Here is a 281,280-nt window from a genome sequence, read left to right on the forward strand (position 1 = left end):
TCCCCCATTCATAACTAGTATGGTTCACCCTGTGATGTGACTCATTTCCATTTCTGAGTGCTGCTGAACAGGAGCAGTTCTTATTCAGCTAGAAAGACACAGTCTCGCTGAACATAAATTGAGAAGTTTGACCAACAAACATAATTCCCCATAAAATACATGCTGTTCCCCAAATCAGATTATCCCATTTCTTTTATTTCAAGATATGACCATCAATGACCATCAGGAAGGCTCAGTCAGACTCCTGGGAATCTTGGTCTGTGTCAAGAAATGAATGCAGTCATTAAGCCAGATAAATGCTCTGTGGTTCTACCAAGTCTTGTGGCATCCCTCAAGGACATGTGTTCAGATTCCTGCTGTCTGCACCTTCCTTGACCCGTAATGGGAAGCCAGCCTTGTCGTGGAATCCCATTCTTGATCTGTATCTCCTGTCCACGTTGCACAGACAAGCAAGGGGAGATCAGATTTGCCAGCAGGATCTACTCATGGCTGTGTGAAAAGCATTTTGCCAGCTGGCATATAATCATACGATTTAAAGAAATCATGCTTAATTACAGAGACAAACATTTTGTCATTGTGTAATTAAGCTTCAAATCTGATCTGCAAACATTCAAATAAAAAGATATGCATTCTTCTGGGCTCAAAAACAACATTATTGCATTGATACTGAACCCAAGTCTCAGTTCCATAGTAGTTTTGCGCAAATGGTCTTATAGCACCTAACAAAAAGATCCTTAAAATGAATGGCAATTTGATCTAAAAGTACTGCTGTAGAAGGCAGAGAAATAAACCAAGAATGGGCTTTTATACAGTGAATGATTTCCATTAGTGGCTGGACTTTAAGGCCTCCACTTTTTCAAACAGCCTCCATTCCCCTTTACCAGTGCAAATAACTTCAATGCAGTAATTTATGTAGCAAAATACTAGGAAGAATAAACATAAGAACCAAGATTTAAGTAAATATTTCTGTTAAAGCACAGTGCCGAAACTTTTGCACATTTGCAGAATCAGACAACGGCCAGGCCCCATTCCAAGGAATTTCCCTTCTCTGTACACAGCCATAAGGAGAGGTCCCACCCAAATGAGGGCTTCACACTCCCACCCCTGAGCCCTTGGGCAGCCTAGGGCTGAGAACACACATTTTGCCTCAAAAAAAGTGTCATTTCCTCAAGAGCTCTGACCTGGCAGAGGTCTTCCTGCTGCCTGGAGCTGCTCTGCAAGGAGAGAGCAGCAGTTGTGCCACATCCCCCACTGCTGGGACAGAAGCTGGCCCAGTTTTCTGCATGTGTTCAGCAGACCTCACCTGCAGCACGAGGAAGATAAATTCATGCGTGTCCTTCTCTGAGGAAAAAACCCACTGAGCAGCTGCTTCCCGCAGAGTGGTTTGGGCAGTGCCAGCCATCTCCCCAGTAAGCAGCTGCTTACAAATGGAAAGCCTATGCTGTAGTCAAGGAAACTGCAGCAAACTCATTCAGATGTCTGATGGGTGCTTCCTTCCTCTGCTACAAGCACCCGTGTGTTAAAGTAACTCATGCAAGTTATGGACACACAGTGTTCATGACTATTTATATGTAGTGAGCCCTTTGTTCTCCTGGCCCTTTGGACCTGAATAATTGGTCAAAAATATAAGGTCCTAAAAATTGTTCTGCTTAGGTGGGGAAAAAAGGGGCAGAGTTGGTTATTGTGGTACATATTCAGAAACAAATGCAGGCTGCTTCCCAGGGCACAAAAGGAAGGAAACAATTCCAAGTCATTTCCCTTCCCTTAGCTTCAGGCCTCTGTTAGCCAGCACCCACAATGTGCCTCTCCTACTATCACCACGGGGTCATTGTTCTCTGTGATGGGGTCAGGCTCCATGGACACTTTTCCTATGTGAGAACCACCAATCCTTGGAGGAATGCAGACAATTGTACTGCTTTCTTTCTTTCTCATAATCAACAGCATCTCATAACACAAACAGGGGGAGCAGGAAATGACTTGGAAGGATGTTAAGCCCAGGTATGTTGTACAAATGTTCTATAACAAAAATAAGTACTTGGAAAAATAATTTGAAGTCAGTACTCTGGTTTTGCTGCTATGTGATGAATTTGACAGGCTCAATTAAACACCAACTTGCATAGTTAAAGCTCAGCTCTGCCTCTCTGTCTTTCAAGACTCCCGTGCTTTTGCAATGAAGTTGCAATGGAAATCTCAGAACTTAGCCAGAACGTGCAGCTCGTGTTTCTGGCTGTGTTTGCACGACAGTTTTTGCAGCAGATTCTGCTTGCGTGTATCTGTAAGGTGTGACTGACAACGTGCTCCTGTAGCGACCGCACATGTGAGCACGATGCCACACTGCCCTGTACCTGTGACAGCCGCCTGCAGGCAGCGCCCGCTTTGCCATGAAGTCAAAAGCTCACCAACGTGCCATCTTCGTCAGTCGCGTGCTCACACTGGAGCTTATTCCTTGAGAGTGAGCCCCAGTGAGCACTGCCAGCAAAGCCAGCAGCGGGATGGGCTGAGTTTCCACCCTGGATACCCGGTTCCATCGCTGGAGATGCGCCCGCGGGCGGACGTAGCGCCGCAATGCGCTTCAACGCCCCGACCCGGCCCGGGGACGAGGCGGCGACGGGACCGGAGGGTCGGGACGAAGTGCCGCGCGGCGCGGTCGCACGCGCCCCGTCATCCGCTCCGCGGCTTCAGCTCAGCGCCTTCAGCCCGGCAAACGCTCTCCAGGAAACGAGCCCCGACGGCCCCGCTCTGCCGCTCCCGACCCCGCGGGCGGCGACGACACCTCCGGCCCCGATCTGCCGGCAGCCGGCCCGCCCAGTCGAGCGGCCCCCGCGCCTGCCCCTGGGGCCGCCCCGCTCCCGCCCGCACCCCGCCCCGCCGGGAAGCCCCCGCCCCAGCCCCGGCCCCTTCCCCGGCGGCGCGGCGGTCGGGCATGGCGGCGGGCGGGCGGCGCGGCAGCGATGAGCTGCCGGTGTACCTGGCGCGGCCGGGCACGGCGGCCGTACCCCGGCAGAAGCGCGGCGGCCTCTTCTGCAGCGTCGAGGGCGCCTTCGAGAGTAAAACCCTGGACTTCGGCGCGCTGCGCGTGGGGCAGCGCCGTGCCACGCCGACCGCCGCTCGCCCCGAACCGGACCCCGCCGCCGTCCCGGACACTGACCCCGGGGAGGTCCGCGCCGCCGCGGACAAGGAGCGGCTGCAGAACGTGTCCCCCGACGACGAGAAGGTACGGGCCGGTCGGTGGGAGCTTGTCCCGGCGCGGGGCGGGAGCTCTTCTCGGCGCCCGGCCGGGGCTCGGGCTCGGCTGCGGGGCGGGTCGGGCTCGGGGGAGCGGCAGAAGGCGCCGCTGCCGTTCTCCGTCCTGGCGGCGGTAACTCGCGGCTGTTGCGGCTCGGGCTGTTGTGTGCGTTGTTGCTTCCTCTGCTTTAGCAGGAGGAGGATCTGCAGCTCCTCTCGGTCTTCCTTAAAGGAAGCAGAAAAGTTTTCCTGTTATCTTCCAGCGTGCGGAGCTCCTCTCTGCGAACTGGCATGTCAGTGATTTTTGGAAATACAATCAGAAGATACACACCCCATTACTAAGAAAGCTCTGCGTTAGAGTAGCTGACTCTTTTTATGACAGTTACTCCTTCTGTACTCTTGGACATCCTCTTCTCCCATCCCCAAAAAAGGGATTTTAGAGTTGCTCTTTGGAATAATCTCAGCCCAGCCCTGATCTCACTGTGACACGGAAGCCAGAGACCTCACGCTGACCTGGAAGTGGCACCTCTGAAGGGCAGCGTCGGGCACAGTGTTTCTGAACTCATGCCAAACTCATATGAACAAATAAATTCAGTCTTAACAGCACGAGGTTCTTCAGCCAGATGTTGCTTTTTTGGCTCTGATGCCAATATACATCAATGTGAGTTTGGCAGGAGGGTTTTTAAGTTAATAGTGCTGAGTAAGCGTGTCATCTGGGATTTCACTGAGTCTGGTGCTCACATACAGATGTGATGCACACAAGGCTGCTGGCTGGCCTGCTGCTCAACGAGTACAAGGGTGAACATTTGTAGTAAATAGCAATAATAAGGGCACTGTTTTTCGAGGGAGAACAGGGCTAATCAATAAAGCCCATTTTTAAAACTGGAAGCAAAAATCACTAAACTCAGCAGCAAGAGGGCAGCTTAACCTGAAGAAGTGATGTGATATTGCAGAAACGCCATCTTATGCCCAGAGCACAACCACTGCTAAAGTTCCCTTCTGATCTGGAGCACTGAGCTCAGCTGGGGCCCGGCGGGTGCAGAAGCAGTGCTGTGCAATGACTTGGCCTGTATTGGTGTTCGGGAAAAACATCAAGCTGTTCTCAAGGTCTCCTGTGTTCCAGACGAGCTTATAGCTTGGCAGCTGGATGCTTTGAGGTTTCTTCACTGTACTTTCATTTCTTCGGTCTTAGCTTTCAGGTTTCTTACTGGCATACTGGTTGTTCCTGCTCTTGTGGGAATGAACTTTACCCGGCTCCTATCAGTGCCAGCCTTGTCTGTATGGTTTGATTAACAGTTGCAGAACTGACCACTGAAATAACATTAAACTGACGCTTGTTGAAAAAGAAACAGAGATTTGCAGCAGCGTGTCTGTGGGCTTTTCTCCAAGCTTCTCATTAATTAGCTGTACCAATATTTGGAGCAGTCTCATTCCCTTTTAAGGTCTTGTTTAGACCCTTCTACCAGAATTTTGCAGTTGAGATTTCCCTTCTTCAGCAACTCTTTCTGCTGTTTTCTGCTTCCAGATTTCTTCCTCTGAAGCCTTCCATTTGATAAGCATCAGCAACTGAGCCCTTTTTATCTACACTTCTTGCCTGAGAGGGTGGGAAGCTTCACGTATAAGTGTTCTTGTTGCTGCCTGGCCAGAAAGAATCATATGACTTTTTCCTACAACTTCCAAGTTCAGGAGTGCCCTTGAGAGTAGCATCCCCGATGGGAAGGGCCCCTCTGGCGCACTGACCCCCTGCTATGGCTGGTCATTGTGTCTGTGCAGCCACAAAGAGTTTGCTTGTGTTGAACTCTTTGCAGTTTCAGAGCACACAGAGACTCCTTTGTTGAGATAAACTGAACTTCTTTGAATATTTTCTAGATTAAGAAACAGAGGAAAAGGTGAAGTGATCTACCCTTGACCAAGCAACTGTTTGTTAGGAAAGCTGAGAGTGAAGGACTTATCATGCAGTGGGCAGCAGGTAGATAATTATTCTGTGAACACATAGTTGGAGAAGGAGGGAAGATTTAGGTTGGATGTCAGGGGGAATTTCTTTACTACGAGAATGGTGAGGTGCTGGAACAGCTGCCCAGAGAGGCTGCAGATGCCCCGTCCATCCCTGGAGGTGTGTAAGGCCAGGTTGGATGGGGCCCTGGGCAGCCTGGTCTGGAATTAGATATGGAAGTTGGCAGCTCTGCCTGTGGTGGCACGGTTGGAGGCTGGAAGGGATCCTTGAGGTCCCTTCCAACCCAACCGTTCTATGACACCAACACAACATCTCTTTTTTAATGGCATTAATTATAATTAAAGCACCACTATTTCTGCAGGAAGACACTGAAATGTGTAACTGCCCTGTGCTGACATAAAACCCATCAGTGCAGCACAGTACCCGGAAGATGTTTCAGCCTCACTTTACTTCATTGCAAAATCTACTGGAAAGTCAAAAACTGAGCTGTGGCTTCAGGCACAGTGAAGTCATTCCACTGTACTACTGTAACGGCAGCCAGCTGCCTGCCTCTGCTTCATCAGTGGGAATCTGAGCTCTGCCAGTTGATCTGGGGACAGTGAGAGTGAGCGCCCCTCCAAGCTGGAGGCAGCAGATCTGTTGCAGTGGTGCAGAGGCTGCTCAGCACCTGCACAGCTTTCTGGGTTCACCCGCTCCCAGTGCCCACATCGCAGTGCCACGTTGATGGGTGAGGGCTGTGCCTGCAGCTGTTCTCTGCTGCATGCAGGAGAACACCCACAGATCTGGGACCTGCTGCTTCAGGGGCTGTTGTTGTGGAATGCTCAAGTTTTGGAGGAGCAGCACATTGGTCCGGAGCATTGCAGGGACCTTATTTAACAATGGGTTTGAGCTCAGCACAGGTTTCCATCAGTAATACTCTATGTGGACTATTCCCTTGTGAAGTTCCATGTAGTTCTTCTCAAGTACTGCCATGCTTTTTATCTATCTGCATGGATTGCATCATGTATTTTTCTCTGGAGCTCATAGACAGCACACTCTGAATTTCTGTGTTGAGGGCAATCCCTGGGCATTGACAACAGATAAATGCACCCTGTGTGTCTCTGCTGGGCACCTGCAGGGGCAGCATGGCTGTGAGGGGTGGAGAACTGAACTTCACAGGCATGGCATCTCTTCAGTGCCCGATGCCTTGGATGATAAGGAGCAGCCTGTGACAACACCCTGCATGAGCTGCTCTGCGTACAGCACTCCAACTCTTCCACCCTTTTGTTTGGTAACATGGGTGGGGAGCACTTGGCTTGTTGTGCTTACCCCGGACTTCTCATCCCATCCTGCTGTGTGGTTCTGCAGTGAAGTTGTCATTTCCAAGGCAACTGGCCATGGGCCTACAAACTGGGGATTACAGCTTCCCCATAGTCTGAGGCTGCTCTGGGTGGCACAAGGAAGGCTCCATCTTCTTCTGCTGGAGCAGGAGCTGACAGGCCCTGCCCTGCAGTTGTGTGGCACCGCTATGACTGCTGGTGACTGAACTCGGAATGAGGCAGAGGGTTGCTTCCAATGTTAGCTTTTCTTTTTCTGACACTCATAACATTTGCAATGACTTCAGCATCCAGAATTTGTTTCCACTGCCAGTAATTTATAGCAGAGACACCAATCCAAGACTAATCTTTTCCTTACCAGCTAATTTAGTGGGATCAAGAAATTGCAGTTGTACACAGCCATTCAGAACAGTTTAAAATCTTGCATTTATGCTGAGGATAATAATGCATTTTGATGACATGGATTCACAACTTCTGTATCACCCCCCCTCAGGATTGCAGAGGAAAGATTTTTGGCTTTGTTTTCCCTTCTCTTTAATTTTTGTGGTTCTTTAAGAATCCAGCTCAGCTCAGCCTGACTGCCCAAGGCTGCTGGGCCAGCCAGGCCTGCAGTGGCATCAGTTATGTGTGAGACTCACAGGGTTCACCGTGATCACTCTGAATGTGAGCTCCTCCCTTCCTCACACTGCTTATTCCTGCCTTTCTGTCCCTGGCTTCCCGGGCAAACTTGCCTTGCCGTTGCAAATAGCATCAAAGCAAGCAGCTTTTAGAATCATGGAATAGAGTTGTGGAATGATTTACGCTGGAAGGGACTTAAAGGCGACCTAGTGCCAACTTGTTCTAGTTGATGTTGCCCAAAGATCCATCCAAAGTGGCCTTGATCAATTCCAGTCCTGGAGCAGCTGACAAGCTCCCTTTCTGGCAGAAACAGTGTGAGGTCTAGAAAAGCACCTCATCTGTGCAGCCTGATCTGTAGAAGTGGTCTGAGTGAGTGCAGAGTTGGTCACTGGCAGCCCTAATCCCAAGGACAACGACCACACAGACCACTTAAATCTGTGCTTCTTCTGATGCTTAACTTCAGGTACAAGTTTTCCCTACACATATTCTTCCATCATTACCTCTGTGGAGAGATGGGGAATGCTCTTTTTCTGCTCGTGAGCAGTTGCTATGATGACCGGAGGAAACAGGAGGAAGAAACAAAAATCAAACATGCTGGCATTCTTCCTGGAGATGAGGCAGAGGAGTTGGAAAATACAGCAGTACTTTGGCTGGCTCTGCTGGGCTGACTCCTGTGGGCTCAGTTCAGCAGCACGCTCTCATCTCTCTGCTGGGAACAGCCAAATGCCATTTTACAGCAAGAGGGTTTGGGTCCAATGGTGGATATTCCCGTTCAGCTGAGGGAGAGCAGGAGCGAGGCTGAGCAGAGCACACGGCCCTTCCTCCTGTTCCCTGCTCTGCACAGGACTTCGATGGTGATCTGCAACCTGAGCCAGCACCCGGTGCCTCCTATTGCTGTCTGCATCCCGGCCAAATCAATGTGCCAAACGAAACGCGTCGAGCGTGTGCGGCTGCGGGGTGGGGGCTGTTGTGGCGCGGTGCGGTGCGGGTACCACGGCCGTCTCCGAGCTGCAGGAGGAGCCCGCGGGTTGCAGCCTACGGGGAGCGGAGCCCCGAGGGGTTGGCCGCGCTCTCTGGTGACATCCAGCGGCAGCAGCGCCGGGCATCTCTGCAGTCGGGGAGCCGGCAGGGAGAAGAGCAGTTCTGGTCGGGAGTCAAATCTCAGTGTGAGCCACCCTCATTGTTCCCCTGCAGATGGGGCTGTGCGCCGAATTCTTTACTGTATTGCTGCTTTTGTCCGGAATGAACTTCTGCAGTCAACTTTCAAGCGCTCATGTCCCTCTTTGGGCCATTTACAGGCAAGTGTTGCTGCCACGTGAACGTATCTGCAAACCTGGTACCACCTGCTTGCTCCTGCGTTTCTGTCCCGTTCATTTTTACCTCGTGTCACTCTGCAGCTTGCCCTGTGTGGAGGTGTGGGAGGGGACATGGGGGCAGCTCTGGCTGCTAAGCCCTGAGAAGCCACGGCTGTGTTGAAGCTGTTATGTTTGTGATCTGTCATAAACCCAAGGTGTGCATGCCACTCTGCTGTTCTCTCCCCATAGCTATTGTGCTTTTGAAGCGTGGTGCTGCTGGTGGTGGCAGTGGGGACAGTGCCTCAGTGCACAGCTGCTGGGCCAGCCTGGGGTTGCTGACTCCTTCCCAGCCCTGCCCTTGCCTTGATTGAACCATGAAAAGGAGGTCACTTGCTGAGTCACCATTTGCTCTGTAGGTACAGGCTGTAATTGCATTGTAGCTGGCTACAGAGTCAGTTGCTCATGTGCAGATAGGGGTATATTCCATTGGACATGTTTAATTTCAACCTCATTTGTTCCTGGCAAAGAGAAGAAATAGTTTTCTCCTCCCTTGATGCCTTCCCTGCATGCTGCTCACTCAGGCGTTTGTGGTCCTGCTGCTGCGATGCAGGGCTGTCTCCTGCAGTCTGGGGTCTGTTCATCTCTCAGACGCATGGCAGGCCTGCTGGGGCTGGAGGGGTCCTGGGAGATGTTTGTGAAAGCAATGACATCCCATTCTGTTAGCAGGGGTCAGAGCTGGCAGCTGGCAGCAGACTCACTAACAGAGCAGGGCTCCTGCGGGATTCGATTTTTGCAGTCACATAAGTAAGTTCATGCACTTGCAACTTTTGAAGATAGCAGTTAGATTCTGCCATCATGAAATATTTTTGAAATGTAGTTTTGTCAGTATCTAACAGAAATTCAAGGTGCTTTTATATTAATTTCCCTTCTTCCCTCTGTTCCTCGCCCTGCTGTATTCCAGCTCAGCTGGAGGTTCAGAAGTCTTGTCCAGTTGGCTGAAGCTAAATGTCATCAGGGCTGTTATTAATTACCTCCTGTGTAGGGTGTAGGGTAGTCCACAAACCTCCGGGTGTCCACAGGCAATGTTTTAACAGGGACAGTGTCTTGGTGTGTGCCATGGACATGCTGGAGTCGCTGTGTTGTGATGATTGGGGACAGACCCTTCCAGACCTTCTGCTTTTCCAGAGCTTTGGTTGCATTCTGCAAAGTATCATCTCCAACAGGCATGGAGCTGGCTCTTCAGGGTTTTGTGAATGGCAGTCCAAAGGAGGAAGGAAAGGACAGTCCTGAAATTGCTCATCCTCAACACATCGACGGGGAACTTAATGTCAGTTTGGACAGGTGACTTCAATCACGTGGTAATCCAGCTGGAGTGCAGTGGCAGTAATACCTGCTGGTTTAAACGTGATAGTTCCTTGAAAACATCAGCTCCTGACCTGGAAATGGATCTTGTCTCAGACCGTTGCTTCATTTCTCTCCTTTTTTCCATTGCCAGAAACCCAGCGTGTTTCATAGTTTCATAGTTTCGTGCGGGTTGGAAGGGACCTTAGAGATCATCGAGTCCAGCCCCCGGGATTCGAGCCTCTGTGTAGCAGAGCGGCACTTCTACCACTTGCGCCGCAGGGTGGATTCGAACTCCGGGCCCCAGTGTTGCAAGGCGGCGTCCTTAACCACTGCGCCACTGGTGTATTCCAGCCAGGAGAAAACTGAGTTGCTCCACTGTGGAAAAAAATGTGTCATGGTCCCCACATGCTTTGTACAGTATGGAGGCTCTTCTGCTGCTTCCTGGCAGACCTCACATGTCCAGAGCAAGCAGCTGAGTTTCAGATTCTGTCTCATTCCTATCTGCTCCTGAGTGGGAGATTATAGCTATAGACTTCCACGTTGCCTCTGGGAGATGATGTGAATATTGGGAATGATGGGCAAGCTAGCATGATGGGGATAGCTAGGGAGTGTTTTCCAGTAACAGAGACAGTCAGCTGTTTTCTCACTTTCCTGTGGCTGTAAAGTTGAGCATCAGAGTTTGGGAAAGCAGGAACCAGCAGCATTGACAGCGTGGTCATCAAACACATCAATGGAGAGTGCTCATGGCTGGGAGCTGAATCCCCCCCAGAGGTGGCTGGGTGTGCTCCCAAGGTAGTTCAGACCCTGAGAACTTGAATGTTAAGATAAAAGAAGGGATGGCTTTATGTAAAGAACAAATATGGGAGGAAGGAGATGGTGTGTATGGGGGCGGGCTGTCCTGATGTGCCTATTGAACATTGTGTTGCTGGAGCCCTGATTTACTCCATGGGTGGTTATACTCACTGAACCTCCACATCTATATTTATGAGCTCCACAGACATGTAAGACTCATGAACCTATTTGCATCCTTTGCCCAAAGGTTGGATCAGCAGCTCCCTGTCTTGGTGGGCACTCTAAGCCTGGTGGCTGAGCACTGACAGGCCACAGTCATGCTGAGTGTTATGTTGGCAAAGTCCTTGCAGTAGTGTATGGCCATAGCTCTGCTCACACTGCTGCTGCTCTTCACTGTGCTCCTTTTGCCCCCCTCAGTGGTACATTAATATCTAGCTGCAGTTGTCTCTCCCTGCAGGTGTTTTGGGGAAGTTATGAGCTGTAAGGGTATTGTCACTTACTGTACCTTACTAATGGGCTGTGCTTCTTGTTGGGAATACTTTGAAGCATGAGAGTAACACTTACACTTCTCTGACTGCACCTGAAAAAGGCCCTATGAATTTTTTTTTCCATGTGGAATGTTTGGGGCCAGCTGGGGTGTGTTTGGCTGTATGTTTATGTCAGTGTCAGTAGCAACCAGGAGGAAAGCACATCTCCTGGGAGGAAGGCTGTGAGGTCACCGTGGCTGGCCAACTTCCAGGGGGCTGAAACTGCCTGAGTGCTGAAGGCAGCGGTGTGTGTGTGTGTGTGTGTGTGTGTGTGTGTGTGTGTGTGTGTGTGTCTCATCTGCCTGTCAGTGAGTGATGAACTGCGGCTCTTGTCAGTGACAGCACAGCACATCACACCATGCAGTGCAGTGATGGCTCTTCAGCTTTCTAGAAAATAGATGTGTGGAGTTTCAGGAGGTTTGGTGAGAAGGATTGTGTGTCCTCGTACGGCTGCCCCAGCCAGTCTTATCTCACCCAGATGCATGAGTGATTCTTGGAGTGTTGCAGCCCCATAGCAGGAATGGTGTCGTCTGCTGCCATGTCCCTTCCCTGCTCTCTCCTGGGTCACAGAGGCTCCAGCCCAGCCCTGCTCTGACTCCCTTTCTGGGACCTGCAGTCTCCTGCAGTAGATGGGTGCAGCAGGGGAGGGGGGGAGGCTTTCAGCCCTCCCAGTGCTCCCTTGTAGGCTGCTCTGGTGGTGTCAGGGAGTGGGCCCTTAGAGCCGGGCAGCCTGAGGAGCATTGCTGATGCCGTGGAGGTGCTGGCAGCGAAGGTAAGTTGTGGAGAAGCTGCTGACTCACATTAAGTGGGTGAATGTTTGTCAGGTTTGGGGAAATCCCTGTCCAGTCTGACTTTGTAAGAGCCTCAGAATGATGGCAGGTTTTGAAATGCAGAGGTCCATAGACGTGGTGTTTACAGAGTCGTGTGTGTAATATATTGCAGGGTGGGTTTTTTGTTGTTGTTTTTGTTTAAATGATTTTGATTCTTGAGCTTTTGAGAAAAAAAATTAAAATCTAAGGTGACTTTTGGTGCCTTATTTGTACCAAGTAGGCTGTTCTTTTAGAAGTCCGTTATTGACACAAAAGCAGTGTGTAGCTCGTAAGGAGCCCCATTCATGCCCGTTGGTTGCCATCTCTGCGGGCAGGACTCGGGCACACAGTTAGCATTGAGCAGAGCGGCCGCACTGTCCAACCTCAGCGACCCGACCCTCGGGACTTCCCCACGAGGGGGGCCTCCGGCTGAGCCCATCGCGCTGCCCGGTGCCGGCCGAGCCACGTCGAGCGTGCGGAACCGGGTGCGGGTGCGCGGCGAGCCCCGCTGGGTGCCCTCGGAGCGGTGCCGGTGCGGGGGCGCCCCCTGGCGGCGCTGGGGGCGGCGCGGGGCGGGGCGGACCGGGCTCCCGTCCCCGGTGGCGGCGGGCACGGTGGGCGCGGCGCGGCGCTGCCTTTGTGCGGAGCGGAGCGGAGCGGAGGGCAGCGCACGGCGGCGGGCAGCGCAGCGCCATGTCCTACCAGGGCAAGAAGAACATCCCGCGTATCACGGTGGGGCTGAGCGCGTCGGCGCCGCCGGTGCCGTCGTTCCTTTGTGCGGCCGGGGACGCGGGCGGCGGGAGTGATGCGGGAAAGGGAGAGCCCCGCGCCGAGGGCCGGGGAGGCGGCGCGCAGACAAAGAGCCGCCGCCCGCGCAGGTGTCCGCGCCAGGCAGAGCCGCGCCGAGCTCAGCTGCGGCGGAGCCTCCGCGGCGGACGGTGCCGGTGACCGCTCCCCGGGCAGCGCCCGCGGGTCCGGCCTGGCGGCAGTCCGGGGGCTGCTTCTCATCCTCCCGTCGAATCGCGGCCGGCGGTCCGGGTGCAGCCGTCCGTTCGGCGCGGCTCCCGCCCGAGCGGGGATGCGGACGCGGGAGGTGCCGGCCGGGCTTTGCGGGCTTTGCGGGCGGCCGCTCCCCGTAGGCAGCGCGGCGGGGTCTCTCCCGGCTGGACCCGCTGCGCCGTTTCCTATTGTCCCCGGCAGTGCGCGGCCGGAGCGCAGGTGGGGTGGGCGAGCACGGAGCCGCCGGGTGGGGCCGCAGCACGGCTCGTGCGTTTGTGTCCGCGGTCTGCGAGATGCTGTCTGTGCTCATAGGCTGTGCGCTGGATTCTGGCCCATCTCCTTACACCGTGTCAGGTGCAGCGGTCCCCATTGCTAGTGCAGTACAGCAGGGGACCGCACCTATTATGAGCGCAGAACGTTTGTGCCACCACCCAGCAAGAATAAAGGCAGCTGACATGTTTCCCTTGAAGCTGCGGGCAGTCCAGCTGCACCAGAGTTACACTGGTGCCTCTCGGTGCTGATTTCCCTGTCAGGTTTTCATGCTCTGGTCCATCTCATGCCTTCCTCCGTGGGGAGCAGCTGCTTTCCCCGCAGCCCTCCCTAGAGGAGCTGTGTGGGGATTTCTTTCTGGGAAGCGAAAGGTCTTTCATCTTTTGTTGGTGGCCTTCTGCCGACTTTGCATTGCCCGTTTTTCCTCCTGAGAATAGCTTTGGCCTCTTGAAGAAAAAGGAAAGACAGAGCGGAGCTGCAGTATTCTTTTTAATGTAAAGGTGCAAACAAAATTGCTCCCAAAGAAGCACAGCCACTAGAAAGAGAAATTCTTTTGTCAGTGCAGATTCTCCGCCCAGTTGCTTTTATAAGCAATACTGCTTCTTCACAAATCTTGACTTCTCTGTATCCCATACTACAGTGAGCAGAACTTTGCTGTTGCAGGTGGGATTTCTGCTTTCTCTGTTGTTTTTTTTTTTTCCACAAGGAAAGTGCAATCCACATAGAAGGTTCAAATATGTGGGTATGTGGGGCTGGTTCCTGTTCATCTGGAATCCAGCAAGGACTTTCTCACTGCAGTGGTGACACAGCCTCACAAGTTGCTTTATTTCTCTGATAAATCCTCCCTACTGAAGCTTGGATTGCTGTGAGTGAATGACATCTTTGGGGCTGACACCACAGGTAGTTCTCTCCTGTGACTTATGCAGCCTTGTCATGGCCACCTGGGACTTGTCCTGAAATTTGGGTCAAGTGCCCATATGTCCTCAACGCGTGCTTTGAGGTGTAGGGTAAGCAATGAAGTAGTCACAGGCTGGGTGGTCTTATCTCTTTTAATAGTGTGGCATAAAGGAAATCTCAGCTATGGTGGCTTCTCCAGAAGAAAGGCACTGCAGTTGCTTTATGCAGATTGTGCCTCCCCTGGGCATGGTTTCTCTTGTTTGTTCTTTCTCCATACATTTCCATCTCAGGGGCTGTTATTGTCTGTCAGGAAGCACAGTGTCAGCTAAGCTGTGCTTGTTAGAAGAGGCTGTGTTGTGCCATTAGGGTAGGGGATAGCTCAGGGACCTTTCTGCAGCTGAGAGGTCTTAGAAGTGTCTTGTGCTGGCAGTAACTAAGTTGTAGGTCTCAAACATCACATCAGACTCCACTAGATGTAGTGCTACTGTCCAGATGATGTGTGCTGATGCTGTGGCACTGAGCTCAGGACTCATCCCAAACCTTCCGTATGTTTATTAGCTCCCCCCACCCTGATGTAATCAAAATATTTCCTTTCCTTCTGTTGACAGTATATTTTCCTATCCCTGCACTAAGAGAAGTAGAGGGTCAAAGAGGGAAAATGCCTTTACCATAGTTTCATAGAATAACTATCAAAGGAGCTGTTGGTTGGAACAAAATATTCTGGTCTTTGTGCTTTGGTCACAAAAGCCTTTTCTGTCCCAAGTGGTCTGGAGTTTCCACATCTCCTCACGGTGTGGGTTGCGCTCACCTCTTTCAGCCGTCTCTTCACAGCCCACAGGCAGCATCTCTGTGACGTCTGTAACCTCTCCGGAAATAAAGAGCTTTGCGTAGGGTTGGTTGGTATCCTGTGAGGGGAGAAAAGCCTCAGTTACCAACTGGGCAGTTCTGTTCCACATCCGGCCATAGGTGGTAGGGAACAAGGAGTTAGTTTGTGCCTCTGCTGGCACTGCCATTCCAGCCCAAGGCTTGTCAGTACCCATGTGTAGTCCCTTAATAAGGACACATTCAGCTGCTGATGTCACACCTTTGCAATTAGTGTCTATTATTTATCAAGGTAAAGAGCAGTAAAGCCATGCACCTGCTTCTGTGCTACCCTAACGATGCCCTTGTGCTTTGTTAGTGAGGTGAGCAGCGTTCTTTGCTGGATCCCCCTGGAAGCAGCTGCCTCCCTTTCTGGCTACACATCACACCAAAGGATTTTAAGAGGCCTCCTGATACTCCAGGATCTCAAATGGCCAGATGATGCTTAAGAGCATCAGGAGCAGAGTGTGGGCATGAGGAAATGGGTAATAGTTTTGAAAGCTTCTTAGGGCTGATCCCAAATGCAAGCAGGCAGAGCAATAGTGTCCTTCACACAGATGGAGCTGCTGAGTGGGGCAGAGGTGTGTATGGTGGAGATCCCAGTGAGAGCTGGGGCACCTCGCAGCTATGTGCTGCTCCCACATGTGGCCCTTGCAAAGAGCCAGGCTCGTGCCTGCCACTGGGCTGGGCCCTGGCACATGTGGCACTGTGCTGTGGGTCGGGAGGAGAGGGGCTGCCTCCCATCTGCTGACAGTGCCAATGACACGGCCTGGCAGGGGGATGCGGTGGGTGAGGAGAGACACAGCCGAGCTCTGGTGAGGGAACAGTGGGCTCATTGTGGTCTGGGGCCACTCTGGATGCCTGTGCTGCAGAAGCTGCCTATTAATTCAGATTCATTTCCTCCAAGCTGTTTCATTCTCTTCCTTTCTGCTTTTCTGGCTTTTCAATGTCTGGATGCTCCCCTGAATAATGCAGAGCCTGGAAATGGGGCGTCATCAGGATATTTCTTATTTTACTTTGTTAGATTTTTCTTCCTTGTTAACGGGTGGGTACCAGCACAGCCCTTCTGCTGTGTGCAGGGGTGCTGTGTGGGGCAGGCCCCATGGCAGAGCCTGACCCCTGAATAAAGGCACTATTTGTGCTGCAGCTGTAGTGAGTATAGCAACATTATTTATTTAGCAACTAACTGAGCACTGAGCAGCCCTTCATGTCTGCAACAAAGTGACTGTTTGCATTTGTGTGTGGATGTATTTTTTGACTTTATATTAGCAGTTTATTCAGCAGCTGTCAAGTGTTCCCACACCAGCAGCGCCCATGTGCCCTTTCTCTGGCTTGATGAGCAATAAGGGTTGGTCAGCATCAGTGTGTGCTGATGCTCCTACACTCTGGCAAGGATGGATGTGGGTGTTGCATACTGGAGTCTGGTTGGATTTGGGCAGGTTGGGTTGGCTCTTTTCTTTCTCTTCCAGCAGGCCGGCTAAAACTAACTAGGGTCTGCCATGGTGTGTGGGGGAAATGGGAGAAACTGTACATTAGAGTTAACTGGAGTGTTGTGTTTCTGATCATAGTCCTGATTTACAACCTGTGCCTGATACTGCTGCATGGTAATTGCTGTCTGCCTTTCTCATAGAGATACTTAAGTACTGGCCCTTTGCATCCCTAGCAGTAGCAGCTTGGCTGTTTTGCTTTGTGACTGACAGGCCATGAGTATATGTCTGGGGTCCCACTTTACTCTTAGAGTGTTTTCTGAACTTAAAATTGTAGCACAGTTAGCAAGATGACATTTGTACAGAAGCAGAAGGGTGGGCTAAGCTCTGTGCTGAGGAGGTGGAGAATCAATGGTCTGTTAACAGCATTGTCTGTGTCTGAGATCCCCAAGCCTGGGCATTCTCTGAGGTGTTCAGCTGGGTGGGCCCAGACGTGGTGCTCCTGGCCAGCATTGCCTGGCTGGGCTGCAGCAGAGACATATGGAAGTGAGGGGTGCCTGTGATGTTGATGCCACCAGACAAGGTAGCAACTCCGTGCACTGGTGATGACCTGCTGGGTAGCTTCATGCAAACCTCTGCTAGACCTCAGTGTTCCACCAGGAGAGGGGAGAGCTGAGCTGGGTCTGCTGCTCAGAAAGGACTGTGGGTGTGAGGGGTCAGGCATGGCTCCAGCCCTTGGCTGTAGTGGGTTGAGGGTCCCGGTCCTGTGCTGCTGGTAACCTTATCTCGGCTGTGGAGCCTCGGGCTGCTGAAGACTGTCAGTGCTGCCAGGGAGAGCTGCGGTGGCTGAGCGTGCTGTGTGCTGCCTCCCCCACCCATTTTCTTTGTCTGAACCATGCGTGAGTGAGATTGCATTGCAATGCGCACCAGTCTTTGCTCTTCAGCGGCTGTGCACTGCAGGGTGTGAGGGGATTCTCGTGCTGTGAATGGCCGTGCAATAGTGATATTTCCAGAAATCCCCTGCGGGTACCAGATGCAAAGCAGCAAGCCCATCTCCCTTAGAGGAATTAATTGTATGAGGTCCTCAAGATGTGCCTGCATGTGAACTCTGCAGAGGCTGTCAGCAGCTGGGTCTGGGCTTGTGCTGTGGTGGTGGTGGGGAGAGGGTTCACACCCTGAAACTGAGGCTGCAGGCACCTGTGGGAACAAAGGGGAGAGTAAGAGATGGTTGAAAGCTGGGAATGGTGCTGGGTGTGTTTTAAGCAGTCAAGAAGACTGCATATCCTCTGGAACAGCAAAAGCAGATAATGTCACTTGAACACGTGGCACTCATGTATGAGGTCAGGGTGTTTCCCTGGTACCACATGCAGCCAGCGCTCAGACTTGTGCAGAGGGAAGTGTCATATTCCTCAGGATATGAAGCTATTGATGATAGGTGAACTGTTGGACTGGATGATCTTTTAGGTCTTTTCTAACCTTGGTGATTCTATGATTCTATGATAGAGTGTTCCCTGCAGCACAGTGTCTGTTCTCTCAGTTGCCCGCATCCAAAAGTGTGAATGCAAGATGGAACATAAGAGCATTTCTGGTCTGGGTGTCATACAGTCCTTGTGCTTGTTCTGTTTTCCAAATGCCATTGCAGATATGAACTTGGTGAAGTATCTGCTGTTGCAGTGAGCTGTGTGATGCAGGAGAGCACCCAGGAGAAATACTCCATTGGCAGATAAGAAATACCTGTTGCCTGCTGCTGACTTCTGCTGTGTTTTTTTCTCCACAGAGTGATCGTCTCCTTATTAAAGGAGGGAGAATAGTCAACGATGATCAGTCATTCTATGCTGACATTTACATGGAAGATGGTCTCATCAAGTAAGTATGGGACTTCCACAGTGTATTATTTCTGTCTCCCCTTAAATTACCTTCAGGTTTGAATGGTTATTGGCTTTTTGTGGATGCAGTCTGCATCCTGCTTGCCAGCTGTTGAAACCTCACAGCTCAGTTTGGTTGGAGGCTCAGCTCTCCTCCTGTATGTGGACACATGTATGTAGTGACTCCAGGGACTGAATTTCAGCTGGACTGGTGACCTTGTGCCTCAGTGTCCACTGTATGACAAAGCTCTATCTAATTGCATCAGGAGCAAGGTTTGTCTTTGCCTCCTGTGTTCCCCTGTGTCACCAGTGTTAGCATAAGCGACCACACCCAAGATCCCATCATTAGCACTAAGGAGGAGTGCTGTGCTGCAGGTTATCTGCCTCTCTGAAGTTTGCAGGAACTGCAGGCAAACTTCTGGGACCCTCTGGCTTCTTCACTTCTTCCAGAGGTACAATGATAACTCTGCTGTCTAAAAGCTGCAGTTCAAAATCAGCAAATTTTACATGGGGACCAGCTCCAAACTGGATGAACTGAAAGAACTGGGACAGTTTGCAGCAGAAGGACATGAAAAGCCATTGCTTGCTCTGTGCTGAGAGGAAAATACCAATATTTTAAAAATCCAACAGTAGATACGTAATTTTCAGGTAGCGGGACTGTTCTTAGCTCAAGGAGGAGAGCAGTCTTGATTGACTGCTGCACGTACCTGAGCATGGACCAGAGTCAGCTTCAGGTCCTGTCTGCAGAACCTGTGGGATTCTAAAGAAAAAAACTGTAAAGCAGATATGCTGAATTAAATGCAAAAGTGTTTTTGCTGCTCAGTTGCCTCCCCAGTGTTCCAAAGAAATTGCAAGTCTTCAAGTAAAACCAATGTTTCTTTTGTCATGGTTTATCAGGGAAGACTGAGGAAGGCTTGATGAAAATAGGATTTCTGAAAGAAGAGATTTGAAGGCTGAGTGCTACATATGGACAGATAAAGGGATTGAGGGGGCGGGGGTCTGAGTGAAGAGAGTCACTGCATTCCGGTGCCCTGGCCTGCAGAAGAACCGGTGTGTCCAGGGAGGAGATCAATTATCCTCCTGCAGGCTTTCAGTATGAGCACTTTGAGCTCTGAGTAGATATGTGGTAGAATTTTAAGGTTGTTCTTTTCAGGTGTTTTGGTATCCTGGGTGCCTTGCCTTCACTACTGCATGGGCCTGCTGGTAGCATCCTCTGGGATGAGTGAGGGCAGCAGGTGAGAAGGAGGGTCCTGGAGAGAGGGTCTATCCTTTGCCCATAGGGTTTTGTGCTCAGAGCGGCATTGCCAGACCCTCTTGAGCCCTGAGCTGACCGAGCAGCTGTGGCATTATGGTGGAAAATCATCTTTCTCTGTAAGTAAGCCTCAGACTTGAGCCTTACTTAAGGTGGGCAGAAGGACGGGGGTGAGGAGAGATTAGGGGTGCGGCTTACTGGAGGCAGGGTTGGTGTCAGGGCTTGAGGAGCACTTGTCCTGGCTGAGCAGGTGAGACTGCTGTGCTGAAAATGCCTGCAGGTGCCTGGCTCCTGGTCAGAGGGGCATGAGGTGACCTGGGCAGCTTCTCACCAAACTGCAGAGATCTGAGTGTTCATCAGGCCATGCTCCTGGCCACCCTGAGCTGCCCCAGACAGCTGGGGTCACAATAGACACTACTAAAGCAGGTAGACAGATGGCAGCCCTCCCAGGACTATGCAGATTGCAGTTTTTGGCAGGCCGGACAACCTCACAGTTGGCTGCTCAGTGAGGTGGTCTCACCTCTGGCTCCAGGGAAGGAGCAGGGCATTGCCGCCAGGCTGGGGTTGGCCTGTCTGCTTCCCAGCTGACCTGTTGATCCATTATGTGGTGTCTGGTTTTCCTTTGTGTGTGGCTCACCATCTTGATGTGTGTCTCATCAGGCAGATCGGAGACAATCTCATTGTCCCTGGAGGGGTCAAAACCATAGAAGCCAATGGGAAGATGGTGATCCCTGGAGGAATTGACGTCCACACTCACCTGCAGATGCCATACAAGGGGATGACAGCAGTGGATGATTTCTTCCAAGGGACGAAAGCAGCCCTGGCTGGGGGCACCACCATGATCAGTGAGTGCACCAGGCAGGTCCCATGTGTGACAATACCCAGCAGGCTTATGTACTTCTGAGAGGAGTTAAAGCACTGCTGCATTCAGTTCTGTAACTCTGCATGGGATCTGTTCGATAGTGACTTCTGTGGCTTCTGAAGATGTACATATCTTTTTTCAGAGGGTGTACAAAGAGGGCTGTGCTGGAGTTCCTATGTAGGGTAGCAAAGGTGGTCAGAGATGACAACCAACAGGGAAGATTTAGGGACTGTTTTGGAGAAAGGAGAAAGATGATCAACACTGTCATTGTTGCCCTCTGGAAGAGACAGTTGGGAACATAAACACATCTGATGCTTGGGAAAATAGGGGACAGGACTGGGGAGGGAAGTTCCTCTGGGAGCTCAGAAACGTGCAGGCAAAGTGGCAGAGACCAGGGAGCCATCTTGGCACCGATTGTTTTTCAGAGACTCAGTCGAAGATGCTTGTTGTCCTTGTCAGGCCAGCCCACATTTCTCCCTGCCTTGCTGGCGTCTCTAATGGAAAAGAGACTGGAACAGAAAGTGCAGCCAAGTGTGCAGCTCTAGCTTTTGCTACCAGTAACTTCTGGCAGGGCAGGTCTGAGTGAAGCAGAGCTCTGGGATCTTCTCATTTTAGAGGGCCCTGAAAATGACTTCCCAACCAGTGGGTGGGACATGTGTTTGGGTATTAAAATCAGAAACCTCTTGGGGCAGTTCTCCTTCTGAGCTCTCTTGGGGAGGCAGAGCAGTGAGAGACAAACTCACCAGAGTGCAGACCCTGGGGGTTAGGGGTTATATGTCAAGATAGCTGTGCAAATGTGAGCCAGCTCTGGTTATTCCCCACCGGTGTCCCCAGTCAGGCACTTCTTTGCGGTGCATTTTGGACATGCTCCTATTCCGAGCTGGGGAAGGCATTTGCAATAAAACCCCAATCCAAGTGAAACTCCTCAGTCTTAAGAATTTTTTGTTTTTCCTTCACTTTTGGAATGTTGCCCAGTTGTGTTTTTTTGTTGTTTTTTTTTTTTTTTTTTCCTGCTTGCTTTTCAGTCTTCTTTGTTTTAAAGATCCATGATTACGTGCTTGTCTTTTCTGCGATGCCTGTTAATGCAGACTGTGAAGAGCAGGATGGATTTGTGGCACCCTTAGTGCTGGGAAAGAAAATGTGCACAGGGCATTTGATCCTGTGTTCTGTAGTGCTCCAACATCTGCAGCTTCTGGTGCCCCCAAGAACCGCAAAAAGGAACAACAACAACAAAAAAAGAACACTTATTTTTTTCTGCTTGGTTAAATAAATATATGGCAGTGTGATGCTCAGATGACAATGAGCAGAGAAGCAGAGCAATGCGCTGGCAATCCTGCGCTGCTCAGAAATAAACAGTGCTAATGAAAAAGGAAAGGAGATTCTGAGATCCTTCTGTGGAAAGCACCGTGAGCTCTACTGCTGTGCAACGGCCACAGCTATGTGCACTGCAGGTTTTCATGGGATGCAGGAGATGGGATGCAATTATTGATCCTTCCAGTAAAGGACTGGGCTTCTCGCCCTCTCCCTGCCAGTTCTCTTTCCCCCTTGGGCCTAAAAAATCATGGAGCTTGAGGTGGTGTGGTAGGCAATAATAGGTGCATTAGTGTTGCAGTATGGGAGGAGGCTGTGTTAATGAGTTGGAAGTGGGGGTGAGGAGGAGTGAGGCCCTGAAGCTCTCAGCTTATTTCTCAGCAGAAGCCTGTAAAAGCCCCTGGTCCTTTGCCAGAGGCTGTTAAGTAAAAGCTGTGTGCATTTCCCCCCAGTAACCACACTTGAAGGAGATGGCGGAAGTCATGGAGATGATGAGGTTCTGTCTGGAGGCAGCCGGGGAGACAAGTGTGGGGTGGCGGAGATGTCTTGTGGCTTGCAGGAGAATGGAGGGTGCACATTGGGACATCTGACCAGAGGGGCCTTTTTTCATCACCCCCTGTCATCCTGCAGTGGACCATGTGGTGCCGGACCCCGAGTCCAGTCTGGTGGAGGCATTCGAGAGGTGGCGAGAGTGGGCAGATGGGAAGGCCTGCTGCGACTATGCTCTGCATGTGGACATCCCCCGCTGGAGCCAGAGCGTCCGGCAGGAGCTGCACACCATGGTCCAGGAGAAAGGTTTGCTGCCCTTTCTTCCTTGCCCCTGGCTGGGTGCAGGGGACCTGGCAGAAAGAGGTGGATGTGCTGTCCCTGCTCCTTTGGCTAATGAGTGTAATGGGATCTTGCTTGGCCTTGAGCTGGGAGTTGGAGTACTGTGGATGGGTGGCAGGACCGCAAGCTGAAGTAGAGATTCTGCTTCCATTTTACCTCTGTGCCTTTTCACCAGGTCTAGGTGCTTCCTGTGTGCCTGGGGAGGGGAAACTTTTGGCTTGCTGTCCTTCAATCTCCTTTCTGCTCTTCCCCTAGGAGTCAACTCATTCATGGTTTACATGGCCTACAAGGACTTGTACCAGATGTCAAACACTGAGGTGGGAGCTCTTTTATGGCTTTGGTTGTGTGTGATTGCAGTGCTAGCTAGAAAGCCAGCAGCAGTGCTGTGTAGCCATAGCTCCGCAGCCTGAGCTGAGACACTTTGCAGGGGCTTGCATGCTGCTCGCTGCTCATCCTTGCTGCCTTGAGAAGTGCGACCCTCTGGCAGCCCCTCGCTGCTCAGTCACAAGCACTGAGGGGCTGCTCAGTGTCTGGGCTCCCTGTTGGAGGGTGGCAAGCAGAGGGATGGGCTGGAGAGGACAGAGAGCACCAGCTGGGTGCAGGCAGCATCCTGAAGGCACTGCCAGTACAGCCACAGAGGCCATTCTGTGTGCAGCTGATACTTGGTCCTGCCTGCCCCTGTTTCTGCACAGCTATCCTGGGGGTGCAGTGAAGGACACTTATGGTCGTGTGCAAGCCAGGGCACTGTGTCTGTCTGTGTGGTAATTTCTTCTTGTCTCTGTTTCAGCTTTATGAGATATTCAGCTGCCTGGGAGAGCTGGGTGCCATAGCTCAAGTTCATGCTGAAAACGGGGATATAATTGCACAGGTAGCTTACTCCTCAGGTGTGCAGGGACTGGAAATCTATCCTGGGCTGACTGGACGTGGGGTGTTTGTAACATGACACTGAAGCTGTGTGGGCATCTTTTGCAAGGTGATCTCTGCTGCTCAGGAGCAATATCAAATTTACTCAGCTGTGAAGTATCTGGTGGGTGCTGCAATAAAGAGTTTGTGAGACCCTTCAGCATTGTCCTTCGGGACATTGAGCTGCACTTCAGCATAGAAGACCTGCCTGGTGGTATTTCTGTGTGTTGTTTCTGAGGAACAGTAGTAGGTAAAAATTCATTTCAAAGGAACGTGGCAGATAACCCAAGGAATCAGGAGGATAAATGTTTTGAAGAGTATTCTCTTATTACAGAAAGCATTGTCATCTCTTAGAGGTAACAGAAAGGCAGAGAATTTAAAGGGATATCAGATGCTGCATTTTATTTATTTATTTATTTTTAAACAAGATCAGTGAAAATATTTGTGACATTAAAGCAAAAAAAAACCAAAAAACAAACAAACAAACAAAAAAAACAAAACCCCACAGTCACCAAAGTTTTGTTAAGTAGACGGTTTCCTGCAGGATTAGAAAGATGGGCTGACAGATGAAAGAAAGCAGATCCCAGCTGCTCTTTTTCTTCCTAAAATTAAAAGAAACTTGGAATGGGCAGAACTTTCCAGGAAAACATCATTTTAAAGGACCACCAGATAACTGGGGAATTTATTACTGCAAAGCTTTTGTCAGTGGGGTGAGTGAGGTCTGAACCTACAGTCCTGGTAAGAAGACATCTCATTGCAGCTGCTATCCCAGAGCAGTGGGAGAGCTCTGGGACCGGTATGTCCTGTCTGAGTGTCAGAGCTGTCAGCAGCAGCCTGTCACTGCTGTTCCCTTGCCATCACTCCCTTCTGCTGGCTGCTCTTTGGAAACTGCCACAGTTTTTCTCTCCCAGGGCTGTGGGTTGGTGAGTGCTGGGTATCAGCCCAATGTGGCAGTGAGAGCCAGAGCGCTGCTCTGCAGGTGCCAGTGGTGCTGAAAACCAGCTGAGCTACTCTTCGAGCTCTTGGTTGCTGGGGATGGGAGCCAAGGCACGGGGGGGTCTGGGACAGGAGGTTGGGAGCGGGAGGGCTGCAATTGTGGGGACTTCATGTCAGCAAGGGGATGGCTCCTTGGTAACACAGGGCAGTCCTGAGGCTGTTTGCTTCTTTTTGCCTGGTGTGTTGTCACCACTGATGGCCACTAAATACAGAGTGTGGTGACAGCTCTGTTCAGCCATCAGGAGGGGTCTGCTTGTCTGTTGGGGCAGGTTCAGAGCCTGATAACATCCCTTTGTCCTTTTTGTGTCCTAGGAACAGGCCAGGATGTTGGAGATGGGAATCACAGGCCCAGAGGGACATGTGCTGAGCAGACCTGAGGAGGTAAGGCAAAGAGTAGTGCATGGAAGATCTTTTCCCATGAGCCGTAGTAGGTTGCGCTGAAGCAGGGCTAAATGTGTGTGTAAGTATAATACTATCTGGTTCGTTACCAGCTCAAGAAAAAATGAGATGTCTTTTCTGACCAGTGTTTCTCCACCTAGCTGGAATCTCCTAGCAGAAATGAAGGCTTCTGAGTTGTTCAGCAGTGAAGTAATCAACAAAAAATTCTGTACAGCTGTAGCAGCACTTGGGGCAGGTTTGGCAGCATTCATTTTCTATGAGATTCCAGAGTGTAAGAGGCCCAATGAGAATAGAAAGGCAAGTTTTAGACCCTCTGAAAGGTCACTGCTCATGTGTCTGAGCACAGACAGATTCCAGCCTCTTCCTGCCTAATCTCTGGTCTAATGTGGGTTTCAAAGTCAGACAGACAAAACCATTGGTGGAAGGAGTGGGAGGGGAGGAAAGGGGGAATTTCCTGGTTACAAGTCATTGTGAAGACACTAATTAGATTATTTCTAATTTTAGTTTGCATGGTATTTTTCTGTTTGGTCTGTTAATCTGAGTTGTGTCTAATTTTAGATTGGTTTTCTTGAGATAGCTCCCTTCTGAGAGCTGCTTTTAACTTTCTGTGGTACATGAAAGAAGAAAACAGCAGCGGAACCAAGTAGGGAGTTCAGTGACAGATATATACTTCAAGGACCACAGAAATAAAATCAATTTACTTAAATTAACAGTGTAAGAAGTTGACTATATTGAAACTGGTAATGGCAGAGCCTAGTGAAATGCAATGCTTACTGTCTTTGAAGTATGCGACAATAAAGAGAAAAGACTCAGTGTAAAAAACAGTAGATCATAGTTCCTCTGTGTGTAAATGTACACTTACCTTTTTTAAAGGCCTTAGACCTGTTGCCATTAGCTGGCAAGCTAACCAATTACAGGGTATTGTGCCAGGATTTGAGAACATCCTGTTACTGTAAGACAGCATCACAGTTCTTCTTGTCAAAAGCCAAAAAAGCATTATTGAATATTTGATCCTGAAATGCCATTAATACTTAAGGCAACTGAGAACAGTGGAGGAAAGCTCTAGGTTCAGTCTGTACAGCCAAACCCAGCCAACGTTACCTTTGAAAAGAAAGTGTTGTTCTTCCAGCACACCTTCAACCTGAGAAAACATTCAGTGGAGTGCAAGTGATTTGCTACACTCCTGAAGGGTTGCAGGTGGTTGGCAAGGCATTGGGAGAGTGACCAAGGGTCCAAGGATCTCCTGTGTCCTGGAGTGGCCTCTGTGGGCGTTAAAGACATGCTCTTCTAGCAGGTGGTGCTGGGGATTCAGTAGTGCTGGATGGTGCTGCTCCAGACTGGATCGATTTTGAAGGGTATTCAGTGATGGCTGTTTGTCCATGTCCATGTGTTAAAGCTCACTCAAGTCTGTAAGTGTCCTGGTATGTTTTCAAAAGAGTTCTTAAGCAGAAGAAAAAAACTTTTCACTGTGGTGATGGAAGGAGCTACAAACAGGCTCACAGAAGTGTGTGAGGTGCACTCGTGTGTTTGAGCACAGTGGCCTATGCTGCTGGGAGCACTGAGCAGCTGCCAGCTGCAGGCAGCAATGGCACAGTGCCTGCTTTCCCCGGCTGGCTGGTACGTTGTCTTTTTAAGGCTTCTGTTTTGAACTGTCTCAGGCTGAAGGCTGAAGCCAAGCTGCAGAGCTAACTTTCAGAGAACATCTAGGGCTGAGCTCAGGCAGAGCAGGGGCTGATGTCATAGTTCAAAGATAACCCTGCTCCAGTGGGAGGCTGGCTGGGACACCCATCAGCTAGCTCATAGGATAGCTGGGCCCCAGCGACCAACCAGGGCAGAGCCTGCAGCACTCCAGGCATCAGCAGGGCAATGTCTGATTAAACCAAATGCTTAGAGAGGCAGAGCTGTGTCTGCCTATGCTGGCTGCAGCCATGCTGCCAGGTGTGGACAGCTGGCCCTGTGCTCCTCTGGCTGCTATCAGAACTGGAGCCAGGCAGAGGAAAAGTGGTGGCTCAGCTCCATTCTGCAGCCCTGCATTGTGCTGCTTGGCTCTGGCCTGCAGGCTGGAGCCTGGAGCCTCCCCAGGTACCAGAGGGAGCACAGCCAACAGTGAGCCCTCTTCACCTGCTGTGCTCCTGTGCAGCCACACTGTTCTCTCTTCCAGCTGGAAGCAGAAGCTGTCTTCCGAGCCATCATCATTGCTAGCCAGACCAACTGCCCTCTCTATGTGACTAAAGTGATGAGCAGAAGTGCTGCAGACCTCATCTCGCAAGCCAGGAAGAAGGGTGAGCTGGTGCTGTGTGCATCCACACTGTTGCCTTTGGAGTCCTGGGTTTGGTGTTACCCTGGCTGTTGGGTTCAGACCCCTTCTTTGAGCTGCCCAGAGTTACCGCTTCTTCTAGGGGAGGTTGAGGTTTTACCTGATTTGCAAAGGGCTGCAGGGATGCTGCACCAGACAGCCTGGAGCTACCTTCTATGGCCATGTCAGGCATCATCGAGGTGTGGGCATGGGTTAGGGAGGTTCTTGGAGACTAAAGCTTTCTGTGAAGGGCTTTCTGTGGGGAAGCTCATACCATCTAAATGCAGGTGGTTGAAGCTGATGGTTACATCCTCAGCCTCTGTGACAGCGCTCTCCCTACTGCAGTGCTGCAATGGGCACATCACGCCTGGATGCAGAGTTGTGCCCCTACCCATAGTTAACATGAGGGCTAGTGAAGAGCTTTGCTCTACCAGGCTCTGAGGCCTTGCTTCCCAGAGGCCCACCCTTGGTTACAGGCATTGACAGGGGCAGGGGAACGTGTTATCAGCCCCCTATGGTCTGTGGCTATGTCTCCCAGCACTATGTGCTCTCCAGGTCTGCACCACCGTCAGGCTCTTTGACTGGAGCTGAAGGACTGGGACAGTGCCTGTGATAGCAGAAGTCTCTGTACATGCTATGGACCCAGCAGTCCCTCCTGTCTGCTCTAGAGGCCACAACAGGCAGACAAGGATCAGACTGCTGTAGTCACAAACCTGTCTCCTCTCTGCTCTTTTTTCCAGGCAATGTGGTGTTTGGTGAGCCCATTACAGCCAGCCTGGGGACTGATGGAACACACTACTGGAGCAAGAACTGGGCCAAGGCTGCAGCGTTCGTGGTCTCACCCCCCCTAAGCCCAGACCCCACAACCCCTGACTATATTAACTCTCTCCTAGCCAGGTGAGCAGTAGCAGCCAGGCAGGCTGTGTCTGGTCTGGTGGCTCTGCCAAGTGACTGCAAGTGGAAGGCAGCACCTTTGGCCTGGAGTAGTCAGAGGGGAGGCCAGGGAATATTCAAGTGGCCTAGACGCTATTCCAATGTGAACCACTTCACCCCAGAGGTTTAATGAGCTGCCAAGGGAGGCACTGGAGGCATAGTGCCAGTAATGAGAAAAACACTATGGCATGTGGTCTCAGACTACTTTAAATGCCCTGAAGAAAGGGCCAGACAGCACGGAATTGTCAGTGACAGCATTGACCAAGCTTCAGAAGCTGTGTGATTGTGGGAAGAGCAGAAGCAGAGGCTTGGGATGTGGCTGTGCATGAGGAGGTCTGGGGGCACAGGTGGCATAGCTGGTGGCGACCCACCTGCTGAATACCATTCTGGCTTTTTGTCTGCAGGTGAACAGTAGTTCTGTTCTGCACATACTCTGCAAGGAGTATGAGGCTCTTAGTAACTGCTTGTGCATGTCTGGCAGGAACAGTAGAAGATGATTTTTCACCCTAAAGGCAGAGGGTGAGGGAAGGGATCTGTTGAAAGCGGAGAGAAAACAATAGAAGCACTTCAACAATTTGAGGTGACCTTTCTCTCTGAGCTGTCCTCCATCTCCTCACTGGAAAGGCACGCACCACAGCCAGGGATGCAGTGCCCGCTTGCTGGCCGTGCCCACATGTGAGCTGCGAGCCTCACTGCTCTGCGTTTGTAACTGAATGCTGTGTGTGGTACTGCTCTGGGTGAGCTGGGCAGGGTTGGCTGGGGGCTGTAAATGGAAACAACTTTGAGGTAATGTTGGAAACATCTCTGAGATGAGCATGGGATGCCAGGTCAGAAATAGGTGCAACAGCAGAGGGATAAGCTGGGGTTCTGCCCTAGTGAGGGGCAGTACTGGATGTGTGTGGAGTTGCTTTGGCTGGTAGGAGAGGTGCCCATGCATTTAGGGTCTGAATGTGCATCTTGTCTGGGATTTTGCTGTGGGCAGTGAGCAGCATGTGCTTCTGCTTAATCTGAATACACGAGGTAGATGCAGGTGTTAGTGACTGGCAGTGAAACGTGAGCCCTACTCCTGAGCTTGATTTTTAATGTTTTCCTGCTGCTTCACTACCAAATTTGCCCCAGATCTCAGAGGAGAGGCAGGAGCACCTCTGAGCCCTGCAGTCAGTACAGTTTTATCCCAGTGCTTTTCCCAGTTGTTTTCTTGAGGCTTTGGCAGGAGAAGCAGCCACAGGGCTTCAGCTGAGCTGTGTGGTTTGTTTCACCAGGACAAAGCTAGTGGAGATTAGGAAGCGAGTTTTGTCATCAGGCTGGATCTCTGGCTCTGTAGTCAGTCAGACATATGGCAGAAATTATCAGAGGAAAATGGAGATTACCAGTGGATTAGGACTGATTCCTAGCCCTGTGCAGAGCTGCTGTGTCTGTGCCATCAGAGGTTTGGGTCCAGGAGTCCAGCACTTGCAAGCCCTTTCTTCCCAGATGTTCCAGGAGCCAGCCTGGGCCCTGCTCCCTTCCACCTGGCAGCAGCTGTGTCCCCAGCTCCCCTCAGACCCAGCTGATTTTCAGCTCCTTGTCCTGTCCTGGCAGCTGCTGGCTCTGCCCATTCCTGCCCTTTGCTGACACTGCTGGATCAGGGTGGATGGATCCCATCCTAACAGTGGCCCTCTCCACACAGAGGGCTCTGGACAAAGTCACAGTGAGCTTGTCCTGGAGGGAGCCAGGGCTGCCAGGACACAGGGAGCAGTCTCAGTGGGGACAGTCCTTGGCAGGGCAGGGCTCCTTCCTCCTCACATGGCAGAAGGGCTGTTCTAAGCAGACCCAACAAGCTGCCAGAAATAATTTGTCTAACTCATACTGGGATGTTTTGTCCCTCTAGCTTGGTGTGAGTCATAGTCTGTTAGGGAAGTACACCTTTTGGCTTGGTGCAGAGGCTGCTGTGTTCCCCAGGGCATATGCCCCACTCCAAACTGTGTTCGCTGTGCACAGGGTGCTGGCTGTGCCCCAGGCAGGCAGTGTGGTGTGGCCGAGCTCTCCTGCCACCATTGCCCAGGGGACTCAGCCTCTATAGGGGCTGTTGGTCACAGAATCCTAGAATGAATCATAGAATGGCCTGGGTTGAAAAGGACTCTAGTGATCATCTAGTTTCAACCCTCCCACCGTATGCAGGGCCGCCAACCACCAGACCAGGCTGCCCAGAGCCACATCCAGCCTGGCTTTGAATGCCTTCAGGGATGGGGAGTCCTACAACCTCCCTGGGTAACCTGTTCCAGTGCATCACCACCCTCTGTGTAAAAAACTTTATCCTAATCTCTAACCTAAATCTTCCCTGTCTCAGTTTAAAACCATTCCCCCTTTGTCCTATCACTGCCAACCCATATAAACAGCCATTCCCCCTCCCTTCAGGATACCACAATGAGTTCTCCCCAGAGCCTTCTCTTCTCCAAGCTAAACAAGCCCTGTTCCCTCAACCTTTCCTCATAAGAGAAGTGCTGCAGCCCTCTGACCATCTTAGTGGTCTTCCTCTGGACCTGCTCCAAGAGCTCCATGTCCTTCCTGTATTGAGGGCCCCAGGCCTGGACTCAGCACTCCAGATGGGGCCTCACAAGTGCCAAGCAGAGGGGGGACAATCACCTCCCTCTCCCTGCTGGCCACCCCTTTTATAATGCATCCCAAAATACAGCTGGCCTTCTGGGCTGCAAGTGCACACTGATGGCTCATATCCAGCTTCTCATCCACCTCCTGGTGGGACCCCCAGGTCCCTCTCCGCAGGGCTGCTCTCAAGGAGATCTTACCTCAGTTTGTATAAATACCTGGGGCTGCCCTGACCCAAGTGCAGCACCCTGCACTTGGCCTTATTGAATCTCATTAGCTCTTCTAGGAGGATCTGCTCCATGATTTTCCCAGGCACAGAGGTGAGGCTCACTGGCCTGTAGTTTCCCAGGTCTTCCTTTCTCCCTTTCTTAAAAATGGGAGTAATGTTTCCCTTTTTCCAGTCTCTGGGGACTTCACCAGACAGCCAGGATTTTTCAAATATGATGGAGAGTGGCTCAGCAACCACATCAGCCATCTCTCTCAGAACCCTAGTATGGATATCATCTGGTCCCATGGACTTATCCATGTTCAGTTTCATGAGGAGGGCTCAGACTTGTTCCATCATTACAGTGGAAAAGAAACCACTCCCCACACCCTCACCTGGAGGCTCAGGGTTTTGGCAGATACAAGAAGCCTGACCACCTGGGAAGAGTGAGGCAAAACACTCATTGAGTACCTCAGCTTTTTCTATGACAAAGGAAACCAGCTCCCCATTACCCTTCATCAGAGGGGGAACACTTTCCTTGGCCTGTCTCCTCCTGCCTATGTACCTGTAGAACCCCTTCTTGTTATCTTTCACATTCGTCACCAAGTTCAGCTCTATCTGCTTCTTGGCTTTCCTGTCTCTGTACACATGGACAACAGCCCTGTATTCCTTCCAGGCTACACAACCCTGCTTCCACTTCCTGTACATTTCCCTCAGTTTAAGCTGCAGGTCTTTGCACAGCCATGATGGTCGCCTGCCTCCCCTGCTCAGCTTCTATTGCAGAGGAATGGAGAGCTGTTGCGTTCTCAAAAGGGTGTCCTTGAAGAGCTGCCAGCACTGTTCTGTACCCATGCCCTTAAGGACAGCTTCCCAGGGGATCCCACCCAGCAGTTCCTTGAGCAGCCAGAAGTTTGGCCTCATCAACAGGCTCTCCCTGATCAGGCAGCCTGCAGCAGACCCCAACCACTAGATGACCTTTACTGGACCGATCCTTGATTTTTATGTACAAGCTCTTGACGTGATCATGGCTGTTCCTCACACACAGCTCTTCACAATCTATCCACTCTTTGACACAGAGGGTAACCCCCCCACCCTTCTTACCTTGCCCGTCCCTTCTGAAGAGCCAGTACCCCCTCAATGGTTGTATTCCAGTTATGGGAGTCATCCCACCGTGTTTCTGTGATAGCAACAAGGTCATAACTTTCCAAGTGCAATACAATTTCCAAGTCGTCCTGCTTATTACTCAGGCTGTGTGCATTGGTGGGGTTCTGCAGGCTGAAGAATTAGAGAAACGGGAGTGCAGAGTAATAGAGAGCTGGGTGGGAGCTGCTCACACACAGATGATTTCCTAACCCCTCCTGTCTCTGCCTCTGTCTGACTATGAAATGGCTCAGGATGCTCTTATTAAGGATGTTCTTATTACCACCATGCCAGTGGTGACCTGCAGGTGTCGGGAAGTGCCCACTGCACGTTCAGCACTGCCCAGAAAGCCATTGGGAAGGACAACTTCACCTTAATCCCTGAGGGGACCAATGGCATCGAGGAGCGGATGTCCATCATCTGGGACAAAGCAGTGGTAAGAGCCAACCCAACAGGGGTGGACAGGCTTGACGGGCAGCACTGTGTCCTAGCCTCAGCAGGGCTGAGTGCTCAGTAGCACATCTCCTTTCTGGCTTTGTGAGCTGAAACAAGCTGGAGCAGAAGCAGCTGCCATAGGGCAGACAGCCAAGATTTGTGAACATAGCTCCAACTTTTGGTCTGTCTAATGCCAGACCTGGGCTCTTCCTCTCCCCTTCGCCAGAACAGTGCTTTGTTCTGCTTGTGTCTGAGCAGGCTACAGGAAAGATGGATGAAAACCAGTTTGTGGCAGTGACGAGCACTAATGCTGCAAAGATCTTCAACCTGTACCCGCGGAAAGGAAGAATAGCTGTGGGCTCAGATGGTGATCTGGTCATTTGGGATCCTGATGCAGTGAAGATCGTCACGGCAAAAACCCACCAGTCTGTAAGCCCTCTGCTCGTGCTGGGAATGGGTGTGGGAAGTGCTACACACAGTGATCTTGCTGCAAGGAGCTGGGTGCTGCCCTGCTGGTAGATGCAGGGATGAAGTTCCAGTTCTGGGCAGTGCAGCTGTGACTGCAGGGTAGGATGCCTTTGAGCCCCGGGCTCTGCTTGCAGCACCTTTCTCACCCAGCTGCCTTGCTCTCCCCCTGTGCCAGGCCTGCACTGGGCTTTTCTCCTCATCTGGATTACTCTTCTGAGTCCAGATTGTTCCCAGTTTTGTCAGCATGCTTTATTCCTTTGTTTCTGCACCCAGTTCCTATGCAGTTCATACAGGAGCTGAGGTGGTTTCTCAGTGTGATGGACTGGTGAAGGGCAGGAGGCCTCTGAGTTAGCAAGGCCATTACAGATGTGCTCTCCCTGCCCTGGAGGTTTTGGCAGCGAGATTTGGGGACTGAGCAGCCCTCAGAGGGCAGATAGTGCTCATGTTTCTCCTGACCATCACCCCCTGGTTGCTGCAGGCAGCTGAATACAACATCTTTGAAGGGATGGAGCTGCGTGGGGCCCCACTGGTTGTCATATGCCAGGGAAAGATCATGCTGGAGGATGGCAACCTGCACGTGACCCAGGGGACTGGGCGCTTCCTGCCCTGTAGCCCTTTCCCTGACTATGTCTACAAGCGGATCAAAGCCAGGAGAAAGGTAAGGAGGTGGGGATGCCAGCAGAAAGTGCTGGGAAGCTGTTAACCCAAATTGCCCCTTTCCCAAGTAGCTGATTGTTTTTTGTCTGGTGTGTCTGATAAGTTGGAAACAGTGCTCTAAACCTGTGTGTGCTAAACCTACTGGGGATTGCTAAGGGCTTGGCAGAGCTGTCAGCTGTGTGCTGGTGGTATGCTACCATGGGGGCGGGACATGGGGCTGTAGTTAGCAGTGTGTGCTGCAGGTGCAACTGCTTCCTTGTTGCCTTCCTGCTGCAACAGGAACCTGAAGGGAAAGGTTGAGTTAAAAACGAGGAGACTGAGCAAAAAGGGTCTTCTCCCCATCTGCACAAAATAGACCCATATCAAGCAAGGGTCTGTTGCATAGTCCCTCAGCGTGCTGTGGGAGGCTGTCACGCAGGAGGTGGGGTTGAGACACCTCCACACTGCAGGGAGGTCTCAAGCATGCAGGACAGGTGAGCATGGGGCTGGCGGTGTAAGTGGCCTCTGCAATGGGACTGGGGAGGCTGGGATCCATGCACCGGGATGGTGGCAGTGTTGGTGGGCTCACGGGAGTCACAGGAACATTGCAGTGTCACTGTGCCATTTCTCTCTGGTAACAGATGGCAGAGATGCATGCTGTGCCCCGGGGCATGTATGATGGACCTGTGTTTGACCTGACTGCTACCCCCAAGGGTGGCACCCCTGCGGGATCCACCCGGGGGTCCCCCACACGGCAGACACCCCCTGTCAGGAACCTCCACCAATCGGGGTTCAGCCTGTCAGGTGAGCATGGCACTGGGTGGGCTGGCAGAGCATGGTGCCCTGGGGTGGGGGGACTGGGCTTCAGCCATAGTGCAGCACTGGACTCTGCTTGTGCTGTATGGGTCCGCACATAGAGGACTGTCTGCTCCTGGAGTGCCCACTGCTCTCCTTGGAGTCCTGCTTCAGACAGAGGCAGAGATTGTCATCTGTGGCCTAGAGCCTCTCAGTAAGACCCCAGCCTTCCTGGTGGCTGAGACTTATGGAGAAAATCCTCTCAGCATCACTTTCCCTTTTCCTTGGTGCTTCCTTGCCCTCTCCAGGTACCCAGATTGATGAAGGCATTCGCTCCGCCAGCAAACGCATTGTGGCACCGCCAGGAGGCCGCTCCAATATAACCTCCCTCAGCTAAACCCCCACGTGGAGAGGGGAGTGATCCTTGTGCAAGCAAAGGAAGAAAAATGGTACATTGGTGTTTAAGAAGGAAAAGCAAAAAAACCTGTTCTGAAGAATCAGTAAGCCTGAAGCCTTACGTTTCACAAATGCTACTTGCTACCTAGCTTTAAAGATGTTGCTTCATTTTATTTTATGCATAGCCTTAAAATTCTGTTGTTGTTGTTGTGGGTTGGTTGGGTTGTGTTTTTCCTCTTCCTTTTGTATGCATGCCGCTCAGACAGGTCACTTGATTCAGGTAGTTGTTGGTGTTGAATGCTTGTGGGCAGGTGGGGGGGTGCAGTGTGAGCCCCAGCCAGGCGATCTGCGCCGTGTTCCTTTGTCTTGGCGCTCAGCAGCATTTCACCATGATGCTCATGGTGAAGCCCAGATCATCTCTGTAACAGCTGTCACAGCACCTCATGTAAGGAAATCTATGACTTTGTACACTTTATTAAAAAGGAAAGAGAAAAAAAAAAAAAAAGCAACTGTTCCTCAAACAGCTTGTGGTCATGTCTGGTTTGTTTCCTTTCTGAGCTGTGGTTGCCTGCCTGGCCCTGGGGACAGCAGAGGCCGTGTCCCATGGGCAGGATGTGTGCAGGGCTCCTGGAGCAACTCGGGGCTGTTTGAGCTGAGGGAGATGTACAGCCAAAGGTAGTTGGTGTGTGCAGCAGTGGGAGACCACTCTGAGTACTGGGACCATGTTGTGTTGTGGTTAAAAGCAAAAGTATTAACAAAACAGTTCAGAGCAGGTGCTGGTTGGTGAGACTGATTGGTTTGGCCATGCTGTCCCTCCTGCAGCCTGTTGTGGCCATCATGAGCTGCACCTGTCAGCTGTGTGGCGACATGGGACAGGCCTTCCCAGCTGGGGCTGGGTTTGAGTCTGTGGGCACCTGTGGGTTAATTGCTTTCCCTCTATAGGTGTTGTCCATCTGTGGGTCACTGCCTTCTCAAGCTTGCAAAGCATCCCAAAAAAATTAGATTTTTTTTTACGTTAGAAAAAATGGAGTGCCAGTGTAGGCAGTGCTGAACAAATACACTGCTTTCTTTTTTTTTTTTTTTCTTTTTCTTTTTTTTTTTTCCTTAAGTATTTGACCCTGGAATATTTATTTTTGCATGCCTGTAGCTCCTACAGGATGAGTTGTCTGTGCAGCAGTCCTTAAAGGGGCCGTGCCGGGGGTGGGGAAGGCTGCTCATACTTGGAAGTTTTGTGAACTTCTGCTATGAAGTAATTACAGATTTCTTGCTGCTGCCTGTTTGTGATTAAGCTGAGGCTGTGCCTCAGTGATTGTTCTAGAGATCTTGGGGAATTTTTAAAGGTGCAACATTCTCATATAACTTCTTGAGGGTTTTTTTTTTGGGGGGGGGCGTCAGCTGGTACAGCAGCATTGATCTTTGCCCCAGCCAGGAGCAGGGCCAGTTCCCTTGTCTGGGTTTGTGGTGTGTGAACCTCTCTTAGGTGGCTGTAGCCCAGTGCTTTGAGGTGACAGGTATGGCTGTTGACACAGCCTGGCTTTACCCAGCCCTCCCAGACCTATTCTGCCTTGCACTGCAAGTGACCTCAGAAGAAACAGTGGCTTTTGATGACCTGGGAAGGAGTCTTTCATTTACTCTCTGTTTTATTTGGATTTATTTTTTTTTAATTAATTGGATTTAGCCAGAGGAGAAAGACAGGATGGCACGGGAGATACAAGAACACCGTTGGGCAAATGGGAGACAGACAGTTCATCACATGTTTATTATATTGTTGAGATCAGGAAAAAATGTCAAATAAAGAGGTGAAAGGTCTGGTCTGCAAAAGCATTTGACTAATAGCATAATACCCAGCATTACCATAATAGAGATGCTTCAGCCAATCTCACTCTTGGCAAAGCCTGCACCAGGAGCACTGCTGTTGCTGCTTAAATCAAGTGTGAAGACAACAGCAGAGAGATGAAAAGTATGTGTTCAAATTTACCTCTGATGTTGGAAGCCACAACCCCATCAGATTCAGAAACTTGCAGCAGTTTAGCATGTTTATGAATGTTTTTTCAGGATGGCCTGGAGAAGCTCTGGGATGCTGCTCATTCACCAGTACTTGGCTGTCCAGCTGTGTGCCTGACCAGCTCTGCACCAGGTGGCTCTGGAAGCAGTGAGGAGAGAGGGGGCATGGATGGAACCTCGCTGCCCTTGCCCATCTGGGGAAGAGGCTTGCTGCCAGCTCCAGCCCTCCAGAGGATGTTTGCAGATCTCTGCAAGTTGAGGCCACCGCTGTGAGCCAGTGAAGGCATCACAAGTCAGAGCAATGTCTTCCACCTGGAGAAATCAGCTCCATGTAGGGACCCATGCAGGAATCCTGGCCCAGGGTCCACAGATTCAGCTCCCATCATGACAAGTGCTGCTGACAATGACGTGTTCCTGCAGGTGGGTGCCTGGCACTCAGCCCCAGGCTGTGATATCAACTGGCCAACCCCAATGGAAGAGTGCTGAGCAGCTCATCCTCCTCACATCATCACATTCCTGCTGCCACCAAAGGCAAAGTAGTGAGCTGTTTCTAATGAGTGGTGGCAAGCTGTAGGGGCAGCCCCAGAGCCTCCTGCTTCCAGGGCTGTGGCTCTCAGAGGTTGTTGTTCTGGCTGTCCTTGTGCATGCCTCTGCACTTGGCTAGAGCTACGTGCTGCTCGATCTCGTTGTGCTGGTGTCTCACCCTAGGGCAGAACAGGAGGCAGAGCTACTAGTGGTCTTGGGGGTGCCTGGAGGCCACCCATTCCCAACTGCGTGCCTGAGCCCAGCTGCTCTGGGCACCTCCTTGCTGCTGGGGCAGCTGGCTCCAGAGACCCAGCCACAGGAGGGTCACTGTGGGCCTGATGCCAGCCCAGCCTCAGACCCATGGGAGCAACATCACTGCCCATCCCTGTTCATTGGCCAAAAGCTTTTGCTCTGTGCCAGTGTCTGGTGCGCTGCCTTTTTATCAGTACTTACTTTTCTCTGTTGAAAACAATGAAGTCCCTCTGGAGCATCTCTAGGTGCTTTTGAAGATGGCAGGCCTTTCACATTTGAATAGAAAAAGATGAAGAAAAACTGAATAAATTCACAGTTGACACAGAGATTTTGCAAGGGCATTTTCAAGGAGAAACAGCAATATCTTTAGGTCCAGAGTAACACCAGCATTGCAGCTGGGAGAATGGCACTACAACTCTCCTCACATAGAACTCAGTAGGTATACAGGCTTCAAATTGTATGTTGGGTTTCCACAGGGATTTTTCTATTGCAGAAATAGTTCAGACTGCAGAAACATAAAACTGCTCGTGCAGCAAAGCCTTCCAGGCCTTGGGTGTACCCCAAGAGCTCCTGCACAGTGTAGGAGGGAGTCAACATCTCAGGAACCATACTATGCTCTTATGGAAGGTCTAGATGAAAGAAGCCATTCAGCCTCAGGTTGCTTGTGTTAACTGCACAGTTAAAAAACATATACCCAGACAAACATATACCTCTTCCCTCAACGTTGCAATTTATCCAGGCTCTTGGCATTGGAATGGAAAACAAGCATTTGGCTCCAGTGCCAATGGAGGAGGTTTCAGGCTGGGAATGCATGAAAAAGCCAAACCCTACACAGGATCAAGCCCTGAGAGCCCAATCCATTTTTAAGTACCGAAGACGTTCAAAAGCACATCTGACCTTTAAATCACTTTATTACAGAAATGTTCAATAGTGAACAATTAAGGGGGATGAAAAACAATGAAGTTTTACTAAAGTGAAAGTGCTCCTCATGATCTACGCAGGAAATTCTGGCACTATTTAAGCCAGTAGGGATTTTGACATCAATTCATGTATAGGAGTGTATCTCCAACTCAGGACCTGGCTATGCTTGCTCTATGATACCTGCTTGCATGTTCAAAGCACAGACTCTTCTCAGGTTACTACTGGCCCTGGAAATGTTATCTGTTTTTGCAGCACCTAAGACACAACCAAAGAAAGAGTTCCCACCCAAAAAGAGGCTCTCCAGTGCCATGAAAACTGCACAGTGCTTCTGGAGTGCTTTGCAACTTAGAAACTCTTAGTGCAAATATTTACGTTACCATTCCCCTCTTTCTAGAGGATGTTTCAGAGGAAATAAAACAGAAAAGTTTCTGGTAATACAAAACAGAAACAGCCTAACTGAAGGTCTAGAAAAGCAACAGTATGTGTTGGTTAATGCTCTGTGAGAGGTGCATCTGGGTGAGGATGGGGGGATCTCTTGGGAATAAAGCTGGACAAAAGGAAAAGAGATGGTCTGTTCAAACAGGTGGCTGTGGTACTACTACTAAATGATAGTTGGCTTTCACGCAGAATGAAAGCCTTCTCTCACCACACACGTGCACCTGCTTGCTCTTACCTGGGAGGAATTACTTTTTGTGGCATCTTTCACCTTCTTAGCCAAGCGCTGCTTCTTCTTATGAAGAGGTTTGGACTCCAGGATCATCTCTTCGAGTTCAAAGGTTGGGTCACAGTTCAGTCTTCCTTTCTGGAGGGGAAAGAAAGGTTGCCTTAAGTGAGCAGTGCTGGTCTTGGAGTGGCTGTCATTAGTTGGGCTGCATTTGGGCGAGTTTTGTAAAAAATGAACTAATTAGAACTGCACACATAGCTGGAACAGCTGCTGCACATCTGACATATTTCAGCAGTTCCTCAGCTGAGGGAGCACTGTCAAGGTGGGTTTGCACCACTTAAAAGCACACTTGCTTCCTTTACACTTAGAAGTTATATTTAGCCCATTGGTTGCTTCAAAGTGACAGCCTCTGTTGAGAGGCCATAAAGAATCCTGCAGAATGAGTTTTAAGGCAGTACACGTACATTCACTACAGGGAAAGCCATAAATGGGGGGGAGGAATAAGTGCAGTAAAATATTCATAGTTTAGCTCATCATTTGTTTGGTTGCAAGTGAATAACAGTTGGAGCAGCATTGCATGGAACAGTCCTTGGATTATTTGCAAAGGGGGTTATGTTACCTCTGTGCTGCTTTAATTTGATTAAAAAAGAATCAGAAACCTGAATCTATCACATTTGTTCTTTTCCTGTGAACGATGGACTTGCTAGGGAGGGTCACTTCAGGTAAAGCAGTTCTGTAATGGACAGTGGTCTCAAGGCTGCTAATGAGCCCACACCTGCTCACTATTTTTTTGTATTAGGAGAGTGGATCCTAGACAGGGCTGATAAAGAGGGTGGTTCAGTGCAGGATGGCTCAAAAACAACAGCATCATATATTTCATCTTCAGTGCCAATGGTGCTCATGGCCATGTGTCCAGAAACTTTGAGATTATTATAAACAAAGTGGATCACCTTTGGGGAACCCATTCTTTTCAGCCACCACCCATTAACCTTCATTGGATTCACCAGAAAGTAAGAATCATGCTCTTGCCTGTCTTCTGCCCTGTGCTGGGGGCACCTGCTATTTTGTGGAAAGTGTGAGAAATCTGGATTACAGGCCTTATGAGGAGAGGCTGAAGGAGCTGGGATTGTTCATCCTGGAGAAGAGGAGACTCAGGGGAGACCTTATTGCTCTCTACAACTTCCTGAAGGGAGGCTGTAGTGAGCTGGGGGTCGGCCTCTTCTCTCGTGTCATTAGTGATAAGACCAGAGGGAATGGTTTCAAGCTACAGCAGGGGAGATGGACATTAGGAAATATTACTTCTCAGAAAGGGTGGCCAGGCACTGGAATGGACTGCCCAGGGAAGTGGTGGAGTCACTGACCCTGGGGATGTTCAAGGAACGTTTGGATGTTGTGTTGAGGGACATGGTTTAGTTGGGAGCTATTGGTAATAGGTGAATGATTGGACTGGATGCTCTTTAAGGTCTTTTCCAACCTTGGTGATCCTATGATTCTATGATTCTGTGATTTCGCACTCTGATTTGATGCAAGGCACGAGGCCAGGCTGCAGGGTGTGACGGGGATTGTACACACTAAAAACCTTTCAAATTTAACACTGCCTTACTGTAGGAATGAATTCTGGCATTATCCTCTTCTGCAGAACAGCATTCCAGTTTACATCTGACAGATACGGAAAGTCCTGGATATCTTTCAGCTGAGAAAAACGCTTATCAGGATTTGTCTCAAGCAACTGTAGCAAGAGTGAAAGGAAAGAGGTTAGAATGAGACTGCTGTGCCTGCTCAGACTGCCACAGTCCTGCCCTCCCATCCTGACCAGATTAAATTGCATAAACTTCATGGAATTGAAGGATTTCAATATTATGAGATTTTTTTTCCCCAAAATTTTATTTGTTATTGGAAAAAAATAAAAATCTCAAAATGTTTATCTGAGTTTTTAGTCAAATTTGTGGACATATGTATCAGTACTTCTAAGTTACATCACCCCAGAGGGACAAAGTTATAGGGTAAACCCTGGAAGTCAATGCTGTGTCCTCAGGAGAGATCCATTAGCAGCAGCCCAGGCTGCCAACATGAGCACCATCACCATTAGCACAGAGAACAGTGCTGTTAGCTGATTGTGACATTAGTGAGCTCTATCATTAAAAGCTGGATGTTTGTCATACAGCACTACCTGAAGGTTACCAGCACTGAGTCTGGATACAGTTTTCAATGAATCCCCACCATTTCCTACAAAGGCCGCGGGGCACACTGTTGGCTGCAGTGTGATCGCAGCCCAGACATGCTCCAGGCACACAGCAGCCCTCACCTTTTTGATCAGCATCACCATTTCCTCAGACCAAGCAGCAGGGTACATCACTGTGGCCGTCTTAAATACATGAGCAATTTCATTTGTGGAAGTGTTGGAGCGAATATGATATGGCCTCTGTGAGAAGTACAAGGAAAGCATTTTAGTGTATCCTTTTTTTTCAGACCCTTCAGAAATCTTTTCAGAGCAAGGCAGCTCCAAACAAAATCTCTTTGCACATTCCCTAACCTCCCCTTGAGCTCAGCTGAAATAAGCACAGTAACACCAGTAATGGCTGGGTGTCAGATAGGAGCCAGCAGTTAGCATCCAGCTGTGGCTGTTCACAGCGCTCCTGTGAAATCTCTGTTTTCAGTTCTTTGCTCATATTGAAGATGACAGAAGGGAAATGGAGCAGGGCTTTTAACACCCCATGGAAAAGCACCACCACAACAAAGGCTGAGAGCTGCCGGAGATTGCCTCAGTATTTCCCAGCGATGGCATCCATATCGGTGAGTTTTTCCTTATAAATAACCTTTTGAATATCTGTTATCGTCTTTGTATCATTCCACCTTACAGCTCTCCTTTACCAAATGGAGCCATCAGTTTTTAAGGCTTTCAAGCATCCTTAGCTTAGAAGAATGTAATTCAAAAGATGGCATCCAACTTTTTACACAGCACTTCCACAGCACTGCTCTGATCAACTGCCTGCAAGGCCCCCAACATCACCTGAGTAAGGGCACCTGAGAAACCCTTAGATACAGCAAGGAGCTGCTGCAGTGTGCTTTTCTGAATGGCAATGGTTTCTCATAGCTGTGATCACAAAAGCTCTGATGAAGATTTGATTTCTGCTGCCTATGCAATGACATGTAATAAACCTTAGGACCTGAAATCTGCCTCGTTCTTCCCTGTTATAAAGCATCGTCTGCTCCAACAGCATGCTTGAGGAAAGAGAGGGACAGGGACATCAGCACTGTGTGCTCCATACCCGGGCTCTGAGCAGCTCATAGGCAGTGATTCCCAGTGACCACCAGTCCACAGCAAAGGAATAGCCGATGGGTTTTGTGGAGTTGAACATCTCAGGTGCTGTGAAACACATAAAAGAGATCATTCATATTGCTGCAACCCTGAGTGAAAATCAGTGCACAGGATGCTTGATGCAGTGACACAGAAAGCATCCCAGGACAAGCATCAGCATATCACCCTGTAGCAGAAATGCTGAGTTATGGCCTGAAGCTGTGATCGAGCACCTGGTGGGATGGCAGGGCCAACCCAGGGGGGCTCAGGTGTGTGCAATGTACCTGAATGATGGAAGGGCTGGAGCCACAATCCACCCCTTCCCAGACCTCATTTGAGGTAAAAGTTTCTCTCTGGGGATCCCTACATACCTGAGGCTTTCCAAAGGGAAGCAGCACTTTTTATTTTGTTTCTGTGTTCATAGCAACTGCATTTGGGCTTGTTCTCATTTGCTATGGTCAATGACTTTGCTATTATTGCTGTACTTTCCACTGTATTACAGCACTACGTGCCATTTTTTGTTTTTCCTTCAGTATATGGCTGATCCATTGGTCCCTTACCAAGGGCCACAGGGAGCTACACAATCCAGCATGGGCTTACTTGCAGCATTTCATGTTTTGGTCTTTGTCAGTCTTCTAAGCTGCTGTTGCAGCTGAGGAATCTCAGAACAGGCAGAACACCAAATACTGCGTACAAACTGCCCCCAGCTCCTTTCCATGACCAGCACTGTTGCTGATCCCCTCAGCAAGGTGTGAGCGCCTGTTGGTGCTGTGCTATATCCTGCCCTGCTCTGCTCCCCCGTGCTGTGCTACAGGACAGAGCTGGCACCTGACACACCTCATGGAACAGCCATTAACCCCTATATCTGCCTGCTCTGGAAACGGTCACACCTGAAATCTTGGCCCTGTTATTAACATGTGTATCCTCTTGCCTTGCTTTGCCCACCTGTGAAATGAGTGTCAATGATTTCTGCTCCTAATGAATGGTTGCAGAACTTGATCTATCAAGTATGTATGTAAAAGATGGGATGGCCCTTAGAATTAGAGCACTACCACCAGTGTGATGTGTACATTTATGTGGTAAATATAATCCAAATTATTCACATTAAAGAATGCTTTATGTAACTCCCCGAACCACTTACAGGCTCACCAGACACAGTTTGCTGTATCATATAAAGCACACGGAGCTGCTCCTCTGTCCACAAAGACAGAAAAGGGTGACTACCTTTTTGCTGACACAGGACTTGCCCATTATTGCATATTAATGTGCTCCAGAATGAGGGATGGCCCCAGTCAATGGAATATAGGCACAACATTGGTCTGAAAGTCTTCTCACTCCCCTCAGAAAGCCTCAGCTCTTCAGTGCTCACAGCTCTCCATGTTGGAAAGCTGTTCCCATCCTACTCATATCTTTGCTCATATTTAAAGTGCTTCCATCTGGTAGGGACTAAATGCAGTCACAGTGAATAAAAGCAGCTCTTTAGAAACTTTAATATACAGTAAATATCTGTAGTATATATAAATATGGTGCCAGATACAGGTGTGGCAAGGAGAGGCACATTTTAACTGACTAAAACCTAAGAGTCACGACCTTCCTGGGGACATCAGTAATATGGAGTGAGCAGGAGCTGGAAGGCTCTTCCTCAGCCAATGCATTTCCCTTCTGAGATCAAGGGAATAAAATACTATAGTTATTGTTGTGCAAGATGGGTAGGAAGAACTGCTCTGAGTAAAATCAAACCAAACCCAAAGAGCAGCACTTTCCTTTGGAGCATTTGTTCCTCTTTACAGCGATTGCACCAGGTGGTGTTGAGGTGGTCCTGATGAGAAGGAACCTCCTGGGCACCCTCCCCAAGGCCTGATGTCTGCAGGAGCCGTGGGGAGGGTTTTGTTTTTAGTGTTAGCTGTATAGAAAGACTTCTGTGTGCTTTTGCTTCACTCAGAAGTGTCATGCTCCTGCTTTCCCCAGTGCAAAGGCTTCTCAGTGCGGTTTCCACCTGAGCTCCATTGGCATTTGCTTGGGACTTTGCTCTATGGTTCATTTTCTGCATACTCCAGCCCTGATGTCTCCCAGGCACATCAGTGGTGTTCTGCTCTATCAGCTGTGCTTGTGTGATGGGGAACTGCGGTGATGTTTTACCATGGCTATCAATTCAGATCTGGAAAATGACAATTCAGGAGCACAGTGTTCATTGGCTCTTACCCATGTATGGCTTTGTGCCAGCAATCGTGGTGACCTGTGTTTCTTTGGTCAGCACTGTGGCAATGTTGAAGTCGGTAATGTGCACGTGTCCTGGAAGACAGAGATTGAAGTGTGAACAGATTTGCTTTAATTTCACAAAGAAAGAACCTTCCACCAGAAACTCAAAATAAAATATCCCATGGAAAGTAGTTTTCATGCAGAAATTTCTCATGCCAGAACTGACAGAAAGCATTTAGCTTGTAGGCTGCTTATGGCTGAATCTCGTTAGAGGAAGTAACCCTTATTTGTCCTCTGGGAGCAAAATATTAGAGTTATCAAAGTTGTCACCGTGTGGAGTTTTCTGTCTTTGACTGTGCCTTGTGATGTTCGTGAGCTCATTTCAGAGGTGTTTGTTTTAGCAAGGATTTCCCATTGGTTTCAAGCATGGTTTCTGCTACCACTGCTGCAATGTGTGCAACTACTGCTTACAAACTGCAAAGGAAATGTGAAGGCGAATGTGATTAACAGGGATGAGAATGGAAACAACTCCACTGGGCTCTTGGCTCGCTGGTTTCTTTCTTTTTGGGCAAGCACTTAATTTATTACTCCTTATTCCCTGAACTCTTATCAGTGAGCAGACCCATGGAGTGCAGCAGTGCAGGTAATCAATACAGGGCTGGCTTCCCTGAAGTGAACTTCTCTGAACCTCGGATTAACCTGGCCTAATTCTTCTGATTAAATAATGGCTTCTTCCTGGCCTCGTGCATTTTCTCTTTAGGCAATGATCTTGTTCATCTCTGGCAGTGCTGGACGCATTATCCAAACCATGGAATGCTGTGATGTTTTGCAGACTCATCACCCTCTGGCAATTATGGGGGTGGCTGAATTGCTGTTGTTTCCTCTTAACCACAGAGATCAAATGGAAATGGCTCTTACTGATAGAGATGCTGGGGCAATATTCACTCAGACGTGAACTTCAGCAGCTGGAAATTCACTGCTGTTTTATTTCATAAGTAGAATGTGATTGTCCTTATGGCTAAAAGTTGATGCTTTGGCAATGAACATATGCTGTCCCCTCTGGATGCTATAAAATATTGAAGCCAATCCTTACATTTGCACATAAATATGTGTGAGCAGTGACCAAGTCTGCCTGCTGCAAATATCTGAACTAGCTGGAAAAAAAAAAAAAGAGGGAACAGAAGTACAGTTTGTGACTAGCTAAAAAACTCCTGCATCACATCCACGTTCCTGCATACAGCTTTCCAATAACACTGTATAAAGTGCTTTCTCCCCCACCCCAAATCAGCCATGGTCAGAGCACAGAATGGGTGTGTGAATAGTGGACAGGCAGCCCATGATACCATTGGGTCTGGGATCATTTCTCAGCCACTGAACTTCCAACCCCATATAAGCATCTGGAAAAGATGAACTCATCCTCTGGCCCCTGCCCATGAGTTGTTGTCTGGTGTTTCAGCAACTTCATATTCCATCGGATTCAGCTGAAGACACACACTGCTCACAGGACAGCCTATGTGTCAACTGGGTCAGACCTTTCTTCACTGTGTGCTCTGTGGGCTGTTTGTTCCACAGAGACACAAAACAGCTCTTTAACAGAGCCTGCTCCATTCTGAAGGAAGGGAAAAATCCGGAGGTCCTTCTGTGAGCTTTGTGAACTGCTGGAAGACCATGGGTGAGATGGCAAAGCACATCTCTTGCATGTTTGCAGCATGTCCCTCCTTGTTGCTGTCAGTGCTGTACAATACCAGTGGGTTCCTTGCTTCCTCCCTTCCCTCAAAGGAGTTGCAATCAGATTGCTGGTGAGTGCTTGAAAGGAAAGGACGATATAGGATTTTCTTGTCTTGAGATGTCCTCTATATCCTTGTATTCTTTTCTCTTTTATCTCTCATTCCACATTTTTCTTTTTGAGGGGGGGTAGGACTGATAAATGTGAATCAGAGACTTATTAAGGATTTGATATTCTAAGCACAAATGTGCCCTTCTCTGGATGCATCCTTTCAGTGATTCACTTCAAACAAATCACAAGTTTTTAAATGAGCCCACTTGGGAACGTATCAAACAACGGTGTGGACAGCAGGAAGGAGGCTTTGCGCAGTGGAACTTCATAGAATGTTCTGGTGTTGAACTGCAGCTCCACAGGGCAGAGTGGACAGGTTGAGCTGTTGGTGGACAGGAGGGGAGCACTCTGTGCTGCTGTGAAACTTTCAGGTCAGACTTCAAGGCCTGTGTTCTACTGATTGCTCAGCATCTCCAATTGCGGCTGGGTTCTGAGCAGCACAGCCAGAGCTGCACTCTGAGCATGTGTCCTTCCCCAGATCTCCTTGTCTGCTGGAAAGTGGCACTTCTGAATCAAATCTTGGGTTCTCCTGAGAGTGCAGCTCTCCTCTGTGAGTATTGAATGCAGAGCAGAGGAGGACTTTGTGCTCTGTGCTGGGCAAGGAAGTTTGCTATTAAATCCAGCACTTCTGTTACAACGTAATCCCTTTACCTTTCCAGAACACCTCTGGAGGAGGAAGGGGAAGAAAAACCAGGGCTTCAGTTAATTCAGCTAAGATTGTTCTAAAGAATATTAAGCACATCAGATATGTTGGTAACAATTTGCAGTAGGTGATGCATGTCAGTGCATGGTATCATGGGGCACTGCGCCATCAGCAATCTGAACCAGACACTTCCACAAAGCCAGAGATTTGCCAGGGCTCCTCTGTCCCACCAGGCATCGATGACAAAGAGGCACTGAGCTTTGCAACAGGCAAAACTGCCTTTCTGTGCTGAGCCACAGGAGGGTGATGGGTGAAAACAGAAGGTGGCACATTACTGCTGAAGAGGGCTGAAGGGCTGAGCTGGGAGCATGGGGAGAACTGGGGGGTGAAAGGCTGTAGTTGGACTGCTGAAGGCCTCACATTTGGAGGGGACTGATGTCAGTGAAGAGAATTATGAAAACCAGAGTTAGTAAACAGCGTGCATTTCCTGATAAAAGTCCTGAATGCTTGGTGAAGGAATAGGAAAGGAAATGAGGTTCTTCAGCTTTGTTCCATAAGTAAGGAGAACAAGCAGGATCTATGAGGCTAAATGGAGATAAATAAGTCACAGCCATAGGGACACTGAAGCCAAGGGCACATTCACAGGAAATAACTGTGAAACCCCTAAAACAGACACTTAAAAACACCGCAGTGGCAGAAAACAGGCTTGAAAATCATCTGAAACTGCAGTCATAATGGAGGTCTGCAGGTGATCTGTAATGGAAGCCTGTAGTTGCCATGCTGTGGAGCAGATGCAGCTGCAGTCACATGGTGCCTTCCTGCCCTGACTTCCCCCTCTGGAAGGATGCTGACCTACATTCCTGTGGTCCTGCAGTGCCTGGAGTCACAACAGTGTTCAGAGAGTTGCCCTGGGTGTCTGACCCTGTGTGGGCACAGATGTCTGGGCAGTGCTGGTCCTCTGTTTGCCGTGCTGCAGCTACTCCATAAATAACAAACTGGTGCTTTGAAAGTGGAGGTGATGGGTAAACTGGGAGCCTGGTTATGTGTGAGAACCACAGCCGTTCTTCAGGAATGTCAGCATCAGTGTTAAAACCTCTGCAGTGACAATGTATTTGGATATGCTTACAGTAAGCAACTGCAGAGGCTTTAAAATGAGGATTGTTTGGAAACTGAGTCCAAACAACACAGAATACACCTGACCTGCCAGTGCCCTCCAGAAATGCTATCAAAACATTCTGAAGAGGAGCTGATTAAACACCAATATAACCCCTGGAAAGTGCCAGCAATGTGGGAATATACCCAACACTGCTTTTCTAAAAGCAAAAGCCATCATTCCAAGAACAGCAGGGCAATCATACACCAAACTACTTGTGGATCAGTAAAGAAAGCAACATAAAGTGAGGAAAGCTATGAGCACTGAAACCTTAGAACAGGCTTAATATTTCTGTCCCTGCTTTTATACACGAGTGGCCAGGGGGTAAGTGACACTTACCATGCTCGTCCAGCAAGATGTTGTCAGGTTTGATGTCCCTAAGAGAGAAAAAGGAAACAGCCATTCAGCTGGGGATGTGGCATGAAACAATGCTGCAGGAGCTTTCTGAGTACCCAAGCTGTAGCTTGTAGAGGGAATTACGCCTTAGAAAGATCTTTCTTTGGAGTTCTTCAGCTGTAATGTTTCTGCAGAGTTTGATTTCAGCACAGAAGCACAGCTCATCAACCAACAGAAAATAGAGATGTGACTGTCAGGGCCAGCAGCACCCAAATTCTCCACCCACAGTGTCAAAGCTGCTTTTTACCTTTTGCATTACTTTGTACTCTGTCTCAGTATAATACTCTACTGAAGGCTGTTCAACATTTACCTAGTAAAAATCACATGCTGGAGCGAAGCAAAGAAGTGGCATCAATTGTTGCTCTTATCCTTTAAGCATCACTGGAGCTGTTCAGCTGCAGGTGGAGCAACGGAGTGGCACAACAAGGAAAATGTTTGTGTGCATAATGGGGTGTTTCTGCTGTGAGGGACAAAAGCTGCACTTAGAAAAGGTGCAAATGCAGGAAGGCTCTCCAAAAAGGTGTGCTTTGTATTACAGGAATACAAATTCCAGGATCAGAATGACCCTCATTGAAATGCTTGCCAAATGCTTGCCAAAACCTTCAGCTTTTAAAATGTAGATCCTACAGAAAGTAGAACAGATGTTCTGATGCTCTGTTTGGGATTTTATTTATTAATGCTTTCATTTTCTTCAGAAGGATGAAAGTCATCCATGCTGCTCCTTATCCACTTCTTTCCTCCGGGCTACTGAGAAATTAACACAGCGGGGAAATTCATCACCACTGCATCTGATGCATCTCAGTTACCAACTGTGGGCACACTAATAAATATCTCACCCTTGGGGTAACAGTGGAGAGCATGAAGGGCATCAAAGGTGGGGAAAGAAAAATACAAAGTGAGGAGAAAAAGGATGAACAAAATACCCTTTGTGTTCTACAGCACAAAATGACACCGATTTAAGAACAAACTATCAAAACAGCCCATCCTGCAAGGGAGATAATGGAAGGAATTACTTCAATAGGAACTCATTCCTCTGTGGAGGTGCTGCAGAGAACCCCTCTTCCAGTCATTGAAAACACTGCCTACTTTCTCTGTCTGTTGCTGAGTAAACTGACTGGGGATGAGTAAATGTCATTTAATTTGATTAGAGGGCACTGCTGGTGCCTGACGGAGCTCATGCCTGCTGTGAGCTCTAGGAACAAACTGGTTCCTGCAGGCTTTGTTCCTGAACAAAACAGCAACAAACTCCTATATCAAAGCTGTAATAAAATGCGTTCCATTGAAGGGAGATGTACACCTGATACACCTCCTGAGTGCTCCTGAATGGCTTTACAAGATATTAGCTGCTCTTAATGACCTAATTACACCAGCGCCCATCACCTGCCGTCACACTGAGCCACCACAGCTCTGGGCACTGTGGGGCTGATGGAGGTGTGGAGTGGGGACAGCACAGCAATGCCCTGGATGTGCTGGTGCTGCACAGGGCACAGTGAGGAGGGAGCAGCTTTCAGACTTTACAACTGCAGAAGGTAAAGTTTGACCTCGCCTGGCCACCTGCAGTCCAGGAGAGAATAAGTGTAGTTACCACACAGCAGCTTTTAGTCTCCTCTGAACTGCTTCTGCTGGGCTGTGAGCACAGACCTTTCTTAGCCTGGAAAGCGTAACAACCATTTCCCACCTTTCTGTGTACACAGGGAAATAACTGAAGCCATCACTCTGCTGTTTCCACATGGTGCTGTTCAGACAACATCCACAGTTGTTTGCATCTCTCCCACCATTCCCAGTTGTGCATGGTGCGCTCCTCAGCTGAGTCACTTTTCCCGAGTGTCCCACTGAGATACAGTATTAATTAAAGTCCCCCTCCTCCCCACAATCCCACCTGTTTTTGCAAAGAACCTCTGGGGAATCACAGCAGCTTTGCCCCCAGGCTCTTCCCTGTGTATCTGCAGCTGGAGTGGGCACTGCAGCACAGTGTGGCTATGCTGGCATCCTCACTCTCAGAACTGGGACCATTACTTCCCAGTTACCTCTCACCTTTATGAGGTGCAGTTTGTTTCCTGTGCAGACTTTTACTTAGATTATAAATTGTGCAGCTCTTCATGCCCACAAACCCTGGGAATGCCACTGATTGCAACACACTTCTGGTAGAGAAAATTTCCTCCTTGTGCTTCCCTTGTACCTGTGTCCCACTCTATTTGTTTAGACCAAGCCTGCAGCACAAAGATTTGCTCCTGGATGCCCAGGACAAAGGCAGCTCAGTGAGCACTTCACAATGTTTAATTCATGCTCATCCATTATTAGGTGACTCAGGCAGGTGTGGGGTGGAGGCACAGCTCAGTGCCCGCTGTCTCCCCGCTGCACACAGTACAGAGCAGGGTACCATGGGGCAGAAATCTATGCGGGTATTCATACAAACAAAGAAGGATTCACACAAACAATCCAAGAGGGATGAAAAATAAGACTCTGAGAAACTGGCAGCTTTATGTAAGGAAGTCTGTCCTCACACCAAAAGAAGAGCAACATCTTTTTGGTCCACTGGGGTTCTCTGCAACTGAGGAAGGCCCATGGGAGCATGGAGGCAACCTTTCTGCTTTCACATATCAGGAATGGCAGATATACGGTCCCTGAAAGAAGCAAGTAATCATGTGCCGCCAGGAAAGTGTCAACCCTAAATTTGTGCCATATTTTATTTTTACACCTTACACGAATGCTGTCTCTGGGATTATAAATGTGATCATTTTCTGTCCTTGCCCTCTGTTTTAGCCCTTTGTAACTCCATCCCTGATGATGCCCCAGTTAGCCAATGCTGAGCCAAAAGTCTTGGACCTCTGAGGTCTGCATCACTTAATGCATCTGTCACACAAGATAAATGCTTTTCTCTGAAAAACATACACAGTTTTACACACAAGCAAATGTATGTGAGGGAGCTTGTTTAGCTCTGAAGGTTCAAATCATGGTCAGCCCCTCCTGCAGCCCATGAATTCCACCCACCTACTGAGTGCCCAACTGACCTGTGGATGATGTGTCTGCTCTGGAGGTAGTCAAGGGCCAACACCAGCTCACAGATGAACAGTTTCACGGTGCCTTCCTGGAATCGCACATTTTGTTGCAGGTGGTAGCGCAGGTCCCCTCCAAGCAGCAGGTCTACCACCATGAACATGTCCTCTTCATCTTGGAATGAGTACCTAATGCGGCATAAACATGGTCAGAGGCTCCTCTAGCTAACAACACAGACTAACTGGTTAGTGAAGGAGAAATGCCTCACCAGAGATTAACCAGGAAGGGGTGTTCCAGGCCCTGCATGATCTGCAGCTCCTTAAAGACATTCCTCACTTCATTACGCTCCACGCACTTCTGCTTATTCATGTATTTCATGGCATACATTTTCTTGGTGTCATTCTTTTGTACGACACAGACCTGAGTGAGTAAATCAAGTGATCCATCAGAGATGATTTGCCAGAAAATCAATTCAGATAAAGTGCAGCCTCCAGGTATCTTTCTCAAAGCCCCTCTGCCAAGTCCCCACCCCACCTGCTGCTCTGCATCTCTGGCATCTCCAGTGAACACCTCAGTGAACCCATCTTCTCCCAAAGGACAATTTTTGCTGTGGGAAGATGAGGGAAAGGAATGCATGAATGAAAAACTGAGTTTGTGAGAGTGCAAAACCAAATATTCAGGTTCTTTTTCCCCTCTTTCCTCTCTCCAGATATCTTTCCACTATAGTTTCAGTGTCTGGGGATGAATTTGCAAAGTTTCCATCAACCTTCTTTGTTTTTCTACCCGCGAGTGTTTCTCTCACTCTGCATATAAGGCACAGCTCAGTTCTGGCATCTGTATGCCCTCATGAAAAGAGAGAAGTCCTTTGAAATTTCTGTTGACATCTAAAAACGTGAACTTTCTTTACAACAAAAATAAAACTGATGTGACTGTAATGTTACGCTTAACAACACACACTGTGTTTCACAGACAGTTGCTCACTTAAAAGATGCTGCCACAAGCCTTTTATATGGGAGTAGCTCTTTGTTAAATATATATCATGATACTCAGTGTTTTGCTGTGGAAACACGGAAAATGTTTATCCAGAAACGCAGAAAATTCAGGTCATTTGATTTATCACTGTAATCTCCTGCAATATCATTTGTGGCTATGGAGTGGATGAAGAATTGGGCTCTGATTCGTTCTTGGTGACCAACTTGATGAGCTGATGCTCAGGTCAGATCTCGCTGACAATGCAGTTATTTTTTTCTCTTTGCTCTTGTTAAAGCCTCTCTAACTTCCCCCTCTCTCCATTGTTTCCAGCTGTCCCAGTGCTGATTAACTGTGTGAGAAATTGGTAATCACAGCCTGAACCTTTGATTAATCAGCTGAGGCAAGTGTCAGGTCAGCTGTGGGAGCACAGGTGAGAGTAATTGAGCTCTGCTCCAGGAAGGGGTGGAGCTTGACTTCACCTCCTCTAGACCTCATTTAAGAGCTGACCACCACTAAAGCAACCTCTCTAGGAGATTGCTCCTTGGTAGAGATTGCCTCAGTGTTTCCCAGCAGACCAAGGGCTTCTGTACAGGTGAGTTTTTCCTGTAAATAACCTTTTAGATATTTACTACCATCTTTATGTTATTGTCCCAGTACATTAACTCACACACGACTTACTTTTCCAAAGCTGCCCTTCCCAATCGCTCTCAGTATCTCAAAGTGGTCAAAAGTGACTGCAAGAAAAAGAGCAAACATTTAAGAGTAAAATGGCTGAGCAGCAGTTGGATGAAGTGATTTCTACTACTTCTCTGAAAAAACCTGAAGGACACTCCAGCATCTTCCTCTTGTTTTTGGAGACAAAGGGTTGTTTAAAATTTGGTGTTCAGCAGATTTTCCTTTCCAGCCCATCTGCAAAGTCCCATTCAAAAGGCAGCACCCTGTACAGGTCGCTGCATTGCTCCAGAGAGCATTTATTTCTCAGCCATAGGAACTGATACAGCACAAAGCATGTTGAGCCCAGGTAGGACTCAGCAGAGGGAGCAGACAAGGAAAATCTGATTTGTTTTGGTCTTGCAGCCTGGATGCAGCACCCCAAGGAAGGTGGCCAGGAAGGCAAGAAGTGCCAGTCACCTGAGTTAGCACGAGAAGCTATTTATAAAAGCAGATGAAAATATTTAACATTGGATGTACTAGGAATGAGATCTCCAGGAAGGTCTCACAGTGCTGATGTTTTTTCTCCCTTGTATTGCTAAAAACTGTGCCAGTAAACTTCATCACAAAGGAATCCTGATCAGATCTGCCCTAACTGCCCTTCCCCAACATGTGTAGCACTCAGCACTTCATTGGGCCTGATAAACATCACACATTTTCCATGAAGCATTGAAACAAACTGAGCATTTCACTTGGGAAGAATTCAATAGTTCATATTTAACAATTCAAGATTGCTTAATACTTGATTGGCATTCTTCTCTACGGAAGAATACTTTATGATCCTTCTAAATTCTCATCTTTTGTTTGTATTTTATTCGCATTACCTATACACTAAATTATTGCACTTATGAGAAGGGCCATATGGAAGTTAATAAGCAGGAACTGTATTTATAGAATGATCTTTAAGTGTCATCTCTACCCTTTGGCAGTGCAGCAACACCAGTCTGTGTGGCTGTTCTCAGTGCCCCTCCTGCCCCAGGCTGCCAGTGCAGCTCTGCAGGTGGTTCTCCCACTGAGCCTAAAGCAAAGAAGGACGCAAGGACACTCATCCCCCGGGCTCTTCTGCTATTTCTCATCCCACTCCATAAGCTGTGGTCTCCAAACAAACCTTCCTTGCCTGCAGAAGAGCAGTTTCTTTCCTGCTCTCAAACTGCCTGGCAATGTCCTGACATCTCAGAAGTCCCCCCTGCTGAGTGCCCTCACCCTGGGCACTGACAGCCATCCCAAAGGCATCGGGTTGAGGCACACCCTGACACTGTTGTGCTTAACTGAAATGCCTGGGAGCTGAGGGTGACTGAGCCATGCTGCCCTCAGGATATTCCATTTAAACTTTGCAGTTCCAGACACCAACTGCTCTGCTGCTCTTACCTTCTTCATTCTCATTGAAGGGCAGTGACTTCCTGGAGGCATTTGCTCCCATGCTGCCTCCTGCCCAGACTCAGCTCTCCTGCTCCTCTCCCTGACGTTACTCCTATGAGCCTGTTGTGTGCTGGGCTGCGTCATTCCATGGCTCACTGCTGGTGGACTTGCAGCGCAATGCTCTGCTGGTGCATCCTGGGGAAGACAAGAGGCAAAATGTGTCACTGTTGAAGCTTGAGAAACACTTTGCAGCCCACTAATTTCCTACTGAACTTTGAGAGCTCTGGAGACAAAACTGGGTATCTGAAAAATGCACATTACAATGGAGCTGAGCAGAGAAACAGTGTAACTGTGCCTCCTTGACCAGAACAGCTGTCCACTGAGTGAGGTTAAGTACAGAGGCAGAGGCCTGGATTATGTTTGCGCTGTGTTTTGTATCCCCAGTGATGTTATAACCACTTTAGAGATGATAAAGCATGACTAATCTTAGCGTGGTCAGTATACAAAATATATGACTTAGCTATATGAAATCAGAAAGGCATTTTTGACCAAGAAGTTTACATTAAGTTTTAAGAACTACACAAGGAACTCGAATTGTCCATCTTTTGATTTAAACAGCATAGGTTTTAATTTTCCAGTTCTCCCCAGATGTGTATGTGTACTGGACCACATGGTGCTGTGTAGTTCAGTGACATTCATTACTTTTACAGTCTTATGTGGGCACAGTGGCAGCTTTTATTTTTAGAGCACTGACGTGAGAGGGATCCTTATATGCTTGTTTTGTTATGGACATCCCTGTGAAGCACACAGCATTTATATCTTCTTGTAAGCCTGTAAAAGATTGAAATGAAGGAGCAGCAATGCAGCATCATCTGGACTTTGTCCAGCCCAGAGTACTTTGCAGGACATTCACATTTCCATTGAGCATATCAGGGTGCAATGCAGATTGCTCATTTTTCCTCAGATGTGTACTCCGAAATCGCAGCCACTGAGCAGCTCAACTTTTACTTTAGCTTCAGCCTCGTGCCCTGGGTAAGATCAGTGACCTTAAGCAAGTGCCAAAGCTGGTCTGAAATTTAAAACTACCTCTATCCTCACTGTTGTTCCTGCACTGCTCTGCTGGGATGCAAAATTCATCCCCATTGTTGCAGCCCTGGGAATCCAACTGCTCAGCCACACGACTGCATGCAGCAGGTTCTGCCGTGCCTTGGTCAGATGGGATTGAGAGGTCTTCCAGAACTCCCCACACCTCTTCAGCATCGCCAGAGGCATTTCAAACAAAGTAGATACAGCTCACAGGGTGCTCTCACCGAGGTGTTACACAAAGCCAAATGCAGCCCACCCGTCCTGCCATGGCTGACACAGCACCCACAGTCTGTAGCAAAGGGCAGGGAAGCTCACAGTTCTCAACCCTCTTCCCCCTTCAAAAAGCAATTTTTAAAGAAGGTGAACTCTTGGCTTCTAGCCTGAAATGTGATGAAACAATAAAGCAAATGAAGCAGCAGATGTTTATGATACCCCCCAGTGGAACAAACAGTGCCATCAGTCTGGAACAAAATTATGCAAGCACATCTATGCTTCAGAGTAAAAATACACCCTCAGAGATAACAGCCACAGGTCAGTTCTGCACATGGATGCTTCTGCATCAGTGATCTCATCAGTGGCACCAAGGTCATCTGCTCTGGGAGGTTTCCTTGTTCTGTAGCTTAATTTGGTTTTGAAAATACATCAGTCTAAAAGCTTTGGGGGAGGACTGCAGGTATTCCTCGGAGCTGAGCTAGTCTGGATAAGTTACTTGGATTTGTACCTTTACAAGAGGTGCTCAGCATACAGTGATGATAAACCTTTTCCTATTTCACAATGCAAATTTACACTATGATTAAAATCATTATTTTCATTAATGCCTTTGTGTTAATTTTGTTCCCAGTTGGATCACTTGTGGCTCTGTGGGCAGAGCGGCAGCAACTCCGTCCATCAGAGAGCAGACAGTCCTGCTCAGTTACAGCCACCACTGACAGACAGCTACTGAGTTTCCTCAGAATAGGACCTCTCACATGGATCCAAGAATTATTTCTCTCATTGCCACTTCATTGCCAAAGTGATGGGGTGCTGCTGTTCTGTTGAGCAGATAAAACTGGGTGGTAACATTACAATAGGGTGTTATGCTATTACTTTAGTACTGACGTCTCTGTCCCACAGAAACGATAGATTATTCAGAATTCTTATGTATCTGTAGGGAAGTCTGGAGAAGGAAAGCAGGTATTGCTCAGTGTTATCTTTGTTTCTTGCCCTGTTGCAGCCCTTCACCTTGCAGCATGGCCACACAACTTCCCTGCTGCAGAAAGTGACCAAGTTATTGCCTGAGAAAAAGAAAATATTGCAAGCTGCAGAACCTCACGGGAAACACCATACAGAAATTAAGGGAAGATCGCAGGGGACACAGAGCAATGCTGATGTAGACCCGTCAGGAGCCCCAGAGATAAAGAGAAAGAAAGCGTTTACCTCGCGGGAGGGGAGTAAGCGGCGGCGAGACGGGGAGTCAGAGCGGAGCTGCAACTGCGAGGAAGCGAATGGTGCCGCGAGAGGATGCGCTGGGATGCACTGGGTTGGGTCCCCGCCTCTGGCAGGAGCTGAGTGGGGCGGGGAGGGCTAGGGGGGAAACGTTGGGGGGGGAAGGGGTGGGAGGCCGAGCCCGGCCGGGGCGCGGGGCTGCGCGGAGAGAGGGTGCGGCTCCGGGATCGGAGCGAAGCGATTTGGCAGCGGGGTGCGGCTGCAGAGTCCGCGGGCACTGCGCGTCTTTTGTCCTCTTCCCACATCAGCAATTTTCAGCTGCGCTGCGTGTGGCATTTCCTGCCACTGGGAGAAGGACGATCTGATCGTCCGCCACGAGGGAAAACGTTGTGACAATTCGTGATGTGTTTGCGAACTGCTCCCTTTGTTGCTGCCTAGTCTGGGTTTTATTTCTTCTTTTTAACTCGTGCTGTGCCAGAGATTTTTACTGCTTATATTAAGGGAAGGTCCGGGACTCCGCCCCACTCAGGTAGGTGCACTACATCGCAAAGCAAGGATCTGTCCTCTTCCAGAAGGGGTTTGTCCTGCAGGGCGCTGATGCTCCGTTACTTCTCTAGCATAGGGCACCGCCCATCTCCTGTGCTTTGCTTGATTTGGTGGGACTTCAGGGTGCGAAGGTGAGCAGCACCCAGTCAGAGACAGCCTGGGTCACTCTGCTAATGGCGCTGCTGAGTCCCAGTGGCATATTTGTCTGCTCTTCCAAACTCGTTCCTATCTGAAAGATTCCTGTAAAAGGGCATTGACTGCATTTCTTATCCTTTTGCTCATGTTCTTTAAGTACTGACTTCTCTCTCATTCACAAGATCTTGGCATGTACTCGCACTCCGGGGGCTTCCAGGGAGAGCCGCTCTTCCTCCAGGGCAGCTAAAAACGTCAGAGTGATTAATCCAAATTTAACTGCCTTCATTTATTACTTGGAGGAGAACCAATGAGCTGAAACACAGATTGGGTTCCCCTGAAACGATCTGAATTTTAGACAAATGCATAACATCAGATTGTCTCAAAAATGAGCTCAAGGGCTGAAAAAAAAAAGGCAGAGGCTGCGCGCAGAGGTGCAGCTCCCGTCCAGCACTGAGCAGAGGAGCGCGCTGCTCGTCTCTCCCTGCAGAAAGCTGAAACAAGGTTGACTTCCCATAGAAAACAGAGAGCCCAATCCCTTCTAGGTGAAACTGCTTTAACTCCATAAAGAGAAAGCACATTAATATATATATATATGTATTCTCCCCTCTTCCAGAGTTTGCTTCAGAAATGGAGCTCTCTCACTTCGAGATCTCAGAACTGCGAGGCGGGGCAGAGCGGAGCTGCGGCTCTCCGGTGCCGCCCAACGGAGGAAAGACGGAGCGGTCCCTGATGCCCGGAAGACCCTGCGGCACACCCAGCTTCCAGCTGCTCACCCTTCCCCATCCCCATCTCCATCCCCATCCCTTCCCTGCCAGCTTGCAGCTTTGCATGTACTGCAGGACGAAATGCTCCACAGAGGCCAAAGGAGCAATGAACCCAACTGTCTCCTCTGAATTAGAGAAAAATGTATTTTCTTTCACTCTTCTAAAAGTTCAACTGTTCAGCCAATTATGAATTGTTTTCTTTCAGATACCAAACTCGCTTTTAACAATAGCTTACCACCAAACCTGAGATGCTTAACCTCATTTACAGTATGTATTTTCTGGAACGTTAAACCCTAAAAGAATTGAAAGTGTATTCAGCATCCATTTCTCAGCTGTAACCCTCTGGCAATGTTTAACAGTATGATGTATCTTCCACAAACCATGTTTTAATAGCCACTGCTGGCCTCTCATGGTTTAAATGGACTTACATTAATGAGCAGCCAAAAAAGACTGGAGCACCCATGAACAGATGCATCCCCCAAGGTGGGGGAAGGAACAGTGCTATTCCTCTGAAGAGTCTTTAAAAGCCATCAGAGATTGGATTTGCTTAAGAAAAACCCTGAGAGGACACTCCTCCAAGGACACAGTTTCGAGTATGACTGCACAAAAGCATCACTGTCTTCTCCAGCTCATGTGAGCCAGTGCCAATGTTGCGCATTGACTTGAATAAAGGCTTTGGAAAGCTCTAGACAGAGATGGATAAGCTGAACAATGAGAAGCCCTGTTAGGGTTTGGAGTTTTTTTAATCATTAAAGTGACAGGTATATTTACACCCTTCATCCCCAAGAATCAAATGGCCCAAACAAGTGGCCCATTGCCTCTGGGCTGCACAGTCCAGCTCCTCCCACAGCCAGGATGACCTTGCTCTGGATAGTTCCAATAATCTTACACAGCAGTTTGATTTTTGTCCTTCTCTCCTTAACTCGTTGCTCATCTCCATTTGTTCATATAAAGGCAACAGATGTATTTCCCACAAGCTTTGGCAGGGGAGGCTCCTTGCTGACTTTTGGAAGCCGTGCTTTGTAGCAGGAGCAGCACAGCTCTTCTTATTGCTGCCAATGCACTGCACTGCGGGAGCCCTTCAGAGTGCCATTAGGACAGCATGGAGGGAGCACTCAGCCTGCAGTGCCCCGTGCCTGGAAGGCGCTGTGATGTGCTGAACTTCTTTGGCACACACTTGTGGATTTGGAATGTCAGTGCCTGCTCACTTACTTTGTGCTGTGCATGTTCATACACTGGAGTTCAGATGAGTAAAATATCAAATAGCTTCTATGTAATGAAACAAAACAAACCTCTGGGAAAACTCCTGAAATGGGCACCAGGTGTTATGCTCAGTGATGTCTGCATCCTGTTTGTAGTCATGCATCCTTCTAATCTGCATCCTTCTGTAATTATGGCCCGAGTCTGCTGACCTTGCTTGTTGACAGGCGTTGTTCTGGATCAGTCTGGATCCGGCTTGCTTTGGAGCTTCTGTCCCTCTCCACCATTTCAGGGTTGAATTGACCTTACTCCACTGTGCTCCACATATAGAGTAACTGATAGCAGATCTGGGGACAAGTACTGAATAGTTGAATGGAGTGGATGAGAGTTGCAACTTACCTGAGCTGTGGACTCTCATGCGAGAGTCTGGCACAGCACAGCCACCTGCACAGGGCTGCAATAATGCAGTTATGTGGCTTCTGAGGATGGCTTGGACATTCTTCTTGTAAAGCAACCCAAAATATCCCATAGCCCAATTTAAAAGAGAACACACAGCAGTAGTACTTCTACAAGGCTTCTGTTAGGGTTTGGTCTCCTATGTATGGAAAAGACATGAACAGTTTTTCCACCCTGCAATGAGTGAAATTGCAGGACTGTCCCGCTAGGGGACACTGGAGCTTATGTCAGAGAAGGTCCTCGAAACTCCGAGTTACTTCAGAGGACATCACCTGCCCAGAAGACCGCTGGGCAGCCCCTCTTGCACTCACGGTGTTATCAACTGAAGCTCCATATTCCTTCTACAGTTCTACTCCTGGTGAAGAGTCTGCAAAAACCTGCATGTCATGGGGTGCTGTGTGTGCATCTGCTGGCAGTGCAGTGCCCTCGCCCTTATCTCGTGCAACACAAAGCTCTGTGGTCCCTGTGCTGCACGTTCCCTTTGCTGTGGTGCCACTTGGGCACAGAGCTGGCTGCGTTTGCTTTGAAAAGGTCAGCAGTGAATTTCAACTGCATATGAATATATCCAGATCTGAAGGGTGCAAAGTGCTCTATGGAGGGTTGACTTCTGCAGAAATGAATGCTCTATGTATAGCTTTGTGAGGAAAAAAAACCCTGTTATTTTAATGGGTCTCCTCAAGGATCTGGGAAGTTCAAAATTACTCCAAAAAACTCTGAGTTTGGCCTTACAACAGTGAACACAGACACACATCAAAATTTGCTGGTTTACAGTTATGTGATATATCTATAGATGGACTGGGAAGTAAAAAGTATTCCTGCTTTCCCTCTTCTAAACTACCGCAAACCACAACCTCAGACACACCAGGGAATGTCCTCATTCTGTGTGCAGCACTCAGTCTCACCAGCATCCACAGGCTGTCACACACAGCTCAGGCAGATGCTCCCCCACTGCTGTACAGCGTTCACGACTCAGTTTCAGAACAGGATGTGGTACAGTTGGCAGCTGACAGCACACAGCCCATCAGTACTTGCATGGAGGCCTTCCCCAGGCACATTTGATTTTAGGAAGTTCTCCAACTTCTTAGAATAAAAGAACATTTAATTTGCACACAGAGAAGAGAGATCAGGTTTGCAGGTGGGCTTTTTTATACATCAAAATCGGGAAATGAGCTTTGCTACCAAAATACTCTCCTGGTAAGAACTGATGTTCTGAAGGAAACAAGTTCAGCAGTTACAGATGATGGGTAGCACAGCAGCTCCACATGGTTTGCTGAGAATTCGCTGAAGCCAGTAATTGAGCATAAAAACATGACACCATTCATTCCACCTGCATCTTCTCCAACGTGTCAGATGGGGACTCAACCAGCAGGGCCCGTATTTCCAGCCTGGTGTCCGCAGTACAGTGGTATTGATTATCGGGCAGCTGGGAGGTACCTGAAGCTGAGGAGTCCTGCCTGTTGTGCCCAGTGCGAACAGCACAGTGCAGGAGAGAATGGTGCGATGTGAACAGTGCAGGACTGAGAACAGGGAGTGGCAAAGGCTGCTGGGCAAAGAAAACTATACCGAACAGCTGTCTGTGAAAGGGAAGGTCCCGGGCTGAGCTCTGCAAGTAGCACAGCATGCAGATGAGGCTCACAGCTGCTCGTCAAACCTTCCATCTGATCTCCACCAAAAACCTTCCTTCTTTCCACTGCCTGCATTCAGATACATCGTGCTCACCGTCTCCCCCTCCACTCACAGCTTTCCCTTCAATGCATTTCTTTCCCCTTCTATGGTTCAGCATCAGACGTCAGCTCACCATGAGCTGCTCCAAAGCTCTGACTGTGACTTGAACTGCTGGGAGGCGCAGCATGGCACAGCACAGCGTGGCATGGCACAGTGTGAGACTGTCACAGCAGCGCTGCTGTCTGAGCATGGCCAGGATTCAGGGCTTCTTTTTGACAAGATTCAAAATGGTTTTTTTCTTTTCTTTTCTTTTCTTTTCTTTTCTTTTCTTTTCTTTTCTTTTCTTTTCTTTTCTTTTCTTTTCTTTTCTTTTCTTTTCTTTTTTATTGATTTCCTTTCCTTTCCTTTCCTTTCCTTTCCTTTCCTTTCCTTTCCTTTCCTTTCCTTTCCTTTCCTTTCCTTTCCTTTCCTTTCCTTTCCTTTCCTATTTTTTTCTTTCTCAAGTTTCTGCATTCTTCCAAATGAATGGAAGTTGTGCCTGGAAGTGACTGCTGGCACATCCTTACCCAGCTCTGTGATTTGTATTATTTCTGCGCTATGGCAAAGTTCCTGGCAAACTTACATCCAACCACAGAGGGATGGCCTGAAAGCAAATTAAGGAGGTCTGTTATTCAGGCAATTATTAATATATCTGCCTGAATTCAACTCGTAGAGACAGAAGGTCATGCCATAGGACCTGGGGGGTTAAAATGGCAATTGGGAGCTCTGTGTATTTTTTTTTCAATGCCTTACACACCTGTGAAACTGTTACAACTGCATCACGAGCTCCTGACTTTGTGTCACAAAACAGCTGCCTTATCTTTGGACCATGTTCAGCATTTGGAAGAGCTCAGATGTCCAACTCCACGTTCCCATTGCTGAAAGCTCTTCACAAACATCTTCGGCATCACCCTGTGAAATACTTTGAAAACATGTAGAGAACATCACCCAACACGTGGTGTTTGTCATCTTCAGAAGAGTCACACAAAATGAGACAGATGTGTTTATGCACATAAAAATCTTTGCAAAGTGCCAGAATGTCATCTGAAACATCAGTAATCTCTTATGCAAGTGATACATTAATAAAGCTGCAATACAAAGCAGTCATAGGTTGGCAAACAGAAAAGTAAGGACTGAAGGCTCAAATCAGTCTGGTGGTTATGCAGAAGTAATGATGATACAGCAGATTTAACTGGGAGCTTGGCAATTCCTGCAGCACATCCACATGTCCATAAAACCCCATCCCTTACATTGAAGCGTCTGGGAGCACAGTAAAGCATTCACTTCTTCACTGAGCAAAAAGACACTCTGTTCTTCAGATAAACATTATCAAATGACAGCTATCCACCGAGCATGAGGCTTCCACAGTGTCCCTGTAGTGACTAAACAATAAATAGTGACATTATTATAAGAGGAAAATAGCAACCACATAAACTTTACCACCATAGTCAGAAAAGGAAGTATTCGTTCATTGGATTGCTTAGGGTAGAGAATCAGAAATCTTATTATTGTCATAACCACATCTAGAAAATCCCACACATGAAAATATTCTTGTCTGATGGGTTTGATTGCTGTATTTGCTTTCCAGCCTTTATAATTCACATTTCAAATCAGAGGGAAAAAAAAAAACAGCTGTTGATTTGTATGAACTAACTTGCATAAATGTTCTCCCTCCTATCCTCCTGGGAGATGGCTGAGCAAACATGAGCCAGGGAAGCATATTCCCTTAGCAAAAGTCATCTTCTGGCAATCCAAAGAACTCCTCCAGCTGTGAGCACGCGTTATCCCACTAGCACCATTATTCCCTGATGGGTAAATCTGGTGACAGTGACACCAGAGAGGGCTCCTCAGGGCTGCAACACCCCCAGGTAGCCACAATGCTTTTAATGTATACATTGATGTATACGTGATATATATTGACTGTCATTAATATATAAAACACAACCATCAAATAAATAAAAATAGACAGAAATCTCACAGAGACATGGACGGGCCATGGAAGAGTCCAAGGAACTCAGTTACATCTCGGACCATGACTTATCTCCCCTGACTCAAGTGTTCCTTTTCTTTTGGGGGAGAGTATCAGGTTGGGGCTGTATCTCAGTGTTACTCCCACGTGAGCCTGAGATCACTGCCAGGTGCTCAGATATTCTGCGACACGTTTTCCCTGTGTGTGATTCATGAATATGATGCTATTTCCTGCCTTTGTAGATCCACTGTGCTGCTTTCTTCTTGTTTGGAAAGTGCTGTGGGATGAAATGCTCTGGGATAAAAGGGAGTGAGTTGTCCTCTGAGGCTGTGGAATTTTTGTGCGATGTGAAAAGGGAAAATCTGCTGAGCTGTCATAAACTGAGGGATAGTAATAGATAAAATCCTCATTTCTCTGAATGTTATAATGGGGCATTGCTATGGCAGCAACAACAGCTGAGATCTGCAGCTCGCTGGTGTGCCCTCTGGCAGACGTGCCTCCAGGATTCTTGTAAAGCAACTTCAGTGCTCTTCTGCTTCCCAGGGGGTTCTGGTAATGTTATGACGGACCATGATGTGACTTTATTCTGATGGGATTTGTTACCAATCGGCTCACAATGAGATGGGCCATAAAATAGAAAAAATACCCATTAGTGGTAGTAGTAATCATAGTTCTCTTTTTCTGTCTTACTTTCCCTTTAACAGTGATGGAAAGGATTGGGGCCATTAGTATTCTGATGGAGAGTGGCTGTGACAAAGAGTGTGACTGCGGGGCCTCCTGACTGCTCTGTGTGCTGCTGTGATGTGGAGGGGACGGCTCCAATTGCACCATTCTGGGACTGGCCCTGAGATGGTACAAGAGCACGCAGACAGACGGGTGATTCACAGTACAGGGACAATGCTCTCAGCTCTGCCACACTAACCCTGTGTGTTGACTGGGAGAATGATACCAGGTGAGTTTATTTTCACACAGAGACTGCTGATATTTGTATGCCAGTTTACATGTATGTATGTATGTGTGTTTGCTTAAAAACGGGCAAGCTGTATCCCAGAATCACTGCATCTTCATTCTGCATCTGCTTCCTGGCAGGACTTGGAAACCTCATGCAGGATGTGCTGTGGTGCTTCAGTCAGGTGAAGGGAACCATCGATGTCGGGGTGACAGAAGGTAGGTTCCATTTCCCCTTGTGCTGCCTGCGGTCACGAAGTATTCATTTGTTGCCTACTTCTTGCACAGGGCTGTCTGCATGCTGGGGGGTAGAGGGAGAAGGTGCATCCTTTTCTCTCCTGATTTCCTTGTGTAGAGATGGTAGGAGGGGTGGTAACTAAAATTAATAATTGAAACCAAAGGTTGAATTGGAAGGCATTGTGATTTAATAGCATCAACACTATTTGAAACATGTTTCCCTTGTTTTTGAGCTTCTATTTGCTTCAATGTCTCAGGGAACTGTGTGACACACTGCTCTACCATAACATCCTTCCTGAGAATCAGCTGGGTTCTGTTCCTGGCTGACACAATATTCACTTGCTGCCCATTCGTGTACTGGTATTAAAAATTAATTTCACTGACACAGATATGTATCTACAAGATACATGCATATTCAAAGACAAGGAGGAGCTGGTGCAGGTGTATGGGAGATCCAGGAGCTTAGGGCAGCTCCTAGGAGAGCCAGTAGCTTTCAGGGTGATCTGTGCTCCTAAATCACTTTGGCACTCCTGCAGGCATTCAGACAACGTGTGAATTGCAAACACATGGGCAACTGGAAAGGAATGGATGTATTCCTTTCTCCTGCCCTTAAAACTGAACGTGTTTGTGCTGCCCTGTGCCTCCTGTGATGATTGTTTGGTGCCCAGCACAATACTGGACTTCCTCCTACATTTTCTTGTTCTCATTTCACACTTTTATCTTGCTTTCTCTTACTGCACCGCTTATTAATCCAGAGATAGAACAGAAGAGGCATATGGATAAGGCCACATTCAATGAAACCAGTAACAAAAAGGCATCCGAGTTTGTCAGGTCTTATCAGCAAGTGCAAATGGCCTCAGTGTGACTGAGTGGAAAGTTCTGTTTTGCTGGTTTTGTTTTTGCTTGTATATGAATACAGGCATGTATGTGTTCAGATGTGTGTTGTATTCCCATACAACTGGTAATCACAGCCTGAACCTCTGATTAATCAGCTGAGGCGAGTGTTGGGTCAGCTGTGGGAGCACAGGTGAGAGTAATGGAGCTGTGCTCCCAGAAGGGGTGGAGACTGTCTCTACCTCCTCTAGATCTCATTTAAGGGCTGACCACCACTAAAGCAACATCTCTTGGAGGTTGCTCCCCAGTGGAGATTGCCTCAGCTTTTCCCAGTAAAGGCATCCATATCAGTGAGTCTTTCCTTATAAGTAACCTTCTGAATATCTGTTACCATCTTTGTATCATTCCACCTAACAGTGTGTAGCTATGAATTAAGTGTCATACTTGTGCCTACATCCCAGTTATCTCTCTGTTTATTAGAAGTTCATTTGTAACTTGTTTGTTTTGTGCCCATCCTTATGATGCATTTCTGACCTTCAGAAATCTTGGCAACATCCAAGCACTCTGAATTTAGAGATCAGTTTTGGTTATTAATGGGATGCATACAGTTGTATTTGAAAGGAGATGCTACTGTTATGTTGATAGAGTCCTACACTCTTCAGTGAGGAAGAGTCTCCTTAAGCTGGATGTGATGTTATTATTCTGGCTCTGATGTGCTGAAGAGACTAATTCTGTGTGTTTGCTCCTTTGCCTGTGCACATAAACCCTCACAGAGATACTCATGGAGTTTATAATTTTGTTCTGTTCTTGTTTATTGCTTTTCTTGTTTATTGTTCTGCAAGCATACATACAGCAAAGCTGCCCACTGATATCACATTGATAGCAGTGGCTCAGTTACATTGGTCCCACTGCAGTCAGAAGTTTTACCCGGGTTCTGGAATATTGTGCAGCTGGAACATCCTCCAATCCTAACAGGCTGCTGCCTCCTCCAGCTCATCTGGCATTTTATTACACCTGCTTGCTCTCATCTGTTTGTCACAGAAGTCCACAAGTGCAACCAATAGCTCCAAATCAGTGGCTGTGTTCACTCATTCAGAGTCAAAAGACAGTTTTTGGGCTTATTAAGCTGACTCAGAGCCTGGTTTGTGCTCCTGTGTGTTGATTTCATGTCTGTGTTGCTAATTAAGCTCTAGTGCATATCCCTCCACGTGAGGTGAGATGCATTTCGTTAATGGAACATAAAAAGTAAGCACATCTATTTAAATAGATAAAATCCACAAAAATACAGTGAAGGCCTTTTATTTTGGTACATTATTATAGTGAGGTGGAATTAATCTGCTTCTTGGGGAACGTTCATGTCTGTCTTTAAGTGCATAGTTTCTCAGTAACAGTGGAAGATCTTCACCTTCACACAGAACACAGAGAGGCACAACATTCATATTTCTGTCCCATGACAATGTTTCAGAGACAGTTTCATGTTTCCAGATTAGTGTGTGAAATAATCTCATCGTGAGAGTCGTGTATGGACACATACAGGTGGTTGTTATAAAGAGCACTCGATTAAAACACTGCATCCTTGTTTCCTGGGATGGACTTGAGATACACAATGGTTCTTAATCAGCCACCCTCACTTGTGTAATGCAGATGTAGTGAGCACTCTATGCACTGTGCAGGATGGCTTTGCCCTGCCAGTGGTGAGACCTGCATTTGCCTTACAAGTCCAGAGTGGATGTTTTGAATGAAGAGATTCATGTGCAGTGAAAAGCTGCACTCCTCAGTGCCACAGGTGCTTTGCATCTCGTTGGTATAGATGCAGTCATGTTGTCATTGTCTGACAATGCAAATGAGACTGCAGAGAGATGATGAAACTTAACAGCTCACATGACACAGAGATGTTCAGTGAGTTGGTCCTAAAGCACAGAGTACTTAAACATCAGGAAAACGAGAGATTAGACCAGCAGCTTGTCGTGCTATGTCCCTCCAGTCTGCCCTCCTCACACTGATTCTTTCCATCGTGTGCACCTGAGTGGCAGCTGCAGAGCTGGTGCAGAGTTTGGATTGCACTCAGGTGTGAGGGTTTGTGCCTTAAGCTCTAACCGTGTTTTGCTTCTTAAATGCTGCATGTGTAACAGGATGTTGGAAAGGCAGAATTACAAGTGCTTCTTTAAAATAACCTGAAATACGTTTTGACTGTATGTGCTGTGCTTTGTTTCCGAGTGCTCTCTGTGAACCCTCAGGTGACTCCAGGTCCCTGCAATCTGAGGGAGCAAAGCCGCTCGGCTGCTCTGACCCCACAAGGCAACACGTAACTGACGTTACCTTGGAAATCCTATCTGCGTTTTGCTTTTGCGCCGGGAGAGCTGCAGCGTTAAGAGCACGAATGACCCGGGCAGGCTCCGCACTCTCCCTCCCGCAGCGATCGCGGCTCGTCTCCTTCCCGGTGGCGGAGGGGCAGCGGGCGTCAGTGCGGCCGGGCCCGGCAGGACGGCTGAGTCAGCGATCCGCCCGGCCGCGCCCAGCCAATGCCGCGCCGGTGCCGGCCGGGCGTCCCGCTCTGCTCCGCTCCGCCCGCGGGGCTCCTCCCGGGGCCGGGGCCGCTCGGGCGGCCGGCGCTATGGGGACGGGCAGCGGCGGGGCCGGCGGGGCAGCCCCCGCAGCGAGCCCCTGCCTGCGCCATGTAGGCTATCTGGAAACAGGAGGAATCCTCATGGAGTGAGGAGGGCTTGCTTCATGTTTTCCTTTATTTTTAGAGGTTTGGTTTGTTTGTTGTTTTTTTTTAAGCTGTAGATGTTTTTTTCGCCCCTTTTTAAATACCGTTTTTTGAAAGATGAAATGCTTCTCACGTTACCTGCCTTACATCTTCAGGCCTGCGAACACCATCCTCTCCTCCAGCTGCCACACGGAAGGTACCGGCCCGGGGCGGGGGGCGGAGAGGGGAACGCGGCTGCAGCGCAGCGCTCTGCCCGAGCGATCGGCCGCTCCTGGCAGGGCGTGGAAAGTGCGGCTGGCGATGGTGGTTATGGCAGGAGAAGGTTCAAAAGGGGCGGGGGGGGGAGCTCAATAAGTATAGCAGAAAATGATTTTGATTCTGTAAATGCATGTACCAAGTGTGCAGTAATTGTGTAAACCAGCAAGCAGCAGGTCGGGCTTAAGGGAAGACTTTCTAGTTCTTGCCCTGCGTGGTTAACAGGTTTATGTGGTTTGGAACTGGAGTGCTGACTTCATCTGTATGCTCCTAAGAAAATGGAAAGAAAAAACCCCCGCATCTTGCTGCTCCTGCATGTGCTTGTCAGTGCATTTTCTCATTCAGCGAAGCCTGTTTCCAGGTCTCAGCAAAGCAGCTGTTCAACTATTTGGGTTAAATGTGATGCTCTCAACAGTGCTTGAACTTCATGTTTTGCATGTGGGAATGCAGAGCAGCAGGGCTGTGTTTTGCTGGGACTCCGGTGAGAGCTCTCCCATAAGGAGTCCTTTTTCATGCTGATTGATAATCCCATGTGATGACTGCGTGCAGGTTGGCTGTGTGTGAGCAATCAGTTCTGTGAATCATGTTCAGTCGTTCCCAGCTTCCCTGTGTGGAGTCACAGCACTCTCCCTCGTGCTTCCCAGCCATAGTCAATTGTGGTGGATAAATCTGTTGGTTGGCGAGCTATGTCCAATTGTACACATGCTACTAAAGCCATGGAACTGAGGAGGAAACAGGAGGCAAACCCTTGTTAAGTTACATGTGAATAAGGACTAGTATTGCCAGTGTTGCTTTGAGGTCGTTCAAGTATGTTTATGTATAAACCTGATAAATGAGAAGGAAGGACTGATGGTTAAATGTGCTACAGTAAGCAGTGGACACGCAGGGGAATTCTGGCATAAAAATTATAGCCATTTTGTGATTCCTCAGTAAGGGAAAGTAACCTTCCTGTCACTCAGCTTTCTGGTACTCATTTGGCTACTTCAAAGCTGTACATGGAATGAAATTCCAACCACATCCATGAACAACATGAAAATCAGAATGGTTACTGTAAGGGATGTGTGGTCACAACTATTTTTGGGGTGGTTGGCTTCAGTCTCTGTCCATGTCAGGATGTAGCTACAAAGTGATATGGCAGGTAATACCTTGCCTTGGCTTTTCTGCCTGGCTGAGAGTGTTGTCAGGTTTAAGATATGGAGAGGAAGGGTTGAGCAGGAAGGACAAAGCAACAGGCGATGACTCCAGGCTGGACTGTTCTGTCTCACTTGGTTGCTATGATTTAGTTCAGACAGTATAGACTTCAAGAAAGAAATTACTCTGAAATCTAATGGGGTAATTTTATCTGCTTAGAATGACTCGGACTAATTCCGGAGTTAGTTACTCTGGAATTCTTTCTTTGAAAACCTCTTCTCTGATCATTTCTTTTGTTTTCATTTTGACTTTGTCCAAAGGCGCTGCTCCGTAAGATAGTCTAAATAAGGACTTTTTTTGGACAGCTCTACTGGAATAAGTTATGCAATAGAGAAAGGGACGTTGCTGTGTTAGGGGAGGTCACAGAAGAGTACTAAGAGGAAAAAAAATTAGATTCAAGAAGGAATACCATACTGTTGTGTTATCTGTTCTCATCCATTGCAGAAAAAGAAACTTGTGCAGAGCAACTTCTCATACCAATTATCAGATGTATGTCATTAACTGGGTGAAACTGAGATCTGAAGAGTTCGAATGACTGCAGGCTGAATTGCTGGCTGAACTGGGATGAGAACAGAGGGAAGAGATTTCCTCCTGCCTCAGTCCTCTTATGTGGCTGCAAAGGCCAATGGAGCAGACAAGAATCCTCTGCATGGGGTCCAGCAGGATGCAGGGCTTGGCCCAATGTGTCGGACCGTTGAAGCTGCACTTGGGGCTGTAGGTTGCTGTAGTGGGGCACAGACACTCACAAATGGATCGAACTTCTGTGAGGTGAAGCTGTGGTGATTCAGTGATGGGATTCAGATGCTGTCCAGGCCTTTACTCAGCCTGGGGCTTGGTAGGTCTTTCAGGTTCTGCTCCACAAACGGATGGTGAGCAGGAGGGCTGAGCCTGTAAGTCAGAGAAGGTCTTTCCCTCTGTCAGCCCAGCAGCAGTGTCTGTCTGCATGTCACCCCACACCTGTGTCTGTCCTGAATGAGGTCTTCCTTTGCACACCTTTCTAATGCCATGGGAATGCTGCAGCATCGTTACCTTTACTGTGGATGTGCTGGATTCTGATAATGACCTAAAAGGAGAGGGTTCATCTGGAGGGAGCTGGCACCTTTATGTTGGGTGGCAATGTGACTTGTTAGTGCCATTGAGCTCTTGGTGCTCGACGTCATCCTGAAGTGTCAGCCCTCCTCATGCCAGGGAAGTGACGCAGTTCAGCGCAGCGTGTGCATCTTCAAATGCTGTCAGTGTTGGCCAGCTGAGCCTCAATGGCAGCTCAGTGAAGCATTCAAACAGGTATTTAGTGTGATGTGTTTGAACTCAAATCTGTTCAAAAAATACACAGAAACTGCACTTGTGTCCCATTGGCCCTAAAGGCATGCCTGTAGCTGGGCTGAAGATGAGGACTTCAACAGAATTTGAGCCAACAATACAACATTTTGGACTCAGTTTGCTACCCCAGAGCTGTCTGAGGGTGGAGTATCACTGTAGAAAAGCATTTCTCAATCTTTCACTTAGGTTGCAAAGCAACTACTTGGGTTTGTGTTGTTCTTGTGGTGATGTAGGCACTGAAAATTAATCTGAATATTTCTTTGATACAGAAGATGTGGACTTCTAACAGTTCCTACAGTTCCTATTTGCTGAAAAAGGGTTAAATGGTACCTTAGCAGAGTTGTATGTATGTTGATGTTAGGTGTGCTCAGAGCTGTGGAGGAGCTGTAGCAATGGTACACCTGGGGAATGTGTTACACAACTAAACACTTGAGTGTGAACACAAATGGGCCGATCACAATAACTGCTTATTTTGTTCAAAAATAAAGCTTCTTTTATTTTTCTGCAACACGTTCAACTCAAGGATGTGGACAATTGTTTAAACCCTGAGCAAGTAATGCTCAGGAAAAGTCTTTGAATTACACAAACAATGTCCTTTCCTGCAGCCAAGGAAGTGAGCACAAAGAAGGGAAGTGAGAGCTCTGAGGTCACGGTTACAAAGTTTTGGTCATGTGTGTGTTTTATTTCTCCCAGCCCTTGCACAGAAATGCATTCCTGTGTTTCCTGAGCCCAGCTTTGCAATGTTGGCTGCTCTACCAAAGTATTATTTGGAATACTTCAGCTGAAGCTGAGATATAATAACTACTCCTGTAGTTGTTATTCAACCTGTTGATGTGCTCAGGAGATCTGGGTTGTTAAGGTATAGAGCAGGTCTTTTAGTGTCACAGAATGTGAATGATGCACTTTTGATACTTCAGTGCCGAAATTCTGAATACTACAATGAGAACTTATCACTGCTGCTTTCAAACTAAGTTCAGAAGAAATATGTGCTGAGGATTTTATGCTATTTCATTCACTCTAATGAAGTTGAGACGAAGGTTGGAGTTGAGTTGGTGCTGTGGGGGGGGGAGGCTCAGGTGGCAAACTGGTAGTGAAGGGTTTTGAAATCCTGCCATATTTCGTCTGAGCTGCTGCAGATGTGGATTTGGAGGGAGAAACAGTACAAACATAACTCATTTGAGAACAACAAGTGGTGTGGGGTGCAGGAAAAAAGTCACAGATCACAGCTGCAGAACTGGAAAACAAGGAGTTTGCTGTACAATTACAAGGCATCATCTGGGTGTGAGTCTCATTAGTTACCATCTCTATTGTCTTTATGACGTTATCCCCCTGGCTGCAGTTACTGCCCTGCTGGCTGCTGGCTGGCCCTTCTATTGAATTAATGCTGGCTTTTTGCTGGGAGCTGGTATTGTTAATGTTTTACCTATTCTGAGCTACACTCAGTAGGATCACTGGCACAAGTGTGGATGTTCAACATTGCCTGGGCATCTAAGTATTGGACCAGGGCTGGAGTAAAACACGGATAGATCTCACGATGATGTTCTAGAAGGATTGTTGTTGTTTTCCCTGCTTTTTTTCCCTTGGTTGCATCTTTGTGTTAACACCTCAATCAGATTAATTAAGAAGTATTCCCAGGATGAGGGCTACACTGAAGCCCAGAACAGCTCCAAACCCCATGGTGGGAGGTGGTCAGCAGAGGGCTGTGTGGGAACTGCTGCCCTGGGCTAGAGCTGTGCTGTGCTGTGCTGGTGCACACAGTGCCCTCCTGCTTGCTGTCCACCTTGGAATCCTCTGGAGGCTCTGCATGTCCTGCAGTCAGCACTAATGACCAGCAGAGCTGCTCTGGTGACATTGCTGTAACAGGTCCCATCCAATCTGTGCCTGCTGTGACCCCATGCATGGACCCCACAAAGTGCTCTGTGTGGAGCAGCTGCTGCGCTGATGTCTGCGGCCGTAGAGCTCAAGGGCTGAACGTGCAGTTTAATAAATTGATTTGAATGAATAGATGGGGGGTAAATATGACATGTTTGAATGTTCCTTTCATGGCCTCTGGACAATGGCTGGCTCCCAGGCAGTGCATTGCATGAGCTGCAGCTGTGTGGTGGCACAGGGCAGTGCCTGGCAGGGCTGCACAGTGAGGGAGGGCACAGCCCTGCTCCATGGAGGGACAGCATGACATTGATCCCAGTGTCATCCCCATGAGGGATGGCACCTTGTTAATCTCCTGCTGAGCAGCCTCTGTTTTTCTGACCCCAAATCTGTACTTCCTGCTGCTTTAGGAGTGCCACCTTCGGCATCTCCTTAATACCGGATGGTCATGTTGTTCAACGTCTGATCAATACAGTTCTCAATGGCAGGATAAGCAATAAGCATACCCCAGCAATTGATGTGCTTAACAGAATTGATGTTGAGCTCAAGATTGAATACTCTTTTAGTGAAAGAAAAGCATGCTAAGTAATGAAACCAGTATTAAGTGGACAGTTTCCTGACCATCTTAATGCCTGTAAATTTCAGCAATTGAGAGGCCAAAATGTGGCTTTCTTGTAAAGTAAAGCTTTAATTCCCAGATGACTTGTCTCAGCAAGGCTATGAAATAGGACAGCAGTGTGTCTATGTGTCAGAGTCACCAAGGTAACTGTGTTTTCATTGAAGCTCTGCCTTTCTGGAGGTGACCCCGAAGGCCGTAATGTTTCTTCCCTTACATTTGAGCTGATGTTAAAGCTTAAGCTCGAGGGTGAGTGTTTTAGGGGATCTTTAACACCATAGCTCTACCAAAGGTGCTTTAAAATGGAGCTGTTTTCCTTGGGGGCACCCCAGGGCTTGGATTTTAGCATTTAGAATATTTCTGATTAATGCATATGAGAAACAAAAGCAATTATTTCCTCGCGTGCTCCAGACAGCAGCTTCCTCTGTAGTGGCTGCAGGTGGGAGCTCCAGAGGTGCCCCCATCTTTAGTGTGGCGTTCTATTAGGATAGCGGGATAAATACCGGCTTCATGGGGAAAGCAGTGAACCCATGAAGGACCGTTCGTGTCGCAGCTGTTGGAAGTGCTGTAAGAGATCGCAGGCGTTAAACCGTCAGTTAAAGGGAAGCGCCTGAGGGTGGCAGCCTGAGCAGCGCCGAACAGCGTCCTGTTCCCCGGCTCCGTGCCGATGCTGTGCGGTGCCGATGATGCTGTGCGGTGCCGATGCTGGGTACCTCACGGCTTCGCAGCCACAGCCTCGGCTGCAGGGAGCGCTGAAGTGTCGATTCTCCTTGAGTTCATTTCTGGAGATTATACCATGGGCCTTATGCTTCAGCATCCGTTTATCAGTTTTGTGTGCCGAAGTGTTTGTTTGGTCGGGCAGCAGCAGGAGGGAGCTCCACAGCTGCCCTGAATTATCCTGGAGGAGAACGCACATAAATGACACTTGAAACAGTGCTAATACTGCAGAATGGTATGTGCTGTATATGCACAGTGATGATGTGTATGTTTGCAAATACTGTTGGTGTAACTAGTAGTCTCTAGAGAAGCCATTAATTTAATGGCAATGGAATCACAGAATGGCCTGTGTTGGAAAGGACCTCAAGGATCATGAAGCTTCAACATCCCTGGCAAAGGCAGGGCCACCAGCCTCCACAGTTAATACTAGTCTAGACTGCCCAAGAGAATGGAGAATACTAAGCTGAGGCTGAACTTTCTACAGTAATTGAATTCCCTGATTTAGCTGTTCTTCAACTTTTTGGTTTGAATGTTGTATCAGCCCCTGCTGTTTGGTGAACATCAGCCTCCCCCTAATCTCACCACATCCTTCCATGTGCTGGCATCCAACTGCCTGCTTGGTTATTTCTATAACAGTGAATGGAGTTAGTTTTGTGCAGCCAGAAATATATGTATTGTTTCTAGTGGGGGGGGGGGGGGGCATCCCCAATCTGCCGTTATCCAGATATTGGGCATAGCATCAAAATGAAATATGGTATATGAAAGCTATTTCTCCTCCCAGTGAGCTTAAGGCTTTGTTTCTTCTGCATCAAATTCTATTTATTTGCTTGTAACATACTACTGTGGAATTGAAACACAGTCCGGCCCTTCTGGATGTGTCAGCAGCAGTTCTTGCTGAGTGCCAGACATGGAAATGAGGTGCAATGGGAGAGGAGGGAAGCAGTAGGCCGCTGTCTGGATTCTTCTGTACAAGGAATAACAAACTTCCCACACAAGAGGTGATGGGGAGCTCTGTTAGCAGTGTGCTGCTTGCAGGCTAGTGTGGTGCCCAGTCTGGGGCTGCTAGGTTCAGTTATTGGTATTCAGGAGTGTTGGTGGTAAGCACTGATCTGTTCTCTCCATTAGGGATGAGTGGAACACCCTCATTCTTGTGGTGGTAACTCAGGAGCTGAAAATATCTTTCCTTGGCTGTGGTGGATGCATTTGCTTTGTGTTTTCCTTTGTCCACTTCAAGGCCACTTAGGAAAACAAAAACATTTTCATTATTCATATGTATTCTTACAGGTTTTTATTTGTTCTGTATCACCTTTGGGAATTTATAAAAGAAGATGATTATTTCAGCTGTCGCAGAAACACAGAGCTTTATAGTTGCAATTATATTCTCTCTATATGTTTTTGTTGCCATAGAAAGCAGTCAGATATTCTACTGTCTGAATGGTGATGCTTTCAGAGCACTTTCAGTGTGGAAAGGTGCACTTGGCACTGACAGATGTTGTGTTGCTATTATGAACTCAGCTTGAAGTCCCTCCTTAATAGGTGGAATTCTGTCTTCTAAGGGGCAGGTAGTCAAAGATAAGAGTGAAAATGCACTTGGGATGGGATGATTTCTTCATACTTCATTATCTGATCCCACACCCAGGCTTTTGGTGTCCCCCAGGGGTGGCATAGCACTGGTGCTTGGTGCTGGGCTATGGGACGGTACTGCAGCGTTGGGGGGTGGGTGTGAGCAGCAGAGCCCCCCCTGTTTTGCACTGTGCTGGGTTTGTGTCCAGGTGCTTGGGAGGCCAATGGCTGCTGGTGCCCCTTGGTATCCTCCTGCACACTGAAAAGGGGCTCATGAGCTGGGACAGACCTTTATGCATTTCTGAGTGGTTCCCGTTCCTCCTTCCAGGATACATGTTGCTCTGGGCCCAGGAGGCTGTAACAACAACAAAGAATAGACACTGGGGAAAACTAAACATTGTCTTCTGTTATCTGTCCCCTGGGAGGAGCCCAGGTGCAGCTGTGTGAGTCTGGGGTGCAGCACTGGCCGTGATTGGTGTGGGGTGGTGCTATGGGAGGCAGCTCGCCAGCTGTGAAGTGCTGGCATCAGAGTTAGCATCCTTCTGTAACCACCAGCAGCCCCATGTGCTGCCATTGCGATCCTCAGAGACCCACGGCAGGTCCTCCCAGCTGTCCCTGAGGGTCCTGCCAGGATTCCCATGGATCTGTGTCACATCTTCTGCCTGTGCAACTCTGCTGACTGCCTGTGGATAATCATTGCTCCTTTACTGGGGATCCTCTGCCTGTGTCTGTGTCACTGAGCTGACATCAGCACAGCTGCACCCTGCTGACTCTGGGAAAGCTGCCCCTTCCCTGGATGAGTCATGTCAGGAGGCTGCAGCAGCAGACATGAGGCCTGTGGGGCCATGGCTTGTAATACGTCTGATGGGGCTGTCAGGTGCTGGGCAGCAGCATCTGAACCACAGGGCTGAGCTGCGCTCGGCCCCTCTGCACTGATGGGGTTATCCTTAGTGCCTGCAGGCAGCCCAATTGCTTTCGTCTTCAGTCACAGATAGTGCTGCTCAGGTTGGCTGTTTGCTATCAGTGATGGTTTTAATTTCAGGTATTCCACCCTATCATCAGCGGGTTTTAGAAGTGATTTTTCTTCTCCCCCTGTTTGCGTTGGTGTGTCACATTTGTGCTTTTGCTCTAATCAGAAATGCCAGCACAACCACTGCTTTCCTAGCTGCCCACTGCTAAGGCTTCCTGCAGCTCTGCATGTCAAACCAGCTTCAGTTACACAAAGGAGCACGCTTAAGAACACATTTCCAGGGCTCCATAATGATTTCTGTTATGTTACTACACAAAGGTTCAGCTGTAGCTTGCCGGTGTTCCTTTCATCTATATTTAGTTAGTCCTTAAATTGGCACTAAGGTACCCTTTTGTCATCATCCTGCTCTGAACAGATCTGACAGAGTCTGTGCACCCAGGAGGAGCAGCAGATGGCTGGGAAGCGTTGCCCCTGAGCAGACCCTTTTCCTCCTGCGCCTTGAGATGCAGCTCAGTGTTTTTGGGGCTGGCAGAATAACTACCTGTAAGGAGCAAGCAGGGAACTTGCCTCTGTGCTCACCACAACTGCTTGGCCCCGTGCACCATTGCAGGACCTGCCCTGCCTGACAGCCCTGCAGTGAACCCTGGTGAGACCTGGAGGTGCTAAGCTGCTGCCCGGGGCTGGGTGATGAATGCCCAGTGACAGCCTGCAGGTGCCTGGGTTTTTGTGTGCTCTCTGCAGTGAATCCTGCTGGGAATTCTATGAATTACTGTCTTGGTGAAGTGCAAGAGGAGCCACAAGCCCAAGTGCATCAAATCAGTGAGAATGTTTTCTGAAGCAGTAGTGTGAGATTGAACCTTTCTCTTTTTCCGAAGGAAAATTTGCTGAAACAAACTCACACACACAAAAAAAGAAGTCTCAAAAATTACTTGAATGTTTTGATATCATGGTGAAGGTGTGCTGCTGCAATTACAATACACATAATGCTGCTCTTGTGAAAGGCTGATGACTACTTGATAGCAGTCTAAAAAACTGTATTTGATACTATAAATGATTTCTTAATGTTGATTATAAAAGAAACACAGGCCATCACAGGCTGATCTTGCTATATTTGGGAAGTGCTTTATCAGCTCTGTAAAGCCATATGGTGTATTCACGATTAGCAATTCCTTTCAAATGCAAGTTTGAGGCACTCAGTCATGTTTTCCAGTACACAGCTCAGTACTCTTTGTTTTGTTCCCCTTTTGCAGCAGCAGATTTGGGAATGCTCAGCTGGCTGTGGTTGTAGGCCACCTCTTGTCTTGAGAATAGAATTAATCACTGATCTTAGCGATTGACTTAGCTCTTACAAATTCCTGTGTGCTTCATCACCAGTTCTTCTCCTTGTGCAGCACTGTTTCCAGTGATGCTTTTTGCTTTTTCTTTCTATGTGTTGTTTTAGAATAATGTGACTTTTTAAGCTCAGTTTGCTCTGGAAATAGAGCTTGTAAGACCATGCTCTCAGTATTTGAGTGGCCTCAGACCTGCTCTATTCTGTTTCTTCTACTCCTACTCTGCTGGATTTCACTGGGAGATGGAGGTGTGAGAGACACCAGCTCTGTGTGATGTGGGAAGAGGGAGATGACCATTGTGGATCCCAGAGTAATGAGAGGGTCTGGCTTCCAGGGAGGGAGCTCTGTGCCCAGTGTCAGGGCCCTGCGTGCTGGTGGAGCTGTGCTGCTGCCAACAGGGTCTGTATGTAAGGAGGGATGCTCTCAGCATGGGGCTGAGGTGATCTGAGTCTGCACAGAGGGCTGCAGGTGTGCAGGAGAGAGAGGTGCAAACACATGTGGCTGTACCCAGGGGGATGCAGTACTGTGTAAAGATGGATGTGAGATGAGCCTCTGGGGCCTCCATCCCATCAGATGTTCTTCAGTATAGGTATTGCACAACTGTGTGTGATTTTTGCTGTGCGTTGCTCTGTTTCTTGTGGCCCCCATTCCTATGAGCACTGAACAGTCATGGTTATGTCTGTGGAATGCCTGTGAGCTCACTTGCTGTGCAGGGAGCAGTGGATGCTCCATGGCTCACAGGACTCAGTCCTTACCAGCTTATTCAGTGAAGATCTGTTCCCAAGTATCTGAGCCAGGTTCTTCTACCTCACTCTCTGAACTCTGCCACAAATATCTTCCCCTTGTGCCTATTCCAGCTGCTCTGCCCACCTGCATGATGAATGAACTTAGCAACAAATGTCATCAAAAAGGCTTTTAAAACATTACCTAATTAATTTGCACAACATCTTTGTGAAGGCAATATGCATTAAGAAGCCAGAGAGTAGAAAACTAAGTGCAAATAAGGATGAGGTCAGGACCCCTTGCCTCTGTTGTGGATGTGTTTTGTATCCAAATGCTGAGCTGTTCTATCACTCTGTTTGTTTTTCTTACTCCTTTTGTTGTCTTGGTCTGGAACAGGATACTTACAGAATATTCATGGGAACAGTTAGGAGAATGGTAGGGGAGGGGCTCCCCATCCTGTGTGGTTTTGGGTCAGCATTCTCCATACCACACATGGCTTCCTGCTGGTCTGGAGCAGGTGTGTGCTCACAGCATCACTGCCGAGCTCAGACTGCTGCCTGCACACAGACAGCTACTCCCTTGGTGCTTTCCAAGGGCAGCTCAGCCCTTGATGAAATTCCACATATGTGGCTGAGATGGCCTTGGAAAGTACTTGTGATGGTATGTCACGGACATGCTTTTCTGATGCATTATTTGATGCAGGAGTGAGGAAGATGTTGCTGTCACACCCTTGATGTTTTGTTCTCATAAATGTGAGTGTTGGGAAAATTAAGCACTGTAATGTCTGCTAACGTCTTAGGAGAGAGCTTATGTGGATGGATATAAAATGGGCTTCAGTTTTGTCTGATCTGGTGTGGGGAGTTGGAGCGGGAGGGCTACAGGAGATGTGTTTGGGGCAGGCACATGGGGGACCAACACCATAGGAGCTAACATCTGTGCTTTGCCTGGCAGGAGCTGAGTGTGTAATCCCTTATCACAGGGCACCTTTCTGCAGCAGTTCTGGTGTATACTGCTACAGGTCAGGTTGAATGAGTTTCTAATCTACGTAAACTCAGGATAGCCATCTGAAATACGCCAATGTCTTTTTTCTTTAGTTAGTGTGGTTATTGTTTTAGGTGAGTGGTCGTGGCATGGAGAAACTGGCACTTCAAAGAAGTGAAGAGTAAGATGCTCCGTGTTTTGGTACCTTGGTACTGCGCTGAGTGCCCACAAAACATACTAATGAATCAATTACTACCCATGAAGGAGTGTTTCTTCCTTTAAATGTTCAGAAATCATTAAGAAACATGACAAGAATAGAATCAATTTTGTTTGTTAAATTGGATTAAAGTAACTGCATTCCCATATGGATTGGGCAATTAGGTTTAATGCTACTTTGCATATTGTTTCAGTTTCATCTTGGTGGAGATAGCTGCTTGTTTTAGGAGGTGATTTTTTTGAGGGACAATAAAATCTTAATGATCACATCATCACGTTTCAATGTAGATTCTTTTGCACGTAATACTGTACTGACCTCATTGCTCATATTGTTAGTATGTGCAGCGCAGGAAATGCCTTTGAGAATGGCAGAGCCGTGTGAGAGCACGTACACGTACTTGTGCTCGCGTGCAACCCATGTGGCGGAGCAGGCTGTTGGTTCATGGTTTGGTCAGGGCTATTAGATTCCTTCCCTGAGGCATTTTATAATCTGTTTAACATAACAGAGTCATTTGTCTTGTTTGCTGACTACTTAACAGGTGGATTTGTGGTTTTTGTAATTACTGTACAAACGGCAATAAGACGTGATATCTTTTATTAATTAACACTTTTTCAGGTTTGTTTTTCCAAACAATGAGGTAGATTAGATGTAAATACCACAGGCGTGCAAATATTAGTTTTACAACGTTTGCATTTTGAGATACCGTGCAAACTCTAAGGACCCTCATGGTGCCCTTCTGTTGTTCCCAAAGTGTTCTTTGTTGTGATTGTCTAGAAGCACAATCACTGTTTTTTTGTTAAAACGTGGTCTCTCTGTAAATGGAAAGCACAGATCTGGCCAATGTCCTAAAGCATCCTCTGTGTGTGTCCTGTCTCTGTGATGTCCTTTCATTGCATTCATATCCTTAGACAATATTCACATCCCATCTTTTCTCCTGGAGATTTTTGGAAGTAGAAATTGGGTGTAAACAGGAGACATAGACTGCTGGATTTGCTGACTTTGTCATTGCTGTTCCCTCTTTGTGGCTCTGAGTCGTGGAGAAGGACCGCTGCCATCTAAATTCAGCAGCACATTCATGTGAGTGATGTTGAACAGGAAAAACATAACAATTCTTGGCCTTCCATCAATATACAGACACTTCAAATACAAACATAATTTGAGCTGAGAGATGATTATCTGAGGGGCTTAGTTTTATAGGAGGTTATGATGAGATGCACGTGTAGGTGTGATGTGGAACTGTGCTTTCCTGTCAAATGCATTCCATTCCTGCTCCCTTTACTCAGCTGTGTTGTGGCAGGAAATTCAAGTGCACACCAAATGCCGCAGCTGTCATCTCCTATGACAACAGTGCCATTCTGGTAGAACAACATGGCTTTACAGTACTGAAGAAGTGGATGAATCAGTATGTTATGATGACTTGTTGAATTTTCTCTTACCAAAATAGTTTTGTGCTTAAAATATGTTCCGCATGAAATGAAGCACAGTGAAGCTGGGGCTGCTTTCCAGCACTCAAATGGATCTCAAACTTGTTTTTGTTGCCTGCAGGCTTTGTGTCTTTCTGTCAGGTCAGCTGTGGGGGAAGAGCTGCCTATGAGCAGGAGGGAGCGCAGTGTGCGTTTGCTGCTCTGTGGAGGGTCACTAAAAATGTGCAGACTGCTGTGAATTTTAGGACGGTCAGCGGGGAGATGCGCCTGCAGATGGCTGATCTGGGCTCTCTGAATTGTCTGGCTTTCAGTGTTGGAGCCAACAGTTGTTTTATTTTGCCTTACCCAGTGTCGAGCTTTCCACCAGGATGGTTGGGCAGCCATCCTTCAATGGCTGCAGAACAAAGTAATCTTGATGCAGGTCATAACTGCTGCTCTGCCAGACATGCAATATTGTTTTCTTTGGGGAATTAATCCTGTCTGGCTGATTAGCCCATGTGCTTTCAGTTTTATAAGGATGGCTAAGCCGTATCCAAGTGTTCTACTCGGTTCTGCTGCTAGATGACATTTGAAGACAAGCAGAATGATTTCTATGTAATAATCCTAGTGCAAAGGTTTGTGGTGCTGTAAAACTGTCTGTGCTTGTGTTGTAAGATGTGGGTAGCCCTGCTTAAATTTATGCAGTGATTTCATTGCTTTCTGGTGTAGACCATGCTCAAATGAAATGAAGGCAGTGGAGTAATTGTAGTTTAGGATACACAATTCAAAATGACTGTGCAAAATCTTGTGTGTTCAACAGAAATCTTAAATAGTCATGCTGACGATGTTTCATCCTGGGATATGAGGGGAAGCTTCTGAGTGCTCCATAGAAATACATTGCCTGACAAACTCAGCTTCTCTCTGGGGTCAAGCTAACCCCGTTTTTGCCTTTGTGCTGCTTCTGATCAGGCAGCTGGTGGATAACCAGGTTACAGACCATTGGTTGTTTGGTAGCTTTCCAGTTTTCTTCTCTGTTGAAGTGTGTGGCTGTCATCTTTGCACTGTGGAATTGTTTTTCACCCTTGGCTCTGTGACCAGACTTTTTAAAGTAGGGTAGTGGTGAACAATGGAGGAAGGATGCTGTTGGAGGGCTGCTCACATGGAAACGGACACCAGCAGGATCTGGTCCATAAAGTTGCTGTGAAAAATCAGCCCGTGTGCATTGCATCCCATGAGCAGCAGATGAAGGGCACACAAAGCTGAAGGATGCTTCCATTGGGAAGATAAGCAGATGATCTTCAGTATAATTTTACAGTGCTTGTTTTGCTCAAATGCACATACAAATTCACATCTTCTTCTATATGGTGACCAAATCTAAAACTTTTTTGTATTTATATTGCTGTATAATACATTGGAGTTAACAATATGATTTTTCTTCACCAACTGGAAATAAATCAATAGGGATATGTGATAAACAAAATGTTGCCCTTATTTTTCCACTCTGTGCTCACTAGATTTAGTTATTTGACCTTAGACTTCCTGTAATGACTACTTGATGAACAGTGTTCCAGTATCATCTTTGCATCCTTTCAGCCCCATATCAGACCTGGGTACCCAACCAACATAAATCAATTTCTGTCATACTGCTGTCATTTTTGGTGGAGTGTTTAGAAAGTTAAAACAGACAAAAAGCCAATGACAGCAAATTGCCCCAGCCATAACAGGAGGCCTCAGCTGTAGTACAGCTCACTGCTCTCAAGCAGAAGCTTATTGCTTAGCATGAACTGCTCTCAGTGAGTTCTGGTACACCGATGCTATAACAAGTGGCCTTAATCTTCAGATGTGGCAAATCCTATTTACTGAGTAATTATTTAAGCTAATTATATCTCTGATGTGAGGAACATGTGACAAAGAGTTCACATTATATCCTTTAAAGAACGTTGAGGTCTTAGATTCTCAAAAAAAGTCTCATTCTTTTTTGGGAATGTTGTATAGAATCATAAGGGTGGAAAGGACTTGCAAAATCATCTTGTTCAAAAGAAATAATGCAGAGAAAAATGTGCTTGTTTGTGGTAAGAGAATTTGTAGAGTAATAGAAGCTGCAGTTTGTAACAAGTCTTCTCTGGAAGTGCTTTGTTTGCACTGCAGTTCCATAGTCAGAATATCTGATGCATTATCAGGTGTGGTTGGATGAAAAGAAGCACACTTTGGCTTTTAAAAAGCTGCATTTGAAATCAAACTCCTGCAGAAAATTAAGGAACAGTGTTTGATCCCATGGATACAAAATGTCCCAGTGCAGTTCCCCTTGTACATTGACTGCCTAGGGAGCATTTCTGCCATGAGGCACTGGCAAGGTCAGCATCAGGCCCATCACCTGCCTGAAGGATGTGGTTGGAGTCAGAGCACTGCTAAAGGAAGCTGTTTGCTACAGGAAAGTAAATGACAGTGGGCCAAGTGGCTGCAAAAATGGGCTGCGTCCACCTGGATGGGCAAAAGCACAGCAGGGCTCTCTTGGTGGTGGGATTTGTCTCTGTTGGCACAACCAGGGCTAGTAGGAGTGGATGGGGCATGCACATCCAAGCAGGCTGATTGCTGGGCTGTGTGAGCCACAAGGCTGCCCCGCTGCTCACTGCATTGCCTGATGGTCTGCGCCCTCCTCAGCAGAACAGCGGGTGTTGTGGGTGTAGAAATACAAACCAGATTGTAGGCAATCAAGGGACACTCTTTGGGACACACCAATGGAATCTCTTCTTCTGATTTAAATGTATTCAATTGTTTAGTTACCTTTTCAGTTCATAATATATGTGCATATGTATAAAATGTATACGTATGGAGTGAGACAGACTTTACAAGTAATTCTACCTGTGCTTTTGGTGCGTCACTGATAAACAAACATAAGATGGTTACATGTCCATAAGAGATAAGGTAACTAACTGCATAACCCTGTTTACAGTCAGAAGTCCAGTTCCTCAGGGAAATCCCGATGCTAGCGGAGAATGACCCAAGGAAATAGAAAATAAACTATGAAATGAGCTAAGAAGAGAACATTAAGACAGTACATCTAGGAGTATATACCAGATCAGCTCATGTGCTAGAATAAAAGACAGCTCCTAAAGGACATGGTGATTGTCCCTGAACTAAGATAAAGATTAAAAATGATAGGGAAAATGAGAGGTATATCCAAAGTATGTGATGAGATGATATAAAGGAAATTCCTGATGTCTTTTTTTTTTTTTTTTAATATTTGATTTTTAATGGGGCATGAATCGATCTGAATTTCCTATTAACATTTAAGCCTGATTATTGCCAGTCTTCAGTTCTCACTGCTTTCAGAAGCAGAGAGAACAAACTGTGAGGCTTGAAACTTTTAGCAGTGGAGATGTTTCCTCTTCCAAATAGTTCTGTTGAGATTAAAGATGCTGTGATTTAATGATTGCTCTTGATTCAGTGGAGGTACCTGGCTCTGGTCTTGTGCATATTGAGCTCTGTGCCAATATCACCTCCCCACATGTGGTACACACAGCCACACATATGCATACACATGCAGTTCTGTCAATACAGAAGAAAACAGAGAGCGGTTTTGCACTGAAAAAAGGTGTTGCAGTAGCTCAGTTGTAGCTGTTTCTGTATGTATAAAGGGTGAAAGACCACGTTCCTTGTGGAAGGTGGCAATTGTTCTGATGGGTAAAACTGGGCCAGAGAAGGCTCTTCTCAAACCCTGACATAAAATACTCAGCAGGAAGAGAGTTAAAACAAAGAAAGGCCTGCTGAAATGTCACAAAAACTGCCTGTTCTAATTCAAGGCAGGAGAGAAAACATCAAGAGCAGGTAATCTCTGAGCCAGGGCAAGATGTGTCAGTGCTCGTTTCTGCTGTACCACTAACCAGGCAGCACCAGCAGTAGCATGCAGCAAGGGTGGAAGCAAGGCAGATCAGTTTATCACATTCCCTTTGGGACACAGAGGTCTCTGCCTACTTTTCATTCAGTGAACTGTTTCTTTCCTTTTCTGCCTTGAGGTCCTGACCCTGAGTCGCTCATGGAGGGAGACATGCTACTTGTCTTTTACATTCAGTTTCGCTTCCCAGATTTCATTGTCTTGGTTTAAGTCATGCTAAATTAAGGTTCAGAGTTGTCTTTTTTTGGTGCACTGCATGAGAAACACAAGGACACAGTTTTGGAGCAGCACATGGGGAATCCATGGGAAGCTTTGCAGTGCCCATAACAGCAGTGGGACTCGTATGCTATGCTGTGCCCACAGGGCTGTCCCATTCTGGGACCGCAGATTGAGAGGGAAGAGCCCACATGAGGAGCTCACCTGGAGCACATTCACCTGCAGTGCACATCTTTCTGTGGGCTGAATTGGAATGGGTTTTTGTGGGCCGTGCAAGTGGTACCTTTCCCAAGTCTTTCCCAAAATCCATGGGTTCCATGGGCTGTGAATGTCTTGTGGCATGAGCCAGGGTAATAGAGAGAGATTTTCAAGGTTCAAAAGGAATGTTACCTAGTAGTATATTAAACAGTTAAAAAACAAAAACAACAACAACAACAAAAAAAGGTTTTCTACCACATACCAGTACTTAGGAAAACAGATTAATACTCAGGAATGTGAAGATAAAAACAGATTTGATGAACTTTTTCATGCAAGCTTCATGCTGAGAATGAGTTTTGATTCAGTTATTATTAATACACTGGATAGGTCCTGCAGAAACCCATGCACAGAGCCTGTTCTAGTTGAAGCAAAATCAGTGGAGCGGAATATTTCCTGGCTTTTCAAGAGGTGTTAAAGTACAGAATGTGGAGACGCTTGCGAGTTTGGTAAGCAGTGTCAGCTCCAAGCTGCCCTTTGGCAAATTTAATCTGCAAATGGGTTCCTGCTTAGGACAGATAATTCTTTTAGATGTTGTGGAGGCTCGTTCCTGGGTTTTAAAAAGCTGAGAATAAATGGATTTCATGATGCAGCTTCTATGCAAGTTGCATAACAAACAGGTGGCTTGCAGATGTATTACACTGCATTGAGAAACTTTGCAGGACTTATGAATTTGTAATTGTGCGTAATAAGGAGAAGAATTTTTCTAGTTAATAAAGGAGAAAGGAGCTGGCACATGTTGAAGTGGAAATGCACTGAAAGCAGAACCTTCTGGAAAGAAAGGGAAGGAGCTGCTAGTTTGTGTTTATATTTCAAAAATTATATTCATAACCATTTCTGGAGCTTGCGATTGAGCTGGGGTGCTGCCTTTTGACCAAGAGCTGCCATCTGAAGCTTGAAGGGAGGAAATTAGCATCTGGTTATTAAAAAATAATAATAATCTGTCATCATCTTTCTTTTCTGGAGTTGAAATTGCTTGAGTTAGGCTGCTCCTGCATCATTCAGAGAGTAAAAGAGTGCAAGTGCCTACCTGTAGGCAAGCAAATGTTGTAGGTAGAGATAATCAGATACCTGTGTGTGTCTAAATATGTGCATTTAATCTTTCTTTTCCTTCTCTCTTTTACTGTGGGAGGTTAGGACCATTAGCTCCTCTTTGTGGACAGGAAATGCGTGTGGATAAGAACACAGTGCAGAGGTGTGTGGGTTGTCCTGCCCTGGGTCAGCAGGTTCCTGGTCCTGTAAGTGCCAGAGTTCTCCAAGGTGCAGTTTTACAATGCCTTCTATCAGCCTCCATGTTACAGCACGTCAGAACTGGTTCTGCGGGGCAGACAGCTGAGGACCTGGGAATTCACGTCAGGATATCCGGCCTTGCAGTAGCACTTGTCTGTGGGGACCCATGAGCTTCTTCGGCTGTGAGCTGTGGCATGGCCTTGCCTTGCCCACAAGGTGCATGATGGAGTCCTTCAGCTTCTTCACCAGAAGAAGGTGTCTCTTATGCTCCCCTGAAATAAACATCTCCCCAGGAGGCAGCGCCATCCCAGTAGAATGCTGCCAGCTATAAAATGCTGCACCTTGCCCGTGAGATTCTAATTATACTACAGTTAGGAGAGGAAATTAAACTGCAGTGCAGTGATGCATCTTACAGTGTCACCCAGTGTCTGTGTCTGTTCCCTCTGCCTCCCATATTTCCCTTCCATCCCAGTAACAGTTACGCTGTGATGATGTGGCACTGTGCTCTGTGGTGGGGCTGCAGGAGGTGGGCACCCAGGTAGGATGCAGGCTGTGTTCATATGCCTGTGTCCCTTTGGCAGCAACTGGGTGAAGGAAAGCTGTGGGTCAGCTGTGGCTCTGGTCTGAGACGTAGAGGTATGTCTGCCCTCTCATGCTGGTTCCCAGGGCACACATCACTGTCTTTCTGGGGATATCTTGTATACCAGCACCGTGTATGGGCTTTACTTTGAGCTCAGATGCAGCAAGTAACAGAGGTGGAATCAGAGGAAATCATCCTCGTGTATTTCTGTGTCTGACAGCTGCTCAGTCATTGCCAAGGCTTTTTCTCTCCAAAACCCACCCAATAAAGTGTTTCCTTTTGGAGCGCACCAAGCGCTATGTCTAGAATAGCGCCCGTCCTTTTGGAAATGTTCCCTGAGATGCAAGACTCTCCGTTGTCTGGTGGTTACTGTTCGTGCTGTTCACCTGGTGGTGTCACCGCTCCCCCGACGTGCAGTGACCGTCGCATCCATAACCGTCCCGCAGCCCGATTGCTTTCCGCAGCTGAGGCACTGCGAGCCCCGCTGGAGCAGTCCCGGGAGCGCACCGTGTCGCCGCTGTCTTGACCAGCCCCGTGGTTTGGGACGCCTCTTTACGCGCTGCTGCTCCTCTTCTGCCGGTAAAGGGGCCTGCGGTCAGATCAGCAATGCATTGCGGTTCGCGATGTGCGGGTCCGCGTTCCCAGTCCCTGTCCTCCTTCGTCCGAGAGCTCCGGCGCGGTAGGAGCATCCCGGGCCCGCTCCGCCCGAGCTGCGCCGTACCCGACGGGGCGGGCGAAGCGGGGCACGCCCTGCAGCGCGGCGCGGAGCTGTGCGGTGCCGTATGGGAGGAGCCAGCGGCTCCGCCGCCCCTGCGCTCCCCCCACGCCGCCGCATTTCGCGGCCGGCCGCCGCGGAGCAGGGCGCGGGGGGGATGATGGATCCGCGGCTGCGGCTGCTGACGCCCCGAGCCTGCCAGCCCGCCGTCAATGGAGGAGGACGTTGAGACCCGCAAGATCAACAGCAGTTTCCTGCGAGACCACAGCTATGCGACGGAAGGTGAGCGCCTCGGGGGCGGCGGCAGCAGGTGGGGGCCGCCCCCCAGCAGCATCCCCCCCTGCCCTCCCGATTCCCTTCGCGCCGCCGACTCCCATCTCCATGTCCCCGGAGCGCGGCGTGGTTCGGGCCGCCCGGGGACTGCGGCCGTCCCGCTGGGCAGCGGCAGTTGCTGCTGGGGAACGGGAGGGAGAGCGGGCCGAACCCCGCAGAGCCGCGCGGGCTGCGGTTACCCCGCTCCGGTGACTCAGCAGCGCCGGACCCGGCGGATTTCCACCGGCATCGCGGCTTGCCCACCCGCTGCGGCCGCAGTCCTCTCCGGATCCGGCGTTGCGGATGAGGTCTGACATCTTAGATACAGGAGAACCTCTCTGGTGTCAGCTAGAGCTGTCCCTCAGTGGATGCTGCAAGAGCCGGAGCCGCAATCCGGCGTGTCGCTCCCGCAGTTGTATACGAGTCAGAGGAGCTGTAACTAGCAGCGGCTCTGGGCGTGCTTCGGCGCTCGCGAGTCCCGGCCCTTCTCCTCGCGGCGCTTCAGAGCTGCCCGATGTTGCTGTGATTCTCGGGAAGGGCAGCGGATGCCTATGTGCTATGGAGCCGAAATGGGGCCGATGGGACCGGGGCAGCGCCCGGAGCGCTTAGAGCCGGGTTTGTGACTGAGCAGCAGCGAGCCGCTCCCTGCGGGCTGCCATCCACCAGCGTGTGCGTTTAGCACTGATGCGTGTCTGTTCCTCGGGGAGCTGCTGTGTCAGGGCACGGCTGTGTGGGCCAGGTGAGCACGGGGCTCATGGTCCTGCTGCCTGTTCTGTTCTGTGGGAGTAAGCAGCGCTCATGTGGGGTTGCTGAGGAGTTCCTCATTGCAACAAAGCACTCACGCTGCTGTTGCCTTGCAAGAGCAAGCATTCCTGATGGCTGTTGTGCTGAGTAGTGGGAAGGCTTGGGGGATGCAAGGCAGGCACGGAGTCAAAAGAGGTTTCATTATCTTATGACTGTGTAGGTGCTTCCCCGAGTAGCATCTGACAGTAGCTATTCTTGTAGGGTTAGGAAGTATAAATATGAGTGTAATTGTTGTTATAGGAGTTAAACGGCTGTCTCAGGGCTATTTTTCCTGCAAGCCTCTGCAAGAAGAAACATGCTTTCTGACTTGTGTATTACAGAGTTGAGGAAATGCCAAAACTGTTAGACATGAGCAGTGTCATAGCCTTGGCCACTGCTGCACTGGGACATGAATTTCCTGCAGTGATTGTGGGTTAGGGGAGCTGGTGAGGCCATGCTCAGTTCAGGGATCAAACAATCAGCTGCAAAGTGCTCACCTGTGGTGCTACAACCTGCCCAAATGGTAGGTGGGCAGCCAGAGTGCAGCCAGCTGTGTAACAGCACTGGCACAGCCCTCCTGCTTTCTGCCCCAGGAGGAAAATGTGGTTGCTCTGAGGCAAAACTGAGTGCCCCGTCCCTTCAGCAGTTAGTGGTTCTCCCATAAGAACTGACACTTCACAGGAAATTTTGACAACAGTCTCCACACCAGAGAGCATGGACAGGGTGATCAGCTGCGTGGTTAGCAGCCAAATGCTCCTCCCCTTATTGGTTCATTCTTGTAAGGCTGTGGAGAAAGGCAGCATAGGACCAGACTGATGGAATGTTATGACTCCAGGATATCACTCAAGGAGGGTTCATTTAATGGAAAGATGGCACCTTAATATAGTAGCTACAAGCTTTGGATACCTGATGAGCCACAATAGAAGACCCTGTGCTAGCTGGCACTGCGTGTGTGTGTGTAGCTGAAATGCAAGTACTCGGAGTTGACAAGGACTGGAGGCAGTGGAGTGAAGCTGCAGTGCTGCTGGCACCGTGTCCCAGTGCTGGCCCCATGTGCCTCAATCCATGGGGCAGGGCTGTGGAGCTGGCCTGGTTCTGCCAGCACAGGTGGGGATGTTCCTGTGTTTGTGGGATGATGCGAGACAGGGCTTCCAGTGGGGCAGTGCACACAGGGCAGGGGAGCTCCATGCTTCCACCTGGCAGGCAGCCTTGGTTGTGGTCTGTGGAAGGATGAGCTTGCCATGACTGCGGCAGGCAGCACATACAGATGGGATGTGGCTGGCCTGCTGTGACCCGGCTGGGAGGATGAAAGGCTGAGCTGTGCCTGCAGTGAGGTCAGCGGGTGGCACTCAGAGAGCTGGGGATTTTCCAACCTGCTGTTGCAGTGATAAGCTTTGGTCTGTCTGTAATCCATGGTGAATTTCTCAAAGTTGTATGCTGGTGTTTTCAGAGCAGTGTAGGAAACAGCACTAGAAAACTACACTTGTCCTCCCCATAGACAGAACTGTTTGTAGGTAACCCACTGCTTCTGCATCTAGGTGTAGTTATTCTGCCTGAGAATGCTGTGTGCTCTGAAGTGGTAGGGCTTGCTGGTGTGGAAGAGAAAAATAATTAAAGAAAATGTTGTTCCGTTTTTTCTTTTCTTTTTTTTTTTTTTTGGCATGCGAAAGCATCATATTCATCAAACGATCTTGTTGCTAACCTGCCTTCTGTCACAAATCCTCCCATAGCCTGCTCGGCGGGTGAAAACCTGCTTTAGAAACGGAGGTGTCTGAGGTGTGTCAGCTGAGGAAGTAAATAGACTTGTGTAATGTGGTTTGGTGAAGTGTCACTTAAATAGGCCTGGTATTTTTATGCAAATATGGGGTGAGGGTGGTATTTCAAAAGCACACACTTAAGGCCTTGTTCTTGTGTGACTCTCAGAAGTACCTCTAATGAAGGAGATGCACCCATTGTGCTAATTCAGCTCTAGCTGCCAGGGAAGATGGAGTTGCAGAGATGTAGTGCACATCCCCAAGGGGTCTGGCCCAGGGTTTGTGCTGAAGGGCACCCCCCACTTCCATCCCCAGAGCTGGGCAGCTCCCAGCAGCCCAAGCCAAAGCATCCTGAATCCCCCAGCTGGGCTGTGAGCCATGGTTGTGCTGCCCTCCCACCCAACTGGCCATTCTCTGAGCCCTTCCCATGGCTGCAGTTGGGCAAATGCCTCCAGATGTGGGAAGAGCTTTGTTGGCACCCTTTGCTGTGCTTGGTACCTGGGAGCCTGCACTCAGTGGTTTGGGTAGAATGGGAGCTGTGGCCATCAGGGCTTTGCCAGTGGGATGCCAGATGAGTGGCAGAACTGGGGTTGTGCTCTGGGAGTTGTGAGCATGTCTCCCACTGGGTGCCTGGTAGCGGGGCAGGGTCCTCCTGTCCTCTCCATCTCTATCTGTTGTGCTGCTGTGGGACTCTTGGGCTGCAGTGGCAGACAGCCCATGTAGCTTGGCACTGTTATAGGGCTCTTGGAGAGCTGTGCCTTCCTGCTGGTCTGGTCCTGCCATCCATGGCCACATCTGTGGGGCACTGGGTGCCCCCAGGGCTCTGCCAGATGCTGAGGATGCAGCTCCTGCCTGCACCCCTGTGCGCTGGTGCTGAAGTGAATCTTTAATTTCCCTGAACTGTGTTTCCGAAATCAAATAGATTTGCCATTAGGAAATCTGTCATTAAGCCCTCGTTTCTTATTGCCCAGTTTAATCTCACTGCTCCCAGCTGTAGCCTCCCTGCCACCCTCCATTCCCAATCAGCTGTGCCCCACGCATAGCAGTCCCTGTCCCACAGGTCCCAGGAGCATTGGATTGTGAGCAGCTTCCTCAGGGCTGCACATTAGATGCTCTGGTTTGTGGAGGGAGAAACAATCCATGCACCCAAACCTGGTTGTCTCTTGCCACTCATTCTCTCAGGTCACTGAGTGACCTGGGTTGGCCGCTGCATTCTCCTTGCACCAACAGAGCTGCAGGAATGGATCAGCTTCTCTATGAAGCCAGGTCTCACTGTACTGAGTACCTAAAAGCTTTCTTGCTTTGTGTCCACTTGCTAAGAGCTCTCTGTGGCAGTGACACTGACTTTTTATTCTGTCTATGCAGAAGTTCTCTTAGAAGCAGGAAGTGAGGTGTTTCCCCCATGCCTGGCTCGGGATAAGAGCTACCAGATATTTTTGTTGTCACCAATGCTGTTAATTGCTCTCTGGGGATCATCTGGATTGAGATTTGATTAATCCAGGAACCTCCTTGAAGTGGTTGTTCTATCGCGTAAGTACTTTGATTACACAACTCCATCCTTTGTGCTTTTATTTATACACAGACATTATAGGGCTCCCCAGCCTCACCCTGCACACGGTCTGGTTGTTCTGCAGGGCTGTGGACGTGTCTCCTGTCTAATCCTGGGATCACTGCAAAGGGGATGAGTCTAACTTGGCCATTCCTAGTGTACCGCGTCAAAGCTGACTTGGGATGCTCTAATCTGTGGATTAAGGAGAGAATAGATTTGTTTGGGGACTCTGTAATCCCGGATTACTGGGAGTGCTGGCAGCAGGTAATGCTGCAGCTCAGTCCCACTGCTGATGGGGTGGCTGTACTGATGCAGAGTGCTCACACCCTGGGCTCTGTCTGTGGTCACCCTGGGCTGTGCTGGGACAGAGGCATGAGAAATCTGGTGGGGAAACCTCTGAAACCTCCGAAACCTCCCCAGAACAGCAGTTACCTACAAGGGAACACAGCTAGGAAGCTCCCAGCTTGTGGGTCATTAGATCCCTGTGAACATTGTTTGCGAGAAGAAACCAGGCAAGGTCATGAAAGATGGTTATCAGCTGCTGCTTGGCTTCAGGTCTGGGCTGGATCAGAGATATTCCTCTCCCAGGGGATTTGGGGGAAGAGAGCCTTTGAAAACTGAAGTTTGGCTGTGCGAGGTGCTAGAAATAGTCTGGCGTGGGCTGTGAGAGGTGTGTGAAGGTGAGGCAGTGGAACAACAGTGCAGCAGGGCTGAGGCTGCTGTTGACGTGGCAGGATGCTGATCAAGCAGGTTAAAAATAGCAGCTGCGCGCTCCTCCCCAACTCAGCTGCGTGGCTGTGACCAGGAGCTGGAAGTGCTTATGTTGATGTGCTGAGCAGGCACAAAGCCCAGCTGCAGCCACAGGGATGGGTACTGCAGGGAGCGTGGGGCCACGCAGGGCTGGGCTGCAGGCTGGGGAAGCTTCAAGCTGGAGGCTGAGCACCCAGCACATGCCCGCTTCCCCCAGTGCCCCTGCAGATCTTGGCTGTGCATCCCACGCTCCTCCTGCACTCCTTCCAGCTCCCCGGAGCTGTGCCTTCAGGTGTTGGCAGCATCCAGACCCTGCAGCCGGAGAACTGGGCCAGGGGCAGCACCATGGCTGTTCAATCACTCTGTCCTGTGCGGAGGAGCAGGAGGCCAGTGTGCAGGTTGGGGCAGGGGGGTGTGGATGTGGCTGGAGGATGGAGCCACTCTGCTCATTGGCAGGAGCCCATCCACCACAGGGTTCAGGCAAAACAGCAGTAGGGTGGTCAGTGCCTCGTGGTGCCTGCACCATCCAGATCTGATGTCCCAGATGCCCCAAAAGTGTAATTCTGTGTGAAATGGGCACGAGCCATGTGGCAGCTCTTACCTCTGAGGGGAGATGTTGTTTGTGCATTGTCAGAAGCGCTTTATACAGCTTACATCCTGCTGTCTTCCCCAGTAAAGGTGTAATTGAACAATTAGAGTCGATACCTCTATTCAGAGCAGTCATCCCAGTGCTGGCTGTTATTTTTCTCCTTATGTATTGTAAGCCTCATTTCTCGAGAGGGAAACTTTTGATGGATCTTTGACTGAAGGATTTTGTTTCTCCATCATGGCTGCAGCCATGGAAGGGATGGAGAATGGCACTGCTTCCCGCTGTGCTGTTGGCCTTTGGCTCTGGAGGCACAAACACAAGTTGGTGGTACCTCTTTTGGCATGGAGGAGACTGAAGGAAGTCCTGGGCTCTGTTGTTATCCCTGAGATCCCTGCTCTGTTCTGATCTTCCTGCTCTGTTCCATGGATCTGTGCAGTGTGAGCAGGGCTGCAGAGCTTGAGGGTGGGTTGGGGCTGGGGCTGGGGATGGACAGCAACTGAAGGGGGGCAGCCTGAGGTGTTTCTGTCACTTTTCACTGCACAGCAAATGTGGGTGGGATTGCCAGGGTATGTGGCTCTGGTGGCCTCTGCTATCTGGGGTGTGTGTACGAGCAGTGCCAACCTCAGCAGCATTGGAGATCCAGGAGCTCGAGAGGTGGCTGTGTGGCTTCTGTGGCCCTTCTGTTTTGTTGCTTTTCAGTCTTTTACTGCTTCAGTAAACCAACCCTCACTGCGTCTTCAGCTCTCTGTTTTGGGGTCAGCTTGCAAAGGATGCTGTAGGGCTTTGAGGTACAACACATGCCTTGGGGAGAAAGAAAAACTCCAAGTAGGTTAGGTGCATTTTATTGCAACCTCCTGGGAAGTTAAAGAAATTCACAGAAGTTTGGGCTTCAGGGCTGTAGGAGAGAGCAATTTCCAGGCAGAATTTTTGCACAGCCTTTTTGTTTCTTTTTAGAGCTGTTTCTTGTTGTGTATGCAGGGTGGGCAGCAGCTCAGCAGTGTTTGCTGGACCTTCGCTCCTAAATCCGTGCTAAAGCAGATCCTTTCAATGGAAAGGTAATGAAAATAGAAACCAGAAACCAAAATAGACAACTAATCCCCCCTTTTTTTATCTCCGCTGCCTTGTGGTTCAGCTCAAAGAGTGGGCATAAAACACAACCACTACCTCTGCCCTCTGAGTATGTGAACAAACTGCTGTCATTTGGCTTAGATCAGTCCATGGCTGTATTCTCTGAATAACAACAAAACGTTAATGGAGATAAAAACTGTTGTCTCCCTCATGTCTTTTTTTTTGTCACTGGAATAACAACTTCAAATGTTAAGAGTGCTGAGATTTATAGATGCCAAGTCTGCTCAGCAAAATCTAAATCATGTTCTTTAGTGCACGTTACCATTTATTGCTGCTGTATTATCTGAAGCCAGAGTGGATGTTAACCCTGTGATAATGTCCTCAAATGGGATTTGATATAATTCTGTGGGTTAGTGTAAAATTTCTGTTGGGTGCCTGCTGAGGTTTGCAGCTCCACGGCTGCACAAAATACTGATGCACCCCAAGAACCATGGGAGCAGGAGGAGCTCTGTATCTTGGAATAACCACTTCGGTGTCAGTGCAGTGAGCTCAGCTGTGTGTGCATTGGTTCTTGACCGTGGTAGTTTCCAGAGTCCTGTAGACTTTTGAAGGCCATTGTGTCTTCTTTTGTAAGTTTATTCTTGGCATTTTCATACTTAATTTAGAGGTCCTCATTGGCGTATCTATTCATAACAAATGTATTCCAGCTGTTTTTTAATGGAGCACTCTGCAGCCCAGTGCTTTCTCCATCAGCTCTGCGTGCTGCCGCTGAGCCTGGAGCAGTGGAGCTCCACATCCCCTGGTGCAATCCTGTGTCACTGCTCCTGAGATGAGCAGTGCAGCCCCGTGGCTTGTCATTATGCATTTCCTTGTGTTGCCTTTGTTATGCTCAGTGAGTAAAGGAAAAGGAATCCGACTGCTGAAAAGCAGCCTGACAAACACAAGCATTAGGCCAAATGTCAGTACCTGCTAATGACAGTTCATTTCTGTGCAGCCTTGTTGCAGTTTGCAGCTGATGAGTGATGTTACCAAGCATGATGGATGCCTTCAGAAGGTTGCAGGCTTAGTAAATATTACTGGGTGAGAAGGTGAGAGAGGTCAGGAGAGTGCAGAGGAGTCGTCCCCTCCTGCAGAGCTCAGGCTGATGGGAGCCAGATGCTGACTGCTGTCTGGGGGAAGCTATCACTTGTTTAACACCTGGCTGCCATTACACTTGCTCAGATATACAGTGCAGAGCGGTAAGTGCCTGTAGTCTGGTGTTCGTGGTGGAGCTCCTGGAAGAACCCTCTGTCACTAAGCATGGTGCTGCAGAAATGTGGCAGCTCCACAGAGCACAGCCTCAGGAAATGCTGTAAGAGCTGTAGTGTGCAGGTATGGGTTGCTCATCCCCCACGGGACAGGGAGAAAATGAACTTTGCTTCCTTAGGGCCCTTCAGCATTGCTGCTGGATGCAGTGTCCTTAGCACCGGTTGCTTGGCATGTCTTTGAGGTGTGCAAGGAGCCTCTGTCACTGCTGTGCTGCTGAGCACTGTGTTTAGCCTTATTGAGACCTGTGGAACAGCTGAGGTGAGGCTGGGCCTTGTTACTGCCCTGATGCTGGGCATTCAGGTGGTGTGTTGATGGGTCATACATGTAGTGCTAGAGCCCACTGTTGGCTGTTGCTCTGTTCCAAGGATTGTGAATTGTGGTAGAGAAGTGAAGAGCCCAGCTGCCTCTGCAGCCACTTGTGCATGTTCCCAGCTTCCTTATTAACAGCTCAGAGAATTGCTCTTCTTTAGCCTTTTCATTTTAAGGGAAGCTCTTTGTGATGTGCTGTTGTGAAACGCTGTGGTGGTTCCTAGGGATGAAGCTCTGCTGAATTGTCTGGGTACTGGGATGACCACTTTGCACTGAGCAATAAGGCACATTTTGTTCTTCCTGAGGAAGTGAAATGGCTCTTGTAGCAGCGGTTGGGCTTTGTTCTATCCAGACAGCGGGATTGTGCAGGGGATGGGGATGATCATCATCCAACCACCTACAGCAGGAGGTGCTTTCATGAGCTGCTAATTCACATGAGATCTACTAAAATCTAAAGGGAGCTGAACATCTCACGCTTTTAATATGAGTTATCTGAGCACGTACAGGCAGATAAGTATGAAACGAACCCTTTAGAAATCAGATGCAGCATCAGTCCCCAGCTATCTGCAGGTAGCAGAAACCTTTTGTCTGAGCAGAGGATGTGGTGGCTGTTAGAGGGAGAATGCTCCCAGCTGCCCTGCAGGTGAGCCCTTAACAGTGCTGGGTGGGAACTCTGAGCCCATCTGGCTGCCAGGGCAGTGATCCTCTGCTGGGTGATGAGGTGGAGTGTGCAGAATGAGAGGAGGTTTCCGAGGACCCTCCTTGGAGGTCCCTAGATGAACTTGGCCTGGATTGTGCTTGATAGACTGTTAGTTATAATAACAGCACTGGCAGTGCTGCTTTGTAGGTGGTTACCCACTGCATAATTCTCACTAGCTGTAATGGTGTGCTAGATGTCTGCTTGGGATTGTCTCTGATTGTGAGGATCAGCTCAGGGCTAACAGTCTCAGCTGGAAGATACAAGTAATGCAGATTCCAGAGTTCCTGTGGTTTGTTTGCTTGTTTCTTTGGAAGGAGCCAGAGCCTCATTGCAAAGGCCTGTCAAAATCCTTGCAAGCATCTCCACAGCAATTATCTTCTGCAGAAAGTCATTATGTTAGAAGAGGCTGAAATGAATTGGGATCTGCAGGTCTCCAAGCAGTGATGTGCTGCTGAATTCTCCTATTCTCTGGGGGAGGCGTCCCTCCTCCTCCCGCAGATCCCTGGGCTGTGGATTCCTACAGTTGCCATCCCACGGCCATGCAGAATTCTGCTGGGTCTCATAGCAGTGGATATAGCTCCATAGCAGTGCCTATGGATCCCTGACATTGTGCTGAACTGGGAGGTGTGCTGACCTATGCTCTGAGCTGCTGATGTTTGAATTTGCTGTGCTCTTGTGCAGAGCATAATCCTGCCCAGGGTTGGGAAGGAGAGCACCTGAGGCATGGTGGCAATGAGGAACCTTCAAGCTGATGCCAGCAGGTGTGCTGCAGCTGTGTGTGTGCCTGGGAAGCTGCAGAGCAGTCATCTCTGCCAACCTTGCCTGATGCGCAGCGTTGTGCTTTGTGTGGTACCCTGAGCTGTGCACTCCCTTAGTACAGAGCAGCTCCTGCATCACAGCGCTGGGACAGACCTCATCTCATGCTGCTGAAATGATGTTCTCATGAGGAGTGTGGCAAAATCCAGCAGCCAGGAATTACTGCTGAAGTGCAGCAACAGGTTGTCAGATGTTTCTCAGATGTGGAGGTAATAAAGAAGCATTCCTTCTGTGTAAACATGCAGCTGAAGGCCAACACTGGAGGCATGACCTACTTGAGTCCACCTGAGGTGTGGCCTGTGATTGCCTCGTGGTTGGGGCTGTCCGCTTCCCTGGCACACAGCTTTGCTGCTCTCACATCCAGGGGTGACCTGGGGACAGCACTGCCACTCATGTGCTCAGGCACCTCTGCTGCAATAACAGCAGCAATGGTTCCAGTGCTGACCCAGAGCCTCACACCATCAGATTTCAGAGCACCTCGTAAAGGAGATGAGGCTTCTTGCCTGAGCTGTACAAATGGATGTGCTGATTTTGGCAGGTCTTGGCAGCTCTGCTTTGGAGCTGGATGGAAGCTTGCAGCCTTACCTCATTTTTACATGGCTTTAGGAGGAGACAGTGAAGTCTCGTGTTTGGACATAAGATCTAACGTAAGGACTTTCTAATTAGAATGTTTATGAGTTAATTGTGTGATGCTTTGTTTGCTCCCTGCTGCAAGGCAGAGCTTTGTGTTAGGGCTGGGGAAGCAGTTCAGCCTTCTTTGGCTTTGTGTCACCCAAATGCATTATCTCCATCTGGCTGTCTCCTCCCCCTCACATCCCTCCACTGGAACTAAGTGTGTACCAGGGGCTATTAATAGCTGAATCCTGCAAGTCTGCTTCTGCAGATGCAGTTCTGAGCTTCTGAATCCTAAAACTCATTATAGATGAAGCAGTAGGCTGTGTGGTAGTTAATGCAATTAGGCTTGCTATGTTGGGTTCTGAGAGCCAAATGCTGTCCTTGGATTCTGCATGAAGCTCCTCTGGGGCCCCGCCATGCAGACCCCCCAATATATTCCCCTGCTGTTCCTGGCTGCCATAGGGGCCCAGCTGTGGTGCTGGTAGCAGTGCTGTATGTCCAACAGCAAGCAGGGTTCTGATCCACACCCTCGGCTTCCCACTGTCTCATAGGTCTGCATGGCACTGGGATGGGACAAGTGTTGGGCTGCCTCCCATCCATACTGACCGAGGCTTTAGCTGTTGAGAATTTGGACTTGTTGCCTTTCTCCTCAAACAGCTGGAATCAACTGGAGTGCATCTTGCCCTCTCTGCGTGGTGGTTTTCTATATGGGAAGCAGAAGCTAAATCTCCCTTTCTAACAGGGATGTGTTGCCTGCAGGAGGAAGCAGAAAGACAGGAGACATGAGCATTGCTGAAAACCTCCTATCTCAAGGGATAGGGAATTTGGCAGCCCTTACAGCTGGAAGTGGTTGTTGGTGCCTTCACTTAATGCCTCACGTACCCATGCACTGAACTGAGCATACCCAGCTTTGCAATTACCATTCATGAGTGTTCTGCTTTCCATTCTTGACTACGGGGAAAAAATTCACTTCCTCCCCATGGAAACATTCAGGAGGGCAAGTGGGGTGTGTCTGCTGTGCTAATTGTAATTGTGTTATTGTACATTCAGCCCTGCTCAGGTGAGGTGGGTGCAGTTCTTGCTGTGTGTTCTCCCTTGGGTTGGGTGTGTGGGCAGTGCAGGTGGGGACTGCAGCACCCAACTCCTCCTAGTGCTGGTGGCTACGAACGTGATGCATTCATGGCTGGGGATTTTGAGTTTATTTTTTGCTCTGCTTGGAGTCTCAGGAACTCCAGTTAATTTTATTCCCCAGATTGCATTTTGCCTCCTGCTTCCATAACCGTGTAAATCTGTTGCTAAAGTTAAAGAACCATGACATTATTTTATACATCATTCATAGATTCTTTGCTGGAATTTCACACTTCCTTAAGCTGCTCAGGAGCCTGCAGGGTGTCCTCATCCCGCCGCACTGAGCTCCTGCCATGCAGATCCTTGCCCTGGGCAGTGAGGCTGGAGGAGATGGGCAGCCATCTCTTTGCACAGCTTTCTGCACAATTTGAGCCCTCCTTCTGTCAGCTCTTCTCCTCTCCCCTTTCATCTTTCGTCTGTCTTTTCTAATTTTAGTATCTTTCCTTTTATTGTAATCCCTATTTCTTTCTCCTCATCCTCTCACCAGCCCTTGTCTTTGCCTCTGTTCTGTATCCAAACCTGCTTGTTCTGCTTCCATTCCCTTGCAGGGGCAGCGTCTGGTGCCATGGAACTGCTGGCAGCTTTGGGCTGCAGTGCAGTGTGGGTGAGATGGGGATCTCTTGGAGGCAAGGGGAGGCACTGTGCACTGAGCTGGATTTAGAGAGAGAAACTGCCAGAAACGGCTCCAAGCTGTGCTCATGGCTGGTGTGTTCCACTTGCCAAGGACTCATGCAGCTTTGGAAATCAGCAGGGGTTTGGAGTTCTGTTCTTAAAGACTTTGTGCCATTAGTTGAGAGAGCTCTGCTAGAGCCACCTGTTGCCGGTGTGTGCTGTGCCATCCTGGTGTTGTCAGGCTGTGGGATGGGATGCTCATAGTGCCTTTGCCCCCTGTGCTGGCAGTCCTGCCCTACCTCCTGCTATGGATGCAGAGGTTGGGTTGTACCCAATAGTGCCAGCTGAATTTATGGGCACAGCTGTTTGACTTTTTTGTATTTATTGATCTTTTCTGCCCCAACCTCCAGTAATGGCCCATTCTGCACTGTGGCAGCAAAAAACATTTGCTAAAGTCTTCCTCACTAGGAGTGCCCTGACCTCCACCCACGGGGCTCCCACTGACACAGCTTGTGAGCTTGCTGGTTATACCGTGCATGTCGGCTGGGGCTGGGCACCAGGGAGCATTCATCACAGTAGATGTGTCTGGTGCCTGAGTTCCTCTCCCAGACAGAGTGCTGCAGCTGCCTTTTTTGCTTCATGACTTTTATGTTTTCAGGGTACTAATACAGCACGTTTGATGAATATGCAGCTGTTGCTTAACTGGTTGTAAATGTTCGTTGTGAATCCAAGCAGGAAACTTGGCCTGGTTCAGAGCACCACTGCAGAGCCGAGTCCCGACATGCTGCAGCACTCTGTTCTCTCAATTCCATCCTGTTCTGCAGAGCTCCTGTCTAACCAAACCTCCTTTTTTCCTTGCAATCTGTTTCTGACAATGTGCAAAGTTACTGACAAGGTGATGAAATCTGGTGGACAAGGATTTGCCAGAAAGAGGCGGCTTTTTTCCTCCTCTTAATGCAACTCAGCCCTGAAAAGAAACATCTGCCCTTTCAGCCTCAGGTGCTGCTGCTGGCTGCAGAGCTGTGGCTGCAGGCAGTGAGTTCAGGGCCCAGTAGTGCTGCCCCATGGGGTGGTGCAGATGGTACTTGGCAGGAGAGGAACAACCATGATGTTGTCTTTGCTAGTTCTGCTTCCCCAGGTGCATGGAAATTTTCTTTGGCCTGGATAAATGTGCAGCAATTGTCTTCCCTGCTAAGGGTGTGATTGTCAGTTCTGCTCTAAAACCTGTCTCAAGGCGCATTTGTTTTGCACCTACTGTGTTTCCAGGAGCTTCGTTTTGTGCCAGTGGTGCAGGTGAGGGTCACTGAAGTCTGAAGTAATGGTGATGTGGAGGGAACTCTTGACCACAAGCCAGGAGCTGCCTGGTGGAGCTGGTGCTTTGTCATCTAGTGACAGGCTGCCTCTGCAAAGTTAGCCTGACAGCATATAATGTGATTGGATTCATTAAGTGAGAAGAAGCTCCCTATGGATAACGATAATAGCTCATCTAGATTAAGCTTGTGGGAATGGTTTGTTGGGAAAAATCATGTTCTGACAGAGTGCTGGGAAATACTGTAATTCCGTGAAGTTAATGTCCCATTCAGGTGGCAGATACCCACAAGGTATTGGTTCTGGGACATCCTTCACCTTCAGCTGTCCTTGCAGAGCTGCCATAGATAAGCGTAGGGCAATCCGTGGGGCTGTCTGTTGCTGCACAGAACGCTGCCAGGCAGCCCATCCTGGACATTCCCACCTCGAGGAATGGGCTGTGCTTCCCCTGTGCCATTTAAGTATCTCAGCATGGCAGCGTGCAGGAAGGCAGCTTGTTATAGGTGCTGTGCTCAGTTACCTCCAGGGTGGGAATGCAGAGATACTTGGTCAGACTTGGAGTTGTCTTTTGTGTTGTGCTGTTGGCCTTCCAGCCTCCAAATGGCACTGCTGTGTTTGGGCTGCTTAATTAGGGGATTTTCTCCCTGATGAGCACTGTGCTGGTACAGTTCCTAACCAGGAGTGAAAAATGATAAAGCAGATCTATCCTTTGTCCCATCTCCCTTAAAAAAAAAAAACAAACAAAAAAAACAAAAAAAAACACAACCAAACAAAACAAAAAACCTGGGGAAAACAATATTGATATTTACCTCAAGCACTGGTTTATGGCTTAGTGGGGTTTCCAAGCAGTTCACTGTGTGTGTTTCTTTTACTTTCCAAAAGCCATTGATTTTTGCAGCACTGCAATTAGAAAACAAGAAGCCTATAAAATGGTGTTATTTCTGTATTTTAAAATGGAGTTTCAGTCTCCTGCAGCCTTTTTATTGGCTTCCCCTTCTCCAGCCCTGCTGAATGTTGCTTGAGTCAGCATGTTGTAATTTTCCCATGGAGACCCAGGGCTGGCTGGTATCACTTAAACCCAAATGGCACTGCTACAGTTTAGCCATTCTTTGGCTACCCATGTAATAGAAAACACACTCCTTAGCAGTTTGGACTGCGGTTGTATTGACTGGGAGCACTTGGCTAATCACTTCCTGTAATTAAATTCTTCACTAGGAGTAAAGTTAATCTTCTCAGAACATGTAAAACCTGACCTGCAGCCCAAACCGGCAGAAGCATGGCGGTTTATAGGCACTTTGTCCAAGCGTAAAGGCTCCCTTCCCCAACCTGAAGCAATTAGTGTAATTAAATATTCCTGTTCCTGAGCCAAGGATATATAATAATAAACTGTAACCGATGCAGCAGATCTCCTCCAAAGATTTGGTGGACTTTCAAGGACACGAGGGATCATTTTGCCTCTTCCCACTGACCCCAAGTGTAACACAGCTGCATCTGACAGAGCTGCCTTCCCCTCCTGAAGACATACCTACAGCCGCTGTGCTGTGCTCCCCTTGCAGGGCACTGTGCGAACATGGACACACTCATAGCTAGTCGCAGACCAACCCAAACTATTGTGGGTGCAGCCTGGGCTGAGGGGTTGCGGGGATGGGAGCTCTGCTGCTGTGTATGGAGCAAGAGATGAGGGCAGGGCTGGGGCTGGCAGCTGAGCCTGCTGCTCAGTGGGTCACTGTTTGCTGGGGCTCTGTTTTGTTGGTGCTCTTCTCCTGGGCACTGCACACTGTTGTCCTGTGGGTGCAGCATCAGCTGCTCTGGCTCCTTTAAATTCATTTTGGGCTGATGTTCTCTCGACTCTGTGCAGCTCAATAGGTTTGATAGGGAGAAATCAAGGAGACTTTCCCCAACTCTTTTTCTCTGTGTTTGCATAAACACATTAATAACCTAATTGCCCAAATCCTTGCTGACTGGCTGAGGCATTAAGCTTGCTATGGGTGGCTGATTTGAGCCATATGGTTTGGTCCCGGGATTTCTCTGGGTTTTTAGAAGAGGTTCAGAAAGTGCCTATTTGCATCATCTTGAAGCATTGTCATTCCTAGCACAAACAGTGCTGCATAATTTATTACCCTCACTGTAGCTTTGCTTGTACTCATAAGTTCAACTTCAAAGTATTGCATCCTCACTCGTGATTATTTATGTGCAGCAAAACACAACAACACAAAGTGCCATCCAAGTGTTAAAGTCTTTCCTACCAATGGAGAAACTCTAGTAGTTCTTCCACAGTCATAAAGTTTCTTGTTCCTTCATTAGAAGTCAGAGTAAAAATAACCTTTCAAGGATCCATTCACATTTGCCCTTCCTGGAAGTGGGACCAATGGAAATGCAGTGCTCACAGCCAGCAGGGTTACCTGGATGGTGACAGGTACCGCCATCAGCTGCTTAATTTGGACAATTCAGATGTGTTTGTCACATCCACTTTTAGATAGCGTGACTTTCACATGCCAGTTATCACTCAGCATCTCAGTATAGCAGTATTTCAGCTGTAAACAGTGTCAAGAAGCTTTAGGATATGACAAACATATTATTTTCTTCCCCCAATTTATTCACTGTACAGCGACGGAAAAATACTACTTACATGTAGACACTCATTGCTAAAGCAGTCAGCCTTGTGTTCTGCCCAGGAGGTGCTCATCCCCTGGGCTCCTATTTGCTCGTTAGCGCTGCTAGAGATGCTGTGAGGCTGAGCCCTGTGCTGCTGGAAGGATTGTGCAGGCAGTGGAGCTGTGGGGTGGTGGAGAGGTCATCCTGCTGTCTTTGCAGCAAACATTGCATGGAAAAAAATCAGAAACATTAGATGAAGCGTGCAAAAATAGAGCCAGCAATGGGAGGCTATGGATGCCCTGAAAGTGGGGCTTCACCAATCCCACTTTGCTTGTGAAATTTGCTTTCCTCATTGTCAGGTTCCTCTTGCTGCGATGTCGGGTTACCCGCTGACTGGCTCTGCCCCAGCTCACAGCCCATCTTGGAGAGCCATGGGGGCTTCTTTCACAGCTCTCATCCCTGCGGTCGGAGTCCAACTGCCAGTGATGTGTGCCAGGGTGACATCAGCCACTACGGCAGGCAGCGTCTGAATCAATCTGTGTGCACACATCATTGAGCATCCCTGCTGTAAAACAAATGGCTGTGGTCAGTTAGTCATGTAAAGAAACATCTCCCAGGCCTTGTGCCATTATTCAGATCCTATATCCTATATATTCAGACCCTATATATATATATATATATCCTAGATATCCTAGATCCTATATATTCAGACCCTATATCTGCTTGCAGTTTCCTGAACAGAACAGCTGCTAAAATTTGGAGAAGTTACAGACTGGGATGGTTGTTGGGAATGTTGCTGACACAGACTGAGGAGGGAAAGGAGCAATGCATTGGGGTATTTCCCCACAAGGGCTCATCTCTGCCTTTGGATGGCCCTTGTCAGCTCTCAGCCTCCCCACGCTGTGCCCTCAGCTCAGTGCAGCACCCCAGGAGCTACGGGTGCCTGCTTTGTGGGCAGGGTTGGTGGTGGCCTTATTCCCTGTGTGCTGTGGCTGGCCCTGGTGTTTCCCATTCCATCCAACTGCAGCAGCCTTAGGTCAAGGTGGACTTTTGTTTCCTGCCCCATCTCCCACGTGGAGCTCCCAGGAAGCTCTGGCAGTGCCCATGGCAGTGGGAATAGCCTTCTATCCATGGGGCAACATCTCTGTTCCTATGGCTGAGGCTCCCACACAGAGAAGGTGCTGCAGGGTGGGGGTGCAGGGCAGCAGCAGCAGGGTGAGCTCCAGCTTTCCAAAATGCTTCCCCAGTTTCAGGGCTGCTCCCAGCAAGTCAGATGTTCTCTCTTCCTGTGATTATGGCAGCAATGCTCCCAGGGACCGGCAGGCCAAAGAAAACTCATTAATTACTGCAGCAATTAAGCAGTGGAGGTAACGCTGCGCAGCCCGCGGTGCAGTCAACACTTGGTGCAGTGGCTGCAGCTGCCAGGGGCACGAAAGTGATGGTTTGAGCTGGTGCAGAGCTGGGCTGCAGTGGGACAGCAGTGTGTGCAGGGCTGACAGATTGCTGTGCTGCAGGGCTGAGCCTGCAGAGCTGGGCACAGTTCAGGGGTGGGTTGAGATGGAAAGCTGGGCAGCTCTGGGAGTAAATTCTGATGAGAAATAGTGCTTTTAATTTCAAAAGTTGGGATGAAAATGTGGTGGTGAAAAAATTTAGTTCCTTCTTCCCACAGTTACAGGCTGGGAAATTATTCCTTGTACTTTTTTGCTGTTGCAAAAAATAGGAGCTGTGCATTGGAGTAGCCAGACCCACTGACACAGGCTGTTCACTTGGCACAGCCCGTAATACTGATTTCCTCATTAACTGGCAGAACACAAACACTTCTTGTGGTAGAAAGGCATGGATTTGCTGTGTAATATTACCTACCTTTATCTATTTCTATTTAAAGTGCTTCTAAGCAGCTCAGCATCATCTAAATCTGGATGCGCTGTGCTCTGTCCCAGCCTTGCTGCAGGGCGAGCTGTCTGTCTGTCTGTCTTTTGGTCCTCAGTTCCTGCACGCTGCTCCCTTCTGCCCAGGGCCTGGAATTGGTGTCTGCTGATGTTCTGCCGTGATTAAAAAAAACCCTCAAACTGTGGCAGCCCCAATTTACAGTTCATGTTTGAGAAAGTGGCTCTCATGTCTTGCCAGCCCTCAGCACGTTCCCTTGTTAAATTATGCATATGCTAATGAAGTGTGAAAATCAGCCAAACAACAACTCTGTGTAATAGCTGAATGTCCCCAGAGCATTGTGGCTATCTTTTTTATTATTATTATGTCTTGATTTGTGCCCCATTCTGTCTCTTTTCTGCAGGGTGTTCTTCCAGCAGCTGAGGTTCATTTGCCTTTTCACTTTTTCCCCTTCTGAAAGAAGAAACCCAAACACATGCTCACAATCCTCAGTGTATTTTCTGTTCAGGATTTGGTGATTCCCCAGGTTTCCATTGCAGTGGGCAGTAGTTTCCCAATGCAGTCCACACCGCTGTCCCCAGCTTCAGTGGGGTCTGTGGGTGTGGGGTGCTCCATCACTGCTGGGAGGGGGGGTGGCTGCCTGGTGGGGCCTTGGCAGGGCATCGTCTGTCGGTGGTACAGCCCCCAACACCAGGAATGGAGCTCCCAGCAGAGATCCTTAATGCCCTGTCAGAATCAACTTAATTTAATCCCATCTGACTAAGAGAGGGTTTTCATTTGATCTAATGAATGTCCGTACTTCCATTTGGAAGCTTCTTACAGCCTGGAGTTTATTCCCTAATAATGAGTGAGGTTTGTTTGCCTGTTGCTACTTAAGATAGACTACAATGAGAGCCAATGGAAATTTCCTTTCAGGAGGAAAAATTGCGTGGAGTGATGATTTATTAACAATGGAAAGCAAAGGGGGCAGGGGGTGAATTTGGTGACTGGGAGGGCAGGCATTGCAGCAGCAGCACCTGGGGCTGCCCCACAGACACAGTGGGCATCGCCTGGAGGGCTGTAGAGCAGCTCCGCTGAGGGCTCTGTTCTACCTCTGCACCCTTCCCATGGAGCCCAGTTGTCCCAGCAGGAAGGTGCTCAGCTGAGCACCATAGACTGCTCTGGAGGGTATTTTCTCCTTCAGCTCTTAAACTGTAGCTGTTTGCACGGTCAGCTCACAATGAAGTGAGCAGGCTGCTTTTGTGGCAGCAGAAAGGCTTTGGCAGGGAGCAGCCAGCAGGTGCCCCTCAGCTGTGTGCTATCAGAGGGCTTTTCAGAGTTCTGTTGTGTATATTTCTTTCAGCTGATGCTGATGAGCAGCCTGGCAGGGGTGCTGACACTGGGCATCGTTAAGCTTAAAAATATTAGTTCTCTAATAGTAAACATGAATTGCTATTACCTCAACACCACAGGTCCTAGAAATAGCATGGCCATGGCTTCTCCATTTCAGATACAGACTGAAGTGATTTATTGTGCAGGGAAGTAAGCAAGGTTGTATCTTCTTCTGGGCAAACTGGAGATGGTATTTCAGCTGTGTACCAAACCTTTATCTGAGCCAGGAGAAGAGCAGTACAGGCAGACGTGTATTGGTTGAAACAGAAACTCCTGATGGGTTTCAAAAAGGAATATTTGTCATGATACCTACAGTTCATAGAACAAGTGGGGTTTGGGGTTGGTTTGTTTGGCATTGTTTTGTGCCGTTTGCTTTTTGCTTTCTGTTATTTACTAGCAAGAAGGTGGAAGCAGTGCACCCAGCAGCACCGCTTTGCGCTCTGCCTGCTGCGTGCAGAGCTGGGTGAGCTGCTGCAGCTTCATGCTGTTGTTGGACAGCGTTGGTGGGGCTGCTGCCAGCAGTGGGGACTTGTGTGCTTACAGGGGTGCTGAGCATCTGTATGTACACACAGCATGCACTGTGAACCAACGTGAGCAGAAATGCCAAGTTCTAAAGATGAATTAATTTATAGTTACAATCTCTGTCTTCAGCTGCTTCACAAATTACTTTTAAGCATTTCATTTTAGAGACTTGGACCATCATCTTATGAACTTAATGCCAAGGCGAGAAAAGGAAAGTTTAATTAAAATATTGCATGGAAAATGTCCTGAAACCATCTCCTTCAGGGCAGACTTAAAGTGACAGCACAAGGCTCAGCCTCCATGGAAGGAAGCACTAAAGCAGGCAAAAGTGGAGCTTTACCCAGAGCTGGGGGCTTGAACTGGAATGAGGCTGTTGGGCTTCCCTGGCCATGCCCACTGCTCCCAGAGGGGCCGTGCCCCCGAAAGAAACTGCTGGGCCCTGGGGCAGCCTGTCAGGGGCTGCAGTGCTGGGGAGCCCAGCAGAGAGAAACCCTTCCTTGGTGCCTCCAGCTCGATACTGCTCCAGATGTTGGATTAAGCCATTTTTAGCTGATTACATTCTAATCCAGGCAACAAATGCCAGCAACTGTCTGTGTGTGGCTTTAGTGTGTTTACTTTCTCCTAAGTATAGAACTGGGATATTAGGTGTGTTCTTTCCAGTGCAGTGCTCTCTGCTCTGTGGTTTTCACGCAGTGTGCCTCTGGGGCAGAGGGATTCCAGGGGGGCTCAGCCACTCATTGGGCACACTGTGCTGGGTTTCCCATTCCCCGTGGGTCAGGACCCCTGTGCTGTCCCTGCAGCCTCACAGCCAAGTGGGCATTTGCCATTCCTCACCTCCCTGTCCCAGCCCACATCAGTGCCCTGAATGAACCCCCCGGCAGGAGAAAATCTGTGCGAGCTGCTGCACGTTGTGCTCTCTGCGTTCACCCCGACTGCTTGTTCCTTGTGCATCAAATGGGAGTAATGGTAGAAGAACAGAAAGTGACATCAATGCAAAATGTGACGGATACCACTCTTAAGCTGCAAACAGCTGCTGATTACAAGAGGAAAGCTCACAGCTTCCAAATTTTACTCGCTTAGCTGACATTTGGGTACTTCTAATTACAGCTTAAAAAAAACCAATAGGTTTTACTGATAAGCTGACAGATGGCTTCAGCGAGGTGACCAGAAAGGCAGAATGTGCAGCACGCTGAGCGCTTGGCAGAGCATCGCTGCTGCTGTCAGCGCTCCCACCCTTCTGCTGCTATAGCAGTCTGACAGGGCTGTGCGTGTATTGGGGTTTCCTTGTCCTGCAAGGCACTGCCTGGAGAATATGTGTGTAATGATGATCGGAGCTGGTTGCTGTAGTCATCAGCACAAAGCTGTTTCTGCTAGAAAAGCAATCTTTGTATTCCTGCTGAAGGTAAAGATGTTTTATCTCCAAAGAGCAGGTGATATCTGGGAGTTTATGTCTTCTATACCAGCTGTAGCAGACTGCAGCAATGTGGTGTCACTGGGAGTGATGGGCTTTCAGGAGGTGTTTGGAAACCAGACCTCTTCCTTATCGCTTCCTGCTCTGTGCCATGAACCGGAGGTGGTTTGATGCCCCATCCAATGGTGTCACCATGGAGATGGAGCTGTCCATGGGGCTTAGAAATATGCTTCTTGGAGTTCCTTGGAGCTTTTCAAGATGTTAAATTGAGAAGGACAGGGGACTTAATCAATGCTAAGGTGCTTTCTGCATCTGATTTATTTTAAGATCACCTTTTTGCAGACAGACATAGTTTTCCTATTAATATTCTGAAGGGTTTTTGGCCAGCGTTCCCCGGTGTCCCAGCAAAGAGGTACTAAAACCACTGGGGAACAGCAGAGGAGCCTGGAGGGCTGCACATGTCGGGAAGCTGTGCAGTCTGTTCTGGGGTGGGCAGTGAGGGTTCCCTGAGCCCTGTGTGCCGTGAGCTGGGGCACTGCAGTGCTCAGTGCTTCCCTGAGACTGGCACCTTCTGAGCTCTCATTTGAAGCAGTTACAGTGTGTTAAGCCTTGTGAGGACAGTGGGAGATAAGTAAGTTCACATTCTTTAATGTAGGCACTGTGGTGGGCAAAGCTGCAGAGCCACACTGGAGAAGCTGCCAGATGGAAATGTCTTCAGTCTGGGTCTGCAGCACTAAATTATTCTGCGCTGTAACAAGGGCAGAGAATTTTGAATGTGATGGTATTTTTAGCATTTAGATCTAGGAGCTTTATTCCATTTCGGGAAAGATTCGCAGCTGCTGCTATCTAGGCAGCACTGCACCGTGCTGTAGGGAAACAGTCCCCATCATGCTGAGTGCTGCACCCAGCCCCGCTGCAGCCAAGCCGTGCTGTGGGGAGGGGCTGCACTGCTCCCCAGGGTTTGGAGGTGCAGTGCTGTGGTCTCAGGCAGGTGCTGTGCTTCAGGCATTGTGCTTCACTTTGTTGGTGTGTAATCATGTTTTGGGGCTTTGTGCTGATGATACGAGATTCTTACTGGGCTTAATGCAGTGGAATTGATTTCTGTTTGCCAGGTTATCATTCCCCTCAGTGGGGAAAAATCAATGCAGATCAATCACGTGTGATTTTGCATGCCATTAGATCCATATTGAACCTCTGCTGTCCCACTCCCTTCCATGCCCTCACCATGTGGCACCGCAGTTTGCTGGAGGACAGTTTGCCCAGCCCAACCCCAGTGACCCACAGCCAAACTATGCTGTGTTCATGTGGGGTGGAGAAGCACATCCCTGCGTGCCCACCATGTGGCCTTGCCTAAGTGTTCCTTTTAAGTCCATCTGTTTTGAAGAGCTCTCAGTGCCCTTTTTGTTTGGTTCTTCCAAAGGCAGGGAAGGAAGCTGCAGAGGAATTGTAGTAGGGTATTTGGGTCTGGGGAGGAGCCTTTCTTTGTGGCTCTCAGGCTGTGCTGGAGTTGTCTCATGGGAGCCTTTCCCAGTTCCATCACTGGGAGAGGTGAACAGGATCCGTGCAGCCTCGAAGTGCATGAACTGGCCAAGCCTATGCCACAGTTTCCATATGCAGAGTCCTTGTCACACGTGGGTCACAGAGGCTCTGCTCCCAGATCTGCTCCATTTGTCAGCTGGTCACACCTGGGAAGCCACTGTTTGTCTACATGTGATGGGGGCTCTTTTAAGCAGAGAAAAGCAGTGAGCCTCACAACTTCCTGAGTGAGATGAGACCCACAGGCCCCCATGGGGCTCAGGGCTGGGAATCCTCCCTGGGAACAGAGGCCAGTATCTACACTGCTTTATCCAGAGGAATCCCAGGGGCTGTGCCCTCAAAGCCCTCTCTGGAGTAAAAAAGCCTTTACTGGAATAGGCTCCCCGGGGAGGTGGCTGAATCGCCATCCCTGGATGTGTTTAAGAGCCATTTGGATGTGGTGCTTAGAGATAGGATTTAGCAGAGGGTTGTTAGGGTACTACGGTTAGGCTGCAGTTGGACTTGATGATCTTCAGGGTCCTTTCCAACCTGGGTAATTCTATGATTCTCTGAGCTCCAGGGTTGTGCTGTGCCATGGAGCAGTCGGGTGCAGAGTTGCTGCTCTGTCCCTGCTGTCAGCCTGTGGCCAAGTTCTGTGCCTCCCTCCCTGCACTCTTCAGTTTTTCATTACCTCTCTGTGCTCTCCGCATCCCATAGTAGTGTCAGGTAAATGTGCTCCTGCAGATGCAGGACCTGCAGCATCCCCATCCCTTCTGTAGGTCTTGCTCTGTCCTCGCAGTGCTGGGGGACTGCCCTGTGGTGGCAGTGGTGCTGAAGGTGAGTTTCTATTGCACATTTATGAGTGTCAAACTGGATTTGACAACTCATAACGTGGGATCTGAACGATCTAAATCCTTCATTTGGCAGCCTGGTTTGCTGTTATTTATGGTGCTTCCCAATGTGCTGTCATTTGCAGACTTGGAGGCTTTTTGTGCAGTGCCATTGGCCAAGTGATTCTTACCAACAACAGAACGTGGGAGGTGTCAGTGCCCCACTGGGTCAGGAGTTCCCCCCAAAGCTCTGCTTTGTCCCAGCGCAGTGGGAGCACCTGTTTGTCACTCACTTTCAGAAAGGGGTGATCTGGAGTTGTTTTATGTGAGGATGTCTCAGCTGTAGTTGAGGCAGAGTGTGAGGAGTGCTCCCAGTACTTGCCTTCGGTGCAATGTGGGGTGGGCACATCTGTCCCTCCCCACATGGGGTGGAGGACCTGGGGATGCTGTTGGCTGCCATGCACTGCCTGGGGCTGAGCAGCATCAGGACACAGGGACACATGGGATCTGCATCACTTGTGTGGGGCAGAGGAGCTGTATGAGGTGTGGAGCTGCAGGAAACCGTGCATGGTGACGTGGAGATGTCAGCTGTGGGTCTTGCTGGGTTGGAAACAACTGACTGCAGCTGTGTGCCTGACTCATCTGTGGATTACAGACACAAGCTCTGCTATTCACAGCCTTCCACTGTGGCCAATTTATCATAATGATGCTTACAGTAATGCTCTTGCTGCCTCCAAAGCATTTTCTCTGCAGTTCACAGAGAACAAAGGTTTACAAAAATATATGTGTGTATGCTGTCATCCTGCCCTGCAGACGGAGAGAGGCAGAGTGCAGGAGAGCTGTGTGGCTGTCAGGCTGCAGAATGAAGGGGAGTGGAGGGAAAATGCCATTGTGTGCTGACTTTGTTTGGAACTGATGGGATCTGAGCAATGGAGCTGCACATCCCCACCAGCACTGCCTGCCCGGCGTGAGTGTTGCCCGGCGTGAGTGTTGCGTTTGTAATGAAGTGCTCAAGAGATTTGGTCATCCAGTAAAGGCACTTCAGCTGGAAAGGGTGTTCCTACCTTGAAGATTTCCTGAGCTTTGAGTCATACCCTGATTTGCTGTGCTGGGACAGCCATGCAGCGCTGCAGCCCATTGCATCCATGCTGCTGTGCGGGTGGGCTTTGCATGCATGATGTACAAAGCACTGCCCCATTGCACCTTTGGAGACACAGTTCTGCTGTTTGGAACAGAGAGACTCTGGGAGGAGGTGTGTACAGTGAGGGGGGGGTGTGGGCTGTCCCAGCGCGGGGTTATGAGGGAGCACAGATGGGACGTGTGGGTTCTGCACACCCAGGGAGGGGAGGGGCTGCTGGGGATGCAGCCCTGGGTGCCAAGGGCAGCCCCTAGTTTTGACATCCATGTTTAATGATCACTGGTTGTCCCTTTGGGGAATGCACCTTTCTCCCACAGCAGGAGAGGGGAATGGGCACCTGCCATCCAGCGGCACGTGTGCGTGCCAGGCTGTGAGTATTAGAAATTGTCTATTTTCCTGATATTTTAACCACATCGCTATGGTGGAAATCACATCTAGCCCTCGATATTTTTAGCATGAAAGCGTGAAGGAACATTAATGCTCACAGAAGGGAGAGCTATGGGCTGGTGCTGCTCGGAGGGGAGGGTCTCCATGGAAACAGTTTTCTTTAAATTCTCCACGTTCGGGGCACTGAGCGTGTGGGAGGCAATGAAGGAAATGGAAACACCCAAAAAAATGAGGAGTGTTTTTCCTTCTTACTGTCACAAAACTACTATAGGAACCTTAGGAGAAATGGACTGCAATTATTGAGCGTTGAGCAGGGAAAGTTACTGCAGTGCACTGACAAATGGAGTGACCTAAAAGCAAAGCTGGTGATGGTTTCCTTTCCTGGGTTTTACAAGGAAGGAATGCCTCCTGGTGTGAGCTGCGGCTCTGTGCTGCATCGTGTGACCGCTGCCATCGCTGTGCTGCTGCAGCAGGGTCTGCTCAGTCCTTTCCCTGTGCTCTGCAGGTGCCGTCTCTGCTGACGTGGGGTTGGCAGAGGGGCTGTGGGGACATTTACCCCCCTGGAGGTCACTGGTGCCGTGTAGTGCACTGCTGGATTCAGGGCCTGTTCCTGCTCTGTGCTCCATACCCAGGGCTGCTCCCTACCCACAGCACTGTGGCTGCTGCTGCCCTCCCAATAAACAAGGCATTTAGCAGCAGTGTGTGGTTGGAAAGCAGCCTTAGAATGATGAACTGTTGCCTATACTGTGCTAGAAAGCAGTATAAGAGTTGGAAAACATTGCCTGAACTTTGCTGGGAAGTAGCATTGGAGTTGCAAATGTTGCCTGAGCTGTTGTGTCTGGTGCACTGACAAGGCTTCCCATCCCCATCTTCTCAGTAGCAAAATGGGACTGATGTCTAAGCAGTAATTCAAACCCAGTCAAGCAGGAAATAACAGGTGTGTCTGAAGGAGCTCAGGATCTGTTTGGTAGCTCGAAATGAACCCCCAAAAGGCTGAAATTCCAAGCAGGTGTTATCAGCGCCCAGTGATGCAGCCAGCACCAGTGCACTTAGCTCAGCACCAGGCTGGCCTTTCTGCCACACTTTTCAGCACTTCTGTTAATGTTAGCAAGAGATTGTTAAAACCTTCCTGATAGATCCTGCTGCCCACACATGCGGGCTGATGCCAAAGGTCTCCATGCAGAGGACAAAGTGCTTTGCCATGCAGTGCTCCACACAATCCTGATCCCATTTGTTCACCACTGGTCCCTGGGGTTTGTCCCTGCGGGGCTTGTCTCTGCAGTGCCATCTCCATCTGCAGGGAAATGGGCTCCTGAGGCTGTTCACAGACACCAAACGTTGTACATGAATTACAACAAACTTTGGAATGCATTCACATGTCATTACAAATATGCTTAATGCTGGAGAGATGGGGCAATGTGGGGAAGAGGAGCACGTGTTAATGGCAGCAGCATGGAGTTCATCACTCACCTGCCTGCTGCCATCTGGGTTCTCTCAGCTTGGCAGAGGTGGAGGCTCTGTGCACATCAGGCTGTGAATGGATCCAGAAAGCGAGTGGGCACTCAAAGCTTTCACTCACCCTGGTGAGTTTATAAAGGTCCCAATGGCTGTGGTAAGTCTGGAGTGGCAGCAGACAGCTGAGGGCTGTGGGTACAGCTGAGGCCGATGCACCGAGAGGATCTACCATCCCAGGAGCAACAGAGGTGAGGCAGAGCCATCACTGCTCATGGGTTCCATGTAGGAAAGCACAGACATTGAAAGGACTTCAGGGCATAAAGCCAGAAGGAACTTTGCTTCCTGCTTGGCAGAAATAATAGTGAGTGTGTGTCACTGATGGTGATGGCAGGGTCTGCTCTGCACTGAGCAGTGTGCTCTGGATGAGGCTGTAGTGGCCTTCCAGTGGGTATTCGGAATCAGAGGGATTCAAATGACAGAGGGAGAAGGGGTGATCCAGACTGTGTGTTTCAGGTATTCCTTCCATTGCCCCATAGTACAGCCAGTGAGCAGGAGGGACCGTTTTGGTGCTCACAGCACTGGTGGCACTGCTGCCTGCATGTGGGGTCTGTGGGCTTCTGCAGGCAGGGAATTACAGCTGTGGCTGCACAGCCCCATAGGTGTGAGAAATGAGGGAGAACAGAGATGCAGATTCTGCCAGCCCTCACTGCAGGAATGGGCTGGCACTGCAATAACTAAGTTGCATTTCATTGCAAAATCGATCTCACACGGAGCACTGGGGCTGCATCTACCCTTCCCTGTCCCCTGCTCTGCTTGCTGCGTGCTGTGCTTGGAGGCAGCTGGTGACACCAGTCGGGCAGTAATTGTCACGGAATTAACCTCTGATATTGTTTTAAAAATAGCCCCAATAAATCCAATCATTAGCAGCTCTCCTGCTTTGCCTCAAGGGTAAGCGCTGCAGATTAAAGTCTTTAAATGCTGGAGATCCATGAGTGCTTTCCTGCCCATCCTGGCCATGGTGGGAGCATCCCTGCATCCCACAACACGGGAGCACCGTGACGCTGTGGGGCACGGAGCTCCCAGCAGCAGTGCTCCGAAATGCTGCAACTGTCATTATGTACAATAGAAAAGCTGAGATGTATGGAAATGTCACAGGGGAGAGAAAGTGCTGACAGCGTGCGCTGCCTGAGCTGCGTGGGAATGGTGCATTTATCTGCCTGCGAAAGCCACTCTGCAGTTACTTAAATTGTCTTTGTCTTCTTGGTTTCAGCTGACATTATCTCTACAGTAGAATTCAACCACACTGGAGAATTGCTGGCAACAGGGGACAAGGGGGGTCGGGTTGTCATATTTCAGCGTGAGCAGGAGGTAAGTACAGAATGCCATTTTATCCTTGTAAAGCAGTGTCCTGTTGTTTCCTAATCTGTGCCTGTCACTCTTAACCTCAGTTCTCTCCTAAGCAGGCTGAGAATTGGAAAGAGGCAATTAGCAGCAGCAAGACCAGGTGTCACACTGTAGAACGCCCTTAAAAGCACCTACAGCCACACAGCAGCTCCCTATAGCCCAGCAGGGGCACAGCTGGCTGCCATCCCTTGGCTGTACTGTCCCACACCCATAGCCCCCCAGGGTCCAGGCTTGGGGCACTGTGCCTTCAGATCGGAGCTGCACGGCCTGGCTGGGAGCTGAGCTCCTTGGGGGGTTCCTAAAGGGAGGCACTGCTTGAGGCCACCAACAATGGACACCAATGGGTTACATTACACCCAACGTTAAAACCTGCACGCTATTTCTGTGTGTGCTGGGGGAAACTTCCACCTCCCTGACACCACATGGGCTGTGATCTGTCTGCCTCCTGTTTGACACAGCCCTCTGCTCCAGGGGACCAACATCAGTGCAGTGAACCTGAGGGCGAAGGAGTCAGTGGGAAATGTTCTCTCCATGTCTTACCTTCCTTTCCGTCCCCCTCCTCAGAGCAAGAACCAGCCCCATCGCAGGGGTGAGTACAATGTGTACAGCACTTTCCAGAGCCACGAGCCGGAGTTCGATTACCTGAAGAGTTTGGAGATCGAGGAGAAGATCAATAAGATCCGATGGCTCCCGCAGCAGAATGCTGCCTATTTCCTGCTGTCCACCAATGGTACGTGTGGCCGCGGGCAGGAGGGGCTGCACTGCACTTTGTGCTGCTGGCAGCTCTTTTTGGGTATTTTGTGAGTGCTCTCTGGGGGAAGTTTGTTGTTTCAGTGTTTTTAAAGCCATGGCTGCTGTGTTTCAGTGTGCAGCTGTGCTCAGCAGTTCCGTGTTATGCTCAGATAAATGTCAAGAGGATCCAGGGATATTATTTAGGATGAATGGGGCCTTAAGATGGATGTGATTTAATTACTTCAGGGAACAAGGAAGGTTCTAATTATCTCCCGTAGCCAACTAACTTTGTGTTATGGAATCGACTCTATTGATCATTGTAATAAAATAGGAAGACTTATTAAACTCGTCTGCACACTGAAATGCAATGAAGATTAATCATAGAGCTCAATAATCTGTTAATTGAGTTTTTAAATAACTTTTTGACTGGTGGGGATATTGTCTCTATGCTTGGGACAACAGCATTCCGTATTGTAGTGAGTCATCAAAGCGATGCTGTGTAACTTATTCCCACATTGCACTGTTTCTTTCCATTCTCACTCTCAAAGTAACGTGGCACAGAGATCCACCCTGAAGGTGGGGGGTGTTCATAGCAGCGGCTGGGCATGACTCTGTTCTCTCACAGATAAAACTGTGAAGCTATGGAAGGTCAGTGAGCGCGACAAGAGGCCAGAGGGGTACAACCTGAAGGATGAGGATGGCCGCCTCCGAGACCCCTCCATGATCACCTCGCTGCGGGTGAGCAGCTGGCGTGGTGCATTCCTTATGGGGCTGGGATGCAGACAGCACTGGGTGCTGGTGGGGGCTGTGTGTCCTAGGGATGGTGCTGCATGCTGCTGGGGGCACATGGGGTGCTGCTCTGCTGGGGGTACAGATACACTGTGAGCACAACGACCTGCAGCAGTGCCCAGTGCTGCTGTCCTGCTGGGATGGAGTTGCAGGGCCACCTCCTTTGCACTATTCACAGCACAGCTGCAGCATCTGAAGCAGAAGTTCCCTCTCTGTGAGCATTCCTGCCCACCTGTGGATTACAGCAGCCCTCCCAAGACAAGTGTAGACACCTGAGGCTACTGCAAGGGAGATGTATGCACACTCCCTTTAAAGCAGTCACCCTCTGCCTGGCAGTGCTGGCAGAAGATGCGGCTGACCCCACTTCTCTCTAGGGGTCCCTGAGGCTGTTTCTGAACTTTATTTGTATGCAGAGACCTCGCCTGGGCAGTGTGGGGCCCTGAGTGGAGGGGTGGGGGGCTGCACCATGGGGTCATATTCCTGTGCCTGAATTCAGAGCAGAGACTAAAGCCTTCCCTTCTCCTGCAGGCCTGGAAACTCTAGATGCACAGTAATGTCATGTTGGAATTAATCAGATTGTGATTTATTAACCTCCTGTCAGAATTTGCATTCTAAGTACTTGAATTTTGTATGTACGGGTATAACACTGTTGGTGTGATTGCCCTCGGCTCACTTTGTAGCTTCAGGCTTAATTGCCAATTGAGCCTTCCAGAACCTCAGGCCCCAGTCAGTTCTCTATATATAGTCCTGCTATAAAAACAGAAGAGGCTGAGGGTGGATGGCTGGGCCTGGGGGTTGGTGCTGGTGGTCTCTGCTCCAAGGCTCCTGCCCTGACCCCTCTGGGATGCTCTGATTGTTCTGCAGGGCTGGATTTGCCCTCACTGCTATAGGTGCTGCTCCTGAGCCCCTCTTCCCACTTTGGACCACCTTAGGAAGGGCTCTCCCACACCTGGAGCTGTGCTGGTGCTGCATGCTCAGCACTCATAGCGGGCAGCAGGGAGCAGAGCTGTGCTGGGAGCACTGGGGAAATGGCTGAACCAGGAGCTCCATCAGTGCACGGCCAGGGGACCAGACAGCAGGTTTGTCTTAGTGGGAAGGGATCTTCTCAGGAGCCCAGGAAGTCCTGAGGAACATGAAGCTGTTGCTCTGCCATGAGTGTGGTGAGGAGCACTGGGCTGGGCTGGGCTGTGTGTGGTTGGTGGGCACGCTCTTATTGTGGGAGGTGCCTGATAAAAGGCAAAAAGAAAAATGAAGACATAGTTTTTTTATAAGTGAATAATGAATGGCATCGCCCCCTTCCACAGAACAGGAAGTAATTGAATTTATTAGTGCTTTATTTTATTTGGCAGCCTTTCTATGTACTTGATGTGGTTTGTTACACCAAATTACCCTTTAATAATGGGTGTATATAATACCAGGCACTACCCTGCAGGTCAGCTGAGTAACTGAAGGGCTACACACGTCTCTGTTGGCGAAGGAGGAGGCAGAGCGCAGCCCAACACCTGCACTGCTCCCTTCTGCTGCAGCCACTGCAGGTAGCACACTGCAACCAGGCTGGGGCCATGCAGGTGTTGGATCTGCAGATTGCTCCATGCCCTGCTTGAACACGGGCTGTGCTGTCATTGCAGTGCTACTCAAGCTGGGCACAACCGTGGGTCTGACTGGGATGTAGTCAGGCTGCACAGCAGAGCTGAGCAAAGCTACACTTCAGAGCCTGTGATGTATTTATTTTTGCATCCAGAGCGGCCCAGTGTAATGTTTAAGTGCATACCCTTTGCAAAACCATCATGTTTCTGACGGTCTGAGTGACAGCCCATGTCCTGCAATCTCTGAGAGCAATGTAAGAAGCCTCTGTCCCCAGATGGCTGAGCAGAGTCCTTCAGCGGCAAACGGTGCATCATTGAGTGTGTCAGGCTGAATTAGGAAGCAGGCGCATCACATTAAGCTCAGGCTCCAGGCTGGCAGTTCCTATGTTCCTGTGTCACTTGAGCTGGCTGTTGTTCTCCTGTCCCCACCTCTGCAGCTGTGGGAAACCTCTTGGGGCAGCACACAGGAAACATTTGCTGTGATGGGAGTGGCTGGAGGGCACAGCTCCTGGCGGGGGGAGCACAGGCTGACACCTTGGTTTGCAGCTGCCTTAAGATCACTGTGTGTGAAGTTATCGTGTACACCGTTCCTTGCATATGCTGCTTTTATGCCTCCCTCCAACCCTTCATTATTTACGTGAGTTATGCGTATTAATCCAAAGGCAAACGTGTGTTACACTGATTCCGATTTCCTCCGTCTGTCCCTGCCCTGTGCTTCCCCTTCCCCATCTCTTCCCTTCCTTTACTTCCATCTTTTACTGTGGGGCAAATCCAGAAAATCTGAAAGAAAAACTGGAGCTGATTCAGCTCTTAACACAGCACTTATGTGAGGATCAGGACAGGAATTTCACTTTCCAAAGTGACAAAATAGATGAGGTTCAGTTGTTGTTTGGCCAAAGAAGAAACTGTTGCTGTAGAAGAGCTCCAGACTTGCACTGTTGTCTCCCAGAGCAGAGATGCTGTGGTGCTGCCCCCGCTGACCTGCTGATCCCCTGCAGGTGCCGGTGCTGCGGCCCATGGACCTGATGGTGGAGGCCACTCCGCGCAGGGTGTTCGCCAACGCACATACGTACCACATCAACTCCATATCCGTCAACAGTGATTACGAGACCTACATGTCGGCCGACGACCTGAGGATAAACCTCTGGAACTTTGAGATCACAAACCAGAGCTTCAGTATCCTTCGGTGTGCGCTGCCCACTGGTGTCCCTGCGCCCCTCTGCCAGGAGCTGCGTTAACAGAGAGCCATGGGGCCAGGGCTGGGCTCACAGGGAAGAACTCGGTCTTTGAGTTCTGCCTGCAGGGCCTGAGCTAGGGCGGAGGGATGGGGGGGGAGATGTAGGAGACAGATGCCTTGGAGGAGACCAGGAGGGGAAATCTTAATAGTGCAGCAGGGTGACAGGCTGCCAGTCACAGGCACGCAAACGAGATCATACCTGTCACCCTCCTAACTGCTGCATCAGAAATAATCACGGTGGGGCACTAATCACCAGCGATATTTATATCGTGTTCTCTGCCACACAACCCTGTGTGGCAGGGTTGGGCAGCTGGAGAGGAGCTCAGCAGCCACAGGCATGTGGTTGGAGGGGCCCACATCTGAGCAGTGCTGCAATGTCTGCATATCTTGGAGAACCAGGGGAGGAATTGGGCAAAACTTCAGGGGTTTGATGGCCCGAGGCACCAACTGAACGTGGGGAGCAGTGGGCTCCTTCACTCACCCCCAGATATTGTAGATATTAAGCCAGCCAACATGGAGGAGCTGACGGAGGTGATCACAGCTGCAGAGTTTCACCCCCACCACTGCAACATCTTTGTGTACAGCAGCAGCAAAGGCACCATCCGGCTGTGCGACATGCGCACCTCCGCCCTCTGCGACCGCCACGCCAAGTGTGAGTATGGGGGAGCAGCTGCTGTGTGGGGCAGCAGGGTGGAGGGACTGCTGTGCTGTGCTCACTGCCCAATACCTGCTGCAGCAAAGGAGATGCAGGGGAAAGCTTGAATAAGAATTCAGTCTGACCTCTTGCTTTAAATTTTCATATTGATTTCCCTCTGCACCTCAGAAGCAACAGCCTTGAGTCAATTGCAGCTCAGCAGATGTATAAGTTGAAATTGAGACCATTCATCAGAGTTGAAAATGAAAAGCAACATTGGCTTTGGAGGCAAATTCTCCACCAGGGGTATTTAATACCTGTCAGTACTGAATAAAAATGCGGAAGACAGCACTGCACATCCCTGTCGCCCTTATTTAGACAGATGTGCATGGAAGCTTAGGGGCACACCTTGCTGCACAGCTGCTGTCATCTTCTTGTTGGCAGCATATTCCTTTCGTTTTCACCAAAGCCTCTTATGCAAGAAAAAGGGCACATAACAGAGCACAGGGATCTGATCTCACATTAGGAACTTCCTGCTCCAGGCACATGAAGCTCATCCTGCATAGGACTGAGGATCAGTGGTGCAGAGCTCTCACTGCCTGCTGTAAGCTGGGGCAGCATGCAGCTGGTGCAGAGCTGAGTGGTGGCAGTGCCTCCAGAAACAAATTACCTCCTTCCTCAGCCCTGAGCAGCAGCTAACGATGTCCTGCTGCATGCAGTAATAAGCCTGGCAAGACCTCGAGCTAAAAATTAACAAGCTGATGGTGTAGAATCTCCGGAGGATGACAAACCTCATCTGCCACCCCGGGCTCATTTAGCTAATGAGGAAACAAACCTCTTTGCAGCGCTCCCCAATCTCCATTTTAAGTGAGAACTCTGTTGTGGTCTGCAGCATGAAGGGAGTCAGAGCCTGGAGAGGTGGCTGTGGGCTCTGCAGCCCCTTGGGGCCATCACTGGAGCTGGGCTGTGGGCGCTGTGCCATGGGCTTCGTGGTGCTTTTGATGTCCTGGTGTGTGTGGATAATTGTCCTGACTGGAGTCTAAATGAAGGAGAAAGAAAAGACAGAGCTTGAATTGGTGTTACAGAAATGGGGGTGGTAACATTCCCTGATGATAGGAAAGGAGCTTTGTGCTCTGAGCTGCCAGCAGAGCCCTCTGGCTGCACATGCAGCAATGCAGGAGCTCAGACAGCAGAGCTGTGCAGGAGCTATTCCTGGGCTGCAGGTGCTCTGGGCACAGTGCATCACTGCTCGGCCTGGGCAGAGCACACACAGCGCTGCAGTGTTGGGGACTGCCCTCTTCTTGCTGCTGCCCTTCTCCTCCTGCTCATCTTCATGGTGCTGTTGTCACTTCTTGGGTTCGTTCTCTGAGGCATCTCGTTTGTCCATCTGCAGTTTGATGCTTTCTATTCTGTGGTATCAGTGATGATTTCCTCTTGCTCATGCACTGTAAGTGTGACACCCCCAGCCCGAAGAAAAGGCTCTATTGGTGTATCAGGGCTGTTCTCTGCTGTGTTGGAGAACAGCTGTGATGAGCACAGGGCTCTGCCAGGGGTGGTGGAAGTGAGCGGTCAAACCCAGCCCTGGCTCTTGGAACAGCTCTTTCCTGCCTTTGTTTTCTGGTATTATGGGTGCCAGGCAATGATAAGGCTTGTGGCCATGTCCGTGTTGGGACAATGGGTTTCTTTCCAGTACAGAGCGAAGGAGGAGCCTGTCCTTGTTCCCCAGCAGAATTCTGTGTGCAAAGCTGGTGAGGAGTCTGTAGGGACCGAAGGATGTCTGACACGCAGTCCAAATGCACACGACCTCTTCATTGGTACAGATCTGTTGTTTTATTTAAAGCTATGCCTGCCCAGCTGATGTTACTTTGAAACTGAATTTGTAAATGCATTTAATTTGGGCCTTCATCAATGTTTGTCAGACTGTACAGGCTGTGATTTATTCAGAGACATCGGATTAAATCTGTAGGTTGCAGTAGCTATAAAATATTTACATTGACTTTCACTACACATTGATTTGTAGAGAGAAAAGGCACACGAGGCTCTAAGTCTTTTGGCCTTCTCTTGTGCTGATAGTGTTCTCTGATGACCCTTTCTGCTTCCTGCAGTCATTAAAAACAAAGGCACTTCAGGTGCACGGGGTCCATAACATCCAGGTGCTTACTTCATGCCATGCCCAGCAGTGGGAGCGCTCACAGTGGGCTCAGCACTGTGGGGTTGGGGTGCTCGTGGCCTCCTGTGTGTCCCTGCTGCAGCCCTGAGCCCCTCCATGCTGGGCAGGACGGCAGGTCCCACAGGGTTCTGACACCAGTCCTGTCCCTTCTTCTGCAGTTTTTGAGGAGCCTGAGGACCCCAGTAACCGCTCGTTCTTTTCAGAAATAATCTCATCAATATCTGATGTCAAATTCAGCCACAGCGGTAGCTACATGATGACAAGAGACTACCTCACTGTCAAGGTGTGGGACTTGAACATGGAGAACCGGCCCATCGAGACATACCAGGTGGGGATGGGGCAGAGCGGGGCTGTTGGCAGGGCAGGGTGGGATGGGAGGATGGGGGCGGCCGTAGGGCCTGGTGCCACTGTGCCCTGCCTCATTTCATCCCCCTGCCTCCAGGTCCATGACTACCTGCGCAGCAAGCTGTGCTCGCTGTATGAGAACGACTGCATCTTTGACAAGTTTGAGTGCGTGTGGAACGGCTCTGACAGGTGAGGGGCAGCTGGGGGCTGGGCTGGGCACTGTCAGGGGGTCCCCTCCAACCCAAACCATCCCATGATTCTATGGATGTCCGAGCACACATCTGGCTGCCTGGCGCTATGTGGGTGCCAGGTTGAGCAGGAGATGGAGATGGGGCTGTGGCCGTGCTCACTGACTCACCTTTCCTGCCCTCACAGTGTCATCATGACCGGATCCTACAACAACTTCTTCAGAATGTTTGACCGTAACACCAAGCGGGATGTGACCTTGGAGGCATCCCGGGAGAGCAGCAAACCACGTGCCATCCTCAAACCCCGCAAAGTCTGCGTGGGTGGCAAAAGGAAGAAAGATGAAATAAGTGTTGACAGTCTGGACTTCAACAAGAAGATTCTTCATACGGCATGGCATCCCTTCGGAAAACATCATTGCTGTAGCTGCTACAAATAACTTGTATATATTCCAGGACAAAGTTAACTAGGAGGACAAGTTATTCTTTAGGAGTCTCCCATGTACTGAATACTAGTAAACACAAGATAACAAATGTTTCTTTTCTTTTCTTTTTTTTTTTTTTCTTCTCTTTTTTTTCCCCTCTCTTTCTTTCCTATTCATTTGTTAATTGCTGCTATGTGAACAGCAGTGTGCAGGGGCAGGAGGACCAGCTGCAGAGGGGCTGTGGCTGAGCGCACCCAACAGCTCCCAGATTTCCATTTACCCACGCGCTCAGAGCTCAGACTCAACACGGAGCAGTTGGGGGGGTTCAGCTTTTGCTGTCCCGGTGCCCCCAGCTGGTGTTGCTGTAATGCTGCTGCTGTGTGCTGTGGTGACCTGGCATCATCAGCCGCAGTGGGAGCAGATGGGGCGGCTGCGTGCACCTAAGTGTGGGTGTGGTGGGATTTTGTCATCCATTCTGGTTCTTTAAAGCTTAATCTCAGAAATATCCCACTTTGGTTATTTCCCGAGATCAGAGCCATGGCCCTGTTTATCACATCTGTCCTTTTACCACCATTATTTCATGTTTTCACCATTAGAATAGTTGTGCTCTGAGCTCCCAGGAGGGCTGACGTCCTCTGCCCCACGGAAGGAAACTCCCAAGGATTTGGCTTCGTAGATACTGTGGTGCCTTTGGGGTATATGAAATACCTTTATAAACGATGCTTCCCAAACACACTGATTGCAAACAAATTGAACCTGGGTTTTTCTTTACTTTTTCCTCCTTTTTTCCCCACGTCTCTTGTGTTTAGCTGTGCTCCTTCTCGCTGTTCCATTGCTGTACTTTCACTCCTCTGCTCTCTCTCTCTTTTTAATTTATTTATTTATTCCTTTTTTTTTTAAGAAAAAGTATGAGTTGATAATTTATGACACTCTAAAAGAGAATCCACCCCAATCACTGCTCTCAGCACCACCTGGCTGCTTCCTCCAGGGGCCGTCCATGGTCTGAGATGATAATAATAATTATAGTAATAATAAAACCAGTAACTCTTCTGTGCATGGCCAGGCTGCCCCTTTCTACTGCTACTCGAGCAGTTTTTGACTTGAGCAAACGTTCAATTAAAAGAAAATAATAATTTTCAGTCCAAAAACCACTCCTGGAAGACCAAGGAACTGAATAAGTAGAGTCAATTGCAGCAATCCACACCATCACTTTAGCAGCATCCCCATCAGGGTGGCCCTGCTGTGCAGCTGTGCTGCATCCACCATGCCTGTGTCCTGCAGGGAAGCTTTCACCAAGCTCTCAGGGCAAAGTGCACTCTGCCCACAGCCCCTCTTGTACTGCACGCTTCGGATGCCCTGCAGCTCCTGTGGTACCTCCAGCCCTCAGCCTTGATCTGAGGAGCGTGGGGAGGGGCAGGAGATGCCCTGACTAGAGCCTGTGGGGCAGGAGCAGGGGGCATTTGCCATCCCAAAGGGATGAGTAGGGGGGGACGTGCACTGCTTCACACATTTACTACAAGTGGTGGTTTTCAGGAGTACTTTTTTTTTTTTAATGGTTAAAAATAATGCCAAGAGTAAAGTAAAACATTTTTTTTTAATGTTCTTTTTTTTTTTGTTCTTGTACAGAAAGCCTGCACTCTGGTACCAGAAGTAAAGTTGTTCCAAATGAGTCTGTGTGGAACTGCTAATTGTTGTGCCTACAGCTGGGACCATGCTGGGGCTGTGCTGGGACTGAGCTGGGGGGTGGGGTACAGGACCTGGGCAGCCCACAACCCAGTGACATCCGGGAGGCTGAGGTTTGCAGTGCTGTGTCCTCCAGCATTCCTTCTGGCTGCAGCTGCACAATGGGGTGCAGGCGATGGGGGCTGTGGGGTGCTGCTGAGGGCAGCTCGTGCTCCCAGCTTGGAAGCAATGCGTTCCACAGCAACCATCACACCTGCAGTGAAGCAGTCACCAATATGGGGACAATGGCTTTTTCTTCATGTGAGATCTCTGCTGATAGTGGAATTGGCTTCACAATGAAACCAAAGCCAGACCCAACACTACACCCCAAGCAGCATCGCCTGGCCTGCACGCCCATGGGGACAGAGCTCATTACTGGTAACATGCTACACTGACCTGCTTCCTCCACAGCCCATGTGCTAATTCTCTGCTGCTGCTGGTGATGAATTTAAACAGAGGCACCTAATTAGAAGCTGTAGGGCATGGATAATGCTGCAAAGGAAATGTTATACAAACACTCATTTACCTTCATATTAATGGCATGTCCTTAATCTACCACTCCTCAGCCCAGAGGAACAGACTCCCAGCACATGTGCACAGGAGGAAACGCCCCGACCCACCCCCTCCTGACCCACCCCCTCCTGCCAGCTCAGAGTTCAGCCACAGCCTGAAGAACTGAACTGGAAAATAATTGTTTGGCACCGAATTGCACAGATGCTAAATTTAATTTGATGCTGTACAGTATCACACAGTTTGGCAAAACACAGCCAACATTTTAGGCAATAGGACTTCAGTTCTTTGCTCTGCTCTTGAATTCAAAACTCCAACAAAACCCAACAAAAACTGGCGTTAGGCCTGTACAATCCATATAAAAAAGAGGTTGGTTTATTGTTGTTCAAATACATAAACTGAACAATCCCAACATTTCAAAATTAAACTTTAGAAACACAAGTTTAACATTCAAAACAGGAGTATAGTTTACAAGAATTGCCCAGAAGGGGAATCCACAGTCTAATCCAGAAGTATGCAAAGATCACTTATCGTAAATAAAAACATTTATACAACCGTCCTGCTCTGTTGGGTAGCCACTGCTACAAGCCATGTGTTTCCAACTGGAGTAAAAATCATTGGACATATCTTTCCCTGGGCAGAGCAACCTGATTTTGCTTCTAATCCACGGACAGAGTAAGGAACAAAGCAGACCTGTGAGCAAGTTTAATTTGGTCTCTGTAGGGCTAATTCACCTTTCAGTTTTAACTCAGGCTCCTCTAGTTTTAGCTCCACTTAGAAGGGTGAAAACAAGCACAGAATCGACACCTGTTATGATGACAGGCCCTCAGCCAGCAGCAGTTTCAGCTGTGGCAGCATCTCACCTTCATAGATGAGACAGGCCCCGGGGCCACATTCACATCTGAGCCCCATGCACAGCTCTGGGAGCTGCACAACACTGCTCCTCCTGCACCACTGCTCTGGGACACAGCCCTGATACAGTCAGCACAGCTGGGCCCCACCAGTCCTGCCCTACAGAAACTCATAAATAACTGCCATGTTCTTTTTTCTTCCTCTTTTTATATACATTCTCTATTTTTATACAGAGACCATTTTATGTTCACAAATACTGCTTTTTCCTCTGTTCCTAAGATGGTTTTGCAATATATTCACGGTAATGTATATGTATAAACCTGACAGATGGCTCATGCAAGCTTTTTGATTTAACAGATATCTTGCCTTAATTGTGCTCATCACTACTTTGTTGTCCGTCTCGTTGGCTCTGAGGCTGTGGGCGGCGGAGGCGGACCTCGGCGGTCCAGGTCATCCACGTAGGACACGATGAGTTTGCGTCTCTCCTCCGGCACACAGTCCAGCACCAGGTAGCGCTTGTCGTTCTGTAGGATCTTCTCGACATCCTTCAGATGCTGGTCTGACTCCTGGATCAGCTTTTTGGATCTGGAAGCAAGCAGAATGAATTGCTGCCTGACAGCGTCCTGGGATGCACGGTGGGAGCTGTGTCACATCCTGCCACCCCACACAGCAGTGCAGGCAGTCAGCGGGAGAGCAAAGCAAGGAAACAGCACAGAGCTTTAGGCAAGAAACACTTTCTGATCAGAATCAGTCACAGCAGCAGTACTCAAAGCAGAGGAACTAAAAAGTGTTTGTGCTAAATTAATTAAGCATTAAGGAAGACTTGTGCCTGGCTGCCATGGCCTTGTACAGCACTACAGGAACTATTTAAAATGCTAAAAACTGAGGGGGACAAAAATCAAAGCATGGAATACAGCCCTCACGACAAAATGAATCCAATGCCTGCCAGCCCAGGGTGCACATAACACTATTCTGAGCCAAAAGACAACCTGATATCTGTGTTGGTTTGATCCCCATAACTGGTTAACCATTAGAGAAATGTCAAAATAAACCAAAAATAATGCTCCAAATACAGATTTCTTTTTTTTGACAGATCATGAAAAAATTACAGAATTCATTTAGACAAAATTATTCCAGGGGAAAAAAAAATTGCAGCCTGTTGCCATTTATATGCAAAAGTGCAAAACACTGAGTTATTGGGTGGCATTTTGCTACACACCTGTATGTAATAAATTTGGTCTCCTTCAATAGTGTTCGGAAGTCAGCTTTGGCAGTAATGTATTTGTCTCTAATGTACTCCTCAAACTCCCTTTGCTTTTTCTGAAAGACAAAAGGCAAACTCAGAACATCGAATGCAGGTAAAGTACTTCATGCGATTCAACATACTGAGCATATATATTCAACATATATAACAATTTAAGTTACACGATGAACATATTTTTGTTTACTTTTTGCATTTCTTAATTAAAAAAGAATATTAACGTTCTCATAAAGCAGGCATCATTCCAGCAGTCCCTGATTCTCTTGCTCTGTATCCTGCACCACAGGGAAGGCGAACAACAGTCATGCAAACCCCTTACCCGGTCACTTGAAGAAAATTTAATGCACCTCGGATCTTCTTTAATGATTTTTTTTACTTCTTTCCATGTCGACGTTAAAGTTATCTTTCAAAAGAAGCAAAAACAGTTAAAACTGCAAGAAAAAGAAATATATTCTACGAACGTGGAATGTAAATATTACCACATCTGAAAGTAACCACCTCCAAAGCACAATAACAAAATCACTGCTGTATCCAAGCGCTGGGTTTTATCATTCCTATTCCTGTACTTGTATTTCTTATTAGATGATGTCATTTAACTTCCTTCAGACACTTTCAAATCAACGTGCTCACAATCATCATTTACATTCTAAGGTCTTTTTTCAGAATGTATCTATGGATATATGCTGTGAGATATTACCTTTCCATCACACTAAGATCTGCCTGCTGTTCTAAGGGCTTTCAACCAATGCCTTAAAATGCTACAAGCTGTAGGGTGAAAGGAAGCTGACTGAAGTTTGTACACAACTTTAAAAGATGAAGACTCACTCGAACCCCACAGCACACTGAGAAGATGGTGGGTTCCCTGAGCATGGCACAGAAGTTCAGATTAACAAGCATGATTTAAAACAGAACACCGAGACAGACAACAGATCATTTACTGCTCTTGAGAGAAACACACAGGATATTTGAAAGAGCAAGATGCCATATGGAAAAGAATATCAAGCAACTGAATACTGAAGAAAGGTAACATCCTGCAGGAGATAAAAAAAAAATCACTGATTAGAAGTTTAAATGTAAATGAACAGTATGTTAAACTGAAACAGTACTCAAGATAAACAAGTACATCTTTCTTATAGAGAAAAGAGTGGTGAAGCAAATGGGAAATTAAGCCAAACAAAACTTAACTCATGACAGAAAACTGAAAATTCTAACTCCCCGTGAACCTGCAAAGATCTCACATCGGAGCACATGTACTCTTACCGCTGAAGTTTCATCCAGAAGTTGCCTAAAATGTTCTCTCTTCTTTTTGGTAAGTGCTTCGATGTGTTCATTAAAGAGCTTCTCTTTCTCTTCCCTTTCCAGCAAGGATCCAGACTCCCACCGGTGATCTTTGCGCAGGGTCCTTCTCGTATCAGACCACGACACATCCGAGGAGCGCACCTGGGCAGAAGGATGACTATCTTTGTCAATATTCTTTTCTAGGGTTCACTGAAAACTGTTAGGTAATATGTAGCTTTTTTCTATCCCTTGTTTTAAACTACAGCTCAAATTAAAAATTTAAGCTCTTCCAAAAAAATGAAGAGACAATATCAACTTTCCCATTAGAAACACTAACCACGCAGCAGCAAAGAGAAGCACCGTGCATTACTTCACACACAGGAGGAGAAATCACACTGACCTGGAAGAATATTCTCTTGTAAAGAAGATTAAGACAATTATATTTCTATATGAACTTAATTACAAATGCCAAAGTGCTTTTTGAAGTAGCACATCAACTTGCACTGCCAAGCTCCTGGAGCGAATGGCAGAGTAGAGAACCTATTTGTGCCTTACCATGTCAGACAGCAGTGCCTTGAAGTTCTGTATAGCTTCCTCCCGTTTGTGCTGCTCACGTTCCCTGTCGATCTCCTTGGTTTGCTCTGAACGAGCTTTCTGCACTTCTCTTTCTCTTTCACGCAAACTTGCTTCAATGCGAGCTTGTCTTTCCAGCTCCTTTTCCTTTTCAGAATCTAAATTCTGGAATGTAAGAATAGAAGTTTTTCCTCCATAAGAACAATGTGACATCTTTCATGCTTTGATTAGGCAGGTAAGCCAATGAAAGGACCATCAAACCAAAAGCATCTCGGAACAAAATACTTCAAAGTGATGTAAGATCTAAAAGGTTACAAAAGTTTGCTTCAAGAACTGCTGAACTGCTGTAGGGGCTACAAAGGGGAAAGAATTCTGCTTACAACACAGACTTGTTCTCATCTCAGAACAACTATACTGGGCATTTCCTGACTGTGAATAATGGCTGAGTGAAGCACTACAACTATCTTTAGCCAACTTTTACCTGCTCCACCATTAATCTCCTAGAAGAGAAAGGATCCAGTGAAGGAGCTGCATACAAACCACCTATATATAATCCTGAAAGTTCAGCTGATATGAAAACCACAGAACAGGAAAGTACCATTCTGGTTCAGAGAAATCAGTGTGATGTCTGCATGTTCTGAAGTTTTATAGCAAGTGACCTTATAGGAGTCTCTGTTTTTTCTGTTCTGCTGTGTAAATTCACCTGTGTATGTATGTGTGCAGGCGTGCACACACCATGGATACTGCAGCAGCAGTTCCATGGACAGCTCATCTAAGACTTACATGATCATTCCAGGGTACTTCTACAAATAACCACAGAACAGAGTTTTCTTAAGCGTGGGAAAAAAAAGCACGAGTCCATCTTACAGTTAGTTCCTTCACACATTATTAGCAACATAACCAGAGGGTCTCGCAAAGTTACTCTTCCAAATGTCACACACATACCTTAGCTATTTTTTCAATGTACTGTTTGAAAAGGTCTTCCCTCTGTGAGGAGCTATCCACAGCTTTGTAACGAGGGTCAGTCTCTACTTTGTCCTTCACTTTGCTCCAGCGAGACTGACTGTCCAGGTGGTGGTTAGCCAGTAGTTCAAAGAAGTCCATTTTGATCTATTTTACAGACAATAACAGAAAGACAACACTTGAGAAAGAGACTTTGACACGCAGCAGTTTGCTCTTACAAAAAAAGAAATGAACTTACCTCCATTAAGGGAAGTACACTAACATTACATACCATTTTAATTTAGAAAAACCATTAAAACTACCAAGATTCTGAATTTAGACCTCACACATCTAAAATTCGCTTCCTCTTTGGGGAAATTTTACTAAAGCAAATACATCAGGAAGATCTGCAATATCTAAGATGAACTATAATCATTAAAGAATGATTCACCAGTGCAGATTTTATTTCTTCAATTTCAGCTTATTACTTGAGCTTGTGCATATCAAAATAACAAGCTACTGATTCTATATTGTATGATTTTTCTATCAATAGCACAGAAGCTATGCAGATTTAAATAGGGCTCTAAATAAATTGCGTATTTAAGGATTTGTATTCCAAGTATACAATAAACAGAGCTAAACACTTGGATCTGCTCATAAGCAGCAGAAACTTAAGATGGATCTAACCAATAAAGAAATAAACACATATCCCAGTAATTAAGTGAATTACATTAAGAGATGGATATGCAAATAAGAAAAAGTTTTAGTCTAGATTTTCAATTTTAAATGGGATGTCAACAGTCTGCCCATATGAGAGCACTATGAAGGGCTGGCAGAGCACCAGTCCTGCTGGATTTCTGTTCTGCTTTTTTGTTTTTGTTATTTGCTTGTTTAAATCTTCAGACAAAAGCTAACAACTGATTTTCACTCAAAACTCCCAGGATCAGCAGCCACAAGAGTCACAGCTCCTGTGCCTTATTACAGCCCTGTTTTCTGGGGTTGATGATTCCCCTCATTCCTGACACGCATCTTAGACAACTGTTCCTTTTTATTTCCAACACTTGATGCTACATTAGTCTGGTTTGGCATTTAAGACCCCACGTCTGAGAACAGAAGCAAGGGACCTGTTAGTCTCACTCCCTGAACAACCTGGAGCCAGTGAATGGACAGACTGGCACACGGCCTTCGTAGCATCCCAAGCCTTGCTGGCCTATGGAATGAAGTCCTTGGTCTTGGTACATCACTAAAAAATTAGTTAAGGACTGGCCATTCAATTTGTGCTCCTAATCACCTCTCCTCATCCATTTGAAAAAGAAAAGTCACCAAAAGCAGCTCTGGAACACAAAGGAGGTGAACCCACTCTGCATCCCCAGAGAACCGCCAGGCTGCTGTTCTAACAGTGATTGGTTATAGCACATGAGAATGAAACAAAGCTCAGAACAACATTCTGCAGGCTGATGCAGGGATAACTTAAACTCTTCACAATATTAATACATAAACATAAAAGGATGCATAGACTTGTTTTCTTTACTATCTCAGAAAGGTTCAGATAGTAAGCAGAGATTAGAGAATAGCTGGTTAGAGCCCGCAGGAGTTACTCTGTATCTATAACACTATCATTTTGCTTAACGAAGCTGAACAAAATGCTAAGCAAGCAATTTATTCATTTTAAGATAAAGAATGTTGTTTCAAAACATCTTTAAACATGCATGCAGTATAAAAATATGAAGCTTTCTAAGCCATGGCATTAGATATATGTCAAAAATCAAACAGTGCCCAGATCGTACTACAGAAGTCTATAAAGTAAGGGCCTCTCAGAGCTTAACCAGAAGCACTCTGCACAAGTAACGTGTGATGGGTATATTCCATGGAAAAAAAGCAAACAAATCTCAGAGCACACAGCACTGCAGGAATTGCTTCCACAGCAGTGCAATACAAACCTAAAGCCTAACAAAACCTGCAGGGCAGCATCCCACCCAGCAGCACTGTGCTCCCAGCACTGCCCCCAGCCCCCCCAGCACTGATGCTCAGTAAGCAATGGCTGCAGGAGAAAGGAAGCATAGAGCCAATTCCTTAAGAAACATGAATGACTCTCAAAGTGTGGGTTTAACTTCAGCCAGAACTACCCTTCATCTGCAGCATCTACAGCACAAGGACTGTGGTTTGCATTTTAATTAAAACTTCAAAACGTCTCACCAAAGAACAGCCTTTTCGGATTGCAGCTGTTTGATTTGAAGTTCAGTATACGTAAGCATATAACAAATATAACTAGCCTGACAAACACCACCCAAGGGGAACCATTACTGGCACTGATGGCCACAGCACAGCACCATAGAGCCATGCAGCAGCATCCCAATGCCCAGCACAGCACCAGGATCTGCTCCCTGCCTGCTCCCACACATCCTTAACCTCCAGCTCACAGCACTCGCTCCTCTCTGCGTAGTGTGTGCTTGGATCCTGCTCACTGACATGAGCAGCAGCTGAAAACCCACCAACCCATCAGCAGTCACTGAGCCACAACTTACAGTAAAAATCAAAACACTGGACAGCCACAAACCCTTACATTAAAGATTTCTGTAAAGCGGATCCTCCTTAAATAGAGATTTTGGACTTTTAAAGCAGACTGAGAAAGCTTCAAGTTCAATGCTTTAAATTTTCTTTGTTTTTAAAACACTTTCAAAATCAAAGGAAAATAAGACCGAAACGATTTCAGGTGTATTTAGAGGTCTATGTTTTTTGGCAGTTAACACATTGCAGGTACAACTCTCATCACTTCACAAGGAAATAAACTAAAAAAATGTAAAGTACCGGAGCTGCGGGAGGCTAAAGTCACCACACAGAGATACCAATTCTTTCCTCACTAGGGAATCCCATAATATTTGCGTGTCAGTGATTGACAGCTGTCAGACTGAACTGATTGACAGGCCGCACAGCACATAACTGTAAAGTCTATCCACTTGTTATAAAACAGAATACATAAAATGGTTACAAAAGGCTTTTGGAGAAAAAAAAAATATCATTATTTCAAAAGCAAACAAACACAGTCTCTCTTCTTTTAACTTTAACGTAAGAACAATCATGCAACAATACAACAGTTTACTTTTCTTAGGCTTTCAACTTCACTAAGCTGCAAGAATGCTTTAAAGCTCCACACAGTATGTACAACTCTAGTTTTGAAATACATCAGCTCTGCTGATGCACATTAATAGAAGACATCGGCAATAAGGCAACATTTGGGAAAAAAAGATCAGAGTACCTAGATTAAGGAAAAAAACAAAACAAAACTTATTGAACAAGTAAACTGTATTCAAATCTAATGTGCTGTTCAGCATTTTTACCTTCTGCAAGTATTCTTAGTGAAACATACATTAACTTTATGCTACAAAATAAACACTGAAGACTTTAAAATGTCAAAAACGATCAGGCTTTAGAGGTTATTTTTCTCCACTCACACACCACACAGAGACTGCACATCTTGGTAACACCCAACAGCACCTCCAGTCAACTGCTCTCCTAGCACTGAGAGCACACCAAGGGAAGTGAGGCGATTCTACCCCTCTGCTCTGCTCTCATGAAACCCCACCTGCAGTGCTGCATCCAGTTCTGGAGCCCCAACACAAGGACACGGAGATGTTGGAGCAGGTCCAGAGGAGAGCTATGATTATGATCAGAAGGCTGGAGCACGAGGACAGGCTGAGAGAGCTGGGGCTGTTCAGCCTGGAGAACAGAAGGCTCTGAGGAGCACTTCCAGGACCTGAAGAGGCCTACAAGAAAGCTGGGGAGGGACTTTTTATAAGGGCATGTAGCAACAGGATGGGTGGAAACGGCTTTAAGCTGGAAGAGGGCAGATTTAGACTAGATATTACGAACAAGTTCATTCCTGTCAGGGTAGTGAGACACTGGAACAGGTTGCCCAGTGATGCTGTGGATGCCCCATCCCTGAAAGCGCTGAAGGCCAGGCTAGATGGGGCTGTGAACAAACTGGGCTAGAGGTGTCCCTGCATACAGCAGGGGGTTGGGACTGGGTGATCTTAAAGGCCCCTTCCAGCCCAAACCTTTCTTTGATTCTATGAAAGCCTGCTCTTGACTATTGACACTACAGTCAGATGACATTTGGAATTCATTAATCTTTAATAGCTGACCTTTAATTCTAATAAGCAGCAGTTTATACATAAGATATATTCACTGATAGATTAAAAGTCACTGAAGTGCTAGCTTTAAATGGAAAGAAAATATAGAAGCTGTTTGAAATTTACTTGGAGCAGCCTGCAGAGAATTCAAAGATCTTTCTGCCTTCACTAACAGAGCAGAGAGGTAATGGCTGGTTCTGTGTCTCCCAGCCAAGCAGTACAAGAACTGTGTTCCTTTCAGTGCCTCTGGACAATATCTTAAAATGTTCTTCTAAGTAAGCTCAGCATCACAAATATGAGCTCAACACGCTCAGTCAGTATACCTGCAAACTTAAAAGCAGTTAGTTTAGAAAGACCAAAGAGACATCTGTGAAGTGCTTACATTGTAAAACATCTACAGAAAGGGAAGGACCGAGTCCCAGACAAGGCATGCTACAAAGCAAGCCCTAGTTCTGTCCCATCTCACTCAGGCTCGCATCACTCACACCTCTGAGCTAAAAAAAATTCACCTTACCTTCTCACCCCTGGTCTTCGAATCTTCTTTTTCCTTCTTTCTTGCCGCTGTGATAAACTCATTAAACAAGGCCTCTCGATCTTTCATCTTTTCAATTGCCTTGAATCTCGAGTCTTTAGCATGCTTGGCTGCAAATTCACTAAAAGTAGTTCTGCAACAAAATGGCAAGTGAACTAATGTGGCAGAGCTGTCTTTGCTGGGAAGCAGGTTCAGCAGAGAAACATTTCCTCTGCTGCTAGACATGCCAGAACACAATGAAAAAAAAAGAAAAAGAAAAAAGAAAAACCATCCTATGTTCTCACTATAGAGATGCTTGATAAATGAATCACAGAACAGAATCCAGTGTAGGCACGCTCATGTTAGACACTTGTAAGATGTAGGTTTGTTGTTGTTTTGGTTTAACAGAGCTACCTGCAGAACATGCAGGTGGTAGGTGTAGGAAGAGAAATTACAACACAACCAAGAAGAGGAAATGAAAACTCAGCTGACTATAAGTTGTCTTTCTTGTGGTTAGGCAGTTCAGACACCAGTCCTGTCCAGGAATTTCACAGCTGTGAAATTGAAAACTTTGCATGCATTCACTTGCAGCCAAACCATGCTAAGAGTTTACCACGGAAATCATCTTATTGTGTTAGTCACAATATAAAACTGGCTACCAAAACCTTCCCTGTATAGCCTTATCTTAAAACACATGGAGTTGAAAATACTTCAAACAATATGGGCAGTTGCAGCAGTACTGGGCTTTCAACCCAGTATCCCCATAGCATTTTCCTGACAGTTCTCTCACCTCCAGGGCCAGATTCCTATCTGTGCAGTAGATATAGTACTGCCACTTACCTCAAAAAAAAACACTATTCTGCTTTTTCCAAGCTCTGATGCAAATCTGGCCCCAAGAATACGTGAGACACTTAGAATCATACGAATGTTTTCATCACAGCATGGAAATAATTAGACTTGGAAAATCCAGCCTACTGTTGCTGTAGGGTAAATTGAAACAAGAAGAGAATTTGGTAGCTTATTCAAAAAGATTAGAAAATGAATGTACAGCTATATTGAAGAGCAAGAGCTGCTTAAGTGGAACACAAACTCTTGAGCATGTTGGACTGAGATGATTAAAAGTAGTCTGACGCTCACAGAGGTACAGCAATATCTTTAGACAAACACTGAAACCAGAAGACAAAGGATAAGATTAAATAAGACAGTCTTTCAGTCAGAATCCTCTTTCCCACCCCAATCCGTAATTAGGTAAGAATCAGTCCCAACATGACAAACTGCAGGTAACTTGGAAGCTGAGAACACTAAAGCTATCAAGAACCTCTGGTGTTAATCTATGGACTACATCTATGTTGAACTCAATGATCCATTTCTTCTTAAAATATTCTCACAACTCTGCTCTCCCTATACTACTGAAATGTCTGCCCTTGTTAAATGAGCAGACTGGTGATTTAAGTAAGAGCTGTTAATCAAGACTTGAAGCCATGTAAGAATTTTACTGCATTAAACACTGGGTTCCATCAATTTCCAACGCCGATCACTAACATAATTAAATTGAAGCAAAACAAACAAGCAGTTACTTCACTGTAAAAGAATTAATGCCAAGTAAGCCAGGAGATGCTGAAAGAGAACGCTCACCTGCTGACATAAGCACCTATTTCATGAACTGTATGAGAGAAAGGTGTGAAACAAATATTTCTAGCAATATAATCTTGAACGTTAGTACATTTACTGTTATTATTTCACCATTACCACTGCATGCTGGCCTAGGCGGGAAGGGTAAGTAACAATTTCCATATTAAAGCAATCAAAACATTGTGTCACATTTTTATTAACACACTTTTAAACAAAAAAATGTCCTTTCAAATTCTCAAACTGACAAATCTTCCCTAACACTTCTCAGAGACTACAAGTATTCTTAGGAAACAGGGTTACTAAAGAACAACTCTGGTGGATCTTAAAAACTCACATTCCAGAGAACATTGTGGGAACTTCTTCAAAATGGCAGAAAACACATAAAACACAATAAAGCTCTATTATTTTATAGACTGAGTGCCAAGTAGGCAAAAAAAAAGTTTTAATACCTCATTTTTCTCCTCTTTGAACACTCTGAAAGAGGTTGATGAAGTTAATCTACCTGCCACCACAAAAATACTTGATTCTTACAGTGCTTATGAACATGAACGACAGAAGTTCCTACCTCGGATTAATCTTTGATTCTTCCATCATTTTCTTGAAATCCTCCTTGGCCTGCATTATTTTATTTTTCTTCTCCTTGCGCTCTTCTTCTGCTCGGGTTTTTACATACTGATCAAACACCTGTAGAAATAACATACAACATAAAAACCTGCAGCCACATCAGCTCTAGGAAAGGTGGGGGGGGGGGGAAATCCACTTCTTTCTGTCTCCCTTGGTCCCTTTCCTCCCACCACGGAACCAATAAAGACAAGGCAGAAAGAATGGTTACAAATGCATTGTATTTGAACATGTGAATTACTCCAGTATACTGAACCCCAAAATACTGAACGTGTGATCTGAGAGCAGTGAACAGTTCCTTACATGTTAATGTTAACATTTTACTGAGTAATCTGTTTTAAGCAAGCAGACACTCCTGGTGTTTTTGAGTTTTCATCCATTCAAAGCTTCCTGAGTGGGCAATTGCTTAAGAACTGAAAAGTGTTGGGGGGTTTTTTTTGAGTTTTTTTTACTATTATTTTTTCAACTGCATTAATCATCACTCCAGTAGTTTGAGAAGATGCTGAAGATTCTGACCATTTCATTCAGGTTGTTTCAAGTGTCTGTATGCATACAAGCTTTACTGCATTAAAATACTGTATCTTGAAACAGCAGAACTATCAATTAACTTCCTTTTTGGCTTTTTCAATTTCAAGACAAACCCTAATCATAACAAAAATTCCTTGCAACACTGATTACACAGGAAGGCTTGCATAGAGAAAAAAAAAATTGAGGATTTAGGTAACACCCACAGCAGCTGGAAGGAGAGTGAATTTAACTTCTTTACCTGTTTTCTCTCTTTAGGGTTGAGAAGTAAATAACGAGGATCAAAAACTATCTTGTGCAGTTCTTTCTCCCACGTTGAAAAAGCAGAGACCTTTAATTAAAAATCAAGTCAGACTTTAACTTATGGTTAACTTCTCTTAAATGTATACAAAGGTTGTACACTTTTGCTTAAAAAATATAGGACATGAAAAGACAGGGACAAACTCCCGGTGAAATTTTCATCACTAATAGATGATGAGCTGTGGGGGGCAGCCAGAGCAAACTGCAACACTAATTAGCTCTGAGAACTTTAAATAATAACACACACTTAATCACTCATTAAAATAACCACTGCTGAGTGACATTAAAAGAAAACTAAGAAGTCAGTCCTGAGATTTTATGTTCTCAGATAAAGTATAGAGCAGGCCCTGGATCTAAGTGTTATGATTTTTAAACAGCTCTGGTACAAGAGACTCCAACTTAAACAGGCTCAAGTTAAACTTAGGAAAGATTTATTACAGTAAACCCAAAAAATTTAATTGTTGAAACTAAATAAAGTTCAGTGGCAGTAGGAACCACCATCGCATGTAGTTAACTTCCAGAAAAACTGAATTTATATTCTAATCGTTCTGATAGATAAATCAGACTGACTAGTACAAAGGACATTTCCAATTTAGTTAACTAAAAATAGAAAGTCTCCCATTTAAGGATAAGGACGTACAGACTATTCACTGCTTTTCAATGTAATTTTACTACTTACTGGAACTTACTGATTTTCCCATGTAGGAACACCTCCCAAAACATTAAGTGTCCACTTCTTACTTATTTTCACTGGCATCTTTCAATTTTATGCTTACTTAACTTGGATTTTTTTTTCCCTCTCTCCTCCCCACTCACCTCCATCTTGAAACTGTTCAATTTCGCCTATTTAGAAATCAAAATGTTGCTGATTTTAACATTCAGTGAAATATAGGCTCTTGTACCAAACACAACCATGAATTGGAAGAACAGTGAAATTGTTTTCCTTGCATAAGATGCTGTCGGTCCTGAACTGACTAAGAATTAAGATTTCTGCCTGAATCTTCCTCTCACCCCTCCACTCAGTCACTCATTCACACACATGCTTATTTCCCTAACCCCTCTTTCTAGAAGCATGTCCTTGAATTGTTTCATCCGAGCCTCCAGAGGGACGATGGCTCTCTCTCGAGCAGCTTTAATTTCAGCTTCCATCGCAGCCTCCTTCTCTGAATCAATATCTTTGTTATCATCCTTCCTGGGAAAAAAAAAATAATTAAACATTCAGTATGTCCTGAGAAGTAGTAAGTCAGCCCAGCAGGTCAGAGGTTGAATGATACCAGGCCCCAACAGATAGCTCAGGCTAATTCAGAAGGACAGGCTTACAAGTCATGACTATTCTTTGACACTTGGATAGGAATGCTTTCATACTGAAAGAGTTCAAGCAACCAAGATATTTCTCAACAACTTCAGTGCCAACAAACGAGTCTAAGAACTTAACACATTCTGGCAGTGTTCAATGGCCTTTGCCAGATGTGCAATAGATTTTAGGTTGGCTGCACTAATTCTCCCATCCCCTGTTCAAGACCATGAGGCTCTGTGAAAAAGACTATGGGAGTGAATTCAAATTAAGAATACCTTACAATGATTACAGCAGAACATGTCGTAATAGAATTGATATATTTATCCATCAAAATATCTCTGGAAAGGAATGTACAATCTGTTGATTTCTATTTACTATGAGCAAAAGCGCTCAGCTCCAAACACAAACTCACAAACTATGAACAACTTTATGATCACACAAAATAACAAAACTGGGAAACTGTTTTTAAAATAGCATGTTGGAGTAACTCCGACTAAATAATGCCTATCGCTTCCATTACACAAAACAGTGTGAAAATGTAAATAGAACATTTAAACTACCATAACAGAGTGAAAACTAATCTTACAGATATAATTGCTATGAAAATCCAGACGGCTGGACTTTGTGCAGATACTCATAAGCAAGATAAACAACCAACTCCAAACTTACTTGCGTTTTTTAATTTTAATTGGCTCATCCTCATTTGCTTCTTCTGTAGATTCGTGTTCTTCTCTGACTGTAAGAGATTTCAGTACCACTTCAGATTTTTATCTTTGGTTACTCATATACGAAGTATTGTGCAAAAACAGAGGATGGACAATATGTGCAGTACTGCATTGTGGTAAAGGAAGAGGTGGTTTTAGTTGCTTCCAGAAAAATACCAGCAGAATGCACTGGTGGGACTAATGGACTTAGGGCAAGCTTTGTGTTTAAAATGGCAAACACTGACCCCTTATTTCCAGGGAAGAACTCAGACTAAACAGCCTAACAAAGCACATCTGGATCTCCTGGTCATGTACTTACACTAAGCTTTCCTCCAACTACCAAGCCCACATTCATCCCAGGACCATCTACCAGAACTCATACCAGAAAGATGTCTCAACGGAGAAGCCTCTTGCACATTCTCTGCTCTTGGCAGCTGTTTTCAAACTGTACTGCAGCTGATGTTCTTGCATTCCCACCCTCTTTCCTAAAGAAACTCCAAAGCTATATGCATTTATTTTTATTTTTTTTTATCTGCCTACACTTCTCTCACTTGTTTAGACATTACTCATTTTGGAAATAAAACACAAAATAAATGATAAATTATATTCGGGCTTTTAAAGGCAGGTGAGAAGAATGTTCTTACTAAGTTTTTTCCCTTCTTCCATTCCTTTTTTGTGAGGAGGTTCTTGAATAATTTTGTCTACATCAGCTCTTCCAATAAGGTCATCTGGTCTGTCCCACATAGAAAGACGTGTGGTAGGGTTATAGAAGAAAACACGCTCATCACCAGTCCACACCACACACCTACAAGTTTAACAGAAAACAAAATGTCTTGTTTTATCTTGTTATATCATGTTCACATTGCCATATGAGTATCTATTCCACATGAATAAAATTGGGTTGTTTTGGTCAGCAGCTGCACCCGTCCCTTCCCCAGAGCATAAGGGCAGAAGTAGTAAACAATTTTGGGGATCCAGAATTTCATTCCAGATCAGGAGGAATCAGCAGCAGATGAAGGGGAGCGGGGTATGGAATCTGTACAAGTAAGGCATCTCAGAGGGCTGAAGACTGCAGTCAGTGTGAGATACAGACTATACTATATAGAAGTCTGCTTCATGAACTATTACTTGTTCTACCTATCCAGCAACATTCCTTGTGATGTTTCAGTTCTCCAGTTGCAGGCTGTAGGGAAAAATCAGTACCTACCACGGGGTTCCTGGAATAGGGGTGGTTGCAACTGGCTTGGCTTTCTGAGCTGCTTTTTCTTCTTCAGTCATTTCTTCCTCTTTTGGCTCCTCAAAATAAAAACAAAGCAAAGAAACAAACAAAGAACAAAATCAAGTTACAGGATTTAGGCAGTGACAGCTAGGCAATTACTTGTTTATTACAGTGTAATTTACTTGTTTTAAACAAGCCATTGTATTTTGAAGCAGTGCTAATCACCAGCTCACAATTCCACTTCAACCACACTTCAAACAAAAGCACTGGAATTTCTTCACACAGACTGTAAGTGCTGCTCCAAAAACTCAATCTAGAAAACCTCCAAGTGTTTGCTTCACTTAAGACTTCAGTGAAACATTACTTAAATATTTTTCCAGATCTACACAAATCCTTCACACGGTTCATCAAGGACTAAATTGCAGGGGCAAAGAAATATGTATTTGTTCCTAAAATTTACTTATTTGAATCAAAGACGTGGAGCACGAAACAGACCAAAGTCCGCAATGACCTTTGTAATAGAAAGAAACAAACCAGCTGCTACCTCAAAAGTAAACAGCACATGGGGTAGCAAAAATAATCATTAAATTCTGCGTTTTTGCTAAGAAACGTATATACAAATCCACAGAAATCAATATAAAAACATTTATTTCATTTATTTTCACTCAATGCACCTGGGCATCTTCAAAACCTGTGCTTTCTCAGCATGACAAAATGCCTTTCTAGAAAGAAAAAAAAGCTGTTTTTTTTTACTGTAGCGTAAGCAGTGACTATCTGCTGGCAAATGCTTTCCTAACAAATTCAACAGACTGGATACAGCACATGGAAAAAATGTAAGTTCTGTTTCAAAGCAGTAAAGAAACAAAGAAATTGCAATTTAAGGATTTTAAAGGAAAAATTTTGTTTTTGCGAACACTCTAAGAAGAGCAAAAGATGATTATGTCTGTGCAATCGGATTAACTTTTTTTGCTATGTTCATATTAATTTTGTAACTTAAGTCTTAATTTTGAAACTTAAGTCTAATTTTGAAACTTAAGCCTATTTTTTCTTTTAAAGTTGTCTTTTTTTCTGCTAAAAAAAAAAAAAAAAGTTATAAGGGCAAAAATAAAAAAGGCTTTCAACATCACCCCAGAAATTGAAGAACTCAGATTACTAACCATGTTTCCTGTCAATAATGCCTGGTCTACAGATGCATCCAGCCCTGCAGGATGTAGGAACTAAAATGACGATACTATTTGGTTGCAAGGTCTTTTACCTCCTTTATAAGTTCTTTCATAGGTTCTTCCTTTGGCTCTTCTTCCTCTGTCTCCATTGGTAAAGGTTCCTCTGTAGGTTCTTTAATTGTCTCTTTAATCTTCTCTTCCAATTTTTCTGCGTAAAGATAAAACTTTCCTTAATATCATTAACAAACAACTATAGAAACAAATGTTTTCTCCACTATTGTCCAAGCACAATAGCAAAAACAATACTCTATTTTAATGTTTCACTACATTCCATTCTTCTTGGGCTTTACATCTGCTTATACAGATGGGATTATCTCCAATAGCAAGACCTACTTGGGACTGAAAAAGGAAGCCTTGTAAGATAGTCTATTAAAGAGCCAGCTGAATGTATCCACCCTTTGGACCAAGTGCAGAGTTCCACATTCTGGTTACAAAAAAGGCCAAGCATCGCTACAGGCTCAGAGCAGAGCGACTCAAACGCTGCACAGAGGAAAAGGAGCTGGGGTGGTTTGCAGACAGCCTGTGGAATGTGAGCCAGCAGTGTGCACAGGTGGCCAAGAAGACCAAGGACATCCTGCCTTGTATCAGACACAGAATAGACTGCAGGAGCAGGGAGGTGACTCTCGGTACTCAGTTCAGGTGAGGCTGCACCTGCAGTACTGTGCTCATTGCTAGAAAGACACTGAGGTCCTGGAGTATGCCCAGAGAAGGGCAATAGAGCTGTGAGGGGGTCTGGAGCACAAGTCTTACAAGGAGTGGCTGAGGGAACTGGGATGGTTCAGGTTCAATCCAGGGGAGGATCAGGGAGATCTTATTGCTCTCTACATCTCCCTGAAAGGAGGCTGTGGTGAGGCAGGGAGGGGGTCATCCTCTGCTCCCAGCTAACAGCAACAGGATGAAGGTGATGGCCTCCCATTTCACCAGAGATTCAGGTCAGATATTAAGAAAAAATTCTCCTCAGAAAGGACGCTGAAGTATGGGAACAGGCTGCCCAGGGAAGCAATGGAGTCACTGTACCTGGAGGTGTTGAAGAAAAGGGCAGATGCTGCACTGAGTGCCATGGGCTAGCACTAGTTGAATTATTAGAAAGATGGATATCAGTTACTTAAATAACTATACAAATGCTTGACATCTGTCTAAACAGTGACTTCTTGTTACTGAATGAACCATCGGACAATAAAAAGACTTTCTGGTCCAACTGGATTTTCTTCCCCAAAAAAGGCTTTATACGCTGAACAAGAGCCATGAGATTTTTCCTCTTTCTTCCTTCTTTCTGATACAAGTATTTTCCTCCAAAGGAATAACACCCACAGATACAAAGTGGATTAGAACAAATGCAAGTCATAGAACACAACCAGAGCACAACTTCTGAATTAGTGGACAGAAGGCAATTTCCTTTTTCTCTTTGTATTTCAAACTGTTCACAAACAGCCTTTCACATAGCCTTAGAATTTTAACGACTTCCATTTCTCCTGCTTTACAGTCTTTAAAATAAATGATGTTTTCCCCCATTTTCTATCTTTCTGTAATTGAGATTTTCTCAAATTTGCAAGTCTAAACAGTACTTACATCCTACAGGAGTGAAAAGGTGCGTCTGAAACTGTCACTTTCAGACTCATAAGCAACTTAAATGGATCCATACAATCAAGATGTAAAGATACGCTTAAAACAGATGAGGGATTAGAAAAATTCTTGTTCCCATTTCAAACACAACCAGCAGGAGTCTAAACAATTTTGCCTCTCTTACACAGTCATATTTAAAAACACACAACAAAACGGTACCTTTTTCTTTCAGTTCTTGGGGTTTTTCCCACGTCGACTCCAAAGTCCTGTTGTTGTAATAGTACGTCTTTCCATCTGCTGTTTTGTACTCTGTCCACTCAGAGACTGCTGTTGCTCCAGCCAGCGTGGCGGGTGAAGCAGCAATAGCGACCTGAGGATGGATCATTGGTACGATGGGAGGTGCCATTCCTGGCAAGACACCTACAGGAAGCAGGAGCAAACAAAACAGACAGGAGAGAAAAGAAAAGGAAACAAAACAGTAAGTGACAAAGAAATACCGAAGATCCCAAACCTAGCACGTTACTGACTGACTTTACAACTCATCATCCCACATCTAAAAGGTTATTCTACATTGAATTGGAAAGCGGTGCATTGTTATCAAGTTTTCTTCCTATGTATTAACGAACACTAATGCCCATATTACCAGGAAAGGTACATAAATACAAGTTCATTTTAATTAATATTTGATTCTGCACAGCACAAGGACAGCTGGGCTTTAGACGTTTGCTTTAATACATCAAAATGAGGTGCAATTTTAAAGTAAGCTTTTTATTATTTCTCTACAGCGATTTAATCTGTGGAACAGTTCTGCCATTTTAGGATATTCCTAAAGCTGCTGTGAAAAAAAAAACAGTGCTGGCTAACTGTGAGCCGCAGGATACATTACAGAGCAGAACTCTGCTAAGTCTTAAATCCTAACTTAAAAGTTAGCATCAATTCAGAGCCTTGGATAAAAAGCAAAAAGAATGAAACTATGACAGAGCTCATGATGGTTCTGTTCAATAGAAAAGAATGGCAAAAACCATCTTATTCACATCCTAAAGCAAAATGACAAGCAAATATGCAAAATAAAACAGCCAAAATGCTACATTACTATTTCTCTGCTCGATCAAACAAAATGGATTTGCTGAGCATGTTTTGAGGGACAACTTCTAGAAAAGCAAACTGCATACAACTAGCACCACAAGATCATCGTTCTGAACTTTAACATTTATGTGAAAATCGTTTCTTTGTAAATAAGGGAAAAGGCACTTATTATACGTTGCCATGAACTCATTTCAGCAAATGGCTTGTCTTAAATGCACACTTTGACAAATGGTGAGTTTTATATTACGACACACATACAGGCACACCAACACGCCAGCACAACCATGTCACTGCACATGTGGGGGGAAAACAAAAATCCACACACAGGAAACTACCAACTAAGAAGTATGGGCATGGAAAGGGTGACAGTTATCACAGAACTCAATGGTTACAGAACGCTGTACTGGATTTGATGTACAAAATTAGCTGACGCTAACAGTTAATTGGGAAAGCTACTTCCTGACCAAACATGATATTTGCATTTATACTGGTTTTGAAAATAAAGTGTGTAAATATTTTCAATCAACTGGGGAAGCAAATAAATAAATAAAATATAAACCACAACATTCACTACCATGCCAACTTACAGACAAAACGAACTAAGATGGGTTTGAAAATTACCGGTCTTGGTGGTAGCGACTGTCTTTACATACGGGCAGCTGACTATTTGCATCATTGCTACACCTGCAAAACGGATAAGCAAGCATGTTGGAAAGCTGCCATGGTACGTCAGCTACCACTGGGAGTCTGGGTGCTAAGATTTCCTGCCACAATTTGGGATGCCATGTTCAGCAGGCAATAAGAGCCTCCCGGCAAGAGAACAAACTTTCTTTGCACTGATATTTTATGTCAGATCCAATTTAAAATTAATCTGTAGCAACAGTTTCTACCTCCGTTAAACCATCTGTTTAGCAATTACTGGGATGCTGCTTAGGAAAAAAAATAAGCATACATCTGAATGACGACTCAGGGGTTTAAGTTCATCCAGGGGGAACAGAGCCCTGCATGCAGGGGCAGTACCACAGGAGCAGACTCTGCTAAAGGATATGATCTCCCTGGACAGCATTTGCTCAGACAGAGCCATTCCAGCAGCAAAGTGAAGCTATCAGTGCTGTCTGCACTCCGTTGCTGTGCCTGGAAAGAGGAGGGAAGGGCAGCAGGACAGTCAGCCCAACGAGCACAGTGGGGAGCTGTGGGGTGAGAGCCACACTCAGCACGGGAGCAGCCAAGGAGACTTGGGGTGGGGGAAGGCTGCAGCTGGAAGGATGGAGTACAGTAATAAAAGCAATGAAACCGCAGAGATACACGGCACTGCGCTACTGCAGAGGCAGCAAACACGGTCTTCATTTTTCATTTCCTAGAAAGCTGAGAGCTGAAAATACTCTAAAAACAACATCAGCCCTCAAAAGGCAGCACCACGTACTGCTCCTAAGAAATGGCACAGCCACAAAGGGGAAGCATCCAATCCTCCGCAATTAAATGGAAAATTCAGTAGGAAATTAGATAGGGAGAAGAAGAGTGCGTTTCCCAAACCCTTCATTTTTGGGTATGGAAGGAAATTGCAGAAGTTCTCTCTGCATTAGTCAGGTTTTGACACTTGGAAACTGAAAAGCTTCAGAAACTTCCTCCCCTAACCTGTACCAGTGCCCCCACGCAAAGTTGGAAAACTTCCAGTATAAAGTGAAATTAAACCCCTGGGTTTATAACAATATAACTGCAATTTTTCTTCAGTAGAGATCTAGTACCAAAAGCATATTAAAAATATTGCCAATTTATTTCAAAAATATTTGTGAGAAGATAGAATTGCAGTGTTCTTTACTAATTACTTCCATGAGAGAATCCAAACCAAGTTTTATAAAAAAGTATGAACTGAGACACAAAACCATTGACTCAAACAGCACTGAATGAAGTATTTGTCTGAATTTAGGAGGAATCATGTTATGTACTTCAAAATGAAGGAGAAAATTCGTTTTGTTAGGAAAGTTACAGCATGTCTTACACGGGGTCAGTACAAACAGTGCCGTCTGCGGGATCACTATATCAGAGATCCTGCAGTCAGAGCAGACTGCGCACATACCCGAGCTGTTTCCTCTGCCAACCTCCAACGTACAGCTCCCTTTTGACAGACGAATTAAGAGAAAGCAGACTTACTTTTTAAGATCTGAGATGAGACATCACTAATCTACTCCTCCATTGCTCCATTTCACAGCAGCAGAGTCATTTTGAACTCACAGGGCAATGGCATTCATCAGCTCTGTCTCTACAACTTGAGAACAATCCAGCTAATGTTGTGTAAGGTGCTGAATGTCCCAAAAATCTGCACATTACAACTTTGCAAGGCTTTTGGAATTCACCTTATACCGCCTTGGAGTCATCTTAGCTCCTTTTCACTTTCTTTTTATTGTAAAGTAGTTTAAAGATTATAAACTACTACTATCGAGCTAGAGCTGACTGAAAGGATTAAGCTGTTTTTATTCTGTGATCAGGCAAACTAGCAACTTAGACTCATCAGTGGGAAATACACTCTTTGCTGCTAAGGTATCCTCCCATGTGTAATGAGTTCAACCCAGAATGCTCATCTCACCAAAACCAGTACTAGGAAAGCTTTGGAAGAATCTCATTTTCAAGCACGAGTTTAAGAAGGAAAAGACTGATGCTCTTTCTCTGTCTTTCCTTCTGCAATACTCAATTTCTTTGACAAGCCAAACAAAACAAAACAAAAACAAAACAAAACAAACAAAAAAAAACAACAAACAAATCAAGCACACAGCCCCATCCAGTTCCACTGGCACTCATCTCCACTGCTTTAACCAACCCCATGTTAGCAGAGTTCACACTCGAGTAGCTGATTAAATTCCCCTAACATGCACAAACCCTTCATGCTTTGCTGATCCCTGGCAGACAACGTCAAGAACTGCTGCTAAGAACAGCTGGCTGACCGCTTCTGAGGCCACTTCTGCTGTTCTCTAAAGCTCTCCATACCCTGACATCAGCATTCTCCAAGTATCCTTTATCTGTTTTTCATTCAGCCTTGGATACTATGTTCAAAATAATATTTCTACCTATGCTAGAACAATCAGTGCTACACTGTGACTGCCTTTCTAAGCACAGCACAGATGAAAACAGCTTTACCTCACTGTTTGACAAAGAATACTCCTTTTAAAAGGAGCAACTATAAGTCGGTCTTCTTTTCTTGTTCCTCAAACAAATACTTTTTATTCCACATATTTCTAATTAGCAAAACTAATACCCATTTTAGCTGCCTTGACATTTCTATCTTTTGATAAAAGGTGTGGAAAATGTCCTAGAGATTTACATCTCATCCAATCCATTCACTGGGAGGTTAAGAGCACCTTTCCTATGTACTACACCCATGTACTGAAGGCACAGAGAAAAGGCAGCTTGCTCTGTCTGTACAAAAGCACAAGAAGGCAGCTCAGAGTCCTTCCTTATAAGTAGAAACTAATTCACATCCAACAAAACCACAACCTAAAACCTTTCCTTGCAAAAGAAACCCATCAGTGTATAGTTCAAGCTATTGCACATCAGGGGAAAAATAAAAGGTGATCACTTTTGAACTAGAACAGGAACTCAACAGGAACAAACTGAATTATTCAAGTAATTAAGAACCTATCAGGACCCCTTCAATAATTACAGACAGCAAGTCAAGTCTAAAGTTTTGCCAGCCTAAAATATCTATTCCAGTATCTATTTGATCAAAACCTGATAAGGTCTGGTTTATCTAGACACCAGAGAGCTTCCACCTAAGACTTCTTCACAGTAGACTTTACAACTGAATCTATCATCTTGAATGCCTTCATTTAAATTGCCCCCAGTTTAAAACTCCACATTTTGCTTTAATTTTCAGTATCACATTTGACAGCTGCAAAGAAGAGAGCTAAAAACACCTGACATCATCAAGGGCAATACACCTGAATGGTAACTTTTCCTGCTTACAAATTACTTTAATCTATTTCTGGGGGTGTAGAGGAGTATAATCCATTTCCTAATAAGTATTTAAACAAGCGGCAAAAAATTAAAGTGATACTGTAATTAGTAGTAGTAGTAGTAGTAGTGACTGAGAATTACCATATTCTCAGTCACTTACAGATTCTGTCCAGAATCTCACTTTTAAATAGGACGATGAGGTAGACACATGCCATAAGACAAGAACTGCACTAAACACTTCCTGGTATTTCCAGTAATCTAAAAACCAAGAAGTTTACATGTTTAAATGCACCTATCTTCTGATATGGACATTAAAGAAATAGCAGTCAAAAATTTAATGTTCACTGTTAATTAAAAAGTCTGTCTGCTATCCCTGAATTCTTTCAGAAATACTCTATGTGAGAGGATTCAGGCAAGTTCTATACACAGTGGACACATGAGTGCAAACAAATTGACAACATGGACATGTAGCGGACAAGACAATTACAGTTTGCCAATTTACCTGGAAGTGGAATAGGCATGCCAGGAAGGGGGACACGAAACGGAGGTACCATTACTGGTGGAAAAGCAGGAATTGCTGCAGTTGGTTGAGGTACTGCATGAGGAACTGCAGGAGGCAATGTCTGTGGGACTGGCTGGGGTACAGTCTGCACAGGTGTAGCAGAAGGAGCAGAGGTTGAAACACTGACTGATGGTGTGGCAACTGAAACACCCGAACTTGGGGTCTGGTCTTGTGTAGTAGGTGCTGATAAAAAACAAACAAACAAACAAAAAGAACACCTTGTATCTCGGAAACTACAATATATTCACTGCAAACAAACTGGCTGCTCTGTTTCCCAGCAGATGTTACTTAAGCAGGTATGCTTAGAATCAACAGGAAGACACTCTTGCACAGAAAACAGCGTTTGTCTTCTCAGTAACACTAAATATTCACAAAGGAAGTCCATTTCAGATTTTACTTTGTACCATTCATTACTCCTAACAAGTCTGCATAGTGGTGGCAAGAGTACAGCAAAGGACAAATCAGAGTTCATTCAATAAATACATTAAATTCTACTCTGCATCCCTGTTCGGAAGAACAGAAAGAGAACATTACAGAAAGTTTCACATGGAAAAAGCTTATTCTTGTATTGAATTAACAAACATCCTATTTTAGTGAGCATAATAAACCAGCACGTGCATGACAATGGTCCATTTAAAACTATGCTCATGAATTTGTGATCCAAGAATGGAAAAATGTCAATTAAGGAATGTGTAATTAAGCATGGAAAAGGAAAGTACTTTTTGTTCTGAAGCTGCAAGAACTTTCTTGGTTTTCGGTGCCTCCCAGTGGAAAAATACAATACCAGCATTCAATTCAGCAATCCCTGTAGCATGACTGAAATCAGCACGGAACCAGGAACAGGGCTACATGACAAAGCACTGGCAAAACGGAAACTAGAGAACTGATGGCTCAAAGTCATTGACCAGCCTCGAAATTCATACTCTGAGGTTTGGGAGAGGAGGAACTGTTCAAAATTTTGTTAATTAAAAAAAATCAAAATCCCCAACTCATAAGCACACAATATACGGGCACCCTGGATGCCTTCTTTATTTAACTACAATCAGAATCACTCCCAATCTGCTATCGGTATTAAGCTGCTTAGAAAAAGGTTTTTGGTCTGTTGTCCTTAAGTGCTTCAGGACTAGAGAGAGTTCTTAGCCTAAAATTTAGGGAAACAGAGACAAAAGTGAGCAGGTGTCTTGTTTTAAGGTCCTCACCAAATCAGTACCAGACAAGGATTGAGCTTACCAGAAGCCCCAGACTTCTACAGGCCAAGCCTGAAAGTTGTAAAATTATTTCAACTGATAAAATGTTTTCACCTGGGCACAGACACCAACAGTCATAGTTCTTGAAAGCAAAGACAAAGCTTAGCAGGTAGAACAAGCAGAAGCAGAACAGTTTTAGCATTTTGTATTAAGACAATTTGCTTCAGAGGAGGTACATGAAGAGTGACGTCAAAACTAGGCGCAGTTCTCAGAGACCTATGCCAGCACCTAACATTCACCTTCTGCCTGCTTCCAGTTTCTCAGCCTCAGGTGATGACACACCCAACCTATTTCAACAAAGCAGCTGATCACAGCTTTATCTTTCATAGTAAAGCTCTAAAAAGTTTTGAGCAAAGCAAATATTTCGCTCCTTCAATGACCTCCTTTCAGGACTAACAAAGCATACCCTGGGGATTACCCAAACTTCCAAACTTCCTTCCAAACAAAGATACCAGAAGTTAGGGTTAAAAAAATTAAGTTTGACTTGTTCCTCCTGCAACAGCATAAAGGTCAAATATTTCAGTAGAACACATCTGTGTGCTACAGCTGCAGTTCAGACAGCTCAGCAATTACTCACCTTCTGCAGATGCTTTTGCCTGGCCTTCTGTACATGTTTCTGCCAGCACAGTTACAACAATAAGGGCTATCAAACAACAGGCTTCCAGAGCAGCAGAGATGCTGTGCTTTCAGTACCCTGCACACAGGCATAACACTAACCAAAGCATTTGTTAATTAGCATGCCTTGCTTTGTCCACACCCGGTGATTTTACTCAATTGCTTGCTGGTGATATATTCATGCAGATAGATTTGAGTACCTAAGATAAGGATCTGCATCAGTGTTCTGCACTAGAGGCATTTGTGAGCGTATATGTATATTATAAACTATTGTTTGATGCAGTTGCTACATATAAACATTCATTACGTCCATGTTGCATAAATGAAGACCCCTAAACTCTTGGGGTTTCTCAGTAAGAAAATCCTTAAAATCAAAGACTTAAACCATGTAATCAGCAGTAATTTTCAAAGGTCATCTGTGAATAACAATGGGCTAAGGACTTTCTTTTTCCGCTTTTGTGCTACTCCAGCAAATGGGAACTTGGGATGCTCAGCCAGGAAGCTACTAGTGATAAAAATAAGACATCAGAAGGAGCTCTATTCTGCAGTCAACCAATTCCATGTAGCCCAGAAACAGCGCTGAAAGATTTCCTCTTAAAGCAACAAATGCAGTTCTGGAATCAGAGGAAATTGGTACAGTTGTAATTCCTACCTCAAATCATTTTTTTTTGCGAGATAGTTTTAAAATCAATCAAAAGGAAATGGATGCATAATAGCTTTGATGTGATGTGATAACAGTAGGGGGGAAAAAAGCAAACACACAAAGACCTAAAGAAAAAGAGTTTCACGCTGACTGAGAGATTTATCTACCCCAGCACAGCACTACTTCAACTCTTCCAAATCAGAAATAAATACATAAATAAACAAACCCCATGCAATGTTCTTATGGATTAAATATTGCACACTCGATGTGGAAATTGCTTCCTTCTGGATACTAAGCTTTTGCTGCAGCAGTTCCCCATAGCAGCACCCCAACATTGCAAAGCTGAGGAGCCCTCAGGTACTCACTGGAATTTGTCTGTGAAACCGACGTGGCCGTGGTTGTGGTAGAGGTTGTGGAAGACTGAGTGCTCGAGGAGGTTGACGGCGATGCAGCTGCCGCGGCACTGCTGGTTGTTGGTGTGGAGGCACCGACCTGGGCCTGAGCTGCCAGCATTGGTGTCAGCTCTGACTGCTGGATGACTTTCACCCCATCTGGCTTAGTCCATGCTGACTCACGCGTCCGTGCGTTGTAGAAATAGACCTAAGAGTTAAGGATGTCACTATCAAACAGGTGCTTATCTGAAAGGGGAGAGTTTATCAGTGCTGTAGCTACTCCTGCTCTAAGAACAATTAAGTAATTTTAATAAGAGAATCAATAGAATTATACAGGATTTTACCATGCAATCTTTGAGCGCGCACATGTAGGACTGTACAGGGTAACATAGCAGCAAACACCCATTACTCTGCTGCCTCTGGTGACCATCTCACCTTGCCATCCGGAGTTTTGTTTTCTACCCATATCTCCTCAGCTGGGGGCATTGCTGGTGTCCCAGGGGCACTGACAGGTGGCATTCCTGGAGGGAACATCATTCCAGGAGGTGGTGGCATGCTGCCCATGGGAGGAGGCATAAATGGTGGTCTCTGAAGGCAAATAATAGTAATAATGTCATACCATGTTCAAAATAGACTTGCATTTATTAAAGCATCACCGCTCATTACAACTATGCTAAGGTTAACTGCCCATCTTGAGAGCTTTAACAAACCAACCTCAGCTTATAGAACCAACAGGCTCACAATATGCTGAGACTAATCCTGCAGATGCCAGGAACACTCAAAGTTAACGAAGAACAAAAACCACAACAAGCACCAAATGTACTGCGAGGTAAAGAATTTCTCCCTCAGACATCAGTAGCATTGCTACGTGCTGCTGATTTGGTCAGACCCTGTGTCAACTCTCAGGTTCTTTCAGATGTTTGCTCAGTGTTTGTCCACTGACAATTTCTGGTGCATCACCACTGATGTAACCCTTTGAATACAGCACTGAAACAAAACATACTCAATTACCAATTACAAATCTGCTTATCAGAATTACTGCTTGCCTATCTGATCAGTCACTTGTCAATCAGAACTAACAGCAAACTTCCACAGCAATTGCTGCTATGATTCATGCTGGAACTCAGGTAGAATTCAGCTCACTGCACTGCAGTCCCTTCTGCCCTTCTGCTCCTCTATGTTCATTCCCCATTGCTCAGTAAGCAATCACAGCACACCAGAACACCCCAGAAGGCCAATACAAACTTCAGGTGTGTGTTTTTCCAAGCGCAAAGGACTATGCAAATCTAACTGCTGCATTCTGCATGGCTGCGAGGCACTAAAATGCAGTTCGGATTTGGTTAATGCTGGTGGTGAACTCACCCTGCATAAACCATTAACACAGAATTGCTGTAAGGAGTTGAACACGGGGCTCTTCATACTGCAACACATCATCTTGAGTTCCATAACACCACACAGAAGCTGTGTGCCATCCCAGCTGCTTTCCTCACCCACCTCAATGCTCTCATCTTCCTGTTCCCACACACAAAGTGCTGCCCGTACATACCTGCAGGTGTGGGGGTCCCATCGGCGGAGGGATCCCTCCTGGAGGCGGCATCGGAGGCATGTTGGGGTCGAAGGGAGGGCGCCCGAAGGGGGGTCGCGGCGGCGGCGGGGGGCCCCGCATCATCCCGAAGGGCGGCGGGGGCCGCATCAGCGGAGGGGGGCCACGCATCACCGCGTTCGGGGGCGGCGCCGGGCCGCGGAACCGCAGCGCCTGCTGCTGGGCCATCCTGCGGGAGGGCGAGAGAAACTGAACCGGGTATCGCTCACTGCTGAGCTGCAGGAAATCAGTGCTTGTTAAAAAAAGAAAGAACAACAACAACAACAACAACAAACTAACAAAACTCAATTGGATGAGGAAAAATTGCCAAACCGTAATTATATGCGTGTATGAAATAAAAAAACTACACTAACAGCCTCGGTAGGTTCTTCCCTTCGCAAACTCAAAGGACGTCACTTATTAACTTCTACGCATAGAAACCACCACCCTGGAGCTCCGCAAGGCCCGGGGCCCGAACACACACACACACACACACACACACAAACACACACACAAACACACACACAAACACACACACAAACACACACACACACACACACACAAACACACACACACACAAACACACACACACACACACACACACGTGCAGGGAACGCCTGCCCGGGCAGCGCCGAGCGCCGCTCCCAGAGCGCAATGCCGGGCCCGCTCCGGGACCGCGCGACGGGAGCGCGGAGCAGCAGCAGCAGAGCGGCACTGCCCCGCGGCACAGCAGCGCCGGGCCCGGAAGGAGGGGCCGCGTCCCGCTCCGCACCCTCACTCCCCATCCGCCCCCGAGGGCCCGGCCCGGCGGCCCCGCGCGGCGCGGACAAAAGGCGGCACACGGGGCGGAAGGGGAGCGGAGCCCGCGGCCCGGCCTCCCTCAGCCGCCGCAGGCCGCGCCGGGCCTCGCCGCGGTGAGGCCGCAGGGGCCGGTTTTGGCCTTAGCGCTCGGTCGCGGCCCGGCGCCGCGCGGTACCTGAGCTCGCCGCCGAACCGCTCCGCCGCCGCCTCCCCTTCGCCGCCTCCAGTCCCCGCGCCGCCGCCGCCGCCCCGTTCCGCCATCGCCACCTCGCAGCGACGCCTAGCCGCCGCCGCCCCGGCCAGGCCCCGCCGCACCCCATTGGCCGCCGCCCACGCCCGTCAGCGCCGGCGGGGGCGGGACCGCTCCGCCATTGGTCGCTACGCCCGCCGACTTTGAATGGGGAAAGCCAGGCGCGACGGGATTGGCTGCCGGGGGCCGTCCCGCGCCGCTCGCGAGGCGGTCACGTGAGGCGTGACCCAGAGAGAAGACGGAAAATGACGTCACATCCGCCGGAACAGGCCGCAGGGAAAAAAAAGACGACAGGAAGCGCCTCCAATCAGAGCGCAGAGCTCATGGAGCACGGGAACCAATCGGAGCGCGCAGGCAGCCGCGATCTCCCAATCACAGAAGGCGAAACAGCGCCCAATGAGAGGGCACGGATTGACACCGCCTGGCGGGGGCGCTGCGCTGGGACAGGGACAGTGACTGACAGTGACTGACAGTGACTGACAGTGACGGGCGTTGGGGCGCGGCTCGGAGCGGGCGGAGCCTGCGGAGCGAGCGGAGGACGGCGCGGCACCGCCCTGCGGGATGGAGCGCCCAGCGCCCGCACCTTGTGCACAGCAGGAGCACTGTGAGCGCTGTGTGACTGCAGGACGTGAAAGCCAGTTCTGGACACGGTTGTCTAGATCCTCCCTTAGCAGCGGGTCTGTCCGTCTGTCTGTAGCGTCTTTCATCCTCTTTTTTCATCTGCTTGTTTCAGGGTTGTCTCAATAATTCATTAATGACGGGCTGGCAGAGAGGAGCAGCTGCACGGCCCCTCCTCGTGCTCAGCTGAGATCAGGCCCCACAGCACAATCCTGCAGTACAGCCCTGCAGCACAGCCCTGCAGCACAGCCCTGCAGCACAGCCTTGCAGCCTCGCAGCACAGCCCCAGCCTCACTGCGCAGTTTGTTCTCTCAAGGAAGCATCATTCTAATTCTGAGGCTGCAGCTGTTCCAGGAGCAATGAATGGTGAGATGCGATGGATGTGGTGTCAGCACCGTGTGGCTTTTGGAAATGGAACCATCTATTGCATTGCAAATACCCAGCTTTAAACTTTACCCAGGATTTAGTTGAAATCTCGATTTTTATTCCACAGGTTGTTGAGGGGGGGGGGGGGCACTAATTGACAGCACAATTGACTAATTGACTCTGGGAATGTGGACACAATGGGAGCGGTGGGACGCAGCCTCCATCACGGCTGAGCTGCTCGTAATGCACATCATGGGCAGGAATCCTCAGGGCTGTGGCTGGAAACACATCTTGGTTTTGCTCCTCAGGGCTTCAGCCAGCACTTGGCCTTGGAGCTGGATCCGTTCACGGAGAGCCCAGCACTGCACTAGCTCCAGTGACTGCAGACCTGCAGGGCAGTGAGCAGAGATGTGACGGTGCAAATATGATGTCTCCAAGGCAAGAGGAGCATTCAGAGAACTGCTGTAAGACCTGCAGTCAGGGAAGCAGCAGCAGCAGCAGCAGCCTGGTGCTCCTCCCCACTGCTCCTTCCTGCTGCACCCATGGCCCTGCAGCTCAGGAGCTCAGCAGCAGTTGGTTCTGCACCAAGAACCACAGCACAGAGCTGTTGCCGTGGGGCCATTGGGAAGGGAGCGCTTTCTTGTAGAGGTTTCTAAAGGTCCCACCTTTCCAAGTGCTCAGGTTGCTGTAATTTTTAAAGGAGTGTTTTTTAAGTGGTCCCACATCACTGCCAGACACACAGGAAGGACGCTTATAGTTCCATGCTGTGTGTGCTCCCTTCAAATCTGACCAAATTCCCAAGTTCCTTCGGGCATATCAGGTGGCCTTTTCCTCCCTGCTCACAGTGATGTGACATACACTGACCCCAGCACTGTGCCAGGCACCCCCATGTGCTGCCCCAACCCCACAACATCCAGCAGCTCCACCACAGGCTCGGAGGTGCTGACATGCTGTCATTCTTTTCTATTTTTATTTCAGATTTCAGGCTGAAGTGTGATGCTGAATTAAAAATCTTGCCCTGGGCTGTCTGCAGGGCCTGCAGGCTACTGCTGTGCCTGCATCTGCCAAGGAGACCCAGGGGTGCCGTGTCAGAGGGGCAGGCCCAGCTGGAGGGGGCAGGCAGCACTCCTGGCATCCCCATGCCTGAAGTCCCCATTCTCAGTGACCCCATTCCTTGCCCTCCCTCACCCCCTGTGCTGCACAGCAGGACCATGGGCTCAGTGTGGGCAAGGTCTGCACAGGGGCATGCTCTGCTCAGCCTGGTACAGACTCCCAGCTGCCAACATTCCCATAATAAATAATGCAGCAGACAGCAACACAGAACATCCATGCTGGGAATCCTCTAACGATGCTGTTCCCTGGCACCACAGCCCCAGCACAGCAACCTGGAGGGCTCAGGAGGCAGATTTGAGGGCTGACACCCAGTGACAACCCCTGCCCTGTGTACAGCACATGCCCCTCACATCCCCCCAGCTGCTGTGAGCACTGTGCTCCACCTTGGGGCAAGGCTTGTGGTGGCTGTGGGGAGGCACCTGTGTGGGAGCACGTGGAGGCAGATGGCTCTGGGTGCTGTTAAATTTTAATGAGGTGTGTCCCTGCATGGCACATCCACTGCCACACAGCACAGTGCACACAGTCCCTGGGCATGGAGCAGCTTCTTCTAGCCTCATTCTTTCCCTGTGGTTCCATGAAGAAAATCCATCTTTCTTTCAGCACAAGGTGCTGAGGTGCTTTCATGAGAGAATAGAAATCCAGATGAATCAGCTGCTTTGCAATTAGAAAATACTCAGTCTGTCCAGCCCCCCCCCCCCCAATTCCTCTGTCCCCAGCAAGATGCTCCTCTCCTGGCACCCTGCATGCACCCCACATGAGCCTGCACCCCCTGGTCATGCTGCTTTGGGCCATGACTGGTGCTGCTGAGAAGGGACTGTGGCACTCGGCTGCAGAGATAGGACAGGTTGGAGGGTGCCCTCTGGCATTGACAGCAGAGGGTCCTCAAACCTGGGCCTGTTTGAAGGTCATGGAGTGAACACAGCCAACAAAGCTGGGCCAGCTTTCCTGCTGGTGGGCACAGCACGGCTCTGCACTGCAGCATCTTCACAGGGTTCCAGGCCCTGCAAATGCCCCCAAAGCCATGGGGGGCCCTGAGCAGCACCCACCCATCACGGCAGCCTGGGATGTGGCAGGAAGGTGCAGCCTCCCAGAGACGCTGAACTCTGTGTGAGTCCGGGGAACACCCCCTGCTTGAAGAGCAGCCACATATCTGACACTAATGGAAAAAGACCATTAAAAAGCTTTATGATATTCTGTTCTCCTACTTCCAGTCCCTCTCTCCCTTCATTGCTGCTGGCATTTTATGAATTATTGATGCGTCGAGGTGCTCTGCTCCCCGGTCCCTGCACTGCTGCTCATGGTGCCTGCGCTGCTCCTTCCCAGGCTCCATGGACCTGGGCTGCTCAGCACAGCCACCAGCATTCAGTGCCCATCGGGTGCCCGGTGGCACAGCATGAGGCCCTGGGCTATGGGTTCCCCAGGGCAGGGCTGAGTGCAGAGCCCCGGGGGCAGCAGGAGGCACAGAGGAGCAGGTAAAGGCTGAGGGGGCTGCCCAGCCCAGAAGGCAGCAGGAGCATCCTGGGGAGCAGGGGCACGGCTGGACCCTGAGGGCAGAGCTGTTGCAGAGCTCCCTGTGCAGTGCCACGGCCTCCGGGGAGCTTTTGGCTGCCAGGCAGCACCGTACACTGCAGCAATGTGCTGCTTTGCCTGTGCTTCAGCTCTGCAACAGAGTCCTGGGTAATGGCATCAGTGTTCAGTCCCAGGACATGAGCTCTCACGGCCAATTGCCTCAGGTTTCAGTGGAGGGGGCTAATGCATTTTCCATGTTGCTGTGTGTGCACGTGGCACAAGGCCCATCACACACGTGGTGCTGCCGATCAGACCCGGCTCGCTCACGTGTCCACTCACAGATACCTGGGCCTTCCTGCATCCCTGGTCAGCGTGGCTGTGTCTGCGGGGTGAAAGGACTCCCAGCTGTGCCTCCACATGGGAGCAGTGTGGGAGAACAGCCTGGGATGGGGGCCTGGTCCTGCAGAGTGTGGGGCAATCACAGCGGCCCCACAGCACAGGGGGTGAGTGGTCCTCCTGTCCCGGCAATAGGCAGAAGTTGGCACACTTTCTTGGATGCTTTGGTGTGTTCTCACTGCACTGCTTAAGGGAGAAATGTTCTTCTTTCTTTCTTTCTTTCTTAGGCAGAAAACTGCACTCAGGCTGTAATGTGGTAATGTTTGTAGACTAATCTATTCTGGCATTTGGGGAAGATAACAGATTCAGAAACAACTGAGATATCAAACATTAAATAGTGTGCCTGACTCGGGTCCCCACACACTGTGCTCTGGCTGCAGGGTGGCTGCTCACACCGCTGTCTGCACTGCAGTCCCTGACTCCATGCTGCACTGCTGCTGCGCACACAGCCCGGGACAGCTCCATCCTGCAGCAGCCTCAGCAGTTCCTCCTGCCCAACTCATTTGCTGCTTTGTCTCTGGGTTTGTCTTCCAGCCCTGATGTCCCTTCACATGTTTTGCTGTGTGAATTTGAGTCTATCTGAGATGGCTGTGAGCAGCACAGTCCTACAGGTGGCTCTGGAAGAGGATTTTAAACACCGGAGATCAAGGGATGTTCTCTGCATGCCATAAGTGCTGCAGCTCTGTGCATGGCTCAGCTCACTTAGGAGAAGAAAAACCTAAGGTTTCCCTGCAAATCCACCTGCTCACACCTCTCACAGCCCTCACATGCTCGGTGTGCTCCAGCACAGCACAGGATGGCTGTTCAGACACTCTTGTATCTGCTGCCACATTTACAGCCCAGAAACGTTTAGTGAGCCCTCACCAAAGCTCTGTCAGGAAGCACAGCAGCTCAGCAGAGCAGAGCCCTCTCCCATGCAGTGCTCCATGTTGAGGGCATCACCCCCTGGTCCCACACAAGCTCCACGCACCCAACACTGCCCTGCACAGTGGCTGTGCCGGAGTTCCTTCCATGCACTGGGAGCTTATTTCCAGCAGGCAGGCTGAGGGCATTCAGCTCATGCAGTGCTGTTTCAGGCCAGCTAATGTTGGTTTATATAATGGTATTGCACACTTTGAATTCTCTTCAGATTTTAAAACAAAGATTTCATTTCATCTGCATGCTGCGTCTCCATTTAAATTCTATTGAAGACATGGTGACACAAAGCTCTATATATATCATTCTGAATTTGCTTTAAGAAACAATGTCTAATTCATGTCTTGATGATGGAAGAATTTTGTTTCTAACATTTCCGAAGCACAACCACTGTCATTAAAGACAAATTTGCCTAATTGCCTTAAAACACTCCGCTCTGAAGGTAACCAGCACAGCTGCAGGGCTGGAATGACTCCTCCTGCACCTATGGGTGCAAAGCAGTGTTCTGCTTTGAGCCCATGTGTTCCCACGTGGCTCTGATCAATGCCCACCTGATGACACTCAGTGTCTGCAGAGCAATGGAGAGGAATGCAAGGAGTGAGGTGGGATGATCTGCTTGGGTTGGAACTGGGTGGGATGAGAAACTGCATGTCCTGGAGGTGGGATGGAGGCCCTTGGGGTACCCTGCAGTGTCCCACAGCCCATCCTCCCCTCCTGCCCCCGGCTCTGTGCATCTTGGGGCTTCCCCCCCACACCCTCCCAGGATATCAGCTGTGCTTCTATTGATTTCCACCCCACATTTGTTTTTGCTATTCATTATTAATGGGATCGTTTTTCTATCCTTCGTGCATGAAGGCAAATTTTGTGTAAAAATCAATTGAGTGAGCACCGCCAATGGCTTGTTTGGTTTTCTTTGCTTTCATCTCTGGTGTGCAGTCCCCGGGAGACACAGAGCAGGATATTAAGGAACAAGCATGGTATGGAGAAAAAAAAATACTAGATCAATTGTTAGTGGTTTGTGAACCTTACGAAGGGATTTGCCTGCTGGTCTTTGTCTCACACGTGTCTCACAGAGCAGCTCTATGCTGCCCATCTCCCTTTGGTCACGTTTCTCTTCCCGCTTCCCAGTGCCATGGAAGGGGCTGCCCTTCCTCCAAGGTAGCAAATCCCTCTTCCTGGGGGTGAGTCTGGCCATGATCCACCACTGGGCATAGGGCCACGTTGCAACCCCTCCACTGTGGACTGGCCACCAGCTCTCCTCAGTTCCTGCTCCAGCCCGAGCCCTGTGGCTGCATGGGAGGGAGTGTGCAGAGAGCAGCAGTGGGAGAGACAGGTGCTCTGCAGGGAACGCTGCCACCAAAACTCCTTTTGGGTACTAGTTCCTCATCTCCCTTCCCTGCATTGCCCCTGGCATCGTTTCCCAGCTCCGGGGCACTGCCCCTCACACCAAGAGGAAAATACAGGCTGTTTTCATGTGCTCCTTGGCACCAAATGCCAGCTCTCGGCTACTCCTGCTGAAGTTGAAAGAATCCCCCCAGCTCTGGGCAGACAGGGTTTTGTGTCAGTGTATTCATCAGGAGCACTGGCAACCAGACTCAAGGTATCAGGAACTGTTAATGCAGCGTGTGCTGACCTCCAACTTGAGATCCTAAATGAAGCACTCAGGTCATTCGGGATACTGGGCAGAGTATCACCTCAGCCCTGGGCCATGAGCAGCGCCTCCCGATGCAGCTCTGTGTCCACGCAGAGGAACCAGGAGCAGAGGAGGATCAGGTGCTCGGGTCGTACTGCCAGCGCGGGTGGAAGAGGAGCACGCAGAGCTCTGGTTTCCGTAACAGTAACTGTAGATTTCAGAGTCTAAAGTTCATTTAGGACTTATTTTACATCTTTAGGCCATTTTCTGGACCTGGCCCAAAAGGACAAATGTAAAACCGTCTCATAGCAGAGCCAAACACATCAGTCATATATTAAAGCGGCAGGGACACCTTTGCCATCCAAGAGCAGCACGATCCCAATCCCCTTTAGGCAGTGGCGGACATAAGAATGCGTCCCCACTGCTGCAGCGCGGCGCAGAGCGGTGAGCTGAGCCCGGGCGGGGCGAGCAGGATGCAGCTGAGCGGGGTTAACACGGGCTGTAGACGGTAACAGAGCTGTGCGAAGAGCGCTTCAGAAGCGCTGGAATTCCCGTTCCGTGATGGAAGACAAACGGCGCGATGCTGCCGCGCCCTTTTGCAGAAGCGATGACCGCTTTCTGTCCGGATATTCCTTTCCCGTGGGTTAAGGGCTCCTCGACACCCCGATCCTTCTGTTTGGAAATTCCTTCGAATTCTGTGTATCACAAACAGTATTTTCGTTTTAACAGAAAGGCGGCGGCTGCTTCATTCCCGTCGGCAGCTCCGGCTGTGGGACCGACCCCAGTAGCACCAGGCAGCCGCCCGAGCGAGCAGCGGGCAGAGCAGCGGGCAGAGCAGCGGGCAGAGCAGCGGGCTCAGCCCCGGCTCGGCGGCAGCTTCCCAGGCGGGGCAGGTCACGGCCGTGCTCGCCGGCCAGGAGCAGGGAAGGAAACAGAGATGCCCCTACCCGCCTACCTGCCTTTATGGCTGAGCGTCCCTTGGAGCTCGCAGCCCCGGCGGCACCGCCTGCTCTGCCGCAATGAGGATCCGCCGAACCGCGAGCGGGCAGAGGGGAAGCTGCCGTCTGTATCGCCTCCTGCCCTTATTATACAGCGGGAGGCAATTAATATTGCATCACCCTTATTTTAAATTTTCAGAACCCGCAATATAATGTAATGGCATAAGGGCATGTATTATTAAAGGACATTTGATTGGGGGAAAATCATTGGGGCTGATTGGAAAACGAGCGCGCAGCTTCCCGAGAGCCGCAGCGAAAGGCGAAATAGTCGGATCCGCTCGTACCGGGGGCGGCGGGCAGAGCCGGCTGAGAGGTTCAGTGTTTGTCACTCACTGAAATGACAAAGCGAAATATTCAGAAGAGCCTCGCGCTTCGACCATTAATTTTTAATCGTTAAGGTGCTTCTGGGAATCATAAATAAAAGCCTTTTCCCCTTTTAAACAGCATTACAAATGAGCCCGCGGTGAGTTTTTTTGGGAGACGTTTTTGTTCCACTCCAAGCGGAGGGGCCGCGGTCGTCGCCCGCCCGCCCCGGGTACGGTGCCGGGGGCACAGCGGGGCCCGACGGGACGAAGCTTCGTCCCGGTGCCCGGGGAAACGCACCGCTGGAAGATTTTCGTTGATTTGCGCTCGCAAATATTTTCCTCGGTCCTCCCAGCGCCGCCGGCTCGGAAACGAGAGAGGGAGCCAGAAACGACACGTTCCCTTCGGGTTGAAAAATAAAGCTTTTATTCCAGAGTCGAGGTGGGGAGCGGCGCTCCGTTCGGAGCGCGACGGGACGGGACGGGACGGGACGGGCGGGGAGCGCACACGGCCCGGAGCTCCCGGCGCCGCGCCCGGGTCGGCCCGCGGGCGGCTCTCCTCGCGGGACACAGTCCGGGGAACCGCGGGGACGCCGCAACCGGCCACGAGGCCCAGAGGGGTGAGGGCTGAGGGCGGCCTGCCCCGTTCCGCGGCTTCGGCGGGGCAGCTCCCGGGGTTCGTCCCGCCCCGCCCCGTCCCGCCGAGCCCCGGGCGCGGCCGCGCCGTCGGTGGGTGGAGGTGCCGTCCGGGCCGCCGTCAGTGCACCGCGGAGTACTTCATGCGCTTCTGCTTCTGGCGCTGGTTGCAGAACCAGACGCGCACCACGTTTTTCTTGAGGTCGAGCTTCTCGGCGATGGCCGCGATCTTCTCGGACGACGGCCGCGGCTGCAGCGCGAAGTACGCCTCGAGGGAGCGCTTCTCGGGCGCGGCGATGGACGTGCGTTTGCGTTTGCGCTCCGCTCCCGCGAACAGCTCCGGTTTGGTGGCGCGGTCGCGGTGCGCGGCCTCGGCCTCCTCCAGCCACGCCTGCAGCACGGGCCGCAGCGCCGTCATGTTGTTGTGCGACAGCGTCAGCGACTCGAAGCGGCAGATGGTGCTCTGGCTGAGCGACCCCACGCCCGGGATCTTCAGGTTGGCCAGGGCCGGCCCCACGTCGGCCTGGGTGAAGCCCAGCTTGATCCGCCGCTGCTTGAACTGCTTGGCGAACTGCTCCAGGTCGCGCGGGTCGGACTCCACGTCGGGCAGGCAGGGAGCGGCGGGCAGCGGCGGCGCGGGGCCCCCCGGAGGACCCACGGCCACGGGCAGGTGGCCCACGGCGCCCAGCGGGTGCGGCGGCAGCGGCGCGGGCACCGCCGGGGGGTCGGGCAGGGCCAGCGCGGGGGAGAGGTGCTCCAGTAGCTCGGCGTCCAACGCGGGGTGCGGCGGCGGCGCGGGCAGCGCGGGGTGCGGCAGCGCGGCGGGGGCGGCCGGGCCGCAGGGAACGCCGCTCATGGCGTGGTAGGTCGCGTCCGGCTTGAAGGGGTGGCTCTTGGCGTGGGAGACGATGTCGACGGCCGCCAGAGCCTCGGCGCGGGCCAGCAGGCTCTCATCAAAGCTTCCAAATATATTGCCCTGGAGCTGCGAGCAAGAATGCGCATAGTGCAGTCAGTGGGGAATACTGTCATCTCCGGATTAAAAACCTCGCCGAGCACAGAGATTCCTCCTCAAAGCTCAGGTCATAAAAATTAATATGAAGGCAGCGGCTTTGCTCGAAGAGACATGTGGATCAGAGACGGGAGAGGGGAGCGGGATGGGGGAGCGCGGAGACGCGAGATTGTTCTGCTGACATGAAAAAAACATTAAGAGAGCGCCTGTCAAAAACCGTGCCTTAAAGCGGTAATTACGCTCCAGCTACATACCTGCGGGGCCGGGAGGCAAACCCTGCGCATCGCCTCCGCGCCGGCGTGCAGCCCGGAGTATTTGGGCTCCTGCAGGGCGGCGTGCATGGGGAAGGGCTGCTTGGCGTTCATGGCCATCATCTTCGCGCACCTCGCAGGTAGGCAGCCCCGGACATCGATTCAGGGTTGTCTCTGGCTCGCCGCCGTCAAAGTGAGCGATTGGCACTGACGGAGCGTCCCCCCGCACGCCCCCCCCCCCGCTCCCTCACTCATCTTACACCGCCGCCCGGAGCGGGCCCCGCGCACGCGTGTTGTGGGCAGGAGCGGAGGGCGCGGGGCCCCGCACCGGCTCGGGACGCGCCGTCGGGGCGGCTCAGTGGGGAGCGGTTGAGGATCGGCCCCGGCCGGGAGCGGAGGAGACCGAACTCTCCCCGTTCATAACTGCCGTCGGGGGAACGCCGAGCCGGGCCGGCCGAGGGGCAGAACTCGGACCCTGCGGGACCGGGAGGAGAGGAGGGCCGGGGGTACTGCGAGGCAGGCCGAGCTCGGGCCGCGCGCAGCAGCCGTTCGTGCGGACCCCGCCGCTCGGCTCGGCTCGGCTCGACTCGCTCCCGGCTGGGTGTGTCGGGGCGAGGGGCGGCCGCCCGCACATCGCAGTCAGTTCTGCGGAGCTCACAGCACTCTGCCCACCGCCCCGTCTCCGCTGCGTCTCTCTCGCTTTGCAGACAAACCACACAAGCCGCGGCACTTCAAAGGCGAAACGTCTGTGCTGTTCCCGTGCGGCTGACACGAGCCCCACAGCGTCGGTACAACCTAACAAAAGTTACACCGCGAGCACGAGAAGCGCTCGGCTCCTCCCCAGGCACGTCCAGACCCACCTCCCCCCTCGGTCCGCTGAGCCCCGCGGGGAGCGGGGATGCGGGGTCGGGCCGTGGGTGTGCGGTGCGTGCGGGCCGCATTGCCAACGGGGGGAATCCAATTGATTTCAGGGTCCCGCGGGTACAGGGGAGCCGTGATTAAGGCTCCCGTGCGTGCGTACCGTGGGATGCAAACGTCCGATCCTCGATTCGTTAAGAGAAAACGGACGAGTCCCCTCCTCCCCAAATAGTCCCGAAACGGCCATAACTGCTCCCGAGCGGTTGTTTTTGTTTTTTGCTCCCTCATCACCTTCCCGCATCTTCACACGTTACCAGACATCGTTGGTCTGGGGATTTAAGTAACCTGCACGTGGGAAACGGCCGATTCTTAAGCAAAAGAAACCCGTGCCCGGCTTTGAGGCTCACAAGAGTTTTGTGCGCAGAGCAAGTTTGGTTTGGCTTCCCGACCGACGCTGTAGGAAGGCGGCGGTGCGGGATCAGCACCGCGGACAGCGCCGTGTCGGGGCGGCTCGTTCCGTCCGTACCGGCTGAGCCGGCGCCGCGCAGCTCCGCGCTCTGATTTACGATAAAAAATTTAAAGGAAATCATTTATATTTCAAAGGGCCTAAATAGCTGCATGAAAGTTTCATCCAAAGCGGCACCGTATTTATAGGCGGTGCCGCTTCGGTGGGAGTAATTAATAGAGGGATACTTTTCAGACCTTTGTTTTATTCGTAGCCCTCCCGTAATTCACCCGCTCTGGGTGACACCAGGGGATCCCTGCAGTGCTGGATGCATTGCCCGACCCCCGCAGCTCCCCCCCCCTCCCGAAGGCCTGCACTGCTTTGGCCCTTCTCCCATCCCCACGCCTTCCATCCCTCCCTCGTCCCGTGCGGCCTCCATTCCCAGTCCCACATGGGGTGGCAGACGTGGCCCAGGCTGCGGCCGAGTATTATGTGTGTGGACGGAGCATCCCAGCCCGGCCCACCCCGTGCCATAGCCAAACCCGAGCCCTTCTGCTGCCCACACCGTGTGGCGGCTTCTCCTTCCCTCCCAAAGGCCGCCGTTCTGAAAGACGCCGGATGGGGTAACCCAGCTGCTGAGCTCCCTTTAATTAAAGCCGTAAAATATTGATGTTCCTGGCCCTGTCTACTGATGTTACACCTTACAAACAGAGGAGAGGAGTCCAAGGGATAAACAATAACAAGTTAAAAGAGCCCAGATGGTTTGCCATCAGAAACTATCTGCAGACTCAAAGGTGTCACTGCAATAGATTTCAGAGATCATTCATCTACTGGTAAATAATTAATGGTATTTCTGGAAGAAAAAAAACACCATCAGCCCATACCCTGATGAAACATCACCGCTGACTCATTGAAAATCTGAAGGTAGCAGTCAGATTGAAGGCGTGCGCTGAGCCCACGGTGCCATCCTGTTCTTTGTCACCATTTGAAGGTCGTTATCCATTTTCCTAAAACATCAAACTATTCTGCTATCATTTAAGATTTAATTCAAAGCCCATCATAGCCGCTGTGCTGTCAGCAGGCTCTAGGTTTCATTGAATTGTTTAGTTGGTGGGATTGGTAATAAATGCTTACATGGGAGTGAGGGTGCTCTGGCACACAGAAGTCCATCATTTCACACACAGTTTGTCCTCACACATGCTCTACAATGGATGGTAACCAGCGCTGCCCAGCACAGAATGAGATGTCTCACCATGGGAAGTTTTCCTCAGCTGCTCTTTAAAGCATCCTTGGTTTCCTGCAAACAGCCCACGGTGCTGCTTTACACCCAAGGAGCGGTTGAGGACGGGAATGGCACACAGACGTGGTCCTTCTGTCCCTTTGCACACACAGCTCCCACTCACTGCTATGGAGCTGCATCTCCTGCCCAGCACTGTGTGGGGTGGGTTTCTCCTTAGCATTCTTTGCTGAGGTGCAGCACCTTCTCTGAGGTGTTTGGAGCCCTGCAGGATGAGCGCTGCATTGAGCCCAGGAGGTTCGCTGCTCGCCCTTAGCCCCACGCAGAGCACGCAGCACACATGCAGTCTGATATGGCTGTTCCACTGCACAATCTGATCGAGGAAATAGCTAGGATTACCCAGACAGTCAATTATTCATCAGCTAAACGGCCCAGCATCAATTACCTGGCTTGATTCTCTTATTCATTAAGGAGATTGAAGAGCCCAACTTAACAAAGCCAAAAGAAAGTTGCTAAGCTACAGGAGCTGCCCGGCTCATGGGAGGGCTGCAGTGCCCAACCTTACAGGGGATGCAGTGGGGCTGGGGCCATGTCCTGCTGGGGTCACCGAGTGATGGCCTAAGGAGCAGCTGAGGGAGAGACAGCATCCCTTCGTGCCTTTAGGAGCACATTAATTTCCCTTAGAGAGCATTTGGTGGGATGTTATTAAAGGTGGAAGTCGGGCTCTCATGTTTGGGATGTGGGCTGTTCAGACGGTGACAGCACTGAGAGAAGTGGGGAACTGTCGTGATGTGTTCAGTGCTTTGAACTGAATAATGAGGGCTCTCTCACCTTCTGTAATTGAAAGAACTAAAGCTGTTTGCCTTTTTGTCTCTTCCAGCTGCATGCAGGGGAGCTCGCAGAGAACACAGCCTGGGTGTGTTACTGAATACAAACATGGGTATTCCCAGGAAGTCGTGCAGGTGTTTGCAAGTATCACATCTAGATAAAAAATGTTCCTTAGAGGAATATTGTGTCCATATTAAAACATTAAAAGAGTGACAGCAGTGCTGAGTGCTGGGGGGAGCAGGGATAGCAGCACTTCATCCTCCCACCACAGCCATTGGGGAATGGATGCTGTGCTGTCCCTGAATTTTTCAGCCAAGGTTTTGGTTGAGGTCTGAGGGACGTGAGAAGCTCTGTGTTCTCCTTTGTAATGTGCATGAATTATAGAGCTTGTTTTGTGTGTCTTTCCCTGAAATTAAAGCTGTAATGAAGCAGACTCTGATGCTCGTTAAAAATCAGACCCATCTGCTTCCAGTGAGGATCCTATGAGTGACAGAGCCACATTTTCCAAGGTGGGAGGAGGGCAGAGTGCTCATCTATCAGGCATCTCTTTCTTGTTGTATTTGCTCCTAACTCTAGAAATACATCTAAATGTGGTCTAACAAGACTCTGCTCCACAAGAAATTAATGAGGAACAAACATTAATTATTCATGGCCTGAAACAGGAGGTCTGCTAATGTTTCTGCTCATCAACAAGTCGCACAGCTGCAGCTTTGCAGGGCAGTCCCGGGGAGGATGGAGGAGAGCACAGCAATGTAGCACTGCAGTGTGTGCCCCATCGCCTCTGAGCTGCTCTGCTCTGCTGCTGCACCAACCCTGGGCTCCCAAAGCCGTCTGCTGGCATCCATGGAACAGAAAGACCCTCCCGGGCACCGCTGCCTGCCCCACTGCCCTCCCTGACACAGGGAAAGTTAAGGAGTGAGACAAGGAATCAAAGAGCCAGAGAGAAACAAACAACTGCAAAAGGCACCGGAGCGGTTCGGCCGTGCGGCTCTGGAGCCGGGAATGAGCGTTTGAGCTGCGGCCGCATTCCCGGAGCACGGAGCCCCGCTCAGCTTTACTGCGGGCGGACGGAGCTCCCCGTGCCCGCGGGGTGGGGGGTGGGGGTGGAGCTGAGCGGGGGGTTCTCCTGCAGGGCCTTCATTGGGGTGGATGCGATGATGTGAACCAAAGTGCTGAGACGGCCACCCGGCAGAGCACAGGGAGAAACTGGGAGCTCCAGTGAGGAAAAACCCAAATGCACTGAAGATTAATTGGACAAGTTTCTTCCAGAAAACAGGTTGAGATATTAAACAAAATCGAAATGGTATTTCCTTCAAAGAGTTGAAGGTTATGCGGTCCAAAAGTCCCCACATTTTTTCCGTCGGCCAGAATTCCCAGCCTGGAGCTGCACTCTCAGTTCTGTGAGGTCATTTATTGCTGCAACAAAAGCAGATGAGAGCAGCTCGGACATCTCAGAGCAGTGGATAGTGTTTGTCTGCACACCCACCTGGAGGAGCCCTGAGTGTGAGGAGCAAAGTGGTTTGTGGCATCACCGAGTTCAACAAGAGGCAAATTGGAGCAGACGGGGACAGAGGAAGCAGATCTGCATCCCCATCCACCTCTGCCCCATGGCCTCGCATTAGCCACATTTTGCTCATCATCCACAAAGCAGGAAGAGCAAAGACACATTTCATTAATTATCCATGATAATTAACATAGAGGTCGAAAAACTTAAATACTTCCACTGGGGAACAAAATCAAACTATTTTGCATGTTGGAAAGCTTTGCACTCCCCACTGAGGCTGGATTTAAAACAGCACAAACGGTGCTAAAGGAGCATCAGCTCAGCACTGACCCCACGGGCAGCCTCAGAGCCAATAAGTCCATGTAAGCAGATGGGGTTTGGTGACTTATCCGTACCATGGAATCTCTCCTCTCTGTGTCCCATGTGGTTCAAAGCTCCATTGCAGCCGCTGCATCCTAAAACCATCCCAAGGGGAAGGTTGTGCTGCTGGGATCCTGGTCTGCTTTGCAGCTGTGGCAGACAGAGCCCTTCCTTCCCCCCAGGACCCCAGCTCCTCCCAGGCAGCTGCTCACCACCCTGACACCAAACCCAGAACCTTTCCTGCTGTAACAGTTTTCCATCACGTGTGCTTTGAGAATTGCTCTGCAGCCATTCTGGCTGCACAGGGTGCACTGAGACCCCCCCGGGGGATGCACATTGTGCCAGGGAGGGGATGTTTGCTGAGTCCTCCCCTCGGGGGCTGCGGTGCCCACGGGCTGAGAATCACAGCGCAGAGGGGAAGGGACTGGGGAGGGGGGGGCTGTGCCCCATAGCTCTATGAAATTATTCAGCCCCGCTCTGCTTTCACATTCTTTTTACGTTAATGCTCCCTGAAATCTTCATTAAAATTTGAAATTAAAATGTAACAATCGCAGGGGGGTGGGGGAGGATCCTGTCACCGAACATTAAACTCATCGCTCCCGCATTTACATTTCCTGGGCTTTTAATTAGAGAAGTCACCCGGGGCGGTCACTCACACTGCACAGGGCTATGTCAGCGCCGCAGTGCTGGGCGCTGCAGGGCTGCTCTGCTTTCAGCAGCTCTGACACCTCCCTGCTTCTTGCTCGGTTCCTCACCTGTCAGATACTGAGCAGCGCTGCTGTGCTCAGACAAAGCGCATCTTGAGTCGCTGAGCCACCTTACACCAAGGGGCAAATGCCCCCCTCAGGAAGCTCGATGGGTGTTTTCAAAGCAGCAAAAAGTTCATGGTTAAGAACAATTGCAGAAACCCCTGGAGGTTCTTGGAGCTCCTCAAGACTTTGCTGTGCAAATCCCCCCACACCCACAGTAGTTTACTGTTAGGGGAGGGTGACCTCAGGTGCACCACCCAGAGCCCCACAGCAGCCCCACAGCCCTGTGCTGGCCTCCCTGCCCTCCCGCCCCAGCAGAGCAAACAGCTGCAGCCCCAGGCACCTCCTTACAGACACAGTGGTGCTCCCAGCTGCAGCTGATTCTGGTCAGAATTAGGCTCATCTTTCATGAGATTATTATATATATATATAATATATATATATAATTTGGAATCGGGAGTTGGGAATTCACCGCTCAGAGAATTCCTCCTTGCTTTGCTTTGACCTACAGATAACCCAAAGTCACACTCAAAAGCAGAAACGAAGAGTGGATGAAGTTGTTGTTTGACATATCTTCAGCCACCAGAGACTGCGCAGAGGTACATTATATTGAGTCGACTCTAAATAGTTTTCACATGAATTACTAAAGTGCCAGGGATGCATAATTCAGCAGCACTTAAATAAATCAGAGCAGAGGAGCTGCACGCTGCCGGCAGATGCTGTGCTCACCTCAGGAGCACTCTGCGACTGTGAGCTGCCCCACACTGCACTGCCCCACAGCACAGGCAGTAAGGGGGCTCAGCTGCCAGCTCACCCAGCCCAGCACTGAAGGACCCTTGTAGCAGTGTCCCATAGTAGGAGCCCAGCCATGCTGCCATTGCGCCTGCATCCAGCACTGCACAACACAGCAGCTCACTGTGCTCACCCTACTTGGCCCCACATCCCTCCCCAGCCATGTCCCAAAGTGATGATGCTCTTTTTGTGATCACTGGTTTGGGTTTTTTGTTTTTTTTTTTTGAATGGTTCTGCTGTCCAATTTATTTCAATTACTTTTCCTCTCCTTTTGTCCATCTGGAACCATTCCCGTAGCAGATCTTTATTGCAAAAAGGTCAACATGCATCTTAGAAATTCAGATTGTAATCAATAAAACAAACATTACATATATGAATTTAAATGTATAAACAGTTAGAAATCCAACAATATCTCCTATTACACTATTACACAAGTTCACAATTTTGTAAAAACTATGGTACAGGTTTACTATACACCAAGGGAACTTCATTCCTTTTCACATGATTTTGTTATGGAGGAGAGGCGCACTCTCACACAAGCAGGCCGCGGTTTCCACGCTAACCTTCCAGCTCCCAGTGCAGCCCTCCCTGCCCCCATCACACACAGCTCACGCTCAGACCAAACACCTCCTGCACACACAGGCTGCGCTGCTGCCCCACGGACCCTCTGAAACAGCACCACCAAATAAAGCAAACAGTGCTGCCATGTCACCCAACAACCAAACCAGAGCAGTTCTGTATCACCTGCAGGCTCCCAAGTTACAGGGAGACCCATGGAAGGTCACTTTGGAACATCCCTCCTACTCCTGAAACACAACTGGGATCGCTGCCCATCACTCGCGCTGCCAAGGAGGTAACAGCGCTCTCTCAATGCACAACTGGGCTCAGATGCACAACTCATTCTCTCGCCTCAGCACTCAGACATCACGTTTGGGACGTCACTGCAAAGGAAAGCCCTAAGAAAAGCAAAGCAGTCGTGTGAAGCTCTATGAAACCCAACACATGGAGCCACCGCTCACCTCCTGCCACAGCCCAACCATATGAAAAGGAATCCCGTTCCGTGTCAAAGGCTACTGCAGTTTTTCTTACAGCTTCATTCATTCACTGTAGTTTTTCATTTTCCAAATACAAAAATACAACAGTTCTTATTGAAATCTATACGCTGGTAGATTTAGTACACAAAAAAAAAGCGAAATATTTACAAAATTATACAGTTCTAAGAAAAAACTCTGTACAAAAAAATATATAAATCCTTTGTTCCCTCTATCACTTTTCACTGTCAGGACTCAAACACGGCTGCTGCAATGGATAGTTCAACACAGACACCAACCGAGCTGCAGACAATAAGAACAACATCGGAGATGATGGGAGGAAAGACACTGGGAATACCTAGGGTATGTTTTCCCTCATTTCTCTGCATATGCAGTTTCACCTCCACGCTAATGAGAATGTCAAAATTACACACAGAGGGTTTAACATGAAGAGGAGGAGCCACTGAAAGGCAGAATTCCCTTCAGCTGATGAGGAAAGTGAAGATGACACCGCGTGGACTTCCAAAGCACCACCACAGCAAAAGGGGAACGCGGTCAGGGAGCAGCAAACACAACGTGCTCAGCTGTGTTACCAAGTTCAGAGCCACAGCCACTGGGGGGTCTCTAAATTCTCTTCAGTCGGGAACTTGCTGGCAAATACTCTGGTAAACTAAAAAGAGGAGAGCATTTTTCACTGACGTTCAGTTTATTTTGTATAGAAAAGTACACCAGAGTGTACTGAGAAGGGCACTGCTCAAATGCACGGCCAAGGAAAAGCTTATTCAGTGGCACTGATGGTGGTGAGCCACAAAAGCCATGCAGCAGTTAAGAGACGTGGCTTCAGAATATGAGCTTGTCCTCAGTTCTACCACTATACACCATCTGTGGGTGTGTTTGTAACGGTACAGCAGTATGGCAGCTGAGGATGGAGCTGTGCTCATCTGAAAGGTGGCCAAACAGAACTGAAGACAAATGAACACAGCTCCATACCAGGGAACGCCTGCACTGCTCCACTGCGACCTGCAGCATCCGCCCACCTGCTGTGGGACAGGAGCATTTTGCTCCCAACACCTCACAGATTTGGCTCAAATATAAACAGAACTCTGAGGGGAAGAAGAGCTTTGAAGCGCTGCGAGCAGGTGCCCATTTCTTTCTTTCTGGGGAAAATATGAAACTCATTCTCTATTCAAGCTCACAGACACGGAAACACAGCAAACGAACAGCCTGGCTGAAACTGGAGCCTTGTGCTGAACTACAGATGGAGATCATTGGTGAGTAGACACTGAGCTCAAACCTGTGTCACTGCTGTGCTTTTGTGAAGCAGGATTTGAAGAACAGAGTGAACTGGACAGTGTTACAGTCATACCCTGTTGGATTACTTGTGCCATCCCCTCTCACAAAGCACATATAGAAACCGTGTGGCTTTCAAACATCCTTAAATGTCTGATGAACTCAGCCTCTAGTAACCTCTACAGTAAGTGATTGCATATGAATAAAATGCTACCTTTCTTCAATTAGTAAATGAGGCATTTTTTTCTTTCATAACATTTAATGACAGTTTGTGTCTTTCCCCCGAGCCTGGAATATTGCTAAATAAAACCTGGAACACCTTTTCAATTATAAGCTAACAAATCAATCACATTATAAAAAACCCAAAACAAAGTAATAGAGGGTGACACAAAAAGAGGACAAGAAAATACTAATAATATTTGTTTTCTTTCTCTCTTTTTTTTTATCCTTCTTAAATAGAAAAGAATCACCATCCGGTGAGCTTGATACTTCTATAAAAAGTTACTGGGCCTTTGGCTAGGTTGGCATCACAGCTCTACATCTGAAATGTTTTTATAACAAACTTCGCTCACTTTAAATCTTGTGGTTTGAAAAGAAAGTAAAGCATTTTTTTTGGCTCATCAACTTTCTTAAATAAACGCCTAAAAGATAGAGCTTGAACTATATTCCTAAAGTTATACATTTCCAAAGTCAAGTTTCATCTTCTCCAAGAACGGGATTCATCCTCATCTTCATCCTCATCATCATCATCTTCGTGCAAAAACAAATCTGAGGTTTCAGTCTCCTGGATGAAGAATAAACATGGTTTGAGACTGTAAGTTCCATGCAGTAACACAGGATCTTGTCATACAACACAGCATCAGCCACACCGCATTACATCCCACAAGCTTTAAGGGAAGAGTGGTGGATGCTGGCATCGAGAAAGGGAAAGAAGCCAGACTTCACAGGAAGCAGGAATGAACAACCACCCACCCTCTCCAAAACAAGTCTGTTAAATAACAGGAAACCCCTTAGAAGCCTTTAAGTGTTCATAATTGCAATCTAAGAATATACATAACTTATCCTTCAGTGGAGGATTAACACCAAGTAATAAAAAGATGGACAGCCTCTGTATATGTAAGAATGTGAGGTTTATCTTAGCAGTTTGCAAATGCAAGTTTTCAGTGGAGTTTTTTCCTTTTCTTTTTTTAATATGGAAATCACACTGGACTGATGAAAACCAGGGGTTTCTGGTTTGCAGAAACATATTCAATGAAATTTATTCTGCAAACAGAAAGCAGCATTCTAAAGGAGCTCTCATGCTAAAGGAATTACTACTTTACCCACACATTTTCTTACCTCTTCCTTAGATTCCTCTTCCTCAACTTCTGTGGACACAGAGGGTACCTTAGGTTTGTACCATGATATCTGTAGCCTTCGGTCTTTGAATTTGGATCCCTGGTTAGCAGCCTGGATTGTATTTTAAATGAACATGTTTTTAAAAGGAAAATCAAATGAAGATTTTTTCAGATCACCAATTATGAGCTAAGCCCAGCGAGCACTAATCACTGCAGATCTGTATCTGAGTATCTCAAACATACATCACCTTCTTCAGCCTTCAAGAGCAACTTCACTTCAGCCTCAATCTACTAAATATAACGCCCACGTACTATCAACCTAAAAACATTCACACAGCTCTAAAGTGATTGTGACATCAAATCCGTATCAGCAGAAAACCCACGTTAATATATGAGGTATTCCCCCCTTTAGTAATACTATATGCAGAAGCAACAGATATTTGCACTATCGAGCTCAAATGAGTGGGATCCAAACCTGCTAAAGTTTAAAGGCAAACACAGGCAGTTAAAAACACTTATTCTGGAGCCAGGGAAAAACAAATCCATCATTTCACTTACATTCTCAGCTTCAGAGCGAGATTTAAAAGTTAGAACAACACTTAGTGGGGAATCTTCTTCTTGGAGATCCTCAATATCTCCAAATTTCTATAAGAAGAAAAGTCGATGAGGAATAACAGTTAATGCTCTCCTCCAGAGACGTGTTCATCGTGTGCTACAATTGAATTGTTTTGTACCACAACAGTACCAAAACCTTGTTAGTTTTTGGACAGAATTGAGAGAGAGAGAAATCTGAACTGCATTAGACAGCAACACTGCAGCTCAAAAGCTCAGATTTATTCACATTCTAATAAATGGAACTTAATTTTCCAGGAGAAAAGGAAACAAGTGTATAACTGAAGTAAAACCAAGTAATTCACTGTTTCACTTTCTATTCTGCCCTTCAATACTACCCTACAATAGACTTGCTAAGCCATTTGGCTTTTCCTATTAAAATAATGCACTAGGCAGCTAATGTAAAGCAGCTATAAAAGGCATTGTATTTACACTCCTGAAATTGTTTGTCCACAGATTGTTCTACGAATTCAGGATGAATTTGTTTGTACTACAGAAAGAAAGACTTTTATTTACCTCCAAGACCTTGGAAAATAAACAGTTGCTTACAGAGTTCTTAGCTTGCCTCTCTTCGCAAGCACACACCTAAGGCATCAGATACCCACTTCATCTGAGATTGAAAGTGCAGCCCTAACAGTCAGCTTCAGTTTCTCTTTCTAATGTGACCTAATACTTACAGAGAAGTGCTGCAGCAACTCATCTTTTTCCTCTTCAATGAATCCTCCAACTGTTAGTGCTTTGGGACGATGGTCTACCACCATATGATTTAACATTCCCCTTCCTCTCCCACCACGACCCCGTCCTCGTCCTCTCCCTTGGGCTGGAACCGTCTTTCCTCGGCCAGCAGGCAAAATGCCTAAACGGGCAGCCTGTTAGAAAAGAGGGGAAAAAAAGGCAAATAAAGTGTAAAGGTTTGAAAAGATTTAAAACTTGTATATATAAAACACATTAAAAGCATAAATCCTTACATACTAACCTCTACTTGTAGCTGATTTAGCTTTTTCCGCAGTTCAGTTGTGTCTTCTCCAGAAGAGAGTCTTTTGTGGAAGTCTAGTTCTGCATCCAGAAGTTCCTTTTGTGCCTTAGAGGAAAAGGTACAGAAAGTGAAAATGGAAGCGGAAAGCAGGACATTAATGCACACTTTTAATGTTTTACTCCGCTTCTTTAGTGGTAAACTTATGTAACTGATATAAGCAGATCAGTACACAACAGCCATACTTCCCTCTAAATTCAGTTCATTATGCTTTTGTTTGCATCCATGACTCTTCCCCAGCCTCATTTTTGGAAGGACCTGGAGTTCTACGCTTTAGAACTGGAACAAGCTTGAATGAGCTGTAATTAACTAGCTCACCCAAGATAGTTAGAACCATAGCCTGCTTCTCCATAGTTACCAGTCAAATTCAAAATACTGCTGGCAAGGTTAGTGATCTAACATGGTCACATTTTTAGGACGCATCATTAGAAACAGTTACAGAAGACAGATGTACAAGTGTCTTGCACAATCCATACCTCTGTCTTGGACTTTAATTTTGATGGCGTTGAGGCTGTAGATGAAGTTTTTAACTCATCTTTTAATTGAGATATTTTTCCTGCTAGCTCTTTCAACGTCTTCATTATTTCTGCTCTCTCTTCTGGTTTCATGGCCTTGTTTTTCTCCAGCTTGGATATCAACATCTGTATATTAAAAAAAGAGCAGCAACATAAATTCCAGCAAGAACAATGCTGAATGAACAGATACCTACAAAACCAGAATGCACTTAATGGGAGTCAGTCCAGTCTTACCTTCTGGCATTCGATTTGCTTTTCCAACATCTCCTGCTTCTTTTTCCTCATGTCTTGTTGGAGTTTCATTGCCTCCTAAGAGAATAAAACTCTTCCAATCAGAAAAAGTAGTCCAGCATTTCACGTACTTGAATGTCACGTTTTCTTTTTCAAGCTACAGAAGTGATGGCCATAATAAAAAGTACGAGTCTGCAAACCGCAGAAGTATTAAATATATCTGGTCTGGAAAATAACAATGACATCTCGCCAATTGACTGCAGTGAAGTACCCTGCTAACTTTTTTCCACCTCCAAACACCCCTTGAAGAAGCATTTCCTATGCTGTCATTGAAGTTCCTCGTGTTTGCAGAAATTAAAATCAGAGAAATGCCACCAGAACTCCATCCCCTCAGAAAAAAGAAAAAAGCCCTCAATGTGCATTACCAAGATAGTGCCATAGTGATAAGGCTTATATTGATTGTGTGCAGAAAGCTACACGGTAACATCTGAGTTTTAAATTGCCTACCAGTTCTTTCTTTGTAAAGTACTTTGATCACTGCACTGCTCATCAACCAATGGATAGTACAGTACCTGCTTTTTCTTAAGAGCTTCTTGTATGTCATGAGGTTTAGATCCTGCACCAGGCTTCATAGCAGCCTTCAAGTTTGAAGAGCTATAAACCATTTTTGAGTGGCTTGTAGAAGTAGGAAATGTCTGAAACAGTAAAAATGCATACACAAAAATACGTAATAGGTTAAAATCAGTCATTTTAAATAAACATATTCTGTGAAACAAGCTTATGCTTCCAGAATTAAGAAAAGAGAAAAATACAGCAATGCAATCAGAACACACAGAACGACATTAGTCTAACAATCAACCCACTTGGGAGCTATCAGCATAAATGATCATTAAAACACTTTCTGCAAAAATTCCTTTAGGTCTTCATTAAAAAACTCCCTCTCAATCCTGATATCCACGAGGAACGCTGCTAACACTTATCTTTTGTATCAGAACTGTGCTGAGCTTGGTAGCATAACCTAACATCACACTTTTTGATCAAGCATTTAGAAAAGAAATAAGGCATCAGCTGTCACTTGCATGCCTCCTTTCTTACAAGAAATAACTTCCTTGTGACCAAGAACATGTGCTGCTTTATGACATCAGTGCTAATTAAACTGTACCAGCCCAAACTCTTTGCAGAAGTTTTCTGTAAGTTTCCAGTACCAGTGTAGAAGCAAAGCGTCAACTCTGAAATCACTGGGAAAAGCAATTAGATCAGTCAACAGAAAGGTGACAGCACACGTAAGCTTTTAAATTTGTTTAGAATGACGCAGTATCAAAAATATCTTATGCTACTTAAAATGGTGACACTGCATCTGAAATCATTCTCCCTGGTTTATATAAAGCAGCTAACGAAAACTGAAAGAAGGAAACAATCACGTCACAGAACATCAGTGACAAAAGGAACAACCAACTGAGGAACTGCTAATTCTGTTCCATGTGCTAGATCTGTTCCCTAAGCTAACAGATCACAGCTGTAAGTGAAAGCATTGAAGACGGTCAGTTTTCATAATCATACCTGAGAGTCCTCTACTACAGCCCCAGTCTGACTTAGATCAGACTGGTTTCCACCTGCTGCTCCAAGGCGACGTTTCACCGGGACCTTATTAAGGACATAGGCACCAGATGCCAGCGGCTTATTCAGTGCCTACATATAAAAAGATATTTAAAAAATGAAAGATCATATATGCTGAATTTTAAAATCATCTCTCACTTAGGGAGACTGAGAAGCTATGGTACTCTGAAGGTTGTTGTACTGTACCTTGGACATATTACTATGCATTGTCACAGCGGGAGCTGGGGTCAGGGCTTGCTGCTGAAGGTGAAGTTGGTGATGAAGAGGCTGTGAGGGTGACTGCTGCTGTTGTTGCTGCAGCAGTGGGGGTTGCTGTTCACTTTCCCTGTGCCAGTGCACCCTTATAAACCGATTGTTTAAAACTGCCTCTGTGCTTGAAATTGCCTTCCTAGCCTCGTCATTAGTTAAGTACTGAATTAGAGCAGCTTCAGGATCATTCTGGAAAGCAACCTAAAAGAAAGAGTTCATGAGAATCCTTTTCTTAAGGAAGAAAATACATCAATCAGTAGGAAACTGAGCTACAAGTAGTCTGCAATAACCATATCCCCAAAGAAACCTTATCTAACATTCATACAAAAGTATTTTTTTCTAAAAATTAATCATCACACGAATGAAAACATACTCAGTACAATGTGACTGAGGTAGCAAGCTTTTTAGAACACATTATCAAGGTTCAGAAAGAACCAAAGCATCTTTTGGGCTAAGGCATAAAATTGTGAACTCAAAAAAAATATAGAGGCTTGCCTCTTGTCTTCATTTAGAACTTGAACTGAGGATGAAGGAAGTCGCTGCTTTCTGTAAAAATAAAGCAGTACTCTAACTACGTAGCTACCTGTGTTTTGCTTACATAGTGCTTTTCCAAGGGACACCACTGAACTGGAGCTACTTCTAGAATGCAGTGTGGTAACACCCGTAGCATCTTGGCCGAAATCCTAAGTAATAATTCAGGACTTCCATACAAAACAGAGTTTTATAGAATCACAGAATTACCAAGGTTGGAGAAGATCTCCAAGCTCACTTAGTCCAAGCATCGACCTATCACCAGTATTACCCCACTAAACCATGTCCCCAAGTAAACATCCAGACATTTATTGAACACCTCGAGGGACAGTGGCTCCACCACCTCCCAGGGCAGCCTGTTCCAGCACCTCACCACTCTTCTGAATAAAATTTTCCAAACATCCAAACTCAATCTAGAAGATCCTTTACAAAATGTATATGCAAGCTACTCAAAAACTTGAGATGGTTTAGATACTGCTAAATCTGCAAGCCTTTCAATCTAGCAAGAGCTCACAGAAGCACAATGGGCCAAGAAAAGGCTTTTCTGAATTTGGTGTCCTGCTCTTCCTGCTTGCTGCTGCTTCTATGAGTCCTCAGGAACAATGTTTAGCCGCAGTAACCCAGAAGGCTCCGGGGGAAAATATCCACATACAGACATAAAACTGAGGAGGTTTTGTTTGTTTGTTTGTTTGCTTTTTACCTGAATGTTTACAATAGTTCCAAACTTGCTGAAGTGCTCATTGAGTTGTGTAATATTGTTCAATTCTGGTGGAATTTTTCGAACTTCTAATTTCGTGTTAGTGTACTGATTCTTTTTCAGAAAACCTGGCTTATTCTGGTTATTATTTGCTTGCCTGGAGAAAACAAATGCAAAAGAGTCATTTAGAGACCTAAGTAAGGTAGCAAGTTAATGCATACTTCAATTTTCACCAGAGATTAGAAACAACAACCTCCCCAATATTTAGTCTCTGATTATACTGACACATTTTCTGACTCAGACATCTCAAATCACAGAGGCTAATAATTACTGTTTTTACAGCATTTATAGCAATTGAGCGCACTCAAGTTAGCCAGATGCAGTTGTTAATTCTTACTTTCCCAGCCATGGTTTCTTCAACGGTGGACATTCCAAACTACTTGGAGACCTTTTTCTGCTGTCTGGTTCAAGTACAACTCTAGTTACATTGCTGCTATTATTTGTAATGGGAATGGGAGGTTCAGTCTGAATGATAATATTGGCAGCTGGAAGAAAGAAAAAAGGCCTCTGTTATTTAACACATCAATGACAACACTGAAAAAGCTCTCATTTAAACATCAAAATAGGATTGAGTTTAAAAACATAAAACAAACAAACAAAAAACATTATTCAGTCAGTCAGTTCTGCTTACCAAGTTACTTCAGAGATCACTTTCTGGCCTAACTAATCCATTTGAGAAATACAAGCATATAGTAGTGCCAGCAGAGATGAGACTTTTGACCTACAAGACCAGAAACAGCTTGAAGAAATGAAGTTTTGGGCTTGAAAATTATGCGATGGCCATATGCCAAATACTCAACTCTTAAAGAGAAGCGTGAGATGTAAATAAATTTCTTACTGCTTTTACATGTGCCAGAGCTCTGCTGATTTCTCCGATGAAAAAAATGTCATGACACTTTCAGGCCTACAGCTTCATTCTTACATGAGGGGATGATCTTGGAGAAAACCTTTCACAGATTTGACAAGGCAACAAAACAATTGGTCTGAAAAGCCACCACCATGATTTACAATTCCCTACAACTGGAATGGGTTCTTAGGCAGAACCAGCACTATGGACCCAATCGTGATTTTATGAAATTCATTAAGATGGAAATAGCAACAATGATTTCTGCAATAATACTTAATATTCTTTACAGGGTGAATCCCTGCAAAGAAACCAAACCAAACCAACCCCAACAAATCAAACAAAGCAAGCCTTTCTTGTCTGGTAAGTGAGAAACACGAAAGTGTAACAGCAAATACTGAAATACAACAATTTTTTTTCTTAGAGATAGAGATCGTGAGGAGAAAGGAGGAGGGAAAAAGACAACTATGCTGAAAACACAAAGATTTCTTTCAAGACCTTTAACTTGTACAAAATTTCTTTCAGGAGAGAGAACATGTCACCATTAAGATACTACATCTACACTCATCCAGTTTCTGTAGACTGGGATTTCCATGAGCTAGGAGAACTAGAATGCTGTCTGCAACAATCATTTTAAATACACCACCAGGTTGAAAAGAAGTCAGACCATCAAATACAAGCACATGCCACAACAGTACCCCACACCATGACCACCAGAACAGCCAAGGCTCTTAAACATGTCCTTGGCAAATAAAATCCAGCTTCAAACTCCTGTTTAAAGCCACTTTCCTGCACCATTTGTTTTCCTCTTTCTAGCAGCACCCAATACTCAGAAAGTACCTTTGTAGGCTAAAGATAAATAAAAACCCACCCACCCAACCAATAATAATTTAAAAAAAAAACAACAACAAAAAACAACCCTTCTAACATTCCCAAGCAAGTGGTGATTTTTAATCACTAAGGGTGGTTTGACATGTAGATTAACATTAAAAATTATAAAAAGAAAAAAAAAGGAAGTAGAGATGTCAGAGATTTTCAGATACCTGAAAACTGCTGTGAAATACAAGATCAGTGTGAAATAAAACACTGCTTTCAGCCTGGAAAATGGAAAAATAAACGTTCTCAGACAAAACCAGAAAGCCTTCCTACCTCTTGGATTTGTATCCATCTCCCCAGATGTTAAGCCAATTAGATTTGGACGCTGTGTTTGTGCTCTTGTAAAGAACTGCCGATACTGAGATCTACCAGCACTGGTAATACTAGGAGCTTCAGGGTTATAGCCATCTGGCTCATATGTATCTATAAAAAAACAGAGGAGAGAAATGTAAGAGTTTTTCAAATCATTAAGACTAGTGGCCAATCTTCCTTTAAGGCAATGCATAGATGTCCAAGAATAAGAAGTTGTTTTTGTATGAAGCGAGAAGAGCGGTCATACGGACAACATGTATAGCTATAGAAGTCCTTAACTAAACTTTACACTCAGGTATATTTGGGAATATTCTCCTATTTTAATGACTGCTACTGTCTGTCAGAAGTAAGTCTCCATAACTGAGTATGGATGACAAACTGCCTGAAAAAGAAATGTGGTACCTCTATCACAACCTTCAGCAAGTCTGTCACTGCTGCAAAGGGAGTAAGGAAAGATCAGGTTGAGTATTTATTCTTCCGTCTTGTCCTAAGATACAAAGAGATTTTCATTCTGTCCTACCCAACGGGTAATATTACTTCAGAAGCTGATTTTTGGAGAATGCAGTTAAATTATTTCAATCAAAGCAAGCTGAAAAATGATGCAATTTGCCCAAAACTTACCTTCTTAATTCTCTTCACCTAAGGGTCATGTAAGAGTGAGATTAGCTACCAACCTCTAGTGGTGTACTCACAATGCTAATTACAAGGGATAACTGTGAGAAGACAAGACGACAGAACTGACTCACATTTTTCGTCTAGCCCACGGTGCATTAAGGAGCATGCACTATTCAAATAATAAAAAAGGAACATCTATACAAGAACTTGAATTAATAAAACCCATCAAAAACCTCCACAGAAACACAGCAGAACCTGGAACAGAAATGGATGCCAATACAGAGAGATTCAGAGGATCCAAAACACTCTGGACGTCTTTATTCTACAATGACAACAAAGACTACAACTTAAAGCAGATGCCTCAGAACGTCAGCACTGATGTTCTGTCTGCAGCCAGCACAGCTTCAGGCACCACCAAGAACTTTCACTGAACTTGTGTGAGCTCAATCACAAGTTCTACCTCCTCTAAGATTCTTCATGCAATTGCAAGAGGACAATCAGTTTTACGTGTACCTGTGCAAGAACAGGACACGAGATCCAACTTCTGTAGAAGTTTAGGTGAACAGAATTACATAGTGGAACTGAAGTCACTGATACTTTGTTAGTTAAAACACGTAGAAATGGCCCTTGGAACAAACTCTGAAGCTGGAAGAATGTAGGGAATGTGGTCTGAAAGCATTTGGAGGCAACTGAACAGGGAGAGATGAAGACCAAGCTACCCAGTAATTAGAGATCAGCAGATGCATCTTTTCCATGCTGATGTTCTACTAAGCAGCTTGAAAATGAAGGGATCCCTTTCTTATCCTACAGTTTTACTAGTTGGAAAATCTGAGATGGAAAAAAAAAAAAAGCTCCCTACAAACAGCTTTTGCTCAGGCAGTGACAGAACACTGCTGCTATAACTCACAGCAACAGCAGGATGATGTGCTGTCCACAAGGGAAGTCACCACTCTTTTTCGATTTGTGTTTCATGAAAGAAGACAAAGGTAATAACTTCTAATCCCACAAACTGAAGAAATTTAACATTTAAATGCCAAGCAGATTTAAAATAATACAAAATTGCTTACGTTCTGATACTGTGTACAGTAGGTTCTGGGGTAAGGGAGGAGGCAGCCGTGCTCCTACGGGCGCCAGGCTGGGCACTGCACTTGTCCCAGGCTGCTCACGGTTATTTATCAGACCAGACTGAGTTAAAGGTGGTCCTACAATGACATCGCAGATCAGTAACATCAATGACATCAGATCACTAACACACCACAGATAAAACGTGAAACAATTCTGTGCAATTAATTAATTCCTTGTAAACAATCATCACAACTCTACCACATCAGAAATAAACTTAAGGTAGATGAGAAGCCCCACTTAGGTAAGTTACTGATTACAACAACCTTTTCCTCTATCCCAGAATCAAACAAGCTGTAAGCTTAAGAGTTAAATAAGTACATTTTTCTTCCCCAGAGCTCTATTACCGTGGAACTTCATTAGCTAAAGCAGCTCCTCCCTCAGCCTTGCCATGGAGAATCAAGGCTTGCTCACAACAAGACATCATACCAGCAACATTTAAACCGCTTAAAATTACAGTTCCAAACCAAAAGCTACAGGGCAAAAGGTGGTAACAGGCAAGGAATTTGTCTAGCTATTTCTCCCTGTATGCAGCACACATGTGCTCACTACTTACTGTATTGCCAAGGAAGGACACTTGAGATAATACTGTACAACATACTAAAATTAACAATGATCCATTGCAGCCTTCCACAAAATTACAGCCATACATAATTTCACCAGAAGCATCATTTTAAAATAACACTACCACAAACAACAACCATATTTCCTAAGATTAATTTCATAATTAATCCTCCTACAACCACTTGGATATGATTTTGAGAAGCCTACCTACTAATTGCTCACTGTTAAACTGATACAGAAATTATTTTTCATCTCATAGCTGCTACGACTATGACAGCATGTATTGTGTCACTGGATTAGAGAGCAATAAAAGACAGTAAGCACACCTTCAATATTCTTAGATTTTTCTTCATAGAATTTACATTATAAAACACAACGAGAAAAAGGAAAAGGCTGGACTGCCTCAGAGATCACTGCTGAACAGATCATGGGTCTATCAGGCATCTGCTGCTAAGAAACAGCATACAAGATAGTACCAACAACATTTCTTCAAACTTTCAGGAGATTAGATTTGCATCAGAAAACAGAAAAGCTGTCAATCCAAACAACACTTGGGTTATGAGATTATCTGAAAGATTTTTCCCTTCCCAACCTGTTCTATTCATTTAATTCAATCTGGAGTATAAGAAACGTCATATTTTACAAGCTGAGTTTTCAAAATTATTTTGACAATCTTTTGGTTACTACATGGCTGGAAAAGAAACTGCAACTCACTGTTTCAACCATAGGTACCTTCCTTTCAGGAAGACGCAGCTTTAACTCAGTAAGGCAGATTAACGAAAAGTGCTTTAACTTACTTGGTACAGGAAGTACAACAGGAGGCGGTGCCTGTGGATGAGCTTGTGGAACTGGTATCCTCAAACTGCGAGCTGGACCCGGCATGGGAGGCAGAAGCATACCAGGAGGGGGTGGAAGTCCAGGAGGTGGTGGAGGAAAAGGAATCATACTTGGCAAGGAAACTTCATCTACTACTAAAGGATCGTTTCCATGATCAAACTGACAAAGATCACCAAGTACACAAAATCCTCGCTCTGCAAAACAGGAAAATTAATTACCTTTTCAGGAAAAAAACCCAAACAAACCCAAAGTAATATAATCCCAGATTTTGCTGGAATTTTGTACTGAAGAATAACTGATATAGCACTACCACATGAATTTTCAGAACAACTCAAATTAATCTTTCATAAAAGCACACAAGCATACATTATGCACCATAAAATCTGTGGAAAAAAAAAGATGCATCACCTCTTACACATTAAACATATGCAGTGAAACCTTCTTCAGAACTGCTAGTTGCTGCATTTTTTGCCAAGGCATATACAGAACTGTGATCAACATCTGTATGTCAGCAACTACCAAATCAAAAGTAAGCTGCTTCCAGCAAGATCAGTTCGTTCTCCATTTAAACACAGCTAACACATACATGCATTTTCACATACGAGGTACTCTAAAGGCTTCTGCATTTTGACTTGAATACTTGGGAAATAAAAGAAAATTGCAGTAGAATAAAAACAAGGTAGGAAATTAGGCACTAGAAAACACGTATCTTACCATCATAATCTTGACACCTTCTCTTAGGTGGAGGATTTCTGCCAAATGAACTGGGATTGCTATGATTGTTATAATAATTTGACCAACTCTCTGTTGTGTTTTCAAGATGGTGCGCAGGTGCAATTACAGTAACAGCACTGGGAATAGACTGTGCAGCAGAATACTGTTCAGTAGAGTTACTAGCAGATGCAGAAACTGGATTATATGTGCCTTCAACATCATTTCGTTCACTCTTGAATTTTGATCTCTCACGGTGCTCTGGTTAAAAAACAAAATGAAATCAAAACAATTCAGGTAAGCCTTCGTGATTTGTTCTGTATATCAGAGCCCTTGAGGAAAAAAATAAAAACCCTAGACAACAACAGACACTTGCTTAAATATTCAGCATTCTTAACATTAAATTGTTCTTGAAGGACATTAGTTTGGGCCATGGACCAACAACTAAACATAATGCAGGCAGGTTTTAAATATCAGAAAATTAGGTGGTTTCTTTACAAAATGAACATTCTTTCTTTTACTTCTTAGACTTTCTTGGATTATGGCTTTCTCTTTTAAAGTAGAAAGGGAGAATAAACTCAGCAAACCTCCACCCATCAGGTGGCCTCACAACACAGTTGTAATCTGTGCCTCCTGTTTTAGTTCTAAAACTTCTGAATTAACCCTAAAGCAATAAAGAATTGTGTGGTAACCACCATCTCTAAAAATGTTTTTCACTCTAACAAAGTGAAAAAGACTTAATACTATTTTGCAAAAAAATAGTGCATCTTTAAAAAAACAGTGGCTTTGTTAGTATATAGAGAACACAAATATCAGCTACTGATATTCACTGGTATACACCTGTGGATAAATTAAGACGTTAGCAAAGAAGAAAACAATCCCTTTAATTATCGTACCCTGACAAACAGCATCTTAATGATTTCAGGAACACAAAGTTCTCTAAATTTGCTCAGATCGCTACAGCCTGCTAGACTATACAATATGTAGGAGTCCCCACACATCACTGGCATTAGATGTCTTCCTAAAGCAACACCTTGAATACTCACCAACACTTCTGTTTGCATCATGGTCTTTGCTTCTACCCCTGCTGCGGCTCCGACTTCGACTCAACCCTCTGCTTTTACTCCGACTTTTGCTCCTGCCTCGCCGCCAGCTGGACTTGTCTCTGTACAGGTCACTCCTGTCATAGTATCTGTCATAGTCCCTCCATTTCCCATCATCTCTCCTTTTCTCTCTGGTTCTAGAAAAACACAAATGTAGGCTACATTTATGAAAAGAGAAACTAATTCATGGACAGAAAGCAACTAAGGGAGGACTAACAAAAACTAGAAATGTGAGAAAGTTATAGATGAAGAAATCAGAAGAAGTTTTAGGAATGATGTTGACTGTGTGTTGCTTGTGTGTGTCTTGGTGGAAGAGACAGGGGAAGTGCAGTAGGAACATCACCCCCACCACTGATTACTTTCATTTGTATAACAAGGGAAAGAATGGAACTGACAACATTCCTAGGTATCAACATCGGAAAAGTACTGTCATTTTTTTTTCCCCAAGGAGATCAAAATCTAATGTAGGGTTCTCGTACACGCAGTCAGCATAGAAATATAATGCAGACAGAGGAAAGTGCGCAGTAAATCAGTGTTCTATATTATAACCTAGCTAAGACGTAGAAACCCTCAGTTAAAGACTGCTGGGAAATACAGAAGATATCAGCACTTTGATTCAACTACTAGCCTTTGTTCGCTGGAATCTGTACGGCTTCTCTGTGGACTAGAATGCTTCTTTTTCCTGCTATCCCGCTCTTCTTCAACTGATTCTTGAAAATTCTGTTTAATAGGCAACTACAAAAGAAGAGTGAATGTTACTTTTCTTTTAAACTGAGATTTTTTCAAATCAAAACAATACAGAAAGGCAGCCTTAAATGACGATTAATTCATCCTTGCTTGGGATCATTTAGGAAGAGATGTTAGAAATACTCAAGATTTGCCTTGACAGGGCTCAGGACAGCCCAATTTGAAGTGCTGCTTTGAAAACACAGTGGTATGGCAGGACCTCTTCTATGGTCCCTTCCAACTGAGGCATACGTATGATTACATACTCATTTTATTTTCTGCCCTCCATTTGCAGGAATCATGCAATACACTGAGCTGTATGACAAATCAAGGTCCTGAGTTGCAATAGCTACTGAGTGTCCTGCCACATAAAACTATCATCATCAATATAGTTCTTTTTTTTCTTTCACATTCCTGAAACACAACCTAAACAAGATTACAATCAAAACCAACCAGTTCAACAAAACAGTTTCCCTCCCACCATTAAAGTGCTGTTTAAATTAACTGAATATTTTTTAAAAACTAAGAAATTATGTCAGTTTTTGAAGAACTGATCAGCAAACTATGAAAGCTTAATGTAGTTCCAAATTACAACCTTCCATCACCAAAGCTACAACAATAAATTGTTGTGCAATTCTGGAGTTAATCCTCAAAAAGACGAGGACATAAGGCAGGAAAGACCAAACAGCAGCTTTGATTTAAATGATTTAACTGATGAATCATTTCTTCCAAATAACAATTTACTTTCCACAATACATTATAATACAACTTTGTTTTAGTTGACTAACAATTTCATCATCAATTATTTGTTACAATCATCCAACAGTTCAAACACTGAAGACAGAACAACTCATTCCAGCAAGGTGTTTCCTCCAACTTATGTTAGGCTCACAAGTGCAAGAATAAATCTGAATACCAATTCAGAATCCTTGTATCAAACAACACTTCTTCAGGGACATTTCTAACAGACAACAACAGTTTTTGCTCTTAGCACTTCCTGACATAAGTATCCATGGAAGGGAAAGAACCAGCGTATTACATCTGCTTTGACGTTATTTGAATCTTTCCCATAGCAAACCAAACAGGCATGTAGCCTAAAATATCTTGCAAACTGTGCTGAAATAAAGAAAACTTATTTCTGCAGCAATTTTCCCCAGCCTTCACTCAAAGGTGATACGTTAGGAAGCTATAAAAACACATAGACACAAAGCTCTTCCCTTGCAATACTACCAGCATAGGAAAAAGAAAACTATCAAACATGAGTGAGGATGATTTGAAATTGAAAGGGGTTTGGACACTTATAAAAATAGTATTCTTTCTCAAAAACTTGAACGCTTTCAATTCTGTAATTAAAGATTAAAAACAAGACAAAAGCAAGAACTGCTGGCAAGTGAATGCTACCTCACTTTTTTCAGCAATTAATCTTCAATAGAAGATTTAACTGTAAGTATTACAGAATACGGTTAAAATAATTTCTAGAATTTCCTGTTCTGTTTTTTTTTTATATTCTGTGAGGAATAGAACATTCTCCCTTCTTCCTCACCTCTGAAATCCTTTCTGATCATTCTCAGCTCATACAGGGACAACAGAACTGAATGCTACTAACCTAGATCAAAGGCAGACTTCACAAAGGGATTTTAAAATATTCTTACCTGAATTATCTTTCATTTTCCTTCAGATACACAGAGATAGTAAAGATTGCTACTCCCAACAGAGCAAAGTGGATTTTGCTATTGCGTTTTGTCTCGTAACTGTTGTTATTGTATGGCTATGTTCAAAATTAGAGGCAGGTACAAAATGAATATGGTTACCTCTTCCTTGATGACTTCTTTTTCCTGACCTGCAGGCTTTGCTTCTACTTTTGTGGGTTCATGAGAAGGAAGGTAACTCTTTGTATACAGACTTTCAAACAGTTTATCTACAAAACCTGAAGTTTCTGAGGACAGAGAAAACAAGAAACATTTTATCACAGAGTGATTTAAGTCCACTGTTTGGAATGGATTTACCAGAAAAGTCCTTGGGGGGAAATAAAAAACAAAAAAAAACACCCAACCAACCCTTGATAGACTGCTTAGAGCAATAGTAGCAGTACCTCACAATAATGATTAATAGTTCAAAAAAATGGAATTATGTTTGTGGAGTTTTACCTTGTGCTTTCAGAGACCAAAAAAAAACATCAAATGCATCACAAAGAAAAATAGACTTTTCTTTCAATTACATTTACAACTTTAAAATGTTCTATGAGGCAAAAGTGATTAGAACTTATGATCAAGGAAAAACATTTATGCTTAGCCTACCAAATAAGATTCGCAGTTGCCTTTAACACCTTGAATTTGAACCGAAGCGCCCTGAGGAGCTCTCCAGAAGCTCAACATGGGTCAGGTTTTCAGAAGTCATCAAACATTTCTGACAGAGCAACTTCCAGCAGTATGACAGACATTTTAAAACAAACTCAAGCGTTAAGCTTTTAACTGAGGGGAGTTCCTCCTGCTCACCATGAACATCAGGCTACAGAAAACAGATCTTGTGCTAAAAACAAAAAACCCCAAACCAAATGTGTTTCACGGTACCTTTTTGCAGAAAGACGTCCAGCTGATCAGCACAGAAAGCTTTTAGCTCTTTCTCTGGTTTGTCTTTCTTAACTAATGCCACAACATAGTTGGCTAAGGCTGATGGGTCTGCATCACATCTACGAAGAGAAAGAACCATTCTTGATTCTGCTGAGAAACACCAAAACTGTACGTTGGACGCTCACTGTTATAGAAGGACCATCAGAACTCCCAGTATGCAGCTCACCTCCCCAGGATGACTGAACTGACATTCTTCTTCCTCCCTCCCTAGTCAATTACAGTAGAACACTTTAATTGCCTTGTGACAACCCTCTCCCCACCTCAGCTGTCAGCCCATCCAGGCTTTCTGGGTCTGCTCCAGAATAATACCTTTCAGCCCCTTTACAAAGATCCCATTCCAGGGCAACTGGGCACATTTTTCTTAACTTTCTCTAAGCACTGCAACCACCAAGAACAGCGATACAAGAATTTCTGAATGAGAAGAAAAGTCACTGCATAATTGCTGTAAAGTACTAAAGCAGTTTTGAAGTACACATAATATTTAACATATACACAACATATATCCCAGAAAAAGATATTCCAAAAGTACATATTAAATATGCACATATTAAAGATACACTCTGTACAGCTTAAGTTACTGTGTGTAACATGGAGGTTTTCCTTTCCAGGATTTCCATGCCCACAAATTGCACATTAATCCTTTAACACTGGTAAAGTGCAAAAAAAAGGTGTAATTATTAGCACAGAATCATTAAGCTCCTTGCCTAAGCCCTCATCTACCTTCATCTAGCTTCTCTTCTCACTAGTGACAAGTGACAGTACGAGGGGAAATGGCCTCAAGTTGTGCCAGGGTAAGTTTAGGTGGGATACTAGGAAGAACTTCTTTACAGAAAGAGTAGTTAGGTACTGGAATAGGCTCCCCAGGGAAGTGGTTGAATCGCCATCCCTGGTTGTGTTTAAGAGCCGTTTGGATGTGGTGCTCAGGGATATGATTTAGTGGAGGTTTTTTAGAGTTAGGGTACTGGTTAGGCTGCGGTTGGACTTGATGATCTTCAAGGTCTTTCCCAACCTGGGTGATTCTATGATTCATGAAAGCCAAAGATAGGCAACTTTGTGCAGTGACACTCTGCCTCTAATCTTTAAATAGGATATTGCTTTGGGTTCCACTTTCCCGCGCAAAATGATTAAGCACTAATTCCTCATTTTGCTTCTCTTTAAGATGCAGATGTAAAGCATCTAAAAGCAGGCAGCACCCCAAAGCAGTCTGATGATTCAAAGTGTTCTTTAACTCTTTGAATCTCAACATGCTTTTTAAGAAAAGAACATGAGCTATGGAAATGTGAAGGATGAGCACAAAGTGTGCAGGCTCCAAAATGATCTGATGAAAAAAACCTCAACAAATTACCAAACACACAAACTCATGTAGACAAGAGCTGGTTAAAACTTCTTAACGAGCTGTCAGTCATGCAGTTCTGCTACACATTAGTTTTCTTGTTCCCAGGATCCAATTAAAACCACGTAAAATGCAGCAATTAACCACAAAGAAACCACAAATTTACAGATTTCAGTTCTTATGCACACATCGAGAACAAGAAATGAACTGCACTTAATGTGTTATGTGGCAGTGACCACATAGAACTGACTGTAAGTGCTATGTTTTAACTAAAGGAGATGACAGTCCACCACTCTGACCCTTCTGCTTCTCCCAGACATTCGCATGGAGCTGAGGGGAGGGGAACAGGGACGGCAGTGCTGGGAACAGAGCCTGGGGAACCCATCAGAGAGACTCCAACAGAAACCAAGTTGGCAAAGAAGCTACCTGTCATGGGATACACTGCTCAGAAGATATGCACCAACACGTGTAAATAGCACACACGGGTGGGGAGAGAGCAGGAGCTGCTTTGCTCTGGGCACTTTAAGATAATGCCTCACAGAGATTCAGTTCCAGATTCTCCCGTTGCAAAGTACACGTGTCTGTAAGTGCAGAAACCACCGAGATGTGTTCCATGCTTCTTCTTGCCCGCACTTCTAACAAACCACGCTGAGTTTTGGACGCACATATACTGACCCTTCGTGGTCACATAAAAGCCATAAAGCAACAGGACAGGTGCGACAGAGCGGTAAACCCACAGCCATCTGCACAAGCTGTTACGCGCTGCGTGCAGGCAGCTCTGCGCTAAGGCCGATCCGCACCAACATCCCTCGACCTCCGCACGGTCCGCAGGGCACTGTCCAGAGCACGGGCAGCGATCGGCGGCTCCAGGCTGCGCTCGCCCCCCGGCACAGCGGGGCGGGGCAAGGTACGGCAAGGCACGGCAATGTACGGCAAGGCACGGCAAGGCACGGTAATGCACGGCAAGGCACGGTAATGCACGGCAAGGCACGGTAATGCACGGCAAGGCACGGCAGGCCCCGCGCCCCGCGCCTCCGCCTCCTCCCGTCCCCGCAAACGGCCGCGCCCTCCCCTCCTGGCTCCCCCCAGGCATGAGGACGCAGTAACCGCCCCGGCCCCGCCACGCCGCCCCGGACCGGCCCGCGCTCACATCGGCTCCAGCAGCTTGGCCAGCCAGGACTTGAGCGCGTCCACGTTGTCGATGATCATGGTGCCGCCGCTCCGCCGCCCTACGGCTCTGCCCGCATCGCTCCCGGCCCGCGGCGGTTGCTGCCCGGTCCCCTCCCCCCGCCGAGGCCTACTACCGGAAGTGCCGCCCGCCGCGGCGCAGCCCTCTGGGCGCATTGGGGGCGGGGCCCGGCAGCCACGCGCCAATCGGACGGCGGCGTCGCCGCGTGAGCAGCCAATAGCGACAGCCGGGCGTCCGTCCCGAAGGTCAGCGGGGCGCCGGCAGGCGGGGCCGAGCGCACACGTGAACCGCGGGACGCCATGTTGGGGGGGGGGCTCTTAAAGGGGACCGCACCGTCACTCATACACCAGGCGGAGCGTTGTGGGGGCACAGCCGGCTGCCGTGGGACGGGCAGAGCGGTGTGGGTTGTTTTTATCGCGGTCTCGCGAGGTGCGTTTCCATGAGAAGCCGCGGCTCCGTGTCCGGCCACACATCACGGTGGGCAGCTCCCGGCAGGCGGTGTCTCCCCCGTAGCGGTGGTACGTGCCGAGCAGGCCGCGCCGTCGCCGTGCGCTCCGGCCGTGGGCGGGGCGTCCCGTTCCCCTCCCGTCGAGCACGGCGCGCCCGGCAGCAGCATGGCGGTCAGTGAGCGGGGCGGTCGGTGAGCGGGGCGGTCGGTGAGCGGGGCGGTCGGTGAGCGGGGCGGTCAGTGAGTGGGGTAGTTCCGCCTCGCGGTTCCCTGAGCTCCGGGCGTTGAGCGGGGCCGCTCTCGCCGGGTGGCAGCGGGGTGCGGGAATTGGCGCTGTGCTGAGGCGCTGCTGGCGGATCGCGTGGCTCCGGTACCGCTGGGCAGCGCCTTCGGAATCGCCGCGCGGCTCCGTGGCGGAGCGCCGTCCCGCTGCACCGTGTGCGGGTCGGGACGCGGCCCCGATGCGTTTGTTGGGCCCTTGGGGCTGACTGCTGTCCCGCCGTGCTCCACAGGAACGGAAGGGGACGGCGAAAGTGGACTTCCTGAAGAAGATTGAGAAGGAGATCCAGCAGAAGTGGGAGGATGAGCGAGTCTTTGAGATCAGCGCTTCGGACAGCCGCAGCCAAAGGAGGTAGTGTCATAATTCCTTGACTGGGGGGCAGTACTGTGCACTACGTTGGCAACAAGTAGTGGTGACCATTTGCTGCTCATGTCCCAGAAGGGATGAAGATAGCTGTCCTTCATTCCTTGCTGCTATTAGTGCTCTCTGATTTTAAAAGTGAGGTTCTTTTCAGAGGCTCCTGCTCTCTGTCGTGGGTGAGTTTTTTCCAGTGACAAAGTGACAAGTAAAGGGATGACTCCCCCCAGGTAGAAGCACAGCTCCTTTGTTTGAGCTGACGTCATTCACAAGGCGGGCACTTGCTCTGCTTCAATGAGAAGGGTTGTGTCACACACAGCCTGGGTCCTGACGCAGGCTGATCTGTTTTACTTGGCGTGGAGTTTGCTGTAGACCAGGTGTGTTTCCTGCTTTTATTTCTTCCTGAATAACCCTGAGAAACCTGTGAAAGCTTGAAGCTGTGGAAATGTTAAGGTGCTTGAGAGCTGAATCTCTTCCAGATCAATAGGATTGCTATCTGTAGTGTGGAAAGACTTCTGAAACAGCACTGCTAGCCTGAATGGGTGTTGGAGTGAAAAAACGACAGCCTTGGCAGCATGAGTTATTTCTTATCTTGGTTTAGTTTGATTTACCTATAAACCACTCAGGTGCTTTAACAAACACCCTCTTAACCTGTAGTGTTTTGTGAGCAAAGAAATGACTTGGCTTTTGTTTTTGCGGGTTTCTAAATCGGTGGTAGCGTCGGAAGGGTCAGTGTAAGCCATGGGTTGGGGTAGACTGCGAAGATGGAGGCCTAATGATCTAGAAGTTATCTTAGATGTTTTGGAAGGTCAGTAATCTACACTTAAAGTGCTGTGCAACAATGTGATGGTTGATTACTTTCAAGTGGTTATATGATGTGTTTGAGTGGAAAAGCTGAACTTAGTGGGAGGTAAAATAAGTCATGGAATCACAAGGTTGGAAAGGACCTCATCTAGTCCAACTGTCCTCCCATTACCATTGCTACCACAAGCTACTAAGCAGTTCATTTACAGAATCAGGACTAGAACTTCCTGCATCTAGGAATGTGTTGCTATCAATTCAAAGCTGCTTCATGATGTCAGTCCTATAAAGCTACAAGGGCATTTCATAAGGTGACAGAACTCGTAGTCATAGCAGTACTTTAAAATCAGGCTGTTTTTGCAAGATACAAATTATTTTGATGTCACTGCATGCTGATAATGCCTGAACATATAATGATGTTAACTGTGCTATTTATGCTTTTCTTGATGCTTGCTTTAAAGCTGGCTACATTGGATGTTTTAATTCTTTGAATTTCTTCTCAGTAAAGGGAAGTACTTTGTTACTTTTCCTTACCCCTACATGAATGGCCGACTGCACTTGGGACACACCTTTTCTTTATCCAAATGTGAGGTAAATATTTTCCTTTACTAATACCTTTAAAGGATACTTTTGAAGTAGCTAATGTTACTTTGTAGCTAACAGAATGCCTTGCTAAGTATTTTATAGGCTTAACGATGATGTCTTCCAGTTTTCTTATGTGTTTTCGACAGGAGTATTACTGTTTAGGAGGATAAAAGGGATGCATGGAACTTGTGTAGTGCTAGGAAACAGGAGTGCAGGTGCTGCTCTTTCAGAGATCTGAGGTTTTTAGGAGATGTTGCTGCTTATTGCTTGTCTAGCTGCACAAGCATCACATAGAGCCTTATTGCCCTCTTTGTAAATACAGTGCTCTGTTTCCTATGTTAACAGGTTTTAGGTATGAATGGATAGGATTCCACAGAATTCATTTCTTCTTTGCATTCTTCTGTAGTTTAAAGCAGCCTCCTGGGAAAGGTTGGCAGGTTTGTCCTGACGTGGCCAGGCAGTGCAGGTCTGGTAGCAGGGATGAGACTGCCTTTCAGTAGCTTAATGGGAGGAAGGAATTGCATTTTCTTTTTGGGATGGGTGCTGATTTAAATTTTTACCATTCTCTTTTCATTTTTCCACTTTGTGTAGTTCGCGGTTGGGTATCAGAGGCTGAAGGGGAAGAGCTGTTTGTTTCCGTTTGGTCTGCACTGCACTGGGATGCCCATAAAGGTAGGACTTGCTGAGTGCTTTTCCTCATGCTTTCCATTCTTAGAAGCATGCAGAGCATTGCTTTCTGTTGGTGCAGAATGTCACGGTGATTTATTCAAAGATTTATCAAGATAGTGTAATTTGAAACCTGACTTTGTAATAAACTTGTGTGCTTTATTTGAACTATGCAGTTTGACTTTGAAGAAAAGGAAATTTTCAAAATTCAGTTTAAGCAGTTTTTTGTTTGCAAGTTGTAGCAGAGATGTTAAGTCTTGGCTTGAAGCAGTGATGAAGCACTGGGTGGGAAGGCAGGGCCAGCCCAGGGCAGCTCAAGTGCATGCAGTGTACCTGAGTGATGGAAGGGCTGGAGCCTGGATCCATCCTTTCCCAGACCTCATTTAAGGGTTGGCAGTGGAGGCAAGGGGATCTCTTGCTGGAGATCCCTGCATACATGTCGCCTTTCAAAAGTAAACAGCTCTTTTTCTTCATTTCTTTGCCTGTTGCTGCTGTACTTGGGCTTGTTCTCATTTGCTGTAGCCAAAGACTTTGCCACCCTGCTACTGTTATGGTACTTTCCATCCCTTTATGGTATTACACAAGTAAATCCTCACTGAACATCTTCCTGCTGTTATAGGCATTCTTTAACTAGAAAGCTCTCCTAGAAGTTGACGCTCTGTCTGGAAAAAGTTGTTGTAGTGGAAAGCACATTGTTACAGTAAAAATTGATCCTTGGTAATTGCTTTGGTCATAGATATGGAAAAGTGCTGACAGACTACCAATAACTCTAATTAGGCTTGTGCAGATAAGCTCAAAAGAGAAATGGAGCTGTATGGCTGCCCACCTGAATTTCCTGATGAGGAGGAAGAGGAGGAAGAAAACTCTGCTAGAAAAGATGAAGAGATAATTATCAAAGACAAAGCAAAAGGGAAGAAGGTAAAGTTGATTAAATGAGGATTGGTAGCTGTGCTCTCAGTGCTTCCTGTTGTGTAGCACAGCCTGTTTTACCTCCTTCACACTCCCCAGAGAGAAATGTGATGCAGGTATTTAAACTGTTTTTCCAAGGTAGCTCAGTACTTTTAATGTTGACTTGAGGGGAAAAATGTATCAGCTGCATGGATCCAGAGATACCATTTTGCTATGTGAAAACTTTTCCAGGAGCTGGTGCACTGTAGCAAACTAGAATGTTCATATTCTATATCTGGAAATAGAAACAACAACTTCAGTTGGGGGTGGGGGGAAGAATGTATGCAGGTATTGCCAATATGAGACTGTATACTATTTTTTTTCACTGCAATTTTCCTGTCAGAGTAAAGCTGCTGCCAAGACCGGTTCTTCCAAATACCAGTGGGGAATCATGAAGTCTTTAGGTTTGTCGGATGAAGAAGTAGTAAGTTTCTCTGAAGCTGAGCACTGGCTGGATTATTTCCCTCCCCTTGCTGTCCAGGATCTGAAAAGCATGGGATTAAAGGTAACTGTTAGAAATATAAAGCTCGGTTCTGAAAGCAGCCATATTTGTATTTATGAGTTCAATTCTGTTCCTTTGGTACTAGAAATTGTCTGCACAATTAAGACGTTATTTCAGAAGTGTTTGTATTATTTATGGAATTATTAATTTAACCTTTTAATGTTAAGTCTTTTAGTATTCTCGTGTGAATAAGTGCTTTCTTATCTACAGAATATAAGCTGTGTGTCAGTCACTCCTTGAAACAAGAATCAGATGAAGAAATAGGGCATTCTTTTCCTGTTTCCATATTAAGATACCACTCTGCAGTCAGTACTGACAGTAGTTTTAGAAGCAACAATGTGATACTACATGAAGATACTTGTCCTACTGGCTATACATTTTTAAAAACAGACTGATAGCGAGCAACAGTGATGCTGAAATTTAGCTTTGGTGACTGGTTAAAACTTCTACCAAACATCTGAAATGTACATTCAGCACAGAAGGTCTGAAGTTCTCACATGTCAGCTCTCAAAGGCTGTTCATGCAGGCTGCTTAATTACCTTTTTAAGCATGCACCATTAGTGTGCATGTAATTCTTATTTTAAAATTAGTTTAGCTGTTTGGTGGTTCCTTAAATGTCTTTACTGTATGTACTAAGTAGAGACTCCTATGCATTTCCAGGTGGATTGGAGGCGTTCTTTCATTACCACAGATGTTAACCCATACTATGATTCCTTTGTACGATGGCAGTTCCTAACATTAAGAGAAAGAAATAAGATTAAGTTTGGAAAACGGTAAGGCTGCTCTGAATTTATTGTACATGTGGATGAACCGAGTTTGTGAAAGATGGAACACTTATGACACCAGAACATGTTTGTAACTCAGACTAAAAGGCTTCTATTTGAAATACCCTATAGGAAGTGAAAAGATGAAGTGCTTATTGTGCTGAGTTTGTGAGATAGTCTGCTTGTGTTTTAGTTTTACCATAACTGTCAGTTCAAGGTTAAATCAATACTGACATCTCATGCAATAACAGTCATTGGCACCAGTGGACAAGTGAGTTAAGCAAACTTTGAAGGTATCCTTGGGGGTTCTCCCTTTGAGAAAGGTATGTTTTCTTTATAGTTTATGAACATATACTTTTTTTTTTTAGATACACAATTTATTCTCCAAAAGATGGGCAGCCTTGCATGGATCATGACAGGCAAACAGGAGAGGTAATGTTTGCAGTTGTTTTTGTGCATGTGTTTCTTACTACTGAAAGGAAAAAAATGCATCTTGGAGCAAAATGTGTTTCATACATTCCAAACTGCCTGTTCTCAATTGTTGTTTCATGGGGAAAATGGAGTGAACTCCACTACTGTGAGAGTACTTATCTTGAACTGCAGATTATATTTTCCATTGTGGCTGTTCCCTGTGAGTGTTCGGCAATTTATGCCATTAGCATTGCTGCAGCATATTTATCTGCTGAAACAAAGCAAATAAGCTTTTATTGTGTTGTTGAGATAGCTGCTTTCATGAGTAAATTTTTGGACAGAGGTGTAAAACAGATCCTCTCTTCAGTCTGTGTTGTATGAAGCAGTGTTTTGTTTCAGTAGAATTGTGATTTACTTTGAAGAAAGTGCTGTTGCCTTAAATAGCATTTAGGTTACTACAGAATCGTTTATTTTCTTTACTGCTTGAGTCAACTTCATGTATTGATTGCTGCGTTGTTTATGTGAACTGCAGGGTGTTGGATGTCAAGAATACACTCTAATAAAAATGAAGGTGTTAGATCCTTATCCAGCAAAGTTAAGGTAAGTCTTGGTTTGGAATGGCAAGTCAGATCCCTCTTATGGTCAAAAGTGAAGGCTAAATTAGCCTGGTTTGCCTAATGTAGGATTTGATTTCATCCTGTTACTTCTGTCACTTTGTGAATTTGGTCTCTGCTTTGAGCTGTGTGAAGCACAGATTTAAGTAAAAACAAGCAGACATGCACCAAATGAGAAGGAAGCCCTGCACTAAATTTAATGATCTATTTAGGAAATGTAACGTACAGGTCATCTTGGCTTAAGAGCATGTTTTATGGTACTGTCAAGGGTTACCTACATTTACCTGTGCCTGGATGTAGGGCCCCTGGCCTGAAAGGGAAGGGAAAATGGGAATAAGAAAAGAGAATGGTGGCAGCAATCTAAGGAGAAAAACTTAATTTACTAAATATGATATCAGAATACAAGATGACACAACATCTTACTGAGGCCTACTGTGAACTCTAGGCGACATGGCAGGAATGCTTCCCACTCTCCAAGAGTCCAGGAGAGTGAGCTCCAGCCTAGGAGTGGGATTATATATATATATGTCCTCCTCCTGTGACTTATCTCTGTCCGTGAAGTCCTCTGGGTTATTTAGTTTTCTTCTGAGAGCTAAGTATTCGGGACGTTTTTATTCTGCGGAACTGGAGTATGAATCTTTTAATGATCCATACTGCACATGATGTTTTGATGTGGAATATTGACAGCAACATTACAAAACCATGACATTCCACCCCTTATTCTACATTATTACATCATGGTTAATATATATACATATATATGTGTATGTAAAACTATGATAACTAAATAGTACAATTAAATGTAATATAACTAAATGTATAACTATAATAACTAAAATGCACTACACAAGCAAATATATGCATATATACATAAAATTATTGACATCACTCCCCTAGCATCAAATTCCCTTGTGGTACACATTGAACATCCCCATCCTTCTGCATTACCCGCCAAGTGCACCCAGGTCCATGGGCAAAAACAGTTCCACGGACAGGTTTGCCCTTTCCAGAGGCTGGAAGGACCCAAACAGCTTTTCACAACATGTTCTTTACATGTACAACAGGGACCTTATCTCCCTCTATAGTGTGTAGGGGGCTGGATTGGCTAGGACAATCATGATTGACAGATCATCTAGTATTGACCAACCAAGTGACTTCTGCCCAATGCTTTTCCCAGTGCTTAAATGTTCCACCACCCATTGCTTTCAGTATAGTTTTCAACAACCCATTGTATTGTTCAATTTTACCAGAAGCTGGTGCATGGTAGGAGATATGATAAATCTACTCAATGCCATGATCTTTGGCCCAAGTATTTATAAGGGAATTTTTGAAATATGTCCCATTATCAGACTCAATTCTTCCTGGGGTGCCATGTCACCATGGGACTTGTTTCTCAAGACCCAGTATGGTGTTTCAAGCAGTAGCATGGGGTACTGTGTATGTTTCAAGCCACCCAGTGGTAGCTTCCACCGTCGTAAGCACATAACACCACTGCGAGATTGTGCCAAGGTGATATAATCAACCTGTCATGCCTCCCCATATTTATACTTTTGCCATCACCCTTCCTTCCAGAGAGGTTTCATCCTCTTGGCTTGTTTAATTATGACACATGTTTTGCAATCATGAATAATCTGCTCAATAGCATCCATAGTTAAATCCACCCCTCGGTCTCTGGCCCACTTATATGTCGCATCTCTTCCTTGATGGCCTGAGGTCTCATGGGCCCATCGAGCTAGAAATAATTCACCCATATTCTGCTAGTCCAAGTCTATTTGAGACACCTCAATTCTGGCAGCTCGATCTACCTGATTGTAAAGTTAGCTGCTGTGAAATTAGCAATTGTGAAATTAGCCATTGTAAAATTGACTATTCCATCTGGGATGTAAGTGTCAAAATTCACATCATACCACATTGCATAGAAGTACCAGGCAGGTGTCTCCATCAATGCCCTTACTTGGTTGTATAATGCATATATTCCATAACAAGAAATCAAAAAATTAAGAAGGGGTCAATAAGTTCTGAAGAACATGATGGCTTTGAATCCCCTATGCAGTGCTCCTAAAATAAAGAGCAGACTCATAGCTGGCAGTAGCTGGCAGGCGCTGTAAAAGTCAGAGCTAGCTAGCTGTGCTCTGAGAGAGAAAGAAATCCCTTTGTTTTCTTTACAAAAGCAAGATAACAATGCTCAGAGTTTACAGCTACACCTGAATGTTGACAGTCCACCTGGACTGTCACGTTCTCAGTGAGCAGCTACAAAATGATAACACTCACCTAATGAAGCTCTCTGAGGGCAAAGAGAGATCCGTTCTAAAAGCTAAAAGGCAGCAACTTATACCCACATTCTCCATGGCTAAGCTGTCACTGGTTACCTAGATTTACCTGTGCCCGTGACAGGGCAGCTGCCCCATAGGGTCCCTGGCCCGAAAGGGAAGGTAAAAGGGGAATGGAAAAGAGAACAGCGGCGGCAATCTAAGGAGGAAAACTTATTTTACTAAATATGATATCGGAATACAAGATAACACAATATAATACAATATGATTGAGGCTAATAAATCGAACAAAATAGAGAGAGTCTCTGTAAACCAAGAGGCCTACTGTGAACTCTAGGTGACACGGCTGGAACGCTTCCCACTCTCCAAGAGTCCGAGAGAGAGAGAACTCCAGCCTGGGAGTGAGATTATGTATGTTCTCCTCCCGTGACTTATGTCTGGCCACAAAGTCCTTTGGGATATGTAGTTTTCTTCTGAGAGCTGAGTATTCGGGACGTTGTTATTCCACGGAACTGGAGTATGAACCTTTTAATGATCCATGCTGCACACAATATTATGATGTGGAATATTGACAGCAACATTACAAAACCATGACAGTTATCCTGAATGTTTTTATGTTGGTAACTTATAGAATGCTTTTCCTCCCCGCCAGTGGCCTGAGGGGAAAAAATATCTTCTTGGTGGCAGCGACGCTCAGACCGGAGACCATGTTTGGACAGACCAACTGCTGGGTTCGCCCAGATATGAAATACATTGGCTTTGAAACTGTGAATGGGGATATCTTTATCTGCACGCAAAGAGCTGCCAGGAACATGTCCTACCAGGGCTTTACGAAAGACAATGGAGTCGTACCTGTTGTCAAGGAACTGATGGGAGAGGTAAGCAGCCTGCTGGCCAAGTCTTTTTCTTTCTGTGAAACTTGTACTTATAAAGATGTTGGTGGAGATCTATTTATAAAGAAAATGTAAATGTACTTTTGGTCAATGAACTCAGTGAGTTTGAATGAGTATCAGCAAGAAGAGCTTACTCAGGCTGAAAGTGCTCTTTTCATAATTACATTTCTCTCTCCCACACAGGAGATTCTTGGTGCTGCACTTTCTGCACCACTCACCAACTATAAAGTTGTGTACGCTCTTCCCATGCTCACAATCAAGGAAGATAAAGGTAACGTTGCAGCAGCAGCTTGTTGGAAGTCTGCTTGGTGCACACTGTGCATTCAGTATGTCAACTGATGTTTTATCTGCTGTATCTTTTCCTTTGTGAAGGAACGGGAGTGGTTACAAGTGTCCCTTCTGATTCTCCAGATGACATTGCAGCCCTGAGAGATCTGAAAAAAAAACAGGTCCATCTCTTCTATCAATCACTTCTGTTTCTATTTTCTTTCCAAAGCATGGAGGAACAAAAGTGGATATTCAGTGGACAAAACAAAACTTTTAATTGGAGACAAAATTTTTAAACAAAATTTAAAATTTAAACAAAATTTTAATTTTGCCACTTCTAACTTCAAATCCTTGTAGTTAATGAAGTTAAAATTAGCTGATCTAAGTCAAGTTCTGCTGTCTTCAAGAAGGATTTTGAATGGGAGTTGTGTTGCTTTTGTCTTAATGTGCAGAAGAAGAGTGTCAGTGAAGCAGAAATAGATTCCTGTTGTGGAAATGAATTTGAGATGAGAACTCTACGAATTTCAAATGAATCTTAAAGTATCTGTTGCTGTTACAGCTTCAAAAGTGCATCAGTGTCTTAAATGGCTGCTGAGTTTTTGTTCCATTCATTTTCAGGGTTTTTTCCTATCACATCACATACACATTCTGATAGAGTCACCTGAAAATTAAACAGGTTTAAGTCAGATATGAGAAGTAGTGAGCAGCAGTTTTGTCTGTTTTATAGTAAAATAGCATGAATGCAAAAGACATTGGGAATGGATAAAAACCTATGGCAAATCGTTTCCTCCCATTCATATACTACTTTTTTTCCCCTTAACTTTTAAAGGCTCTAAGAGGGAAGTATGGTATCAGAGATGAAATGGTCCTGCCCTTTGAACCGGTGAGTTCATTCACATGGGTGCATCTGCAGTACCTGTGGTGGCTTTGTACTCCCTGATGAGAAATGTGCCAGGATGGTGCATCTCTTCCAGAACTTTTGTTTGAAGTTCTCTTCAGCTGGGTAGTTTATAGTGATATTTTCATGTTGTTGTGTGTGATCTGTTAGGGGCTGCAGTCAAGATTTTTTATTTTTTATTCTTTGCTATAGCAGACATACAAAAGCATTATTTTTTGTGGGAATTACTGTTTTGGTTAATGCAGTACATCGCTATCCTGTAATCCTACTGGTTACAGTAATAATCTTGCCTTCAAAGCAAGATGGAAAGGACTGAAGTTTCTTAACTATTAATGCAAATGCATAGCTGAATCAGTTTTTGTTTGGAAAACATAGGTTACTGATAGAGCTGTCCCAGCATTCTGTGTTGACCTTGCTTCCCTGGGCCAGCTGCAATGCTGGTACAGTATGATACTGGCATGACATGAAGAGAAACTGGGTTATTGCCTGTGGTAGAGCAGGTGAGGGGTCTCATAGGGTACATCAGGCGTTCTTGACCTAATCAGTGGAATTGCACCAATACCTTATAAATGCCTGTGAAACTCAATTAGCAATAGATGGTGTCAGTGTGCACAGAGTAGCTCAATGCGGTAGAAGTTGGCCATTGCCCAGACACCTCCTGCTGTGTCAGCGGGGCTGTTCAGTACTGGTTTTCACCCAGCTGTCATGCAACACATTTAGATAATGTATAATAATTGCCTTTTTTCCTCTTTGTCATCTGTTGTTCAAACCCCACTTTCAGCTGCAAACAAACACAAAAAATACTTGTCTCTTTCTGAGCACATCTCTTCTCCTGAAGCAAAATCAAATTCTTGTGTAGATTTTATTATGTTGAAATTATTTGAAATAAATACCTGATGCTATTTTGTTAATTCTCAGGTGCCCATCATTGAAATCCCAGGTTATGGCAACCTTTGTGCTCCATTCATCTGTGATGAGCTGAAAATCCAGAGCCAGAATGACAGAGAGAAACTCGCTGAGGCCAAGGAGAGAGTATACCTTAAAGCATTTTATGAAGGAGTAAGTAATAAAGGAGATCATGGTTACTGTGACTGAGAGGAAAAAAATCCCAGGATGAGAATTAAAGACAAATAAAAGGGGCAGGAATTGGGGAGATTTCCTTTTCACCAGTCCATTTTTTGTTTAAAACTTGTGCAGTTGGAAGAGTTGTGTGGAACTGAAGGAGAATGGAGAAGTGTCTGACTTCAGATTGAGGCTGAGAATTCATTTTTTTCACAATGATCACATTGTGAGGAACTGATCAGTGTTGTTGCAAGAGTTCATTTGGAAACTGGTATAAAAAGATAGCCGTTTATTTGTTATGCTGTCTGTACTTACATGATGGCTTATTGTGATGTACTCCTCAGGTCTGTTCTTGTAAGCTGGCAACAATTTGAATTTCTGCCTTGCTTTGTGGTATTGCCTGCGTTCATGCTGACATTTATACAATTTATTTTTAAGGAAAGGAAGATTGTTCATTGAAAAACAAACAAAACCAAAGCAAGTGAAACAAAGCAAACCACCACAACAAATAAACAAAAAGTTCCAAAAAGCAAAAGCTCACTTCCTATTTTTGCTTGTCAGAGATAACAAAGAAGTGGCAATTACTGCGGGTCAGAAGACCTACTGCACCTCTTTCTTGTTAATTTAAAGTGAATGAACTCCTCTAACTCATCTTTTACAGGTAATGTTGGTGGACGAGTTCAAAGGACAAAAAGTTCAAGATGTCAAGAAACGTATACAGAAGATGATGGTGGATAACGTATGTATGGGTATCTATGTGGGATGGACAGCTAAAGCAGGGACCTCTTATTCTCTGCTTAATTTCACAGCCTCATCTAGGAAATATTTTGGTCTGATTATAATCTTTGATATACTTGTAAAAATACTGAAAAATGAGTATCTGAACTCATTTTCTGGAAGGAAATGCTGGTACAGAAAGGCAGTGCAGTAATCAAGCCATGTGTTGAGTGCTGTAAAGCAGACTGGAATTAAGATACACATTTTAGTGAAACATGAGGATTTGTAAGACTTGGTAAAGTACTTGGATCTTAGCTTTATTGCCCTTTCAGGATTGTAACATCTCTTCTTGTAGGATGAAGCCATGATTTATATGGAACCTGAGAAACAAGTGATGTCAAGGTCATCTGATGAATGTGTCGTGGCCCTTTGTGACCAGTGGTAAGTGAAGTAGTGCTGTAGTTATAAGTCCCTGTCAATTTATATCCAAGTTATGGTATTTTTTTAATGGTAAAATTTTCTGACCATAGGTATTTAGATTATGGTGAAGTGAACTGGAAGAAACAGGCATCGGAGTGCTTGAAACAACTGGAGACGTAAGTTATAAAAGCAGGTCTGAAGAGGAGTGATTGTTTGCTGGTGGTGTTCTCAGAGAGCTGAGAGGAGAGGTTATTAACAGCTTGTTTCTTCCAGCTTTTGTGAAGAGACTAGGAGAAATTTCGAAGCTACCTTAGGTTGGCTACAGGAACATGCATGCTCCAGGACATATGGATTAGGTAGGCAAAGCACTCTCTCTGTTGGCACTTTGTAAGCATGGTATTCATTACATCCTTTGAAAGGCTGAAGTGCTGCCTGGAATCCAAAGTGGTGTAGTTCTGCGTAGAGCAGATTTAACCAACTTAAATCTAGATACAGCATCCCCAAGAAGGCACACTGTATCTTGTGAACTCATGTGGTCTAGAACTTCTTGGGCAGTAATTTTGGAAGGGATTTCAGCAGAAGAAGCTGTTGACCATTTCTTTGTCTTCTCCTTCAATGATGACTGCAAAGTGTGAAAGCAGGTGTTGTAAGCAAGGGGTGGTACTGACTGTCTGATACCTGGCTTCTGCCTCTTCCAGGTACCCGTTTGCCTTGGGATGAGCAGTGGCTGATTGAGTCTCTCTCAGACTCCACAATCTACATGGCCTATTACACAGTAGCTCATCTGTTACAGGGAGGTAACCTGAGAGGCCAGGGAGAATCTCCTCTAGGCATCAGGTAAGGAGAACGAAACACCATTTTGCCTGTTCAGTTGTGTGCTTCTCTGAGTTGTTCTTGACGGAGACTTGCCAATCAGGCTGATGGTTTGCTTTTGTATCGCTGTCAAAACTTAACTTGCTAATGGCTATGTTAAAGCAATTGTGTGAAAGAAAAATGAAGGAAAGAGGATGTAGTACTGTCCTCAGAGAAGGGGAGGAATGTCCTTGAAAGCAGAACTGCACCTGAATTAGATCACCTTTTTTAGTGCTTCTCTGACTTGCCTTGAAATGGTCCTCCCCAGGTGTTTGAGTGATTTATTTCATTGGCTGCTGAAGTCTCAGTTCTTTCTGAGAGACTGCTTTACAGCTCAGAAGAATGTTATGGTTCAATGTACATAATGCACAAGGTCAACACTCCAGTTTTGTTACTGCATTAAAAGTTGGTAACTCTTACAGGCGTGGAGCCCTCTGTCTATAGCGTCTATGTAGGAACATTCAAAGTTAAAGGGGACAAAGCATTTGTACTGAAATAGCTCTCAGAACAGCTCTGTGACCTTTCAGATGGGATGACTGAACTTCCAGTGATAGATATCAGAGAGATGATGTAGCACAGCTGGTCTGGAAATTAAAACAAACAAAAAACACAAAAAACCCAACCCAATGGCATTCTTGCTTTGAATGTTACACTCTAATTTCACCTATTTTGTGAGCTGCTTTTTGGAGGAGTTTACACATAGTGGAATTGCAACATGTGTGTTTTCATGCTATAACTAATTTGAAAAGTATTTCCAAAGGCATGTGTACAAGCAGAAGTAATGCTGAGAGGTTTTCATTTTGGTTTGAGCCTTTCTAATTACAGAGCTTACCAGCATGCCAGCCGTGCCTGGAAACTAACTTTGAAGTGATCATCCTTAGCACTGAGTAACAGATTTAATGTGATTAAGTATGTAAAATTACAGTGTGTTATTAATGAGTGACATCTTTCTTCTTACTATTAACAAATGCTTTTTGCTGAGACTCCGTGGGGTAGGGTAAGTAAGGACTTTATGGCACATTAGTTGCCATTCAGATAAGCAGCCTTAGCACCAAATGCAGGAGCGAGAATACTGCACACATTAGTAATTTAAAGCATAGAACAATAAATACCAGAGATAAAGCAGTGAAGTGGTACACAAAAGTGTTTTAGACTGGTGGTGTTGCCTGTCATTTAAAGTAGTTGTTTAATATGTACAGGAAGTGCTTTGGATCTAGAATGTGTTCCTCTCTGCATAATACAGGGCAAAGCACCTTAGGAGATGTTAAAAGATAGTAAGTATAGATTTGAAATTATTTGGTTTGAGTTATATGCCAAGCAGTGTCTGATGGACTCCTCTGAAACTGTAAGTAGCCAGAGATAAAACTGTGTAGAATGAAAAGCATTTTTGGTGCAGGCTCAGCAGTATTTTCATTCAAACTTGCAGAGCGCATCAAATGAGCAAAGAAGTTTGGGATTACATCTTCTTCAAGGCAGCTCCATTTCCTAAAACAGAGATTCCAAAAGAGAAGTTGGACAAGCTAAAGGAGGAGTTTGAGTTTTGGTATCCTGTGGATCTCAGAGTATCTGGCAAAGATCTCGTTCCAAATCACTTGTCGTACTACCTCTATAACCATGTGGCAATGTGGTCAGATCAGAGGTGAGTTTGGAAATGATGCATAGCAGGTGTGCAGGAGGTAAAGCTGCTGACTCTGCATTACGTGATGTTATAATGTGCAGTACTGATAACAAAAATCATAAAAGCATGGCGGACTCTTAGCTAGGTGTAGTTCCTCTGCATGGGAACACTGTTTATATTTCCTTGAATATTTATTTAGAAGTAACACCTACTTATGGTGTTCATCCCAAACTGGAACAGAGGACTGAGTTCATTTTTTGTTATGTTTTTTTAAAGTATTTACTTTGTAATACGCTTTGTATCTTATCTTCAAACAGAGAAAAATGGCCAGTAGCTGTTAGAGCAAATGGACACCTCCTTCTCAATTCTGAAAAGGTATGGTGAGGTTTTGTGTATGAGCTACTTGTGGATGTTCAAATAGGCCTTTACCAGACTCAAAAAAGAAAAAAAATCTATATGGAGATAAAAGGAGGAAATTGAAAATTCTTGTTACTTCACTCCTAACTGAAAATAGAAAATACTTTCTTAGTGTTTTCACCAGACTCTCTTTCTGTCTTCTTGCCTGTCCAGCAGCAGTGGGTATATGAGAAAACAAAGGTTCTTATATTTGTTTCAGATGTCTAAATCTACTGGCAACTTCCTTACCCTGACTCAGGCTGTGGACAAGTTTTCTGCAGATGGTATGTTCTGACCTGACTGTTATTTCAGTGGTGCCAAAATGATGAGAATTCACGTTTTGCTCTCAGAGAAGCAGTGGGAATATTGGAGTATTGCACTGCAATAAACCTACCGGCTGGTTCTGTTTGAAAAGCTGAGCTGTGTTTAGAAAAACTGGGATGTGCATTAATGGAACACCTGTTCAAATCAAGACCTCCCAGGCCGAGGTCTTCTGGAAGGTGTTTATTTTACCCATTGCTATTGGAGATCAAAACATCAGACAAACGCTGCTGATACGCACTGCGTGCATTCCTGCATGCTGTGTTCCTCCTTGCATCCTCCTGGTGGCTCTTTGTTTTTTTCCTTTCCAACTGTGGCTGTGTTGGGCCTTTGGTTCTTGCTGTCTGTCTGATTTGCTTCCTAAGGAAAACATTGTTTGTCTCCTTGGGCGAAGTGCATCCTTTGAGACATCTCTCTACTTGGCCAGGCAATTTGTAACTTAATTCCACATTTACATTAACATGGAATTAAACGTTAGTTGTTACTGACTTTGGATCCCTCCTGCACCCATATCTGCCAGCTTATTGCATACCAGCTCTGTTAGCTAATGTGATTTCCCCCAGGAATGCGTTTAGCCTTGGCTGATGCTGGGGACACTGTTGAAGATGCCAACTTTGTGGAAGCCATGGCTGATGCTGGGATTCTTCGTCTCTACACATGGGTGGAGTGGGTAAAGGAGATGATTGCAAACAGAGACAGTTTAAGAAGTGGTCCTGCCAACACCTTCAATGACAGAGTCTTTGCGAGGTACCGTACAAAGGCTAATAATACAACATGGTACAAGCTGGCTTTCTATTATATCTTTTCTTGCAAGGATCATCTTCGTAGTTCTTCTGTGGAATTAATTAATTTATATTAAACATTTTTTAAATTTACTTTCAGAAGAGCTGGTGTGACTGTTATACTGGTGGCATTTGCAGCATAGTGTTACACAATGTTCTTATTAAGTAGAGCAGGCTTTGCAATATTGGTGTTTTCACCTTCCTCCCTAGTGAAATGAATGCAGGCATAAAGAAGACAGACCAGAATTATGAGAAGATGTTATTTAAGGAGGCTCTGAAGACCGGCTTCTTTGAATTTCAGGTAGGAGCTCTCATTATAGATAAATAATGCTCGACATTTGTTGCTTTGTGTGGGTTTCTTTTGATCCTGGTGTCTGTGATCCTTAACTAGACAGCTGAATTGGAATCTGAGTTTTATCAAGAAACAAGACCAATTAGATTGACTTAATCTGAAATTATAAAGGCCTGTTTGTGGCATTTACAGAGGCTCAGAGGAAGACACCTGCGATGTTGCATGTAGACACTGTTGAGAGGAATGTTTTCTGTCCATAAGTCCTTTTCAATGGAGAGTTTCTTACAAACAAGTTTCTTATAAGTAATTCAGATAACAACAGAATTTTCTGGAAATACTGCTTTTATATATGCTCCTTAAACCTTATCCAGAGTGTCTGCAGAATCATTCCACTTCACTTAACAAGTTGCAAGTCCTCCTTTATGTGGTTTCCTTATGATGTTTGGGAATGGGGTTAAATACACCGAGTTGTATGTGTAGTGAGATCATATTCATTGTTCCTCTTTGTACTTATCAGTATTTGCAAAGGTAGTTAGGGGTCTTTTATATCTGTTCTAATTAACACTTCTAACAAGGTGGTACTTGTAAAGTGAAGTTGTCAGCTGACATTCACAGTCAGGTACTTGAGAAAAATACACTGCTTCCAGTAATCCGTTTTTGACTTCTACACATTTTATATTCTAAAGGCATATTAGAGCAAAGAGCTGGGAGATCTTCCTTTTGAGTGCTTCTCCGTGGCAATTGCTGTGTTAATGGTGGTGATGCTGGCTTTCTTCCAGGCAGCAAAAGATAAATACCGTGAGCTGGCGATAGAAGGGATGCACGGAGAGCTGGTGTTTCGGTTTATTGAAGTTCAGACTCTGCTCTTGGCTCCTATCTGTCCCCACTTGTGTGAGCACATCTGGTCACTGCTGGGAAAGGTACTAATGTATGTTTCTGTTTTTTCATTTGATTCAGATCTAAGGTTTCTTTAGTTTTGTTTTTCTTGAGGCTGGTGTCAGACTTGTAGATTTCATTTCTTTGAAACTAGGGGAAACATCTGTCCTATAATGTTAATGTATTAATTGCTATGATAGGACGTTGTATGTGACAGCAGATATGTTGAGTTAACCTGTATCTTTTGTTACTGTAATGATAAAGGTAACTTTAATGAAAGCCACTTTGACTAAATTCATACAAAGAGGTGATTTAAAATTAATCTGGTAATGAAATATTCCTACATCTATGCATGGAGCAGCTTCTTTCGTGCTATAGGTGTACTGGGGAAATTAATCTTGTGCTTGCAAGTGAGTTTATGCATCTGTGTGGCAGGTGTGCTTGTTTATGCAACACAAATAAATGCATGTTGGCTGTTTTCTTACTTCTTTACAACTGAGTAATGGATGAGTGCTCACTGAGGTTCAGACTGCCTGAAATTCTGCTTCCAGTCAAGCTGTAATTGATTGAAGGACCACCAGATACATGCACTGAGATAAAAATGCACTGTAACTTCTTCCTTTCTTAACAGCCTGATTCCATCATGAAAGCCTCCTGGCCAGAGGCAGGCCCTGTGGATGAGATCTTAATTGGCTCTTCTCAGTACCTAATGGAAGCAGCTCATGACCTCCGACTCCGTCTCAAGGCTTACATGGCACCTGTGAAAGGAAAGGTGATGTGTAATGGGTTGTCTTCTAAGTGTACACAGTTGGTAATTCTCGATGGCCTCAGAACTCCCTCCTGATATATTTTTTTTTTTCCTTCCTTTCCTCAGAAAGGTGCTAAAGAACCTTCCGAGAAGCCTTCTCACTGCACCATCTATGTAGCCAAGAGCTACCCCCCATGGCAGCACACCACCCTGTCAGTTCTGCGCCAGCACTATCAGGTGGGTATTCTTATGTGGGATTTTGGGCTGCTTCTCTACATTTCTGTGTACTCTAATCTATAAGGAAGCTTGTGAGCTGTAGCTTGTTACCAAACTATTTTATGTAAAGCGAGGTAGTTTTAATTTCTTTTGTACTTCTATGGATATCCAGTGAGCTTTAATGCATAATGAGAATGTTCTGAGGTGTGTCATTGATTCAGCAGTATGTCCTTATTGCTTTTGGCTGTTTCTGAGTAAAAATGGGCCTGCGTTCCCTTATGTTTGAAAGACTATCCATTTGTAAATGAGTTCTTTCCCAGCAGTGTTTCTGAGGAAATCTTACTGACCAAGAGATTAATGTTGCCTTGCTAAACAAGTGGGCTTAAGGGTGTTTATCCTTAAGTAGGCATATACTGTTCAGTGAGGAGGTTTCAAGAAATGCATTGAAGCACAGTGCATATGTCATAAGTGCAAGAAATTCACTTCACTGAAAGTGGGAGAATCTGTTTCTGACACAGAGACTGCTGGGTGGCTTTTGCCTTGCTGATGAACTGTCATCCTCAGCGTTGTAGCTGATACCTTTGGGTCAGGACTGTTACAATATGCAGTATTGAATTAAATCAATATTCCTCATGTGAAATTTGTCTTTGGAGTATTAATCATTGGGAATCCTATAGCATTTCTTGCATCAGCATTAAATTTTGCTGTTCAGTCTGGTATGCTGGATGGGAGTATTGGCAAATATCTGAGCTGTGAATGTAAAATCAAAACAATTGAGGAAACTAGTACTTAAATATCTGCTTGAGGGTGGACTTAAATATGGATTTAAGATGCATCTTAGTTGATAATTTAGGTACACTAATGTGTTCTTACAGACAAGATTAAAGAGTGGCAGTTGATATCCGTGGGTTTTGGTAAATTTTACATCGTGTTTTTAAAGGGATAGGAAAATGATTGTGTGGAATTGATGATGATGACAGACCTTGATGGTATTTTGGTAAAGCATCGAGGATATATGATAATAATAGGTATGTGTTGTGGTTTGTTTTTTTCTTGTTCTTAATGGTTCTCCATCAATCTTTAGGCCACGGGAGGTCAACTACCAGACAATAAGGTAATTGCCAGTGAGCTTAATGCATTGCCAGAGCTGAAGAAGTACATGAAGAGGGTCATGCCTTTTGTTGCCATGATTAAGGTAAGTGTCAGAGTGACAACTCTCATGCAGGAGGCTGATGTTATCCTGACCCTGCATGAAGTACCTCCAGTAGGTTGAGGGACTCGATCCTTCTGCTCTGTTCTGCATTGGTGAGGCCACACCTATAATACTGTGCCCAGTTTTGGGTGTCACAGCATAAGGGAGGCATAGACCTACTGGAGAGTAGTCTAAAATGAGCCTTCAGAGGAAAAGTGAATGGAGCAGCTGCTATGAAGCTTCCTGCATAAGAGAAATTTGTAAAGAGAGGTAGTATTTTGTTGGATCAGCTCACATATTTGCAACAGCTCAGCCAAACTTTCAGTCATAAGAGCTGGTCAGGTCTGAAATGTACCTGGTTGGTTTTTTTTTTGTCTTTAGTTTGACAATTAACATTTCCCTTGCATGCGGGGAATTGTTCGTCTTGCTGAGACTTACCCAGCACTTCATCCCTGTACTCTGAAAGAAGAACAGTAAGCAACTGCATATAAATACATAGAAGAATCATGTGAGCTTAGATTCCCTAGACCAATATGTTGTTTTCTGAAACAGGTTATTCAGTAGTTCCCGGGTATAAGAAGCATTTCTGCTTGTGCTTCCTATCTGTCAGAAGATAAGGCTTTGTGATTTACCAGGGGAAGCAATTCACTGTTAGTGCAGGGGATCTTGCACATTACACTGAGGGAACCATGGCCATGCTGAGAGTGATGAAACAGAGCTTCAGAGGAGACAGCTGACTGAGCGTGTGGGAGCAAGAGACTAATTAAATTCCAAAGAGGAAGTTCTGTTTTACTTCAATAAATAAATCAAAAAGTTGTTGTTATATTGCTTTTAATACTTGGGCTATTGTTACTGTTGCTGTTGGTTTTCTATACTAATTAATTTACCTTTATGTTAACACATGAAGTGGTTGTTATTTCCCTGCAGAGAACTGTTTTATGACTGTTGTGAACGTGTTCAGCTGTTGTATGCTTGTTCTTTATTCTAAACTAGGTCATAAGACTGAATTTCATGCTGTGAAACAGCACTGAAGTGCTGACTTATTGGGAGAATTCTCAACTCACACATTAAATGGAGATTACAAGTGTCAGAATATAAAACACCTTTTGAATTCTGCATTAAAGATGCGTTATAATTGCTCTTAGTCCTCCCATCAGTGTCACCAGCTCCCCATAGAAGATACCCTGTTACAGGAGAATTATTGCATCTATGCTAGCATATTGTGCCAGAAGAGAGCTTGCATATTTTAAAGCCTGTTCTTTTCATGACTAATGTAGATAGATTGCAATTTTGAAGCATCATCTTGAAGATGGTTTTAATCCATTTTTTCCCCTGCCAGGAAAACCTGGAGAAGAATGGTTCACGTGTTCTTGATCTGGAGCTCGAATTTGATGAACGGGCGGTGCTTCTGGAGAATATTGTCTATCTGACAAATTCCCTGGAGGTTTGTATGTATGGACATGCTTGTTACTTGGTACTTATACTGGGATAGCTGGAGGATCAGCCTTTCCAGTGCCACTTCTGAAGAGATTCTTGTCTCTGACCTGACTGTTTTCCTATGTTTTTAACTGAAAGAATTAGGACATATTTACAGGCATCACTGGTAAGAATGATCACAGTTCTTAGCCTGGAGTCCTCAGACTCTTACAATGGCACATGTGAACTGTAGGAGATTACTTCACCCTCTCTGAGAATGGAATCTGGGCTGGGCTTTTAAAACTATATTAATGAAGTAAAATGGCAGAATAGAGGTAGTTATGCCAGCTTTGTATAATCATCAGAATCATACGAGGGCAAGCAGTACCTGTTTTAAAAATCTGTCAATTTGCTACTAATGATAAACTGTGGAAGGAAGGAGATATCCTGCTGCACAGTGGGGTTTTCATGCAGGAGAGTGTAGAGATGCATAAGAACTGAACTGCTTTGTCACAAAGTTTAGTATTACTATTACTCTGTTCCTGGGTGAGCTGGGGGCTGGCTGGCTATCAGCTCTGCTATGGAAGACTTGGGGTTTACTGTGGGGTTGTCAAGTTTAATGTGAGTGTGCTGTTGCTGTAAATGAGCCATACTGTTTCTTGACCTAGATTAGAAGGAGTTACATGCATAGAATGGGATTTTGCAAGCCAAGGGAAGCTGTCCCTCCCAGCTCTGCTGATTTCATACTTGGAGGATGTGTGTCAGTGTTCTGCCCTCTTCATTCTCCCCCATTCCCTACCCCCAGTGTTAGAAAGGATGATGAGGAACTTACTGAGCAGTGTTGGTGTGAATTTGAAGTGCATGGAGATCTGGTAACTCCTTTTGTTCCCTCTAATATGATCAAACTCCTCTTGATTCCATCCCCTCTCCTTGTCTACCTTTCTTGCAGCTGGATCACATTGAAGTGAAGTTTGCTTCTGAAGCAGAAGATAAAATAAAAGAAGAGTGCTGTCCTGGAAAACCATTCTCTGTATTCAGATCTGAGGTAACCAACAACAAAAAATCGGATATTCTGATATTGAAGGTCTGGAAAGTTGAGTACAAACCAACCCACAAATATGCTATTGGAAAGTTTACTTGGAGATGTAAATAGGTGAAGGGCAAAAATTCCTAACACCCTTCAAAACAGGAAACATTTACTGAAGCAATTGCATGTCTTTTCTATGTCTACAGCTGTAAATGTGACGATATCTTGGCCTTCAGGCACTTCAGATTGAATCTTTAAATTGTGCTGGCTAGAGGACCGTTAAAAATGAGTGACTTGAGCATCAGTGTGTACATCTCCTTCAGCCATGTGCACTGCCTACCACCCCTCAGATAAGCTAAAACATGAGCCCAAAAATAGAGGACTGAGAGCTCTCAATCCTGCTGGTCTGAATTTCACTTCTTTGCTGTTATTTAGAAGTTCTGGTGCTGCTGTACTTGCTGCAAGGCATCACAAGCTTCCATGTGAAACTTGTTTTGCTGAATTCTGTAGTGTTTTAATATTTAAGGTACTCTCCTATTAGTTTACAGTGGGATAATAAGTAGCATTCAGGTGCATAAAAATTGAATTAAAAAAAAAAAATTGAATATGGAACTCTGAGAGCACTGCTGAGCAAGGCATGAGACTGGTGAAACTCTGCAACAGTAATTACAGATGTGAATATTTCTAGCTCTGAAACTTTTCAACAGTAGAAATTTCATATATATTTTTTTTTCCTTAAATATGTCCTAAAACGTTGCATGTCCTGCAGCTTGTATTCTAAAGATTTGTGTAGGCGTTTCTGTTCTGCACTGGCATTCCATGCTGTGCAATGGAGGCAGTCTGTCTGGAACACTCTTGGTTTGCTTTAGGTGCATATTTCCTCTGAGCGTTGGGTCACCAACACGGATCCCCTCTTTAATTGTTTAACTTTTCTTTACAGCCCAGTGTGTCCGTGTTTCTGGTGAACCCTCAGCCGTCAAATGGCCACTTCTCTACAAAAATTGAGATAAGGCAAGGAGATAATAGAGAGACTGTGATCAGGCGCTTAATGAAGATGGACAGAGGCATCAAAGGTAAATACTGGAGCCGACATGCAGCTGCCTGTGCTGATTAGGTTGACGTTTCCATGTGAGGTGCCACAGTACGGGTGTAGTACAGGTGCAGCCATGGCTCAGAAAGGTCTCTATGCAGTAGGAAATGGCTTTCCTAAGGGAACAACAGCTGTGGTTGTGTTAAGGAGTGCAAGAAAGCAAGAATGGAACAAATCTGAATCACTGTAGAGCTGGATGCTAGTGGAAAACTGGGCTGAATTCAAAAGCGTCTGACAGCAGAGAAATCTTTCCCTTGTTTTTCTGCATCTCATGTTTCTATTAATGTTTATCTGTCAAAGATAACCTCTGATGGATGATGACGCAGGGAAGAGTACATGATAACTTGTGTAGTGAAATGCATGCAGAGGGAAACATGCTGTAGGCACAGTAAATGTATATGTATATCTAATGCCCTGCTGCAAGGTGAGTATTTTGAGGTGATTGGGAAGAAGCGACTCTTTCCAGCTCTTCATCTCTTCCAGAAGGTGTCACTGTTCTGTCGGTGCACAGGAGTGAAAGGCTGTGCTTGGAGGAAGGCATTACTGAATGATCCTGTTTGTGGGTTTTTCTTTTCCTGGTCTGCTTAGCAATCTTCTTCTGCTGTGAACTTAAAAGGGAACTGTATTTCACAAAAACTCTCCCCTGCCCCTTTCCCCTCATCTCTGAAATTAAGTCCTGAAAACAAAGGCACAGCTCAGTCACCCACAGCCGAGAGAGCAAAAAGGCAGGTGTGGTGCTGGGAATGTGGCCATGGGACTTGAAGATGAAACAGGCAGGTGCTGTCTCTGCTACAGTTTGCTCTGTGAGCACTGAATGACATCTCTTAATGGTTTTGTCTCCAAGAGAATGTATTTACTTGGAGAAGATCTTTAGCAGTACCATGTATTCAGTATTTTGATGAACTTGGTTGGTATCATGGTTTGTGTGTAGCCATGTCCTCATTAGCTGGTCGTTGTATTGCAGATCTCTCTAAAGTGAAGCTGATGAGGTTTGATGATCCAGTTCTTGGGCCTCGCCGCGTTCCGGTCCTCGGCAAAGAAGAAGCAGAGAAAACTGCTATTCCAGAGCAGGCAGTTTTCCACATTGACCTGGCTGAGAAACGTGTGTGCGTCACAGAGAGCGGCCTGACGAGGGACATTGGTGACACCATTGTGTATCTGGTTCATTGAACTGCCTGTGTGCAGCATGATCCCTAACAGAGAGAGCTCATGGAGTGACTTTGAAAGTATTTGTAACAACTGTGTGAATTTGTTCTTCAAAAAAGGAAAACAGCCCACAAAAAAAAAAAAAAATCATTTTGCATGCAATTTATCCCTGCTTTTTGAAATGTGGATATAACTATTTTCCTTTGGCCCTTTGGGTTTTTTGGAAATAAACAATTTTCCCAAACATTCATGTGGCAGATCTTCCTTTCCAGCTGGGGTCTGTGTGCTCAGAAGCATTGTAGCATATCAGGTTTAGCACTCCTTTCTCCCCCAGCCAGATTAGGATCCAGGTGGAGAAGTTGGTTGTAAATCTCTAACTGAGGCTTCTGTACTTTGCTTTTCAGTGCCATCAGTGACCGAACACCATGAAGGTATCACTGCACAAACAGTCATGTCAGAATTAGCTCAATAGTGGTGAACTTTGAAGTAAAAATATGAAAACTTCCATGCTGTTTAGCTTTTAAAATAAGGGCTAAAACCTGACTTTTGTTTTTCTCAAAAAGCTGTTAATAAACAGCTGCCCTTCCTGCCTGGGAGCTCCCCTTCCTGCTCTGAAGCCGTGGCTGAGGCTGGGAGCTGATCCTTGGTTACCCTTGTAAATGATATGATAAAAATCCATATGGAAACCATTTGGGTGATGGGAATGACTGCTCACCGTTGCACATCATGCTGCAGTACTGTGTTTTTGATGTGGGATCCCCTCTTGCTCAGGAATTCAGAGTTTATTAGTCCCTGCAGGTTCTCCAAGCAGAATAGAGAATTATTGACTGTGGCAGCAGCAGCCTGTGCAGGATCTTTATTTTGTTTAAGGCAGTAACAGTTTCTCTTCAGTGCTGTCTCCCCACGTTAGAAGCATCGCCTGACCTTTGGTGTGAGTTACTGGGCACAAAGTTGGGCAGCATTCAGTGCCTCCATCAGTCCTGAGCAGTGTGAGACTATGGGGAGTTCAGTGCAGGACCTGCCATTGCTCTGTGTGTGGCACTGGGAGTGCTGTGTCTGCTCTGTGCTCCATGCAGGGCTCCAGGGAAGTCCCAGCTCCCACCTACTGCAGGTTTTCTGCCATAGGGTGTAAGATACATGTCCAACAGGGAGGGAGTCTGCTGCTTCTTATGTTTTATTCCTTGGGCAGCAGATAGGTCTCTGAGTGGGGATAACGTTACTTTCCCCATGTCTGCATGTGAGAGGAATGGGCTCAGTGCATGCCTACGGTATGTATGGGCTCCACCTTCCCACCCCCAACGTGTGGGGTGGGCGTGCACATGGGATAACAGCAGTGCAGCAGCCCTGCAGGACGGACCACACACCGGTCAGGTGCACAATGTGCTCCCAGGGCACCTGGCCCCCTGTTGACACCATGCTGTGCCATGCCCACACTGCAGCTCTGTTCTGCCCTGTGCTGGGCAGTGCTGTGCTGTGTCCGTGCTGCAGCTCCATTCAGCCCTGCACCATGCAGTGGCTGCACTGAATCCACCTGCAGACTGCAGAGTGAGGCTGTGCTGTCAGACACGTGTAAGTAAACGTTTGTAAACTTGTTTTTCAAATCTTTGTTTCTCAGTTACAGAAATAGAAAACAAACATTTGAAGACAAATACAGCCCAGGAAGAGAATATCTTTTTGTTTATTGAGTTCTTTCTTCTCCTTAGTGATACATTAAATTGGAAAAGCGCTTAAAAAAAAAGAAAATGAACTTCACATCATGGAAAAAAATCTTGAGCATTGCTGAGTTTATACAAGTGCCTCCCAAGCTGAAGGTAAATGTCAGTATTCTGTTTGCTCTTCCTGCCCATCACCAAATAAGAAAAGATTATGTATACCTGTTTCTAAACATACATGTGTAAAATAGTCCTTGCTGTGTTCTCTCTCACAGCAATGAGGCTGTAACATTTCACTGCAACGTTTGCTGGGCTCAGCGCAGAAAGGAGATGTTAAAACTCATGGCCTGATGAGCACAGTCAGTTACTGTCTGATCCCTGCTGCCTTCAGAAAGCATTCAGGTCAGAGGTTTGGTACCAGTGGTCTATTTGTCTGCCTGTCAGCAGTGCACGGCCCCACTGGGGGCTGTCAGCACCCAACCCCATGGGGGTCCAACCATGCAGCTGGGCTGAGCGCTGCCTGCTCTGAGATGTGGCTTCTTGGGTAGGGAGATACTGAGATGGGGGGTGATTGGGGAGGGAGGAGGAAAGAAGAAAAGGAAAAGGGAAACCTGAAGTCTGTCTAACTATAATTATGTGTGATACAAATATTTTGCACAAATGAACCTCAAGAGCCATTCAGCAGTGAGTAAGCCCTCTAAAATACTGATAAACATACATATGAACCTGCTGCTCTGGGGCTGGGATTTTGCCTTTGCAGGTACTGCCTTGTGGCTTAAGGAAAACTAAACAGGATCACTTGGAAGCAGTTCCAGGGCCTTGGAGTGCTGCTGATGGCAGCCCCTGGCACTGCTGCTGGAGCTCCTGCATGGGCTTCTCCTTCATCTTGGGGCTGGGAGAGGAACATCCCTCCACCCATGTGAGCCTTCAGCCTGCAGTGCAGTGTGCAGCCAAGGTGCTGTGAGAAGCTGGGTTGGAAGATGTGCCCTGCTGGGAGCAGCTTGGCAGCACTGATTAGAGCTGCTGCTTTAAGTGGTGCCCTGTTTTCAGTTCTCTCTCCCTCCACATCTTGGATAAGTTGAGAGAATGTATCGCCATAGCATCAAAACATCGATATAGTCTGTGCAAGGAGCTATGGGATCTGTCACAGAATGGCCTCCTGCTCTTACTAAAGTGGCCATTCTAATTAGCGCCTTTCCCCATCTCTGCCCACAGCCGTTCACATGCAGTGGCAGAGCCTTTTCTTTCCCCATCAGCTGGATGGATGCCCACTGGTTGCCATCACACAGCAGGTTGGGTGCACTCCTTTGTGCTCTGTGTGAAGTCTCAGCACCACACAATGCATTGCAGTGCAGTGCTGCCTCGGTGCTGTTTGTCCTGGCAGAAGGGAATGTTGTTCTGTGGCAGTGATGTTCTGAGCAGGGGTTGGTAGGAGTGATACGTGGCTGCTGTGTGTGCTAAATCACTGTCATGGGTGGCACTGAGCATAATGTGGTTCTGTTCATCTCTGGACCTGTCTGTGAGAGGGGCAGTTGTTCCCAGCTGTACAGCTGCTGAGGTTTCTGGTTTATTTTTAAGGGGATGAGAGGAACCCCCAGCAAAGTGCTGGTGTTGGCTCTGGGCTGTGCAGTGCCACTGAGGGCATTGCTGAAAGCTGTCCTGTTCTCTGCCTGCACCTCCACTTGTACCTGAGAGAGCATCAGGCAAAGAACTTAGTGCTGCTGGAAATCCCTTTCTGCTGCTTAAAGAGGAAGGGTCTGACAGAGCCAAGTGCAGGGCTGTGGGATAACGGGCACTGTTATCAGTCCCTCAGCTCTAAAATAAAGCATCCCTTGCTTGGGCTGCTCCAGGGCTGTGGTGAGTTTTGGGTCACTAACAAGGCTAATTCTATGGGTTTGGTATGTGATTAATGATGGATGAGATTTTACAGCAGTTTTGGATCCAGTGTTCATTGTGTCAGATGGGCATGGGTAGTCTTAACACTAATAAAAGCACGTGAGCCAGAGCCCCATCCTGTAGGAAGATGATGCTTGCTGCTTGGATCCCTGTGAGCACTGCTGCAGCCCCAAGGATGTCACAGCACACAGCGCTGTTCCTGCTGTGCGTGTTCTCCCCCTCCCACTCCATCCCCATGCCCTGCGTGGATCAGCTGCTCTGTGTCACTGCACACCTGGCCCAGCGCAGCTCCTGGGCCCACAGGTGCTGGGGGGGGGGGGGTCCCCTGAGCTCCACAACATCCTCAGAAGGGGCAGATGGGTGCAGGGCTGTGGGCACTACCTGTCAGTTGGCGGAGATGCTGCTGTAGCTCTTCCTGACGGGGAAGGTCAGCGGTGCTGACAGCTCCAGCGATGCTGCCCGTGGGTGCAGCACCCTGCGGGGGTACAGGGGGCTGCTGCCCAGGCGTGGGGAGGGCAGTGCAGGTGGCTCGGGGCTCCCCTGGCACAGCAGGGGCTCAGCTGTGGACACCAACTCGGTGCTGCTGCGGGGCAGGCGTGGGGAGGGCTGCGGGCCGTGCCTCTTGGGCGGCGGGCTGTGGTTCTGGAACCGCACCGTCTTCACCTGCTGTAAGGAAAGCAATGTGTCACCATGAGGGTCAGTGCGGCACCCACCTCGAGCACCAGGACCCACTGGGTGCCCTGGAGAGGGAGTGCTCTTCCCAGGGCAAGGGCAGGAAGACGTTCCCTTTGTCCTGCTCTGCAGGGAGCAGCCCAGTGTAGGGCTCGGCACCCAGCTCAGCTGTTTGCTTTTTCAGTACCCGAGATATAAGGAGAAATTACTTTCTGAAAGAACATTCAGATGTGGGAGTGAACTGTCCAGGGGGTGGGGAATCACTGACCCTGGTGTTGTTCCAGAACTGGGGGAACGTGTTTGCAGTTTGGTGGCTCTGCCAGTGGTGTGGGGATTGATTCTAATGATCCTTGGGATCCTTCTCAACTGAAGCTGTTCTATGGTCCATGGGAACAGTGGGGGTGGGTAGGGTTTGGATTTAGAGATATTAGAGGTCTTTTCCTGCCTTAATGGTTCTGTGATTTATGGGGAGCTCAGTGAGATTCATGCCTCACCATAGACCTCAGAAAGCCTCAAATTTTGATCACTGCCACTGAACTGATGAACACTGGCTCCCAATGAAAGGCATACTGCAGCACTTTGCTTTTCTGAAGGGCTTAATTCCAACAGCAGAGTCAGCAGCACCGATAACCCCAGCAGCACCCATCAGCCCGTGGGCAGCACTCTGTACCTTGTCACTGCTGTTACGGGACATGTCCGGCTTCACCAGGATGGATGGCGGGGCTGACGCGGGTGGCCGGGGCACTGACTCACTCTTTGCCAGTGTGTCCATGGCGTCCAGGATCACCGAGCTGCAGACAGATGGAGTCCTACTTTCCCCTCCTCTGACTGTGAGCGCTGGCGGGGCTTCGTGGGAGAAGCTGGGCCTCGTGCCCACCTCAGCTGTGCCAGCAGCGGGGCTGCTGTGGGGCGGGCTGCCATCATGTGGGTACGGCTGCAGCCCGGCTGTGGGCACACGGCGCAGGGAGTTGCCAGCCTGCAGCCCTGCCTGTGCCGGCCTCTGCAGGGACCCATCTGGGGGCGAGAGTAGGGGAAATTGGTTAGTGAGGTTCCAGCAGGAAAGCACAGGGCAGCAGCATGCAGCGGGAACCAACAGCACTGTAGGACATACTCCCAGTACTGTCCAGCCCAGCATGGTGCTGCCTGCCTCTCTGTCCTGTATGGAGCCCCCCCAGGTGCCATGGGGGAAGCAGCACCCACAGACCTGCTATTCTCCATCCTTTGCAGTCATGCTTTTGGCCAAGCATGTCTGTAAGTTTGCACCCAAGCCCTCCTCTCATCCCTATAGTTTGCTGCCATTGGTTGCTCTGCACTGGCTGCTCCATCTGCAGCTGCTCTCCAGGCTGCAACACTGGAAGTCGTGCACTTTATTTATTTGGCAGTGCGTCACTGTTTGCAAGATGGATTTTTTAATAAGAGCCACCACAGGTGTGTGAGGTCCTCTACAGCAAAACTGCTTTTAAGATAAACCCAGTGCTGAATCTAAAACCTCCAGCAGTGGCCCTTGCAAATGCGCTGGGCCTCGGCCAGCATCGCTGCCCATCTCCACCCCAACCTGGGGACTGTGCTGTGGCTGCTCAGACATTCAGTGCACCTTTCCACCTGCAGCCTATTCATGACTTCATGTATCTTGGATGTTTCTAAGCTGTAAAACTTTGCTCCTGAAACAAAATTATTCCATTCTGTTGCTCATCCTTTCTATGCTCGTTTCTAATTTTACTCTATTGGAGTTATCAGAATATGAGAAGTATTCAGGAGATGAGCTCACCAGAACTCCTACAATGGCACTGCTGAGTTTTACCCTTTTGTTCTGAGCTTCTTTCTTAAGAACTCCTGATAATACCTCATGCAACCTTCTGTAACTTCCTCTGCACATGGAGCTCTCGAGGTCCTCTGTGACAATCCACAAACCTCTCTCTGGAGGACCAAAACTAACGCACATCCCAGTGCTGTTTGCTCAACCAGGGCTCACTGCTCCCCATGGCACACTGGCACTCAGTGCCATTCCTGCTTCCTTTGCTCGATGTTGGCAGCACCTCGTGGATCCTTGCATCCATCCCAGACACAGCCCATAGCTCAGCCCATAGCACAGTCCCCCTGCACTCACTCTTCCTGGTGCAGCCGCGGCCGCGCCGCAGTGCTGTGTGCCCCATGGGCAGCGCTGCCTCCAATGCCCGGCTCTGTCGCTGAGCGCTCTCTGAGTTGCTGCCCTGCGAGGACAGCGAGGCGGCTGACAGCGTCCACGAGGCGTACAGCGAGGGCAGCTTCGAGTCGGGTGTGCTGGGTTTCCTGTTGGCAAAGGAGCAGAACGTCAGCTGGTGGTGGAGGGAGGCGGCGGTGCGTGCAGACGGAGCTCAGCACAGTGAAGTCCTCCAGCCCTGCATTCACAACACGGGGTTTGGAGGGCCCTGCACAGCTTCTGGGGCACTGCTGTTACTGCAGAGATAACTCGCAGGGAATAACCTGCCTGCAGTGTTTGACCAGAGGGGATATGAGAAAAAGAAGGGCCAGCAGAACTGAAGAACTGTAGATTTTGTCACAGCGTCTGTCTCAGAAGCAGCAGGTAACCAGCCAAGGGCACTGAGCAAGGAGAATGCTGCCGTGCTACCCTAACATACAGGTGCCCACTGACAAAAGGGATGGAGGACCAACGAGCCTTGGCCTGAGGCAACACACCATGAGTAGTGCAGATGTGTGCTCTGCCTGGGTGGCAGCAGCAGGAACAGTCAGAATCTGTCTCAAATCTTTCCAGCACTGTACCTAAATTTTTCCATAACCCTACAACTACGTTTGGGATCAGCTGCCCCAGCAGTCCCTGCAGCTCCTGCTCAGAACTGCGGACACCCATGCATGTCCCCAGCCCAAGGTGCACAGCCCTGCACCCCAATGCCCCTCCTGCAGGCAGGAGCCCAGGGAGCTGCTGGGCTGGGGATGGGGGAGATGTGGAGTGCTGTGTGACCCTCAGCACGATTCGCATGACTCACATGTTGGCTGAGAGGTGATGCTGCAGGTGGGGCAGAGTGACAATGGCTGCCGAGTGCCTCAGTGATCCTGGAGCAGGATAGTAGGATGCACTGACCTGCTGAGAGAAAACAGAATGCAGTATATTAATGTGAAGAGGGGCTTATTTTTGCCACTGGAGAAGCCATTGAAATCACTGGACAGGCCTCACCCATGCTTCCAAAAAGATGAAAACGAGACACAGAACCTCATTTTGTTGCAGACAGATCCAGCAAATGAGGTGCAAGGTCATTCAATCAGCACAGGTTTTGCTAAGGAACATGGACCTGCCCTTACTCTTGAAAACAAATCTTACAAATTGCAGGAGCAAAACAATTGAATGTGAATGTCCTGAGCTGTCCTGGCTGGTTGCTGTGTGTGTGTCCAGCAGTGCAGCCCAGGATAAATGGCACCAGGACAGCATCACCTCCTGTCACTGCTCCACACCGCTCCCAGAGCCTCCGCTCCCCTTCTGCAACTGCTGCCCCTTCTGTTGTGTTTCTGTGCTCCCCCACCAGCACCACCCCAGTGCAGTGGCTGTGCTTCACTGCGCTCTGTGCTCACACACCAACCAGCCCAGCACAAAGATCCCTGTGAGTCTGCAGGAGAAAAATGGTTGTTCAGAAGGAAGGAAACCTGACCAGGCAGCACATCATCGGTGCTGCGGTTTATGCTGTTGACAATAGCTCACACCGAGACACTTTGGGTAAAATTATATTGGGGTCATGAGACACGGTACCGATTCAATTGAATTATGGTTCTATTGTAGGGCTTCATTTCCTCTCACATAAAAGAGGGCCTAATATCCAGGGCTCTTTGCAGGCTAATGCTAAGCACAAAATGCCTGCTGGGTTTTATTGTGCGGACACCGAACTGCCAGGGGCTGGCTTATTGCTTTATAAAATGTTGGAGCAGCCTTCGGTGTGAAAGATGCCACATAAATCTAAACAAAACCTTTTTCCTCCCATTTCAGATGATCTGTGAAGTTCCTGTATTGAGATCTTCAGACGGAGCATGAAGCAGAAATGAGGCTCTTTGCCCCTGCAGCCAGCAGAGGATGTGCTCTCAGGAGGGCTGCCTGGGGGCTGCACAGTGTTCAGGATCCATCCATCTGCAGGCAGAGAGCTGCAGCAGGGGTTTCAGTACAGGTCAGCAACCCCAATTTCTATGAGGACCAACATTGCTGCTCGGAAGCAGCAGGAGGTGAGGGCACAGCTCCTTCAGGTGCTCTCACACTGTTGTATTTGCCTTTTGAGCAGAAGTCTGCCCTGCAGCGGCCTCCAGGGAGAGCTCAGTGGATGAATACTCCCAAAATCAAGGGCTCCAGATGGGCTTTGATGGTGGGGCTCAGGATGATGGCATGGCCCATGGGCCCTTGTTAACTGCCACCCAGAGCAGTGCTCAGGGCCACGTCGAGGAGGTCTGGAGATCTCAAAGGAGGGGACTCCAGTCCCTTTCTTCCTATGGGTTCCCAGGGTTCCCTGGGCACTAAGAACTGACCTCCCCTGTTCAAAAATGTCCCCAACATCCTGCTGAGCTGTTCTCCCCCGGGCGCTGTCAGTGCCACACCATTACACATCATCTCCCCAGTGCCCCGGTGTGTGCCCCCGTGGCGCAGTGGTTAAGGACGCCGCCTTGCAACACTGGGGCCCGGAGTTCGAATCCCCCCTGTGGCGCAAGTGGTAGAAGTGCCGCTCTGCTACATAGAGGCTCGAATCCCGGGGACTGGACTCGATGATCTCTAAGGTCCCTTCCAACCCACACGAGACTATGATACTATGATACTATGATCTCAAACCCTCCATCCAGCCACCAGCCCCATGATGTCCTGCAGCCTCACCTGGGTAGGGGTCCCTCTGGGCGCATCCTCACTGCCGGCCGCGGCCACACTGGGGTTGCTGGAGCTGATGAGCACCGGGGAGCTGATGCGCAGCGTGGGGCGGTCAGCAGGAGCGTGCACGATGCGGTTCAGTGTGTTGAGGGCGGTGGTGATGGAGAAGGGACGCAGGCTCTTGCGCCGGGCATTGGGTGCCTTGTGCAGCTCCTGGCCCTGTACCTTGTGGGAGGCCACGCTCAGCGGTGTGCAGCGCAGCGGGGTGGGCCAGGAGCCTTTGCTGCTCTGCAGGAGCTGCCGTGCCGTCGTGTTAGGCTGCAAGAGACAGAGGGAAGGCCCGGGGGGTGCTGCTGGTCCTTCTTCAGCAGTACAGCCGCAGGCAGGATACAACCAGCTTGATGGGGATCTGTGCAACATGGGGCTCGTGTGCTTCCCTGCCGTGCCTACAGCAACAAGTCCTGAACACCAAGTTATCCACTGTCACTGAGTCCCCACTGCCTGCAGCTTCTGAGCAAGGCTGGACCCCACTGTGCCCCTGCAGCCCATGGGATAATGCTGCTGAGCAGAGCCTGGCCTCATATCGGCGGTGCATACGGGAAGGGCCCGGCCCTGAGCTTACAGAGGTAATGTTCAAGCAGTGTTTCTTGGAAACTGCTGATCACTACAGCATTAATACAAAGGGCATGTGGTGACAGTGTTTTTCACCAGGATGGCTGCCAGAGGAATTAATCATGATTTACTGCTGACATGAACAAATTGCAAAACTTGGAGATTCTCACCCACTCATATGAGGCAATGCGCCCGGCTGGGGATGAATGGCGGTGGCTGGCGTGGGGCAGGGAGCTGCTGCTCAGTGCTCTAATTCTGCTGCATGGGTTATTTGTGCATTTCCTTCCTCCTCACTTCTTACAGTGTGGTTTAAAAAGTCATGCGTACACATGTACACATACAGGGTGGTCATAGCGTCTTTTCTCTGTGCAATTAAACCGCAGCCAGAGCCCAACTTCTCTGCCTTCTATAGAATCAGAGGCCCATTAAAGGGCACAGATGGGAGCATTGAAGCCAGGAAAGCCCCATTCCTCCCAGATCAGACCCACCGCTGCCTCCACCATAGTTAATTCCTGACTCCTTGGTGGCTCTGTGTGGCCCTGCCTGGCTCATTTCTGTTAATGTCAGACTTAAATGAGTTAAAACGATTTAATTAAATGAAAAGATGTCTTACCCAATATATTAGAGCTTCAAACAGGACATTCTACCTCTGCCCTTTTATAAAACAGCCACAAAGAGGTGCTTGCTGTAATTATGGTGATTGTAAGTGTTAACTCTGTTTCGAGGAATTCTTGTTGGTGCCAGACTCCCACTCAGTCCCACCACAGTTTGTGTCTGGAGTGGTGCTGTGAGGGCCCAGCCGGGCTCTGCCTGCTGCCCCATCTCTGCCCCCACCTTCCCCACACCACAGAGCCCAGCAGTGCTGTGCCAGGGCTGTACCCACCTCCACGAACAGCACGGGGAAGATGCCCACTTTGTCGCCCAGCTTGCCCTCAGCCCAGTTGCCATCGACTCTGCTGATGACGGTGATGATGTCTCCCTGCAAGGCAGAGCTCTGTTAGCGGGCGGCTCGCCCCACATTTCACAATGCTGCACCTCAGTGCTGCTCCCCTGCCAAACCCGCTGCTCCTTCTGGTGTGCCTTTGTTCCCAAATGCAAGTGCTTGTTCAGCACAACGCTCAAGCGTAGTTTTTGTTTAAGGATGCAAGCGTGGCTGAATGCGGACATGGGCACAAGCCTGGCAAAGGAATGTCAGACACAGAGGTGCTATTTGCTATTTCCATGTGGAAATGTTTCTGCAATCATCATGCCCAGAACAAAGAACAAAAATGGCATTTTAGCTCCAAACCAAGAAAAAAAGGCTGTGTGAGTGGTGGGGCAGCAGGTGTCACGCTGCCACAGTCCTCAGTCCATTACTTCAGGAGCTGAAATGGCCCAATGCTATTGCAGTGCAGGTGTTGGAAGTATGATGGCAGGGGTGGGTGGCAGGTGGGGCTTTTCGAAGGTCTATGTAACACAGCCAGTTCTGCTCCTGAAGAATGAGCTCGAGCTGTGCAGCACATCAGGCAGGTGCAGCTGCAGCACAGGAGCAGGCATCCCAGAGAGGAAAACCTCTCTGGGCTCCAACCTGCTGCTCTGCACTTCTTCTCTCCTTGGTTCCTCTTCTTGGTCAGGAGGCACAGGGGACTGCAGGCTCTTTGGCTTCTTGCCCCACATGCACCCCACATTCAGCCCTGACCTACTGGAGCCCAGACCTGCCCCTGTGCCTCTTCTTCCAGCTGGCCAGTGTGCAGGGAGCATTTATGCTGTACTGGGGAGGGACAGTGGCTTCTGCAGGGATGCTGCTGCTTCCAGGCACTGCTTCCTGCTGTGCTCTGCACTGCCTCACCTCCTTGTGACAGTGCAGGGACAGTTGACTGCAGGGAGGTGCAGTTGCACTGCAAACCATATTCTCTAGCCGAGAGCAAACACAAGCTCTGCAGCTTTTGGGGAATGAAAGGAAATCTGGGAAAAGTTCAGGTCCGGCTCTGCAACATGTGCCTCCAGCAGGATGCCTGGATTTGTCTCGGAGAACTGTTCTCAGACCTGCAAGCAATTCTCTTTGATATGTCACTGGGTATCTTTTCAGGTTCTCCTTCAGTGTTCTGGTGGGAGAGCAAACTGCCACCAGCAGCTGCTGCTCACCCACTCCAGCAGCCAAACCGGGGCCTGAAGTGGCTGCTCAGGGTCGCACTGTGCTCTCCCGGGATGCTCTCATTCTGCCTATGTCCGTGCACCCCCTCGGGGGAAGCTGGTTTTAGTCACTGCTGTCAGTGTCTGGTGGGGCTTGGAAACCTTCCTGGCTCTCAGCAGAGAGCTGCTATGGTGCTGCGAGGCAGCAGAATGCAATGCAATCTAAGGGAGAGAACCGGCCCAGCCCGTACTGCCCATCTCCTGCAGGGCGGTGTTACCTTGTGGAATGACAGGCAGTCGTTGTTCTCACTCTTATCCCTGCTCCTCAGGTCGAAGTTGTACAGAGCCCTGCAGAGGGGCGGTGGCAGGGGAGGCTGCTTGATGACCTGCACCGAGCTGGCTGGGAAGACCCCGCTGACGCCATTCAGCTCCCCCAGGTACCAGTTCTGGTCCAGCTGCCGGAGCAGCACGATAACGTCCCCTTTGTTGAACCGCAGCTCCCCCGGGTTGTGGCCCCGGTAGGAGAACAGCGCTTTGGCTCGCGGCACCTGTGGGACGAGGAACAGCACAGAGCTCAGCCGGGCAGCAGCGCTCAGTGCAGGCACAGCTCCCCACAAACATCTGTCATTACTGGGAAAAGGAAAAAGGAAAATAAGGCTAAAGTGTGCATTTGCTGCGACCCACTGCCCACAGCCTTTCCTGGTGTCTTTTTCTAATGAGATCAAATTCCAAAATACTTCTTCTAAATGCGTATCTGGATGAAAAGCTGGCTGAACTTGTCTGAGAATGTTAAGGAAGAGTTAATGCCTTAAAGTAGCCATCCCATGGGATCCTACTGCCTGCTCTAAGTTCCCTTCTAATAAAATCTGAGCTGCAGCAGGTGCTCATCCCACAGTGTCTCTGTGCTCTGCTGAGCAATCCCAGATGTGCCTTTGGAAATCATCAGAATGGAAGGTTTGCTTTTAGTGCTCATGGAGGACTTGTGGAGATACCTTGAGCACAGTCCTATGTCCCACAGCAGCTCAACCTAAAACAACAGGGCAACCTGTGTTTGTGCTTCCAGTTCTTTATAACGTTGCCATGTTGTGTGAAGCACAAAGCACAGAGTGAAGTGGCTCAGCAGGGCTGTGCTGTGCCCACGGATGGGGCTGCTGCTCAGATGGCAGCACTCAGAGCTGGGGAACCAGCATCCTCTGGGGCAACGGTCACATAACTGCTGCTTTAGCGCAGGCTGTGTTTGGACACTGAAGTTCCAGCACTCGTCAGCTGAACTCCATCTGGGCTCACATCAGCTCCCCAGAATGGTCCCCACAGCACATGCCCAGCCTGGACCCCTGGGAGAGCAAGAAGGGGAGGAGAGAAACATGGTGCTGGTTTGTTTGGGGAGAGCAAAGGAGCATAGGAAAGGATTGCAGTCTGGGGAAGAGAACATCTCCCAGTGCTCCCAAATGCTGACACGAGGAGAAAGGAACCAGGAGGAGAAAAATTTTATGTGCTACATTTTCTTCAAAGCATTTGGAACAGGAAGCAATTAGTTTAATGTTTTGTTCTAATTGACTCATCTTGTCTGTTAATTTGCAGTAATAGTAAACACATGCACTTGGCTTAGTAACACTGAAAGTGCTTTGGTGGGGGAAAAAAAAGGAAATCATTACAACCAAATTCAGGAGAGCTTTGTTCTGCCATCCCATCCCATCCCATCCCCACTCAGTGCCTGGCCGGGAAGTACAGAACCAGCAGTGCTGCCACTGCAAGGAAACACACTGCAAAAGCATCGCAGTGCAGCACAGGGCAGCTCAGCCGTGAGCCCGTGTCAGCCCAGGACACAGCACAGGTAGGATCACTTGTGTTAGCAGCACCAGAAAACAAAAGGACCCATGCAGACTGTGGAAGCAGATGTGGAGAAAAGGAATACAAACGTCAGGGGATGATGAGAGAGTGGCTGCACAGCAAAATAAGGCCAAACATAAAAGGCACCAAGAACAAGTTATGGAAATGTATTGAAAATAAGAGAAACTCTGAAATGAAATGCAAACCTACTACTAAAGGGAAAAGAGTGACGGGGTGCTGAGAAGTCTGGAATGTTCTTCCTTCAGCAAGAAGAAGGACCGTCAGACCCTCCACAAAGTTAGTTCTAATCAGACAGAAATGTGGGCCAGAACTGAGTGCTGAGCAGGATGGGATGGGATGTCTGTGTGCAGAACTCAGCCCTGCAGGGTGAGGAAGTCATTACCCCTGAACAGTCACTGCTCATCTGCAAGACCTTGGAGAAGGCAGCAGTGCTCCCAGAGGACGGGAACTTGTTGTTGGACTTGTGGATGCAGACACCTGATTGTTAATGTTAATGCGTCTGTGCTTCTTTAGAATCACAAAACTATGCACAGTTTTGGTCTGTTGGGGAACACCTGCAGCAGGAGCAGCCCAGCCCAGCACTGCTCTGCTCTCTTTGCAGCTGCGCTGTGTGTGACCGCTCCCACCCCCTGGATTTGAGGCTGAGAAGGGAGAGAGGATTGTTTAATTATTTTGGGCATTTGGCATCCGCTGCGCCAGGCACTCAGTCATCCAACGCGTCTGAGCCTCCCTCTGTACAAAACAAAGACACAGATTGAATATATGCATGCGTGTGTAAGGGAGCGACACAAAGCAGCTCCTCATAGCTGAGAGAAACGCGCTGTAATTATCTTCAATGGGCTCGTTATAACCTCCTCGCTATTGACAGCGAGTGAATGTGAGCACATCCTCACAGCAGATACCGAAAGGAACGTGGGGCTTCTCGGGTCACGGGGGAGGCCCAGCTTGGTGCTGGGACTGGGGACCAGCTGGATGCTGGCAGAGCCGGTGCATGGTGCGCCCGGCAGCACTGCCTGTGCTGGGCAATGTGTGCACTGCCTGTGGTACCGGGAGCTGCCGTCGTGATCTCCTTTGTGATAGCGCAGTGTTCAGGGCCCTCCGAGATCCAGCCGGATGAAAGGAGCCATTTGAATGTAAATTAATTGCCACTGCAATTCTGTTTTTCTGCTTTTCGGCAGAGGAGATAACTCCCGCCTCATCACACAGAACAAAGCCATCCGAAGCGAACCCGTCGCTCCCATCTCCTCGGGTAATTACGTCTGAGGGCTCAGACAGCTGTGGTTTCTGAGCTCCCCTCCCAGGTCTGCTCCCACCTGCCAGGTGCCAGCAGTCGCTCCCAGCCAGCGCCAGGGCGGGTCTGTGCTCCTGCGGGGCATGGAGGGGTTACGGGCACGGGAAGCTGCGGGTACAAGCTGGAGGCTGCAGCCACTCATGGGAGCACAGCACACAGCTGAGAAACTGGAGGGCAAGCGGGGCTGTGAAGAGGGTCACAGAGCAGCCTGTGCAACATGAGGGGCAGCAGAGTGGGGAGAGCAGCTGTGCCTAGGAGGCCGTGGACCTCGGGATCAAACCCCTGTTGAGCTGTGCCTGCTGCTGATCTGGCTTCACAGAGACAGTGATGTCAGGAGTTGTAGAGCAGCCCTTACCGAGGGCTCTGCAACAGTTTGTGACTCAGTGCTGCTGCTCCTGGCCCTGGGGCTCTGCAGAGCTGCACAGCAGCTGTGGTGGAGGACAAGGCCATATTAGGCTTCACCTGGCTGATATGAAGCCACAAGAGAGGTTTGAGGCATGCAGAGCCAGTGCCAAGATGCAGCAATGCAGGTGTTCCACCTGCGCCTGGCCTTGTTTCAGAGCTATGCTCCTCCGTGCAGACAGAGTGTGGTTGTGATGTGGAGCTGAGGGCTGAGCTGGGACCCACACCTGGAGCAGGGCTGGGCTCTGCTCTGCCTTTGGGCCCTCTGCACTGTTGCCCTGTGCAGCCACTCTCAGGTGGCTGGCAGTGCTGCATTCAGCACGCTGCGATGGCGGCTGCACTGCGTGTCATGGCTCTAAGCCTCATGGAAAACAAATGTGTCAGCCCTCAGCATGCCCTGTCATGACCCGCTGCTTCGGGACCACGTGGCCCTGCCACGTCTGCCTGCCATGCAGGGAGGAACCCCAGCGCTGCTCCTTTCCACTTCCCATCCACATGGGTCCATGTTGACTGCAGTGCCATCCCTGTGCCAAAGGGAAGCTGTGCCCATCGGGCTGTGGTGGAGCAGTGCTGTGAAGCAGTGCCAGAGCTGTGGAGGGGCTGAGGCAGTGGCTCACAAGGCTGCAGGATGTCAGTGTCTCTGTGCCATGTCCTTGCCTCTGATTAAACCTAGCTCCTCTCTGCACTTTGCTTTTGCCCTGCAATGGCAAAGCTTTGCCTTCATGTTATTTCAGCAAAGTGCTCACTTAGGGATGGTGCATCTCTCCATTCCTCTGCAGCCTTTGCCTAGCAGATGTTTTGATGGTAAGTTTACAGTCACTGTGTGATGTGTGATGCACTGCCCTTGACTGACCCATGGGTCAGACCTAGAACAATCACTGCCCACATGCCCTTGGCTGCGCTCGCTGTAGCCCAGGCCTGGAGCAAGATGAAGGAGCTGCTCTCCTCCCTCTGGCCTTCCACTTCCCAAAGGAGTCTGACTGCCTCTGAAACCAAGGCATGCATGATCCCAGCAGATGTGGTTTCCCAGCAGGCAAGGCTTGCTCTCCCTTCCTTGCAAAACCATTCAGAACTTCTGAGTTCCTGGTTGTCCTGGACCCGAAGGAAACCCAGTATGGGATCTGATTTCCACAAGAGAGATATTTGTCTCTCAGAAATAGCGTCCAAGCTGTGTCCTCCTTCCTGGCAGTGGTAGAAGAGGGGCCTTCCCCAGGCCAGGAATGGAAAGCTGGGCTCAGTCACCCACTTACAGTTCCTAAGGAATAGGTTTTCTTCTAAATTTGTCATCATTGAGTTGTACGGTGCCTCACACAGTGCAGTCCTGAGTCTAAGTGCTGAAAATTAGTAACAGCAGAGCAAATCACTGCACTGAGGGGCAAGCACTGCAGATTCCCCTGTGAGGAGAGCAGAGGAGAGGTAAAGAGAAGGCTCAGCCCGAAGCATGGCACAGGCATTCTCACTGCCATGAGCTGTGCTCTTCTTGGGCACTGCCGAGCTTTGCCCAGCAGAGTCAGTGTGAACATGCCTGTCCCAGTGTCCATGCCAAGGAGTGCAGTGCAGTCCATCCAGGTGCTGAGCTGTATGTACCTGAGTGGAAGCCAGGTGATGGCAAGCAGCAGCGGCAAAGAGCCTCAGACTTTCAGCCTCCTCGGTGACCACGGTGCTTAGAGGTGAATGCGTTACCCTGCAGAAATCCTGCTGTTCTATTCCTGACTCGCCATCTGAGTCTGACTCATTGCCTTGGTAACAAATTAAAACACTTTCATGTATTTGCAGCTCAGCACCTCATTTTGTGGAACCAGGGAAACTGGCTCCTGCTGCTGTCCCAGTGCCCTGCACAAAGTGGCCCAGAAGCACCCAGCCCTGCTGTGCCTGGAGACACACAGTGGGTTCCTCAGTGCTGTGTGGGCTCTGTATGGCACCCTGCCTGCCCCACTGCTCCACGGTGCTGTTCTCCCTGCAGCTGTCTCTGCCCAGGACAGATGGACTCCCCGGTACCACGCTGTGTGCAGCTCCAGTTCTGCTTCACAGCTACAGCTGAGTGTAATGCTGTTGAATGCAGCTCTCTGGGGTATGCACTGCTGGGTAATGGATACTGATGTGGCTCACCTCTACCATAGACGAGAGAAACTAAAACAACGTGCAGAGGAGGGAAAACCATGCAATGGAGAACATGTATAGGGCAAAGACAGACACTTGAGTCACGCTGGCAGGAGCAGTGGAGGTGAACTGGGGCAAATCTGTCCTCCAGAGAGTCACCAGACCCCACGCATTCAGCACTGGACTGTATAGGTGGGAATGGCTTAGGGCAGGCTGGCCTTGCATGGAGCTGGGCTTCCCCCCACAGCTCTGTGCCTGGTATAACACAGCTCTGTGACAGCACAGCGACCATATCTTCTCTTCCAGGGGGTTGTGAAGCAAATGGGACAGAGATGTGTTTGGCCCTCCTGGGTGCAGCCATGGGGTGGCTCCGAGTGAGGTTTCACTGAGATCCAGCAATCCAAATCTTGTCTGTCAAATTCAGAAAGGAGCTGGAGATGTTTCTGGAGGAGCAGAAAATACCGAGCACGGGCTCTATATATAGTGCCCATGTGAAGGTGGCAACGTTGGAGTGCGGTGTATTTTTATCCTGTAGAGATGTTATCTGCCCGTCTCCCACAATGTGCAGGAGGGATGGCTGCAGTGCGCGGCTCCTGCAGAGAGCTGCTGAAGGTGAGGCAGTATGGTGTGCAGTCCTGGCCCGCTGCAGGGCTCAGAGCCCTGTCCTTGCCCTGGCCCCACATGTTATTGCCCTGCATGGCACAGGCCAGGAGTGCTGCTTTCCATCACAGCTTCCTGCTGCCCACATGTCCAGGCTGGGGCTGGGTAAAGGGATGCTTTGGTGCAGCAAGAATCACGTCCTGCACACGGTAGGGGCGGCTCCGAGGAGTTCAAAGGATTCAGTGTCAATTATTTGTGTGTTCACCTCCTACCAAATGCTTTCATTCCTGAGTTCCAGACAGTTTATTACATGGAGATCCTGAAAATCCAAAATCGAGTCCTCAGCACAGACAGTCCCAGGGTCCAGGTCCCTGAGCTGCCTCCTGGGCAGTGGCCCTCAGTACTGCCACCTTCAGCTGGCTGGGCTGGGCATGGCATGGGGAGAGGGGAGATGATGGGCAGGTAAGAGAGAGCTTGGGATGGGCTGCAGCTGCAGCTCTGTGGCTCCTTGCAGCTCCTGTGCTCCCAAAGGTGTTGCAGCTCTGTTGGGGCTGCTGGCATTTTGCATGCTGAGAGGTGCAAATCTTTGGTTTGCTTGCAATGATTTAGATGGTGTTTTTGTCATGCTTATGTGGATGAAGAGCAACAAGCTGGCAAGAAAACATCTCTGGGAGGCGAAACTTCACTCGAACTTGTGATTTCTCAGTTCCACGGAGTAAAGGAAGTTTATTTATAGATGGTCTTTTTTGTAAAACAAAATGTGTCTTCTATCCTGCCTTGACGGTGCACCAGGCTGCAGTGCAGCACGGTGTGTGCTAATTTTATTTGCTCTGTAGCATGAAGTGGTGCACATCCCAACGGCAATCAGCAGCCTGCAGGTGGAGGTGGTCCTTCTCTGGGGACCCTACCACCACCCAGCGCAGGGAGCATTGCACCATGAGCAGCAGGAGAGCAGCTGTGGAGGAGCAGGATGCAGAGAGCTGTTCTCTGGGCTCCCAAATTAGAGCAAGCACTTGTTTGGGGGCGGCCGTCCTGTGGGAGCCCAGAATCACAACTGCAGGAAGCCCTGCAGCAATCTCAGCACTACCTGAGCAACTGCTGGATGGCTGCGGCCATGGGGTGGTGGGGACAGCCACGTTCCTGGGGACTGAGCACTGAGCACTGCTTGGGATCTGCCTGTGAGTGGGGCACTTCATGGCTGACAGTGAGCACTTTTGCCCCTGCTTTGGGATGTTGGTAATGGGGTCATTCCAGGAGTGTTAGCAAAGCCTTGAGGATGCTGGAGGAAAAGGAAATCAGCCCAGTTCTAACTTTTTCACAGAAGTGATCTAAAAATAATCGTGAGCCCAGATTTCTGCTTTGGAAGAGCAGTGCTTGTTAAATAATGATGATAATAATAATAGTAAAAGTAGTAGTAATAGAAGCACTACGGGGCTTCTGCTGCCTTCGCCAAGCAGGGAGCTGCCACTGAGCAATGCCCACAGCAGTCCCTGACCATCCCGAGCACAGGTAAAGGAATGTGCAAGGGGTGAGAGATGAAAGCTGTGTGCTGCACACCCTGTGTCCAGCTGCCCTCCATCTGAGGCATTTCGGGGCCGTGCTGGATGTTTCCCTGCAGGAAACCCCAGCCCATAAGCTCCAATGGTTGGCTTGGAGGCAGGATGACCCTCTTGTGGCCCTGAGGCCCCTGGCTGTGCACCATCCCCTACTGCACAGAGCTCACAGCCGGACAGCAGTATGGGGCCTCCACGGCACAGCAGAGACAGATCTACTGCGAGTCTGTCCATGTCTGCAAGGCTGAGGTGTGCCCTGGGCTGATCAGAGACACGACACTGAGTAGTGCAGGTGGAAGAAAAGGAAATTCAGTAATATGAGCCCCAATTGAGGCAGAGGCAGGCTCCCTCTCATGCCACATCCTAATTATTTCAAAAAAGCTTTTGTACTGTTAGAGAAAATGACAGGAACAGCTTACAGCTTTAAAATTAGCCAAGGAAAGCATCCCTAGATGAAAGTAGAGTTCAGTATCTTTCATCACTGAATCTCAAGGCGTTTTGCTAGGGGCAGAAATATCCTTCCTCTGTAATTCTGAGGAAACTGAGGTGCATTTCTCCATCTCTGATAGTTACAGCCCTGCAGTGACCCATCTGATGGCTATCACAACCAGTGAACCTCCTGAAAGTTAAAGCATCAGAAATGACTCCTGAGAGTCAGGAGGGACCAGAAAGCTTCAGAGAAAAGCAGCAAAGTTTGTATAAAGAGGAAGGCAAACTGCATTTGTCTGAGCCTGGGGCTCAGTGCAGTTACTACTACGGTGAGCTCCAGAGAAATATCACAAGGAAAACAGCAGCCAGATTTGCAAACAAAAGAACAATCTCTCTTACTCCAAACATCTGTGCAGCATTACTGGCATGGCGGTTTGGCACTCCCGGCACACAGGGACAGAGCTGTGTGCTCACAGTGACGAGCGCGGGCGCTGCTTACCCCATCCGTGAGGCTCCTGGGGGCGGTGGGCAGCCGGTGCTGGGCAAGCTGCAGACCTCGCGGGGCCCTGCGGATGCAGGCAGGGGAGGACAGGAGCCCTGAGCGCTGAATGGAGCCAAAGCGGGGTGCATTCTGCCCGTACCTGACACCATCCAGCAGGCGGATGAGCAGCAGGTTGGCTGGCAGCTGCTCGATGCCGCAGAGGACGAGTGTCCTGCACTCAGGGCACCGGAGCTCCTTCTGGGACTTGAGGATCCTCTGCAGACAGGGCTTGCAGAACGTGTGCTGGCACGGCAGTACCTTGGCTGTGGCATCGAGCTTTTCGAAGCACACCGGGCACTCCAGCAGGTCGAGCAGAGCCAGGTCATCCATCGTCAGCTGAGCTGCCGTCACGGCTCTGCTTGAGACGTCCACATAGCACGGACACAGGCTCTGGGCTGCGGTAGGCACCCTGTGCCGAAGGGAGGAGGAATCAGAGCAGAGCTCGGCTGCTGGAGCCTGTACCGCATCCCACCTACATGGCAAGGCAGCGCCTCACGAGCCCGTTTGCAAATACCTACTTTGCACTCCCATCCAAGCTGCGGTGAGTCAGTACTGATTCAGGAGCGAGGGGGCCGTGCCCAGCAGCCCCGCATGGCACCGTGCAGTGGGGCAGGGCGGGCACCGTCCCTGCAGCACCCCATGGAGCTCCCAGAGCTCCTGTTCTGTTCTGTGGGCATCTGGTGGCACAGCACAGAGAGGGCGCAGCCAGCACAGCTCGGTAAGATCAACCTGAGCTGTTTACTCCCAGCTCCAGCTCCAAGCAGCCCCTCACACACCCATGCACCGCCTCGCTCCCAAGATCAGTCCTAATTAAGCTCTCTGCCTACCGGTTTTGACAGCAGCTCTATAAAAAGCCCTCCAAACACAACTATCATCCTGTTTTACCTTAGAGGGCCGTGGGGAGCTCTGTGCCGACGTCCTCACCAGCCAGGCTGCCTCAGCTCCCACAGCCCAGCAAGATTATTCCTCCCACAGCACGAAGTCACTCAACCCGTTTGGCTCCTTCGGGGCTGTGCTGGCTGTGCTCGGGCAGGCGGCTCTGGGCTCAAGTCACAGCTTGTGGGAGAGCAGCACCTTCCGTGTGCTGGCCAGGTAAGAGCAGTGCCGCCTGTGCCGAAACCTCCCCCAGAGATGGTGTGTGAACATGGATGTTTGGGGAGTGTGAGCTTCCCACCGCTGGGGCTCACCCTGCCTTGGTCATGGGGTGCCCATGGCCATGAACACCCTCACACACAGCTGGGCCAGGGCTGGGCACCAGCAGTGCTGCTCCCAGGCTCTGAGCTGCGGATGCTTGAGCAGACCAGGAGTGCTGCTGGGGATGGCAGAAGCCAGCATCATGCTGCCTGAGCATCATGGCTCTGTGTCCCATCATGAGTCCCCGTAGTGGCTCCAGCAGCCCCAGCCGTGTCCACATCCTCCCAGCACAGTGATAGGTTGGTGATGCTGAGGGTGCTGCTGCCTGCAGCACTGTGACACTCACACCATCCTCCAAACACTGGGTCACCTCCACCCTCACCATCCCAGCACGGCTTCCATAGGGGCTGTGAGGGGTGGGAGGGTGCAGTTCTATGAGATCTACTTTGCACAGCTCCATTTCTGGGCAGGCCGGGCCCATTGGGCACACTGCACCCACAGGCTTTGGCTCAGAGGGATTTGCCATCTGGCTGGGAGCTCCATGTGCAGCACCAACCGCTGCAGCAGGGATGGCCGCAATCTCAACTGTGTGTTTGCAGCCAGTGAGTTGGAGGAAAGGACTGTAGACCCAAAGGGTTTATTTCTGTTTGGTGCTTTTACACACAGTGCAGTGGTGTTGAGAGTGCAGGACATTTCAGCTCTCTGGGGAGGGCTATTTCCAGCAGCATTCAGCAGCCACAGTAGATGTGCTCCTTTCAATATCTGTTCCCCACAGAGTGATTTTGGTGGAGAAACTTTTAGTTTTAAATGGTGGCCATTTGGCTGAATTAAACACTGACATCTTCAGGATAATGCACAGAAACAATTACTTCACTCTGTTTCATCTCAGGTCTCCATTTACCTTGGTATTTCTTTGTAGTCTGTCATATGTTTGATTGGCGCTTGGCTGACAGTGCACGCTTTGTAATGAATGACGTTGAGATCAACATCATGTGTTGGGCTGCTGCTTTAGAATGCAGCGTGTGACATGAGCCGCACTGAGAACAGGTTTGGAAGTTTGTTTTTTGTCGTGTTCTTTTTTTTTTTTTTTGTTTTTTACATATTCTTTTCTATTTCTGTGCTGCAGTTCATACACACATGGTGTGTTTCCATCTGACTGGAAATGAATTACAAAATACCGCAGTTGGGAACTGATGGGGTTGAAGCTGAGCAGCTAAGTTTGTGCTCACAGGTAGTGCTGTTCTCAGATGCAATTTGTTCTCGAGTCCTTTAAAAATTCTTTCAACTTTTCCTAAGACCTGATTTGAACTAGTTGTGGTCAATGGGTGTGACTGGAAGCTCCTGTGAGAAGGTTGCATACCTTACCGCACACTTCTGCTGCCCATGGTGGATTTCCATGGAAATCTGTGGGTGCTGCACAGGCACGGGTGACTCACTGCTGCCCTGCATCCCCGCTGGCCCCAGACGCATCCCAGGCACATCCCAGCTGTGTCCTGACCACATCCTGGCCAGTCCCAGCTGTGCTCCCACTGGGTTCTATCTGTGTTGGCCCTCGAGGTCGGGGCAGAAGCCGGCTGCTGGGTGCCAGGGGTCAGCTCCAGTATTTGGGGGCTCTCCGAGGGCTTCTCTTCTTTCTCCTGAGTGAAACAAGTCTGTTGAAAGCAGGTACAGTGCTGGCAATCTGAGAGTGCAGCCACATGCTGCAGCTTGGGGCAGCTCTTTCTTTGCCCCCAGTAGTGTCCACACAGCTCCCTGCCTGCTGTGCACAAAGAGCCTTTCAGGCAGGGGTGGCCGCTCTCCCGCCCAGGAGTTTCCAGCTGCCCTGCCTGGTGCAGAGAGGCTCTGATCCTGGCTGCAGCCCTTAGGCTTTGCTGCAACATAAAAAATGGATGATTCCAGCACTTAGCATTATACAACTCCTTAAATCTTCAAAGTGCTCTCCTAATGCTAATTCAGCCATGGAACACTCCTTGGGCTGAGTGTCACCCCCCCCTTTGCATGGAGGAACTCAAGGATGAGGCCACTCAGCAGACCAGTGCCCAGTCTGGGGCTGGGCTGTGCAGCTTTCCAGCTTCTCAGTGTTCAGACTGTCCCACAGAGCTCTATCATCTGTCTCTTCCTTGCAGCGTGTCTCATAACTGGGGTTAAAGCACAAAGGCAGAGCTGCGAAGTTGCTGGTCCTTCCCTTTCATTTTAGCAGTCTGTGCTTGGTGCTGATGCTGTAATTAGCTCTGGGCTGGATGTGGACACGTGATTCTTCTCTGTGGCTCCATTACTCTGAACGTGTGCTCAGCACTGGTGCTGGCAGAGAACCATGCAGTGCTGGGAACCAGCAAGGGACACTCAGGAGGAACAGCACAGAGAGGCTGTGTGTGCCCATCTGCAGGAGCTGCAGTCCCAGAGGAGGAAAAGTATGGAAACACCATTTCCTTCCATCAGCTTTGAATTTCTCATACTGTAACTCTGCTGACCATTTTGTGTTCTCATGACTGTGAGGCAGTAACATACAGAAGCCCAGGTCAGCTCCAGGCTGCAGTCAGTGGGGCCACAGCAATGTGCAGGGTCACAGCATGTGCAAGCAGTAGAGCACAGGCTGCAGCACCTTGTGAGGTTTATAAAAAGCTGCTGTCACCATATACAGCGCGGGTGGGTGACACATGCCTCCTCCTCCAGGAAATGAGGGACCCTTCATGCTGTTTTTAGATCCTGGAGGGCAGGGAGAGGGGGTGCCACTTGCAAGCAGCTGCAAATTATAGCTCTCACACTAACAGCTTGTCCTCCTGCCACCCACAGCCCAGGCACAGCGCATGGCTCAGTGCCTGCGGAGGAGGCGAGCAGCCCCCCAGCCCTGCTTGGGGATGAGGTCACCACGGTGGCCACGTCCCCACACACTGCTCTGATGCCACTCACGCTGCTGTGTGTGCCCTGTGCTGGGCAGCATTACTGGGGATAGAGCTGGGTGGGGAACGTGGAGCCAGGTGAGAAATTGTGGAGCAGGGTGAGAGGACAGAGCCAGGCCTGCAGGCTGTCAACGTGATGATGGCTTCATGGTCTGAGACTGGAGATGCTCTTGGGGAGGGGAGAGTGTGGGGGGCCCAAGGAGCTGCTGATGGAGCTCTATCCCTGCAGCACCATGTCCATGTAGCTCTGCCTCGCTCTGCCATGCTGTTTGTGCCCATAGTACAGCAAAGGGACACGGAACTGGGAGCACTAAGCCTGCTGCCTGCCACCTACCTGATAAGGGCCGAGTCTGCAGGGGGTGATTTTCATTTTTTAAGATGAAAAGAAATAAAAGCTTTCAAGTAGCAATGGTCCTGAGCACCAGCCCAAAAGGCCTTTGAATGTTGCTTTGAGTGCTTCTCAGCTGCTCTTCACACAGAGCTGACTGCAGACAAAGTCAGGGTTTGGTTACCTCATTAAATAGTGCTGCCAGGAGCAGTGCTATTGCTCTCCCTCAGTGCTCCCAGGTGTTCCTGGCCGGCGGGACAGCAGTGGATGGGTTATAAATGTCTGGTGAGCACAGTACTGGGAGGGGATCTGGGGATATGCCCTGCCTTATGAAGGGTGTGTGGCCCTGCTCTGTGCTGCTGTGACTGGAGCTGAGCTTGGCTGTTTGATATGGGCTTCTGGAGGGTAGGAGCTGGGCATGGGGGTCACTCAGCAGCACTGCCTGGGGCCACGCCGGCTCAGCTGCACACCTGTCCCTGGTGATGGAACATCAGAGCTTTCTGGTTGCAGCCACTGTGTTTCTGGAGGTACTTGTAGGGCAGCACTACTTTCTTCTGTGCTGTGCTTGCTGTTCTGCCATTTGCTGCATGTGTTCTGCCTTTTCTGAGCCCTGGCTTTGCTGCACAGCTCTCAGTGGCCGGAGGGGTTTGCTGCCCGTGGCAGAGCCCCAGCCCTGGAAATTTCCCTCTTCAAAGCACTCTTTCCTGGGTTTTGTTTATTTGTGACTTCAGGATTTTTGTGTGTGTTCAGGGCTCTTCCTTCACCCACACTGTCCCCAGGGCTAAGACCATTAGCAGGAGCTGTAGGTCTCTGTCTTCCTCTCCCCATGAGCTCAGTCCCAGCAGCGCAGCTTCGTGTGGCTCCCCTGGAAGCATGGGGTCTTGTGCAGTGGTGGTTAATGAGCAAGGGACTGTGGAGCTCTGCCTCCGAAGTGCTTTGTGGCTCACTGCTGACTTGTTCTCCTACTACACATAAAAGCTCCGTTCCTGCCTTTTTTGCCACCCTTCCTCAGAATCACTGAAATGCTACAACTTTTTTCAACACACACGTAGCGTACACGTAGCTGTGTACACGTAGCACAGTAGTAATTAGAAGAGAGAAATGAGGTGAAATAGGGTTCTGTAAGTGAACTGCATGCTCCTGTTTGTTGCAGTGGAGCCTGGCTTCAGTTTTGGTATGCCCATCCTGTCCAAGAGTGCTGCTACAGCTCTGGCATGTTGGGTGCTTGCAGGCTGCTCCTCATGCAGTTCAGCTATGGGGTTTGCTGGCATTGAGCACACACAAAAAGGAAGAGGTTTGTCTTTGCTTTATGAGATCAGAGCGATGAGGATGTCTTTTCCCTGGGGCAAGAAGAATGATGGGGCAGTCCCACTATGTGACAGTGAGCAGTGGCAGCTGTTTGCATGGCTGGGTCCCTACAGCTGGCAGCTCAGTGCTCTGCTGCCACTAGTGAGCTGCGCTGGGTCTATTCAACAGTGCATGAAAATGCTGTGTGTGGGGCTCAGGGCAGATGCAGCTGCTGCCATGCTGCTTGCAAGTGCCCCTCTGGTAGCACAGGGTTTGCCTGTGCTGGAATGAAACTGTTGTGGTGGTTGATGACACCAAGCTGAGTGGTGCAGTTGATACGGTGGAGGGAACAGATGCCATTCAGAGGGACCTTGACAGGCTGGAAAGCTGGGCTCGGGTGAACCTAATGAGGTTCAACACGGCAAAGTGCAAGGTTTTGCACTTGGGCCGGAAGAACCCCAGGCACCTGTACAGGCTGGGAGGAGTTGTCCTTGAGAGCAGTTCGGCTGAAAAAGACCTAGGGGTCCTGATAGATGAGAAACTTAACATGAGCCAGCAGTGCGCTCTGGCAGCCCGGAAAGCAAATGGGATCCTGGGCTCCATCAGGAGAGGGGTGGTCAGCAGGGATAAGGGAGGTGATCGTCCCTCTCTACTCTGCTCTTGTGAGGCCCCATCTGGAGTACTGTGTCCAGGTGTGGAGCCCTCAGTACAAAAAAGATATGGAGATTTTGGAAAGGGTCCAGAGGAGGGCCACAAAGATGATCAGGGGGCTGGAGCACCTCCCCTATGAGGACAGGCTGAGGGAGTTGGGTTTGTTCAGCCTGGAGAAGAGAAGGTTGCGGGGTGACCTCATTGCAGCCTTTCAGTACCTGAAGGGAACTTACATCCAGGAGGGGAGTAAACTCTTCGAAAGGGCTGATAATAGCAGGACTAGGGGAAATGGTTTTAAGTTGAAGGAGGGAAGATTTAGGTTGGATGTTAGGGGTAAGTTCTTTACTAGAAGGGTGGTTAGGTCCTGGAACAGGCTGCCCAGTGAGGTTGTGGATGCCCCGTCCTTGGAGGTGTTCAAGACCAGGTTGGACGGGGCCCTGGGCAACCTGATCTAGTAAATGTGTATGTTTGGTGGCCCTGCTAGGCAGGGGGGTTGGAACTACATGATCCTTGAGGTCCCTTCCAACCCGGGTAATTCTGTGATTCTGTGATTCTGTGATTCTGTGGTGCTGTGGTCCCTGCAGCACAGACACATGGAGAGCAGCCATAGGGAGCATGGGGCCATGCTGAGCCCAGCTCTGACAGTGCTATGCAGGCTGCCAGGAGGTGCGGGGCTGGACTGCCCCTGCTGTGGGGATCCTGTGGAGCAACACAGGGAGGACAGCTTCCTTCTCTTGCTCACAGGCAGTTATGGTTAATGTGGCATGCTAATATTTCCTCATTCACCACCATATTTACTGTGATAGTGCCACTGTCTTCTCTGTTCTCTTCAGCACACAGGGCCCCCTCCAGCTCCATTAAACATTGGCTGCAGTTGCCTTCCTGCCTGCTGCTCCCAGCAATGCAGGAGTGATGCGGGCAGTGGGACACAGCCAGGCTGCAGCCCCTGCCCATCCCTGTGTGCACAGCCATGTGCATCCCTCCCTGCTGCTGCTGGCACCTTCAGGAGGAACACCTCAGTGCTCCAAGGAAGTGAAAATGAGCAAAGTGCAACAAAACATTTCTCAGCAAAACGTGCAGGTGGAAACATGCCTTCAAAGGGATGCAGTGCAGTTCACCACCGCTTCTCTATCTGTCCTTGTTTATACGTATCCTGTGTTGTTGCAGTAGACCTAAAGCAACACGCTACACTCCTCAGGGCAAGGCTGTCTGCCTTTGTTCTGCAAACCTTCCGTGCGCTTCCGACAGCATCTGGTGCTTCCTGGTGTGCAGAGGGGGAGCAGGCTGCCTGTGTGCTGGGAGGACACACTCCTAAATCCAGTGGACAAAAGGCTAACGGGATAACCCAGTGATAGTGCAGACTGTGGAGCTTGGTGAACTCACTGTTGTGTGCAGTATTGTTGTGCCTTCAGCAAGATGGGGTCCAATGTGGTGCTGTGAGCAGGGCCTGGAACAGCCCACAGTGCTGGTGGCTGCAGAGCTGCTCCTGGGAGGAACTCTGGGAGATCTGGGCCTGTTGTGGTTCCATGGCACTGGGACTGTGCTGTGCGTAACTGCACATGGGAGCCGCTCTGCTCAGCTGCTGATGTGGATGTGGCAGTTGTGCTCTCAGCGCTGCTTTCAACTTTGTTTCCTGTTTGATTGTTCTTTTAATCAAAAGGAAATGAACTCCAATTAAGGTATCTTATGAAGTGCGGTTCGTGGCAATTAGGGCTGCTGCTGTGCCTTTGAACAGCAGGGCTGTGGGGCTGCTTGGCGTAGGACGACTCAGGGGAAGGGGCAGATGGGACTCCCAGGTGCATGCAGAGAACACAGTCTGATGGATGCAGATCAGAGCTCCCACAACGTGAGCTCCTCCTGTTGGGGTGGGCGGTGGCACAGGCACTGTATGGTGCTGGAGAATGCAGAGGTGTGCCCGGCTGCACTCACATGAGCATGTTGCTGCAAGCCCATGGCACAGCATGAGGGAGAGCTGTAGGAGCCTTCTGAGCCATCCTGGTGCTGCATGGCCAGCTCCTAATAAACATAATAAATGGGTGTATTGAGAATGTTGAGCTATAAAGCTCTAGCTGTGAACCATAAGCCTCGGCAGAATGTAGGCAGGATGCTCTACTCAGGTTCCAGTCAACACAGCTGCCTTCAGCAGCAGGAATGCACTGAAACGCTGAAGCTGGAAAAGGAGAAGCCTTCACCTGCTGCGTGTGCTTGGTATAAACAGGTGTCAGGATCTCTGAGAGCTGCCAGTAGCTGCTCCACTGATGCATTTTGTACTAAATACACCTCTCCTTTCCTTGCAAAAGGAAGGGCAAGCCCTGGTGGGGAGGAGCCCTGTAGGGCTGGGGGAGGACTGGGGGCTGCAGCTCCCCAGGGCTGTTCCTGCTGTCCCACAGCCCCACCTGTGCCCCCTGGGGGGAGCTCTGGTGGAGAGGGGCTGGAGCCCGAAGCCTGCAGGAACTGCCAATCGCGGCTGAAAGCAAAAAGGGATGAAATCTTAATTGGATCTCCACCACCCTGCAGAGAAACGCATTTGGATTCAAATGAAATGGAGCTTTGTACTCTCAGGGTTTCAGAGGCGGAATGGAAGAGGAATTATTCACAATTCCTATTAGTGAGAGGATAGCATTTCCTGCGGACTTGTCTTTGTGAATTTCGCCTTGTCAGAAATGGTGGGGAGCTGCAGGACGACACATGGGGACAGCGCTGACTGCAGGGCACAGCCTCGCAGCACGGATGGTCCCCGTTCAGTCCCGTGGCCCTGCTCACTGCATTCCTCGTTCTGTCCCCGTCCACCAGAGCTCTGCAGAACCTGCCGTGCATTTTGGCATTTTCTCTTTGTGAACTTCTATCAATATTTAACGCAGCAGTGTCAGTTTTGCTGTAAGATGAGAGGAGCTACGAGAAACCTGAATTATACATGGTGCGGTGGGGAGGTTGGGGAGCTTTCTGTGAGCCGAACGCGGCGCCGCGGCCATGGATGAGCCCCAGCGGAACCCCGGGCAGCGGCCCGAGGGGCGGCCCCGCAAAGTGCGGTTCCGAATCTCGTCGGCGTGCAGCGGCCGCGTGCTGAAGCAGGTCTACGAGGACGGGCAGGCTTTGGAGCCGCCGACTGTGGAGCAGTCCCGGAGGCTGCGGCACAGCTTTGAGCCCGCTGTGCTACCCGACGGCCCCGCGCTGGGACTGCCGCAGAGCAGCGGCTGCGGGGAGGACGGGCGCAGCCCCGGCTGCCCCCCTGCTGGCAGTGGGCTTTATGGGGTGAGTGGTGCCGGCCTCGGCCCTGGGTCTTTGTGGGCGGGTGGTGATGCGGCCCCAGGGTCTGCACGCGGGGGATCCCTTCAGGTGTAGCCCACTTTATTAGCAGTGTTTTAAATGTGTGCCCGTACAGCCTTGTCCCGTAAGCACAGCAGCATCTGCTCTGCGCTTCATCCTCAGTCCTCACCAGATTGATTTGCATCTGTCTGTTTTGTAGAGTAAGATGAAACATTTCCATGTATCCCAGTATCTGTACAGAACAACCCTGATGCACCCAGAGCAGTCAGCTGTAAGGTGGATATTATCCCAATTAGCTACATTTCAAGCATTAGAGCTGCATGACTTGTGCTGGCAGAAGGGCTGTGCCCATGACACTGTGTCTTGGATCAAGACCCCTACTAATTATTGGTGCTAAATCAAGCTTCAGGTTTGCTTGTAGGAGTCCTGACTTGCTGATACTTGGATTGTACCAAGCTAATACCCTGGGCATCTGGTTTAACCAAAAATATCAAACCACCGTGAATCTCTTTTGCCCAAGAAAGAGCACTGATGTGATCCTATCTATGCCATTAATTGGTTCTGCATTCCTGGGTAATGCTCATCTCCATTCCCCAGTCTCCCTAACTGTAAGTACTTGCAGTAACCATGCTGTCCAGTGCTGGTTCTGCTCTGTATGGGTGTGCACTCAGTATGTGTGGACTCTGCAGCTGTGCAGATGAGCTCTCTATGCCTGATGCTGTGGGCAAGGTGAGTGCTCACAGCCCCTGTGGCTCCGTTCTGGGGCAGTAATGCCCAGCTGTCAGCACAGCCATCGTGCTGCGAGGCTGGTATGGCCTTTTGTTAGGAGAGCATCTCTTCTTGACATGGATACTTACAGAGAGCGAAATATGAAGAGTATGTAAAGCAATAGGATGTGGTAACTGCCATGTGATACCTGGGAAAGGTGAGGGAAAGAATGATCAAGAAAGCAAAGTGATGCTTTCAAATGTCTGTGATCGGACAAAGGCTGGTTTTAAAACCATTAGAAAAGAATACAAATGCAGGTGTCCCCATGGATGGCTATTTAGGCTGGCTGTAAGGAGCACAGCTTAGCATTAGATAATGAGATTGTTTTACCCCATCTGAATGCTTTGTCAGCATTAACAAACTGCAAAGAAAAGTTTCCATTTAAATCTGGAAATTCCACCAAAAGCTGCATTAACATCCCAGGAAGGTTTCCCCACCCAAAATGTGTTGCAGAGCGTATTGTATGGGTGGGACACTGATAAGATGCTCTCACAGGCTTCCCCAGTTATTGACTTTGGCCAGATCATCATCTACACCAACAACCTAAAAATCATCCGTGCTCCAATGGACCAGAGGGAGCTGATGAGAAGAATCATCCAGACAGAGGGGGTGAGCGACTGGGCCTTCGTGTACCGGGAAAGGAGAGAAAGAATTGGTGCTGGACATAGAAAGGATGTGGAAAAGAAGGCTGTCTGCAACCAGTACATGCAGGTAAGAGAAAACTGGAAGTACTTGAGTTTCCTGGTTCTGGTCAAACCATTCAGTGTTCCCATCCAGCCCCATCTATGTCAGTATGTGTCACTTCAGCTAAATTTGGGTTAGAAGCATCGCTTTGCTCCTTTCTCCTTTTGGATGTGACTGAGCAGCACAGCCAGCTCCCCAGCGATCGCTGTTCTGCTTTCAGTGCCCCCTGTGCCTCCTGCCTGGTTTTCCTTTAGAGGTCACTGACATTCAGCAGTGTGGTGGAGCTTCATCCTCCATCACTGAGAGCAGCCTGAGTTTCTGCAGCCCGATAAGGCCAAACACAGCTGCCGTGTGGCTGAGACTTCCCCAGGCTAAAATTTTAATATCAGAATATCAGCTGAAACAAGATTGTACCTTCCACTTATTTTCTCACGAGTTACTCTTTGTTGGTCAGAACCCCAATTAATCTGACCACAGTTTGATCCCACAAAACAAATGTTGTCATGCAGGGTAAATACAAAGCACTGCAGCTTTGCCAACCCAAAACCACCCTGCTGTGTTCAACGTGGAGCACCTGGGATGCTCTGCCTGGGGAGCCTCGCTCAGGGCTCACTCACAGGAGGACCCCGCAGAAGCTGAAAGCAGCCCAGGTATTTACCGACCTTCATGTCTGATGCAGAGTAACAGCATTTTTCATGATGTTTCTGTTGCAGGAAAGAGGTGCTGAGCGCACTTGCTCCCAGTGCAAAGGATCAGGCTGTGCTCCTTGCTCGCTGTGCCATGGCAGCAAGTTTTCGATGCTGGCAAACAGATTCAAGGAATCCTACAGGGCTCTAAGGTGCCCAGCCTGCAATGAGAGCGGCGTGCAGCCCTGCCAGGTCTGTGCTGCGTGACAGAGCTTTGCATTATTTCACTTCAAGCAGCTCTGCTACAGTGGGAACTTCTTGAAGATGGGAGAAGTACATGACTTGAGTTCACCATAAACACGAACACAGCGTCTCTGCTCCACATTCTTCCTCTTGTCTGTTGCACATGCTTGCTCAATCAGAGCCCTGTTTTGCAAATGTGTTGTGTGCAGCCCCATGGGGTGATGTGATGTGATCTGCACCTGGGGGCTGAGACCTTGCAGGACTGCAGCTGGTACTGGGAGCTCAGCGTGGGGCAGTGCCTCCAGCACTGCTATGGCAGCAGAAGGCAGCGGCAGCAGGCACAGCTGGGGCTGTAATGTGCAGGGTGTGGGTCTGCACAACAGCAGCACAGAGCGGTGCCTCCTCTGGGCTTTAATTTGCTGAACACGTTAACATCACACCATCTTTTGTAATTACCTCTGAACAGCTTTTCCTGAAGATTTTGCTGAGTCTTACGTCTGTTTTAATGGACACAACAATTCTGTTGGGGTTTGGCTTATGGGGGAAACTGAAAACTTTTCCCAAATCAGGAGCTATAGAGATGTGCAGCAATTTGTTATTACGACTAGAAATGAATAAGCTTTTAGCCTGCTTATGAGGAAGTGCTGAACTGAAATTCCCCTCTCTGCTGCTCAGCACTTTTCTGGATGGGGCTGGCAGCGAGCAGGACTCCAGTTGCCCAATATTAATCCCATGATGTAATCTGCAGAAGGTAAACTTTAATTAGTTAAGGTGGAGCAGTGATGCTGAGTTCTTTGCAGGCTGCCCCTGGTGGAGCAGAATACACGGGATTCGGGAGGTGGAAGCAAATGGAGGAAATGTGATGTTTTGCTTTTTTCCCCCGAAGCCTTAAATCATTGCGCTGCATATTCATGAGTAGCGCTAAGGCTGCATTAAGTTGCACATTACCGGTGAGACTGATGAGCTCGGCATTGCCCACCTGCGCTGTGCTGAGGCTGCAGGCCCGGCCGGGACGGCTCAGTGCCAGCTTTCTGTTTGCTGGTGGCTGCGAGGTTTCTCCTAACTGCTTCAGTGGCTGAAAGCCCTCACAGCCCTCGTAGCCCTCAATAGCTCTCATAGCCCTCGGACCTGCACGGACCTACAGCTGGATTTTCTCAGCGGGTACTACTGATAAAATTTCCAAACAAAGCACATAAAAATCCAACTGATGATAGTCGGTCTGCTCCGTTTATCGCACTGGGATCTGCCTTGTGAATAACCGCAGCCCTTCGGGTGTTACTGAGGGCAGAGGAATCCGCGCGGCTCCGAAAGCGACCGGAGCGCTCTGCCCCGCAGTGGCCGTTTGATCCCTGCGGGCCGGCATCAAAGCTCTGCGGTGAGAACAAAGCACCCGGGCGGAGCTGTTGCCTGATACTTCGACGTTTACAGCAGAGCTGATGCAAGCACTCGTTGCTAAGGTCGCTGCTTTCCTGCTCAGTGATTGCGCTGCCCTCGGCCGCTGTTTGCCCCCACCCCCCTGCAGCACTGCCGGGCTGTGGGCGGCAGATAAAGGCGGTGATGTGGGGCTGCTGGGTCGGACGCAGAGCCGAATTCCTCACTGAGAGTCCCTGCAGCGCCATTATGGCCTCTAACGAGAACCGAGATGTTCTGTGTGAAAGTCCTACCTGGGAAAAATCCGAACCTCCTCATGAGCTGAAGTGTCAGAAATTCTGTACGTGTGCTTAGTCTGGAGGCTTTTATTAATCTTCTGTTTCTTTTAATCATCTACAGCTGTTCTTTTATTACTCTAGAAGAGGGCTATGGCAAAGATACGTTTAAGGCTTGCTTTCTCTCTCTCTGTCTGTCTTTCAGAAGAACCGAACTCTATTGCCCTTGTCCTGCTGTGGGAATCCTGGGTTGTATCTCCCCGCTCGGGCATCGCACCCGCTGACAGCCCGGCTTACACTGCCACACTACGGCAGCCTGTGGATGTGCTCTGAAACAGAACTGGAAACCTTTGAGCAAACTTAGGAGAGACGGCAGGGGCTGCTGTCCTTCGCTGATTCTCTTGAGTGCTTGGCAGCTGGAGGTCAGGGGAGAACGAAGGCTGCTTTATTTCATTGTGGAACATATGAGCCGGCATAGAAATGCGAATAGAAACCGTTTTCAGTGTTAAATTTCTATAGGACTTAAGAAGGGCAGTTGGAGGTGAGTAGTGAGGCTAATTATGACAGCCAGAGGCGCAGAGCAGAAAGGTTAAAATAATCCTCATTTCTATGTGCCAGCAAAGTGCATCACTTGCTTTTAACCAGGAACTCTGTATGATTGAAGAGAGGGATTGCCATAGTTACTCAAACCCCACAGTTAAAGCTGATTCCAGCACTCCCGCTCTTGTTCTTCCTGCCGGGGTTCTGCAAGTGGAACCATGGAGTGCTGCAGGGAGACACAGCTGTTCTCAGAGCCCGAAGTCAGAGCAGGTGGTTGCTGGGCAGGGCTGTGTCCATCCCCTCCTGCCCACCTGCACCCCTGGCACTGCCTGAACTGCATCATTCGCACCTCTGCTGCTGGAATATTGTTTAAAATGCCACTTTTCTTCCCAACCACCACGTCTGCAACACAGTCATAACGTGAAGGAACCTGGAAAGGTTCGGCTGACTTTGCAGTGTCACCACTTCATTTCCTTGGAGATGAAAAAGAAAGAACTGGGATATTTATGCATTTAAATGTTATTATATTTTGCAAGTCTTTGAAGCTGTCAGTTTGATTTATGTGGGCTCCATTTGATTTTGCTGTAAAACCAGCCCTTCTCTGCTTCCAAATATTTCATTTTTACACAAATCGTTCTGTGTAACCTGCAGTGATTTCTTTCTGCTGCTGAACACAGCGCTGCTGTTAAAGGGCCGCTGTTTCCCCCAAGTAACTTCTAAGAAACATCGCTGTGGATGAAAAGTGCTGTTTCTGATAAATGATTGCTCACATTCCCATTAGGAGAGGCGTGAGGGGTCTTAATTCCCTGGATTCAGCATAATGAGTAATGGAATCAATTCTGTTTGTTGTTTCTTGTGGAAAACAATCGATACGTTCGCAGGAAAACCAAATGAGAGCAGAAATGACTGACTTTAATTGTCTGTTTTTGCAGGTGGAGGATGGGATGCTCCAGCTCCGGTGAGCAGTGGGATGCAGCAGAATGTGGCTGTGCTGGGGGGCTGCGGGGTGGTCTGGGTGTGGGGCTCAGCCCTGAGCTGCCACTTCTGGTGCTGGGGCACTGAGGAGGTGTCTGAGAGCTGTGGAGCTGTGGCACTTGGGGACGTGGTTAGTGCATGTGCTGGGGATGGGCTGGGGTCAGGCTTGGTGGTCGTCGAGAAACACCCTTGAGCGACAACTGCGGTACAAGTGTCATTTCCGTGGTACCGATGGCTTAAAGGCAGTCGCTCTGTGGTTCGCTGTCGAGGATTTGTTTGGAAACCACTCGCAGTGACGGGGTCTGATGTCAGCGGGACTGTCTACAGCCGCCCTCTGTGGAGCTGCTCCGGAGCGGACGGGCCGCGTCCGAACCGAACTGAACCGAACCGAGCCGGGCAGCGCCCCGCAGCTGCGGCGTCCGGAGGGGGAACGAACGTCGGTGGGACTCACACGGCTGTGTCCGCCAGGGGGCGATGTTCCTCTGCGGCGGCCGCCATCACCGCGCTGCGGCCGGGGATGAAGGGGAACGGCTGATGGCTGCGGGGGGAGCTGGGATGGCTGTGAGCCCACGTTAAGCGCGGCAGGAGCTGCCTGCCTCTGTGCCATACCGAGCCGGGGAAGCCCTCGCTCGATCGCACGACGCGAGGAGCCGGGATGGAGCGCCAGTTCGGTGTGGCAGCGTTCGCAGCGGGCACACGGACACCACGTCGGGGCTGTGCCGTGATCCCCGCGGGGTTCTGGCGCTGCCGGGGGCTCTCAGCCGTTACTCTGCTTGCAGACTCGTAATATCGCTTCTTTTTCTGTGCTGTGCGGGAAATTGAGTCTATTTCTATTTAAATACTTGGGTAATAGAGCCTGCTATTTAGCGGAAGATTTATGTCAATGGCTTTTTGTTTCACACGATTGGGCATCACGGAATGTACGTTGTGCTGCTAATGAAGCTGTGCGGCTGCTGCTATTTCAGAGCAGCACGTTGAGGGGAAGCCTCCAGCCTGCGAGCAACGGGACGGGAGAGCCTCGTGCTGTTAAAGACAACTTGTGTTCTGCAGCAAGAGAGAGGGAGAGTCGGGCACGGAGCAGCCTGTGCTGGAGCCGAACTTCAGCACAGAACCCAAAGTTCTGATGTGTTGGAATTTTAAAGCTCCCATAAGTGCACTTCATCATTGCATACTGATCTGGTCTTAAAATGCAACTTTCCTTTTTCTAAAGCTTTGTATTATTTGACATTGATAATTGGTGTTCAGTATTTCTTCAGTCTGGCATTTTTGTTATCTTAAGAATTACAGTAACTTTAAAGAATTAAGTTCAATACATTCTCCTATGCTTTAAATTTTATGTTTCATTATTGACACGAGTATTGATTGCTTTCCATAGGGGGAGCAATATTCCTGCAGCCCCATCCCCTCAGCACCAGGGCTGTGGGAAACCCCCATGCACCCTCACAGCAGCTCCTGCTGCAGATCCCTGTTCCTGTATGACAAACTGTGATGCTTGCAATGTATATTTCTCACCCAGTATGGCGGTCCCATGGATGAGCTTCTGTATGGGAACTGTTGAGTTGCAGCCTGAACTACTGATTGAGCACCTGGGGAAGGACCCAGTCAGCCCTGGGAGCACAGGTGAAGGCAATTCAGCTGTGTGACTGGAAAGGGTGGAGCCTGGCTGCAACTCTCTTAGACCTCATTTAAGGGCTGACTGGCCCTGGGGAGGGTCTGTGGTTGGAGATCCCTCCTTGGTGGAGCTTTCTCCTGCTAACCTGGAATCTCCTGATATGGGTAAACAATCTCCTTCCTTTATGGCACCTTTTTATTGTGCTAATCCTTCCTGTCTTTAGGCCTCTGGTGAAACGCCTTTTCCCATGGTATTGACTTGTTCAATTGTGACAGCATTTCATGGCTGAAACAACAGTGGAAGCGTTGCCCTTTCCCAGTCATGCTGATGGGAAATAAATTCACTTGGGTTGGAAACGGTCACAGATAAGGTCCAGTGATACTGCACAGGTTGTATTCCAGTTGTTGAATTTGCAAGAAATATTTGGCATGTGAAGTAGTGGCTTCTGTAGGTTGTGTGTTAAGCAGTTATGTCACTGTGTGGAAATCAAATGCCATGTGGCTGTCCCTGAAAATAATTCTCTTCTTCCAAGCACTGGGCCAGTGATGAGGTTCTTATTTGCAGTGAGGAGCTTGACCCCTTTCAGTCCCAAGTGCTTGTGGGAGCTCCTTGTCGTTTGTTTGGTGATGTCTTCTATCTTACAGCTTAATGGGCCCCTTCATTCTAGGGCTGCGCTCTCTTTGTGAGCAGTCAGTGAGAGTGCTCTGACATTACAGAGAGCAGAGCATCAGTGCTGCCGTGGCAGTTCTATTGCAGGCAGTAAAGCACTCATCCTGGAGAACGTCCTTCTGTTCTCCACTCCATGAAGATGCTTCGTATTACTGATGTGATGTATTTGAGTTCTGAAAGCTGAGCTCCATAAAGTTTTCATCTCTCAGACCCAGCTGAGTGCTGGTGGAGAACATGCTTTTATCCCTGACAAGTCCTTAACCCAGGCTGCCTGCCAGCTGGCCTCGCGTTCTGCACCGTCCTGAGGTTTCTGTTCTTCATCTGGGTCATTAAATATTAAAAGACAAAGTGGTTCTAAAAGCCAGCCATTTTTTGGAGGTACAAAATAACTGTAATTTGTTTCCTAATAGATAGTTTTGTTCTTGTTGTCGGTCCAATTTGACACAGAAATAAATGCGTAATAAATGAGACAGGACAGCGCTGTAAGTCTAATCACAGTGTGTCTGCCCAGGGGGTGGGCTGGAGAACATAACATGGATGGGGCTGCGGGCAGCATTGGGAGAAAGCTTCAGTGTGTGCTGCTGCCCTGCCTGCCCATCGCCCCACGAGCAGCAGAGGCACAAGGTTACATTCAGAACAATAATCTGCCAGCAGTCTTGCTTGTGCATCTGCTGTGCTTGTGAGGCCTTCTGATGACTCCATTTTTTATTTAAACACTTCAACTTCTTTAACTCTTCTAACATACTTTTATCATCAGATTTTCTGGGGGGTTGTTGGCCAGAGGGGAACTGTGACATGCAGGACTGTAATTCCTGAAATCCTGAGGAGGGTGATCATTTGGAGAAGTTCAGGTAAGTTATAAAGCTTAATACCTAGTTGTGATTTGTCTCATTTTACATCTCTTACAAAAAGCTGCTCTGTAGCAGAGTAGTAGTGGGTCTTTAGCAGTGGCAATCCTTCCTCCTCTGTCTGTGAGAAGAGGACCCTTGGCTTTGTACGCAGGAGAGAAACGTGGCAACGAAAACTCACTGTCTCACATGGACACATCCCTGAATGAGATCTCCCTTCAAGGAGAGCATGGAAAACCCAAACTGGAGGCTCTGAGCATCTGCTGTGCTCCCCTTCCCATGAAAGTGTTGTCTGTTGCCTTTTCAGTGCTTGAAATGAGTAACAATTTGCTTTGCTTTGCTTTGACTGTGTATAAAGCAGCGCTGATTACTGTCCATAGCTTTCTGCTGCTGCCTTTAGGCCCTGGGTTAGGCTCTCTGGCCAGAGCACAAGTAATGGCTAGAAATTAGTTTTCTGTGTGCTGCTGTGCAGTCATAGAAGTCTGCCCTGCTGCTCTGGCACAACAGGCACAGCCAGGGTGTCCACTCTGCTCTCATATCCACCAGCAGATGCTTGACCAGCAGTTAAGAATTACCAGCTGCCTCTTGCTTACCAGCTGTTGGCAGGGAGCGTTCCCTCTCCCAGATAGTTTTCTCTCTCTAATGTTTGGCCTGCTGTGCCCCAGGGATGTAAACTGCCGTGGGACTTTGCCTGGGAGAAAGACATCAGTGTTTGTGCAGAGTGCAGCAAAGCAGTGTCTTTATGCAGGTTTCTGACAGGGTCAGAGTGGGATTTCTAATTCCTGCAGCAGTGAAATAAGCAGGTGTGTGATGTGCGTGACTGTCTCTAAAAACAAATTGTTTCTAGCTGATGTCAACCCCATTAGTTCTTACTGTGCTCTGGTGTCTGCTGTAATTAGTTGTTACTTCTGCCTTGTGCTGTTCCCCAGGAAGCGTGGCACTGTTGAGGGAATCAAATGTTGTTTCTGCATTTAGAATAAGATAAGAATATTTTATTTCAAGGTCTCATTATATAAGTGAAGCAGTTTGTAGTTATTAGGTAGAAGTTATTAGGTACAAAGACTGCAGCTCCTGTCTGTCCAGCTGTCTGAAATAGAACTAACAATATGCCTGTATAAACTAGCAACAATGTATGTTTTAGTGTTTTGTTGTACGCATTGTAAAAATATACAAGTCGTGACATACCTAAGGATGTGCCTGAAGAGATATCGGGAAGGTCTGGAATCACCCCCCCGCCCCGGCTCTTTGTTTAACAAAGGCGTCTGGGACAGAATGGAAGAAGCTTTGAAGGAAATCAACATATCAATACGATAAGAGTACCGAGACATCTTGGAGACAGAAACAGCAGGATGGCGACTGACAAGATAACAAATTTCAGAATGTAATTAACAAATGCAAACCTCGGGTAAAATTGTAACCTGTAATACCCAACCAAAGGGGAGAGGGGAGGGGAAAACATATGGGAGAAAAGGTATAAAAACTGTAACATCATGTCTATAGGTGCGCTTCTGCCATCAGGGCGCCCGCCATTGCAATCGCGAATAAAAACTGCTTTTATCAGAGATACCGTCCTGACCAAAAATTATTGAGGATATTTCCAACACTGTTGTCCAGCAAAAGGTCTGCATAGCTCTGCAGGCTATCATGATGTTTAATAAATAATCTTCAGACAAAGTTCAGTTCCTTCTCATTCAAGCATTTTTGGAAGCCTAGTAGCGGGACTTTGCTATTTGAGGGTATGCTCCTCCTGCTTTATGAACCATTTTGTTTTGGGTTGCTGGGACCCCCCGGCCTTGCAGCCTGCAGAGCACAGAGTGCAGCCAGCACCCCCTCTGAGCAGGTGGATGTTTCCTCCCACCAGCCTGGCACTGCAGCACTGGGTGCTGGTGCTGCTGGTGCAGAATTGTGCCCCGCTCCTCCAGCAGCCCACAGCTGCTTTCTGGCTGCCTGGTCTGGGGTGGGTGCTGTCCTTGATGTGAGCCATGCTGCTTCTGCTGGCCTGTGTAACTGGAGTGGAGATTGAGGTGCACTGATTGGATAGGGGTTGCTTCAGCTGCATGGATGCCTGTGGTGATGTTAACGTCTGAATAGAGGCAGGAATTATGCAGAAAGCATAATATAAACATAACTTGCACTGGAGAGAAATAAGAGAACTCGCCATGAGGAGACTCGAGTGATCTGATTAGTGGGGAAATTGAACATTGTGCCCCTGAAGAGAGAACAGCACTATGAAAGAGATGAGAACCTGAGTACAGAGGGACACCTCCTGTGCACGGAGCTGTTTGGTTTCTCTCCCATGAAGTGCTGCTGGGCAGATTGCAGCAGCAGCTCCATGGAGATCTTCAGGGCACTGTGAGCGTGAGGAGAGCAGGAAGTTCCAAACCATGCAGTGTGTCTGAGCCAACAGCTTCAGCCTCCTGCAGGGCACCAGGAAGGGCAGCAGAGCAGCACGTGCATCAGACCACACACTGCTGTGAGTGCTGTAAGACACAACTATGCTTATGCCATGCCCTGTGTGTCTGTAAGCATGGCACAGCTGGAAGTGTGCAGGTTGAGCAGAGTGAGAGTGGCATGGGCTGTGAATCCTTGTGCTGCAGGTGGTGAGCTGGGGAGAGCCCATATGGAGGAAGGTATTTCTCTGCTGTCACACCTTTGGGTAGTTTCATTGTTCTCCCTGTTGTGTGGGTGCTGCGTGGCACACACCAGCAGTGCTGCTCAGACACTGCATGGCTGCTCTGTGCTCCTGCAGCTGGGAAGCTGGGTGCTACTGCTCCTTTAGTTTTAGGCTTTCAAAACCCTCCCTGACGCTACCTGAATGATATTGCTCGACTTTTTATACTAAAGGCACTTTAATTAAACCCCCGTCACGAAAACAATTAGACCAAATTTGCCGTACTTAACTAGTCAATAATTTAGTAGTTGGATCTCATTAATAGACTTCTCCCTGTGAGTGCTGTGAGGGTGCAGTGCTGCCAGCTGTGTGCCTCAGGAATCAATCACAGATCAATACCTTCCTTCAGCCACCCTTTCTTTCTCCTGGAATGGTGAAACTGCAAAATTTAAAAATAAGTAATGCCAACCAGCACTGCCAGGTTTGGTGCTTTGGGCATTCACTGCTGACATCCATCCTGTGGCTGGGGAGACTTCAAGGCAATGATTTGCTGAAGGAGTGCTTACAGTTCAGATTTTCTGAGTAGAGAAGGAAATAATTTGATGTTCTGTTCCTGTTTTGCAGGGTGATCTCACAGAAAGGCAGAGCATCAGTTCTGCTCAGGTTTGCTGTGTGCTGGGAGCTTTTCCTCAGTCATCAATAGAAGAAGATGTAAAGAAGGTAAGTTTATCCACTCCTTGAATTTCTTCCTAGAATTACACTGCAAGTGTTTTCAAACCACCCCATTGTTCAGACTTAAAACAAATTAGGTGTTTTTAGTTTGGGTTCCTTCCATTTTCCGACTGCTGAAAGAATATTTGACCTTTTCTTTTGTCTACAGAGAACACGCAGAACAAAAATGGCTTTAGTTTTATTATGGTAATAGCCATGTTTTAACTTCCTTTTAAATCGCGGTGTGTATGTCTGTATCAGTTCCTGTAATTTATTCTTATTCCTGATTTCCCCTAGGCATTGGAACAGTTTTTCTTTCTAACGTTCCATTGCATGAGCTGATGCTGTGGTAATAATCTGCAGCTTTATAGCACCTTTGCACTGAAATAGTCACAAATACCCAACGTGGATTTATGTCACATTGCCCATTTTTCTCCAGCAGTGTTGGATGTTTTTGGCAGCTCAGTGTATTTCCAATGGCACCAGACTATCTTCTGTGGAACCTCTCTGCACCTCAGCAGTTGTGTCTCTCAGTGGGAGTTGTGGGGTGCATGGGCGCTGCCTGGGGAGCTCTGGGGCTCTGGGTGTGCATGAACGGGTTAGAACAAAATAATCACAGCTGCTGTCAGAATGAGCAAGAGAAGTTGCTCTGTTGGTGTTTAGATGAGGGTTTTTTTGCCTCCCCATCAACTTCCATCTTGTTTCTGATGAGGAAAGGCATCTCTTTATGGCTGCTTCACACAGCACTTTCACAGTTGGGTTCATGGAACCTGTGTGTGCAGAACTCTAACCCACACTTCCCATTGAGTGTTTTCAGTTCTCCAATGGAGAAAATCATTGGTATTTAGAGGTCTACTTGGAAGTCCACAGTCCAGGTGTGACTTTAATTATTTGTGGGCACCGAGTGGTGAGTACTTGTAAAGGTTTTATTTTATTTACTTTTATTTTAATGTGTCCTTTGCAGTGTCTTGCCTTCTCTCACTGTGACAAGAGCCGTGATCCAAGAGCTGTAGATGGAAATGTAGTTCAAACCACAGCATGACCATTCAGTTGTCTGCTTATTTGTGCAAGTTGTATGATCTTTTTGCTGTTGCTTGAAAATAAAACAACAGCACAAAGAAAGCAAAAGTAGGCACCTCTGCTATTGTAAGCGAAGACAGTGAGCAACAGCACCTGTCTTTCAGGCTGCAGGCAGCACACAGAGAGCAGACGGAAAATCTCCACCATGGTATTGCTCAGTGCTGTGTTAGAAATCCATTAAAAACCTCGGCTGTGTTTGCAGAGCTCTGGAAAACAAAAATACAAACGAGCTGTGTGCCTGGAATGCACGCACAGGCTTCTGCTCTACCTCTAATGTTTCTCTCCCTGTAGCAACAGTTGTGTGTATGTGTTTCATTTCTTTTAAGCTGTTAGATGGGGACTCTGTAGTGGCTTGGCCACAGTGTATTTAAGAGATCCATTTTGCCCACAAGTAATAAATGTCAATGCAAATAGATCTTATTTAAAGGTAGAAAAGATATGTCACGTGAATGACAAGGCTCAGTAAGGGTTCTCCTCCCTTCCATGTGCCTGGATTACTTCTTACCTTCCTGCGCCTGGTTTGCATCCTTCTTAAAGGTGTAATCATACAGGTGTTGTTTTTCTCTCAGCCGGCCTGGCTGGATAGAAGTAGTCGCAATGATCTCTGCTGGAGTTAAACACTCCAAATGGTAAAGCTAGAGCAATTTTAAGGTTGCATGATAAAGGAGCAATTCTAGCAATACAGTTCTGTTATGTAGATGTGCTGTTTACCCATTGCCTCTGAAACGTTGCAGCATTTCAGTCATTTTCACTTCTTGATTTCTTTCCCTTGACTTGGATGTATATGGAGTGGAAAGTAAAGAAAGGCTGTAATGTGGTGTTTGTTATTGGAGCTCGGCTCCATTTAGCGATGTTTAACTGAAAAATGTTATGTTCCGACTGCAGAGAAGTGGAAGCTGTCAGCTCTCTGTAGGGCAGCAGGGCAGGCTGTGCTGTGCCTTGCAGCATCCCTGCTTGTGGGCCAGGAGTGGGAACACGTGCACTGCCTTCACCAAACTCAAGCAACGTACTTCTTCATGTCATTGAACCTCTTGCTTTAAACTTACAAGGTTCGTGAAGGTGTGGGGTACCTTACAGACACCATGTGTGCTCTATGTGCCCTGGTTACAGTCCCAGCCACTCAGCAGGTCTGCAGTGGGCGGAACTCCCAGCGCTGTGCTCTGTGGGATGCCCAGGGCAGGGCTGCTCCCAGGCACAAAGGCCCAACCCCTCTGGGATGAAGCTCTGACCCAAGGCTCGTCTGACAGAGCAGCTTTTAAAGTGAAGGTTTAGAGATGTAATAGGTAGGCAACTGTTTGTTCTGCATTTCGAGTGCATCATTGTGCTTTAAGTAGTGCAAATTTAGCTCCTTTAAGCCTGACCTCCTGGGGCTGAGATTTAAGTGTTTGAACTTTAGTTGAAAGGAATATATTGATTAGGCTTTGATTTAGTCATTGCTTGCTGGAAAGATGCTGGATAATGACTTCTATCCGCCCATTTTGATTTTTACTCATTGAATGGATTCCCTTCTCCTTCCCCCTTTCTTCCTCAACACTTTTCTGCCTTCAAGTCTGCAGTGCTTTAAGGAGAAATAAATGAAGAAACAGTTGTCACACTGTGAACATAATTGATTCAATAAACAACATTTTTAAGTCCCCTGGGGCGAACCTCAGCATCCTCACTTACGTCAATTAGTGCTTTATTCTGCTAAGTGAAGCACCTCTCCTTGAGATGGATAGGCCAAGGCAGTCAGCTCATTGTCTTCCAAGAGAAGCCATGAAAGATGGACTGGTTGCTGTAGACAGAAAATACCTCCTTCATTTGTTATGGACATAGGAAAGCTTCCTTTCACGGCCTATTTGTTAAAGCTAATTGTCTTTCTTCTTGGTTTTGTTTTGGTTTTTATTCTCTCTAAATGGCTCCAGTTGAGGCATCTTTTCCTTATGCTGCAGCGAATAGAGAACAGCCCGGATTAAGCCTTAGCCCTTCTCAGTTGCAGCTGACCTCCAGGCTTGCTTGTGTCTGCAAGATCTGAGCAAACTGGAGTGTTGTGGCTGGCAAATGGGTACTATTCAGCATGCAGAGCAAAGGTGTGGGCGAGGAGGGATGCTTTAGGTTTTCTTCTATACAGTGACGGTGTTTTCTTCCTTCTGCTTTTCCACCAAATGCAGAGCTGCTTGTTTTGCACTACTGAAGCTCACATTTGAATCCAAATCACAATTGAGGAGAGCCTTGCTGCAGAACACCACGTGTGGCCCTGGCATGAGAAGAGTGCTCAACAACAGCAAGACTTACCATCCTGGGATGGCTGCTCTGTGGGAAGCAGTTCAGTACGTTCAAATGGGGATGGTGAGAAGCACCTGGGGCTGAACTGCTCTGCACTGCAGCGAACCAGCACCCCAAAAGGTGCTTTAGTAACAGTTTATTGTTTCATAGATCTTCTTCCCTTCACAGATCTGTCCTTGAGAGGAAATGTTCACTCTGTGCTCCTCTGATGGTGTCTGTGACTTTGTTCAGTATTGCTTTCCTGCATCGTAGACTTAGTGACGAGTAGAGCTTCAATATTTGCAGACCCAACCACTTGCAAAGAATATGAGCGATGGCATTTCCCTTTTAAGGAGGAGCGCATCAAGGTGCAAGGAGCAGTGGCTTGGTCCCAGTAAAGCAGCAGCAGAACTGGAACACAGTGTGTGACATAACTGAGTGCCATGGGTTCACTGTGCCTGGGAACAACGTGGGAGCTGCAAAGAGTCCTTTGTCCTCTCTGGTGTTGGAAATATCCTCAATAATTTTTGGTCAGGACGGTATCTCTGATAAAAAGCAGTTTTTATTAAGCGATTGCAAGGGCGGGCGCCCTGATGGCAGAAGCACACCTATGGACATGATGTTACAGTTTTTATACCTTGTCTCCCATACATTTTCCCCTCCTGTTTCCCCTTTGATTGGGTATTCCAGGTTACACTTGTAAATTCCCGCGTTATCTTGTGTTAGTCAGTTGCCATCCCTCTGGTTTTGTTGATTTCCTTCAAAGCTTCTTTCATTCTGTCCCAGAGACCGTCGTTAAACAAAAAGCCTGGGGGGGGGAGGTGATTCCAGTCCTTCCCATATCTCTTCAGGCACATCCTCAGGTATGGCATGACTTGTAGGTTTTACAGTGTATACAACAAAACACTAAAACATACATTGTTACTAGTTTAGGCATATTAACAGGCATATTGTTAATTATTTTAACTTCTCCTCTTTGGATCCTTTATTACTCAGGACTTATTTGTCCAGCACAAAAAAACAGTAGTTCTATTTCAGACAGCTGGACAGACAGGAGCTGCAGTCTTTGTACCTATGACTTCTACCTAATAACTACAAATTGCTTCACTTATATAATGAGACCTTGAAATAAAATATTCTTATCTTATTCTAAATGCAGAAACAACATTTGATTCCCACACTGGTTCCTCTCTGAGAAGTCAGTAGTGTCTGGTGCCATCCAGGCAGCAGGTAACCTGCAGGGAGCAAGTATGGGAGCAAGAAATGCTTTTTGTCTTTAGGGTGTTACTGTGTGCTGCGGGGTTCCTCTTTCTGATGTGCAAAGTACTGAAGTTGTGTGTAAAGTCGCCATTTATCTGTACTTTTGTTCAGGATGTTAATGTAACTGAGAGGCTTCCTTAGGAGCTGTGTTGTTGACTGCCCTGTTTGAGCCGTGCTGAATGCAGCATCCATCTACAGGTGAGGAAAACTGTCCAGAATTTGTGATGCTTATTGCACTTTGTTCTTTGTGCAGCTGTACAAATAATGGCTTTTTGTCCGTTAGGTATAGCATGCAGCTTTTAGGGTGTTTTCAAGAAAAATAACCATCTACTGCAATGTTAAGCTTAATACCCCTGAGCTTCTGGACAGTGTATTAAGATAACTTTTGCGTCCTGTCTTTTGTTCTCTCATTTAATACACTGCAGTGTGGCTGTCTTAGCAAAATAAGACATTGCTTCTATCTGAAGATTTCCTGCTGGAAAATGATTTCTTCAGGGTGACTTGTGGAACAAACTCTATAACCACGCAGTAGTTTTAGAGCAGGTATGTTTCGTTCTGCCGGGTGCAGGGGGGGGGATAACTCCTTCCTGGCCTGCACACGGAAAGCAGGTAAACCTAGAGGGAAGAAGTGACCACTCCTTGTGCTGTGAATATGCACTACAATTAATTCTAGAAATTCGTTACAATATTCCACACCCATTCTATGCCCTAAATTCCACGCCTAACTAATGACCCCATCTCATTCCCATTGTTCCTGCTCAACTACTCTTACAATTTTAATAATATAACAGAATAGCCCTTTATTCAAGGGTTCTTCCACGGAGGGGAGGCTTGCTCAGCTCTGTGTATGCCCTCAGAACAAGAGCAAATGGCTGCCTGTTGTCTCCTAATAAATGTTCTTCTAAAACCAATGTTCTCTGCTTTGCAGGAGAAAACGTCTCAGTGATGTTTCCTGGGAACAACATATCTTCATCACCATCAGAACTCTATGGCCGTTATCTGATCTTCATTGGTACCATTTTACTGAGGAGGTCAGAATTTGACATGTGGAGGTGGAGGGGAAAAAGAGAAGACTAGACTGGAAATACTGACTGTGAAATTACAGAGGAAACAGTAAGCTTGGGAATGGCATCTCCTCGTGAATTTGTGCTACTGTCTTTAGAGACTGCAAGTCTGACTGCAGAATGCAGAGTACCATTGCACAAGCAGCCCTTGCTGCCATGAGGAGCCCCATGACTCTCCAGCCCATTGCTGCCTTTCCCAGGAGGCACAAGCACAGCCCATGCGCTGCTCACTGCTGTGAGATGGACTTCACTGCACCAAAGCAAAGGTCGACCTCAGCAGTGCAGTGGGGTTGTTGCTCAAGTCAGACTTGATTGTTATTTCAGCCCTGATTGTGGTGTTTGGTTGTTGTGCTCCCACCAGTGTAATTATACCCAATTGTAAAGGCATGCCTCAGTACAAGCTTTAAATTATGTATTTCTGAGTTTTTCAGGAAGTGTTTCTCTCTTGCTGTGTCTGAGCAGAGGAAGGAGGCTGCAGGGGATCAGTGAGGTGCAGGAGTGCCCAACAGAGAGCATCTCCTTTGCATTTCTGCCTCCTGTGAAACACATAATAGTTGAGGAAAAATAGAGAAGTTGAGAAAATCAGTCTTTGATCCCCCATTAGAAAGTCACCTTCTCAGATATCAGCTCTGGTCACTGGAGGATTTGTACTGTGTGCTGAATGGCAGCTGAAGTTCAGTTCTCCATTTACAGAACATTACAGAAACGCTTCTATGTCTGTCCAATACCTCACATGTTGTTTGCTGTCTTCCAGGTTTCTTTCTGCTGTACTGCATGAGACTAACATGATTCCTTTCTGAAAATCTTAGGTAGCATTAACTCTGGGTGTGATGAGGTATTCCCACAGCGCTGTGTTCATTAGTACTCTCATTGTCAGGAGACCTATGAGCTCAGTGTAGCTGAGCTGAGCAGGAATGGGCTGCCTAACAATGAATGGAACAAGAACGGTAAGAAATATGGAAGCAAAATGTTCTGCCTCCGTCCTTGCAGCTGCTTGCTGCCTCCTGCCATGGCTGGGGCTCCGTGTTCAACTCTGTTTACTGCAGCCACTCATAGATGCCCACAGACTGCACTGTGGCCACTGGCTGAGGCCTGGGGGATGCTTTGTGAGTGCTGCAGAAAGCCTGCAAGTTTTCCAACCCTTCTGTGCTTTGACATATGCACAGCCCTGTGCATCCAGAAAGATGACACATTTTGTTACACAGAGAAATGGAACAGTTGGCGGAGGAAAATAATTTCACTAGGAACAGGTTTCTGCTGTAGATATTTAATTGCAACACTGCTGGTGTCAGAGTTTGATCGGTAGCTTTGATTTGCTATTGGAAACAGAACCCACAGTGTGTTGCAGCTGCCAGCTGTGGTGCTTGTGTGGGGCTAAGACATGGCTATGCTGGAGGCTGCTGCCTGGCCCTGTCTGCTTCTGGAAAGTGATTTCTAACCCTGAGATGAGGTGGCCCGTGGGTGCAGCCCCACTCCTGCAGGGAACCCTCAGCCCTCCCTGCTGCAGCCACTCCTGCACAGCTCAGTACTCACTGTGTGCCCTGCAGTGCTGTGTCTGTGCTCCCCCCGGAGCTGGCAGCCCTGAGTACACTCTGCTGTTAAACTCTGCTAAACTCTGCTGCTCTAAACCTGCTGATTTAAAACTGCTCATTCGCAGTTATCGAGCGTGTTATTATATTTTGCTGTTTATTTCTTGTTTTGTGAATACTGTTCCGTGTTTGGCTCACCAATGATAGTGACATTTCCTTAAGAGTGGCGAGATTCAGAGCACTTTGCTATCCACCAGAGCAGCTGAGGGCCCTGGTGAGCTGTGTGTGCCATTCCCTCAGCAGCAGGGAGAGCTGGGCCTGGGGAATGGAAGCTCAGTGCTAAGGCAGGCTGTGGGGAGCAGCCAGCACCCACTGGGGTGTGCTCAGTGCCCATCAGTGTGCATTCAGCACCTGGTGCATCCCCACCAAAGTCATTGTGCCAAACTATATGAGAGCTTTGTTTGTTTTTCCCCATGAACAAATACTTGCCTTCCTACAGCCCAGAAGAACTTGATTGGCTGGGAGCCAAGAGCAGCAGACACAGGGAAGCAGCAAGCAGACAGGAGAGCAATTAAACACGGAACACTCCAAATCCATCTAGTGCCATTACGCTGTATTTTGCATTAGCTGAAGAAACAAAGTGCCCAGATTCAAATGGACTCTGTGGTGTGGTACTGATGTTTTGTGCTCTTTAGAAAAAAAGTTTTATTAGTGCTGAATGCATAGAGGACAGTATTGTCTTTTCCAGAAAGAAAAAGTTCAATTATATTTAGTATTTAGAAGGAGGTAAAGAATATATACAATGCAGTCCCTGCAGAGATCGAACAATGGTGTTTGCTCCTACGGTCCCTTTGGAGCATCTGGTGCAAAGGGCACTGCACTGGGAGGAGGATGTGGTTCAAAGTGCCACCTTGAAAAGACATGTTTGGCTGCCTTGTAAGCAGAATATGCTGTGAACATTTCTGACATTTGGAGGGGCAGCACTGTAATCACAGGTCACTGGCATCTCTTGGAGGGAAGGGGCAGCGAATGCCCTGCTTTTTGTTATCTTCCAAATGCCAGGAATATGAAACACAAATGGTCTCAATGTCAGGTGCTGGCTCCACCCTGTGCAGAAATTGCAGCTTACCCTCAGGGGTGCATGCCCCTCACACCAGGGATGTGTGACACACTTTGTTCCAGTGGGCACAGCTCAGCCCAGCTGTGCAGCTTACCTTGCTCACATTCACATCACCCGCACCCATCTCTGCTGTGTGCTCCGTGCTGGCAGTATGACAGAGCTCTTTTCTCAGCAGCACATTCTCCAGTTCCTCTACAGAGTTCCTCCAGACCCATTTCTCACTCACTTGTGCTTTGGTTCTAATCTGTTTTAATCATCAGTGTCTTCAGCCAAAGCAGGCTGGGCTCCCTTTAGCCGTCCTCTGTTACAAAAGGCAGAGCAGCCGATGCGGTGCTGGGGCTCAGTGTACTTTTCCCATTCACCCCCCTCAGAAAGCCTTGCAATACAATTAATCTGCCTTGATTGATTCATTCTCATTACCAGCCCTGAATTATTTGCAGAGGTAAATGACAGGTCTTTATTTTCTCATAGAGCTTTATCTTTTCGCAAAAAGCATCCAACAAACTTGCTAATGGAAAAGCTTTTAACCTTCCACGGCCACAGGCGATCTTTGCCCATTCCTGTTGCCATGAGACACACGAAGCTTTGAGCACCACAGTGAGCTCCCACTGCCCCCACTGAGGGAATGGGCACATCGATGGGCAGCACGAGGTGATGGGCACAGCGTGGGGAGGAACTGCTTTCTTCAAGAACTGAAAAGAACTGAAAAAGCAAAACTGTGCCCCCACTTTGGAGGCAGGGATGCACAACTGTGTGTGGCCTCACTGCCCTGGCGGGGCTGCATGGAGCCGTCAGCAGGATGGGCTCTGGGAATTTCTCCACCAAAAGAGTGGTCAGAGGTGGCACAGCTGCCCTTGGAGTGGGGAATCGCTGTCACAAAGGCATCAATGAAGAGCGCAGATGTGGCACTGGGGCACGTGGTCAGTGGGCGCAGTGGGGTGTGCTGGGGTTGGGCTTGGGGATACGAGAGGTCTTTTCCAACATTAATGATTCTATGCTTATATCTGGCAGTTCTGCCTCGGCTCTGTGGAGGAGGAACCAGTTGGTGTTGGAGGGTCCCCAGGTGCTGGTCTGGCTCTGGGCACAGCTGTGGTACTGCTGTGTCCATCCTGGCTGCTCCATGCAGGTCTACCTGGAGCACTGGAGGGGTGGGACAAAGTTTAAGCATAAGTTACAACAATCCCCACCTACTGCATTTTATTCTGTCCTTCACTCCCAGGGTGACAATTTGTCCTGCAACGATGGAACAGATGGGGGGGAAATATTAGGAAAATTAGATCAAGCTGTGGTGTAATGCCACGAGATGACTCAGTTCGATTATGGTGTAGCCTTACAAAAACAGGACGTTGGACAGAACGTACTTTATAGGAGAAGTGGTTTTTTTATACTGTTATTCCTTTCTAAAAGCTGAACAAACGCTTCCTGATCCGTGGCTGAGTGGCACTGGGCTCCTTCCTGTGGTGCTGCCAGCAGGCAGGCGCCCCATGGGAGCAGTGCCACATCCCCGCCTTCCACTGCCTGCTGTCAGCTGGATACCTCCTAAGGGTCAGTGAGAGCCACAGGCACCGTCCCAGCCCTGCTGCCCCAGTTCAGCCCTCTGTTGCCTTTCTGAGCACTTGGTGAGAAAGATGCAACTCTTAGAAAGAAGAGAAAAAGCTTCTGCAAATATTTATGCACAGAAAATCGATCAACCTGTAATGAATCTCATTATATAAAGCAATGTTTGAGTGCTACAGCTCCTGCCTCTGGCTCCACCAGGGAGTGTCTGGTGTTGGGCACAGCAGGAGGAGGCACTGCCACACAGGTGTGGGGTAGGGGGATGGTGGTGCTGCTGGGGCTGTGATGGAAGCACTTGGGGTTGTGATGGAAGCACCTGGGGCCCTGCTGGGGCTTTATTGAATTCCATTAGCACTAACAAGATGCAGATGTTGCTACTCTTAGGACTGGTTTGGCCCCAGCAGTGGCTGCAGCCCCCAGCTATGACCGCAGGTAGTAGCTCTGGAGGGGCTGGGTGGGGGGGGAGGGCAGGGGAGCAGAGTGAAGTGAAGCAGGGCCCTATGTGTATAGTCTGGGTCTCCTGCAGTGCTGTGTGTGCCCAGTCAGCAGTGCTGCTGGTATGAGGTGCACAGGAGGTGATGCTGTGGAGCAGGAGTTACTCCAGGCTGACACAAATCAAGGTTTTGTATCAGCTTATCAGCAGGCTTCCCTTCCTTTTCTTCCTGTCTTCAGCTTTTCACCTCTTTACACCTCAGGAAGGATGTCTTAAATACGACAGACCAGGCAGCAAGATGTTGTGTGAGGGCTGTGGAGGTTCTGAGTTGCTGTGCCACAAAGAAAACAAAGTGCTGGAATAAATCTTATTAACAAGTAACTGTAATGCACTTTGTTCTGAGAGTGTGGTATAGTTCTGCTACCTGTGAGCTGTGAGGGCACAGCATGGCTCAGTGCGGACATTGCAGGGCCCGTGGGTTGTTCTTCACCAGGAGGAAACCCAAAGGAAGCAGTGACAGCAATTATAATTAATAATGCAGTCTGAGGAGAGCTCTGCTACCAGAGGGGCTCTTCCTGTGTGCCAGCTGAGCATCTAGTAGAAAGAACTGCAGTTGTATTCGAAAGCACAAAGGCTTTCAAACAACTGCTGTATGCAAAAATCTGTGGGTTTCCATCAGTTATTCACATTTCTCTTTAGTCTTTGGTTTGATCGAGTGTGGTTATGGTTGTAGTATGAACTGCTGCCTGCCAGTGGCTTCTTGTTCATGGTGAGAGCAGTGAGGTCGTGGCCCTGGGGGGCACTGTGGGGCTGGGGGAGCTTGGAGTCCATTTTGGGCTCTAAGGTGATCCTGAGCCCATTGCTCACATGCAGCACATCCTTCCTCTCTGCTGGTTGCCTTCCTGCTGGGTGATGCTGTTACCTGGGAGGTTCTGTGCTGCACAGTGACCTACTTACAGCACTTTGTGAGGCACTGGGAGCACGGCCAGAGTGCCACAGCAGGCTTGTTTTCCCAAAGCTGTGCCACTGCTGTAGTGCAGGAGGAGCAGGGCCATGGGGTGCAGTGCTGGGGGGGATGGCCTGGGGCAAGCTGAGGAATTGTTGGTCCTTTATAGAAATGTGGGAGTGTATGAAAAAGCCGCTGCCTGCTCTGTAAGATCCACTCTGTGCAGTGCTGGAGGACAGAATACAGTTGCACACAGAAGATTGCTGCGTTACGGAGCCTTCTGTTGTGTTAGTGGTGCTGGTGGAGTTTGGGGATGGGGGAAAGGCAATGTGGGTATCCCCATTTCTCACGAGCAGTGGGTTGCTGGGGAGGCATTTTCACTTCTGCTTTTGCTTTTCTTTGCTATGGAAATCTGTTCCAAGACCTGCTGGAGGGACTGGGATCTCCCTGTGAGTTTTGTTGGGAGATGCTGCAGCTCTTTGCAGAGGGAGGTGCTGATGTCAATGTGGCTCTTCCAGCTCAGAGACCTGGAGGCACCCACACCTCCACTGCTCCCCATATCTGTGGAGATCCACACGGCCCTGCTTGGTGCTCCACAGCTGTTGTAAACCACCTGAAGTGCAGTGTGCAGGGCTTAGGCTCAGCACTCACACCTTTTGTGTCTTGCTATTTTCCTTTAAAAGTGAGGCGGGAGTTACACCAAATGCTGCAATTAATCCGAGCTGTTTTCTGTAGCCATCTTCGAGTGCTGCCGGAACACAAATTAGCGGTGGCTGAGGGCTGTGGTTCCAATTAGAGCACCTCCTGCTCAGGCTTCCAGGCTGCAGGTAATTCACAGCAAGTATTCGCATGCTGCAGTGTGATGGGAGGAAAGGAGGTCAGCGTGCACCTGAAATATGCCTGTTATTAGCTGCACTTCTCGGTGTTTCTGCAAAGCACAATTTAGGAACATTTTTTTCCTGAATTGCACCATCTGGAGGAAGAAAAAAATCAGTGCCGTGCTTACATGAGATCTGGTGCCTCTCACTGCTGTTTCTGCACACACGTTCTGCTGCTTCACCATGCACAGCTGTGGCTGTGGTGCAGCAGAAGTGGTCAGGTGATGCATGGTGTGTTCTGCTGCCATGCACTGCATGCTCACAGAGCTCAGCACACAGTCATGCCAGTGTCCTGCCAGCTAGAGATGCTGAGGGGAAAATCTGATTTACTTCTGTCTTCATTTATAGGCTTATGTTTCTTTTTGCCATAGACTTCGTGCTGGTAACTGCAGCAGGTGAAGGCAGCAATAGAGCTGTAGACATGCATTAGTGTTGAAGCTGAAAACAAACAACCGCAAATCCAGCCTGTGGTTGTAGCAGTGAAACACCGTGGTGCTGGCTCCTGCTGGCAGCTGCATACCCTGCTGGTGCTGCAGCATCCCCAGAATCACAGACCCTGTACAGGGCTGGGGGTCCCTGCAGTGCTCTGCAGATGGGCTCTGTGAGGTGCCCAGTGCCTCTCTTTCCTGTGGGTTCTCCAGCAGCTGCTGACTTGTTGATAGGCTACTCATGGCCATGCGTCCGTCTGAGCTGCAGGAGGCCATGAGTTTTGCCAGGCTATGCCAAATACCTCTTCTAGATGTCACTGAAATAACACTTCTGCTCCATTGCTTGGGATCTCAGCTTTGCTGGAATTGTGGATAAACCAAAGGAGGACAAAATGAGGATATGAAAACAGGCCCAGCTGGGTTGGGTCTGCATTGCGCTGGCAGAGCTGTGAGCCTGCAACCTGCTGCCCTGTGACCCCCTGGAGGCACCTCTCTGAGCTGCTGAGTCTGTGAGGAAATGCATCTTAGATTTGGACTTGCTCCTTAATGTTGCTATAGCTGAGGGCCTAGGAGATCATGAATTAAACAGCAATCCTGTCTTCATTTGTCCATTTCCCTCCATAAAGTTCCTTCTTGATGCCCCATGACTGTGTCTGTGCCCATAGGAGCATCTTTGCAGGGCAGCTCTGCAGCTGGGTTCACTCCCAGCAGTGCTGTGTGGGTTCTGCTGCATGCAGCTCCCTGCAGTGGCTGTGGGGTCATTGCCATCAGTTAGTACTGAGCCCTCTGCAGTTACCAGGGGGAGAATGGAATGTGATTGCTGAATCATAGTGAAATTTTGCAGATCTAAGATCAATCATGATGTCATCTTTCTCTGCTGAATCTGCTCTTTATTAAAAATAATAACAAACTTGGAGATGGAGCACTAATACAGCAATGCCTTGTTTTGACACTTTTGACAGTGTTTAATGAAATGCTGTCAGTGGTTATTTAATAGCTCTTAATTCAGCAACGTTTTCCAGCAGAACAGGTCTGGTGTAAACTTTCTCTGTGTGTTTGCAATTAGTGGTGCTGGCACAGAGGCACGGATCGTCTTTTAGTGCTCAGGCATATGGAAGTGGAGCTGTGAAATGTGAGCACTTTGTCAGCATCGGGCGCTGAGCAAAGAGGAAATGTTCACTTCCTTCAGAGATGAACCAAAATCAAATGCTGATGTTTTGTGCCCATTAAGTGAACATAAAGCACTGATTGGAACAGGGCAACACAACTAAGAGCAAGTCTGTCTGCTTTGTGATGTACCCCATGCCTTGACAGCTCTGGGTCAGCTTCTGCACAGGTTGGTCTTTGCTTATTGCTGTGCATGGGGACAGGAGGCACCAGCCCCAGCCAGTGCCAGAGGGAGGGCACATACAGGCAGTTATTTTTGTTTTTGTAATTCTTTTTGTTCTGTTCTGGTTCTCATGTGTGTGCTGGGCTGTGTGCTGTGGGCTGAGCAGGCAGTGGTTCTGGGGGTCCTGGCTTTGTGTGCTGTACCTGGTGTGGGGACACAGCCCTGGTGTGAGGGGCACAGGGGCTGAGATCTGCATTGCTCTGTGTGTGTGCACTGACCTGCTCTCTGAGTTCTATCTGTGCTGCATGAACTGATGTACCTCTGGGAATGTCAACAGCTTTTGATAATCTGTGTTTCTGAGGCACGATGCCAACTGTTTGGATGGAGGAGATCAGTTGGACACCTCTTGGTTTCAATTGGGCATCCTGCACATCAATATTTTTCCAGGAGAATTCAGGCTTGTTTCTTCCTTGGAAGTCAAACTTGATTCCTTCTGTTACTGGTTTGAATGTGCATTTCTTTGTGCCTTCAGAGTCTGCAGCAGGTTGAGGTGTCCCTCTCTCTCTCCCCCCAAACATAAGCCAGGGGCAGCCTGGGCACTGCAGGCACTGCACACTGCAGGTTGTAGAAGGGCTGTTCCAGTTCCCAGTGCTGAACTGAGTGATGATGGCACAGAGCTGCTCATGCTATTTAAACAGGTGATGAAAGTTTACATTAGATTTATGGAAGGCCTTGGAAGTATTACTTATCTGAGTTTCTTCAAATTGCTTCTGATATGTACATACAATTTTCTCGTGTACAAAGCTGACTGCTTTGCAGCTATCAGCTGATCATCCCATTGAGGACACAACTCCTGCTTTAATGCCTCAGCCCTGTTCTCATCTCTGCTGGTTGCTGCCATTGGCTGCTCTGTTTCAGGAGGGCCATTCAGCCTGGCTGGGCGAGTGGAGGTTCTTGAGGGCTGATCTCTGTGCTTTCTGCCCCTTTGTTGGCAGCAGCTGAAGCTGAGCCAGCAGCTGTCCATGTGGGACCCAAACTGCACACCCTGAGCAAGCTGTGGCTTTGCTCTGCTCAGTATTCTTCAGCCAGTATCACAATCTTGGGACAGTTCTCTGTTGTTTGTTCTGGGGTGAAAGAATGCAAAGGACTGGACAGATCTTTCTAAGAACAATTTTTTTTCAGGCGGTTCTTCTTAGGCAATGTGTGAGCAGCTGCTGGGTCAGCTCCTGTTGGTGCCTGGGGAGCTGCAGTGGTGGAACCCTACGGGCACTCAGCAGCACACAGCCCTGGGAGGGGTGAGCATTGCAGGGCAGAGCACCCAAATATCAGTGCCATATCTGAAGCATTGAGGTCTGTTTCATCTTCTGAAATGGAATAACAGATGTAGGGGACTTTCAAATGAATGCAGCAGCATGGAAATTTGGGGAGTGTATTTTAGAGCTTTACTAATTATAACAGTGATGGGCCTGATGGCTTTTATATGCACCAGTGATAAGGAATATAAAGATCTATGCTGCTTCATGTGGCAGTGTGGGTCGCTGCACCTTCCCTGGGCAGCAGTGTCCTATCACAGTGTGATCAGCACAGTGGAGTTTCTCTGGTGTAGATGCAATAAAACACCTCTAATTAGGGACACAATTAGTTCTGTTCATGGTACATTGTGCTCTTCATTGAATGCTCCATGAATATTTATGCTGTCATCCACAGATCAGAGTTCTAAAGCAATTTGTATTGCAGTCTGCTGTTTCATCTCCCTGCTGCCCCTCTGAGCATCCTGGAAATACCCTTACGACCTGAGAAACTGCAGGTCCTGTTCCTTCATTTCAAATGAATTTGGGTTTGCAAATATATGGACGTTACTTTGAGCTGTTCTGAAATACCAGGATAGAACTCTGCCTTCAGACAGAGCAGTTGAATAAAGGTATCACCCACCTTCCAGTTTTGGGGCTGCTTCTTTTCTTTTTCTGCTTCTCCCCCCCAGTGACCCATCAGGATGTTTGTTCTCAGCAAGATGATGTGAGGAGCAGTGAGAAAAGCTCAGCTGTGCCAAACGGGATCTCAGTCCCTGAAAACAGTGACTGGAGAAGAGCAACACCTCCACTGGCCCAAAGCAGAACCATGGAGGCATTCCCTTTCACACTGTTGTCTTTACATGGCTATGGGTGATTAATTGCATCATATTCCAGCTCATGCAAAATACCATTTGAATAAATGCTCTTGCTGTGATTTGGCAATTTAAATTGTCCTGTCTGCAGAAGTCTGGTTCTGGGTGTTTTCGCATTAACTTATGCTGTCTGGATGAGGGACAACTGAGGCAGCCCAGTAGCTGATTGAAGAGTTGTTGTTTGTTTGTTTGTTGTTACAAAAATTCCACCACAATTAACGTTGCTGGTGTCTGCAGTACCTGGGGTGTGCATTGACAGCAGCTCATACCTGGGCAGTGCTGCTGCTTTGCATTCCTGTCTGGCAGAAGACCTCTCCTTTCCCTTTGTGATGCACATCTTACTTCTGTAATGTTTGTTTAACTTCAGCTGTCACTGCTTACATAATGCCTTACTCTGCCTGCAGTTTTCAAGGTCAGATTTGGGTTTTACTTGAACAAACAGCAAGTGCCCACACAGGGAATAAAGAGCTGCAGACAGAATGTTTTCCTGATGTAATGCAGATACCTCTGAAATCTGGCTGCTAAAAGGGGTTATTGCAGGTGTCTGATGTGCTCTGGGAGGATTGCTTTAGAGCTGGGCTTTTCACTCATGGAAAAATGGGTTAAAATCTGAATTCCAAGATGTGTTTTGTTGAGTTTTCTCCTTTGGTCGTTGTTTTACCTGCTCGTTGTCTTCATGGACAGGGCAATCTGTTTCCTTTAAATACAGGAAATTAATGGCACCTGTGCTGTGGGTAATTTGCCTTATCAGCACTTCAATAGAAAACCCGGTGTGTCTGGTTTTGTGAACACCCATTCATCTTCTGAGGGTTCACCTGAAGCTGTGAACCTGGGCACACACTGACCTGTCCCCATTTTCTAGTTTAATTGCTGCAAAGCATGCAAGTTGCTGTGGCACTGAAGAGTTTGGGCAGCAGAGCTGTTCTGATAGAAGTACTTGTACTTCTAATTGCTCACCTAATGCTCCTGGTCCTCCTTGCCTTCTCCACCTCATCTTCCCAAGGTAAGAATAAAGCTGGAAGAGGCACAGTTACAGAACCATTCCTAGGTGTTCTCCAGTGATCAAAGGACCATATGTGGCTTTGTAGTTTTTAGTATTGGCTTAGAAATTGGGGGAGACTGAAATGTTGGCTTGAGCATGGTGGGCTGCCAGGTTGGGCTCAAGACTGGCTGCGAAACTATGTGTGGCTGCATCACTGGAGGCAGCACAACGAACAATCAATGGGATGCGAGCAACACTGCAGTGGGATCTGTGGTGAAGATCTCATCCTGCAGAGCTCTGATTGTGGCACAGTGAGCCTTTGCCAGGCTCTGGGGAGGAGGTATTCACGTAGGTCATAATGGTCTGCACGTGTTTCAGAGGTGTCTGGGAGTTCATCTATCTGACAACATCACTTTATTTTTCTAGCTGAGCAGCTGCTTAGCTGGCTTGCTGGGAGCTGATTGACTGCCTAGCTGGAGGGGAGAAGGCGATTAGGCTCTCTCCTACCCACCAGCCCTGAAGGGAGAGCGTGATAGATGGAACTTAACTTATTTCCAATAGTGAAATCTTGATTTCTCTGTGTGGGGCACTTGCAAAACATTGTTTCTTACTGGATTCCCCATCAGCAGAGCTGCTTTTGGCAGCCGGGAGCAGCAGGGCCCAACCCTACAGTGACCCCGTGAGAGTGGTGCTCTGAGGCAGGATCAGGCCCTCATCTCCTTTTAAGGAGAACAAATAACACGGGTTTGAAGCCTCTGAACTGCAAACCTAACAAAATGCATTGCTGCCACACCTACTCCCTGACAGCTTTGTTCTGTTATACCTGACTGCATAGCTGTGAATACTTCGTACAGCATGGATTAATGCCGTGAGTATGCTGCCAGTTTTGGATGGATGCAAAGAAGAGTCTCAATAACAGAACATAATGCAGTGTAGAGATTAAATGTAACATAGACAAACTGCAGCTGATTGACTTTTAAATCTCTCAGAAGAAAATTCACAAATCACCCTCAATCTAAGTAACAAAGCAGATGAAAGCTCCAGCTTTTGCACTGGATTCCCTGTTTCTGGGCTCCTTTCTACTGGGGGCTCCTGTTTGACTGTGGAAGGGACTGCTGGCTCTGTGTGTGCTCATGTGAACATGGACTTAGGGAAAGCCTCTGTTGTGGATAAAAAGGGTTAAAAATGAGCAATAAGTAATAGCAAAGTAGTGGGTTCTAATACGTTCTGCTAAGATACTGGACTGTTTTCAGTCTTATGCAACTGACAGTTTTCTGTTTTCGATAACTTAAAGTGGAGCCATAGAATTTCAATCACCTTCTATCTTATGGAGAGCTGAATTCCTTCAGAATAACTCAGAGGAATTGACTGAGCCATATTTTTCATGTTTCCCAAATGAGCAGCACTGTGGCATGGAAATTAGGATGGAATGGGAAGCAGACGGCTGTGCTACCTATGTCCTATTGAGGAGATGAAGGTCAAAGACACCTTCATTCTTCCCAGCACTTCTCCTCCCAAAGGGCTTGTAAATAAGATCAGAGCTTAGTGCAATTAATTGTGAATAAAACCAATTCCAATTGCCTCCTAACCAGATCGAGAGCAACTTCTGCTTACAGTAGGCATTGTATTTGATAGTGTTCTTTTCCTACCACATCTTGGATCTTGAGCTGATTTATATGAGATAGCAAAATTAAGATAGTTGCTTGCATGTTTGACCCTTGTGTTCTTTTCATGTTTCTATCTCCTTATTGTAAGTTCTGCAAGGTGAAAAAAGCACATTTGTTAGGTACCCAGGCTGGAGAAACCCTCTTTTGCCACAGTGTGCAGACCAGCCCCTGGGTTGTCTGTCTTTGATTCCTAATGCTGTATGGCAATGTTGGAGATAACTCTAATTATCTGCCATCTTCCTGTATGGAGAGCCACC

General features: G+C 47.7%; 9 protein-coding genes and 2 long non-coding RNA genes across 26 annotated transcripts; 6 read left to right on the top strand and 5 right to left on the bottom strand.

The window, feature by feature from the left end:
• The first annotated feature begins 2,900 nt into the window (after positions 1 to 2,900).
• Positions 2,901 to 35,161, top strand: DPYSL3 (dihydropyrimidinase like 3). Of its 2 annotated transcripts, none has more exons than XM_015875523.1 (14): positions 2,901 to 3,214; positions 18,112 to 18,200; positions 20,112 to 20,296; positions 22,255 to 22,419; positions 22,708 to 22,769; positions 23,240 to 23,320; positions 24,664 to 24,732; positions 26,912 to 27,032; positions 27,787 to 27,943; positions 32,205 to 32,346; positions 32,604 to 32,774; positions 33,292 to 33,471; positions 34,091 to 34,253; positions 34,553 to 35,161. In XM_015875523.1, the coding sequence occupies exons 1-14, from the start codon at positions 2,924 to 2,926 to the stop codon at positions 34,639 to 34,641; spliced, it is 1,965 nt and encodes a 654-aa protein (XP_015731009.1). In that variant the 5' UTR covers positions 2,901 to 2,923; the 3' UTR covers positions 34,642 to 35,161. The 2 variants fall into 2 exon arrangements, with proteins under 2 accessions (XP_015731009.1, XP_015731010.1); XM_015875524.2 differs by lacking the exon at positions 2,901 to 3,214 and adding an exon at positions 12,486 to 12,612.
• A 1,215-nt stretch (positions 35,162 to 36,376) lies between these two features.
• Positions 36,377 to 57,295, bottom strand: STK32A (serine/threonine kinase 32A). 4 transcript variants are annotated; one of them, XM_015875532.2, is made up of 13 exons: positions 57,074 to 57,295; positions 54,581 to 54,766; positions 53,180 to 53,235; positions 51,798 to 51,949; positions 51,544 to 51,717; positions 48,476 to 48,513; positions 44,507 to 44,596; positions 42,276 to 42,373; positions 41,312 to 41,428; positions 40,610 to 40,735; positions 39,016 to 39,144; positions 37,623 to 37,687; positions 36,377 to 37,348 (listed from the first exon to the last, which is right to left on the bottom strand). In XM_015875532.2, the coding sequence occupies exons 2-13, from the start codon at positions 54,630 to 54,632 to the stop codon at positions 37,258 to 37,260; spliced, it is 1,188 nt and encodes a 395-aa protein (XP_015731018.1). In that variant the 5' UTR covers positions 54,633 to 54,766; positions 57,074 to 57,295; the 3' UTR covers positions 36,377 to 37,257. The 4 variants fall into 4 exon arrangements, with proteins under 4 accessions (XP_015731018.1, XP_015731020.1, XP_015731019.1 ...); XM_015875534.1 differs by lacking the exon at positions 57,074 to 57,295 and adding an exon at positions 52,064 to 52,136 and having other exon boundaries at positions 54,581 to 54,634; XM_015875533.2 differs by lacking the exon at positions 53,180 to 53,235 and having other exon boundaries at positions 36,377 to 36,783.
• Positions 57,263 to 59,215, top strand: LOC107320064. The gene is made up of 2 exons (XR_001558125.2): positions 57,263 to 57,611; positions 58,377 to 59,215. It is a non-coding gene; the product is annotated as an uncharacterized LOC107320064 (long non-coding RNA).
• Positions 59,216 to 64,628: 5,413 nt separating this feature from the next.
• On the top strand, positions 64,629 to 126,521 carry PPP2R2B (protein phosphatase 2 regulatory subunit Bbeta). The gene is given in 11 exon segments (XM_015875487.2): positions 64,629 to 64,808; positions 64,946 to 65,023; positions 116,615 to 116,712; positions 117,313 to 117,478; positions 118,106 to 118,218; positions 120,854 to 121,031; positions 121,580 to 121,744; positions 124,055 to 124,224; positions 124,339 to 124,430; positions 124,617 to 124,827; positions 124,829 to 126,521. Coding segments are annotated over 11 exon segments (1,350 nt in total). The 5' UTR covers positions 64,629 to 64,798; the 3' UTR covers positions 124,898 to 126,521.
• A 905-nt stretch (positions 126,522 to 127,426) lies between these two features.
• On the bottom strand, positions 127,427 to 156,851 carry TCERG1 (transcription elongation regulator 1). 4 transcript variants are annotated; one of them, XM_015875483.2, is made up of 21 exons: positions 156,766 to 156,851; positions 155,754 to 155,979; positions 154,643 to 154,795; positions 154,181 to 154,415; positions 151,251 to 151,493; positions 147,422 to 147,484; positions 145,934 to 146,134; positions 144,184 to 144,299; positions 142,917 to 143,005; positions 142,354 to 142,514; positions 141,675 to 141,741; positions 140,765 to 140,900; positions 139,650 to 139,739; positions 138,828 to 138,946; positions 136,634 to 136,784; positions 131,993 to 132,157; positions 131,030 to 131,212; positions 130,457 to 130,636; positions 129,516 to 129,599; positions 129,155 to 129,255; positions 127,427 to 128,520 (listed from the first exon to the last, which is right to left on the bottom strand). In XM_015875483.2, exons 1-21 carry the CDS (start codon positions 156,849 to 156,851, stop codon positions 128,319 to 128,321), a joined length of 3,051 nt encoding a protein of 1,016 aa, XP_015730969.1. In that variant the 3' UTR covers positions 127,427 to 128,318. The 4 variants fall into 4 exon arrangements, with proteins under 4 accessions (XP_015730969.1, XP_015730970.1, XP_015730971.1 ...); XM_015875484.2 differs by having other exon boundaries at positions 142,917 to 143,002; positions 156,766 to 156,818; XM_015875485.2 differs by lacking the exon at positions 147,422 to 147,484 and having other exon boundaries at positions 156,766 to 156,818.
• An 8,243-nt stretch (positions 156,852 to 165,094) lies between these two features.
• POU4F3 (POU class 4 homeobox 3) lies at positions 165,095 to 170,981 on the bottom strand. The gene is made up of 2 exons (XM_015875463.2): positions 166,590 to 170,981; positions 165,095 to 166,308 (listed from the first exon to the last, which is right to left on the bottom strand). Exons 1-2 carry the CDS (start codon positions 166,707 to 166,709, stop codon positions 165,448 to 165,450), a joined length of 981 nt encoding a protein of 326 aa, XP_015730949.1. The 5' UTR covers positions 166,710 to 170,981; the 3' UTR covers positions 165,095 to 165,447.
• Positions 170,982 to 173,639: 2,658 nt separating this feature from the next.
• RBM27 (RNA binding motif protein 27) lies at positions 173,640 to 195,556 on the bottom strand. Of its 4 annotated transcripts, XM_015875508.2 has the most exons (22): positions 195,386 to 195,555; positions 192,843 to 192,961; positions 192,084 to 192,208; positions 190,175 to 190,281; positions 189,490 to 189,683; positions 188,447 to 188,704; positions 187,693 to 187,926; positions 186,277 to 186,411; positions 184,556 to 184,705; positions 182,900 to 183,047; positions 182,506 to 182,659; positions 181,212 to 181,475; positions 180,969 to 181,097; positions 179,981 to 180,103; positions 179,412 to 179,486; positions 179,139 to 179,303; positions 178,606 to 178,710; positions 178,307 to 178,498; positions 177,576 to 177,662; positions 177,019 to 177,129; positions 176,361 to 176,464; positions 173,640 to 175,060 (listed from the first exon to the last, which is right to left on the bottom strand). In XM_015875508.2, exons 1-21 carry the CDS (start codon positions 195,442 to 195,444, stop codon positions 176,378 to 176,380), a joined length of 3,021 nt encoding a protein of 1,006 aa, XP_015730994.1. In that variant the 5' UTR covers positions 195,445 to 195,555; the 3' UTR covers positions 173,640 to 175,060; positions 176,361 to 176,377. The 4 variants fall into 4 exon arrangements, with proteins under 4 accessions (XP_015730994.1, XP_015730993.1, XP_015730995.1 ...); XM_015875507.2 differs by having other exon boundaries at positions 173,640 to 176,464; XM_015875509.2 differs by lacking the exon at positions 177,576 to 177,662 and having other exon boundaries at positions 173,640 to 176,464; positions 195,386 to 195,556.
• Positions 195,557 to 195,834: 278 nt separating this feature from the next.
• Positions 195,835 to 220,545, top strand: LARS1 (leucyl-tRNA synthetase 1). Of its 3 annotated transcripts, none has more exons than XM_015875506.1 (32): positions 195,835 to 195,853; positions 196,385 to 196,503; positions 197,814 to 197,901; positions 198,487 to 198,567; positions 199,339 to 199,479; positions 199,853 to 200,014; positions 200,672 to 200,784; positions 201,144 to 201,207; positions 201,719 to 201,786; positions 204,723 to 204,948; positions 205,147 to 205,234; positions 205,336 to 205,412; positions 206,060 to 206,113; positions 207,047 to 207,187; positions 207,852 to 207,929; positions 208,263 to 208,348; positions 208,438 to 208,503; positions 208,601 to 208,683; positions 209,026 to 209,164; positions 210,606 to 210,818; positions 211,115 to 211,172; positions 211,414 to 211,477; positions 212,078 to 212,261; positions 212,507 to 212,597; positions 213,368 to 213,508; positions 214,096 to 214,236; positions 214,339 to 214,449; positions 215,513 to 215,623; positions 216,960 to 217,064; positions 217,986 to 218,081; positions 219,004 to 219,136; positions 220,118 to 220,545. In XM_015875506.1, the coding sequence occupies exons 3-32, from the start codon at positions 197,851 to 197,853 to the stop codon at positions 220,321 to 220,323; spliced, it is 3,372 nt and encodes a 1,123-aa protein (XP_015730992.1). In that variant the 5' UTR covers positions 195,835 to 195,853; positions 196,385 to 196,503; positions 197,814 to 197,850; the 3' UTR covers positions 220,324 to 220,545. The 3 variants fall into 3 exon arrangements, with proteins under 3 accessions (XP_015730992.1, XP_015730989.1, XP_015730990.1); XM_015875503.2 differs by lacking the exon at positions 195,835 to 195,853 and adding an exon at positions 195,913 to 196,044; XM_015875504.2 differs by lacking the exon at positions 195,835 to 195,853 and adding an exon at positions 195,924 to 195,942.
• Positions 220,546 to 221,948: 1,403 nt separating this feature from the next.
• Positions 221,949 to 241,812, bottom strand: SH3RF2 (SH3 domain containing ring finger 2). 3 transcript variants are annotated; one of them, XM_032447502.1, is made up of 9 exons: positions 241,727 to 241,812; positions 240,800 to 241,250; positions 232,353 to 232,622; positions 230,846 to 230,941; positions 229,360 to 229,668; positions 227,504 to 227,601; positions 226,627 to 226,808; positions 225,190 to 225,533; positions 221,949 to 224,513 (listed from the first exon to the last, which is right to left on the bottom strand). In XM_032447502.1, the coding sequence occupies exons 2-9, from the start codon at positions 241,169 to 241,171 to the stop codon at positions 224,232 to 224,234; spliced, it is 1,953 nt and encodes a 650-aa protein (XP_032303393.1). In that variant the 5' UTR covers positions 241,172 to 241,250; positions 241,727 to 241,812; the 3' UTR covers positions 221,949 to 224,231. The 3 variants fall into 3 exon arrangements, with proteins under 3 accessions (XP_032303393.1, XP_015731022.1, XP_015731023.1); XM_015875536.2 differs by lacking the exon at positions 241,727 to 241,812 and adding an exon at positions 241,360 to 241,580; XM_015875537.2 differs by lacking the exon at positions 241,727 to 241,812 and having other exon boundaries at positions 227,504 to 227,598; positions 240,800 to 241,349.
• Positions 241,813 to 249,265: 7,453 nt separating this feature from the next.
• Positions 249,266 to 252,868, top strand: GRXCR2 (glutaredoxin and cysteine rich domain containing 2). The gene is made up of 3 exons (XM_015875461.2): positions 249,266 to 250,393; positions 251,672 to 251,887; positions 252,574 to 252,868. The coding sequence occupies exons 1-3, from the start codon at positions 250,112 to 250,114 to the stop codon at positions 252,751 to 252,753; spliced, it is 678 nt and encodes a 225-aa protein (XP_015730947.1). The 5' UTR covers positions 249,266 to 250,111; the 3' UTR covers positions 252,754 to 252,868.
• An 8,902-nt stretch (positions 252,869 to 261,770) lies between these two features.
• Positions 261,771 to 268,716, top strand: LOC107320031. Of its 2 annotated transcripts, none has more exons than XR_001558115.2 (4): positions 261,771 to 262,350; positions 265,572 to 267,123; positions 267,351 to 267,468; positions 267,854 to 268,716. It is a non-coding gene; the product is annotated as an uncharacterized LOC107320031 (long non-coding RNA). The 2 variants fall into 2 exon arrangements; XR_004308940.1 differs by lacking the exon at positions 261,771 to 262,350 and adding an exon at positions 263,891 to 264,704.
• The last annotated feature ends 12,564 nt before the right edge of the window (positions 268,717 to 281,280 follow it).

Source organism: Coturnix japonica, chromosome 13, assembly GCF_001577835.2.
Source record: "Coturnix japonica isolate 7356 chromosome 13, Coturnix japonica 2.1, whole genome shotgun sequence".
Taxonomy (NCBI): Eukaryota; Metazoa; Chordata; class Aves; order Galliformes; family Phasianidae; genus Coturnix; species Coturnix japonica.

Excerpts from the sequence above, each read along its gene's own strand:
- STK32A (XM_015875531.2), bottom strand. The coding sequence starts at position 54,715 with ATGACGCAGCCCAGCACACAACAGGCTCATAGGAGTAACGTCAGGGAG. Across the intron at positions 41,429-42,275 it reads ATGAGCTGCTCAGAGCCCGG|AGGCCATATCATATTCGCTC; the intron begins GTATGGAGCACA and ends TACTTCTCACAG. Across the intron at positions 40,736-41,311 it reads TGGTGATGCTGATCAAAAAG|TTGCTTGAGACAAATCCTGA; the intron begins GTGAGGGCTGCT and ends CTCTTGCTACAG.
- GRXCR2 (XM_015875461.2), top strand. The coding sequence starts at position 250,112 with ATGGATGAGCCCCAGCGGAACCCCGGGCAGCGGCCCGAGGGGCGGCCC. Across the intron at positions 250,394-251,671 it reads CTGGCAGTGGGCTTTATGGG|GCTTCCCCAGTTATTGACTT; the intron begins GTGAGTGGTGCC and ends ATGCTCTCACAG. Across the intron at positions 251,888-252,573 it reads TCTGCAACCAGTACATGCAG|GAAAGAGGTGCTGAGCGCAC; the intron begins GTAAGAGAAAAC and ends TTTCTGTTGCAG.
- RBM27 (XM_015875508.2), bottom strand. The coding sequence starts at position 195,444 with ATGATCATCGACAACGTGGACGCGCTCAAGTCCTGGCTGGCCAAGCTG. Across the intron at positions 187,927-188,446 it reads AAGGTGTCAAGATTATGATG|AGCGAGGATTTTGTGTACTT; the intron begins GTAAGATACGTG and ends CCTGTTTTGCAG. Across the intron at positions 178,711-179,138 it reads AATTAAAGTCCAAGACAGAG|GCACAAAAGGAACTTCTGGA; the intron begins GTATGGATTGTG and ends TTTTCCTCTAAG.
- DPYSL3 (XM_015875523.1), top strand. The coding sequence starts at position 2,924 with ATGGCGGCGGGCGGGCGGCGCGGCAGCGATGAGCTGCCGGTGTACCTG. Across the intron at positions 3,215-18,111 it reads TGTCCCCCGACGACGAGAAG|AGTGATCGTCTCCTTATTAA; the intron begins GTACGGGCCGGT and ends TTTTCTCCACAG. Across the intron at positions 24,733-26,911 it reads TGCTGAGCAGACCTGAGGAG|CTGGAAGCAGAAGCTGTCTT; the intron begins GTAAGGCAAAGA and ends TCTCTCTTCCAG.
- POU4F3 (XM_015875463.2), bottom strand. The coding sequence starts at position 166,709 with ATGATGGCCATGAACGCCAAGCAGCCCTTCCCCATGCACGCCGCCCTG. Across the intron at positions 166,309-166,589 it reads TTTGCCTCCCGGCCCCGCAG|CTCCAGGGCAATATATTTGG; the intron begins GTATGTAGCTGG and ends TCTTGCTCGCAG.
- TCERG1 (XM_015875483.2), bottom strand. The coding sequence starts at position 156,851 with ATGGCGGAACGGGGCGGCGGCGGCGGCGCGGGGACTGGAGGCGGCGAA. Across the intron at positions 154,796-155,753 it reads TGGGACCCCCACACCTGCAG|AGACCACCATTTATGCCTCC; the intron begins GTATGTACGGGC and ends ATTTGCCTTCAG. Across the intron at positions 147,485-151,250 it reads CATGCCTATTCCACTTCCAG|GTGTAGCAATGATGCAAATA; the intron begins GTAAATTGGCAA and ends TCCGTTTTGCAG.
- LARS1 (XM_015875503.2), top strand. Across the intron at positions 208,349-208,437 it reads GTGGCCCTTTGTGACCAGTG|GTATTTAGATTATGGTGAAG; the intron begins GTAAGTGAAGTA and ends TTCTGACCATAG. Across the intron at positions 219,137-220,117 it reads GATGGACAGAGGCATCAAAG|ATCTCTCTAAAGTGAAGCTG; the intron begins GTAAATACTGGA and ends GTTGTATTGCAG.
- SH3RF2 (XM_032447502.1), bottom strand. The coding sequence starts at position 241,171 with ATGGATGACCTGGCTCTGCTCGACCTGCTGGAGTGCCCGGTGTGCTTC. Across the intron at positions 232,623-240,799 it reads CCAGGAGCCTCACGGATGGG|GTGCCGCGAGCCAAAGCGCT; the intron begins GTAAGCAGCGCC and ends CTCGTCCCACAG. Across the intron at positions 226,809-227,503 it reads CATCACCTCTCAGCCAACAT|GAAACCCAGCACACCCGACT; the intron begins GTGAGTCATGCG and ends CTTTGCCAACAG.